The sequence below is a fragment of the Aptenodytes patagonicus genome, chromosome 10 (assembly GCF_965638725.1).
Source record: "Aptenodytes patagonicus chromosome 10, bAptPat1.pri.cur, whole genome shotgun sequence".
NCBI lineage: Eukaryota > Metazoa > Chordata > Aves > Sphenisciformes > Spheniscidae > Aptenodytes > Aptenodytes patagonicus.
The window spans coordinates 24,365,930-24,643,634 of record NC_134958.1 but is presented as its reverse complement, the minus strand read 5'-3'; the positions used below and the strand labels follow the sequence as shown (position 1 = coordinate 24,643,634).

General features: G+C 52.4%; 11 protein-coding genes, 1 long non-coding RNA gene and 2 other non-coding genes across 24 annotated transcripts in view; 8 read left to right on the top strand and 6 right to left on the bottom strand.

The window, feature by feature from the left end:
* The window catches only part of SHF (Src homology 2 domain containing F), a 19,534-nt gene extending 5,657 nt beyond the window's left edge, over positions 1–13,877 (bottom strand). Inside the window, exons 1-4 of one of the 4 annotated variants that reach the window (XM_076348648.1) lie at positions 13,439–13,877; positions 5,767–5,896; positions 4,468–4,686; positions 2,679–2,816 (exon numbers count right to left, since the gene is read on the bottom strand). In XM_076348648.1, the coding sequence (XP_076204763.1) occupies positions 2,679–2,816; positions 4,468–4,686; positions 5,767–5,896; positions 13,439–13,837 (886 nt within the window). In that variant the 5' untranslated portion in view covers positions 13,838–13,877. Of the gene's footprint in view, positions 1–2,678; positions 2,817–4,467; positions 4,687–5,766; positions 5,897–7,047; positions 7,069–13,438 lie in introns of those variants that run through there. The other 3 variants (XM_076348650.1, XM_076348652.1, XM_076348651.1) reach the window with 3 other exon arrangements.
* Positions 13,878–25,866: 11,989 nt separating this feature from the next.
* Positions 25,867–25,938, top strand: TRNAH-GUG (transfer RNA histidin (anticodon GUG)). Its single transcript has one exon. It is a non-coding gene; the product is annotated as a tRNA-His (tRNA).
* Positions 25,939–26,316: 378 nt separating this feature from the next.
* TRNAH-GUG (transfer RNA histidin (anticodon GUG)) lies at positions 26,317–26,388 on the bottom strand. The gene has a single exon. It is a non-coding gene; the product is annotated as a tRNA-His (tRNA).
* A 1,303-nt stretch (positions 26,389–27,691) lies between these two features.
* LOC143165197 (sodium/nucleoside cotransporter 1-like) lies at positions 27,692–37,990 on the top strand. Its single transcript, XM_076348647.1, has 18 exons — positions 27,692–27,763; positions 28,405–29,238; positions 29,311–29,408; positions 29,876–29,967; positions 30,417–30,606; positions 30,972–31,113; positions 31,892–32,005; positions 32,404–32,481; positions 32,856–32,936; positions 33,273–33,353; positions 33,496–33,621; positions 34,887–35,017; positions 35,227–35,395; positions 35,591–35,788; positions 36,254–36,335; positions 36,863–36,961; positions 37,442–37,553; positions 37,647–37,990. The coding sequence occupies exons 2-18, from the start codon at positions 29,170–29,172 to the stop codon at positions 37,768–37,770; spliced, it is 1,986 nt and encodes a 661-aa protein (XP_076204762.1). The 5' UTR covers positions 27,692–27,763; positions 28,405–29,169; the 3' UTR covers positions 37,771–37,990.
* Positions 37,991–38,294: 304 nt separating this feature from the next.
* Positions 38,295–73,228, bottom strand: ALPK3 (alpha kinase 3). Of its 3 annotated transcripts, XM_076348644.1 has the most exons (14): positions 73,017–73,228; positions 63,689–63,727; positions 60,314–60,435; positions 52,500–52,617; positions 50,156–51,188; positions 44,749–46,600; positions 43,783–43,930; positions 42,154–42,281; positions 41,846–41,881; positions 41,449–41,723; positions 41,010–41,098; positions 40,541–40,758; positions 40,294–40,342; positions 38,295–40,123 (listed from the first exon to the last, which is right to left on the bottom strand). In XM_076348644.1, the coding sequence occupies exons 1-14, from the start codon at positions 73,226–73,228 to the stop codon at positions 39,802–39,804; spliced, it is 4,641 nt and encodes a 1,546-aa protein (XP_076204759.1). In that variant the 3' UTR covers positions 38,295–39,801. The 3 variants fall into 3 exon arrangements, with proteins under 3 accessions (XP_076204759.1, XP_076204760.1, XP_076204761.1); XM_076348645.1 differs by lacking the exon at positions 63,689–63,727; XM_076348646.1 differs by lacking the exons at positions 60,314–60,435; positions 63,689–63,727; positions 73,017–73,228 and adding an exon at positions 52,757–52,904.
* Positions 73,229–78,549: 5,321 nt separating this feature from the next.
* Positions 78,550–106,991, top strand: LOC143165195 (mucosa-associated lymphoid tissue lymphoma translocation protein 1-like). Its single transcript, XM_076348643.1, has 15 exons — positions 78,550–78,613; positions 79,228–79,322; positions 79,621–79,739; positions 80,070–80,223; positions 80,852–81,030; positions 82,510–82,606; positions 84,753–84,779; positions 85,599–85,802; positions 91,316–91,493; positions 95,162–95,236; positions 95,847–95,974; positions 96,227–96,358; positions 96,505–96,656; positions 102,991–103,116; positions 104,641–106,991. Exons 2-15 carry the CDS (start codon positions 79,313–79,315, stop codon positions 105,001–105,003), a joined length of 1,944 nt encoding a protein of 647 aa, XP_076204758.1. The 5' UTR covers positions 78,550–78,613; positions 79,228–79,312; the 3' UTR covers positions 105,004–106,991.
* Positions 106,992–108,656: 1,665 nt separating this feature from the next.
* Positions 108,657–127,377, bottom strand: LOC143165194 (uncharacterized). 3 transcript variants are annotated; one of them, XR_012996218.1, is made up of 6 exons: positions 126,613–127,377; positions 125,782–125,962; positions 123,375–123,427; positions 121,690–121,803; positions 112,314–113,745; positions 108,657–112,140 (listed from the first exon to the last, which is right to left on the bottom strand). It is a non-coding gene; the product is annotated as an uncharacterized LOC143165194 (long non-coding RNA). The 3 variants fall into 3 exon arrangements; XR_012996216.1 differs by having other exon boundaries at positions 126,697–127,377; XR_012996217.1 differs by lacking the exons at positions 108,657–112,140; positions 112,314–113,745 and adding an exon at positions 119,913–120,212 and having other exon boundaries at positions 126,697–127,377.
* Positions 127,378–127,979: 602 nt separating this feature from the next.
* ZNF592 (zinc finger protein 592) lies at positions 127,980–170,297 on the top strand. The gene is made up of 10 exons (XM_076348641.1): positions 127,980–128,045; positions 129,114–129,226; positions 132,317–134,640; positions 152,094–152,272; positions 157,325–157,501; positions 158,308–158,467; positions 161,353–161,631; positions 163,046–163,158; positions 166,731–166,866; positions 168,245–170,297. The coding sequence occupies exons 3-10, from the start codon at positions 132,325–132,327 to the stop codon at positions 168,773–168,775; spliced, it is 3,891 nt and encodes a 1,296-aa protein (XP_076204756.1). The 5' UTR covers positions 127,980–128,045; positions 129,114–129,226; positions 132,317–132,324; the 3' UTR covers positions 168,776–170,297.
* A 123-nt stretch (positions 170,298–170,420) lies between these two features.
* On the top strand, positions 170,421–178,107 carry SEC11A (SEC11 homolog A, signal peptidase complex subunit). 2 transcript variants are annotated; one of them, XM_076348639.1, is made up of 6 exons: positions 170,421–170,494; positions 170,645–170,754; positions 172,833–172,982; positions 176,750–176,869; positions 177,404–177,461; positions 177,627–178,107. In XM_076348639.1, exons 1-6 carry the CDS (start codon positions 170,444–170,446, stop codon positions 177,675–177,677), a joined length of 540 nt encoding a protein of 179 aa, XP_076204754.1. In that variant the 5' UTR covers positions 170,421–170,443; the 3' UTR covers positions 177,678–178,107. The 2 variants fall into 2 exon arrangements, with proteins under 2 accessions (XP_076204754.1, XP_076204755.1); XM_076348640.1 differs by lacking the exon at positions 177,404–177,461.
* A 12,586-nt stretch (positions 178,108–190,693) lies between these two features.
* On the top strand, positions 190,694–195,317 carry NMB (neuromedin B). Its single transcript, XM_076348752.1, has 3 exons — positions 190,694–190,829; positions 191,359–191,561; positions 195,040–195,317. Exons 1-3 carry the CDS (start codon positions 190,694–190,696, stop codon positions 195,085–195,087), a joined length of 387 nt encoding a protein of 128 aa, XP_076204867.1. The 3' UTR covers positions 195,088–195,317.
* Positions 195,318–206,856: 11,539 nt separating this feature from the next.
* On the top strand, positions 206,857–252,227 carry DUOX2 (dual oxidase 2). Of its 2 annotated transcripts, none has more exons than XM_076348633.1 (34): positions 206,857–206,920; positions 229,586–229,677; positions 230,367–230,450; positions 231,190–231,354; positions 232,446–232,633; positions 233,978–234,179; positions 234,772–234,938; positions 235,023–235,083; positions 235,230–235,326; positions 235,521–235,608; positions 235,968–236,076; positions 236,410–236,573; positions 237,022–237,188; positions 237,381–237,499; positions 238,833–238,970; positions 239,287–239,400; positions 240,027–240,229; positions 240,477–240,662; positions 241,089–241,314; positions 241,987–242,080; positions 242,319–242,494; positions 242,762–242,831; positions 243,309–243,404; positions 246,814–246,992; positions 247,878–248,108; positions 248,353–248,452; positions 248,570–248,619; positions 248,751–248,878; positions 249,086–249,239; positions 249,790–250,022; positions 250,185–250,343; positions 250,504–250,659; positions 250,744–250,872; positions 251,328–252,227. In XM_076348633.1, exons 2-34 carry the CDS (start codon positions 229,614–229,616, stop codon positions 251,448–251,450), a joined length of 4,620 nt encoding a protein of 1,539 aa, XP_076204748.1. In that variant the 5' UTR covers positions 206,857–206,920; positions 229,586–229,613; the 3' UTR covers positions 251,451–252,227. The 2 variants fall into 2 exon arrangements, with proteins under 2 accessions (XP_076204748.1, XP_076204747.1); XM_076348632.1 differs by lacking the exon at positions 206,857–206,920 and adding an exon at positions 220,039–220,181.
* On the top strand, positions 206,859–213,673 carry DUOXA1 (dual oxidase maturation factor 1). 2 transcript variants are annotated; one of them, XM_076348636.1, is made up of 7 exons: positions 206,859–206,920; positions 207,730–207,893; positions 208,800–208,857; positions 209,449–209,583; positions 209,736–209,949; positions 211,236–211,450; positions 212,299–213,673. In XM_076348636.1, exons 2-7 carry the CDS (start codon positions 207,747–207,749, stop codon positions 212,508–212,510), a joined length of 981 nt encoding a protein of 326 aa, XP_076204751.1. In that variant the 5' UTR covers positions 206,859–206,920; positions 207,730–207,746; the 3' UTR covers positions 212,511–213,673. The 2 variants fall into 2 exon arrangements, with proteins under 2 accessions (XP_076204751.1, XP_076204752.1); XM_076348637.1 differs by lacking the exon at positions 209,449–209,583.
* DUOXA2 (dual oxidase maturation factor 2) lies at positions 217,273–222,011 on the bottom strand. Its single transcript, XM_076348638.1, has 6 exons — positions 221,865–222,011; positions 221,667–221,724; positions 219,656–219,790; positions 219,251–219,464; positions 217,978–218,192; positions 217,273–217,523 (listed from the first exon to the last, which is right to left on the bottom strand). The coding sequence occupies exons 1-6, from the start codon at positions 222,009–222,011 to the stop codon at positions 217,324–217,326; spliced, it is 969 nt and encodes a 322-aa protein (XP_076204753.1). The 3' UTR covers positions 217,273–217,323.
* A 969-nt stretch (positions 252,228–253,196) lies between the features above and the next one.
* On the bottom strand, positions 253,197–274,594 carry SORD (sorbitol dehydrogenase). Its single transcript, XM_076348635.1, has 9 exons — positions 274,491–274,594; positions 270,820–270,853; positions 269,980–270,144; positions 267,131–267,290; positions 264,571–264,689; positions 264,029–264,094; positions 257,203–257,378; positions 256,239–256,360; positions 253,197–254,530 (listed from the first exon to the last, which is right to left on the bottom strand). The coding sequence occupies exons 1-9, from the start codon at positions 274,548–274,550 to the stop codon at positions 254,365–254,367; spliced, it is 1,068 nt and encodes a 355-aa protein (XP_076204750.1). The 5' UTR covers positions 274,551–274,594; the 3' UTR covers positions 253,197–254,364.
* Positions 274,595–277,705: the final 3,111 nt, after the last annotated feature.

The window sequence follows — 277,705 nt, the reverse complement described above, 5'->3', positions numbered from 1 at the left end:
CCCCGATGCAGCCGCCTGCCCGGCACCAGCCCAACCACAGGCCCCCACACACCAACAAAGCACGGCGGCCTGGTGTGTGCCGCCCGGTGAGCGGCAGGGGATTAACCGAGACGTGCCCCGGGGACCCAGCCTCCTGCCGACTGTTATTTCCGTGCGGGATGATTTCAGCATTAACAATATTGTTTCTCCCTCCTCCCGAGAGTTCATTATTGCTCCCCTGCAACGCAAGCCCCCTCACACAAATTACTTATCGATCGGGCACAGCTGCCTTGACGTGAGGCTGCCGGTGGCTGATGCTGCGGAGGCACAGGCGCCCCGGAGGCGGCCAAGCCCGGGCGCCGCAGCTCCCCTCGCCCCAGGACGAGCTGGACTTCCCCGTCTGGGCAGCTTCCCCCCCACTGTGCTCCCCATATGCTGGAGGGGGAGGCTGGTCCTGGCTCAGCCCCCTGCCTGCTGCTGGGGCTCCGGGCAGGGGTGAAGGCTTTCGGAGCACCCCCATCTCTGCAGGCAGCAAGGGCATTCTCCAGCATCTGCCCCCCCCCAGCCCCAGCAGCAAAGCAGGGCGATGCCGAGGCCACGCTGCTGCAGGGCAGAGGCAAAAAATACCCAGAGGGATGTTTTTCTCTCTAGCAGGGCATCCTCTAAGGCTATTTGAGGGGAACCTTGTCTGGGCCCTACGCAGGCGAGCAGGTCTCCAGGCCCCCCAGCACCGCAAAGAGAGGAAGGCAGCCAAAAGGAAACCCAGCTAAAATCCTCTGCAGCTTGGCATGGCTTAAAACCCCCCGAGAAGGAGCTCAGGGAGGAGGTGCCCGGCATTAAGGTTTGACAAGCCCTGCCTCTGCAGCGGTCTGGCTTTTCACCAGCCAGGCTCACCCTTGTACATAACATCCAGGCTTCAATTTCAACTCATCACCTTAAAAAATTGGGGCGATCGTTAAAAAGCCAGACAATCAAAACACGGAAGTGTTTGCTGAGGGCACGTGTTAGAGGCTCAGAAGAAATGCATTGCACCTGTCAGAGAGAGGCAGAGGCATGTGCATGATTAAACAGGATATTAAAAACAAGCCCCTAGGAGTAAGAAGACACCCTTCAAGAAGTTCAAGTCACCCCCAGACAGGGGAAGTAGAAAATGAGACAAAACTCTGACAAGATAAACTTAACACAACAAAGCAAGTCAGGAAAAAAAAGAGACTCTGTGTTGCTAAAACCAGGAAAAATGACAAACTGATGTGTTCATCAGGAGCAGGATGCATGTCAGAGCGACTGCAGGGATAATAAACGATGGGGGAAGAGAGGAGGCTGCGTAGCAAAGAAATCAATTTTTTTTGACACCTGCATTCATTGTAGAAAGAGGATCAGGAAGTTTCCTCCTGCCAAGACCTTTCTTTTTCAGGACTGATCTCAGCCTTCAGCATCCCTACGGGTTTGGGACAGTATCCCGACATGGCCCCGGCAGAGCAGCCACATCGCTCCGGGGTGCCCCTATGATCGGCAGCGAAATCAGCTGTCACGTGCAACCTTGCACTCAAACCCACCTGGGAGGCAGCAAAAGCCACACTGTCAGGTTTTTTTACAAAGCTCTGCAGGGATCTGGGTAACTGCAGATAAGGAATTCAGACATCTGCACCTGGCACGTCGCGGTGTCTACCAGGAGCAGTGTTAGTGACGCACGGGCAGACATGGCACACCAGGGCGCAGCCGCCAGTTTGCAGAGAAAAAGTCACGTCTCGCAGATCCGTCCCAGTTCCCCGCAAGAACGGCAGCATGTGAACGAGGCCAGCCCAACCCCGAAAGCCTGGGTGGCTTTCGACACCCACCCCCCCAGTGCTCTTGGCAAAACCCTAATCCACCACAGTGTAAGAGCAAGGTCCTTAAAATATTAATAATGGGTTAAAAGAGAAGCAGCAATATTTGGCTTTCATAAGCAAGACTGCCAGCGGAGTCCAAGGGGAATTTACGCGGGGGCTCTGCCACTCGGCACACACAAAAAGGGCTTCACAACAAGGCAAACCTGAGATGACAAACTGTGCCTGGGAGATTTAGCTGTTCAGGATAGCAAAAACGAGAGCGAAGAATCCAGAGGGACCTCCTGCCACTGAGCAGCAAGGTGATTAAATAGCAGAGGAAACGGAGCAGTGCTAAATGACAAAGCGAGGCGCATGGGGAAAAAACCAACCTCAACCTCAGCGGCGGGATTTGAATTAGCTGCTACCACACCCGTAAGGGACCTGGGTATTAAGAGTCACAAGAAAACATCAGCTAAATGCTCAGAGCACTTGTCGAGAAGACCATAAAAGCAGCCATCAAATGTTGGGAATTTGGAGGCAAAGAGGAGAGAACAAAAGAGAAGGTAATAACTCTGCCACTGAATAACCCCCTGGTGCAGCTCGACTGCTGCATGCAAGGAGGCATCGTGGAGCTGGAGAAGATGCAGAAGAGGCAAGGACAAACATCTGGTGTCCAGCTCAGGACAAGTGAATGAGCCAGGAGGAGCTGAGGGAAGGCGGAGGAGGAGGGTGGATGTCTGGCAGCGCCCGCAGGCAGCGGGCAGAGCCCTGCCAGGTCCGGGCAAGCTCCGAGGTGTCGCAGCATCCCGGCGCCGGCGGGGCAGCAAGGCAGGGTCGCAGCAAGCACTGGCTGCAGGCCCCCCAGACACCCCGCTGTCACGCGAGACCCACCGTTGGCGTCTTCGTAGCTGGGCTGGCTGTGCTGCGGAGGGACGGAGGCACTGGACTCACCGTCCGGGGGGCTTTCACCGCTGTCGAGCTGTCCCACTGGCGGTGGCCATGGCAGGTCTTTAATGACCTTGATTTCAACTGGATGGCGGGGGGGTGGGGGTGGGAAAGAGAGAGAAAGAGAAAGAGAGAAAGAAAGGGCTTAGAAAAAACCATCAGCAACACCAGGCCCACAGAGAAGGAGAGCAGTTGTGGGGGGAAAGACCTGAGGACTAAATTCCTGGGAGCCCTACGCCAGCTTGACCATCTTGTCCCCTCCCCAGCACTGAGCAGGAACAGGCCTGACATGGGGCACATTCCTAATGGAGACACCCTGCTCCTCCATCAGCTTTCCCAGCTGACCCTCTCTGGGGTTGGGGGGAGCCTGTGATCACCCCTGTCCCACGTGCACGTCTGTCTGGGTGACCTTGGCCGAGCGTCCCATTGCCATCTGTCCTGCCCGTGCACCCGTCTTGCCCCGGGTGCTTCCTGGCCACCGCACGGGGTCCATGTTCCCCTGCCAGCGCCAGCGGGTTGCTGCCTCGTGCCGGTACCGGGTGCCCATCAGCAGGGTTCTCGCAGGCCCCCCAAAGGGGGAAAGGACCAGCAAAGAGATCCTGGCATCGCAGCAGAGGAGAAATGCCCTGCGAGCCACAGCAAGACCTGCTCTGGCTCCGAAAGAAAACAGGCAGTAGGTCCTAACGAGGCCCAGGGCATGGCAACTTGACTCCCTCGGGACTTGGAGCAAGCCTGAAGCGCCCTGGGAAGCACCCATGTGCATCCACGTGTGAGCCAGACCTGTGAACATGCCACCTCCACCCAGGGACATCGAGCAAGGCAGCTCATCTGCCCAGATCCAGAGCACAGACACCTCAGCACAAACCCAGCCCAGCAGCGCACTGCATTTCATGACGGAGCCCGACAAGCTGGATCCTCAGCACAGTGTGCCACAGGCACTGGCCCCACACCCGGCCAAGTCCCAGCAGTACGAACACAACCCCAGGCATGAGCAGATGCCGTGGCGTCGAGCCCAGCACACACATCTCCAGCTTGCAGAGCCCAAACCAAAAAGGTGAATCACTCCCGAGCCCAAATCTCCACATCTCTCTCTGCCAGCATACCCGCGCAGCACCAACAACCACCGGCTTGAGCACCCTGTGCATGCCGGTTGCAGCGCAGACACACACTGCTGCAATTAAAATGCATCCTAGATAAGAATGTGGCAATTAGCCAGCACCGGCGGAGGAGCCGGTGCTAATGCACAGCATGGATTTCCTCATTAACAAACACAAACACAATCGATCCCGCAGCACAGATAAATAGGTCAGGGGGCTGGACGATCACCTGGCCAGAGGCTTTTGGGGGAGCGCCCAGCTCTCCTCCTGCCCCGAGGAAAGAGGGATCTGCTTGAGCCCAGGGTCGAGCCTCTCCACTGCAATTTGGGGTTGGGGGGTCAACTTGCACCAGAGGCTGTGATCAGTAGAGGGGGGAAAAGGCAATGAGAGACGGGCACTGAACAGGCTGCGAAGGCAGCTCCATCCACCACTCCACCCAGCCTGGCTCCCTGCTGAAGAGAAACAGCCTCTGCAAGTGCACGAGTGCTCCCCGAGCCACGGAAATGCGGAGGCCAACACTACTGACCCCCAAAAGATGAAGGAACTCCAAGGAGCCAGCTTCCCCCCTGCAAAACGCAATGCAGCATTGGTTGCTTTATGGCTGCTATCCATCCTTTATGGCTGCTCCCATCACTCACCTGCAAAGGCTTTGGAGATCCGCTCCTTCTTCCACTCCCAGGGCTGGTCGTACTCCTCTGGCGGCCGCTCGTCATCCTCAGGCAGCCGGGACTCCCTGGGCCTGGGGCAAGCCAGGCGGTCACCATCCATGTCCAGCCCTCCAAGCACAGGCTCGTAGGGAGTGTCGTAGAGGTGCAGTGGCCGGGCGGGAGCCTCCCGTAAGCCCTTCTGGCGGATCTCTAGCCAGAGAAGAGGGAAAAGACCATGAGCTTTTTGCCCAACACAGCCTGGCCATGGTCCCCGAAGCCCTGCTAGATGAAAGAGCTCAATCTTGCCCAAGGGTGACATGGGGTAGGGAGAATCAGTGATGGAGGAGACCCCCTGAACCTCCAGCAAGCACCTGCCAGAAGCAGGGGAACTGCTGGGCAGCTGGGTCCTGAGCAGTCCACAGCACCAAGATGCCTTCTCTCCCCACAGTACAACATCCCCACTCTCGGGCAGCCCTGCAAAGCAGGGTCCATGGCGACGGGGCATCCCAGAGCCCAATTCCCTGCGAGCAGCGAGGCCGGGTTTCTTCCCTGGACACCCAGCATGGCTAGTTTAATAAAACGCCCTTCCCTCTAGCAAAACAAAAGTCTCTCCCACAGACACAAGCAGCCTCTTCGCCGCTTGCCGATTTTTCCAAGAAATGCAATGGTCTAGTCCAAAAAGCCACATGAGCTTTCCAGAAACCACTCGCTCCAGGAAAACCACGGGACTGCAAAGCAGAGCCAGAGCCTGGAGCACGCAAGCCGGCACGACAACCCTGCGTGCACTGCAGCGGTAAGAGCGATGCTTTCGGGAGCGCACGCTCTCACCTCGCCTGCTTTCCAGCCATAAACAAGCCCACTGGGGACCCCGCTGCTGCAGCAGACAACGGCACGCTCTGGCCCAGTCCTAACCGAATTAAATAGCTCCCACATATGTCTTAGCTTTATGCCAGATGCATCGAATGTCAGGTCTCTCCTGGCTCAGCCTGGCAGGCAGGCACTGTGGTCCTGGGGGGCAGCACCGCAGGCAGAAATATCAAGGTGCCCTTATTGCTCCAGGTAGCCTTTGCGAGTGCTCTGACTACAGCAAGCCCATCGCACACGGGTAAAGCTGTGAAAATTTGCCTGTGACGTGGCTGTGCACCACCGCAGCAATCGCCCAGGTTTGCCTTGTCTGGAGGACCCGGTACTGTCACAGGCTGCAAGGAACAGAGTACAGTGGCCACCAAATTCACACAGCAGGGACCTGAGGCACAAAGAGTGGCCTTTGCACGGAGCCTTCCACCTTACCAGCCATCATCTTCTGGGCTTCATACGGCTCCATGTATCCATCGTTCTCCATCACCTTCTCCAGCCCTGCCTGGCTACCAGCCACCTGCGCCGCATCAAAGGGATCTGCATAGTCCTCCAGGACAGCCAGCTGGAAGAGGAGAAGGGTAGGAGAAGGGTTAGGGTACTCACTGCCTTTTTGCGGTGGGTCAGGGACCAGTTGAAGCCTTGAAACCTCACCACAAGGTCTGCTAGCAGCAGCCAGAGCGGCAGCCGGGACCCCGAGCCTGCATCATGGCAGCCTCGCAGAGCAGGTGCTGGCAGCCGGCGGCTTTCCAGGCACCGGCACTTGGCCATGGAAATGCTCCAGCCTTTGTCCCGAAAGCTGGGACAGAGCCAAGCAGAGCAGAAGGCGGCCCAGCCTCCTCCCTTACCATCGGCTTGGCGCTGCCAGCGCCCGCGCAGGCACCCCGGCAAGGCCCCCACCGTGGTGTGGGGCTGCCGGCAGTGCCATCCCCCTTCCATGGCACGCAGATGCTCTCCCTGCATGCAGCCACATTTCCTCGCCTGAGGCGGAAAAGGGGCGCAGATCCTACAGGGGTGTCAGCTGGCACTGGCATAACTGGGAACTCGCTGGTTATTTTCCAGGGCTCCTGCAGGCTCATCTGAAGACATTCTTAACAAAAGGGCTACAAACAGCTACAAACAGCCTACATCTTCCTCTCCCCTCCCTCCCAGGCCCCCATAGCATCCCCACACACGTCCCAAGTAACACAAGACAGGGCTCCTCCATGCGATCAGGAGTCACCGGGAAGCAGGACCAGGAGCTTCTCAAGTGCCATGTCACGGGGACGGCACAAAAAGCCCAAGGTTTGCCCTCACTAGCGAAAAGGAGATGATCCTGCAGTAGGATACAGGGCATGTCCCAGAGCTTGATCCCCTCCGGACCCCTCCCCGGAGCCACATGCCTGCTCCGGCACCTCAGCAGCTTCCCAGCCGGAGCACCCCATCACACAATGCTGCAGCCCCGGGCAAGCCTGGAGCTGTATATCCCACCTCCAGCCCGAAAGCCTGGTTCCAAAACGGGGCCTGGCAATATTTCCAGCAGGGTCTGAGTGCACCCAAGCACCTTTGCCGGGGTCTGCTCGCCCACCAGGATGCAAACCCCAGGCTGGACCATCTGGCGAGATGGATTTTGCCACCACAACACAAGGTATGCAGAGCTCCTACAGCAAGGACCAAACGGCCTGAGCACAGTGCGGCGGCTGCCTAATCCCACCCGGCGCCAGGCTCTGTCCTCACCGCCACGCTGTCCCTGCTCCTGGCCAGCCTTAGAGACCAGGACCGTTCACGCATTCCTCTCCGGCTCCCATAATCAGCTTAAAACAAAACACTTCTTCCTCCTTCCTGTGCAAAACGGCCCGACAATAGCCTTGAGCAGCAAAACCCAGCAGGAAAAGGGAACAGGAACTGGAGCTGTAAACACCTCCGCGCAGCCCCAAGCCTTCGCATCCCTCTGAGCTGCGGGAGGAACGCGGCTCCCCGTGCCCCGGCTCACCACCTCCTCCACAAACGTCCTGGCTCCGGGCTTCCCAGGCGGCCGATGCAATGGGGAGCTGGGGCAGCTCTCCAAGCCCGGCCCCTCCGTACCAGGGCACGAGCGAGCAGCAGAGCATCATCCCCGGAGCAAACCCTGCCAACCACAGGGCTCACAGCCACCCCAGGAGAGCACAAAGGGGGTTCAAACATGGGAGCAAGCAGACTCTCTCACCCCTCGGCAAGGCAGCAGCAGGACAGATGGCTGCTCGGGGTACCGGCCTCTGCTGGAGGAGAGGGGAAAAAGCAAAACCTCCTGCTGGCTCTGCAGGCAGGGCCCGGCGCCAGCGAGCCGGGATGGGGCTGCAGGAACAGCCAGCCCCTGGCTTTGCAGTGGGAGACAGAAATCTGCTCTTGCCTCCATCATCCTAGGGAGATGCGGCATTGCTCAGCTCCCGCCGGGCACCAGGGACACCAAGAGGCAACATTGAGCCCAGGGGGCTCCAGCCCTTTGCTTGCCACTGCTGGGGCAAAACCCCTTATGGAAATCTAAGTCGCCAGTGACTTTTGCAGCTGTTTGGTCACTGGGACCCGACCTAGTGCTCGTGGGGCGGGGAGATGAGCGACAGCGACTGCAAATTCACTGTGGGAAGCTCCTCTGTTTTCTAAACACCCTTTTCTTCTCCAAGGAAAAGAGGGGTTCAACCTGCACCAGGCGGGTGCTTCCCACCTGCTGCCTGCGAGATCCTGAGGGCAGATCAGCACCCGCTGCTCCAAAGAGCCAGGAAATCCCGTGGGCTGCTTCGGAAAGCTGCGAAGAGGCTTTCGCTCCTCCACAATGACATCTGCAGAGCACAGCCCCGCGCCGGCAGCAGCTCATTGGCACACGTGCTAGTGCCAAGGGAGGCACAAGCATGCAGGCAGGTGTCCCGACACGCACAAATGCACAGGCTTGACACACAAGTGCCTGCGAGACGGGCGGACGGGCAGCGCCATGCCCAATGCTCACCTTTTGCAAAGAGCTCTCACAGCTCCACGTGTGCTGCAGGGCTGTGAAACGCGGTTTGCTGACCCTGGGCTCAGAAAGGGATTGCCTGCTCGTTCCTCCCGCCTTGAGCTCAACGTGCCCGCATTCAAACCTGCCATGAACCCTATTTCCTAGATGCATTTTGCTAGACAGATGTAGACCTGGCTCGCTACTGGCACCGGTCCTGGACTCTCCCTCTCCCACCCCGTAAACAGAGAGCAGCTTCAGACAAGACAGGGCACCAGCACAACAGCTCGGCAGCTGAGAGACTCCTCCGCACACGGCGGTCGTGCTTCCCAACCAGAGGAAAGCCCCCTCTGTATTTCCTCTGCGCCTGGGTCTGTCTTCCCGGGGAGGGAGGGACACATGAACCCCAGCAAGCCTGCAGGGTGTCCCCACTCAGGTGCCTCCAGCTCCAGGTCTAGAAAGCAGAGTATGGTGGGGAATCCCAACACGTCTCTGCTGAGAGCCCTAAAACTGGGTATTTTGCTTGCAGCGGGGTGCAGAAATGCTGAGCAGCAATTAGACAGGATCTGCTGGGCTTAGCTCAGACCCAGAGCAAACGGCTCAGATCAGGGGCTTGAGTCTCCAAGCTCCCTAGGTTTGGTGGGGTTTTTGCCACACTGGCTTCAATCCTCCACTATCTCAAGGATGCCTCTTCATAAGAGCCGAGCCCCCCCACCATAGGGTGCTGGGAACGTAAACCCATTAGTTTTTTAAATGGTCAGATATTACAGTGGAGAGCCATGGAAAAGCTGGGAAGGCAACTCCTAACTGTCTCCAGGAGCACTGCAATCTCGGTATGCACAATCAAGCAAGCGAGAACAGTACCCCGAGCCCCAGAGCTGGAGAAGCTGGAGGCTCCAGCCGGTGCCGGGAACGGGGCAGGGCTCTTAGAGGGCAAACAGCGGGGATCACGCAACTACCAATTTCATCCTAATGCCCTTGCACGTGGGGCCGAATTAAGGTTGCCCGGGAAACTGCATCTCTGACATTTCCTAATCTGAGCACTGGACTTCACGAGCCGCACGGGGCTCTCTGCGGCAGCCTCAGCGCACACAGCCGCCCCCCCAGCGCAGGAGGGGGCTGCAGCCGCGGGCAGGGCAGCTGCCAGGGGTGCCCCAGACCCACCCCGGCCCGGTCAAAGGCCAGGCATTTCCATGTTTCGCTCACCTCCCGTGTCGCAGAGGGAGCTGCTCACCGCCTGGCCGATCCCAGCGCGCTGCTCAGATGCCCGGGTGCCGAGGCATCGCCTGCTCATACACAGCACGAGCTTTGCTAGATTTGAATTAATTTGGGTGCAAAGCACACGCCTGACACGCAAAGCCACTGACCCGGGACAGCTCTTGGTGCAGAGCAGTCTTTCAGAGAGCAGCCAGGCACCACCGGCACTTGGACATGCATCCTCTTTGTGCACGAGTGTTTTTCACGCATTTATCTGCCGTGGCAATGTGCACCCAGATTCCTGCTGCAGTACCGAGGCTGCTCTCACTCTATTATTTATGCCAACTGTAAGAAAAAAAGAAAACCAAAAGAAAATTAAGGCAAAGGGCCAGATCATCACTGGGTTCTCACAGTGAAACAGTTTTTACGCTGCCCACCAGGGAAGGCGACAGACGGCAGCTCTTCAAGAGAGTTCACAGTTCAGACACTGAGATCCCAGGGCAGAGTGGGGGCTCTTCACCCCATCTTGCCTACAAACGTCCCACCTGCCACCACCTTTTGCCACATCAAGACGCTCCACTCTATAGAGAGGTTCCCAGAGGACACCTGGGGAGATCCTTCACTTTATAAACAAGTTTCTTGCACTGGAGATAAAGCGTGTTTGGGGTCCCCCCAGGAGATTGCTGGGTTTCACGCCGGAGCCACTCTGAGTTACAACCAAACTCAGTTCATTCTCTCTGTCAGGTGCAAAATTTCCTCAGTTTTACCCATCTTGCAGCTTGGCTTTCGGTGGACACCGAAGCCAAACCCAAAAGCAAACCGAGCGCTGGCCTTCCAAGAAGGGTCCGGTCCCCTGCCCGAGGGGAACAGCTGGGCCAGGCGGTGACCCCACGGCTGCACCCGTGGCATGGGAGGAGGGAGTGCGGGGCGGACAGCGTGGCATCACGCAGGATGACTCAGTTCGGGGAGGCTCTCGCAGGAAAGACACACGCCCAAGAGCTTCCTGGCCAGCCGTTCCCACACCCCACGGCACTGACCCTGCGCTCCCAGCAAAAACGCCAGCAACCGGTCCCGGCGGGCACGAGACAAAGCCCTCCCCGGGCAGATCCCCAACCTCATCTCCCAGCACGCCGTGCCCTGGGTGCAGGCATCCCCCACGCAGGGAGGTCCCTCACCGAATCTCTCCCCACTGCATCCTGGTGGCATTGCTCCTCACACGTAATCCAAACGCGGCAGAGAAGACATCTCCAGGGTATCCACCTCGCTCAGGCGAGCCATACAGGGCCAGTCCGTTGCCCACTGCTGTACGGAAAGGACTGCCCAGAGCAGATGGAGAAGGACCTGTGCTGGTCCCCACCACGTCCAGCAAGCATTTGTAATAGAGCAGGAGCCACTGCAGAGCTCACTCTAAGCGTGCCCTCACAAGGTGTTGCAGATCCCGTGCGAGGCAGAAAGATGTGACGACTCATGCTACGACGGCAAAGCACCGCGGGAGGGATGCCATTGCCAAGACGTTCCTGCCCGTCTTCAATTCTCTAGAACGGGCAGGACAGCTACAGCGGGCACAGGGCTCCCAGGGAACATGGTCCGTCCCCCAACCTCAATGCAGCGCCCGTACCGCAAACCACACGGCCTCGGCCAAACCACACAACCAGGAACCAGTGGCTGCTCCTTCCACTTCTGTCCTTCCTTGTCCTCCCTGTTTGGAAGGGCGACACATTTTATTAGAGTGTTTTTCACTGTCAATCATTAGCAGAAAAAACTCTCTGCTCCAGCAGCCTTGCCTGTACCTAGAATTGTACTTCTCCCTTCATCTTCACCATCACCACAACTCAAGGCCCACACCCATGGGCTTTCTGGAGTCCCAGTCCCCACAGCAGGTAAGGAACAGTGCCCACCACCTCTCCCTAAGCATGGGAGCACTGAGCCCCCTGTCACAACCATCATCTCGGCTTGAAGAGCTCAGCAGAGGCTCCAGCCCAGCCTCGCCGTGCCTTCCCTGCTCCAGGACATCTTGACATTGTTGCCAAGAACAAGAGCCACAAGCATCAGCAACCTCCCAGCAGGTGCCTCCATCCTCCTGGACCACCTCCAGAAAGGACCACCACGACCTTGCAGCAACCGCGAAACCCTCCCACCACCCAGCCCAACATCAAGGCCAGCAGACTGGAGCCGCAAAGGGTGCTCAAGCCCAACAGAGACGCTCCATGTGGTGGACACTCCCCGGCTCCTCCAGGGAAACTGTTTTAATGGACAGTTGCATGAACTATCCGATGTTCCTACCTTATCTCTGGCTTCACCCAGCCTCCGGAGCTCTGCCTGTGTCCATCACGTACTGGAGCCCCGAAGAATTAGAAACCACCTCCTCCCCACAGAGGCACACAGGAGATCAGGAGATAATCTAATCACTGTCTATCTTGGATAAGATGAAGGGTCTTCTTCGGCCTCGTGCTGTTAGCCGGGTTTCCCCAAATGTATTCCAGCTTTTGGCTCTCTTCCCTAAACTTCCCGGCTTCTCCCCAGCCCTCGGATGCCCGCACAGCCCTGGCTGTACCTGTCAGCAGTCCCCGCTTCCCGCAGCTCCTGCTCAGCCCTTTGCACATCACAGCCCAAGTCCTTGCTACGACCACCACCCACACCTGGTCCCTCTGATCCCACACCACGCGTTCCAGAAGAAAAACCATCCAGCCTGCCTCAGCAAACCGCATCACCGCAATGGCACCTCCGGTCCCCGCTACCAGCGCCCTCCTCCTCCTCTGCTGCCCGCAGTGGCCAGTTTACAGGATCCCAGCTCAAAAGGGGATTTCTGCCAGGCCCCTCCAGAAACCTCCCAAAAGCAATTAGTCAGTACGAAGAACTTTCCAAGATCCACCAGCGACAAGTTTTACTGTCTGCTTAAAATACTCCTGAGCAGGTTTTGCCTGGCACTCGTTTCGCCGTACCGCCTGGCAATGCCAGGACCACGGATGGGATCATTGTATCCACCATTCCCTCCACCAGCCAGATCTGCAATCCCGTCGAGTTCGCTCGACAAGCCCCGTCTTGCAGGCGGCAGCGCTGGCGGGCACTAATTAACCCTCCTGCCTTTATTTGTGCAGTCCCCGCATCAGCCTCTCCGCCAAGAAGCCCGGCACCGACGGCCACAGCCCCGGCGCGTTTATTCCTCTACTGGGTCCTTGTGCCGCTCAGAGCCCATCTCCCCACAGGGAGCTTCTCCCCGGCTCCTGCCTCTCGTCGGGGACGGTTCTCGCATTCTTTCCGGCACCGGCAGCGTCAGGCTCTGCTCTCACCCCCCGAGAAGCCGGCTGGGAGGCGGCAGACAAAGAGGCGCTGAGGCTCCCTGACAAAGCAGCACGGCAGCTCAAGGGGGGCCCGTCTGTCACCGCTGGCACCGGCAGGCCCTGGCAAGCGGGCAGAGGGAGATCCACGCTGCCGAGTGCGGGGTGGAAGGAGGCCCGGGGCCACCAGCCCCAGCATCAGAGGCCACCGGAGACAGTCCTGTGCTGTGCAAGGCCTTCCTGGGCTGGAAGGTCTTCACCTCTGTAGAGCACCAAGCACTTGGCTGTAAAGAAACGGCAAGAAGGGAGGGGGGGAAGGTGGCCGGCAGGCCTTGCGCTCTCGCACCTCGGCAAGCGACGCTTCCTGCTGGGGATTATACCTGCCTCCCGCGGGAGCTGGAGGAGAAGCCGGGGCTGCCCCCGCAGCGCCACCGCTGCTGACGTGTGACCGGCATGTCGGTGCTGCCGGGCCACAGGGGGACGGGAAGCGGGAGCCCCCGCGGAGCCTGGCCATGGCTCCTGCCACAGCAAGCCCTCGGTGGCTGGGCTCCACCTGCCCCAGGGGTCCCGGCCCTGCTCCTCGCAGCAGGCGCTGAGGGTCCGGCAGGGTGACCCAAAGGATCCCCCCCAGCCCTGGGGCCGGGGCACCCCGGGGAGCGCGGCGGGGTGCCTCTGCCAGGCCACTCACCTCCTGCGGCGGCTCGTCGGGTGGCTCGGGGCCGGCCGGGGGCGAGCTGGGGGCGGCGGGTGTCAGCGGCGGCGGCGGCGGCGGGGGGCTGGCGGGCACCTTCTCGACCGCCTCCACCTTGATGAGCCGGTGCTTGGGCGAGACGTACCGGGGCCCGTCGGGGGCGGCGGGCGGCGGCGGCGGCGGCGCCCCGCTGTAGGGGTCCTCGAAGTCGCGCTCCTTCTGCAGCCGGTAGGCCGCCACGATGTCGGGCTGGGCGGCGGCCAGCGGCTCGGCGGCGCCCCCGGGCGGCGGGGGCGGCTGCGGCGGCGGCCCGGCGCGGTAGTCGGGCTTGGGCGGCGCGGGGGGAGCGGGCTTGGCGCTGCGGAAGCCCAGGTGCTCGCGGAGCCAGCGGGCCATGGTGCCCACGCACTGCGGAGCCCCGCCGGCCCCCGCCCCGGCTCCCGCCCCGCCGCCGCCGCCGCCGCCGCCGCCGCGCTCCGAGCCGGCCGCCGCTCCGCTCAGCAGCATCGGCGCTGGCGGACTGAGCGCGGCGGCGGCGGCGGAGCCCGGGCCGGGGGGGGAGCGGGGGAGGCGGCCGGGGGAGGCGGCCAGTGCCACCTGCCGGAGCCGCCGCGCCGGCTGCTCCGAGCGGGGCTTCCCCCCCCTGCTCCGCCCGCCCCGCTTCCCCGGACCCGCTCCCCCCGGCACGGCACGGAACGGCCTGGCCCGGCCTCCCCGCCGCCCGGCCCGGCCCGCCTCCCCCGGGGCCCGCCCCGCTCCCCCGCCGCCCGGCCCGCCTTCCGCCGCGCCCGGCACGGCCTTCCCCGGCGCTCCGGGCCGCCCCCCCGCGCTCCAGGCAGCCGCTGGCTCTCGGCTCCCTCCCAGCGGCCCCGCGTCCCGCCCCGTCCCCGGGGGACAATCGGCCCCCCAGGGGTGCCCGCCGCCCCGTCCCTCTTGCTGCGGAGCCTGGAGAGCGCGGCCTGATCCGGCCCTGGCAGCTGCCGCCGCTGCCCGCTCTCCCGGAGCATCGCCCGGCTCTGGGAGCGGAGGAACGGTGCCTGCGTTGGCACCAGAGAAGGGCCGCCGGGGAGGCTGCTAACGAGATAGGAGCAATAAGGGGTCCGTCGGTGGCAAATCCACTGCCTAGGAGGTGTTCATGGAACCAGCCCCATGCAGGACCTGCGGGGCAGATCGCTCCAGGGAGAGTCACCGAAACACCGGGCTGGCACCATGGACCCCCACAAGAAACACTGCAGGACCGGGGTGAGCAGGGACAAGCCAAGGGAAGGTGCTCAGGAAGAAGGCTGAGCCGAGGCTAGGTGTGCAGGGACTTCGGGTAGGCGTGCAGAGCCCCAGGACACGTGGGGCCAGGACACGGGCTGGAGGACGTGCCCTTGAGTACAGCGCGGGCAGGGCTGGATTTGCCGGTAAGGGGCCAGCGGTGACAAGCGTGCAGAGCAGGGAAGCAGTGTTGAGCGCGGTGTGTCGGAACGTGGCAGCAGAGGCTGAGGCCGTCGCAGTGGAGAAGAGCACGCTTACACGTTCTGACTGTTAACCCTGCACACACACCCATCACCAGCCACCACCACCCCTGCTCACCCACCATCCAGGACCGACTGTTTCACCGTGCCCTCCTAACCCCCAGCAGCCACCACCCTGTCTCCAGACCTACACCCCTGAATCCTCCACACCCCTTCCTAAGCCCACACCATTCCCCCAAACCCGCTCCCAGCCCTGCTCGCAGGCTGAATCCCCGAAGGCCATGGTCAACCCTGCCTAAAAGTGAAGGGGGCCAGAGGCAGGATGTTCCGAAAGTGGGACCACTGCAGAGATGGAGCCAGGCAGAGGCATGCAGTGAGGGGGAGAGATGCCACGGTGTGGTCCTGCCCGTCCTCACACTGTGAGCCGGGCAGCTGCCCCACTATGGGATCAGATGTTGGGATGTGGCTGTCGGGGTGACTGCTGCAGGGAAGAGAGGGTGCCCGGAGAGAGAAGCTTCTCATGGTGACCCCCCTTCCTTCCAGCCCCTGCACAGGAGGAGAGCTGGGTGGGGTTGCTGAGGAGCTGAGTGTCCTGTGCCAGCGTGGCACGGCACATGCCGAACACGTGCCCAGTGAGCCCACCGAGTCACAGATTTGCTGATTTATTGAGTACGCGCACACTGCACGCTCCTGCCCAAGAAACCCAGCCAGATCCCCCAGGTCCAACTGGACATCAAGGGAGCTTCCTCCCTAGGCAGAAGACAGCCATGGCACCCAGAAACCAAGACTGGAAATTTCGGAGCGTAGGGAATGCAAGACACAAAAGGCATCAGGAGGAGAAAAAGCATCTGCCAGGAATAGAGTGAATACAAGGCAGTGTTTGAAGTCTAGCAGCAGACCTCAATTCCGGCAGATGGGGATGATGAGATTGTTATTAAAATGCAGAAAAGACAGGTTCTCAATAAATCTGTCTGTCCAGCATTTGGAAGGAAGCAGGATGCAGGGCTGATGGCACATGAGATTGAGAGTACTTCCACCCTCTGTCAGTAACCAAGGGGGATGTTCGGCAACGTCTGTTGGAGATGGCTCTTGTTAAGTCCTCAGGCCTGGAAAACACATGCTCAGCGTCTCCTGAGAGGTGACCGAGGAGGGATCTAGCTTCTGGTGGTGGGTTGTTGTTTTTTAAATACTAACATACCAAAGGAATTGCAGGGGTCCTTCCTTCCCATCCCGTCCTGTCGCATCCTTCCCATCGCTCTCTCCTTGGTGAGGCAGCTGCACCAGGGCCATGCTGGGGATCGAAGAGGGTCTGTGGTCTGAGCCCACCTTGGACCCTAGCACCTCCTGACCATTTGCTGGGCCTGTTTCTCTCCCAAATTCCTCTGTGGCCTTTTGGCAGGTGGGCACCTGGCCCAACGTAGCCCCGTTCTCTGATCTGTGCCCCGTGGGGCATCCTGTTCTCACCTGAGGCTTCAGCAGAGCCTGGAGGGGCATCAGGAAGAAGATCCCTGGACCCACCTGAGCCCTCGGATTTGAGCATGATATTGGCTTCCCCTGGGCCAAACCACCCAGACAGCAACATGGGGCAGCAGGGTGAGGAGAACATAGCTGGGGTGGGAGCCCCCCTTGGGATACTTTTTTGTGCTTGGGCATCTTTGAAGGGGAGTCCAGAAGGAGACCAAATGAGCCCCTTACACCCCGCGTGGCTCAGCACAGGCATGGGCTGCTCATATTTTTTCTGCAGTCGTGATGAGACACTAGTGACATCCCTCCATTCACAGCAGTTCGTTTCAGGTTTGAAGAAGCAGCGACAGATTTCTGCGTTCGCACCGCCAAAGCCAAGCTCCATCTGTGTCTCACGCTGCAGCTGGTGTTGCTCCAGTCCCCAACTGTTTACATCCCTCCTATCTGATGCACATTGGGACCCGGGTTTGATGCCTGCACCATAGAGACTGGCCCCGATGCCACAACTGTGGCCGCGATGCCACTCTGCCTGCAAGGCCCCGCGGCCTGGCGGATCGCCGTGACAGATGGCTGTCACGTAGCATCGCTCATGTAGGGACTGGCGGGGGACGTGGGGCGGGACTGGCAGACGGGAGAGGATCAGGGAGCACACGCTGCGCCACTTGCGTGCCAGACTCCACATTTCGGCTGCTCTCTCAGGCGGCGACAGTGGGAACCCCCCCCGGCGGGATGTGCAGCCCCGGGGGCTGCCTGCTGCTCGCACTGCCCGCGGCCCACAGAGCCCCCAGGAAGGAGGGAAGGACGGCGGTAGAGCCGCTGTGCACACAGTCCTCAGTCGGGAGGAGAACAACCCGTGGCTGCACAGAAGTGATTTTTGGCTCACTCTTACGGACCACGGGAACAGGGGAGACAGGAGGCCTTCTCCAGCGGCCTGCAAGGACCCAGGGCTGGACCTCTGCACCGGGAGTTCTGCTCCCACCCTCTTCTCCATCTCTGCAGGGTCCAGAAGCTCTTCTCCGTCGTCTCTGAGCTGGTGCTCTCAGCATGGCCCTTCCTCTCACCGAAGGCAGCAATAGCTGCTTGCCTGGGTAAACACTTCCCAGGCAGGTCGGAGCACGCACCAGGAAGAGAAAGCCAGGCAACATCTTCCGGGCTCCTGCCAGCCCTGCAGAGAGCTGTGTGCGTCCTCAGCCCTCACCCGTCCTCCTGGGTGTGAGGAGCTGCTTCAGCTGCCCTGAGCGCTCCTTGTGCTCACCCACAGCTGGGGACAGGAGCCCTGTTGGGCAGCCCGGGCCAAGAACAGGACATGGGACCTTCCCTGGGTCTAGGAGGGCTCAGGCCCTGGTAAACCTTCCCTTCCAGTTTAACCCTGGGTGGTGTGGACACAGCCCAGCGTCCCCCTGGCAGCAGCTTTTGGTGACTCAGAGGAGAAGATCTCTGCTCCTGCACGCTCTTGAAGAGGTGCTGGAAGATGATTCACCCACTGGTGATGTGGAGGCTGAATTTAGTATTTGACACTTGCCAACGTGTCGCTTGAGTTAGGCGCTGGGTCGGCTGCTGCCCCTGACACCAGCATCTCCCCTGGCTTGCAGGGAAGCATGCAGTCTCTTGAATCTCCAGGTGCTTCTTCCGCAGCTTTGAATAAAAGCCATCCCTGGGAGCTTAGAAATGTCTGTGGTGACTCCAGCCCCTTCCCTTCTCAGGAGCACCCTACACAAGCCCTGTTGCGCAGCGCAGCAGGGGCTGGGAGAATGTCATGTCTGCTGGGTGACATCCCATCCTCCACCGAGGTCTGGGTACAGCAGGGGACAAGAGGACTGCAAGGTGGCAACTGTGACACCAAAAATTCTTCCCAAGAGGCGGCCAAAGAGCCACAGACTGATAAATGACACATCTGTTCTCTACAAATGAACAAAAATTGGCAAAAGGAGTAGGAAACTGGCATCATTAGGGGACAGATGGATAAATACGACATATTGGGAAAAAGTTGACACAGCTCTCTTAAAGTTAATTTCTTTTTTCCAAAGCTAGTGGCTTTCTTGGAAGGAGCCAGCAGGCACCGAAGGGTGATCCAGCTGAGAGAGGTCACCTGCATTTCCACAAGCAGATCCTTTGATGAGATGAGGTCAGTAGAAAGTAACAAAATCTGCTAATAGTATTGAATTATCCTGGATACTGGGGATGAATGCTAAGAATGGCAGGAGGACTTTCAGAGGCTGAGCAACTTGGCAATAAAATGAGATGAAAGCCAGTGTCAGGGAAGTGACACACATGGGGAAACCAAGCCCTGCCTCATGTCTAAAGTGATGGGCTCCGAGACCGGGAGCTCTGGCAGTCCGTGAAACCATCCCCTCAGCACTCAGCAGAGGTCAAAACTGCAAAACCTCTCCATCAAAACTGATAGGAAGGGTTCGGAAAAGGTAGAGACGACATCAGAGGTGCCACTATTCCCTGGTCAGTCCCGGCCTGTGTGTGGTCCTGGTCCCCCCATCCCAAGGATACAGCGGAACCGGAAAATGCGCAGAGAAGGGCGACAGGATGATCAAAGGTTTCTGCACATGGGATGTATGATGAGCCGGGGCTCTTTGGCATGGAAGAGAGACAACTGGGGTCACAGGGCTGAAATCTGCGTGGCTGGGGGAGGGTGGGGAGAGACCGGTAGATCAGGGATAAACATGAGGAGGTGACTCAGCGCACAGCAGCCCTCCCTGCCACGGGCCGCTGCAGATGCTACGTGGTTTAGGAACATGACCGGACAAATCCGTAGCAAGAAATCCATCAAGCACTGGTAAATACAAAGACTGGCACAAGGAGCCTTGCAAATGTTTAGAGGCAGGGATCGCATCCAGGGGAAATGTTGCTACACATTTGCACCAGGAGACCATCAAAAACTGGGCAGTGGGTGAGATGGGCTGCTCTCGCCGCAGCAGCTGCCCGTGTGCAGGGATACTGCTCCCAGATGTATCATGCAGGCAGCATGCCCTCATTTGGCAAGCCATTCCCAGGCTGGAAGCGTCCCTTTTCCAGCAGCCCCTCTTCTGCACACAAAGCACATCCCCCACCAGTTGCTCCATAGCACTTAGGAGCCTGCAAGCTTCGTTCGTCCCTTCCAGATATCCCAGCTCCCATCAAGCTGGAAGGAAATGGCACGCAGCAGGCATGCCCACCCACCCCAGCTCGCTGCCAGGGCAGGGAGCAGGCTGGCATGGAAGGGATGCTCTGCAGCCCCCTCTTACCCCAGCCTGCCGCAATGAGTTGCACAGGGGTGGCAAGGGCCAAAGACAAGCCACATGTTGCGGGAAAGCAAGGAGGAACATGGAGAACACGGGCCCACACCAAATCCCTTATATGATGTCACACGTTGCTCCTCCCAAGCATCACAAACTAGGACATGTCTGCATCAACACTCACATACGTGATGCAGACCCGGGCTTTGCAAGCGTGTTCAGGGCACTCGGATGCTGTCTGCCAGACGTGCAGGATATGCCCAAAGCATGTGTGTTTACCAAATGAAGCAAATTCTTGCAGACACTTTTTGCAGCTTCCCAACCTTTCTGTCAAAAGAAATCATTACGCAGTTGATAATATAATTGAAACCATGCTAATTGACCAAAAGAAGAGACGACAACTCACTGACAGACATCTGCCAGCTCAGAGCCAGATACATCGGTCGTTGCCTCAGCCGCACAAAGCACCTTTTCTGCCTCTGCTCTCAGCGCTGACAGCCCTCTGCACATCCACAACCCTGGGCGTCATAACTGGTCTGTGGTGTGATCCGTTATTTCATTAACACTTGACGAGGTGTGGAGAGCTGTGGGGAACTTCATTTCCACAAATCCAGGTGCAGCACCCTGGAAACGGGCCAGCAAGAGAGCTGGGTGACTGATAGGAGAAAAAAACGACTTCAGGACTGACACAGAGTGTGGGAAACGCCTCTTTCACCGACAAAGGCCAGGTATGGGTTTGAGGGGAATTTCCAAACAGCCACTGTGTAAACTCTTTGGTGTTATTTTTTTTTTTCCGTAAAATCATTTCGCGTGGGCTCAAGTCCCGGAGAGCTGAAGCCGCACTCCGTGCCCGTGGGGACAGGGGAGCCAAGCCACAAGAGCTCTCTGCAGCTGCCTTCGGTATTTCCCCAGCAAAACCAGGCTCGTGGCAGGGAAACCTCATGACAGATGCCGGCTTGGTGGCAACAGCTGTATTAGATCATGCAAATCTCATGGCCTCAGCCAGCCAGCCGCTTTCAGACTCTGCCCAGCCAGGTTGATGCTTTCAGGGCTCCAGCCGTAGCACAAATTCAACCCCTTCATTGCTGGCCCTCCAGTGGGGAGGGCAGGGAGGAACATCTGCATCCACCGGGTATTATTTGCCCCTAAGAGGGGGCTTGACCTGCAAGGGCACAGAGGTTTCCAGGTGGGATAAGATGCCTGAATTCCTCCTCTGAACGAACAAAGGAAGCGGGACCAGCTGGGAGAGCGTGGATCTGAACTCGATAGCAAGCGGTAAAGTGGAATTGATTGGAGCCGCCTGCGCTCATCGATCTGAGGCAGAACAAACTAAGGAGCTGGAGCATTTGCAGCTCAATCAGAGCGACGTGCCGGTTGGAGGCCTGTGCTCTGGGGCTGGCGGGGACCTGTGTGCCCCAGGAAAGTGTTAATGGTGGGTTTGATTAATCCAGCTGCAATGGCCATGCTCACACAGCTGAGTCCTTCTCCAGACAGACTCCCACTGGCTTTACATTGCCTAGGGGCTGTGAACCATCCCTGGCATCCCACTTATATCTCTTAATAGGGCTGTCATCAACCATCAGGAAGACGGGCATGGCGGACAAGAGCAAAACAGAGGCCATTCCCCACACACAGAGGGGAACAAGTGCTTTGCCACCAACCCATCCCTGTGTCTCTGAAAGGGCTGGGAGGCAGAAAATGAAGTTGAATTCAGAGGGGGGTGCAAGACCTGGAGAGGCGAGGGCCGGGCAGACTGCCTGGCAGCACGTGGCTGCCTGTTTTCCGCCCGCTCAGCATCACAAAGAGGGGTTAAGAGGTGGCTGTGTGCAGGCTATAAATCCCTGCTGCGGGAGGAGGCTCCCGCTCGTGGCGCAGACAAAGGCAGAGCGAGAGCTCGGGCTGGCAGCTGGAACGAGGCAGGGCACACACGAACATGTGGCAGCATTTATATAGGGCTGCGGGGTGGCAGACTCTCCCCTGGGATGCTTTTATCACATCCCAGCTCCAGCTGGATGCTGGACCCACAAGGAAAGGGCTCAAGAGGCTGCTCCAGGCTTTGTGCTCCCTGGAGGTCAGACAGGACAGCTTCGGTGAATCTCTGCTCCATACATTTTGGGGACCATTTTCCTTGCTCTCTGGATGCTGGAGCCAGGCAAGGGGATCCCAAAACATAACAAAGCAGAAAATCAGTCTGTTGTAGCCTGTTTGCCCCCCCTGCATAGTGCTGGCAGGCTGGAAAATGCCCTTTGAAGTTTGGGCTTTAGAAGAACCAGGACCATCTCATGCACTGTTGTGGGCCCATAAAGCCTCTCGAGCATCACAGCTGAATATTCATGTCAAGAATTGCTTGAGTCATAGAATCATAGAATTGCTTGAGTCCTTCTCCTTGAGTCCTTGGCGCACATGTCTCATGAGCTAGAAGAGAACGGGGAGGTGGATGGTGGGGACAGAGCCGTGTCAGGTTGCTTGCAACTGTCTCCTAGCTCAGATGTGCTGTCCTTCGCCCCTAAATCCCACCTAAACCTTAACCTCCAAAATTATCCCAGCCCCAGGACCCTTCCCTGGCCTGCCCTTGCTCCAGCATCCTGCACTGGCCTGGCAGTGCCTGTGGGTATGGGAATACGGGATACTGGGCTAGATGGTATAACTCAGTGGAGTCGCTCTGATTTCCTTAGGAAGGAAGGTGGGCTTTCAGCAGCAGAGGAAACTGCAAGCTGAATTTATGGCCTCTGAATACCCAGAGATGACAGTGCTGGCCTGTGTCAGTGCACGGTTTTCTATCACCGGTAAAACACGGAGTGCCTCCTTGCAGCACTGGCATCCGTCCTGCCTCCCTGGGCACCAGCACTGCTCCTGGGGCTCTTTTAGGGATCTGAGACCAAAAGAGGAGGCAGTGGGGATCGCTCTGCCTCCCATCAGCCTCCTTGAGATGGGGAAAGGAGGCCAGGGGCTGCCCCAGCGAGGGAACAGCTGGAGGGGCCGCTCAAGGGGCAGAGCAGCCGAGACAGCCGTGCAGTGATGAATTGCTCTTGTCCCTGTGCCAGACAGAAGATTTATGTTTGTGCCATGAAGTGGCAACGTCTGGGCCCAGCAGCACTCTCTGCCTGGCTGCATTTCGACGTTGCAGGCACCTTTAAAATCCCGTTGAACACAACCCACAGGCATCAGAAGGCTTGGAGAAAAGCCACCGAGGGACAGAGCAGGGTGGGAAGAGCAGAGAAGCCTGCCTGGAGCAGCTGTCCTGCCCAGGTGTTGAGCAGAGCCCAAAGGGATCAGGTCCCCCAATGCCCCCACAAGCTCATCCCTTTTCCTCCACGCTGCGTGAACACGTCCTGGCGGGTCCGAACCATCCGGGCCAGACCAGCAGCATCCTGTGGACAAAACCACGCAGCAAAGGGCTGTTGGGGCCCTGACAACCTGGCATGATTTCATTAGGAGCAGTTGTATCTGAATCCTGTTGGGGAAGGCAGCCCGTGGGTAGGGAGCTGTGCTGGGACAGGGCCACCGCTGCCAGTGATGTGTGGCAGCAGCTTCATGCCTCCTCTTCCGCACCCGCCAGGCCCCTGCCGCTTATCTCCACGTCCACTCGCCACCTCCCTGCTCACTTCCATGTTTGGCGGACTCCTCCTTATCGCTGCAGCATTTATCTCAGTCACGCCTGTTCCAGCAGCTGAGATCATTGTTATTCTGCCAGCTTCCCCCTTCCAGAAACGTCTGCTGAGCATCCAAAGCACGAGCCCCGCCACCTTCTCCCTGCCCACAGAGGAGCCTGCGCCATGCACGCCATGTGAGCAGCACCCGGCACGCACCCACGCAAACAGGAGCCCTGCACCACGCCAGGCCAAGAACTGGGATCAAGACCACGGTGGACACCAACCTCGGGGGTTCTGCTCTGCCTGCCCGTGCAAGTTGCCGAGGAGGAATCCCCTGGTCGCTGCGCGCGTCGCTGTAGGTTCTCCGTCACCGCTGGCCATGGGCAGCATGTCCTGCCAGAGGTGCTCCACATCTCCACGCCGCCCCACCTTCTCCCTTGGGTGCTTCTTCCCCACAACAGCTGCGCTGACCCAACGCAGCAATTGCCCAGGGCCGTGCATGAGAGGAGGCCGGCATGGAGCTGGGCTTGTCCTTTCACCGGTGACACAACCCAGCTCAGTGGAACTGCGTCACCACCAGCTCAGTGTGGAGGAAGGCACAAGAGGCCGGGCACAGGGCAGCACAAGGGCCTCTCTCCTCCACAAGCTTGTGCCTTGAGATTCAGAGGTTGTGATGACCCCACCTCTACAGCCCCCTGTCCTGCAGATGTCTGGGTGGTCAGATCTCTCTCCATGGTGCAGCCAAGGGGCTGATGATGGTGTTAAACTCCCTGGACATGGGAGGAGACACACGTATCTCCTACCAGTGACGCTGCACCCACTTTAGGTCCAGCATGAGGACACAGATGGTGACAGGGTTGGCCGCAGATGAGCAAGAGCAGTGTCCCTGCAGCTGGGAGGGACAGACTGGGAGCCCTGGAGGGCAGACAAGGGAGGGAGAAGAGCAGCGCTGGGGCAGGAGGGCAGTACCAAAAGCCACGTGGACACCCAGGTCATTCAGCGATACCACCAAAGAGCCCCTCCTCCACCATCTCCTGGTCAGCCAGGTTTGACGTTGTGGAGAGCATCTCCCATTGCAAAGGTTCCCACCATCACTGAGGGACCAGCATGCACACCAGTGTCCAGGGCAAGTCAACAGCGAAGAGGCTGAGGGAAGAAAGAGGTGAGCATAGGCGAAGGGAGGACACAGAAGGCCGTTCTGTCTTCCTCCACCACTCTGAGCTCTTTTGGGTTGGATACGAGCAAGATGAGGAGGTCAGGGTGGCAGGAGTAATTACTTCACGGAGTAATCAAGGTGCACAGGGCCTTCCTCTGGTTTGTCCCAAGCCTCAGGATGACTCTTTTAGATTTAGGATTCACCAGCTGCAGCAGATATACAAGGACGGACGTGGTGCAGGGACATACCCCTGCCCAGCACGGGCAGCACGGCTGCAGGAGACCTCTGCCTCTTCCAGCACCCCCTCACATGCAGGCAAAACACGTAGGGGTGCGTATATACGATGCCAAGTGGTGAGCTCATTGCGCACGCAAGGAGCAGAGGTTTCTGTGACCAGCTCTTCCCCGTGACGCAGCACAGAGGTATGAGTCATCTGGGCCATCCGAGTGCCTTGAAGTGCCATGATTGCTCTAAAAATATTTTACACAAAGAAATCCTTTTGATCCCAGGTGTTTTGAATTCTTTGCATATCTGTGAAAATAAAAGAGCCTTTAATACTTGGAGCACTGTAAAAATCAGCAACAGCGGTGACGGCAAACAGTCATGAACTATTAATGTGTGTTTCACCAGGAAGAAACAGGAGCAGCAGCACAGACTGATACCTGCCGCTGTTTTGGGCCACAAAGACAATTTCTTCGCTAGTCCCTCGTCTTCCTCTCCGAGTCCGCAGGCACCACCCCGGTGTGCCAAGCCGTTAATGCTGCAGTAAAGAGAAAACTTTATTCCCTGAGAAACACCCACGGGGTGAGAGGTGGGACTGCAGCCGGGCAGGGGTTGGGGTCGGGGTTCAGGGGCACAGTGAGGGTTGGGATATGGGGCAGGATGAGGGGAAGGGTCGGGGTAAGAGTTGGGTGGGGGTCCGGGCTGCAGCGGGAAGCAGGGACAGGGTGAGGATCACAGTCTGGAGTTGGGCCAAGGCCAGAGAAGAAGGGATGGGGCTAGGAGTGGGGTTAGAGAGGGTTAAAACCAGGGGCGGGGGGGGGGGGGTTAGGCTGAGAATCGGGGTTAGATTCGGGGCTGGGGTCGGGGAAGGAGGTAAGACAGGGTTAGAGGTGGGGGAGAGTCGCGGGTCAGGGTCAGGGTCAGGCTCAGGCCAGGGTGTGGGGTGTCGAGGGGACCAGGGTCACGGCCCGGGCGAGGGTCCAGGTGGGGATCAGGGGCCGGGTTCGGGGGGGCAGGGCGGGGGTCCCGATCCGGGGCCGGGGGCAGGGCGGGGCCACGGGCCAGGCCGAGCCCCGCGGGGCCCCGCCCGGCCGCGGCCAGCCCCGCGCAGGCGCACACAGCCCGGGGCGGGGGGGGGAGAGAGAGAAAAAACCCGCCACTCACCCCGCGTCGCCATGGAGACACCGCACGGCGAGGGCGGAGCGCCACCCTCCCGGCCCCGCCCCGCCCCGCCCCGCGAGCCCGGCGCCGTCACGGCTAAGGGCCGCCGCGCCGCCCCGCCCGCCCAGAGCCCCGGTAGCGCGCCGTGATCGTATAGTGGTTAGTACTCTGCGTTGTGGCCGCAGCAACCTCGGTTCGAATCCGAGTCACGGCATCGCCCCGGCGGTACCACGGCACACGGGCTCCGGCTTTTTTTCTCCCTTCTCCGGCGCCGTCACTACCTTAGTTTAGGTTTGGTTTGTTTTGGTTTATTATTTTATTTTATTATTTTATTTTATTTATTTCCCGTTGCGCCGTCCCTTACCCCCCCCGCCGCCCTGCAGAGTCCCCGGGCCGGGCGGGCGCCGCCCGGCCCCGCAGCACCGCGCCCCGCCAGGAGCCGGGGGGAAGAAAAAAAAAAAAAAAGTGAAATATCGGCGCGACGTGCAGAAAGAAAAGAAAAAAAAAAAAAAAGGAAGGTTGATGACGTCGGCGGAGAGGGAAAAATCCCAAAAAGCCGAGGAGCCCGTGTGCCGTGGTACCGCCGGGGCGATGCCGTGACTCGGATTCGAACCGAGGTTGCTGCGGCCACAACGCAGAGTACTAACCACTATACGATCACGGCGCGCTACCGGGGCTCTGGGCGGGCGGGGCGGCGCGGCGGCCCTTAGCCGTGACGGCGCCGGGCTCGCGGGGCGGGGCGAGGCGGGGCGGGGCGGGGCGCTCTGCGGCGGCGAGCCCGAGGGTGCGAGCGGCGCCCGGGCTCGGCGCGCCCGGCGGGTGCCCGCGCGAGCGGCCCGCCAGCGGCGCGGCGGGCGGGGGGAGCCTCGCGCGCGGGGAGGGGCCGGCAGCGGCGCCGCGCGAGCCGCGGGGGGAGGGGGGGGTTTACGCCTTGTCGCCCGCGCGCCGCGCCGTGCGCGCGGGCGCTGTGCGGCCTCGCGCCGCGCCCGTCCCGAATTCGGGCGGCCTTAGCGACGGGGCCGGATGGGGCCCGCAGGGAGAAGGCGCCGCCCGGGCGCGCCGGGGAGCTGGCGCGGGGAGCGTTTGCAGACGGGCACCGCGGGGCGCCTGGACGCCCCGAGCACCCCGCGGCGCCGCTGGCCGGCGATCTCTGAGCCGGTTCCTGCGGGCCCCCGGCCTTGGCGCCCCCGGCGCCGCGCCGCTTCGCCGCCCCCCCGGCAAAAATAAAAAGCGGGGAGGTAGCCGCTGGGCGCGCGGACGTGGGGATGCGAGTCCCGGGGTTCCCAACCCGCGCTGGCAGGCGGCCTTTCTTCTGGCTGCAGCCCCTTCCACCCCGCGCTGCTCGGGGACCGGGCGACGCCGCTCCGCGCCGCTGCAGCTTTGGAGGCCGCACGTGCCCGGCCCTTCTCCCGGGAAGCGTTTCCTGGGGTGGGGTGGAGGTTGGATTTCTGCTTTTAGTGCCTTCCCCCGAGGCGCGTTGCGCCTGGGGGTGAAAGTGTCCCGGGCGACCTTTCCTGGGCAGCACGGTGCGCTGCATGACCGCCCTGCTGGGCTCCCCCACACGCCCTCACGGGCGGCCGGGTGCCCGGGCGTGAGCCCCGGGAGGAGCCGGGGCGGCCCCGGCCCCGCGGTGCCCAGCCCAGCTCTTTGGACCGAGCTGTTAATCGGTAACCGGGGCGCGGGGCCGGGAGCTGCGGGGCTGGCGGGTGAGCGCAGGGGTCCGGCGGGCACCAGGGCGGGGGAAGCCGTGGGGCACGGGGGGAGCGCGAGGCCGTGGGGGGGGCGTGAGGGCGTGGGGGGCGTGAGGGCGTGGGGTGCCGGGACAGAGTGGGGAGGGCGGAGGGGCGCGCGGCCGCGCTGCGCCACGAGGCCGTGAGGGCCCGCGGGGGGCACGGGGCGCGGCGCGAGGACACAGGGGCGCGATGGGGTGAGGGGGCGCGTGGGGGGCGCCCACCTGCTGCCCCACTGATTGGCTGCCTGTCCACGTGGCCCCACCCCCGAAGGGGAGGGCAGCCAATGAGGCTTCGCCAAAACAAAAGGTAGATGAGCCATGGTGGGGGGGGGGGGTGGCATTGGGGGGGGGGGACACACACACGACCATGGGGGTGGCATCGGCCCAGGGGTCCTGGAGGGCACTGGGCCTGGGAGGGACGGGGAGATCCGGGAGCTCTGGGGGGGGTCCCGGAACCCTGGGAGGTCCTGGAGGGGTCCCTGAGTGCTGGGGGTGCTGGAGGGGTCACTGAGCCCAGAGCGGTCCCGGGGGGTGTCCCTGAAACGGGGATGGGCCTGGGGAGGGGGGGTCCTCCTGATCCCTGCCAGGGTCCCGGTGAGGGGTCCCTAAGCCCCGGGGGGCACCGGGGGCGCTGGAGGCCCTGGAGGAGGTCTGGGGTGCTGGGTTCCTACCGTGGCCCTGGGCCCTGCCCTGCTGCCGAGGAGCCACGAGCCCGGGGACACGCTGGGGGCCGGCACGCCTCAGTGGTCCCTCTCGGTGGCTCCGCTGGCCCGTGGAGCCCACCGCCACCTTCAGCTGCTGTGAGGTCCCGCGTTGAGGGGGTTGTTCTCCAAAACCCCTCACCTCCGCTCGTTTCATTTGGGGCTGGGTCGCTCCCTTCAGTGGGCCCTAATTCTCACACTGCGGGAAGCAGGCGATGACCCTGCTCTCCCCACCTTCTCCATGCAGATCTCTACGACTCTCCTCCAAAGCAAGGACAACTCCTTACTCCCTCTGTCCTCACACAGAAGTGCTCCTACGGTCGATCGCTGCCTTCTCTGTGACTTCACTGCTCTTCCCTCATCCTCGGGAGGGAGGAGCTGGGAGGGTGTCCAAATGGGATGCTCCAGGGGTTCCTGCCCTGGATAACACTGGTTCTTCTGCCTCTGCCGGACCAGTTCTCGCAGTATGATCCTCCTTTAGGACCAGTCCCCATGCAAACTGCCACTTATTCCTACCCATCGGCCGTGCACTGTACTAGTTATCAACATGAAAGGGGCCTTCTTCCCTACCTTACTGGGTTGCTCCAAGAGCTCTCCATGAGGGATGCAGTCAGATTTATTTTTTGCGAAATCCCACTTGCAAAGGGGCTCACGGAGGCCTGTGGCCACTGCCACCAACTTGGAGGAGGAGGAGTACCAGCTCTCCCTGCTGCATCTAATCCTCTCCTGTATTTTCTTGGAAACATGGAAGAGCAAAGACCTTCCCAGAGTTACAGGAGAACAAAGAAGGCAGCACACCAGCCCCACGGCTTGAGGACCCCATGGGATGGTCCCTTGATGTGCTGGTGCAGGAACTGCTCTGAATCCCTACTGCAAAGGGCGTTCTCCTCTCGGAGACCCAAAATTGGACATTTGTCCTTCCCAGAGCTGATCCTGTCTTTCTCTCCCCAGCTAGCATTGGTCCCTCGCAGTGCTGTTTCTCTAACGCATTGAAGCTGCGGCACTTCTGGAGATGGAAGAAAACCAGATAACCCTGGACAACCTTGAGAAGGGCGCGGATAACCCAGCTTTCAGCTCCATGGTAAGTGCCCCCTTCCCCTCCTGTCGGGGTACAGGAGCTGCTCAGGGTGCTCCAGCTAATGATGTTTTCCAGGGGGAGGAGCGACTCTATGAGGAATGTGATGGTCCATGTGGTGAGAGCAAAGAGGAAAAGAGAGGAGAAGGGAAAGGGAGATTCTCCTCCTACTGCAGGTAGGATAACCCCTGGAGATACATGTGAGGGGGTATTTCCAGTGGTCATAGCAAGTCTGCAATCCTTGGGCCAGCGATTCTCCTGGAGCCAAACCTGATCTGGGAGCAGGGTAGGGTCATATTGACCACGTAGGGGGGACAGTGCCTGATGGCTCCGGATAGGTTTGTAGGGTGGCAGTGGCAGGTCTTTGTCCCCATAGCAGCCACCCAGAGCAAGCCTCCTCTCATGGTGCCCGGGGCGTTGGGGTGTGTGCTGGGGTCTCCCCTGCCATAACAGGCCAGCTCACTCCTCCTGGGAGCGGGCAGCAGAGCTGCTAGAGGCCACGGCACACCTCTACCACCATGCTGCTGCCACAGGCGCCCTCTGGGAGGCATGGTCATGACCTGGCTCCGTTGAGTTGGGTTGGGTTGATCTTCAGGATACATCTTCTGCGCCTCTCACCTCTCTGGCATGTGACTCTCCCCAGGAAGGCCCTGCAGCCGGCATCCAAGGCAAAGCGCTTCTGCAAGGCTCATGTCAAGGTGTTGAAAAGGGTCCTCCTGGGGCTCCTTGGAGTAGGTGAGGACTTCCCGGCACTGAGACTCCATCTCCACATCCCTTTGCCTGGCCTTGCCCCCAGCCTCCAAGCACTGGACATGGCCACTCGTGTGGAGGTTGTATCCGCTCTTCACCAGCCCCACTGCCTGCCCCCTCCTCACCCCACCACTGCTGTCCATGAGGGCTACCTGCACCTCACTGTCCTCCTCCCCTTTCTTCACCTACCCAAAGGGTTTGCTGTGCCTCTTCTCCTCGCGCCATGTGCCCCCAGACAGCTGAGGTGCTGTCACCAGTGAGCCTGGCTGTTGGGGTGGTGCTCCCTAAGTCCTCCTCGCACACAGATGGGAGCCTCAAGGCTGGCCAGGGAAGGACATTTGGAGGAAATGAACTTCCTTGTTGGCCCCGGTTAGTGTTATGAATCCGTGATCCTACGGCCCTGATGTTTCTGACCCCCAGTGTGCCTTCTCCAGCCTACCTGTGCTACTTTATTGCGGCCTGTTGGCTCAACTTCCAGCGAGCCCTTGCCTTGGTTATCATGACTGCTGTGGTTGTCTTCTTCATCTGCTGGAGCCTCTTCAAGAAGCACTGTGGGGCAAAGGTATTGCTGCTCCTCCGCCCCGTTTGGAAAGGCTTCCAAAAGGTCTGGCCGTGGCTGAAATGGTGAGTCAGGAAAAGGCAGGGCCAGATCCCTCCCGGCGCCCGTGTCCCCTCTCCCGTGGCTGCCCTGCCAGCACGACCAACAGCCGGTGGTGTTGGGTATGTGCCCTAGTGCCGTGCAGGCACCTCATGAACAATGAGGCGTGGCCCAGCCTGGGGACCACTTAAAAGCCTTGGCAGAAACGTCTTACTACTCTACCTTAGTAGCGTGATGGCTATTCACACCCCTCATTTGTGTCCGAGCCCCAGGTTTCTTCAGATGCGTGGACCTTACAGTGGCATCTCCCACACAGTTAGCTCCTGCCCTTCGTGAGCTGCTCTCCCCATGGGGACATCCTCTCTGTGACAGTCTGGGATTTCCTTTGCAGGCTGCTGGTGGTGGGCCACCTGGGAGGCCTGATCACGTGGCTGGCTTTGGACAACTCCAGAAATCCAGAGCAGCTCATCTCATTAGCTGGCTTCTGCTTTTTGGTGCTGTTCCTGTTTGCCTGCTCCAAGCACCACGGCGCAGTATGTGTTTCAGATGTGGCTTGGCCATTGGTCCCCTCGCAGGAGGTGGCCACCCAGCACTGGGGAACAAGTGCTTCCTTCCCACTGGCATCCCTTGATGGCCCATCGCTGGAGCTCCCTGGAGGAAGCAGAAGCCCAGCTGGGCTCCTGGGCAGAGCTGGGCACAGCCTGGGGAGCCGAGCTGGTTGGGTGGACGGAGCCCCAAAGCCACCTCACTGCTCTCCTTCCCACTGCTCTCCTTCCCACTGCTCAACCCAGGGCTCCCCCACAGTGCCTCCATCCTGGTTTTTCCACTGTGTCCCTCATAGTGGGTCAGACCCAGAGACCCAGCATCAGACCCATGCCTGAGCTTCAGGTGCCTGTGGGTGGAGGGTGGGCCTGAGCTTCGGGTGCCCTGGGTGACTTGGACAGAAGTGATTGAAGTCCCAGTGGCTTCCAGCCCAACCTGCTTCAGTGTTTTGGGCAATCCCTCCATCCGCCTGTCCAAGGGGTTAACGAAGTCAAACCATCAGAAGGTCTCTGTGCTCGTCTCCTCCTGGGTAAGCCTGGCAGGTTATGTTCCACCACCTGAGTCCCACCAGCTCATCTTCTTCCTCTATCACCAACCTATGTTTGTGGGTTTCTGTGACACTTTCTTTATTAGTATCCCCATGACCCTCACCCGGGGCACAACGTAATGGTGTTTGCCATGGGCAGCTGTCGAAGGGGCAGGAAGCCAGAGAGGGAAGTCTGTAGGCTTTGCTAACATCTCAGTCCCCGTTCTGCTCTTGGTCCCCAGGTGTCCTGGAGAGCAGTTTCCTGGGGTATTGCCTTGGAGTTCTTATTTGGACTCTTAGTCCTCCGAACAACCCCCGGCGTCCAAGCTTTCCAGTGGCTGGGTGACCAGATCCAGGTACCGCATCTGCTCACCCCACCCCGTGCTTGCGCCCTCCATGTAGCCCCCCCTGGGATCAGCAAGAAGAGCAGAGGGTGGCATGGGGTGGAGAAGCTGCAGGGACTGCACGCTCACAAACACTTTTGTCTGGGACTGGAGAAAAGCCAGCTCTTTCCTGGTTTTCTGCAGCAGCCCAGACCCTTCGGTGCAGTCTTCCTTGCAGGCCAGAACAGTGACCCGTGGCTTGGAGGCAGCCCGCCAGTGTCCCCAGCTGAGGTTTCAGAGGGTCATTCTCTGGCAGGGCGGTGAAGTGAGCTGTGGGGCTGGGGGTGCAGACCCCTGCTAGGTAGAAGTGAGATGTCAGGGAAAGAGCTAATGGAGATCTCTGTCCTACCATGTAACTTCTCCACTTGCAGTTATTCCTGGGCTACACCACAGCTGGCTCCAGCTTCGTCTTTGGGGAAAAGCTCACTGAAGAAGTCTTTGCCTTTCAGGTCAGCTTGGGGAATGGGGTATGGGGAGGGAGAGGCAGAGCCTGGTTTTCTTCTGGTCTGGCTGCCTTGCTGGGTCCTGGAGAGCACGGAGCTAAATGCAGCCAGGTTTGCTGCAGCAGAGCTCAACCAGCTCAAGGATGGGTCTCTCTCAGCTTTGTACCCACCCGTGGGTCTCCTCAGTGCCATGGGGGATTTGCACTGATCCCTGTCCCCCCTGCCAGCCTGGCCCAGTGTTGTGGCACCCCAATACCATGGGCTGGCTATGCAATACCACACCATGCCCGGCTCATGGGACAGAGGGGCTTGGTCCCCAAGTGACTTAGATGTGCTGCTCAGCTCTCCTTTAACCCTGTGCCCTGGTGCCTTGCCTGCAGACGCTGCCCATTGTTGTTTTCTTCAGTTGTGTGATGTCCATCCTCTACTACCTCGGTGTCATGCAGTGGCTCATTGTCAAGGTAGGGCCTCACACCTGGCTCTGGGATGGTGGTGGAAAGGAGAAGAACCTGGTGGGTTCTCCGACTACTGTGATCAGCTGAGGGATGTCCCAGGAAAATTGGCATGGTACTAATTTGGGGTGATTTGTCCTGCTTAAAAGAATAGACAGAAACCCCCTCTTTCTTGCATGTCCTCCTGAGAAAGCCCAACCCTGGAGTTGATGTTGCTACCTGGTCTGTGGGCGCTTCCCAAGATCACCTCTGCGCAGCTTGAGGGCCAAACAGTGCCCTGCTTCATGGGGTGGGTGGCAGGGTGCCAGGAGCCTTTGTGAACATGGTGGCCTTGTCTTTCCCCAGATCTCCTGGCTGCTTCAGGTCTCGATGGGCACCACTCCCACTGAGACCCTGAGTGTGGCAGGGAACATTTTTGTGGGACAGGTAAGGTCCTGGGCAGGAGATCCAGCTCCTCAGGCCTTGCAGCTGACCCTGCCCTGGAGGAAGGGTCTTCTCCTCCCTTCCCAGGAGACCTGCGGCCCTGCGTGGCCCTGTCTTGAGGACAACAGGGTTTTCTCTCTCGCAGACTGAAGCCCCGCTGCTCATTCGCCCATACCTTGCAGACATGACCCGTTCAGAAATCCACGCTGTGATGACTGGTGGCTTTTCCACCATTGCAGGCAGTGTGATGGGTGCCTACATATCCTTTGGGGTGAGTGCACGAGCAGATGTATGCCACATGCTCCCTGCTATGGGGTCCTGACACGCCAGAACTGCCCTGGACTTGCGGGTGGGAGAAGACCCCCCATCAAGTGTCCCATGGTCCCCTTCCATAAGCAGGATAGGGGCAGGGTGCCTCCATGTCCAGCCTCACCTTTGCTGGCCTGGCCAAAACCCCGGAGCCCTGCCAGGTAGAAGGCACTGCCGTGGAACCATCGCTGTATGTCCTTGCACAGTGAGCAGGGCAAATCTCACTGAATCACGGGATAATTTAGCCTGGATGGACCCTCTGGGGGTCTCTCATCCACCCTCCTGCCCAAATGAGGTGATGGCAAAGCCCAAGAGGATGCCCAGGCCCTTGTCTGGGTTTGTGGTGAACATCCCCATGGGTGGAGATCTCCCCCCACCTCTCTGGTCCACCCCATAGGTGCCTCGGTCACAGGGAACAATTTTTTCCTTATATCCAACTGGAATTTCCCCACTGAAACTGTGCCGTTGCTTCTCACCCTTTCACTGGGCACCTCTGAGCAGTGTCTTCCCTCCAACCCCCTTTTAAGTAGTTGAGAACAGCAACTACAACCCCCCCCAGCCCTCTTTTCTCCCAGCCCCGCTCCTCCAGCATCACCTTGGTGGTCCTGTGCCCCGACCCCCCCGGGGATGCCCTCTCCAGTTCATCAGTGTCTCAGCCCTGGACACGGTGTCCAGACGTGGCCTCATCAGTGCTCTGTAATGGGGAATAAACCTTCCCCTCGACCTGTTGGCTAAGCTCCTGCTATTTAAACATTAATTAGTCTCCTTAAATGGGGAGCCAAGGGTGAAAGGTCAGAGAAATGAGACATTGCCACTTGTGGGCAGGGGAGGGGTGAGACTGGGAGCTTGGCTCTTCGTCAGCAGGTAGAAGTTCGCAATGTTGCACAACCTATTGCTCTGATACTGATAAAAAGGGACAAGGAAGGGACAAGAATCGTCATGATTAGGTCAAACAGCAGGAGAGGTTAACACCTCTGAGGCCACGATCACTGCAGCTCCAGCAATGCCTCCATCCAGGCGAGCTGCCCTACGTGCTGTGGCCGGCTGAGAAGGGAAAAAGTCTCCCATGGATGGAGATATTTTTCCCACCCTGAGCAAACCGAGAGCCCTGAAGTGCTCCGAGCGTCGCTGGCTGATGCCAGCCATGTGCTGGGGTGCCCTGGGGTGGCACGTCACGGGGCGCAGCCTTGCACAGAGGTGCCTAAGCCCACGGTCTGCGCGTTGCAGATAGATGCGGCATCACTGATCGCAGCCTCCGTGATGGCTGCGCCCTGTGCCCTCGCCATGTCCAAACTCGTCTACCCTGAAGTGGAAGAGTCCAAGTTCAAGGGCAAAGCGAGCATCCGCCTCTCCAGTGGGTGAGTGTGAGGAGAGGGATGGTGGAGTGGGGCTGCACGCGTCCTGCCAGTGCGGGGAAGCTGTGGGGGCAGTTTGGGGGCACAAGTGGATGTTGCGGGTGGCCCGAGGTCGGGAGAGCCTGTGGTGTGCAGTCATCCATGGAGTGAGAGCTGACCTTGCACAGGGGATGCCTGGCCACAGGAGCCCATTGGGGTCTTTTTACATGCAGGGAAGAGCAGAACATCCTGGAAGCTGCGAGCAACGGGGCTGCCGCCTCCGTGGGGCTCGTGGCCAACATAGCGGCCAACCTCATTGCCTTCCTGGCGGTGCTGGAGTTCATCAATTCTGCCCTTCGCTGGTTCGGAGAGATGGTAGACATCAAGGGCCTCTCCTTCCAGGTATCCCCAAGGGTAGCCCCATGGTCTGGGCTGCCAGATCCTGCATCCTGCACCCATCCCCACCTTTGCCCACCGCCTCAGTAGGCTGCCGAGACCCTTGCTGGGTGTTTGGCAAATGCTGGCAGCGGGTGTCCAAGCCAGGGGCTATGCAGGTGGTCAGCTCTGAGTTGCTCCCTTCCGGGATGCTTTTCCCAGGTGATCTGCTCCTACGTCCTCATGCCCGTGGCCTTTCTCATGGGGGCTGACTGGGCAGACTCACCGCTGGTGGCCGAGCTCTTGGGCATCAAGATCTTCCTGAACGAGTTTGTGGCGTACCAGCAGCTGTCCACGTACAAGAAGAACCGTCTGTCAGGCCTGGAGGAGTGGGATGGGAGCCGGAAGCAGTGGATATCTGTGAGGGGCACCCGCCACCCTGCCGGGCACAGGGCAGGGATGGAGCCAGCCGAAATGGGGCATGGGACCTGGCCAGGCAGATGGGTGGTGGGCAGGCAGGGAGATGGTGGTGTTGGGGGTGGGAGGGCACCTATGGCCAACTAGACTTGGATGTTCACTAACTGCTGGGTACGGGGTCATCCTGAAGGAGCCAGTGAAGGCCTTTTCCATTTATCCTGCTCCTTGGTGGGGCAGATCATGGTGCTACAGGACCCCCTGTCCCCCCAGCCCAGCCTCTCCCAGGGGCAGGCTGCCTACCACCTGCATCCTTGCTCCAAAAAATAGCTGAAGGAGAAAGGATTGGGGTGGGGGACTTATCTCCATCATGTCCGGCTGGGCTGGGAGCTACGACATGGTGCTCAGCTCAGGTTGCTCTGCGGCTGCTCCGGGGTGGAGGTGACCATCCCCTGCCGCTGTGCCCTCCAGGAACGAGCCGAGAGCATCACCACCTTTGCACTCTGCGGATTCGCCAACCTCAGTTCCATCGGGATCATGCTGGGAGGCCTAGGTGAGCGTGACCCACGTCCCAGGTGCCTGGGCATGATACAGGGCGATCCTGGGCCCAGGGAGCAAGGGCTCAGCTGTAGCAGGAGGAATTTGCTGCCCTGAAGCCTCCATGTTCCGTCTCTGCCAGCACACAGATAAGAAACAAGATTTGCATGAGGTGATAGGGATGATTTTGCACTGCACCCATGGGCAAGAGCACGTGCATGTCCCACAAGCCCAGGTGCCACCCAGTCATGGGGCAAAGAGCAGAGACTCCAGTGCTGAGAGCGCCACGGGCTCTGGTTGATCACCCATGGGTGCAGGGTGGGCACAGCGCTCTGCCAGCACCCACCGCTGCCAGGACGGGCAGACAGCATGCTGGGTGCTGGCTGGGATCACCATGTCCCCCAGACACCAGGGGTTGGGGTGGGCAGCGCACGATGTGGCAGAGCCAGCCGGGGACCTGGGACACATCCCTATCTGTTCCCAGCCTGCGGTAGAGCTGGAGCAAGGACCTGACTCGCCCCAGTCTCTGCTTTGCCCCTGCAGCCTCCATGGTACCCGAGCGCAAGGGCGACTTGGCCTCCATCGTGCTGCGAGCCCTGCTCACTGGCATCTGCGTCTCCATGCTCAACGCCTGCCTGGCAGGTAGGTCCCTGCCCACTGCCAGCTGGGCCAGAAAGAACCAGGGAGGGACAGGCAAAGGGCTGAAGACCCCTATAAATGCAGGTGCGGGGGTGGGGACGGCTGGCCTGTCCTCCCCATCGCTCTGCCAGGGCCTCCAAACCCTCTGCTCTCCCCTCATGGCTTTACCAGGGCCTGCCCAAGCCCAATAGCTCTGCTGGGGCCCCTCATCCTCATCTGGGCTGGGACAGGGACGTTTCAAGGTCAGCTTTTGGGGCACTGCAAGGAGTTCCCCGGGGCCACTGCTGCAACCATCTCGGGGGTGAGGTGGGACGGCGCATGGGGCCTGCAAGCACAGTCCCAGGTACAGGATTTGCAAGCAAGCATAGTCGAGGTATGGGATTTGTGAGCAGGGTTGCAGTACATGATTTGCAAGCATGCTCGGGGTAAGGGATTTGCATGCATGTCCCTCAAGAGCCGCAACCAGAAGACCTTGTCCCCCAGGTCTCCTTCATGTGCCAACGGAGGTGGGCGACTGCGTGACCTTCCTCGGCACCGCCAACTTCAGCTCTACCAGCTACACGATGTACATGTGCTGCAAGCAGCTCTTTGCCAGGTGGGTGTGAAGGGCCCCAGAGCCGTATGGTCCTGCCCGGGGACCCAGGTGGTGGGACAGCAGCTCATCCAGACCATGCTTCTCTCCTTCCAGCTCGGTGCTCGAGAACGGGACGCTCTCCTTCACGGGAGCCTGGGCCGGCGCGGCAGAAAGCATGCTGTGCCTGACGCAGTGCTGCGGGCACTACAACCACACGTCCTGCGCGGGGACAACCTAGAAACGTGCAGGCAGCTGTCCGCTCCGGGGGCGAGGGCCTGGGAGCACCAGGGTCTGCAAGGCCTGGCCCCAAAGGTAGAAAAAACCCCGCAGAGACCTGTGTGTTTTGTCTCCTCCGCTCCAGTGATGATGGACAGCCGCGTGCACCTTGCAACCAGTACCCTTAGGTGCTGGCCCCGCGGACACAAGGGAACTGCTCCCAAATAAATCATGGAAATCCCTGTGTGCTTGCCCTCAGCCCCTCTCTGGCCCCTGACCGCGGCTGTCCCACAAGGCGTGAGATGCTTTGCTTAGGCTGCACCCCGCAACCGCAGCTGCCGTAGCTGGCATTTGCTACAGACCTCGCAAGCCGAACCTCCGCCAGGTGCCAGCTTTAGAGTCTGGCCCTGGCCACCCTCTTCTCCCCCGCGGGGTGCAGATGGGGGTAAAGCCATTACTTGAAGACGTTTCCTTCCGCCGAACGCAAAGCCGCCCCGTCCTGCTGTGCTTGGGTGCATCTTTTCCGCAGGGACCACAGCGCTGGGGAACAGGCCAGTCCTTCTCACTTTATTGCACTCGAGAGCACCCATTTGCCAACGCAGGCCACGTTATGTACATCGTTATTTTACAATGACCCAACAACAAAACACCAGGGCCCCAGAGCATGCCACACTCCCAGCCCAGTCCCTTCCCTCATCCGCCAGGCTGCAACGAGCCACCATTTTGGACACCACCATGCGGGGTGGCATTGCTGGCGCCCAGCACCCTCCTCCAAAGCCCTAGGGAAGGCGATGCTCTGCGGCAAGTTGAAGCAGGCAGCACTGGGGCTCTTTGCAAGCCTTGCTGCCCACTGCCACGCTCTGCTGGCTGCTGCATGCCTGACCGAGCTGACAGGCACAGGGGAGGTTTGACGCAACGTAGGGTGCTTTACTTTCCAGCATGAGCATCGCTGCCTGTCTGTCGCTGCTGCCTGCCGCAGGGCAGCGGGATCTGGAGAGGGTGCCGCTAGCTGCCACTGGGGTACGGCATGTGCCAAGGGGTGATGCTAAGCAAGCATGACCAGGTCGTGCTCTGGGGCTGGGCAGGGCGTACAGGGTCTGCGTATGGCAGGTGGGCAAGGAGGGGTGAGTCCTGTGGGCTGGACACCCGCATGTGCCAAAGCAGTGCCTGGCATGGAGCGGCAGTCTCCCCTTCGCCCCGCTCCCGGGTGTCTCGTGTGAGGTAGAGCATCCTTACCATGGCACTGGCCAGCACCCATAGCAGCACCGCCGCCCTCAGCATCCGCCCGGCAAGGGGGTGGGAGGCTCACCCCGGGGCGCAGGGGAGGCCGGGAGGGCAGGGGTGCAAAATCCCATCCCCATGCAGCTGCCGGTACTGCCGCCAGCCCCCCGCCACGGGACCAGCCTGCACCCCAGAGCCCCACGCAATAGCAGCAGGAGCCCTGCAGCTCACCACTAAACCCCTCTGCAGCAAAACCTTTTAAATCACAGTGTGCCAGGGCAAATGAGACCGCCTGGGCGCTGTTGAGGTTCACATCCTTGACACAGAGCGCTGGTGGGGCTTGGCGTGGTCGCTTTATGGAGGACACAAAGAGGGACATGAGGTGCTGGGAGCCAGGAGGGCAGCCTGGACTCCCAGTTTTCTCAGGGGAGCCAGACAGGGCGCACGGCCCCTGCGAAGCCCGAGGGAGCAGGTCTGACAGCCCCTGCCTTAAGGAAGGCAAACGGAGAGAGTCGAGAGAGGAAAGCGAGCCTGAGCGTGGAGGGGCACATGGCCCCACAGGTTCCACCACTGGCAGCAGCTCTTGTAAAGAGGTATTGGCGAGGGGGTCTGCACTGCCCCTGGCTCACAGCCCCACCATGACCCCAGCCGAGCTGCTCACACTAGCACACACCACACAATGCAAGAGCCGCGAGCTGGAACGGGAGCCAAAGGGAGGAGAGCGGCGGCAGCAGCCGCTGCCGGGGTCTCCCCTTCCCAGCTTGGTCTCCTGCTGCCTCCAGGCTGCTTGGGCTGGGGTCCGGAGCGGGGTTCCCAGCTGCAGTGGCTCCAGCTACTGTGGGCAGCCAGACCTGCTTCTCTCTCCTGACCCGGGTTTGGAGGCTGCCGGGGCCTCCCCTGTTTCTGCAGCTCTCCGGGAGCTCTTGGGGCTCACAGCAGCCTTGCGGGTACCCTGGGGACTTGCCAGCCCCTTCTTCTGGAACTGGGGGCTGGACTGGGCAGATTTCCTACCCATGGAGGGGCTCTTGGAGCCCTTGGGCTTCGCTGGCTCCAGTGTCTTCAGGCCCAGGATGCTGCAGTAACGGTTACACTGGTGAGTGGCCACAAATTGCTCCAGCAGGGAGGGGAAGCAGCTTTCCTTCAGCCCCTGGTACCTGCCAACACAGCCATCCTCAGCCCCTGCTTCGCACCAGGAGATGTCCTGCCGTAGCAGGGAGCCGAGGATGGAGCCCGGCCATGCTCACCACCATGGCCCTTCGCCACATGAGCGGCGGAGCTGGGGACAGCCGGGACCACCCCGCGCCAGCAGCTCAGGGTCACTCACCCTTTCAGGTTGGTAGCAATCCGCACGTTGGTCATCTTCCAGCCCACTCCTGCAATGAAAGGGAGGACAACCAGTCTCTGCCCAGAGAAGGACGGGCACTGGCACGGAGGGCAGGTCATTGCCCTGCAAGCTGGGCTCCATGGCACGTGGGGAAAGAGGCAGGAGGGCAAGGCTGGGCTTTTCCTCCTCCTTTCACAGGCCAGAGGGTGGTGAGGGGCCACAGGAGTCAGATGGGAAATCCCTTTACCTTCCATGTCTGTCACGAGGATGTTTCCATTTGTCCACTGGTAGACCCAATGCTGGAAGGTGCAGCATTTGAGCACGATCTCCGAGGTGCCTCGTGCCACCAAGCTGCCATCTCTCTCGGTGACACAGTACTGCTCGCAGAGCCCACCCAGGTCCTCCTCCATCGTGGCATAAGGGATGTTGTTGGCTGGTCGGTAAATCAGGTACAGAGGAATTATCCTGCATGGGAGCACACAGACTGGGTCAGAACCAGCTGGCAAGCTCTCCCACCACAGCAAGTGGAGATTCACACCGCGGTCTGCAACCCTGGCTTTTGCCTTCCCCCCCGCCCAATATCCCTTCCGTTTGAGGGTGGGAGAAGAGCACGCTGCCCTTTGGGATGTCCCTAGCACCCACAGGGAACCCTCCCACCATCCCCCGGGATGCTCTGCCGGGGTTTCAGGCCAGCAGAGCTGCAGCACCTTACTTACTCAGGCACCACTCCAAAATCAGGGATGGCTCGTGCCTCAGCAGCAAAGATCTTGCAGTACTCGCGGCTGGAGTTCTGGATTTTACATTCCTGGAGATGCAAACAGAAGAGTCAGGGACCTGTCCTGTCTTGCACCAATGCCTCCCTGGAACCCCCGGCCTGGCCAGGCATCCCCTGGGACCGCTGCCAGTTGTTTCCCTGTCCTGGTAGTGAAAGGACAAGTGACAGAAAAGCTCTGAGCAGCTCCGTGTTGCTCAGAGAGAAGAGCTGAAGCCAAGAATAACAAGGACATCGCCAGCCCGCTGGAACATGGCTTGACCCCTCCAGAGCATTCAAAAAGTGGAAGGAAATAAAGTGGGCACAGAGCTGGGGACCATGGCACAGACAGACGGGGAAGGCGTGGGGGAGACAGGCAGAGGGTGCCCCACAAGGACGCCCACCTGGATGGTGATATCGTAGTTCTTCTCGATGAGGCTGTTCTCGTTCTTGGTCCCAAAGACAATGAAATTGTGCACTTTGATGACGCAGGTGTGGCCGGACTCAAAGACGGGCTCCAGGCCGTAGATGGCTCTGGCACGGCAGGCTTTGCGCAGGAAACCGGCACCCACTTCCACGTCCTCGCTCACCACACGCCCGAAGAGCTTATCCCCCCAGTAGCCTGCGTCAGCCAAACCCTTCGCGAACACCATGGGCGTCATCTCGATCTCCTCTCCAACTGGCAGAGGGAAGAGCTGGTGAGGGGGGACAACGCGGGCACGTCCTGCCCCCGCCACAGAGCTGCCTGCCCCCCGCGCAGCAAGGGGCAGCAGTTGCAGCTTGTCAGCATGTGGCCCTTACCTTCGATCTCTTCCCGCAAGATAAATCCTGACAGCACTAGAGGAGACAGAAAGCAAAGAGGTGTCAAGGTCCTGCCAGGATCCCACCCTGCCCCATGCACTTCCACACCAAGGGATGGCAAGGAGGATGGTGTGAATCGCTCATAAATTAGCACATGGAGGCAGATGCACCTCACAGAGGTGGTGTTATGGGGCATGCAAGGCTCCCCCTCCACAGCCTGGCACCAAGCCCTCTCCGCAGTTCACCACGCCGCCCCACGGCACACCCGGGCAGCTGGGAGAGCTGCCAGGCTGCTGAGGGCTCCTCACCTTCTGGGCTGAGCAGGAAATCAGTGGAGTCAGTGCCATACTCATTGCTGATCACGCACCGGTAGACCCCGCAGTCCTTCTGGGATGCCTGGACTACAGCCAAGGCTGCCTGGCCCTCGTCGCCAGCGCTGGAAGAAACCGGAGCATGGCCTCAGCCCCGTGTGATGTGTGGGGGCACACAGGAGCACACAGGCACACAGGGACACACAGGAGCATCACAGGCACTGTGGGTGGGCACCATGCTGCCCTTGGAGGGCTGGAAGAGGGCTACAAAGGAAGCCAGCCCAAGGGTATCCCAGCTGTTCCCCTGGCACCTCATGGCACCAGGCGTCTGGCCCTGCAATTTGTACTCACAGAGATACTCGTCTTCCAGGCAAGCCCTGCAAAATCTGGCCGGGTTTGGGCTACAGACTGGTAAAGGTACTTGCCTCTGAGTGTGGCTGGGTCAGGGCTGTGCTTGGGCTAACAGACCCGCATCTGGATGGGATGGCTGGAAGCCAAACAGCCACAGACATGTCCAGCTTCATTTTCAGCTGTTCACGAGTGAGGGCAGACACCGCTCCCCATCCTACAGCCTGCCCCTCTCCGAGGGACTGGCAAAGCATGACCTCTGTATCAGCAGGCTGCCGGTCTTCTCCAGCCTGCAGCACCAAGCTTTGGGCTAGCAGTTCTTCTAGCCAAGGTGGCGACACACTGGGCAGACAGGTCTCTGCAAGAACCAAAGGCCTGTTTCTGCCTCGCATGGCCAGTGTGAACCAGCAAGGGGATGATGGGCCGCAGAGGGAAGAGGTGGGACCCTCATCCTGAGACCCGCTGGCTGAGCAGGCTCTGCTCTGGTCAGCTAGAAGGCAATGGCCACTCCTGGTCCATCTGCCCCAGCTCAAATATTTGCCGTAGGAGATTGTTTCTGCCCCAGAAGCACATCTTTCTGCCTGCTCATTATAAAGGGAGCTCAAGGGATGCTCAAAGGCATCAGGCAAATCCTATCCAATGTGGATGATGTTCCCACACAAGCTCCCTTGGGCTTGAGAAAAAGTTGCTCTCCATAATGCACCCAAAGGAGCATCCGGGATAGAAGAAGCCACCCAGCTGTCCGAACATGCTCTCCCTGTGCAAGGGCAGTGCCAAGGGATAGAGAGGGCACAGCCAGAGCTGCTTTTTCCCTGTTGGTGCTTGCTGTGGTTGCATGGAAGTACCTGCTTGGGTGCAGCGTGCAGACCCTCCCAGTACAGCTGCCACGCTTGCATGTATCACTTGGGGTCCCAGTTTTGCAGCTCACACTCAGCTCTCAAACTCTGAGATGGGCACAGCACCTTTTCTGCCCTCCCCGAGCTTTGGGTTCAGCCCCTGCTCTCCCCAGGGCTCTGCTACTCAAAGCATCAGCCCTTAAGCCAGGCTCCAGACGGAGCATCAATAGAACAAATTTGGCAGCAATTCCCCACCTGGGCGATCCCTCCCTCCCCGGGCACCAAGAAGATAAAGTTCACAACATACTGTGCCATGCAATGAGCTTCCCATGCAGCCTTAACAGAAGGGGCACCTTCACCCCCGTAAAGGCAAGGAGCTGGATTTAACACACAAACCCAGGGCTATGCACAAGGACTACAACGAAGCGGAGCTGGCAGTTACCTCCTTTGGGCTTCTGCTACAGGGATCTCGTCCTTGTACCACATCAGCTTAGAATCACTCAAAATATTGAAGAACTGGCACCAAAGTTTCAGGTTTCCTGACGCATCGGAAAATTGTTCTGCCCTGATCTTACGAATCACCTGTGGAGCTAAGGACAGGGTGCAAAGAGATCGATGGTGAGACACACAGTGCTGGCTGCAGCTCCGGGGACAGGTCAGCCTGCCCCAGCATTGCTGCTTAGGACTTTGGTGTTGGGTATCACGCGTATGTCAGCACAGCCTGGTATAACATCGTCTTCCCAGGGAAGGTCTCAGAGCTCCGTTTGGGTAGATACAGTGGGATACAAGTGGTACAAATTCGTTCAACAGCACAGCAGTGCAATACCTAGTGGGGCTCGGCCAGAGGTAATGCAGAAAAACACTATGCAACGTTGGAGGAAACATTTATCCACTGAAGTAGGGATTTATCAAGGTTACCCTTACTTTTGCAAGAGTGCTGATTTCTGTGAGGGTATCACCTGGCTCCCACAAGCACTTCAACACCAGGATTATGCCTTTTCTAATTCAATGCCACGAGGGATCAAATTAGCATTGACCATGGAGGTGGAAAAGGAGTGTGCACCCCGCTGATGTCCACTGAACCCCCGACCAGCATGAGGCATGGTGAGGACCAGGACATGCAGACCAAGAACAAGAGGATTATATGATTCCTTTGGCCAGGGAAGTCCAGGCTGTGGAGACAGCCAGTCTCAGTGCTGCTGTCTCTTGCGTTCCTCCGCCCTCCCTGCGCCAGGGAAGAAGTCTTGGGGCAGACTTTTGGCTTTCACACGGCCAAAGGGTGATGCTGAAAACCCTGCAAATGCACAAAACTCACGTGGCCCCAGCTGACTATCACCAGCTCAGTTGGCCAGGCTCCCTTTGTAGGCAACAAGGAAACATGCTTCATGGGGATTACCTCTTCCCTTACCTTTAAATGGGTTATTTGCTTTCTTGGACTCCGCTGGCTGTGGTTCTGGCTTATCATATTCAGGGGCCTCATGGTCACCACTGCTGTCACCTGTGGGCTCCTCATACAGCTTAGGAACCTCCAACATGGCCATCTTCCTCGTGAGGGTTGGCGAGCGCTGCTCTGTGGGAGGGGACGGAGCCAGGGCAGGCGACTGCAACAGGGCTGCGTTCTTCCTGGATTGCCGTGGCGAAACGGTAGGACTTCTCATGTGCCCTGGGCTCTCTGGGGTTGCCTCCTCTTCCTCCCCCACCTGCTTGGTTTTTGGCAGGTATATTTTGCGCCGGGCCCCGGAAGCAAGCTCCTCTGGTGTGGCACAAGGTAGCACTGCCAGAGGGTCACCAGGGCTCTCTTCTTCAGGGCTTGCTGGAGGCAAATCAGAAATATTATTAGGAGGCTGCCCCGCTCCTGCTGCCAGCATGCTGCCCACCACAATGGAGGGCACAGAGAGCTGGGGTGGCCCCTCCACCTTGGGAGCGACCCGGGTACGTCTCTTTGGTGGCACAGGCCTGCAAGCCAGCATCTCCTTGCTGGTAACGAATTCCTCGTTAATCATGCCTGTGATCCGCCTGGATGTCCTGGGGGTCAGAGGTAAGTTCTCTGCTGTCTGGAAGAGCTGATTGTTTTGTACCTTTTCCAAAACTCTCCTTGAGGTGCGGGGGCTCAGGCCTGCAATACCTATCTCTGGGAGCATGACTTCCTCTGCATCGAGCTGCTCCTTGTTCCTGGGGTCAGTGTCTTCTTTCATGGCATCCTTACTGCTATCTGACATTTTTAAAAGCAGCAGCAGATAGTTCTTCAAGGAGGAAACAAGGCTTTTGTGCTGCATTTTCTCCTCCAAAGACATCTCCTGAGGTTTCTCGAGGCTAGGCAGGACCAGCGGTACTTGTGGCTGAACCTCAGCACCTCCTTCAAAAGTGCCTGAAGGTGCTGCCGGTTCCTGATGCAGAGATGTGGCTGTTTGCCCTCCTCCTTCCTTCCCCTGAGGTCCCACAGGCACTGGTTTGGCACTCTCCTCCCCTAACGTGCTGGCTGAAAACTCCTCTTGCCGGGCAGATCCATCTGCCTTTTTGATTTCCATTTCTCTGCTTGCAGGAGGCAGCAGCTGGGCTCCAGATGGGACCTCTCCTGCTGTGGCCTCCATCCCTGGGTCGCCATGAGCTGCAAGCGGTGCCTCCTGAGCCACTGACATCTCCTCTGCAGGAGCGGGGAGCGGCTCTTCCTTGGCGAGGCGAACTGAAGCAGGAGCTGGCGTTTCACTCTTCTGATGTCCCAAAGGTGTCCCTCCCACCGCCCTGTGCGCAGTCCCAGGAGATGGCTCTGCTGCACCGCTCCCTCCTGCCTCTGCACTGGGATGGCTCCGGGACAGCTCTGCTCCTGCCTCTTTGCTCTTCCCATCCTTTACTGCTGTCTGATGTGTGATTTGCTCAAGAGGAGTGTTTTCTCCAGGCTCTGGAGGACTCAATTTCTTTACTAATGGCTCTTCCTCACCTTGGCTTTTGTCCTCTTGATTTAACAGTCCTTGTTGGGTCTCTCTGCCCTCAAGAGCACGGGAATGTCCTTCTGCCTGCTTTCTAGTGGGAGGGTGCTCCTTGCTGGACTGCACGTGGTCTGCAGAAGGTGCTGGTGGCTTTGGTGGCTCCTGAGGCCTCAGCCGAGGATTTGTCCTTTTCCCAGCCCCCATGGTCTCCTGGCAGACAGGCATCTCTTTCCTGAGCTCCTCTAACTTTTTGGCTTGCTGACCGGTCTCTACGGTTGGACCGGACACTGGATGTTTTAGGTCACTAGCAGACTGTCCCACTGTTGCTGCAACCTAGTCAAAAAAAGAAAACAGAAAATTAGCATCATTTTACTGCCTGGGTCTGCTCAGTGGTGCTTGTGGTCCATCTGTACGATATGGCACTGCCCAACTTCTGCTTGAATGGTAAGTATTAACCTGGGATCGCTGATATTCACTCATCCAGGGCCTCCTGGCTTCGCCATCATCCCACAGTAGTGGGTCCCACAGCTCCCTGTCATGCTGCACAAAACGTTTTTTCTTTTAATCAACTCCAACTCTTCTGCTTTTCAATGGCTTGGTTGTGCACAGAGGCAGGAGATCTGCCTCTCTAAAACATTCAATGGCTTTTAACTCAATCTCCTCTGATACAGCGCCTTCCCAAGGAGCAAAACTTTCCCGTTTTCACCAGCCGTTGTCGAGACCTTGTATAATTTCTTTGCTCTTTTTTAAGACTCAGTGCTCCCCCTATACTATATCTGCAATCTCCACTCTGAGATGGGGCAATCGGCATGTCACACACTATCTGGATGAGGCTGCCCAAATGATTTATAGCGAAACTGTACACCGTGACGTTATCTGCGCTATTTGACCATCCTGTTTCTTTGACGTTCGGGAAGCTCAAATGTTTCCGACTGCAGCTGCACACCAAGCAGATGTTTCAGCAAGCTGCCCGCTGTGACGGTTGAGCTTTATCCCAAGAAGATCTGGCAAAATCCTCCAGCCAAGGGGCACTATCTATTTTTGTAGGATAAGGCTCAGGGGAGGCAGCGATACCGCTGATACACGCTGTGCCCAGCTGATGCTCAGCTAGCAACTTCAGGACAATCACATGGGAACAGTGCATGCACACAACAAGTTCCCCTTCCATCCCAGAGGATCTGCTGCTAAGGATTTTCTCCTGAGGTCTTGAGCTTTAAGCCTCCAAAATGAGGTCCACGGGAAAGGAGGGATGTGGTACTTAGCCCTCCTATTTTGTGACACTTCATCTTCATTTGAATGCTTGGAAAAACCAGGAAAGGTAATGCCAGTCTCTCAGCAAGCGCTTCCCCAAGCAATTGCTATGACAATGTGAGTATCAGAGGACTGGGGTGGGAGGAGCAGCATTAGGGGGACCATTCCCACACACAAAATCCAAGTCTGCTTCCTTGGTAGACTCCAAAGGATGCCAAAGGCTGGGCAGTTTCTGCCTCCGCACACAGGACGTGCAGAAATAGGGCCCCAGTTCACAGGGTTGCACAGGCACCCCCAAATGCCACACGTCCTTGCTGCTGTTCCCCTAGAGCCACATCCCTAGCCTGTTTCAATGGGCTGAGTGTCACAACACAGAGCACCCCAGTGCTCAGGCTTAAAAGGTTTTATTTTAAGAGACGGATGGGCTTCATGCAGTGACCTCCCCCCAGGTTTTACCACAGTATTTGGTCCTCCGTGGCACGGAAAGGGATGGAGATGGACACAGCCCAATCTAACCGCAGGGCCAGCCCTGGTCCCTCTGCTTGGGGGCTGAGCAGCACAGTGCCCAGGGGGGCTGGAGGTGGACCAGGGCTGGTGGTTCACAGCTGGATGCACAGAGGCAGCTCTACGCAATGGTGCTGGTCAGTGGGGACATCTCTTTGGCTGAAGAGGACTTGGGGTTTGGGGGAAATTTGCTCATCATTGGTGCACGAACTAAAGCTTATTCAGAAAAGCTTTCTGGGAGCTTTTCAGAAAAGCACCTGTCCTTAAGTAATCGTAAAACACTCAAACTAGGGGCATATAAAAGAAATATAATAGAATCATCAGTTTCAAAGTTAGGCAAGAGTGATCATCATGCAAATCCAGTTTCTTCTCTGCTCTTGTGCGTGAGGATGTTCAGAGCCTGGCTACGGTCTGGCATTTTGCAAAGCCCTTCTGCTACAGATAAACCCAGCTCAAAAGAGAAGTCCTGAGCATGAGGCCCAGCTAGGTCCCAAGGCCAGGAAAACACTCATGCTACGACCCTGTCTTGTTTAAGGGAAAGATTAAAAAAGAAAAAGACAAGCAACCCGTGTCCTGGGGAGTGAAAATATCCTCAAACACCTCAGGAGTCAGCTTTAAAGGGCTTTAAAATAGCTTATTTGGTCACACAAAAGCCTGAGCACTTTCTCCAGCATCACCAACTAGCTGAAGCATTCAAATTCAAATCAAAAGCATTCCCTTTTGTCTACTCAAAGGCACACCAGCTGACAAGTTACAGATTTCCTCTGTGAGTGGGTTTTTGAAGAGGAGAATACCTTGATGCATGTCAAAGGCTCAGGGATGACAGCCCAAGCCTGGCTGCTACACACCAACACTTCACCCTCCTTAAGAGCAAGGGGCGTAAAAATGAGCAGAGCGGGAGAAAACTAATTGCTTTGCCATAGGCTCACATGCACAGCAATAATTTCTGCAGCAATATGTGATACTGATGGGTCAAGTTAAAGATGGGTTCAGGGTGCTGCACTGTGGCGAGGCCAGGACCCAGATGCTTGCTTCACTGCATAACACAGCGGGTTTCTTACCAGTAAATGGTGCTCCTACCTATGGCTAAAGAAATCTAGAAGAGGAAGAAAGGAATTTTATTTCACTGGAGCACCCGGCAGTCCCACTTTCCATATCGTGGATGTTTTCACATCCTGAAGTATTTGCATTACCCACCGAAGGACACGTGTTGCACCCGGAGTGCCTCCTCTGATAGCCTTGGTCTGTACTGAAAGCGTGCACCTACCATAGCTCAAAGGCCAAATCCTGATGGCACCTGCAAATTGGACTCAGAGAACCTTTTCCACAGAAGGGATCATTAAAGAAAAAAGGAAAAAAAAAAAAAAAGACTGGTAGCTTCCAGTCTAACATTTTAATGGAAAATGCTTCAGGTTAAGTGACAAAAATAGAGGTTGACTAAAAGATGCAGTGAGGGTCAGGAGCAGGTGCTGTGTCCTGGCTCTGCATCACCACCACAATGAGTCTTGCAACAGAGTTTTTCCAACAGGGAAGAGCCAAAAAATAGCTCAGATCTACTGTATACATGTTGCACTGTAAACAAAATTCAATGTCCTGCCCAGCGCAGCCCACGTGGCGTACCTGGCACGCTGCGCTCATTTGCATGGGGGGCTCATTAAATGCTGGCTGAAGCTCAGGCTCAATAGCTAAACTGAACAGATGTCATCAGTCTCGCTGCCTGTTGTACGCACAAGGCATCCACCCCCAACTATAAATAGCCATTCAGTGCTCCCTGATTAGCTGATTTGGAAACATTTTGCATGAGGTCAGCCTGCCGATTAAGCAGGAGAGCTCACAGCACACCCCGAACCACCCGGAGACCAGCTGCTCGGTCGGAGGGCCCTGACGTACATCTCTCCTCACCACCTCGTCTGACATTTATTCGGAGATGGGGTGGAAGCTCTGCTGTCTGGGCACACAAAGTCAAGAAAGACCTTTTTCCTGGGTGCTTTAGCCAGTGGAGACCTACGAAACCTCGGCAGCAGATCCCATGGGGTACACACAGCCTCCCAGGGCTGGTGCCACAATACAACTGTGCAGCACAAATATTTTCTTGTTGCAACCCCTGCGTTGGCTGCTTTCTGTCCTAGTTACCTCTGGACCGACGGCTTTGTTTCCCTCCGACTTCTGTGCTTGGCGCTGGCCTCTCTGTCCCTCGGACGGCACAGGTCCTGCCTCCGACACCTCTGAGGATGGCGGAGCATCCTCTGTCTGTCTGCTGACTGCCACAGGCTGCAGGGCAGCCTCGCTCGCAGCCTCTTCCTTGGCTCCCACCTTCTCCTTCCCTGCTGCTGGCTTCACTTGCTTATCAAAATACATCTCTTTCAGAGAGAAGTGCATGTCGCCATTGATTTTAGTGTCCCGATTCACAGCTTTCCCGGGCTCTTTGATTTTTGGGCTGTTTTCCACTTCTTGATCATTTGCCACCCTCAAACACGCATTCCTGCGTAAGGGGACAGGAGGGGCAAACCTTGGATTTGGAGAGGGGTTGGCCCTGTCTCGCCCACTTTCTTCTCGCTTGGAAACTTCCTGCTTTGCTGCTGGAGGAGTCTCCACTTTCTTTTTCTTTTTAGCTGCAGAGTCTTTTGCCATTGGCTTAGTCGCTAGGTCCTCCACCGTCTCGTAGATGTATGCGAGAAAGCTGTTCCCATTCTCCTCCACACTTTCCAAAGAGGCATCTCCATTGGTGGTCACCTCTGCTTTCAAAGGTGCTATCAGTTTGCTTGGAAAGCCTGTCATTGCATTGACTGGCTGCTCCTTTGGCTCAGCAATATCCTCATGTAATCTGGACTGAGAATCGGCGACATGCACTTTTGCTGCATCCTCATTCTCCCATGGAGAGGCTCCCGACCGGAGATTCAGATCCCTGGCCAGCCTTCGCTTTCTCTGGAGCCGATCGGGGCTCATTCCCTGCAACTTCTCCACCTCCACATTTTCCTTCCCTCGTTTCTTGCCCTGTTCTATCTCTCGCAGCTTTTCTTCAGCTTTTCTCTTAATTTTGTCAAACCACTTCTGATGGATTTTGAACTCGGTCATGGTTCCCACTTCCAGCACACCAGAGCAGGACACGATGCCTTTGTTATTTCTAGCTGAGGCCTGGTAAATGCCTGCATCTTCTTCTTGGCACCTGGAAACCAAAAGCTCTGTGTGAGACCTGCCCGTCCTCCTCAGGCACTACCGCTGGGCACACAGGCATGCACGCTCTCCGACTTCTTGCTCCAGAGGGGCCAGAAGATGAAGACGTGGCCCTTGAGGTGCCCACAGTAGGTCTGGAGGCCTGGGGCTGGCCTCACTCCCCGGGCTCTGCCTGTTCTCAGCACTAGCAGATAAGCAAGTTGGATGTTAAAATAGCGCCCAGCTCCCCCCTGGGCTGTAACTCTGATAAGAGAGGGCTGTGAGGGAGGAGGAACAGCTAGCACCAGGTTTCCCCATTGTTCTTGGCCACACTCCTCTGCAGGATCTTCTCCTCTTAGCTCTTCACAGCCTACATGACATTTCTGTTCTTCCTCCACCCTACTGCCTTACCAAAGCCTTCCCACCCCACTTCACAGGCACCAGCACAAAGTGCATGCCGCCTCTGCTGTAACCCCTGGGGGACACGGAGATCCCTGCTCCTGCAAGAGGTGAGCCAGTCTCTGACAGAAACCTGGAGCACACCTGGGGTGGCAGAAAAGCCCAGGCTAGAAGCACGAGGATGACAGGACTATCAGCAATACCGATATTCTGCACTTTCAGACAGTGCTGCACCTGTCTGACATCCCAAATCCAGGACTTGAGGTGCAACAGGGCTCTGCTTGCTGGCGACATGGTGTGCCTGGCTCTCCAGAAACACAGTCCTCGTTTAAAGTTAAAAGAAGCTGGTAGTCAGGGCTGAATAAAGGAGGCCCTTGGCTCCATCAGTCGAGTGCTAAAGCAGCCCTTTCCTTCCCTGACCTCATGGTGACAGCTAGGAAAGGCCCCCCTGGGACAGGACTGCAGCCCTTTCCCCTCTTTGCCCTTGCTTAGGACACTCCTATGAACTGTTTCTGTCCCTGTCCTGCCTGTTCCCCTGGACCATCACTCTGGAGGCAGCCAGCGCTTTCCCTTCGCTCACCTTTATCCAGCCCTAATGCTCAGCTCCTGTCTGGTGCAGCCATAGCACACGCTGCTACCAGCACTGGAAGGCTCCAGAGAGGAATTTCTCCTGATCTTCCTCTTGCTTCAGGCACGGCAGCTATCCCTGGATGCAGTAATGTACCTCATACTGATGTGATCGGGGAGTCATCAGAGCAAAGAGCTGAAGGGGAAGGGACAGCTGGGAACATCGCAATGGGGAGCAGAAGAGGCCAGCACGGGTGCCGGGGGGAGATCACTGCTGACAGCCAGCTCCTCCAAATACTGAAAACATGCTCAGAGCTCCCATCACCAAATCCAACCACTCTCCAGCTTCTTTACTCACTTGTACAGCTGCAGGGTGTGGCGATTTCCATGACGGAATATCTCATACTTGGGTAAGCCACAGTAGCGGTCCATCTCTTCATCGTCCTTATACCATGTCACCTCCGGCTGTGGGTATCCTGGGGAGGAGACGGATGGCACATCAGGGTGTGAAACATTGCAACCAGTAGCACAGCAAGCCGGCTCCCGCGGGGACAAGGTATCAACAGCAAAACGAAATGCTCCGGCAGAATAGGATACATGTTATTCTGGGCTCACCGCATTCTTTAAATCACAGAGCAGAAAAAGTATTGTGAGTGGAAATCTGATGGGCTTATCCAAGTCTTTTATCACTCCTAGGAATAGGGCTATTTTTGAGAAAAAAATCCCAGCACTTCATTCCTGAACAGAGGGGAGTGGATCACACGATCGTCTCCTGTAACACTGGCTGGGAAGAGAAGGTGAGCATACTGTCACTTTTATATGAAGAGGCATGTTTTGATGAGACTAAGGCTAAGGTTAGAAAACAGGCATTCACCCCTCCATGGAGCTCACAGCGTTTCGCTAAGTGTCACAGCCTGTAAACTGATCCAAAAGTTTCCATTGAACAGAAACAACCTTGATTGCATCACAGCCAGCTTGGTGTCCTACAAATGTCACTTGACAACAGATGTCACCTGCCTTTTCAGTAGAATGACATCATGACGTGTGTGACTGGCTGGCTAGCAGGCCAGGCACGCAGCCACGTTCCCCGCCACCGACAGCGGTGGTGGACCAGCACGAGCGCCCCACATGGACCAGTGCTAGCCACAGCCCTCATCTCCCACCAACAGCAGCTCTTGCTCAGAATAAGAGCAGTTTTCAGGGGAAAACTGCTTGAGCCGGCGGCCAACATTGGTTCCTATACTTCACACAGGGCTCCTGGCACAGCCAAGCTGACCCTAAGGGCATGGGATAAAAGTTTCAATTATCACGTCATGCCTCCGCTTGAGTCGATGCACTCAACAGTTGTTCAAAGCCCCAGGGTAGATATCCAAAGCTTATCTCCTGCAAATGCCCCTGCTGGCTTTCCATGCTGCCAAAGTGAAGGAGTCCGGCACGCTGCTCACCTCCACCAGTCCCCGAGGGTCTCCCCACCAGCCCCCGGCACCCCCGAATGCAGCAAGGGGTCAGCTCTCATGGACAGCCCTGGCATGGGGCCAGCGAGGGCTCTCCAGGAATATCCAAAGCATCCAGACTCGATGGCTCTGAAGTAGAGAGAGGGCAGGGACAGGGCACTACCTACCTATCCTGGATACTTCCCAGCTGCCAACCCACAGGTTTTGGGGCTGACCGGGACCCTTTTCATCTCAAGGGTGAGGAGCCTCCTACTTGCACCAGAGATGCTGTCAGCCTGTAGCAATGCCTGAGCCCAGCTTATGCCTGCTCCCATGAAGGTCCCATAGCAGGAGCGAAAGACCAGGAGCAAAGACTCATCAGCAGGAATTCCCCCTGGTTTTGGCCAATTCAGAATGCCTTTGACCAGAAAACCAGCATATGCCAAATCTCCTCATCACGTATTGCTTGGTTCCCCCCGCCCCAATCTGCTCTTCTGATACACTCCCTGTCCCCATCCCTTGCTTGTTGGGGCCCTCCAGTGTCCTCTGGCCCCTCGAGGGACTTAGCCCACTGGAACCAGACAGGGTTGGGGAAATAGTCTCAGAAGAGTTTTCCTTTCCTGCTCTCCTCCATGAATAACAGCCATCCCTATAGCCCAGACAACCCCACAGAACAGATTTTACTCTGTTATCTTCCTTTCCTCATTGAGGTCTCTTATTCTGCACTGCCCTGGCATCTACCCTCTCCATCCTCACTGCCTGTACATCTCTCGCATCCTTTGCTGCCTCATTCCCCTCCCACTGCTGCCATCGGCAGCTTTGGCCTTCTGTTGGTTAGTGCCTTTTCTTCTGCAGAAAGCCGTCATGACTTTCTCCTGAAGCCCTTCCTGCAAGGCTCTCCATCCTCCCCTTTGGTCCCTGTCTCACCAAGATCTGCTCTTTGCTGCTGCTGCTCTAGGAAGCACTCCTTCCTGCTCCTAGCAGTTTCTAGGAGAAGTGCAAAGCCCTCAGACACTTGTGGCTGAAATGAATGAGCCCTAAACTGCTAACTGGAGGAGGCCATGAGAGTATCCCAGTGATGGGATCACCAGGGATTGACTCTGCTGCTTATATTTTCCACAAATATTAGCTACTGACTGTACTTGGCAGGACCCTGGGCTGAATGAGCCTGTGGTGGTTTCTTTCTGCTCCAGGGATAAGGAACAAAACAATTTTCATACACAGCTCACACTTTGCCCAGAGCAATCCTACCCTTCCCAAGGGCAAGACCTTCAGGAGGCCCCCACGGTTCGTAACGCAGGGAGCTGGCAGGTAGATTTTCCTAATACCCTGCAAACAGCAATCACAGCACTTCATTCTGGGAACTGCAAGCATATCGTTTCCGAGAAGCCCTGTGCTGTCCCCCGGTGGCCTCTGCAGCTGATTTCCATTCCCAGCTGACATCTGCCGGAAAGAACTGCAATTTCTATAGCTGCGCAGTGCCTGGATGAAAGGCTTTTCCTCCTGCGAAGCCTAAACTCCCTTTGACCTGTAGCACTTGTGTCCTTGAGGCTACCTGCTCCCTACCAGGGGCTACCGCCGTACCAGCCCAGTGCAGGCAAGGAGGGACTAGCCCCTGCTGCACGCACCAGTCTGCAGCAAAAGGGAGCTACAGGCAAGTGCTGGCTGGAAACCCACAGGCAGAGGGATGCTGAAAGCCTTCCACCTCCCACGCAGAAACACTGGCCCCAGCTGCCTGTTCAAACACCAGCCGTTCCTTCCCAGGGACTGTAACCGGAGCCAAGCAGGGGATGGAGAGATGCCTGTGCAGGGACAAGGCTCCCTGGCATGCCCTACACTCCGCTGGGGAGGGGAGCTGCTGCTGACACTGCAGGCATCCATCTTCAGGCTGCCGAGCAAATAAATTCCCCTGGTCTGGGGGTGGGGGGCGCAGGCATCACTCACGGCATATCCCCTACAGCCACAACATCCACAGCTTGCCCAGCTGCTGCAACGAGCCAGTTTCAAGGGTACCGGTGGGATGGGGGTGGTCGAGCTGAGGGCTCCATCGGCAGGCATTGCCACGCTGCAGGGCGCCGGATGCCCACCCTTAGCATAAGCGCGTTGCAAGACAGAGAAGCCATTCATAAATTAGGCACTCGCCCTTCCAAAACCTGTCACTCCCACAGACCCCCCAGTGCAGCTGGTGCCGAGAGGGATTTGCCAGCAGCTGGTCCCCCTGTGTCCACCAGCGAGTACCCTGCAGTTGCAGACAGAGCGGTGCCGGGCGCTCCTGGGGAGGAGGGCAGGTGTCTGCTGCACATCTTCAAGCCCAGCAAAAGTTTTTTGGGAAGCATATCTTCCAGCAGCATTGCTCCAGCATGATGGCCAGACACTGCAGGACCCAGGAGACTTTTCTGAGCAAGGATTTTTTTTCCATGGAGATTGCCAGGTTTAGATCAAACATTCTTTTTCCCAAAGCTGTTAAAGTCTGAGAAGTCTCCAAAGCTTTGGTGACCTTATCCAAAACAGTTCGTGCAATAGCTATCTAAAAATCACCCAGAGAAGCTCTGTTTAAAGCAACTTTCTTTTTTTAATTTTTTGGGGCGGGGGTGGGGGGAGTTAATCTTCTGAAACTTGGGAAGGTGGAAGGAGTTTAGAACAATTACACATAATCTCCACGATTTTCTGTTTCTGCTCTACACAAGCTATGTGGAGTGGGGGCTTCAGGCAGTTTGGGGAGGAAAAGTCATGGTAAGATCTCATCCTTTCTGACTTTATGGATTTAAACCTCCCCATCGCCTGAAGACAAGGAGGCTTCCAGCAATGCTGACAGGAGGGACAGATACTCACTAAGAGCAGTAGCTCCCCACATGCCACCGGCCTGCGAGCGGTGCTCATTCTCCATCCCTCTCTTGCCCTGGCTGCCCCAAACCTCATCTCCCACCAGCCTGACCTCTGCTTTTTTATTCACTACCCCATCCCCAAACCCACCCATCCGCCCCTCTCACAGCCCCTCCATTTCTCCAGACATCCTTCATCCAAGCGCTTCGCTCTCGTCCTTCAAACATTTCCCTAACAGGGCCACCACGGACGCAACAAGTTGAACTCCTTTATGCTTATTAAAATTCTCATCCACTAAGCACACGACTGTCTACTTACTTTACCCCAACTTTACCCCAACTCTCTTCCCCAAGCCATGGGCCAAGAGCCCTTTCCCCTCCGTAGCCCTACAATAAACCCAGACTGTTTCTGGGCACGTTGCTTTGTTCCCATCCCCTCTGGGGATGTGCTACTCAACACAGTGCAGTTGCCCACGTGGATCGAGCACCTGCATAGCATGGGAGAGGTACCAGGTTGGACACTTCTTCAGCACACGCACTGACCCATGAAGGGAGTGATGTGGCCGAGCTCCCGAGCTGATGATTTGGGTAGCCAGGTCAGAGGGGTTGCACCTGCCTAAGGAGGGCTGAAATGGCACTGAAGAGGCAGCTGTACAACATACGGTACTGACATAGGATGATCTTGGCTAGATCCCGTCATCACCTCTCCCGGTTGGCCTCATTCCCTAACAAGAAGTCACAGACCCAGGCCCCTTCATCCAAGCCCCCACATTTCATCAGCCAACATCTCTCCTTCCCAGCCAACGCTATACAGAAATGACTGAAAAGCTGTAAAATCCTTGTAGTAGCACCTCCAATAAGGGCCACTCTCTGAAGAGAAGAGCCCAATATCCACTCACTGGGAAGGATCTGTGATGACCCTTGAGATCCTGAAGTCCAGACAGACCCACCAAGGAAAACACCGTGCCGACAAGCGGGGTGCGCTCTGCTCTGTAAGAAACTGCACAGTAAATGGAAATGTTCTCATTCCCTTTTTCACATCTCTCAGAGAACAAAGGATGAACTAATTTTGTCTAAAAAAGAAAACGTCATAACTGATGCAGGATTTGACCCAAAACGATCAAATCAGACATACTAGGGACACCAGTAGCAGGCAGAACTAGGCAACAGGAGGAAAGGAGTGTTTGTGCAACCACCCAAGAGCATCAGGAAGCCTGCCTCTGCCTGACTTGTTTTTTTCTTGCCTGCACCACCCAGCCCATTTTGGAGCCTGGCTCTTCAAACATGTGCATCTTGCTGCCTTCCTAGGACATGCCCAGCAAGTCACTGGTATTCACAGGTGTGGGACTACCCTGTAACTCTCATTATTGGTCAAGAAGCAGCAAAAAAAATATTAAGATGTTATTCTCGGTCATGTATCCATATTTGGAGCTTGAGAGTCAAAACAGAAGCAGCTGACAGTCTGCCCTTTGCCTCCTGCAAGTCTATGAACCAAAGTGTCCCTGGACTCCAGCCACAGCAGTGGGACTGAGCTGGTTCCACTCTGGTCACTGGCCAGGGATGCAACCACCACTTCCTTTCTCCCCATAATGTCTCCCATTTGAATGTAAACATCATGGTGGGGGAGATACCTGAACTACTGATCAGACTTTGCAGTCAGAGTTCGCTTTCCACCTCCTGCCCTTCTCTCCCAAAGAGATCCTGAGCTCCTAAAGCAGTCCACAGAAACACATGCGAGAGATGACCACATGGCATAGGTGGTCCAGACTGCTTTTAAGGACTTTTCCATGAAAATTCCTAATTTTGTAGGTTTATTAATTTAAGTGCATAAAGACATCCCCCGGTCTAGTTTACCAGGTACAAAAATACTGTGATAAGCTACATGCTGAAGACGCTCATTTGACACTTTCCTTCACTTGAATAGAAAATGAGACCAGTATCAGGTCAAGTTTTCAACTTGGTATAATACACCAGGTTGTGCTACACAGCACCAGCAGGTCATCCAAAACTGGAAGGCAGTTTCCTGCCTACCAAGAGCAAGGGTGGACTGCAGGAAGGGCTACCAACTGGACAGAGAGCGTATCTGTCTCTAGACATTGATACTTTGATTTTGGTACAACAGAGGAGGTTATTCCTTGGCAGCACGTCTCCTGCACAATATACAGTGAAGAGTTTCTCTAGCTTTTCCAGAAGAGGTGCTGGAAAGGACATGGACATGGCATTTACCAGGCTTCCTTGGTAGGGCTGACTGAATTATCTCTCCTCCCTCCTCTTGAGAGGAAACTGAGCATGTTGGCATCACGCATGCAGTGTGTGCACGTGTGTGCAAGTGACACACTTCCCACTGTGTCAGCCGTCCAGTCTAATGGTGAACTAGAGCTCAGCTGCACAAATGCATCTCTCATCTTGACAAAGCCCACTTGGAGATGATGGTATCATTTGGACTTTGTAGGCGATGAAGTTTGTTAGAGGGAACCGCCAACCTCAAGGTGCAGTTGGTGAAGACTTAAGCCAGTGAGAGAAGCCAGGACTAGGCACTTTAAAAGGGGCAATAAATCCTAAAAGGGAGAGCAGTGCTACCCCATGTCCTCGCAGTAAGCAGTCATGTTCTGGGTCTGCAGCACTTTTACACTTTCCAGCAAGGGGAGGTGGAAGAGAGAATTGTATCTGCTCTTACTCAGGATTTCCTAGCATACCTAGACATCACTAATTCTTTGACCTTTGCCACTCATGGCTTGCACAATGGTGAGTTCCATGCTACCGCACAATATGTCAAGCTTTTACTTCTAGAAAACTTTAATTGGGAAAGCTCTTCTAATGAATCACTGAGGGGCATGCCTTGGAGGTATCTCCCTAGCAGCCAGCTTTTGCGCTACAAGCAGGAAGTGGTCTACTGAAGTTAACCATCAATAAAATCAATATATCAGTTGTATCACTGCAAGTTCAGAAAGTCAGACCTGTGAAACAAGTGAATCTATATGAGAAAAGCCAAGAATTCAAAGCCGGCAGCTCTCAGGAGGGTTCAGTCTGTGTTTCCCGGTGCACAGCTTATTTACAGCATGTTTCTAATGGCAAACTAGACTTCCTAAATCTTAGGAAAGTCTTGGTCCTTGTGACTAAGAGGCTCACTGGAGATACCCTCCTCCTTCCAAAACTTACAAACTTGTTTAATGTCTGTCACTGAGTAACCTGTCAGAATAAATAACATGCGCAACATCAGGAAGGATCACAGAGTTGTAAACAAGTACATACTATGGAAAAAAGAGGTTTTAGAGTCTCTATATTTAAAGGACAAAAGCTCATCAGCAAATGAGCCACTTGCCTTTACACCAACGCGCTGCCATGCCACATCACCACAATGCCCTCTTTTTCAGCCTCCCCCTCCTCCTCTTATTGGCCTAACCCCTTCCTGCCCAAGGTTAGATTTTAGCTCATTGGGCAGAAACTGGCTTTTATTTCAGATGTTGACAAACACAGAAGTTTATGACTGATGCAAATGCAGCTGCACTCTAACCATTTACAGCCAGCAAAGAGAGCCAGAGTTGGCTCCAGTATGATAACCTTAGTCTTCAAAACTGCAAATTCCTGAGTTACAGGGTCCAGGATTAGCAGAGATTAGGACAATAAAATGTAGCTGGCCCAAGCAGTAACCAGCATATTCCATTTTCTGGTCTTTAATTTGCCTTGTTCGAGATGTTAGGTTATGCCTTTGACTCTTTACAATCTCAGGTGGTTCCCCCCCACCCCACCGCTTAAATTAAAGCTGAAATCATCATGCAGTTGCTGAATCTTTACTTGGCAGTCTGACAACAGCAGACTTGTTAAGGTGTTGCCTTGTTATCACTTGCTCTAGAGTTTAACTAGCACATGTCCAGCAAGTGAGGCAGGACCAGGTTATTCACTGAAGACACTGTTACCTGTCACTATGCACGTGAATTTAGCATCACAGTCCTCGGACACAGAACGGGATTTGATAGTGGTTTCAAATAGTGGCTGGGTTTCCTCCGTCAGCTGAGAAATGATTGCGCAGAAGGTGCTCCTGGAAGATTCAAGAAGCATTTCTTAGAGATCAAAGTACTAGAAAAATCAAAGGGTCCCCTTCCTATCTTGCCTCAGAAGCCTGCGTTCTTGTAAATGCCCTCCTTCCCTCCCATCATCCCTACACTAGGTTGTTCACAAGTCCAGTCCAGTGTCAAGGGTATTTGACTGTTTTTTCACTCCTAAGATCACTCTGTCGCTTTAAAGTGTCATTTGGGAGACATTCCCTTTGTCTTAGCCCTTATGGCTATCGGGGTAAGGAAATGTCAAGAACCATTTTAGTTCCTGATTACACCAGAACATTTCTTTGATCAGCCAGCAGGCTCAAAGCAAGACCCTAACAAAGTCAGCTTCACTTTCCCAGTACTGCACCATCAGTGTTTCAAGTGTTGTTCTGTTCACTGGGATTTGACTTTATTTGTGAAGACTTCACATTGTCATTTCAGGCCAAGTGTGAACTGAACATGCCTTCCGAACACAACAGCCCTCTTTGAAAGCTTTCAATTAAGAAAAGCTGCCTGCTGCGGGGCAGCTCACAGGAGGAGACCTTGAGCCTGGCTTGCAGCTTTCTGAGCTCAGGAATTATATGTGAAGCTGACATCCATTCCCTGTTTAACCTCTCACTGCTGCAGGTAGGCACTCACACTACATACTCCATGAGTTCAGGCACTGACCTCGAAGTTCACGTTGGGACACCCAAATAGCCAGAACTACCCAAATCATGCAATCTATGAAGCTCAAAAATGGACCTTAGGTTCTCCAGTCATTTTAAGCACTGTTCAACGATAACAATAACTCAGTGTATTCATACAGCACTGCCAACCCTGTTGGAGCATCACCAAGAGAGGCCCCAGAAGATCTGGGTTTTCTTATGAAATCATTTAATTCCAAGTTGGGTCTTCATTCGGATAGTGCTCTGGGGCTCTTGGAAGGGAAGAGCTTCTTTCATTTTTCCCTCTGCAATTAAAACACTACACGTTTACACTAGGAGAGAGGACCCCAAGGTCTCAAGTGCAAGGATCTTAGGAGAAACAGCAAATATTGCAAGAGAACCAGTAGCTGGCAGCTCTACTTATATCATTTTCAGCAGTGAAAGACATTCCTTAAACAAGTGATCAGCTTCTAGAGACATGCAAGAGGTGGAACAAACCCCCAAACCATTCCTGACACAGCTCCACCACGAGCAGAAGGGCTCATACCACGTGGTGAGGGTTCCACGAGGAGGACCCCGGCCTCACAAGCAACCCCTGGCTTGCAGGCAGGATGCTGGTGTTGCTGCTACTCATGCTTTACTTGCTGAGGAAGCAGACTTGTTCAGGAAAAACAAAAAAACCCCCCACATTTAGCATGAACCCAGCAAGGTCAGGTGCACTGACAGGCTTTGCAGCAGGGACTGAACTGCACACATGGCTGCAGGTGCCAGAAAAGCTCCAGCCACAGCAACTGCCTGTTTCATCCACTCAGAAAACTTACCTGGAGGCTGCAGTGCTATGATTTTCACTCTGGCTTCCTGCTAGAATGGGTTTGTAAGAGATGCAGGGAGCTGAACCCCTGAGCAGCAAACAACTGAGATGCAGCGGGAGCCTCATCTAGCTGCCAGGCACTTTGTGTTGGGTAAGGGTACGGGACAGGGGCAGCTAGGGCTGTTGCAAACTTGACTGATCTACTGAACGAGGGTTATAAGCACTGTCTATGTGCTTATATCCCAAACACATGTGTGGGATGGGGTAAAAAAACAGATGCCACAGCTCAGAGTCTTTTCTGTGGAAATCAATGGTCCCCAGGAGACTGGTCCTGGCAAGCAACTCTTCATACAGCTACAGGGCCAGGAAAGGGCTGTGGGAGCCAACAGCTGTTTCAGACCAGAGAAACCTTTCCATACTCCAACCCCAGGAGAAAAAACTCCCATTTCCAAAGAGCAAGGCAGGCAATCCAGTACCAAGGCAGTTACTGGTGGGGTTTTGATGGCCCCTTCAATACCGATCCCCAGCCCTAGACCAGTAAATGCCTTTTAGATCCACATAAGCAACTTCCCAAGCATCAATGAACATTTCTTACCCCAGCAGGAGAGCAACCAGATCAGCATCTTAAAAAAGTGATGCGCACACACATAGTGACACTCGGGACCAAGTTTAATCCCAGTACCATGCCATCCGTATTAGCAGGCAACACCAGGAATGTCTGGTCCATTCAGTGCAAATCCCAGAGTAAGGTGAAATAACACCGAAGGCTACTGAATGCTTTAGGAAAGCAGCGTCACCAGAAGCTGGGGGCTCCACAGGCGCAGCAGATGAATCAGAGACTTGCCCAATGTACACTTGGCAGGAAGCCCTGGAAGGTCTATTTAATCTTTCAAAGAAACCATTGTGTTAGGCACAGGGGGGGTTTAGAGACTGCAGCACTGTGGGGCTCTCAGCTGACTTACTCCAGCTGCAATGAGACTTGTCCAATTCAAATTGCTTTCTAAACCAGTAATTCAGAGCATTCAAGAAATCTGATACAAGGTGGCAGCCGCTCTTCCTCCAGGCCTTCCTGAAGCTACATCTTTGTTGCAGAAAAAGCCCTGGAGCCTAGGAAGAGGACACCAGCAATTCAGTAGCCTTTTTCCATTAAAGAGGGATTTCCATACAAAAGCAGTCTGCAGGAAAAGGAGATGTGAGAAGTGTGTTCCTCTTCATCATGATTTTCTTTTGCTGACTTTTTGGTTAGCAATCCCACAGCTATAGGGATGTTGTGGAGAGGCCTTTCCCTCCACGGTCATTCCTCTACCTGCTTCCACAGCAAACTAGTAATGCCAACTGACTTTCAAATAAATGTGTTATTTTGCCAGAGGCAAAGTACAGCCCTACAAGTGCATTTCAGGGCAGAGTCCAAAGAATGAAGATCTTCACAACAAAGCACAGGATGGCAGGGGGAGAAGAAAATTTCTTCTTTGAAAGTCTCAGGGCAGGCACATCTAATTTTTAATGTCTCTGTATGGAAGTCTCACTTTAATATCAAGAAGTAGCTGAACACCCATCCTTTGGCTAAGAAAGAGGAATATTTCTTGCACCTTAACAGGAATTACGATGAACATTCACTTCGCTGTCTGCAGTTCAAGCAAGTATTAGGGATCCAATCATGCAGAATAAGGCTGTTAGATCACTTCAGGGCTCTCTATTAATTAATTAGTACCAAAGCATTACAGATTAATCATGTGCAGTCAGATTCAGCAAAGTGTTTGGTCAGAGCAGTTTAATGCAACATAGTTTTACCTTCCTAAACTGGAGGGAGAGAATCTGCTGCTTGATAAGCTAAGCAAAAAACAGCATAAAAACCATTAGACAGAGAAGCATGGAAAGGAGCTGAAATAAACAAACCGTTACAGAGATGTATTAATGATGAGTCGTTTTGCACAGGTCAGAGTTCCTATTAAAAGAAGGTACAGCTGCCTTACTCAGGCTGACTGCCAGGATGAGCAAGCCACATTGTCAATTGAAATCAAAGGCTGTAAAAATGAAATGGTCGTTAACCGCAGAGAATAAGTGTAAGGACATTTATACAAGTAGGTTTCCAAGAAGCAGCACCTGAGCCTTCCATGCACCATCCGCAGCGTTGTGCTCAAAGCAGGCAACTCCACCCCGGGAGATGTTCGATTAAACGGCAGGCAGGAGTACAGACCACTGCAAGCCCACTTCTCTGCTGGCAAGCAGGGGGCCTGAGCTGGTCACCCTCTGTGCTTCCAAGGACAGCTCTCTGCAGAAGCTGAAAACTCTCTGCTCACTATACATTGCTTTCCAGCTTGCCAACCAAATCACTAAGGTCTGGCAAAAAATTAAAATAAAATAGAAGAAGCAGACTTTATAAGAATCTACAGGTTTTGCTTTCTTTGCAGGAACATGTTATAGCATTAACCAATTCAGGGAATAAAATCAAACACCCAAGTCCTGCACAAGGGAAACCCAGATGAGCTACTTACCAGTGGCCACCAGCTCTCCCAAAGGAGTTTCTTCAAGGACTCACGTTCTAGCCAAAAGGCCACATTGCCATTTTGTGGCGGCAGCCCCTTGCAGGCTGTAGGAAATAACCTCTCGGCATTGACCCACAGCAGTCAGGAGCAGTTCTTCAGACCCTGAGCTCACCCACATGGCAATCAAAAGCCTAAAATTAACTAGGTACCAGCTAGTCAACAGCACGTAAGCTCAGTGACGTAATCACACTGACATACATGTTAGTTATGCCTACGCAACAACCTCACTATATAGCCTCAGAAGTGACTGCAGCTTAGACATCCCCTTTGGGATGTAAGAAGTCAGACTCCCACATCAGTACGTACAGACAGATCAAACCTCAGCCTTGTGCACTGAACACTGCTGTTGAACAACCAAACTTCAGTGCTTTATGATGATGCTACGGAAGGCAGCATGAAGAACCAAGAAAGGTGCACCTCTTCAGGTCTCCTACCCAAATGACCACATCCAGGCTCTATGCAAGTCCTAATCGCACAGAAGTCAGCAGGACTTCAAGTCTTGCCCTAAAAATGACCACAGAGGGCCTCTGAAAACTGCTCCTGCCAACCATGTAGCAATTCCACCTGTGGAGGCAGAATCTCCATGTGAATAATAACTAAAAAAGTAGTTCAGCTTGAAGGCCTGACACGTTACACAAATAATTGTGCATTTTCATTGGGGAAAAAAACCCCAGCACTCTGAAGATCTCACTGACTCCTCTCTTTCAGATAAGGAGAGCAAAGACAGAAGATGTTTTAGACAGCCATTCAGGAGTAGCTTTAACCCGACAAACATGGGTGGCACTTGCCCTTTTGGCAGCAGCTTCATCCTCTCCACCCCCAGCCGCACGATCCTGATCCCTCCCCAGTGCCAACTGCTGTTTACGCAGCCAGAGGATGAGCAGATCAGGCGTTACCCAGCTGGAAAAATCAAATGCTAACCATAACAGGCTGAGGATCAGCCACTCGATCCATCTTGCATACGTTGTGCTGGCCCATGGGAGAAGTCAGACAGAGGAACTTTGTCTTTCCAGCTGAGCCCCAACACCTGGGGCATCCCTTTGAGCCTCATGTCCTTTCCAGCACTGCAAGGCATGTCTTTGCATTACCTGCCTTACTGACCAGCATGTCACCTTGTCCTCACCACTCCCAGCCACCCTAACAGCCTAGAGAGCTCAAATTCCACCTCCAGCTGCTCTCGCCCTGCCATGACCTCCTAGGGGAATCGAGCTTCCTCCTCCCCACAACCCTCCTAAGCACAGCCGCCCCCGGTGATCCCAGGGGCAGCAGCACCAATGCACCGTGTCCCTGTGCTCTGGGCTGCCCCCAGGCAGCTCTGTCCAGCTGGAAACACAACTCACGGGTATAAGTACGAATTATGTCTCACCTTCCAGCTTTTCAACAGCAAAGGAACCCAAAAACATTTTGCATACCACTGCAAGGGAAAAATGTCCTTTTGGCCTCCAGGAATACTAAGGATGTGGGCGTTGCTTGAGGAGCCAGCAGCGAAGATCCAAAAACGCTTGCTGGAGAACACTGGCGTAGGCAGAAGTGTGGTTTTAATCATGCTTTCTTGCATAAGACAAATGGGAAAGTGTCTTGACTTGGACGTAAAGGAAATCACTCAAATAGCAAGACCCAGAATGAAGGGTGCCTGTGTCACAAACCACTTGTGCTCATGAATGTGATCAAACAGTGAGCATCATCAGTACTTTTTTTAATCTCCAGTGTTGAACACACAACCTGGGCTTTATTCACTGCACGTCCTGAAACACAGTGCTGAATACTGGACTGCGGGTCTCTTTGAGGAGCCTTGATATTATCAAAAGAAAAAGGCCATCACCACAAAGATCCACATATTAACTAAAGTTTAACCTCAATATGCTAAGGAACCAAGAAAAATTTGCTTAGAGATTTAAGCCCCGAGAAAGCAAGATCAAATTCTGAACGCTTCAGCCAGAACAGCCCTGCCTGCAGGCAGCTGGCATTTCACTTCATTTTAATTATGTTCACAGCATACCCGCATAGAGCTGCAACAGCATAACTACATCAGACTCTAAACCAAATCTATCCGCTTGGAAACGTGGGTCTCCTGAGCAAGGCACGATAAACGCCCCATCGTGCCTAGTCTGATACTCTTTGGGACTGGACTGTCTGTGTCCTCAGCTCTCCAGAGACTACTTAGTGCACACAGTAGAGGACTCTGCTAATGAAATGCAGCATTGGCAGTGGATGTGTCTCCCCCGAGCAAGCCTGGGGCCATTATAGTTACTGGATGAAGGCAAACACTAATCTTATCCCGAGGAACACATCTAAAGCAGGTGAATTGAGGTCTAAAGGTACTGGCTTCTCTCTACTGGAGAAGAGAGCTCAGAGAGGTCTGCTCCAGGCACGTCTGGCATGGTGGGAGGAAGCCTCCTCAGGTGTCTCACATCTATGAAATGAAGCACAGCTTGTTAAAAGCTAGCACTGAAAATACGGGTTTGGTTATTAACCACTGTTGCACTGGACTGTGAGAATTATACCCCTCTGCTATGTACCTTCTACCAGCCTCAATTCTTCTTTAAATTCTGTTTCATCAGATGCCTTCAAACTCCTTTGGGCATTTATCATCTACTGAAAGGTTTTAGCCCTTCAACTACTCATAATTTTCTTTGGAAGTGAAGACAGTCTTCCCCATTTTTCATGCACTTGCCAAATTTCAGTCTTGCTGCAAGGGCAGGAGACAGAACTGTCAACAACACTCACTTTTTTTAATCACTAAAAATATTGCTCAAGTTGACGGCCTAGGCTGGTACATCACCCCACTGGCACTGAAAAGTTAACTGCTTGAAAAACATAGATTTTAAATCCAGCACCTTTTCTAAGCCCTCTCATGCAATCACTACATGAAATTCTCCTCTTTCTGTATTTCTTCTTCCCGAGATAAAGAAATCTTTCTCCTTCCAGCTCATGTCCTCATAAGGAATTTGACAAGAGCTCAGGAGACCCTGAAATAGGCTTCACAGTGGCTCCATCCTCAAATGTACAAGTACATGGACTTGATCTGCTTGAGCCGCAGCAGTCAATATATTTCGGTGCTCTTCCACAGCACGAAAATTGAGCCACACAAGCTGTCCAGTGCAGCAAGTAAACAGCAAAACGTGTCAATGACAGCAAAGCCGAGACCTCCGAGTTATGTTGTGACGGAAACAGCATTGCACAAAAGCTGCTCAGAAGAGCCCACCGAGAACAGGGCAGCCCTTCCCTGCCGGGAGCAGGACAGAGGGATGGCCCTGGCAATCCCCTACAGACACTCCCTCTTGCTGGCACTCTGACCCGTGACATTATTGGGCATGTTTTGCACATGCAGACTTCCAAGTGTAAGATTTCATATGAACTTCTCTGCCTCCAAGGTTAATATTACTTGAGACAAATACAAGCCACTCTGGATGTCTTCTCAGCTGTCAGAAGCCAACCCTTTCCAACATTTAAAAGCCAACAATGAAGCTTTCATGTACATATGGTTATGCTTAAGGCTTCTTTCTTGCCATGTGTCCCATTTCTTATCAAGCACTTCATGCACACACAGAACGAGTGTGTTTGTGTTTCATATACCATGGCAGTAATTATCAGCAATCCTGTGATAAAGCAGCTGTGAGTGCTGTGGAGCTGTACAAGACACATTGTTATTTTACAGACTGGAAAACGGATGTATTGAGTCTTTGCTTGTCAAGGTCACGGAACGAATCGATGTCGGAGCTGGAGAAATATGGCATTTTTTCTGCAGGTAATTTACTTTGAGCTGAGATGAACACGGACTTCGGACTTGCATGTAACAATTTAGAGATAGATTTCGTTAACAGAGAAGGTGGAAAACAATAAATTAAGTTACATGTTCCTGTATCAGCCTCTGTAACACTCTGAAGATGGCTCAGATCTGTGTATTTTAGCTCTGAATTATTGCTGCCTTTATGGTCCAGATTAAACTGGTAGCTCGTTTAGAGACATCAGGGAATGAGGAAGGACAAAAGAAAGCAAAGGAAATATTGGACAATGAGATGCCCAGGAAAGTCGACATCTTCCTGGTAACTCATTGTGCGTACAAGATTTTTGTGGCTGTGGGTTAGAAAAGAAGCAAGGTGAAAATATAGTTGTTCGTTACAGCTCTTCTGCCTTCCTCTTCTTGGACCAGGTGATGCTGTAAAGTGTGAGACTGAGTCGGTGTGAGATAACAGCCTCATTCACCCGAGACCTCCCTCCCCTTGCTGAAAAAGAGTGAGGACAGAGCAGGTTTTAATTCCATCTCCTGGAAACCACCTCTGCTGTGGCACAAGAGGTGCCTGGTTCAGAGGAGACCATGCTCTCCCCTTCATGCAATCAGATGGGATCCCAGGCCTGGGAAATGTCTCCATTGTATGAGGTTTCCAGAGAAGAGCAACGTTCACATGTGATATATTCTGTATTTTAACAGTGGTTCTGAAGGGCACTGTTTGTCCAACTCCACATCTTGATCTTCCAGCCTAGGTTATCAGCTCATCAGCTTACATACTCAGCTCCGCTTGACTTTCTAGGAGATATGGACAGGAGGCTTTAGAAAGGGGGCTGAAAAATGCAGCTTGGGATTATTATTCACTGTGCACAACTGACAAGGAGCCCCACTCAAACAGGGCACCACCGTGCAGATAATTACACCAATAGGAAAAAGACACCTCTACCCTAGAGACCCTGGAGATGAACCCACCAATGCCTTTACTTTTGCCTTTCAAGTGCGTACTGGATGTCCCTCCTTTCAGAGTTTGGGACGTTTCTGTCAGACAAGATGGATGCACTGAACTCCCTCAGATGCCACAGCTGGTTTCTCATGAGGGATTTACAACACTTGTTGCCAAAAGCAAGGTCCTGTAAGAAGTTACAGGTGCCCAACTGCTGAAGAGGGTACTCCTCTGAACCAAGGAAGCTAAACATGCTTTTCAGGAACTAAGCACTCCTGAGTTTTCAGCTCACTTTATTATAGTAACAGATCTTTCTCCTTCATGTGATATTATGTGCAAAGAGGTACAAGATTGGGAATGGTTTCTAGCCAGAAAAGCCAGGTGGCAATGCACTCTCCTGAGCTCAACTGCCACCACAACCAGAAACAGCCGTCCAAGAAAAGATCAGAGGCAATGTCACTCTACTCTAAAAATATCTGCATATGATGAAGCTATGACAGCAGAAAGATATTTAAGCAAGGAGGCAATGCTGTAACGAGACCGAGGAGCAGACATCTGCATTAGACAAGAGGTGCAGATCACTTCCAACAGAGGACTTTGCCTAGGACTCAGATGAAGCCTCTGCCGTAAGATTTTACATAAAATTGCGTCTCTCTGCACAAGACATTCTCCAGACTCAGCTAGTTCTTACAAAAAGGACACCTAAAGAGACGTCTTGACGTCGTGGCCCATGAATGCAGCTAAGGCAGACCGTGGACAGGACTGACAGCTTCTCCTCTCACTTTGTGAAGTAATTATAGTCAAGTGCTTTGAGACATAAGAGTTTTTTTAAAAAAAAAAACACCTACCCCAAAATAAAAAAGTCCTGTCAGCTGCCAGGGCAGAAGGCAAGTCACCATGACCATAAGCTGCTCCTCACATTGACCGTTATCAGGTATGTTAAAAGACTGATGAAGGAAAGCCAGTAATCTCTTGTCACTCAGCTATCTGCTCACAGGGGAGATTCTTCCTAAAGACCAGTTCCTAAGGGCACAAAGAGTAAATATCCTGAATACTCTGTTTACTAAAGGGATGATGTTCTCTCTACGGCCATTTTCAACATCTCTATTCTTCTGGCCCCTGCAGCACCACCTCTGACAAATTCTACAAGTTAAAAAAAAACCAGAAAAAAAAAGTGTACTGGTTTCTAAATTAGTATCTTTCAATTTACACAACATCCTTTTGCTCCTATAGGATTAGGGAGACCAAGTAAGACGATCCAGACTATTCGCTACATGGGTCATGAATGCAAGCATATAGGTGAAACATCTTCATGAGTCACCCCAGAAGCAGGGATTCCTAACCTCTGTTTCTTTTCATAAAGACATTTCCATGTCTGTAAGGACCTCTACCATGTCACTACACTTTCTACAGCTTTAAGAATAGGTGAAGAGAGCAGGCAAATATTTCGGTTAAACACACTTGACAAATACATATACAGACAGAAAAAGAGAAGCCTGAAAAAACCCACACTTTCTTTGGATCAAAATAACCATTTTTGCTTTCTAACCACCACAGCAGCTCCCACCGCAACTCTCTGTCTGTATCACTTGTCCCGTAATTTTGTTAGCTCCAAACTCACCAAATTCAAACGCGTTCTGCACTAAAGAGAACTGCTGAATGTTATCTGCCATTATGCGTGTCGCTCATCTTGCTTTTCAAGTTCTCCCAGGCACACTCTCCAGATGTTCCTGGATTTAATTAATCTCCTAATTGCTTTCTGAAAGTCTTCTTGCTACACCATTCCACTCACTTGCTCTCCAGAATTGTTATGATACATTATTTAATTACAGGACAAAAAGCCCCACTTCATTCAAGCCCTTGCCCTGCATCATAGACAAGAACACAGTTTCCACGCGTCCTGGCTCGAGTCTTCAGCACGTGTAGGTGCACTCAGGGCCGTGCGGGGAACAAGACTTTTATATTACTCCTCCTTTATTCATTAGAGAAACTGGAAGGTGTCACGAACACAGGGAAATGTCAGTTTTGCTATTTAGCGAATTCACCGCTTCTTACAACAGAAGGGGCAGTTACTGAAGTTAACAGGCAAAATGAAATTACCTTGCCATAGGCTTTGACGACCAGGTACCTAAGTGGGTTGAAAAAGGGATTGGACAATTTGTGGAAAACGATTGCATTGCTGATTTAAGTGTGGCAGTACAATGTCCCTTTGCCTGCAAAAGCATTAGGTTCCCACGGATGGAAACTGGAGTGCACCCACCCACAGCACTAGCCTGACAAGTTCAGGGTGTTCAGGACACAGACCTCTCCAGACACACACTGGATTAACCGTGCCTGAGCCGCAGCGTCGACCGAGCTGGAAGACACCAGGCTCACTGCATGCGAGCGCTTCATCGCTCTGTGCCTCCCTCAGCATCCTCGGGCAAAACTTCTGCGATTTGGGGAAGCTGCCTGGCAACATCAGAAATACTGCTTGCAGGACTGACAAACCCTCCTTTATGGCTAAACTGATTAAAGCTGCAATTTCAACATACTCAGGAGGGGAATAAAAGTCAAGCTACAGGCAACCAAAACACCCCAACATCTTATTTATTAAAGACTCTCTCTATTTGCAATCCACAGAATGGAATCATGGGGCTCGATTACAGATTTCCTTTGCATGGTATGGTCTGAGGTCACGGATTGTTTGTGGACACTGTATGGGCATTTGTTGGTACTGAAGATGCCACAGTAGGCAGACAGACTGCAATTAGATCGCACACTATGATACAAACACAAAGGAACTGAATTAAGGCCACTTAACTTTGGCATTACCCCAGTTTTAACATCTGACTTCCAGGCAGCACGTTTTTATCTCTTTTGGTCCTGTATTTATTTTTACGAACCTCAGATTCTTTGAGGCATCAAACCTTGGCACACTGGAAATGGATTATTTATAAGTCATCAACAGGGAAGAGGCACACTCATTTCAAGAGCTTACAGACTGAAGAGCATTCCTAGTGAATTCAGAGTAATTTATAGGCTTTATTTTGAACGACTAACACAATCACCGACACCTTTGCCTTTGCTGGCACGTTGCCTTGTATTTGCTAACCTGAGCCAGTCTCAGTTGACAACATGTTTATCATACCTTCTCCTGTGCAAACAAAGCCTTATTCCTACCACAGACCCCTGCCTAAGGCCATTTCTGACCCAGGAATGCTGTTCTCATCGCTGCTCGGCCCGTATCTACATTGTAGAAATACCTTTTTTGGCAATAAGATAAGGCACACGCGCAGCGGGCCCCTAGCTCGGAGTCTGGTGTTGATAACACAAGCGGTTTCACTACAATGAAGGCAGGAAGGTCAGCACAGTATCCTCCATGCAAGTTTAACTCGAGAGACGCAGAAGCTCGTGTCCGTCAGGATTTCTCAGCACGGCAGTCGACTTAGCACACCTGCCCTGCTATAAAACGATGTGCGACGCTGACAACCCCTGCCCCGACAACAACCACAAAAAAACCACAGCCCTTGTCTGGGAAGCGGGGGGTTGGCCGGCAGCAAACGACCTGTTTTGGAGAGCCCAAGCCATCGCTTGTTTTTTCACCCTGGGGAAGATGTCAGGGGAAGGACAGGCCCAGGCGGCCACGCCGCTTCCAGCTCAGCCGTCGCCTCGGTCCGTTCGGGGCCGGGGTATTGCCTTACGGCTTGGGACACCGCCAGCCTGCTCTCCTCCCGCTTCACCTCCAGGCAGCTTGTCCCCGCTTCCCCCGCGCCTCGGTCCTCCACCTGCCTTTGAAACGTCTCCCGCAGGCCCTGTCCCTGTCCCAGGGCAAGGTGGCACTACGCACCCATGGCGGCAGACGGGCCCGGGGACACCCACCTCGCACCAGCCCCTTCCCCCCGGCCCGGCCGCCCTCACCTGTTCTGGGGCCGGATGCCCAGCAGGTAGCTGCGCCGGTCCGGCCGGGAGGCCCAGGCCGCGCTCTCGGCCTCCTCCGCCCCCTCGACGCTGCCCGTTCCCTGCCCGTGGAGGCCAGCGAGGGCTCGGCGGGCCGAGCCCATGGCGGCGGCCGGGCTGCAGCTGCCCCTGCCCCCGCCGCCGCTGCCCACCCTGTCACTCACCGCCGGCATTTATAGCCGCCCCACACATGCTGCTGTCAGTCGGGGGCGGCGGCGGCGTGACGCGGAGGACGCGGCCCGGCCTTCCCGGGGCTGGGGGCCCGGCCTCCTCCTCCTCCTTCCATCACTGCCAGCTCGAGTTCATCTTTTTGGGAGAAAGTGTATTTTTTTTATTTATTTTTTTTAAATAATAACCGCTACATCCCCCACCTCGATTTGGGGGATTTCTCACACCTCGAAGATGTCTCCGGATCAGCTAAAACATTCTCTGATTTCTTGCAGGCAGAAGGCTCCCGCCCTGGCCAGCGGCACTGCTCAATGCCGTCATGGCAGTCGCATCCTCGCGTCGGCCTCGGGAGCTTCTCACGCCTCGGCAGCCTGGTTTTTACCCTGGGCTGCCCGGGAGAACATCTGTGCTGGTATTTATTCGGTCTCCGTGAACAGGACAGCACAAAAGAGGGCTATAAAAGGTGGGTACATGTCACAAACTATTACCGGCAGTGATTTAATACCAAATGAAAACATAACGCGTAATAAAATTGGATTTATTCTTGTTCCACCTTCGTCTTGCCTGTCAAGCTGTTGTATCGCATGCCGCAGGCACGTCGCTGGTGGCACTGCATCTCTCCAGCACAGGATTGATGGATGGAGCAGATTTGCTGCGGATCGGCTGTCTGCCCACGACTGCACAGCAGCGATTGCTGCAGAAGTGGGAAGATGATGGCAGAGAGCTGGAAAGACAACAGGCTTTGAGCTGATCCTCCCTGGGCAGGACAGATAACAAATGCGGCAGCAAGCAGCGGGGCGGGTGACAGCCATGTGGATCACTTGGTGCAGGACACCCTGATTCCTCTTCCCCAGCAAACACCGTGATTTGGAAGGTGACTTTGGACAGGGACTGGCACAGGGGTGTTCACGGACGTACACAGTGTGTGCATCACCTATACAGGTATGGGGGCGTGCACAGAAACACACAGCACGTGCACCACCTATGCACGGGCACAAGGATGTGCATGGACACACACAGAGTGTGTGCGTCAGGTTGATATAACTCAGCCTTCACCTAAGCTGTTCTTGTCACTGGTATATCAAACCTCGGTTCAAATGGAAGGGGTGGTTACAACTTGAGCCAGATCTGCATGTGGAGAAACTGATGTCCACCAAGAGAATTGCCAAGCCCAGCAGATGCCCAAGCCTGGGCATATGGGAGGGCAGTGACATCTGTGGACCAGGGGCTTGGGGAGAAGTTTGCGGGGAGAGGCAGTGACTGTGGGGGATTGAGCCATGCAGTCTAGTAGAGCAGTGCTTGCAGACACCACCAGATCCAAAGCCAGGACCCCCAAGTGAGTTTTACTCTCATATAAAGTTTCTTGGATCCTGTTGACCTGTCAGAGTCAGTGTATATTGGGTCAACAATTTGGGTTTTGTGGTTGCAGTAGTTATGATGTGGTCCTAAGCACTCCAAATCTGGATTTATCCAGTTGGTTGACAGTGGCCTGATCAGACTTGTAGTTCTTCCACTCGAGCCCCAGTGAAATGCTTTTCTCAGCTCAGATCTCAGGATAATCTTGCATTTGAGCAGTGTTTTGGAAGGAGCCTTCTGTCATCTCAGGTGTAGGTATTGGAGTTTATTTGCTTTTTGCAGGCCACCATGGCAGGTGATTACATTATCAGGCATGTAAATAGCTCGATCTGCGATACCAGAGAGGATACTTGGTCTTGGTAAATGCAAAGGAGATGGACCTCATAAGACATTTGGATGTGGTCCTAGGAAATATGGGGAAAAAAGGTGGTCCCAGAAGGCTGACTGAAGATCTCACCTTCACCAGGCAGTAAAATAGCAGATGAAATTGCACAATACGAACGTAACATGATCCATAGGGGAAACAACAATACTCATTTTCCATAGGCAGCAGTGGGCTCTGCATGGGCTAATGCCACTCAGGAATAATCCATCTCAAACAGAATACAATAGACCTGAAAAAAACCCAACCTAAAATTCACAGAAGGGCAGCAAGGATGACCAGAGGTCCAGACTGGCTGCTGCATGAAGAATAACTACATAGACTGGGAGTCTTCAGCCTGGAAGGAACAACTGAGGTGCATATGACTGAGGTATACACAGCTATGAGGGACAAGGAGAACAAGAACAGGGGCATGAAGTGAAATTAGCAGGAGGTAAAATCAGTAAAAGGGAGATGCTTCCTCCGTCAGCTTGGCATTAAGCTGCTTCCACACATTGCTGTGGCTGCTCAATGTCAATAGGGGTTAAGAAACCCCATAGGACAAATCTGTGGAAGGAAAATCTCTTGAGGTTTACTCAGGACAAAGATACTACCTTTGGTTCAAGAAGTCTCTGAGCTACAAAAGAATATTCACTCTGCGTGTGCCCCGATCTCACACCCTTCGCTGTGCCCCGGCTGCTGCTCAATGTGGGGGGCAGGATGCTGGGCTGGGAGGACCCAAGGTGACATTCTGCTGCTCCCATCTCTTTCTCCGAAAGGACAACTTTCAGGTCCCACAGCTTCAGGAAACCTGAATTCAAGTCCCAGCATATGAATTACATGTTATTTTACCATCCCGTCACCATGAGCCCTATCTCTTGGGGTGTTGATCTGCTAGAAGAGAGCCCAGACCCTCTTGAGAAGGGTGTCCAGAACAGGTGTGTTGGGCCTGGAACTGTGTCTGGTTTCAGACTCCCAAATACAGGAAAGACACTGATATACTGGAGTAAGTCCAGTGAAAGCCACCAGGACGATTAAGGGAGCTCAGGCACATGACATAGGAGGAGAGAGTGAGAGAAACTGAGTTTAAGTCTTCAGGGGAGGGCTAAATGGAGACCTCCTTGCTTTCTTCTACCATGTCTCGGGATGGTGCACACCAGACAGAGCCAGCCACTTCCCAGAGGTGCAGAGTGAGAGGCAACAAATGCAAGTGGCAAGGAGGAAAGTTCTGATTAGATGTTAGGAAAAGAAATTGCCCTGTGAAGGGGATCAAACAGTACAACAGAGTCCCAGAGAGGTGGACGATCTCCATCCTGGGAGACAGTCAACTGTGGATGGGACAAGATGCCGAGCAACTGATCGACATCCTGCTCCAAGTGGAAGGCTGGACCAGAGACCCCCAGAGGTCCCTTCCCACCCTAGTCATACCGTGGTTCTGTGCCTTACCCCAGTAGCAGAGGGAAACCTGGATGGTGAGCGCAGGTTTAGCTCAACTGTGGTGAGACGAAGCCTGCTGTGGTGTTTGATCCTTCCCCCAGACACACGGTGGATGTATTTTTTTTCTGCCCGTTCAGGCTCTGAACAGTTCTTGTGCCCGTCGCCCTGCTGAGACAGAGCTTCCTCTTACAGCATCTGCTGTCCCGTCATTTTGTTCGCAGAGAGTGACAGTGTGCTCTGCTCCCATCTCCGTTTGGAAACGCGCTGTTTCACCGTTTAGTTTTTGAAGCCTAAGCCAGTCAGCCACAAGGCTTCAATCCTTGTTAGCAAAGCTTTCATCCTCTGCCTGCAAATCCAGCGCTGACTCACAGTGAGAATCGCAGATGTTTTCTCACTCCTCTCGCACGATATATCCTTCCCTTTGCCAGGCTGCATGCAAACCCGCAGGTTCCTCCTTTTCTAAAATCACAGGCTTCTTCCTACTCTCCAATGTGACATCAAAAAGCTCTCACTCCTGGTTCTTCACCAAATATTCACGCAGACTGTGCCAGGGCAGGGCTCTTACAGAGGACAAGCACGATGGACTTTTTGTCTAGGTATTTGATGGACGATGCTCTCTCTGAAGCCCAGAGAAGCCATCCATAGGGAACGTAGCAACTTCCAGCTGTTTGAAGAGATGCTGCATCAACCAGAAGTGTCATCTTTAGCTCCAGGAAAGTGCTGGGGTTAATTTAATGATCATTTTTATTAGCTACCTGCACTGCATTTATAATAACTCTGCATCACAGGCATGACACGGAGCCACTGGCACATATTCAGCTGGAACCTTCATTTGCAATCCATTAATATGTTTATTTTGAACCTGCAAGGGTATATTTCCAAATGCTTGGCCGGACCCTCTAGAAATTAAGAAAAAGGAGGGTCTGTGTGATCTCAGAGGCAGCTGGGGAGACGAACACAAAGAAAGGTCCTACAGGTCTATGCTAAGCATCACCTTCCCTGTATCCAGGAAAGGAAAGGACCAGTCCCTGTGGGAGCAGGGATTGCTCTGGATCATATTGGATGGACAGGGTGTAGCACGCTTTCCTACCTTTGCAGGATCGCAGCATGACTGTCCCATCCTACACAGAGGAAAGCACGTGGAGGGAGAAAACCTTTCCTCCATCCACCAATTGTGTTGGGTTTGGCTTTTTCCTACCATCTTCTTCCCCATCCCTTATAAGAGAAAAGCAGCAGGCAGAGGTGCATCCCTTGGCCTTGCTTAGTCCCTCTGACCCTATGGCATGGCTCAGCTCTGCCCTGGGTTCCCTCGGGAACCCTGTGGAGGTGATGATCCATGACCGCTCTCAGCCACGACTGCTTCTCTCTGCCATCCCAGAAACCTGCCTGCACCCTTCCACACTGCCATTGATGGCACTTGGGAGAGACATCCCTGGTGGTCTTGCTTTTCCTTGGTCAACCTCCATCATTGCTATTGTGAAAACCACTGCTGCAGCCCCGAGGGGAGAGAAATATCAGCAGGGGAGCAAGGGTCTCTCTTGCAGCTTCTTCTCCAGATGGTCTGTGGTCACCCTCGTGCTGAAGTCCTGGTCCCCATCGCTCCTGGCCCTGCAGGAACCTTCTGCCCAGGACCACTGGTGTGGGGAGAAGCCAGCCTGGTGGGAATTTGTCTGCCCTGGGCCTGGGAACCCGTCCGCAGGGCCCCCCCAGTCCTGAGCTCAGACCTGCTTCATCCCCGTTGGCTTTGTGTCACACCCCCTGCCCAGTCGCTTCAGAGTAAAGTTCTTCGGGAACGACAACCAGTTGCTCCCTGTTCAACCTCTGTCCTCTCCATTTGCCATTTCACAGACCTCCGGCTCCTTTCCACGTGATCCTCCCGTCTCTTGAAAGGTGACGAGTTTTGGTTTAATGAGTCTGATCTTACCTGCCCTACCTTTGTAAGTGAAAGTCACAGCACAGCAGTAACGAGTCCTGACACTCACCACCACGTCGTTTCCCCTGCGGGAGCAGGCTGTCCCCGGCCGTCCGAGTTCTGCCCCGTCCCGGAGGGGCTTGTGCAACCTCCGGGCCAGCTGGCCCAGCGCCACTTCCCCTGGGGCCCTCGTGATGCCTGGCCCAGCCGGTGGGGATTTTGCTGAGGAAGCAGCCCGGCGGGTTTCTACCCGCCCGGCGGAGCAGGGGCAGCAGAGCTGTGGCTCCACCATGAGCCTTGGGGCTGCGGCCCCCGGGGAGAGAGGTGAGGGGAGCCGTGGGGAGTGGGGTGCGAGGGCGGTGGGGAGGGCGGCCGTGGGGAGGGAGTGAGAGTGGCTGTGGGGATGGGGATGAGGGTGGCTGTGGGGATGAGAGCAAGGGTGGTTGCGGGGGTGAGGTGAGGACACCCGTGGGGACGGGAGCGGGGTCACCCGTGGGCAGGGAAGGCCACGGTACCCGAGCGAGAGGCGCCTCCTGCCGCGCCCCCATCCGAGCGGGCCGGGCAGGGCCGGGCCGTGCCGGGCCGGGCCGTGCCGAGGGGCAGCCCCGGCGTCGTTCGGCGCCGCCCCGCGCGGTTTCGCTGTGGGAGCGGGGCGGGCCCGGCGGCGCGGAAATGCGGGGCCGGTGGGGCCTTCCCCGGGCGGCGGGGCCGGCGGCAGGTGAGTGTGGGGCCGCGGCCCCGCCCCGCGCGGGGGAAGCCCGCCGAGGCCCCTGCCTGGCGAGCCGGAGCCCGGAGCCTGGCCTACCCCGCCCCGGAGCCCGGCCTACCCCGCCCCGGAGGCCGCCATGCCCGCCCGCCGCCGCGCCGGGTGAGCGGCCCCGCCGGACGGGCCCGAGCCGCCCCCCGAGCTCCGGGCGCTGCTTTCCCGCCCGCCGCAGGTGCTGCTGCTGCTTCCACGGGAGAGGAGCCGCCGCGGACCCGGCCGGCGGCCGCTGAGGCCGGGGAGGAGCCGCCGGCGAAGCGATGCAGGAAGGTGAGCGGCCGCCTGGGAGTCAGCGGGCAGCTCGGCCTGGGCCATCTCCCTTGCCCTGCAGCGCAAAAAGTGCCGCCGCCCGTGCGTTTGGGCCCCAAGAGACCACCCCAAAAAGCCCCGTGGCATCCCCTGGGCACTGGAGGCCGAGCATCCCTGTTTTTCTAAATCTCCCTTCCTCCCGGGGCGGGTGCCGGGGGGGCCACTCTTGCAGCCCAGCGTGCCTGGCCACCGGGTGGGAGCGAACCCCTGGGTTGCATCTGCCAAGTTGTTTCCACCTCCGCGTCCTGTTTCTCCACAGCCATTGCGATCACTGAGCAGCCGGTCTCTGTCTCCATCCCCGTGGGATACTCCTTCACCCTGCGGTGCAGAGCCGAGGGACGCACGTCGCTGCAGTACCAGTGGTTTTGTCAGCACCAGGTAATGGTGGGAGCAGAGGTGGCCCTGGGTATGGCACCAGGCTGGGTCCCTGCCCGCACTGATGGAGCTGGTCCTCTGCGGGCAGACCTGGTGGGAACCAGGAGGCTAGAAGGAGAGGGGGATAGGATGTGTGTGCACGCCGAGGACTTCTGCAGATGCTGGGAGGGGGCATGCAGTGGAAAAGCTCCTTCTCCTGCATCCCTGCGGCTGGAGAAGGGGAGGAAACGAAGGATTTCCACTTTTCCTGCTCTTACAAGGGGCCTGCTGGTGCCTTTTACTACCAGCTATGAGGGGGGAACTCGCTGCCCACCGCCTGTGTTTTCCCTTTAGTCTGTCTGCTGCCTGATTCCTGGTGCCACCAAGCAAGATTTGCCCATCACTGCACAGCAGACCCAACTCTACACCTGCAGAATCAATGACCTCTACAAAAATGCCATCTTCTCCGACTGGGTGAAGGTGGAGGTCCATCAGTGTGTTGCCAGAGGTATGAGCGTGTCTTCTAGCTTTTCTCTATTTTGCCCACCCTTGCAACAGTGATCCTGTGCAGTTCCCGGGGCAGTGTGTCCTCCCAGCTCGAAAATCACAATACAGAAGGATTGCTCCAGTGATGTAAGCCTGCAGATCTAAGCCAGACCTCTGTGTCCATCCTCTGGATGGTTCAGGTCTCTGTCATGGTCCCAATAACCCCAGCTGTATGTACCTGCTCCTCCAGCTGATCACTCGCTGTAGGTTTCCCAGAGTTATACCGGGTGTTTGCTCGTTTGCGTTGGGCAGCTGGAAGAGGCAATCTGGCTATTTCAAAACTGAGAAAAAATAACTCTGGGTGTGGCTGACCTCAGGAGGTTGACTGCACCCTTGGCAGGAAAGGGCGAGCATCGGTTTTGGGAAGCCAGAGGCAGGGCTTTGGCATGTCATTTACTCTTGCGGGTGTCGCTCCCAAGGATTCCCTGCTTCCAGAGCAGAAAGGCACAGCAGTGATGTCCTGTGGGATGGCATCTCTTGCTGCGGGTGGAAAAAGCTTGCTTTTCTGGCAGTACACATACAGGGGGGAATATCACCATTTTTTGCTGTCCTTGTGGAGGGAGGACCAATTCTGTGTCGCTGCTTTACAGGACTGCCCCCTCAGCTCTGGCGAGGAGAACCGGTCATCGTCCTCAACCCCACCGAGCAGAGGGTGGAGGTGGGGAAGCCGCTGCAGCTGCAGTGTGCTGCCATGGGGATCCCAGCCCCCAGCTACCAGTGGTACCAGAATGGGAACCTGCTGGAACACCAGAAGAAAAAAAAACTCTGGGTAACATTGCCTTGGGATAGTTCATAAACTTTGGCTGTTGAGGTGGGTGATGGGAGAAGCTTGTTGCTGGATGGTGGGCGTGGGAGAGCCTCAGAAGCCTTGGAGAGACTGCTGAAAATTGTGTTATTGTCATCCTGGACGTGACAGGTGGCAGTCCTTAAGCCTGGCTCCTATCTGCATGTCAAGGCTCGGGCGTGCTTTGATCTATGTGATCAGGTGAATGCCAACAGAAAGCAGTCTCTCCTTGCCTGTCCTCCCCAGCTCTCCAGCCCTTGAGAAGCAGCCTCATGCTCAGCTATCTTTCCCTGCCACGTTGCAGGGTTGTGAGAAAGCACTCCACGTATCATTCCTGTTGCTTTGATAGCTGACTGAAGGACTCCGGGTGAAGAGGGAATACATTTTATGGGCTTCTTTCAAAGCTGTGGATGTTTCTCTAAGAAGTAACCGATTCATAGATGCGTTAAGGGCTCTCAGCACGTCTCTCGTGCCTCTTTGCAGCAGTGGCACAAGAACAGCTATTATATGTCTGCGCAGGGGACCACGGAGTGATGGAGCTGCGGGAGTGCTGTCTGCCTGCAGGAGAGCTAGAAGGAAAAGTGGTTAGTCCCAACAGAAAAGAGTCAGGAAGACAGCAAAAGGTCTGGGTTTATTTTGGGTCACTGGCTGAATGTAAATCAGTGCTGTCTTCTTGATGCAAGAAAGGCAGATTGCCTTCTGGGGCATCACGTGAAGGGCAACGAAGGCAAGAGATCCCATCTCTTCTCAGTAGTGGTAGATGATATGACAGGGGACAGTGGCCTCAGACTGCGCTTTTCACGGGGAAGTTCAGGCTGGGGATTAGGAAGAGGTTCTTCATTTGGAGGTGGGTTGTGCTGCACTGGAGCCAGAAAGGCAGCGAGATCTCTGTCCTTGAAGGTTTTCAGTACTCGACTAGACAAAGCCATGGCCAACCTGACCCAGTGGTGGCTTTAGTTCCTCTCTGAGCAGGAGCCTGGGCCGGAGAGCCACAGAGGTCCTCGCCAGCTAGTACTGCTCTGATTCTTGTCCCACGTCAAGAGAGATGGATAAGAGTTGAAAACTTGCCGGAAGAGAATCTAGAAAATGTCACCTAAGAGGAAAAACAGGCAACCTTCTGATGTTGGCCACGCACCGTCTTCCCAGTGTGGCTCCTGGGGCAGAGTATGGCTATGACAGAGGGTTTGGGGGCTGCCGGAAAAAGAAGGGCAGGCATTTGGGCAGAGGATTCTTGCGCTCTAGAAGCTGGGGTCAGCAGCAAACCTTAGCGCATGGCCTTACTGAGCTTCTTAGAAAGAGAAGTCATGGGAAATCTCTTAGCTTTGTAAGGCAAGGAATGAGGTCTCAGCGAACAGCAAGAAAAAAGACTTTTTATTCCAGGAACGTGGGTGCCTTTGGCAGATACCGGCAGGGGGCCACAAACTTTCACCATAAATAACGTGATTTAACTTTTGATCTGTCTAGATCACCCACGCAAAGGTCAGTGACTCCGGCACGTACCTCTGCTGTGCCTCCAATAGCCACGGAGAGCACTGGACCAACGCCGTGGATATTCACATAGGTGAGCAGAGCCAACCCACATCTGCTTTGCTGCAAATCACCTTCTAGCGTGAAAAGTAATTAGACAGCAGGCACAGGAATTTAGTGCTCTCGCCTGGAAGCACCGGGCTGGTGAACAAGGAGCCCAGTGCTGGCATGTTACCCTCTGGCTCAATTGGTGGAGGGGAAGCTGGGCCCTGGGGCGTGGGATTAGGAGAAGTAGGATGCATTGCTCTGACATGTGCACCTTCCCCCGGCTTGGATGGATCTTGCATGCTTTTATTAACAAAAAGAAAGGCCACGGGTTTTAAATACCGCTTCTGCAGGGAGCCGAAAGTAAGACACTTCAGAGCAGAAAAGCAGCATGGGGCTCTGCAAGGAAGCTGGAGTGTTCTGGCAGTCCTGCGGTGGCTGTCACGGGAACAGCCTGCAGAGCGCAATTTCACACCCTGGATATACTGGACGCAATGATCTCAGCAGAGCTGCACAAGCCCTGCCAAGCGGCGGGCGTAGGCATCTGTCAGCCTCGTGATAAATAGGATTCCTTGATAACAGGGTTCAGAGGTGGCAAGGGAGGCGGTGTCTGTAAAAGAAAAAATCCCAAAAACCCAGTGGTCCGCTGTACTGCAATGTGGGATGCTGCTGGGTCCTGCAGTCTGTCGGAAACCTGTCGTGTTAGAGCAGGTTGAGCGCTCTCGGATGCTCACTGCAGTTTTCTTGCCTTGCCAAGGTGCTGGTTTAATAGCTCCCCAGCCAAATTGCAGCGGGGTCTTTTGCTAAAACTCATTTACAGCCTTGCTGAGGTGAAGTGATGTGCTCAGATGCACCGAGCTGGAAAGGATGGTGTTTATTTCGGGAAGGTTCAGGCCCCACGGGCTGGCAGCCCAGGCCTGATGCTGCATGAGCTGATAGATCCCAGGGAGAAGATGGGTCCCCAGAGCCTCGGGCATGCTCCACCTTCAGTGTGACTGCCGCTTTGACCCTCTGCCTTTGCCCTGCTGTGAGACAGGAATAGCACAGGCTAGCTTTGCTGGCTCTTTACTCCACCTAGAGATTTTTCTATGCCGTAAGCTTCTCATCTCGCCTTTTAGGCTGGCTTTAAAATTGCTCCAGAGTGCAAATTGGTCCTGTGTAGCCAGAGAGCACTCTCCCTGCCTCCTCGCAGCTGGCAAAAGAGCATCTGGAGGGGACAGGCAGCGAGAAAGGGGCACAGGATTAGGTTAGGTTCAAAATATTATTGCTGGGTAGCTTTAACGTGCAACAGTCAGCTCTGTCAGAGGCAGAAAAGGATGAATGGGCTTGTTCTGATGGTTTTCCAGGCATCCCTGGAGCATTAGCTACACTGGTTCAGGTACTAAAGGTCTTGCAGACCTGTGAGATTTATGCAATTTAAAATATGCCCTTAATTTCTTCTTTTAGAGCCTGTAGGTCTTTAGGGTTTTCTCCTGGGCTGGATTTTTTTAGTTATTTTTAATTTAAATAGGAAAAGCTGGAGTGTTAGGGTAGTGATGATTTTAAGAGGCTGGGAGCACTCGGGCAGGGGAGCTTGTGGAACTCGTAAAAGTGAGTCACATTTGGGGTGGCTTTTCTGAGCCGGAACTGCTAAAAGGCAGGGAAAGGCAAAGCAGGGTGGAGAAAGGCTCTGGGAATATTATTGCAATCAAAACCAAACAGTCGGCTTCCTCTGCGCTGACTGCTCATGGGGAGAAGTTCTCTGTTTTGAAGCTTATGTTGATCTTGAGTTGTTGTGTTTCCCTTGCTTTCGCTGCAGCAAGGAAGCAGGCAAGTCACCTCGGGAAGCACAGCAGCCCAGGCAGGGCTGGTACAAGCAGCGCAGACCTGCTGATGGGTACGAGCTCCTCCATGCTGGCCCTCCTTCCCCTGGCCTGCCCCTTCTCCAAGCTTTGCTTCCCAGCTGCTCAGGATTTCATAAATCAGGCAGGATTTCATAAATACTCCCAAAATCACCAGACCAGTGTCTTCAAGGTTAGCAATCAGGCTATGAAGAACTTGCCTGAGGAGTGTTGCTTGTGCGGATGCTCGACGGTGTTTGATTCAGCTTTGCATTGCTGGGGAATGTTGGAGCAGGTTTCAGACCCGAGATGGGAGCTGGCACTGGGGCGCTGGGTGCTGGGCACAGGCTTATCATTTCCCTCTTTCTTTTCCAGGTATGTGTCGCTCTGAAAAGTTTTTTGGTGAGTACTGTCATCTTTTCTTCCTGAGCAATTATTCCCTTAATTAAAAGCCAGGCTCCAGGGTGGATGGGAGGACAGGGCATAGGAGTGCTTTTCCTTCAGAGACCGCTTCAAAACTTTATGCCCACATTGTCATGGGCTCTGTGCTTTTGGGATCAGAGCTGCAAGGCACAGGATGAGTCCCATCCCCTGCCAAGCCCTGATCAGTCTTAGCAAGTGGAGTAAGATTATTCCTAATGAGTAACCCAGTCTTGACCTCCATGCCTGCCAAGTGAGTTTAAAAGTGTTGTTCATGTGACACCTTTTCCCTTCCTTGAAATACCACCTCGGAGCAGGGCAAAGCTCCTTGCTCCCACCACTGCTGAGTGCCATAAATCTGGTTTTCCTACAGTGGAAGGTGGGGATAAAATGAAAGCAGGAGCCCAGGGTTTCTCTCCTTCAGCCCCATGGGGGAAAGGACCTCTTAGCCTGGCTCAGTGCATCCCCCTCCCAGGCACCACTGGCACGCAAGACCTGCGGTCACGGTAGGGCAGGTGCCAAATAACCTCGGTAGCGCAGATCCTCCTGCACTCCTGGGATTTTGGTTGTCAAGTGAAAACTTTTGAAGTCTTTCTTTCAAAATGATGGTTTGTGTATTTTGTCAAAGTATTCAGAAAGCCGAGGGCTTTCTGGAGGGCGCTCCAGGCTTGTAGCAGCGTAGGATCCATCCTTCCTGCCTAGATGTAAGAAAAGATTTCCCATATCCTCACTCAACCGAAGGAGGTCAGACCTTGCCTCCTGCTGAGCATTTACAGCTTTGTCGCTTGGTGTTTCCGTTAGCTACAGGCAAGATAGCGCTTTTAGTGGGCAACAACCGCTACCAGCATCATCCCAACCTGATGGCTCCCGTCACGGATGTGTTTGAGCTGAGTCTTCTTCTGGAGCAGCTGGGCTTCCAGGTTGTCTCTCTTCTGGACCTGAACAAGGCTGAGATGGTGACAGCGGTCAGTCGGTTCCTGCAGCTCCTGGGGAAGGGAGTCTATGGTAAGGCAAAGCCAGTAAGGTAAGGTAGCCGATGTGCAGGTAGCAGTGGCCGATGCAAGGAGGAGCAGGGATTTGGCAATTTTCCGAACAGCTGTTGAATTAGAAGAGAAGAAAGTGAACTTTCCTTTAGGGGGGGCAGAGGAACCCTGTGGCACAGTCTGCAGCAGTGCCAGGCTTGGCGGAAGCCCCCAGGTAAACGCCGTTCAGTTTTGGCCAGGTTACAGCCAGGCAAAGTAGGTGTTTCTCCATCACGTGACTCACCTCCAACTCCAACAGCATGGTCTCATGCTGAGGTTTTGGGGACCCAGCGCTTCTGATGGCAAATGGGAGAAGGTCTTTTGATTTTTCCTTATATGAAAAATTAAGGAGACTGACTATCAGTTGTCCCTTCTGCACTCCTTTGCGAGGAGAGGAGCTCCTTTTGAGCCGTGACTGCTACAGCCGGCCACGATTTCCTTGTTTCTCTTTCCTGATGGTCTCATTTGAGCCTCTGACAGCCTTTTCGCAGAAGCGCATTCCCAGCTGCAGATGGCTTTGAGGTTGGGCTTGGAGCTTATTGCACACTGTCCTCAGCAGGAAGCGTTCCTCAAACGCAAAACCAACCAGCAGATCTTGTGGGTCTTAAAGCAGGTGTTCAGATTTGGTGGTGAAAGTAGCTGCTTTGGGGTTTCTGAGGTTCTCTCAGCCTGATGGATACCCTGAGAACACCTGGCAGATGTTTTTTTTGCTTGCAATCCTTAGCATGAGGCTTATCTTTACCGCTCTCCCAGCTGCGTGGCATACCAGGGCACTCAGACAGTAAAAGTCAACACAGGCCAATTCCAGCCCGGCGCTCAGCGTGAGGTTTGGAGGTTGTGTAATGGACAGGGACATGGCCACAAGCAAAATGCTGCACAGCCACCTTGTTCCGGGAAGCACTGACTCACTCGGGGAGGCTGAGCTGGCGGGGAAGGGCAGTACACGGTTGCCGCCACTCCGGCCAAGCACGTCATCTGATGACAGCATATTCCTATGAATTCACTTGCAGCTTCCTTTTGTGGTTGCTCTCTGAAATCCCCTTGCATCTCAGGCTTTACCTCCTCTCCCAGGCCAGAGTCATCCCTGGGGGGCTGCTATGCTTTTCCCACAGCGCTGCCGTTCCTACCCTCTATCTGTAGCATGTGAGGACCAAATAGCATTTTGTCCACAGCACTTCCCTTGTTTTCATAAGCATTGGAGAGAAAAAAGATTTGGAAATGACAAACCTTTCACGCTGTCATGCCTTATTTAAACTTCTAGTGCTTTTCTGCATTCGTGGCCACTGATCCTTCCTGGCAAAATTGATTTTGTGCACTGGCAGGGAAAACATTAACAGCTGAGTTACTGAACCTTGATAAGCCTCAAGTGTTTGCTAGGCATAGCCTGCTCCGGATGGTGGTTTTCTTTACAGCTTTCTAAGCTGAATGGTCTGCTATTATTTGGAGGCAGTGAACCGCAGCGCAGGCTGGTCCTAGCAGCATGATTGAGTGGAGGACTCTTGCCGTAATTGGTGGCATCCAGACTTAATGGTGGGGCATTGGGTCAGCCTGCCTGCTGATTGCCCCAGGGTTTCTCCATCTGAAGTGTGCTGCCTCTCGCTGTGATGCACCTTCCAGCATTTCTTCAGCTGCTTTCCTTACATAAAATTAAAAGAACCAGGTGAAGTGCAAATTATTGACATTAACTTGTCTTGTTAATAAAAATGCACTTTTAGAAGAAGCTAACTCCACCTAAACCCTATGTATCAATTTTTCAAGGCACTAGCTCCAGGATAAACATCTAGAACTGACTGAGAGGTTCAGGATTCACATAACTCATACGCATGGGAAGACAGTGGTGAGGCAGCAGCTCCAGGAACGATCTAGGCAGCCTATTAAAACTATAGAAACCCCAGGGGTGCCTGTGATAGCCGGTCCTGTACATCCACGTGGGTGTCTCAGACATGCACCTGCACAAAGGCATCCCGGTGCTTCCACCTCATTTTTCTTGCTCAAGGAACCTGGAGGTGCCATCTCCCGTGTAGCAACCACCACAGCTGAAATCAGGAGAGCTTTGCATAGATGTACGAAGCAAAGCAGGGAGCTGGGAGGAGAGGGCTGACTGGTGAAAGACTGTCACTGGACTGAAGTGGGAGACCAGTGTAACACAGACACACCTGTCCTCACGCCCAAGAAGTGAGGCTGGCTGTCTTCTGAAGTTTAACTCCAGCGGCAGAGATGCTGGGGCATTCATGCATCTTTCTGCTGGTGCAGATGTGGGTTAGCGTTTGAGCACAGCGCTTGTTGTTGCTTCTCGAGTTTTATTTAGCTTCAGGGTGCTGATAAGAGCTGAAGAAGACGTGTCTGACCTCCCTAGACTTCTTTCTTATTGTGAGGCTCCCTTGCGTGACCTTACTGGCCTGTCTGTGATTTACACTCCTACAGGGGTTGGTGGGAGGGGACTTTGGAGTCATCAACACAAGGTCAGGGTTGGTTGTGGCTCTCCTTATCAGGTCTTGAAGACTTCCAGGCATGGAGTCCCCCACTTCTCCACCTGCCCATCTCAGGGCTGCACCACCCTCCAGGGAAATTTTTCCTCCTGTCAACCCTCCGTGGGTTGGTGCTTGTTGTCCCATGTTGTATGGTCCACACCAACAAGGAGAGTTGGGCTTTGTTGTCTCTGTAACTGCCCCTCCAGGAACTGTAGGCTGTTGTTAGACCTTCCTTCACCTCCACGTCTCCAGACCATCCCAGCCCAGTTCCTTCCCCCTCTCCTCCCAGGCCCTGGGCCCAAACATCTTGGTAGCCTCTGCTTTTTCCAGCTTCTCCACCTTCCTCTTGAGCTGAGGTCCCTAAAACTGGTCACAGGATCTAAGTGAGGTCTACTCAGGGCCAAGGAGAGTGGTGACAGGTTCCCTGGCGATCCTGCATCTTCTAGCGTAGCTCTCTCCCCAGTCAGTGCTGGCTCATCTTCAGCATGGTGTCCACTGTGACCCTAGGCTTGCTGCTCAACCAGTGCTCAGCCCCAAACAAGATGCTGCCTGGGGTTATCTGCCCCCGTGCAGGACTTTGTCCTTCTTATTCTTGAACCTTCTCTGAGATTTCTCAAGCCCAGAGCAAAAACTGGCTTCATTTTCAGGCACGGGGATATTGTATGGCTGCACATTCGAGGTGATCCAAAGGCTTCTCTAATTCACCGTATGGAGGTGGTGGCTCATCTGGCTGCTTTTCCTCCAGATCTCCTCTTAGAAAAGCTGCAGAGCATTTTTGAAAGCCCCAAACATGCCGTGAATGGTCTAATTATGCAACCCTCAGGCGAACAAAGAATCCCCCCGGATGTTACTTCGAGCGTCCTAAAAAGTCCCAAGTCAAAAAAATGTCAGAAATGCAATGAGAGCAGAAAGTTGCGAGTGAAATACTAGGAGTATGCCGTCATGCCTTAATTAAGCTGCATGCTGACATTTCCTGTATTATAAGCAGTGCCCGGAGCTTCCCCTTTTTAATTTGGTACTCAGAAGCTTGTTTTGACTCGCGAGATCTGGGAAGAGCTTTGAAATGTTAGCTCGCAATAAAAAAACCCTTTCCTTCTCTAGGCAAATTGTTGACTTTACTGTTCAGGAGGAGAGATTAAGTCCAGGAGAGGTTTGCAAAGTTGATGTGAAACTCACGTCTTTTTTGATTTGAACGCGAGTCTTTGTGGTTTATATAGCGGCAAGGAGCACTTGGCAGTGCATTCAGGGTGCACAAGACGACCTCAAAAGTTAGGAGATTTAATGATTGAATGATTCTTTGTGGGCTTCTCTGTAACATTTCAGTTTTTTCCAAGTGTCAGTGAGGCTGCCTGGTAACGGATGTCATCACCTCCCTTTCACGTACAGGAGGAAAAGCAGAGGAATGAAAGCCATTAGTGCTCGATGACTTGAGGGGCCAAACCTGAAGTGCCTGCATCTGATTTTTCCAGAAGGCTTCCTATTTTATACTCTTTTATAATCTCAGGGGAGGTTCTCGTGGCTTTGATTTGCAAGTTATGAAAGTTTAAAACTTCTGCAAATCAGAGCCCACTCTCTCTGGCTGGCGATCCACAAGAAGAGGAACCCAAACCTTGTGGGCACCTGTGAAAACAGCCATTTGAGTAACTTTCCATTGTCCCCTGAGAATAGAAACCAAAGGTGACTTGAGGCCTTTTTTACTATGAGATCATGCTTTCCATCCTCCATACGATGAGATCATGCTTTCAGTCCTTCAGCTCCTGCCCCATTCACCGCATCCCTTGCAGCATCAGAGATCAAAGCGAGTGTCCTGCGAACTACAGGGGCAGGAACAATGGAGGGAAAACAGAGGAGAGGTTACTCAATGAAGCGTGGGCTTTGGCAGCAAATCTGACTAAAGAATTTCTCTGCTTTTGCCTCTTAGCCACTTGTTCCCGTTTCTGACCTCTCGTTCTTCACTGTCCTTCAGTTGCGGTAGTGCAACTGTTTGCGTCACCTCGCAGAGCTATTTTTAACCCATTTCAGTTCTCCGAGCTGGCTTCCGCCAGCATCCCCCAAGCAGTTGCATCAGTGCTGGGAAGGGGTAGCCAGCCACTGTGCAGCTTCCTTTCAGGAAGCTACAGCCCAGATGGGGATCCCTGTGCAGAAGGAAAGCCCTTCACCAAACACAGGGGTTGGAGAGAAGCACCAGCTTGGGCCATGCCGAGCTCCTCAGTGCTGGCTTTCCAAGCTGGATGTCCCCATGTTGCCATCTCTTGTGAAGGCAGAAACCATTACGAAGTTTCATGTGCTTAAGAGTAAAACTCGAACCCAAAATTCTTGTTGGGTATTGGACTTCCCACCAACACCTGGATGAGTCTGACTCCGCTTCTGCCTTATAGGGCTGGTATCTGGTCTGAGGTTGTTGAAGCAAGTGGTCCACATGTTCTGGACATCTGGAGAACTCATCTCTCTCTGTCTCTATGTCATTTTTCACCAGCTTATGGGTGTGTAAATACAGGCAGACCTTTGAAAGCTGGAGAGTGTTTCCCATCACCTAATCCATTGCTAGTCTCTCCTCCAAAATGAGGAAGCTGAGGAGCTTCTCATTTAAAAGGCTGTTAATGTATTTTTCATCATGGTAAAATACTTCATCTGTTGTCATATTCTTGCAAAGAGCTTGATGATTAACCGAAACTTGTAACTTAGGTTGTATTCAGTCTGGCAGACGCCAAGCTTGGGTGTTGTAGCACAGATGGTTACGGAAACATGTAAACCCAGTGACTTTGGGGTCTCCTGACGAACAGTGCTGGAAACCACAAGTACAGGAGAGCCTTTCAGGGCTGCTTTCAACTCTGCTGAAGGGAATGGACTGGAAAAAAGTCGAAATGGTGAGGTCAATGTAGCTCCAGTTTCATAGGTGCTACTGGTCTAGGTCTGCCCTGCAGCAGTATCCCTTCAGGACAGGAGGTGGGACGTGGCCATGGGGAGCTGGTTATAGACCTGCAGGTTCGCATCGTAACTCATCCTCTCCTCTTCCTGTTCCCAGCTATATTCTACTACGCTGGTCACGGGTACGAACATTCGGGGAGGAACTACATGGTCCCTGTTGATGCTCCACAACCCTATGCCCCCGAGAACTGCATCAGCGTGCAGAGGATCCTTCAGAAGATGCAGCAGCAGCAGACGGCCCTGAATCTCATCCTGCTGGACACCTGCAGGAAATGGTAGGGTGCTCTTCCCCCTTCCTCGCTCGGGATGGGCAGAGCGTGGCATTTTGAGGGGTTGGGGGGAAACAGCTGCCAGCCTCAGCCCCTGCTTCAGCAGTGGGCTTCTACACAACCACGTGAGGTGTTCCTGTGGATTGACGGGGCCACTTCCCTCGTTGTGCTGCTGAGCCCAGGCCTCTGTCAAAGTTTATTGGGCTGTGGCATAAAATCAGCAAGAGCGCCAGGTCTTGCAGGATCTCCTGGGAAGCCCAGTCCATCACATATTAGGTGCAGAGAGCATCAGATGCTGCCTGAGATCTGTTGGAGAGAAGGGGCTGGAGACCCTCCCTTGATTTTTCGGGGTGAAGAAGCCTGGCAAATACAGGCAAGTCACCTAAAGCCTGCAGAGGGCTGGCTCTGCCCTGGCATAAATTGTTGGCTGAAACTCAGCATAGGGTTTGTCTTTCTGTGTTTCAACCCCCTGCCCCAAACCACCCGGCCCTGGCAGGCTGTAGCAGCATCTCGCTGACCTCGGGCTTTCACAGCACGTGTTTCCCCATGCGCTCAGGCTGGGACTGTTTAGCTCATCTCTCTTCTCCCGGCTGCGTTTTTGTTAACATCTCAGTGAGAAGAGTGCAACATGATGGGGAAAATATTTTAAGCTGTGCTACTTGGTTTTTACTGGCCTTAAATGCTTCTGAAGTGGTCATGTCATGAAGTGGGACCCAGGCTTCTGCTGAGGTCAGGGATCAGCTTTTTCCCTCTGTCTGTGAAAAGCCCATCATCCTCCCTTGGCCTGCAGATCTCCATCCTGCAGCTTGTGGGCTGCAGAAAATTACTACTTGCCCATTTTCAGCAGAGGTGGGTAGACTATTCCAGTAGAAGTTGTCATTAGTTCATTTAGTTTGGTCTCCTGAGGCAGATTTACAGGTCAGAAAAGACCTGGAGGGCAAATGCAGAAAAGTCTCCCTCTTCCTTCTGTGGTTCCTGCACTAAGAACTAGAAAGATCACAGGGGTTTTGATACTGCTGCCCTGAAGGAGCTGCCAGCCCCTGGAAAGATGTTGAATCTTTGATGCCTTTTAGCTGCAGAGGTAGGAATGCTCGCTTTGAATAGCTTACGAGCTGGCTGTGCTGGGACTTATCCTGCTGCCGCAGCTCTGAGTTGCCAGCATCACTGGAGCTTGCTTGCCCTGAACACCCCGTAGTGAAGCATCCTCTTCTTCCCTCTCGCTCACTGCTGCCGCTGAGTGAGAGCAGAGCGAGTTGCTTCCCTGCACTGCTGAGTACCCCCCCAGCACCCGCAGCAGCACCTTGCTGCTCTCCCCAGCGTGATACCAGGCAGGGGACGTCTTGCAGCTGAGCAGGAGCATGTGGTTTTTGTGGATGCACGGGTGGAGATGGGCTAGCATGCCTCTGGGCTGCTGGTAGCCCATCCGAGGGCAGTGTGGTAACGTGGAGGAGGCTGCATGGGGATTGCTAACACGAATGGCGATGATCTATGAAATAGCTTTTGAGCTGATGTCTCCCTTCTTGGCGTCGCCAGCGGTTTCCGTGCTTAGTGGAGTCTTAACGGCGCTTTGGGAAAAGGATGCGATGTGAGATCTGCTGTGACATTTAGGCATGGTTGTGCAGCTCTTTTTCTCTCTCCCGCCCCAAGATCTCACAATTCTTTCCTCCTCTTTCCCACAGCAAGCACAGCACTTAGTGCAGTAGGTGTTGTCCCCGGGCTTGCGGGGGATTACTGTAGAAGCTCTCTCCTGAGCTCATTTTTCTTGAGAAGTCACCATTTCAGCTCAGCAAAGAGTTTGGATTTCGTAGTTGCGTGTGTTTGCACCGCTCCTTAAAACAGGGCTCCTGGGGCCTCCTTTCCCAACGCCCTTTTGGTTGGACTGGTGCTGCGAGTCTGTCGACGGTTCACTCAGCCGTGCATGAACCGGGAGGAGCTGTGTCTGTGCTAAGAGGGATCTCACCGAGTATCTCTTCACCCCGTATGTCAGCATCAGAAATGCCAAGGCGGTGAGAAACACATCCTCCTTTGCCAAGTGGTAGCAGATGTTCAGCTTTAGCAGAGGAGGAACCAGGAACACAGAGCCTGTGTGTAGCCTCGTACATTTATGTGCTGATTTTGGGTGGATGCGATTGCCTCTTCCAGGAATTCCCTGATTTATGAGGGTTTCTAGCATGTGCTGCTTAGGACAGAAGGACACCATCTCCTATCTGGGATGCAGATCAGAACTGGGTTGCATGAGATGCGCTGTATAAATGAGACTTTTTTGGGGCCTGAAGCAGGAGGGAGCGCTGCCACCTTCTCTGCTGTCAGGTCTCTCCCTGTGTTTGGTCACCATCTGGAAATGCCCCTGGAAATTCAAGCCCCTGCTGAAGCTTGTCTTCTGCTGGGGCAGGGGACCACGGCCAGCATTTCTGCTGTGTGCAACTCCAGCCTCGCTGGAGCTGTGGATGCCTGCTGGTACCATCAGGAAAGGTTTGCACAGCCTCGGGTGGATGTCCCCAGCATGGGGACAACAGGACCTCAGTTTATTTTGGGATCCCATGTCTCGTTTCTCCTCGGACCTGGAATCCCAGATGTCTGCATTCATTTAGGAGTAGCTGAGGGGCAGATAAATCTCTCTGTTCAATGTTCATATTTAGAAGTGTATCTCCTTTTCCACATTTTCTCTTCTGATCATCTTTAGAAAACTTACACAAGCCAGATGAATACTGCCATTAAACATCTCCAGACTGCACCACCAGCAGCAGGTAACGTGCTGGCTGCTGGCGATACAACCGTCCCTTCTGCTCTCCTTAGCATGCCAGCTTCAGCCCCAGGAAACTGTGCTGGAATTTAATAACACCGAATAACGAATAATTCCCTGTGCGATTGGGAACAGCTCCAAGTCACTGGTGTAAACTGGAGGCAGCTGGTCCCCACGCTGTTCAGTCTGGCTGCAGTCAGATGGGCAAGTCTTGGCCATTAAGTGCAACCATGATATCTTTTTTTGGTGGAAACCAGGACTGTCACCCCAGATCTACCTGATCTTGAAAATAACAGGGTCTGTGCTCATTGAGCTACATCTAGACCAGAGTGCCGGGACCACTTTTGGGCTTCGAGACCTGGGTTCGTGTCCTGATCCCATCTCTCAGTGAGATCTGGAGGCGTATCAGCCATAGCGTACTTTGGTGTCCTGGGGCAGAAGGTGAGTGCATGGGCTGGAAGGGAGCTGTGGGGCACCCCAGACCCCTGGGACAGGCGGCTGAGCCGTAGCCATGCGATGTGCACACCTCCGAGTTCTTTAGGGACAGTCGTCCCTTGGGCCACAGTGAACCCGTATGTGTTCTGCACTGTGCTGCTGCCTGGATTTGTGACAAACCAGCCTCAGGAGGGAGGAGGCATGGTTGTACCCACAGCTCCAGGCTCGCTTGCAGGGCGGGGAGCAGCTCACCAGCACAGATAGGTCAAAGCTGGCCCTGTCTACTCATTTTCCTGTGGTTTGGGTTCTTTATAGGACTCCTAGCTTTAGCCTCTGTTGCTGCCCAAGTAACATGGGTTGTTACATTTGATGTGAGGATTGATCTTATGGCTATCCATGGGAGATGGGCTTGGTGGAGCACAGAGGCTCTGTCCCCTCCAGGCACACACTGGCGGGTGTCCTCGACACTGACTTGTGCCTTCGTCCCCTCTTCCAGGTACAACCCGGAGTGTGCCCTCTCCCAGGTACAGCCACTGGAGCCCTGGGGCAATACTGTTTACGGCTACGCCACGTAAGTGCACTCTGCTGTGCCCACACTGTGACACAGGACCAAATACTGGCAGAGCCATATCTCCTCACATCCCTTCATGCGTGGTGACTTTGGAGGCTTGAGAGAGCTTTGCTCATGTTTCCTCTGGCTCTCACCCTCCATCTCTAGCGTTTCTCTTTCAGACACTTCTTTTCTTCCTCCTGACATTGCTAGTGGCAGCCTGTGCATCAGTTACAGGTTATTCGTGAAAGTGGCATCAGCCTCTGTAATGTCCTTCCATGCCTGAGCCTGATTCCCAAGGCACGTGTGCCACGAGCGTGTCACCTGAAGCCTCCTGAGATGAGGATGAACATTGCTTACTGCTCCAGTGCCAGTTCCACTGGCTTTTCAACTCCTGTCACTCACCTAGGCTGGCAAAAGAGGCTGTGCTCTCCTCTCCTGTCCCTCTCTACTGCTTTTTCCTGTGCCATGCCCTTCCCACTCTCTCCTGGGCCAAAACCAAGCACTTTGTGCTGTTGCGTGAGGAGCTAACTCAGACTCAGCCGACAGTCTGGATGGAGTCGGCAAGCCCTGAGTCACCCCAGGGCTTTGTCTGTCACAGGAAGGTGAGGACAAGTCCTTACTCTTGCAGGAGCGAAGATGCAGAAGCCTATGAGTTGCAGGATGGGGAGTTCAGCTCTGGGATCTTCATGAAATATCTGAAGAAACATATTCTGCAGGAGAAGAAGGTTACACACATGCTGGAGGATGTGTTAGAAGGTAAGGGATGAGCTAGAAACCACTTGCTTCAGTAGCAGGGGTGAGAAGCGATATCAGCAGAAACCGAGTGGCTCCATGCCACCCCATCCCAGCCATCACAGCCAGCCAGCCATCCCCAAAAACCAAATTGCAGACCTGTGCAAGCTTTTAGTAACCTGGCAGCAGTACCAAGATGTTCATGTACGGTCTGAAAGGCAGGGCAATAAATAAGGAACCTGGAGTGACCCTTACGCCTCCAAAATCTCTTTCCAGACATCGGCCGGGATCCCTTGGTCACTGGGAAGCAGGTGATGGAGATCAAACACACTCTGAAGGAAGCCCGGTCCCTGACAGACCCGATCTGTCCGTCGGGAGCAGCTGCCGAGCACTGGGGACGCGGCCACGGTGAGCCATGCAGGGCATGGGGAGGGCTACCAGGTGGGGGGGCAGGAGAGGGCTGGGGGTCCCCGTGCCCCTCAGGGACACCGGTCTGCAAGGAGGTGTTGGTGGGACCCTCTGAGGAGCTGACCCCACTGGGCCTTCCCTTCCAGAGCCGGTGAGCGAAATGGTGACCTTCCCCTGCGGGGTGCAGGTGGAGCTCCGCTTCCACCGGCTCTTCTCCAACGTGATGTACGTGTGCGCCAAGCTGCAGCCCTCCCCAGCCCACGTCGCTGACGCCCGTCTCCTGCTCTGCCAGCCCACCGTGAGTCCTCTGGCAGAGATGCTGGTCCCCTTCCCCTCAATTCCTGCCAGGCTTCTTTCCCCAGGGCAGAGGAGGGAGGAGGGTTGTGGTGAGCCCAGGGGGCCCCGAGGGCTGGGAAAGGCAAATAATCCTCTCTGCAAACACCTCTTTGAGTTCTCCTTCCACGTATCAGTGCCCCGCAGACTGCCTGCCTTGCTCCTAATGCATCACAAAATAGATTTGGTGCCAGTTTTGATGCCTTTAACCAGTTACTCCTCAGACCGATTTCTGGCCTGCCTGATTAAATTATTGCATTTAATCCGATTGAGATGAAGAGCCTTTCTGTTTTCTCTGTTTGGAGCAGATCTGGCTTTTTGAATGATGCCTTCTCAGCCTGCTGTGCTAATATATCTTAATGCAACAATATATCCTCCTGTACTTGTTCCCGGTTGAGCCGTACCAGCTTCCTTGCACCCTTTCTCACACCTTTTCTAAGAGACCACGTGCCCAGCGTGGTCTTTTCTGGTGGTCTCCATGCCACCTCTAAGGATCTAATTTGCTGCTCCTTTTTGCTAACCATCTTCCTCATTTTCTGTAGTCCTTTTGCTGAAGCGTAGCGTGACTGTGGTGGATTTTTCAGCCCTTGTTGCTCGTGGAAGGATGCTGCCCCTAAGTACGTTGTGGTCACTGATGCAGAGTGGTGCGTCCAGCGGGAGGTTTGGAGCCTGATCCTGCCCGTTACCAAGCCGGACCGTCGTTTCCCCTCGTGAGCTCCCTAACCACGCATGAAAATCGTGTGTGTGTGTCTGCACGTGTTTGTGTGCATCCACCCCACATCAGCGATCGTGGGGAAAGGGGGACCCAGCTGCTTGCTCCTGCATCTGGAGCTTGGTTCAAGAGGGACTGGGGAGACCAAAAAGGGACCCCAGTAGAGCCAGGGTGGTAGGATCCCCATCCCTATCCTGCTCCACAGCGGTGCTAGCTCATGCTGACCTCCAGTGGTGTCTGCTGATGTGGCAGCACATCCTCCCACCGGATTGCAATTCATCTGCCCCACGTTAGACATCCACAGCGAGGCCACCCACTCTCGCCTGTGGGACCACAGAGAGATCATAGAATCACAGAATCATAGAATCATTAAGGTTGGAAAAGACCTCTAAGGTCATCGAGTCCAACCGTCGACCCAACACCACCATGCCCACTAAACCATGTCCCTAAGCGCCTCATCTACGCGTCTTTTAAACACCTCCAGGGATGGGGACTCGACCACTTCCCTGGGCAGCCTGTTCCAATGTTTGACCACTCTTTCAGTAAAGAAATTTTTCCTCATGTCCAATCTAAACCTCCCCTGGTGCAACTTGAGGCCATTTCCCCTCATCCTATCGCTTGTTACTTGGGAGAAGAGACCGACCCCCACCTCGCTACAACCTCCTTTCAGGTAGTTGTAGAGAGCGATGAGGTCTCCCCTCAGCCTCCTTTTCTGCAGGCTAAACAACCTCAGTTCCCTCAGCCGCTCCTCATCAGACTTGTTCTCCAGACCCCTCACCAGCCTCGTTGCCCTTCTCTGGACACGCTCCAGCACCTCGACGTCCTTCTTGTAGTGAGGGGCCCAAAACTGAACACAGTATTCGAGGTGCGGCCTCACCAGGGCCGAGTACAGGGGCACGATCACTTCCCTACTCCTGCTGGCCACACTGTTTCTGATACAGGCCAGGATGCCATTGGCCTTCTTGGCCGCCTGGGCACACTGCCGGCTCATGTTTAGCCGACTCAACCAGCACCCCCAGGTCCTTCTCCGACAGATGCACGGGTGTCTGCAGGAGGGCACTTGGCTCCTTTCAGGATGTGGAAATATGGGCCTACTGCTAAATGGGACAGGGTCCCTGGTGACACAGGGCGTGGAAAAGGCCGAGATACTTGATGCCTTCTTCACCTCGGTCTTTACTGGTCAGACCAGCCTTCAGGACTCCCAGACCCCTGAGTCCAGGGGAAAGGTCTAGAGCAAGGAAGACTTACACCCGGTGGAGGAAGACCCGGTCAGGGAGCACTTAAACAAACTGGACATTCACAAATCCATGGGACCTGGCGAGGTGCACCCATGAGTGCTGAGGGAGCTGGTGATGAGACTGCGAGGCCACTCTCCATCAGCTCATGGTGTTCTTCCTGAGGCCTGGAAGAAAGCCAGTGTCATTCCTGCCTTCCAGAAAGGCAAGAGCGAAGATCTGGGGAGCTACAGGCTGGTCAACCTCACCTCGATCCCTGGGAAGGTGATGGAGCCAATAATCCCTGAAGCCATTTCCAAACACAGCAAGAACAAGAAGATGACTGGGAGCAGTCAGCATAGATTACAAAAGGGAAGCCATGCCTGATAACCTGATAGCCTTCTGCGTCGAAATTACTAACTCGGTGGATGAGGGGAGAGCAGTGGATATTGTTTATCTTGATTTAGCAAGGCTTTCGACACTCCTGTAACATCCTCATAGACAAGCTGCTGAGATAACAGACTAGATAAGTAGATGGTGAAGTGGATTGAAAACTGGCTGAATTGCCGGGCTCAAAAGGTTGTGATCAATGGCATGAAGTCCAGCTGGAGGCCACTAATGGGGAGCCCCAGGCATCAGTACTGGGACCAATACTGTTTTACATCTTCGTTAATGATCTGGATAATGGGGAGAGTGCACCCTCAGCAAGTTTGCTGCTGACACAAAACTGGGAGGGGTGGCTGATGCACCAGAGGGTTGTGCTGACATCCAGAGGGACCTGGACAGGCTGGAGAAATGGGCCAACAGGACCTTATGAAGTTCAACAAGGGGAAGGTGCAAAGTCCTGCACCTGAGAAGAAATAACCCCATGTACAAGTACACCTGGTGGTTGACAGGCTGGTAGTCAACTTGGCAGAAAAGGCCCTGGGGGTCCTGGTGGACACCAGGTTGACCATGAGCCAGCAATGTGTCCTCGCAGCAAAGATGATGAATGGTGTCATGGGCTGCATTAGGACGAGATGCAAGTTCCTGCATGTGGGCAAGAATAAGCGGTGGTGTAAGCACAGGATGGGAGACGACTGGGGTACCATTTCTGGTCAAAGTCCACAATAGCTAGTGCAACAAAAGCAGGGCAGAAGACTGTGCCAAGGTTGTAAACAAGAGCTCTGAGATTTGTGCGAGATCCTCTCTGGCTCTCCTCACTGTTGCTGAGGCTGGAGCACTGGGTCCAGCTTTGGGTCCATGCTTCATGGAAAAAAGCGTGCCAACTAAAGTGCATCCAAAGTAATAAAAGGAAGGAGCAAGAGAATTCTGGTTTAGGCAAGAAAAGCAAAAATTGGTGGATAGGAGGCCTTCAAATATATAAAAAGTTGTTTCCAACGTGGAAGGAAGTCATGGTCTGAATTGCAGTAAGGAAGATCCAGGTTGGAGATGACATTTTCATGGTAAAAAGAGTGAATGTTTGGGAGGGGTTTTGCCTAAGGGAGTTGCAGAATCACCACCCGTGTGGATCCCTTAGAGCATCTGGACATGCATCTGTCAGGCGTGACGTGTGTCACCAAATCTGTGTGTTCTGGGCCATGCGAAGCCTTTGGTCCCTTCTCCTGTAGGGTCCATGTCCTGGTGGTGAGGGTCCTAGCCTCAGGGAGAGGACACAGGCTCAACCTCACGTGTAGAACCAGGTCGGCAGCACGTGACTGGCTGACGAATCCAAAATCATTTAAGGATGCAGTCATTTAATCAGTTAATCTCTCGGACTGCTGGGAGATCCTTCCTGCGTGGATGCTGAAGGGACTTTGTGCATTTCCCCACAGTGCTGAGCATTTGCTCCTTTCCTTTGGGATGCTCCCAGGTCTGTGCCAGAGAGAAATGGCACGTCTATCTTGGATGTTCAGCACTTGGGACTGGCTTCATTCCACTTGGGGAGGCTGTGTGGTTCACCCCATCCAAACTTCCTGATGCTGCTTGGCTTTTCATGAGCTGTGGTTTAACTTGTGGTGGAATATTGTTATATTTGTGCTAGTCAGGTCTGTAGTACACTGGGTATTTCTTAGGCTGAAAAAAAGGGCGGCCAAACTTCAAGGGGTTCAAAATTGCATAGCAATAAACAGACATTTTTGAGAAGAGTCCAGTGCATTAGCACAGATCTGAGCATCCCTGCCCTGCTAGCATAAACCCAACTGCGATGTTAATCGCTGAAGATTCACAGCGTCTGCAAAGGCTGCTAACACAATTGCAAAAGCAGGCACTTAGAGGTCATCTGATCCAGAGCACATCCGTGCCTGCAAGGAGACAAAGGGGAATGTGGCCCAACCCCAGCTCCAGGCTGCTGAATCCCCGGAGGAGCCACTCTTGGAGAGGTCGCAGGTGTGGGGATGCACCAGGGGAAGGCAGAACTGCAGAAGTCAAAAGGCACATGCGGAAACAGCAATGAGGCGGCTACAGAGAAGGTTGGAGGAGAGCGCTACGGCATCATCAGATATGGGGAAGAGAGGGGACTAGCGGTGGGGTGACTACGAGGAGGACTTCTGGCCATGGACTGTTTTCCTCCTAGTGATTAGGATGTCATGGGTATTACAAGTCTAGCAGCGTTCAGAAATAACTTTGACACCTTCATAAGAGTCCATAAAGGCTATTGAAAGCACAGACATCACCTTTGACTCGGAAGGTCGCTGATTTTCCCATCGCAGGAGGCTGGCAGGGTAGGCTCTCCCTGGGCAGGGCTGGCAGCATGTGCTGAAGGATGGAGCTGGCTGGACACAGTAGGGCCACTCCGCTCCTTTTTGCAGTCCTCCTGCTGAAGCCCCGTGTTAGTGGCATCCAGGCTGATCTGCTTTGTGTCTCTCTCTTTGGTCTCCAGGTTTGGTTCAACCTGGCTGCTGGGCTCAGCGTAGCAGTGACGGCATCAGGGTAGCTGGGAACAGGTACCCGATGCAATGAGCCAGGGAAGGAGAAAGCAGGAGAAGGCAGTGTTCGTTTGCAGAAGGTGCTCTGCGTCGCAGCCTGTCCTCTGTTTCAGGCACAGTTCAGGCTGGTGGAAGGAACCAGGACAAGGCTCCCTGAGCAGGAGAGTTGCTCCATTCCCCTGTGAGCTGTGTCCTCCCCTTGTTGGCACACCCATCTCCCTTTCCGCCAGCTCCATTCACTGCCCTGATATTCCCTAAGCTCTCTCCAGTTTATCTTTCCAGTAATGAGTTGCCAAGTGTGGAGATGGGACTTGGCTTTGCTTTGTACAGAGATAAATGGTATTTCTTCAGCCTGCCTCCAGTGGACCTACTGGATAGGCAATGGTGTTTACTCCTGTTCTGCCAGCCTTGCAAGCAGGGGTGACCCTGATGCCTGCAGATCCCAGCCAGCATTTGGGATCCAACATTTTAGCTTCTACCCCCAATATTCTCCTGGCCAGAAACAAATTGCTTTGGCCGCTTGTAGGCAGCAGTTTGGGGAAAGTCTGTAAAGGCTAGCAAGAGCTCCCAGGGCTTCCCTAACCGCTGCCTCCCTGCAATGTCCTAACAGCCTCCTTCATCACCCAGTGCAACTTCTCCTGCCAACAGCAAGAAAGTTTTGCAAGGGTCAGACCCTCCTTACGTGCCACTGGCTTTATGTGTGGCTGCAGTGAGCCCCCCCGGGCTGCTCAGCTCCCATGGCCAAAGCCAGGCCAGCACATTCTAGCGTTGGCCAAGGCAGGTCAGCGGGATCGGGCTGTGGTAGCTGCCGGAGCCAGCTGGCAGAGGAAAGCGTCTTTGCATGGAAGGGGCTGGTGGACTGTGGGCTGTCACCCATCCTGGAGGGCTCAAATCCAAAGCAAGATGCTATTTTGTAAGGCACCTATTCCCTTGTCTGCTCTTGTGCTATTTGCAGCTCCAAGATAAGACCGTTACTGAAGAGGATCTCATAGAGACGGAGCCGTTTTGGATAAGTTTGAGTAATTGAGCAAGAATTGACAGTTCTGTAGATGGTGGGGGGCACAACTCAGAGCTTCCTCCAGCTATGCCCTTGGAAAACTTGCTCCCTCCTTGACACAGTGCTTATGCTACAGGTGGTTGTGATACCAGCTGTTGCTGCTATCTACACTGCTGGAAATCCCATTATATCACAGTTTTCCCAGTAGACGCCCTCAGGGGATGTTTAGCTAGGTCTTCCCATTGATATGCACAAGGCGGGTGTGTAAAATCTCTATATTTCTGTTGCTGGCATTCTGTAGTACTTCCATTAGGGTATGCAGCATTTCCACCAGCCAAAGTGTCAAGGGCACAGGCCAGCCCCGGGCATTGCTGTGTGCAGAGAAGCAGCATGTTTGATGGGCAGTTGTGGCTCCATGCCCAGGCTGATGCTGAAATTTCCTTGTGTTTCCTCTTGTTTTCCTGACCCAGGAGATGCACGATGTGGCCATCCTGAAAGAGAGCCGCCTGGACCAAGTGGAGTCTCTGCTCGCCTCTGTGTACAGGCGGGAGGAGCTGGACTGTGTCTTCCAGCTCTGTGGACTACAGAAAATTCAGGTAGAGAGCTGCCAGGTGCAAATCTCCGCGGTTCTCCTGCAGCCTCATGTAACTGGTACTCCCCATTCCCACTGGCTTGAGCTGGATGTGCCCTTCTGACCGTGTGTCTTGTGACTCCATGCGCATGATGCCTGGGACGCCTGTGTCAGTGTAACATTCAGATCAATGTTAGAGGAGCTTGTTGACCTTCAAGGCACAAAAGCAATCCTCTTTCTCTTGGTTTGCTCTGTCCTTCCACACTGCTGGGCCAGGGAGGCCTGTATCAGCCTAGGGGAGATCAGAGTAGCCCAAATATTCCAGATGAAGGATGTCTCACTAGGCTGTGTGCTTGCCTGAGAGGTGGGCTCACGGGCTGACCAGGACCTCGAGCAGCGGGAGGGTTTATCCCCTGCCATCAGGGTGACACTGCCAAGCCTGATCCAAGCTATGCCTCTTTGGCACACTTTAGAAGACTCTCGAACTATTTAAAGACCATGAGAGAGGCAGAATTGCTAGTCCCCTGGCTTGTCTCTTCCAGCGGATTATCTCTCCCCAAATAGCAGTGTGCACCTTGTTTCTCATTTGACTTTTTTTTCCCCCCTCTAACACCCAGCTAGTGGATCTTGCCAGCTGCTATCTGCTCTGCTCCACGCAGGCTCACACCGAACGTTGTTCTCGAGCTGCTGCCTGGATCTGCCTACAACGAGCTCCGTTTGCTGAGTGCGTGACATGCCTCAGCATATGGCAGCTCTTTCAGTCCTTGATTGTTCCTGGAGCTCTTTTCTGAACCCTTCCCAAGCATTCAGCATTGCTTTTAAGTGCAGACATGAGACCTGGACCCTGCATTGCCTGCCAGAATCTTCTTGCTCCGTTATACATCTCCCTACCTTGTACAGCCAGGCGTCTCAGGCACAGCCCCGTGCTAGGGGTTCACGTTCAGGGATTTAGCTGCCATGAATATGGTTCTCTTCTGATCTCTTCACCATCTTTTATAAAAATCTAAAATAGTGCTAGACTGCGAATGGATCCCTGTGGAGCGCTGCTGTTTAAAACTATTGGCTTTTACTGTGCGATGTGTGTTTTATTTAAGGGGTTCATATCCCTCCCCTTGGATGCTTTCCTCTCGCATGTGCAGCAGTCCTGTGCCGTGGCCAGGACGGATGTCGTGCCATTCCTCGCATGGGTGCAGCTTGCCTGGGTGCTGTCCCTCTCCCTTCCTGCTCCCCTGTGCCAGCATCCTGGGGGTGATGCTCTCGGTGACGGTGCCCTGACCAGGCTGATGAGGTCTCAAGTGAGGCAGCCTGATTTCAGGAGAAGTCCTGAAATCCAGAAACTATGGCTCAGGCCCACAAACGTCATGAGCGTATGTAACAGCTCGTTTTTCTCTGGCAGTAGCATTGCTCCATCACGCCACAGCATGGGGCTGTGAGCCTGCAAAACAGCCAGCCAAGTCTGTCATTTTTGTTGACGGTGGTAACAGTGAAAAAGCTCTGCTTCAAGTCGTAGTCTCCGATTCACTTTGCGTCCTTTGCTCTTCCCTTCCAGACAGACGTGGTCCTGCAGTTGGATTTGCATTACACCCAGCTGAGCACAAAGCAGAGGGCTTGTGAAAGCCTGCAAACAACCCTCCAGAAATCTCTGCTAGGGCAGTTTTTCAGCCAGAGGAATTACTCCCAGCCAAACTACCAGAGAACTCCTGCCTGCGCAGGCAGCGTGTGCCTCCGGGATGCGTCGGCGCTGAGCATGGACCCGAAGGGGCAAGCATCTCTGAGGACAGGCTCTGGCTACAGCTTGCCCAGCAGCAACCCCTCCAACTCCAGCAGCGAGCCGGAGGAGAACGACGAGAGCGACCTGAGCGAGCTCTGCTCAGCACTGCTCCGGGCTGGCCCAGGGCAGGACTACCCCTGACCCCCACAAGCTGGTGTGCCCAGCCTTGGGAACTGCTATTTTTAATAGAGGCAACAGTTATTCAAGCGCTAAATACATCAGAATCTGTCAGCTGCTTTCCAGCCTTGGCGATCGCCCTGTCCAAGTGAGGCCAAGGCTGCTTTTTTGGAAAGGCTTCTCCCATCTGCGCCCTGTAGCGTGTGGGGCCTGAAGCCTGCTGGAAATAACCCCTGTCCCGTGGGAGCAGTCGGGATCAGCAAGGAGTCATTGTCGTGTCTAGCGGAGGACAGGGCCACCCAACAAGTCAAAACATTTCCAGGCAAAACCCAACGTCGCTTAAAGTCAAGGGCAACGGCTGATGTTTTCTGCAAATTAGGCTTTGCCTGAAAGCAAATGTTACAGCATTAAAGGTGTTAAGAAAGCCATAAACACTACAGACCCGCGCTACAGCAGCAGCACGGCCTCAAAACCCAACTACAACTGCTGACTCTCATCGCACTTGTGCAAGGGACACAAGGCTTGAACAAGGGACCCAGATAAAACTGTATAAGCTCTCCCCTGGGGTCGCAATGTGGTTTTCTTTCCTTGTGAGTCCTGCCTGTGTCAAAGCAGGTTTTAAGTTATGCATTTATGTATTTCTAAAGAATGTATTTATACTTGGGGCAAGACAACTGCTTGCCAGGAAAAGGAAGGTCAGATGTTCCGTCAAGTGTGTGTTTACAATGAAGGCTGGTTTTCCATCAGTAGTAGCCACCAGGCAGGTATGCTTCCACGTGCCCCTTCCAGCACAGTACACAGGGGCATTAAAGTGTGTTAAGTCCTGTGCAGTCCTGAGTTCCTCTCAGATCCAGAATTTCCTACATGTGGGGATGGAAAAGACCAAGATGGAGGAGGAAGAACCTCAACAAAGTCATTATTAGTGCAAATTTTATTTCTAAGTGCCTGTCTCTGTGCATTCACTGTGGGCAACCTCAAGCACTACTTTTCGTGGAGAACCATCTGTCCGGAGAGAGCCACAGGTGAGCAGGGCCCAAAGGACAGCCCGAGTGGGCACCGTCCCCTCCCTGCCTGCTTCTCTAAAGTTTGTTTGACAAAGGTTTCAGCATAGCTCCAGGTGATTGCTCAGCAAGGGCCTGAGAGGGTGATCTAATAGTTCAACAGGGGCCAATGACCCCGGTGAGGTGTGGGATCTCCATCCTTGGAGACAGTTCACTCCGGACTGGAGAAGGTGCTGATGAGCTGATCCAAGCTGTCAGGGGGCTGGACCAGAGACAACCGGAGGTCCCTTCTGGCTGTTGAGGTCCTGTGAAAGAAAGAACTTGGAGATGAAAGACTTCTTGAGAGGTCAAGGATAGTGGGGCAGGGAGAGTGCCCAAGCTCTGTCTTCTGTCGTGGTCTAAAAGAGGGATAGAAGAGAGCATTTTCTAAGTTTTGGTTCTCCTTCAGCAGTGAAAATACTTGCATCTCTGTCTACGGTGTCTATTGCAGCATGGAAGAATATGAAATGCTCCTTCCACATAAACCATCCTACAAGTGCTGGAAACCTGTCCAAAGAGAACAGAGGAGGCTTTTATTCTCCTCACAGTGAGTAGAGCCAAGGGAAAGAAGAGAGGCCCCATCTGGCTGAAGTCTAGAAAGTCTCCTAGGAAAAACTGTGAAGCTCAAAAAAAAAAAATTTACAGGGTGTAGTTTAAATAAGATGGACTGATAGAGAAGCTAAACCAGAAAATAGTAAACTAGTTGAAGGGAGAACCAAAGATCAACCCAACACCAGCCGAAACTTAAGACAGGTCAGTGGGAATAGCTATGCAGGCATTTGGGAGGAGCTGGGAGTCTCGTTGCCTCTATGAGGATTGTACGCACCCTCCTATACTGTTGGGGCAAAATATGTTTCTGGCTCACATAATCATGGCCAATGTCATCTCATGTGAACGTTAATCTCATTCCAAGCAAGGCTGTTTATTTTTTCTGAATAAAACACTATTGGTGTTTTTGAATGCATAAAGCTTCATGTGGCTCTGAGTTAACTGTCGTTATTTTTCCCTCTAATTGCCAGGGTGTGACTTAATATTGACCTACTGTTTTTTATGCTTTGAACTCTAGCTTCTAGGCTGTTATGTGTGAGGACTGTTTCTTTTTTTAGGTAACGGCATATTGAAGTCTGGATTTAGAAGGTGGATCAAATGACACTAGATAGGATGAAATAACGTCAGGTGAAATGTGTCGATAAAATGTCGGGATTCATTGTGAATTATCCATGGGTATTGTAAAGTGTAGCCCTCAGGTGGCTGGGTCAGGCTTAGGAGGCCTGCTGTCCCGGTGCCAACCACAGGACTCGTCCCCATCACCAGCTCTCCTGCTCCTTCCAGGCAACCCTGCAGCCAAGGCCAGGGCTACCACCGCATTTCCGTGCACCTCAGTTGGCAGTGTGTTATAACTGAGAACACAAGCACTTGCAAAGCGGAATTGCAAAGGTGGAGTTTGGTTGCGTCCTGGGCCTCTGGCCATGACAGCCTGCTGCCCTGCCACCAACTGGGTTCATTGTAAGAGGGGGTCTGCCTTCATCCCCCTACCTTACACAAGAGCCAAACTCCCCCATGGTGGTGTAACTGTTTAGTGCCAGTAAATTTTCCCTTGAATCTGTGTTTCCATCTCCCAGCATGGAGGACTGTGCTTCTCTTGACCACATCCTTCCCAATCAGCAGCCGTAATCCTTGGGTCCATAGGCCCAAGAACCTGTGGCCAGCCTGAAGGGTAGGAAGGAAGGAGCACCCATCCCCGTGCAATGGACCAGCATTTCATACTCTGCTCACGGCACGTCCGTGGCTGACAACAGCCTCTGCCCACTCGACACTTAATTTCTCTCATCATTGCTGCTCCTTCCGTCCGTTGCCTCCTGGACAACGCTGCTTTTCCCCCACCTCTGTGTGACTTGACCTCACTTCTTGCTGCTGCATCTCTCTGGCTTGCCCTCTGCCACGGCACTGACCCTGCAGCAAGCAGCCAGGAAGCTTACCGCTTCCCTTTCTCACCCGACAATGTGTAGCCCACCCATCTTGCTATGTCAGATCAGGTTATCCCTCCATCCCCATCGATTTTGAGTAGATTTCCATGCCTTTTCATACATTTTCTGAAGTAGCAGGTGATATCTCCAAACTTAAAACCCTGGAAACGTGATGCTATCCCATTGCATTTCTTTGCAGGGTCATAGCCTGGACAGATGCTGTGGCTGGGCAGTACGGGTGGGCTCCCCTGTGTCTAGTCTTCATACTACCTTCAGTAAGAAAGCCAGTCCATTACTTACTTTGATTCTCCCAGAAGGACTGCAAGACCCATTTAAGGCTAGGACTCCTTCATTAGATGCACAACTGCAGGCAGTTTGACCAAGAAATCAGCTCCAATTTACATTCCTTCTCTGCCTCCATACCTTCACTTATACATTCATAACGACAGCCGTGGCCCTCTGCTTCCCACTGTTTCTGGGCCAGTCTGTGCCCAGAGGCTACAAAGAGCCGCTCAGCATTTAGAAGCATTTCTGTAGGTAATGCAGCTGTTTTCCCTTCGCCCAAGTCTGCTATGTTTTCTTTGAGAAGCACAAAGTGAACCCAAGCTTAAAACATTCATTAATCTCTGATGAAAATAGCCACACCTAAATGTTCGATAATTTTATTTTTAGCTAGATGCCCTTTTCTTCCTCTCTGCCAATGCAGATGTGTTGAAGGGAAGGGCCTTGGTCAACAGCCTAACGTAGTCTTCTTCTGCTACAGACAGAGTTTGTTTGGGATGCAGTTCTCAGCTCATTTGCTGATGTTTGGCAATTCCTGACAAAATAAGGCAAGCGCACCCAAAAAGAGTGAGAAAACAAGGCAGTGAAAATCAGGGAAATGCCATTTCTGTCTGGTTTATTTAGTTACTGGAAAATCACTGGCCCAGCACGCAGTCGAGAAGTGTGTTATATGTGCGCTGGCATATATATCCGAACCTGGTACACTTCTGTCGGCAGCAGATTCCTTAATGTTTGTTCTTAGTTGGCTTTTTTTGTGACCAAAGCAAGGAAAGGGTAAATTTGTCCCAGATCAGCCACTCTCCAGCCTTAACCAAAGAGAGAGATAAGTGTAAGGCAGGTCTTTCTGTACCTGAAGAATTGTTCACGCAAGTAAACCAGCGAGTTAGGGATAAGAAGGCAGCAGAAGCAATGGGTTCATGTCTCAGGCCAGGCAGGGACACAGCTATGGAGGCAGGTGACACCAGAGCATGTCCTCGTGCCAAGAGGATCTTCTGGCACCTTTGGGTAGCTGCGTATCACTGTGAGTGTTTCAGACACCATGTGCTGTTCCCATGTATCCAAGAAGCAGCACGGAGGCAGGGCAGAACGTGGGACGTTTCTTGTTTCATACAGACCCTCACTGGGCACTGAGCCATCCCTGCTGGCTCTGGGCAAGAGCTGTCTCCTATTGGACTCCACAAAGGTGCTGGTACAGAAGAGAAGCCTGGGTCAAACTGATGGGTACCTATGAACATTTCCATCCTCTGTAGTGCATAGGCATGTTTTCTTCCTTACCTATCTAGAGTGTGCAATAGAGGGACAGAAATGCCTCCACCAACTCTGGGGTCATCTCTCGCCATAGTCATATTGGTGAAGACAGCAACAACAAACTTTAATCCCAGCCGTATTAGCCAGCCATTGAGTTCTGCAGCTTATCTGGTAAAAAACGGTGATATTCAGGTGGTTGGTGACATGCTTATAGCCGGATTAGCCCAGCTGACTGAGGTGATTTGCAAGCTGTCCCGTAACCCGGGTAGGTTAAGAAAAACGGGTGGCACGTACGCTGTCAGCATAAAGTGAAGGTAATAAGCATACCTTATAGAGCGGTAAGCGTTGTGCAGATAAGACCACTGGATGCTGTGTGGTTTTAGTGAAGTGGCCTCAACAGGGCAGAAAATGCCTCCTCCATGCAACGCAGCAGCTCGTCATTTCCTTTCTCAGGGTTACACTGCCTACCGTGCAGGTCTGGTTGCTGTTGGGGCTGAAGGAGCACCCCAGAGGTGTCTCCTCTCCTTGAGTAAACTTAAGAAAAGCCCTCGATGGGGTCACGCAACGTCTGCAGTGCAGCAGCACACCTGGGGCAATGGCTAAAGCGTAACATCGTTGAAAGAGTTGTTTCTGGGGGAAAAAAGTCAATATGGAGGAATGTTGAGCTGTTTCACTTAGCAGCTCACTTCCCTCTTTCCAGCTTTTCTGAACAAATCCTTCTCCCTCACACAGGACTCAATTTGAATTTACTCTTTAGAAACTGGTAGGTTCTCTTTATTTTCCACTTGATAGAGATTTTCCATAATAACTACTACAGAACCTGCCAGATCATTTCCTACTTCGCACTGCAGGGCAGAGCTAGTGGTGCTGTCTACTAGATACGCTTGCTTGACACCTCCCACTGTAGATGCTGTTTGCTGTTGCTTATAGCTGTCGAACTGAGGAGCTGAAATTTTCTATGCTGTGGGCCAATCTCGTGCCGTTTTCTGGCCTTTCCGACCATAGGAGCATTTGAAACTGCAGCCTTGAGCGTTTTCTTTCTTTTATCCCAGGACAGCAGGGTCTGAAGAGCCTCCTGATATGCAGGCAACCTAATTGGTCTGGGTCTGGATGGCCCCTTACGGAAAGGATGTGTGCAGTACAGTAGAACGTACAGAAGGACATACAGGGAAACTGCAAGTCTCAAGAACGCTGTTTTGGTCCTCTTTCCCCAATTTTTGGAAGTAGCTTCTCATATAGGCAGGAAAGATCCCGAAGGCATTAGCTGGCCATTCCTTCCCAGGGAAGGAAGGAGCTTCCCAAAGTGCAAGTTACCATGTTCTTTACCAGTTATGGCACCTTTCTTGTAGACCAGGATTGAATAGGGTGATTTCTTGAACTGATCTAATAGAGGAATTGCTTTTTTTCTAAAATGCACTCATTAGGTCATTAGCTGAGGATTGCTTCTGAAATACCAGGTAGTAGCAGTCTACTTCCTATAGGCGTAACAGGACCATACACAAGACAGCAATTGAAGATACCAGACTCAGGACTAGTAAGGAGGTCTTGAATCATTAAATCCAGGTGGTGCTATCAAAGGCGGTGTGTCACAGATGGCCTTTATCCATCATGCTTTGCACTTGGAGACACCCACGGCTGTGCTCTCCTCTCTCCTAACGTTGGCAATCATCCTGCTTTGAACAGGAGGTTGGACTAGGTCCCTTCCAACCAACGCTTCTGTGATTCTGCTACCAGAATACATGCCCAAAAGAGTATACGTGTTCTGAGTGATTCTGAACAGTGAGCAAACTGGGAGATGCAAGACTGTGTTTTCAGTGAAATATCCCTGCTCCCTGTCCAAAAAGCAAATGAGGACATTGGTTCAGTTCGGCTGGTTCCAAAACTTTTAAAAACAAAAACTTATGGGAGGTCTAGAAAATAAGGGAAAGGTGGTAAAACAGTTCATTTGAAAATGTAAGATGGTTCAGATTCAGTTCTTCCAGGCTTCCCCAACAAGCGGAACGTTCAGTAATGAAACCAGGAGGATAGTTTTAAATAAAAGGGGTGAGTGAAGTCACCCATTGTGAAGACAACAAACCCGAGATTACTCAAATTAAAAAGAAGATAAACACTGTCGATCTGCATTCAGGCAAACTACCCCTCTGCAGAGAGCTGGGATGCCTCTTTGGAAAGCAAAGGCAGAAGCAGGTTTGGTGTCATGGGGAAGCCTGCAGACTAAGACTTCGTTAATGGTGAGAAATTATTGATAGCACAGCCTCTTCATATGGTCCCAGAGTTCCCTCCTCTATCAAAGATTATTTCAATGACTGTTTTGCCATTGTTACTAATCAGTTGAAATCAGGTGCGTGACATCATGTGGCAGTGAAGAGAAAAGCGTATCACCAAACAAATGAGACTCCTTGAAGTTCTTGAAGTTGCTTCTTATCTTCACAGTTTGGATAACCTTTTGCATAATAATCAACAATTTCAAATATATTGGTCATATCACCTCCTCAAAGAGATGGAAGACACTCTTGGAAATTACAGACCAGACTTCATACACATGAGAAGCACTGAGGTGGTGTCACAAAGTAACGAAGAGCTAATGTCTCTTTGATAAAGCTGTCTTCGCTGAGTTGGATTTTCTTGCCATGGTGTCAGGAATAGTTGACGAGACAGACGTGTTATTAAGTGGTAAAAATAAACAGATGGAAGAGACAAGTGAGAGATTTCAGCTATGACTTTCCAGATTGTTTCAGCAAAGAATAACGTCCTAATTTCCATTCCCTAGCAGAGATGAAAAATATGAGATACTTACCCAAGTGTTGCATTGGTCACAGATCCTGTGCACCAGTGGGGCACCCACTGTAACGCTGGACCGCGAGTCCCTTGAGCCAACAGCTTGTCCCTGCCTGACCACAGGGCCCACGAGATGGGGCAGTTCGTGGACCTGGAGAAGGGGTGCTGGTCCTGACCTGCTGCTACTCTGGATGTAAAGTCATCATCGTGGAGAGCATCGATGCACGTCCACGTGTGTGCTGACTGCCTTGGTTCCTGCTGGGCATCAGGACCTATTTTTGAGCCCCCTTCCTCTTTTCTCACTCTGCCTCCCCAATCCACAGCGGTCTCTTCTCCTCAGCTTTCTTTTTGTCTCACCCCTTCCCACTGTGGAGGATGCGGCAGTTTGGCCAGGGCTGTGCCAGCACCCTGCCCGACCAGGGGAAGGACAGAAGATGACAGGCAGCCTGAGGATGTTTCATCCCCTGGGATTGCAATGGTTAGAGTGTCAGCTCCTGCAGAGATGTGACGGTGAAATGGTGTTAAGTGGCAACGTTGTGAGCGTGGAGGAGCCTGCCTTTGCATCTGGGGTCCTTACCACAGCAGGGCATGACAGAAAGTCCTCTTTTCTGTGGAGTCGATAGAAACAGGCTGTTGCTCCTAGACCTGGCTCCTGCCCAGCCCGCTGGACAATACATTACTGGAAAAGTAGAGGGCAGCTTCTGCTATGTCACTGCAGCCATCTCCTGCCTGCCTGCCTTATTCTTCTGTGTTGCTTAATATCAATTATAAAATATTAAATCAGATAAATACCTTTGACCTTTCTGGATGATAAGAAAATACATTGTTCTGCCTCCTAAAATGCCGTTGTTTTCACTGGAAATGCTAATGGGATTATGTAAAGGTTATTTCAGCCTCCTCTCAAGTCTGGAGACGTGGCAAAACAATCATGATGCCCTTTGTTTATGCCTTTTTAATGACTGCTTTTATCTCCAGGTATCTGAGGCCTCTGCATCTTCTCAGGTGCTCACTTGTGGGGTCCTTGGGCTGCTTTTGAGGGGAAACTCCCTGGGGAATAGAAATGTATCTGTGCTGTCATATTAGAGATCTGGAGGAGAGCTGGTGTGGTGGAGAGCTCTGGAAGTCTGGCAAGGATTGGGTGTCTATGTCCTGATACTTGTGGGTATGCGCCCTTCTGCAGTTTGCAGTATGAGCGTCGGGGAGCGTGCGCACATGGCTCCAACGTGCTCCTGTGGCGCATCTGCGCAGCAGTCTCTGCACTGGTGTGCACCAGCGCACCCCTGGGGCTCCGTCTTCTGGTTTCCTTTCTTCGAGGCATCTGTCTGTGAGCCTGTGGCAGGGTGCACGCATGAGCGCACGGAGTTCTCGTGATGAGCAAGTTGCGTGGCGCGGTCCCTGTTTGCAGCCTCCAGTCTAGACTGGCTTTCACTGCACCGTGCAGAAGTGACGGGCTGAGTAAGAAGCATAGTTCATGAGCCAGAGACACCTACAGAAATAACCATGGTGCTTCACTTGCTCTGTTCTCTGGGAAGGTGCTTCCAAAAGCATGTTTTCCTCTAATTTTTGGTTGTTACTGGTTTTTTGCCCAGGCACTTAATTTTTACTAAGCAATTCCCTTGCATCCGAAAACAGCCCCAGTGTTGTGCAGGGGGCTTGTGATGGCCTGATAACCTCATTGCTTTCCAGAGAAAAGCAGAGCACCAAGATAGACTGTCATAATTTCTGACACCAGAAACATCAGGAAAGAATTGGTTCTCACCGGGGACCCCCCACGTCCCTCCCTCCAAGTGGGCTGACAAATACATTTCTTTAAACTGGCACTGTCATGAGCATTAGGGTCACAGACATCCTAGGCATCAGAATCACAGCATCGTAGAACGGTTTGGGTTGGAGGGGACCTTTTAAAGATATAGTCCAACCCCCCTGCCGTGGGCAGGGACATCTTCCACTAGATCAGGTTGCTCAAAGCCCCATCCAACCTGACCTTGAACACTTCCAGGGATGGGGCATCCACAACTTCCCTGGACAACCTGTTCCCATGTCTCACCACCCTCACCATAAAAAATTTCTTCCTTATGTCCAATCTAAACCTACCCTCTTTCAGTTTAAAACCACTGCCCCTTGTCTTTTCACTACAGGCCCCAGTAAAAAAGTCTTTCTCCATCCCTCTTATAAGCCCCATTTATATATTGAAAGGACGCATTAAGAGTGGCCTGAGCAAGCTCTGAGCAAGTTGATCTAGGTCTGTGAACAGCCTTGCTTCAAGGAGGAGGTTGGCCTGGGGACATCCAGGGGGTCCTTCCACCCCAAATCCTTCTAGGAGTCTATAAAAATTGCTGTGAAATTCTGTTTAGCTGCAGTCTTCTGCCTTTTCACGCTCTCCTGAAGCTTGTTTTTGATGAGGAAGAGATAAAAACAGAAATGTGGCCAACACAAGGACACTCCTCCCTGCCCACACCGGCTGAAGCTTCACATTGTCCTGGGTCATTCGTCCCATTGGTGGCAGAGGACGGGCGTGTGTGCAGACACTCTGGGGGCTGCCCGGAGTAGTAGCATGGGGATTCACACTTTTCCTAAAAAATACTTTTACGAACCTGAGGGAGCGAAATGGCACCTTGGGAACAATTCTAAGCACAGCTTGATTGTGTTAATAGATTAATTTGAGAGGAATGAGAGATGGTTCCTGAAGAGCAGAGGGGCACATTAGCTAGGACAGCCGGGATTACATCTTTCACAGTTAGTGGAGAGAGAGAAAAAGAGAAGGTGGTTGTCACTGCCTGTTGAATGCAAAAGCATTTAGCAAAGAGCAGGGGCAGAGAAAGGTGGTCCATCCCTGGTGTTCGGTGGAGATATGAATCGTAAATCCTGTTGCTAAAAGTTGTAATTCTCTCTATTGAAGTTATTTTGTAGGTCTCCCTGGAGGATCACGCCTGAGAGGTCAGAGACAGCGCAGAGCAGCTGCTTTAGGACAGTGCTCTCATTGCTGATGGGGGGTTTCTCACACACATTGGCTATGCAAATTCATATAGTAGGTTTGGCTTTGTCACCTAGTTTCAGTGAGACCGTTTGAATCCTCCCAGGCTGGAGGGTTTCACGGTGTGGGATGCGCACAGCATAGTTTGATCATACCATGACGGGCAGCGATCTTGGCCATGTCTGCAGGACAGGATTCGCATGTGGTGCTCTGTCTTGGCGCGCTTCTGTGCAACTGCTGCTCCCTGCAAGTTTGGTTTGGATGATCGCTTTGGTAGCATTTGAAGGGAGAAGAGGGAAAAGACTTCAGAGGACAGTTAGTTTTCCCATATATGTGCCATTTGTGTAATGTTTTTTTCTGGAGAGGTGCCAGATGAAGTTGGTATGGGACAAGCAGTGGAGGGTCAACAGGGGAGCTTGTCTTTTTTCCCCCCAACAGTATCAGCTGGTCTAATGAGGTTTATGCACTCTCTCTACAGCCCTTGCCAAGTTACATCCTTAGACCACTACTGCTACTGCTAAATTGATACCTTCATTCACTATGCTGTTCTCCAAAGTCCGACTGCTGCTGAGTTACTTTCACCCTTTCACTTTCTGTATGTCTTTCAAAAGAGTCTCACTGGCACCTGTGTTAATTAGAGAAAATCTGAAATTTAATTACTAACACAACATTTCCAGTTTTGGGATCATCTTTCCCAGTGCACTGCTGGCATAACAGAGCCACTGGATTCCCTCCTGAGACCGCTGAGACCCACTGCGGTCTCGCAGGTGCCCATCTGCAGTCACCCATCACCATCGTCATTGCTGATGGGACTCCCCATGACGCTGGCTGCACTGGCTCAGGTTCCCACAGCCTCCCTGTCCTGCAGCCAGGGAGACACCGTGGACCCACCCTGGTGACCAAAATCACAAGAAGAAGCAAGATGATCCGCAGCCGTAAGCCTGGAACAGCACTGTGGGCAGGGAGCAGCCCCAGCCTGAGCTCAAATTTCAGTGAATTTTGGATACACGCGTGTCTTCAGCTCTTTTGTGCATGCAGCCCTTGAATGAAGTGTCTGCTGCTTGTGAAATGGTAATGTCAAAGCTAATAGCTTCACATGAAAGGTGGGATCTCATCTGGAGGGTCCAGTCTTGGCACTGATTTGGGACAGCCCTGCTGAGGATGCAATGGAGAACACCAAAAAGCATACTGAAAAGTACAATCAAGCTGGGAGGAAAAATGGAAGGATCTTGGGCAGAAGAGAAGATTTATGGAAAGCGTAAGATCGATCCTTCTAAGTGGTCTGCATGCTGTGTCTATCAGGCTTTGAAGTTCCTCAGGTGATGAATGCTTATCACTCAGTGAGACAAAGCAAGAGCCTATTTAATGCTCTTCCCTTTGACATCAGCCCAGTCAACCCATCTCAACTCCTCCAGCAGGAAATTAGGAAACGCGTCGCAAACCCCCAGCACATCAGCAAACTCCAGTGGTTTCCTTCAGGCAATTTAAGTGGCTGGATCACAAGGGCTATGTCAGACACACAAGGTCCCTGTGCAGTTGGCAGAAGTGCAGCAGCTCTTCCTGAAGTACTTGTGTGATGTGCATCCTTCTCTGCTGGCCCTGACTCTGCGGGGCCTGGCTCCAAAGTCAGGGTCTAAGCCTGTCTGTAGAGCAATGCATCGCTCCTGCTCTCTGCCCTGGGAAGGCTGGTGGCCGCTGAAAAGAAATGCAGAAGCCGAGGTCTGAAAAGAGACCACCATCCACTCCAGGCCCACGACACCGTGCTTTGAGTGCAAGCATGTTTCGGGCACGATGTGCAGGTGCTGATCCTGAACATGGGATCTACAAGACTAAACCCTCTCTTTGAAAAACATCTTAAAGTTGGGGGTTTGTAGGTGATGGCGGTAACAGTGGCATTAGAGAGCAACATACGGATGGTCAGAAAGGACTCTGTCCAGCTTGGGCAGCATTGGCCTGGGGGAAGGGGATACAGGAATGGAAAAGACGTTCACCAGAAATCCCTTCAGCCCAGTACATCGCCTCTAGCAATGTGACATGCTGCAGGAGAAGACGAGAAACCTGCTGCCTCCCACACAGGCCAATTCCGTTACTGCTCATTGCCTTCCTACCCCAAAGCTATAGGTTATAATTTTACCCTGTCTACCCCATCATAATTTTACTCTTTGTCTTCGTCAATGCTTTAACGAGCCCTACTCAGCCCTCTCATAGGAAGAGGTTTTTCAATCCACGGTGCAATAAGGCTGCTTATTCATTCCTGGCTCCTCTCCACTATTTTCTCTCACAGGAAACGCTTCTGCTTCCAGGTAGGCTGCAATAAGAGTGCATAGCACATCTCTCTGCTGCGCTGGTATGAATCAATACGAGTTCAACCTTTGGAAAATTGTTTCTTGAAGGCCAGAGACATTTGTTTGTCCTATACTTAAACGTCTTTCACTGACACATCAGAGCAACTACAGCCCATCGCTTAGCGTCCTGAGTGACAGCACAGCGTAACTGAGGGCCCAATGAATGTCTAACAGGATAAAAAAGGGCATGAAAATACTCTAATGTCCACAGTTAATGGGGTCAAAGGAGGCCTACTATGGAAAACTTCATTTCAGGTGACTTTTGACTGTGCTAGTACAGTGCTTTCCTATCATCACAGTCCCTAGTGTTTTTAAGTCTTAAAGGCGCAGGAGCAGGCTGTCCCCATGTGCTCTAAGAAGAACGGGCGGGGAAGACGACCAGCCTGGCTGAACGGGGAGCTCTTGCTGGGACTCAGGTAAAAAAGGAGAGTTTACCGCTTGTGGAAGAAGGGGCAGGCGACTCAAGAAGAGTACAGGGATCTCGTTAGGTCGTGCAGAGAGGAAATGAGAAAGGCAAAAGCCCAGCTAGAACGCAATCTGGCCGCTGTCGTTAAAGACAACAAAAAATGTTTTTACAAATATATTAATGAAAAAAAGCCAAGGAGAATCTCCATCCCTTATTGGATGCAGGGGGGAACATTGTCACTGAGGATGAGGAAAAGGCTGAGGTACTTAATGCCTTCTTTGCCTCAGTCTTTAACAGGCAGACCAGTTATCTTCAGGGTACTCGGCCCCCCAAGCTGGAAGACAGGGACGGCGAGCAGGATGAACCCCCCATAATCCAAGAGGAAGCAGTCAATGACCTGCTACGCCACCTGGATGCACGCAAGTCTATGGGGCCAGATGGGATCCACCCAAGAGTGCTGAGGGAGCTGGCGGAGGTGCTCGCCAAGCCGCTCTCCATCATTTATCAGCGGTCCTGGCTAACCGGGGAGGTCCGGACAACTGGAGGCTTGCCAATGTGACGCCCATCTACAAGAAGGGCCAGAAGGAGGAACTGGGGAACTACAGGCCTGTCAGCCTGACGTTGGTGCCGGGGAAGATCTTGAGGGCGCTCACAAGGCATGTGCAGGACAACCAGGGGATCAGGCCCAGCCAGCACGGGTTCATGAGAGGCAGGTCCTGCTTGACCAACCTGATCTTCTATGACCAGGTGACCCGCCTAGTGGATGAGGGAAAGGCTGTGGATGTGGTCTACCTGGACTTCAGTAAGGCCTTTGACACTGTCTCCCACAGCATTCTCCTGGAGAAGGTGGCGGCTCACGGCTTAGACAGGTGGACTCTGCGCTGGGTCAAAAACTGGCTGGACGGCCGGGCCCAGAGAGTTGTGGTGAATGGAGTTCAATCCAGTTGGCAGCCGGTCACGAGTGGTGTTCCCCAGGGCTCAGTACTGGGGCCGGTCTTGTTCAATATCTTTATCGATGATCTGGATGAGGGGATCGAGTGCACCCTCAGTCAGTTTGCAGATGACACCAAGTTGGGCGGGAGCGTTGATCTGCTCAAGGGTAGGAAGGCTCTGCAGAGGGACCTGGACAGGCTGGATCGATGGGCCCAGGCCAATTCTATGACGTTCAACAAGGCCAAGTGCCGGGTCCTGCACTTCGGCCACAACAACCCCATGCAGCGCTACAGGCTTGGGGAAGAGTGGCTGGAAAGCTGTCGGAAAAGGACCTGGGGGTGCTGGTCGACAGCCGGCTGAACATGAGCCGGCAGTGTGCCCAGGCGGCCAAGAAGGCCAATGGCATCCTGGCCTGTATCAGAAATAGTGTGGCCAGCAGGAGTAGGGAAGTGATCGTGCCCCTGTACTCGGCACTGGTGAGGCCGCACCTCGAACACTGTGTTCAGTTTTGGGCCCCTCACTACAAGAAGGACGTTGAGGTGCTGGAGCGTGTCCAGAGAAGGGCAACGAGGCTGGTGAGGGGTCTGGAGAACAAGTCTTATGAGGAGCGGCTGAGGGAACTGGGCTTGTTTACCCTGGAGAAAAGGAGGCTGAGGGGAGACCTCATCGCTCTCTACAACTACCTGAAAGGAGGTTGTAGCGAGGTGGGGGTTGGTCTCTTCTCCCAAGTAACTAGTGATAGGACGAGAGGAAATGGCCTCAAGTTGCGCCAGGGGAGGTTTAGATTGGATGTAAGGAAAAATTTCTTTACTGAAAGAGTGGTTGAACATTGGAAGAGGTTGCCCAGGGAAGCGGTTGAGTCCCCATCCCTGGAGGTATTTAAAAGACGTGTAGATGAGGCGCTTAGGGACATGGTTTAGTGGGCATGGTGGTGTTGGGTCGACGGTTGGACTCGATGATCTTAGAGGTCTTTTCCAACCTTAATGATTCTATGATTCTGTGATTCTAAGGCATGAAAAGAATTTTCTCCATAACAAATCTTACAATTGTTTTCTTTTTTTTCTGAAAAGCCTGTTTCTCACAGCCCCTTATAGTTTCCTATCTTTCCTCATCTTTCTCCCAAAGCTTGGTTGGAACAAAAAGTATTCAGCATCCTGCATCTCTTATGAGATGCTGTGTCCTGATACACAGCGTTATTTCTTTCCTTTCTCCACAGCCCAGTCATCTTCATGGAAAAGTAATCAGATGAGATAGCTTCTACTGTTAAACAAAAAAACAAAAAAGTTAGTGCCTTTTGGCGCCAGAACCCTCCCATATTTTCTTGACTTGTAACCCAAATTTGCCAACAGGGTGCAAGCCTAAGAAACCTCTGCTTTGCAGCCCCTTCCCAAGGAGACAGGATCTGGAAGCCAGACAGTCACATGCCCTGCTGACAGGACTGCAGTTCCCGTGTCAGTGTACAGGCTGCAATTCCTCAGTTACAGCCTGACTCTGTGTTCAGGACTAGCTCTTTTTCCAGGGACATATGAGTGTGAAGGCAGCTTATTAGCAAAGGCAGAGTGGAGACCAGTTCTGCCTGCTCAGTCTTATAATGCAGCAAAAGCCTCCGGGACACAGGGGACACACCACCAGTTGTCTCAGTTAAAGCCAGGTTTGAATTTAAGGACAAAACAAGGTGAGAGAGGAAGGAAAGATATGCTGTATAAATTCCCAAGGTCCTTCTCTCTCTAGGGATAAAAAAACAAAGGTCTGGAGGGAGAGAAAGTCATTGGCAAGCAAAGATCAACTTTTAGGAAATAGACTTTGCATCTAAAACTGCTTCTGGGGAGCTACAGCACTGAGAGATGTTGCTGAAGGCTGTGACGTCTCCAGGGGAGTAATTACTGCTGCTTAATACCAGCCTTCTCCTCCAGCTTTTTCTCAGTAAGGCCTACAGAGCGGCATCGAACTGTGTCCTACGTGGCACCAGTGTGCGCTGCCCCAAGCTGAAATGGTTCTGCCCACGCCACCTCACGTGGGGCAGATGATGCAGAAACTAAAGGCAATACAGGAGCCAAAGGCAATGCAGAAATGAGAGACAATGCAGGAGGCAGAGGAGATGCAGGAGGCAGAGGAGATACAGGAGGGAGAGGAGATGCAGGAGGGAAAGGAGATGCAGGAGGGAGAGGTAAAGCAAGAGGCAAAGGAAATGGAAGAGACAGAGGCAATGCAGGAGGCAGAGGCAATGCAGGAGGCAGAAGCACGCATGTGCCAGGCAGCACAAGCAGAGGGGTGAGGAAGAAAGCAAGATATGCTGCAGCAACTTGTCTGCATTTATCCCCCTGCTGCATAAACGTGGGGTAAGTGAGCAGATGTGGGGGGCTCTGCCCTCACATGTGAAATAATGTGAGACGCAAAGATGAAGGCAAGACATTCACATTAGCAAAATCCAAACCAGATTGAAAACTTAGCAGTTTTTCCAAGACGTTGATCTTTCTTTTGACTGAGAGCTTGGTGGAAGGACTAACCAGGGAGCGAGAGACAGCAAAGCGCCCTGGAGCACACCTCCAGGGAGCTCAGGGGAGACACATCGGGGCACCACATAGGTGAAAACCAGCTCCTAATGCAAATGCACGAGCCGAACCGCATCCTGTGTCGCTGCGGGACTGTGCAGCCATTCTGGTGTTGTGAAAGGGTGACACAGAGCTGGCCCACTTCTCAGAAAACAGAGTCGAGCACTGAGCTTTGGCCGCCTTACCCCCAGCGTCAGCATGGCTGCACGGTCAAGTTGTGGGTCTTCCTGGGAGAAGCGTGAAGCGAGCTGAACTAGTTGCACAGCAATTTAATATTTCCTGGTATGATGGCGACTACCCTGGCAAAGCAAACAGCCCGTTTTAGTATGTGAGCTTAAATAACGTTGTGATAACAAATACTTGGAGACTAATGCTGTGATGAACAGAATTCATACACAGACTTTTCCAGTGTAAAGGTGTAGCCATATGTTTGGTTTAATACCTAGACTGTAGTCTTCATTGTACTAGCCTGATTACCTTGTATAAACAATGCATGCCTTACAATGACTATGCCCTTGAAGAAGAACTACAAGACTGATAAAAGGGGAACATCCTGCCCTAGAAGGCATCGGAGGCTAGATGATTGCCAAAGAAACAAGAAGTCAGCAAAAAAACTGTCGTAACTAGGGGAAAGGTGAAGGTGGCAGGGGGAGATCGCAACCACCGACTCAATTCAAGACTGGAAAGACTTGCCCCCCCACACCTGCAAGGAGCATGCGTGCTAATTTACATGGCAAGCGAGGCTAATTTGAACATAACTAACCAATGAGCATGAACTTAGGCAGGTTTTTGCTAATCATGTAACAATATAAATACACTGTAGTTCTTTTGTGTGGTGTGCTAGCTTTGTGGAATTACCACCTAGCACCCATCTTTGCGCAAACATGAGATAAATAAATATCTCGGCGCTGTGTGCAAGATCGGCTTATTGCACACCAGGTACCAGACCCCGCTTGTGGGACAACAAAGGTTCAGCTGCGTTTTCCTACTACTGAGCTGAGAGAGAAAATAGTAACATAGACTTCTGAAAACAAAAATCCACTGAGTTTTTAAGTTTCAAATGAGTGAAAAGATTTTGTTAATGCTTTCCAGGAAAAATAAAAAAAAGAAACTGCGACAGGGTGGAGATCAAACACAGAGGATTTTTTGCCTCATCTGTGGGATTCCTAGGAACTTGCAATGTTCGGAAAGCAAGAAGAAAAATCCTTTGGTTGCTAGCTATCCTCTTGTCCCCAGCTATGAAGAAAAGCCTCCACCCCAGATTGGGTACAGTTTAAAACCCGGCCGTGCTCCTCAGCACAGGCTGTGGGATAAAGCCTCAACATGAGCCACTCGGCCCCGGGCTGGAACCGCCCAGCGTGCCGCCCAACTGCAGATTAAATTGCTGAGATGCCTCACAGTCCCCAGTGACCTTTCCACTGTGCCCCGGGGAGGATCAGCAAGTCTCCTGCAAGCACCTGGGAAAGTGCCTGAGATCATTTCAACGCCAAGAAGCACGAGAGAGGTGCTCAAGTATGGTGCTCTATGGGCCAGGGCAGAAACGGCACAGTCACTGGGGCTGTGCACCAGAAGCCCTTATTTCTGAGCTATTTTATTCTTCCTGTAGCACTGAAATTAGCTTCTGTACATGATGTCAGTTTTAGCATTTTAAATACGAAAACTCTCCAGGCACTGGATGATGCCAGAAGTGTCAGATTCACTTTAGGATTATCAATGCATTTGCACAGAAAGCAAAAATCCTACACCTCGTTTTGGGGCTACATTGCACTTAATCCTTGTTTGACACCTGGAAACATAGTCATTCATTCTCCTAAATGACTCTCCTAGCTAGATGAGATAATTTGCGTGCAGTGCAATTTCATCTACTCACCTCTTCTTTCCTGCACTACCTTCAAATCTGGTCATACTGACTGCCCGTTCCTCCTGTAGGAAAAAAATTAGAGTTTGTTATAACCAAAGGCTATTGTAACATACGGACACAAGCTCCGCTTCCCCAACAGATCCATCTCGAGAGGGTAAGGATGGAGCAAAAGGGCAGACTGTTAGGGTTTCTGGGGTATCTCTGTTCAATGTAAACATTTTACTATGAAGCTTAATTGGAGAAACTAATTGAAGAAAAGGCTTTATGCAGAAAGCCCAGTCTGGGGCTGAGCCTGCCCACACTGGACCACCCTATTGCAGTTCAATGCGTTGGCCAAACTGTGGGACTACACAACGGCTACCGCCAAGCCCAGAACATCCCGCTTACCCCTAAGCTATGCCTGCAACACAGACCAACTTTGCGCCTGCATCTACATTACTCTCTCTCTTTTTGTGAATGTGCAAAGCAATCCCTTGAGTTTTCTTGGTGAGGCTTTTCAAGGTACAACTGCATTGAAATTGCTGGGATTGTGCTACGGGCAGTTTAGGACAGAGACCCCTCGCAGAATTATTCTTCTCGCAGTTTTCTCCAGCTTTGGTTAAACTTTCTAGCAAAGTTCAGGAAAGTTTCCAGGAGCGATGTGGGCTGTGGCTTGACGCCGCTGGTCTTTCTGCCCCAGCAGCTCTCCCTCTGGCTGGCTCTCACCTGGGAGCCAGCTACCCCAGTCTTCATTTTTGCCCACACAACTGCTTATGGGACTATGTGTAAGCTGATGAGGGAAGTAATGAAGTTTAATTTCTTCTCCAAAGAGGCTTGTAAAGCCTGGGTCAGTTCTCTCCAGTTCACAGAGCGGTCCCGCTGCCATCACATAGGGCTGGAGGCACAATGGCAAGAACAGCTCAAGCCAGTTTTGTTACCCTGGGAAACGTATGGAGAAACCACTGTGTCCCCCAGCCACCCCAGTCCCGAGGCCAGGCCCGGGGCTGCGGTCACGTGAAACATTGCTTCAGCAGGAGAACCATCTTGAGAAGGTCCTCTTGCCATAGCCTGGAGCATGGGATTGAGCCCATCTGGAGCCAGCTTGAGAAGAAGGGGGTCACTGTGAACCCGGCTCGCGTTCAGCAATCAGGTGCAGAGCCCCTCAAGCGGTTGCGTCAGCACTACTCAGGCGAAGGAATACGAAGCCCAGGGCTTTGCGCTGGCTCCGCTGTCGGCACAGAGGATTGCGCAAAGAGTCCTTGCTTGCCCCGACCTTGGAGCATGTCCGTACTGCACCGGAGCCTGCAGTTCTCGTGGGTGAAGAAAATTGGCTGTCTGGAAGTTATTCTCCCAGTTTTCTAGTTGAGTAGTAAAACGGGTTTGCTATTGCGTTAGCAAAAGCTGATACGGGAAATGCGCATCCTTGCCATTCCAGCAGCCTTTGACTACAACCTCCCCGCAAGAAATCAGTCTGTCTATCTATCTCATCACGTCTCCAACTCCACTAAATGGGAATCAGAAGCATGGCAGGGCACAAAACAGTTCTTCTCTAACAAGATTTTGCCAAATCGGGGTTCTTATTCCTATTCCCAAACTCGCTGGGATACACAGCTTCGCTCTTTTTGATTTGACGCAGGAATTTAAGGTCAGGTCTCCGTCACTGCAAGCGAGTACCACGACCACTGACTGCAAGCTGCCTTGAGCACGGATGTGGAGTAAGGGCAAGTTTTTTCCGTGTTTGTGGTGGATCAGTGGTTATATAGATCTTCGTTGAAGAGAAGCGTCGGCTCATGGGCATATGTGTCAAGAAGCAAAAAAGGGGGAAAAATCTGTCTGGGGCAATGCAGAGGGCATGCCCTGGGAGTCAGGGAGACCAAAAAGCCAGAGTGAAAGGTATAAATGGTTTTAAATGTATATAGATGACAACGGTGCAATTAATTACTCTGATTTAAGTTACACTGATTTTTTGTGTGTAGATCATGCCGAAGGCTACACTGTTATCTTAGAGGAATGTTTGTGTCTGGAGATTCATTCTCACCCTGCCAATAATAAACCTTCCCTGGAGTTTCTGAAACATTAATTATAGTTTTGTAACGTGCAAGTTTTGCAACCAGCTCAAGGTAATTCTCTGTAACACCGAGCTCTGACAGAAACAAATTAATCGCTGATTTGAAAACTGACAGTTGCCTAGGCATGAGCTCTCAAGACTTTATTACGTTTGTTATGTATAAATAAAATGGGTCTCACTGTACTTGCCAGCCCGCCTGCCTACATATGCACACGCACACCCTCCAACACAGCCAGCACCTGGGAAGAACCAGTTTCTCCCAGCTAAAAAGCAAGCGCCAACAACCCCAAGCAGGAGGAATAATTAAAAGTGAAGATCTCAGATGCAGCTGGACATCGTTTGAGTATTTCACCCAGGGCCTTCCCTCACCGAGGTGCCACCAGGACACAGGGGTTCCCACCGACGCTGCTCCCTGCTCCAGCCTCAGCACGTCCCAGGTGCAGAGGGCTGCTTTGTAACAGCATCTCCTTTAGATCCACGGCTTTCATCTCTACCACATCAAATCCTTTAGCTCGGATCACGAAATGAGCCTAAAGGGACAAATTTAAACCTAAAAAAAAAAAAAAGGAGGAAGATTTTTTATTTCCAGATTTGTCAAGTTACCACATTGGACTAAAAATAAAAAAAGAAATGTGATTTTTAGGTCGTACAGAAGAATATAGATTCTCCTTAGCCCTTTTCATGTCTCTGCTGTCTTGAGGAGGGGAATGTAGCTTCCCACCCGGCCATTCTAGGGCTGCCTCTCCTCCTTGGCCATCTGGGATGGAGCTAAATTCCCACTGGCATTATATTTCTTAATTAGCACAATCCTCCAAATTACAGTGGCTTTCCTGCAAGCCACAGCTTGTTCAGGACTGTGGCAGATCTTTATAAATTGTGTAAGAAATGTCAGCTCTCTTACTAGATACAACTTACAGCTCCTGAGCAGCTTTTCATAGAGATGTGCTAAAAATACAGGTAACAGTCATGATATTGAAAGTGTTTTCTCTGCATGACTTCCTTTGCCCTTTTGTTGGTCTTGAGGGACTATCACCTCCAAAAGGAGAAAGGTGATGACACCAATTCAGAAATGAAGGAAGTGAAGCTACGACTGTCAATAAAAAAAAAGAAATATTTTGCCCGTGGGACTGATGACAAGGAAAAAAATAATTGACTAGATGAGAAAGAAATGCAGTATGAACAATGCTGTACATCCAGTACCTGGTGTAGATGGTAAAAATGTCACGTCACAGGAAAGACAAACTCAATTGTCTTGTATTACGATGGGAGGTGACATATTTATACCTGCTTCACAGCATCACAGAGTGCTTGAGGTTGGAAGGAACCTCCAGAGGTCATCTTGTCCAAACTCAGGGCTAGCTAGAGCCAGTTGCCCAGGAAATCCAGATGGCTTTTGAACACCTCCAAGCATGGAGACTCCACAACCCCCCTGGGCAACCTGTGCCAGCGCTCGGTCACCCTCACAGTGAAAAAGTGTTTCCTGATGTTCAGAGAGAACCTCCTGTGTCTCAGTTTGTGCCCATGGCCTCCAGTCCTGGCTCCAGGCACCTCTGAGAAGAGCCTGGCTCCATCCTCTTTGCACCCCCCCTTCAGGTATTCATAGACATCGATGAGATCCTCCCGAGCCTTCTCTTCCCCGGGATGAACAGTCCCAGCTCTCTCAGCCTTGCCTCATACGTGAGATGCTCTAGTCCCTTCACCTTCTTGGTGGCCCTTCGTTGGACTCTCCAGTCTCTCTCGCAGTGGTGAGCCCAGCACAGGACGCAGCTCTCCAGGGGTGGCCTCACGACTGCTTCTGAATCCATCGCTATGGAAGATGTTCAGCACAAACCATTACAATTAATTTTTTTAACTGTAGGACTTGATAGTGCATACCCGGGAGTTTTATCAGCTAAGGAAGACGCCGAGCAATTAGCATCCACAGTCAATAAATACTAACGGCCTACACCAGCTCCGTAGGGCTGGGGGGGGGGGCGGCAAAAATCTAATGCCATTCGCACGTTTGCAAGAAGAAAGTGATTAATTCCAGGTCAATTAGTCTAATCGTAAGCAAAATCACATCAGCGTTGATGTGGGACAGAACGAGGAAGGAGTTAAAAGACCAGGAGAAGCGATTCGCAGCGGGAGCCTTTCTAGAAAACAGCTTTTGGTGAGAAAACGTTAAAAATGGAGAAGCGCGGCATCTCGGAAGGCGTGAGGCGCCCGCGGGGCCGCGGGTCAGGCCCGCGGGGCGCCTCCTGTCAGGGCGGCAGGAGCCACCCCTGAGGGGGAGGCGGGCACGGGGCCGGCCCGGCGACCGGGACACACGCCCGGGGTAGCCGCTGGCGAGGCTCCGCCGCCGCCTCCCCCGCCCCGGGCGCCGCGGGCCGCGCCGCGGCCCGCGGCGCCCGGGGCGGGGGAGGCCGCGGCCGAGGCGGAGGCTCCCGGCGCCGCTGCGGGCCCGGCGCGGGGGGGGGGGTGGGGGGGAACGGGGACGGGGGCGGTCCGCCGTGCCCCGGCCCGGCCCCGCCCCGCCCTCGGCCCCGCCCGCCGCCGCCGCCGCCATGTTGCGGCCGTTGGTGCCCGGTGCGGGGTGAGGCCTGCGTGGGGCCCCGGCGGCGGCGGTGGGGCCCTCAGAGGAGCCGCCTGCGTGGGTGAGTGCCGCCCGGCCGGGCCCGGCCGCGCCGGGGCCCGCCCCTCCCGCTCGCCCTCCGCCCTCCCCGCGCCCTCCCGCCGGCCGGGCAGGTGCTGCCGCCCCGCGGGCAGGGCGGGCGGCCCCGCCGCCGGCAGACGGAGCCCTGCGCGTCCGTCCGCCCGCCCGCCCGCCGCACCGGCTCTTCCGGCCCGCGGGGTGCCCGCCGCCTTCCCCCCCCAACAACCAAACCCCAGCCCGGCGGCGGCCCCGGGCACGGCTCCGGCTGCCGGCCCCGGACCTCGCGGCGGCCCGGCCCGGCCCGGCCCGGCCCGGTCCGGCCCGGCGGCGCCGGGACAAACTAACTTCAGCGGGGCTCGCCCACGTGCGGCCGGGGGGCGGCGGGGCCGGGGCGGGCTGTCAGTGCGGGGGCAGGCGGCAGGGCCCGGGCAGTCGGGGGCGGGGGGGAGGGGGGGGAGCGGCGGGCCGGGGAGGCCCCCGGGCCTTTGTCTCGGGTGGGTCGCGCGTGGGGCCGGCACGGACCGAGGAGGGGGGCGGCGGGGCTGCCACGGGCCGGGCGACCCCCGAGTCCGTCCCCCCCACCCCGGACGCCTTGCACCGTTAACCCGGGACGCGCCGCGTTCCCGTGCAGGGCTCCTGAAACTTTAATGCGTGTTAAAACACAGGGTCCCGCCTGCCGTTTGAAGCCTCCGGTTTGATCCTCCAGCAGCTGCGGTTCCCCCGTTCCCATGCCCTCCCCGCAGTCCTGACAGCCCCTGGGCGGCCACTTCCCTCGGCAGGCTCAGCCGCCTCACCCGCTGCCAGTTGGCGTGCGCTCCCCGCGCTTCCTCGGCCCCTGCTCCTGACATCCCTGCCTTCCCAAAGTATTCCCCTGGCAGGCAATCCCTGTCCGCCGCCCTCCTGCATTCCCTGCAGGAGACGCCCGCCTCTTCTGGACACACGAGAGCAGCCCTTGGCAGATGTTTTCCCTTGTACCTCGCTGTTGTTTTGCAGATTTATCGATATTTCTTATCATTATTTTCCTTTATTCTTTAACTTGGTGTAATTGCGTTTTTATGCTTCCTATTAGGTGGCAATCTTGAACCTCCTCCTTGAACAGTATGGTACGCGCTGGCTTGAAAGCTGCAGAGGAGCTACTGCAGGTCTCCGAAAGTCCCCAGGAATAGCACTGCTAAGCGAAAGGTTTGTATGGTGCGTGTGTGGGACGCTGGTCCTGCCGTACCTCTGCCCGGCTGCAGAGTTTTGAAGCTTAGCCACAGCAGAAGGCCCTGGGGTTTGACATGCTGCCTCGGGCGAGTTTGCAGGGTTTTTTTGGACGGCTCGGAGGCTTCTAGGTTCCCTGCTTCCTGGAGAAATGTGCTACTGTGTGGTTGGTTTTGCGCATAGAATGCATGTATTTCAACTCCGAAAGTCCTCTGTCTTTGCTCGTTTTATTCACCTCTTCTATTGCTTTGCAAATCTCAACCTCCGTATTTTCATAAGCAGAGAGAGAAAATTGGATTCCGAGCTTGGGTTCTAAGGCAAATCCTTTGCACAGGATGGTCCATCCGTAAGGATGGAGGTCTTTATTTTCAGCTTTCCTCACAAGCCAGTTTGCAGGAGGCTTTGACATAATTTCCTTTAATATACTTTTTTGGTTTGTTATTTGAGAACAGAAATAAATGGTGTTTAGTCAAAATTTTAAATTTCTGTCATCTAAAAATCACTTTTATCGGCAAGATATTTACTTGGTCTTCTCTAGGATCTGGATCCAATTTTGCTTTTTTTTGAGAAATTGTAGTTTCACGTATGACAAGTTTAAGATGCAATTTTGGGGAGAAATATTGAGTAGAGACTTGTGCTCTCATAATAGCAAAGAGCATAAACTAGTCTTTTATAGGACTCAAAGATGTACACGAAAGCTTCTGAAAATGCAAGGTTTCTTCCAAGAAAAGCGTATTTTGTAATGCTGCAGATACCTCAGATTTATTTTGTCTTGTATTTTAAAACACTGCCACGTCCAAAGATGTGCACAAGTGTTCGAGAGTGAGAACGGAAAAGTCAGGAGCGATTGGCAAGCACATTTTTCTCTATATAAAACTTGAGCATTCTAGGTTATGGATTAAATGTCTTCCTTGCGGAAGGATTTGTGTGCCAGAAATTTTGGGAGCCAAGTGGTGCCTAGCTCTCTCCCAGCTGGCGCAAGTTTTCCCACCCAAAGGAAGGGGAAGTTTCAGGTCCACGCTCTGCCAACTGCAGTAATCTGCGATGTTTCAAAAGTCATTATCAAGCACTGGTGATTTGAAGCGTATAGATAATCTTCTGGGCTTCCAGGGACTCGACGCACAGCTGCCCTACCTTGCTGAGGGATGTGATTGTAAATTATTGCATAGCCCTCTGTGGACATTCATATTTGTGGTTTAATTTAAGAATGAGAACAAGTTTAAGCTAAACCACAGCGAGCCACTCTTAAGCCAAGTAAATCTCCGTAGTGTTTTGCAGTAGATTAACCAAAGCAACACCTCCGGGGCTTGCCTGTAGGCACGGCTGAACTAAAGCTCAAAGACCAGTATGTCCTCTTGTTCCGTGCTGAAGTGATTTCTCCTGGCCCAGGTCTGTAAATTGTTCCCCGTACCAGCAGTCTGGCAGGAAGGGTTGCATTTTGTTTGGTTTTAACGTGATACTTGACTAAACTTTTAAACCCAATTGTAAATAGTGAAAGCAGCCTTAAATCAGTGGCCTTTTGGGAAGGTGTCAGACAGCTTCTTTCCCTCCGCCTTGTCCCAGGGTCCTCTTCTCTGCCTGCACCTCTGCGCCCAGCTCTTCCCCCTTCTCCTGGGCTCTTGCCATCCTCCCCGTCTCCCTTGCATGCCACTGGCTTTGGCAGCGCTGGTGCAGCCCAAGACAAGTGAGCGTGGCAGGACTTACCTTGCCTGTGGGTGCTCCTTGCCAAGTAGGAACTGGTGCTCTGCTAGTTCAGTTGACGCTCTTTGGGTTTTTTTTTCCTCCCCTGCATACAACATACATCAGTTCACATAAATTTGGGGTTTAAATGGAACAGGTATTAAAAGAATGGCTTATTAAATATTTGGGAAGTCTATATATTGCACCAACTTGAAAATATTTTGATTAAACGGGAAAACCAGTATCCCTGACAATAATGAACACAAATGTTCAAGTAATTCTGTGCTGTCAGTTTTCATTATGCATCTCATCAGAGCTTGATTATTGCTGTCGTAGGTCTCTGTGGTGAGCGTCTAAGTCCCCCCTTCCCTTCTGGAGGGCTTGTAAAGAGAGAGCTGGCTGGGAACACCATTTCTTGTTATGATTTGGATACGATCCTTTATTCTGTGTTTGGGCAGTTTTGCCTCGCATCGTTACCTAATTAAGGATTGCCCCTGTTTCAAACAAAACCCGCTTGGTTTACTGTGCTTTGAGCTGCTGTATTGAAATATTTACTGAAGAGTTCTATTATTTAAATTGCTCTGGATAGGGAGTCGTCTCACTTTTCAGGCCTGTTTCTCTTGGGCCACCTGTTTACTCCTGGCTTTTTTGCTTGAAGGAGGACTGAATTCTTCAGATGTGACAATCTCTTGAGAAGTAGGCAGTGATCATTGCCTGTTAGCTCTAGAAAAAAAAACCCAACCAAACAAAAAAGGAACACTGTGGTAAGGTACTTCTGAATCTTTTCTGTTAAGGCTCATGACAACGGCTGTTTTTGGAGTAGTGATGCATCTGACGGGTCAAAAAGATGTCCCCTGCGTGAGCTTGGTGTCATTTAAAAGGTCATGTTGGAACCAGCTCTGTTCTCGGGGACCCTGGGAGAAGGGGATGCTGTCTCCCACTATGTTGCTTGAAGCACCAGGAGCAGCCCACAACCCAGAGAGGGTGGATTGTGTTGCAGGACAGGAGTGAACAGCTCCTGTCACTTGTCACCTGCCCCTGCCGGCTCGAGCAGGATGGGACCTGAGCTTTTGCTGATCCTCCAGGCACAGCTAGGGCAGGAGAGGTTCCTTCCCCATGATGCCCTGCAAAACGGCACTGTTGTGTTGTGTTGAAAGCTGTGTTGAAAAAGCTGGGCTAATATTTTTTGTGTATAAAGTCAATCTTGGAATAGTTGAAATGGAAGCTGAAGTGTCTGCCGCAGATGTTTCTAGCCGTTGTACCCTGCTGCATTAGCGTTTTGGGCAGTTGTGTTTTTTGTCACCTAAGATGTTTATGCAAATGAGTCTTACAAAGTTTGTCCTTGGGGGAAATGTACCTGACAAAGTATTTTTTTGTTTTTAATCGTAGCTTTCATCATGGGGGACATGAAAACCCCAGACTTTGATGACCTCTTGGCTGCTTTTGACATCCCCGATCCGACCAGCCTTGATGCCAAGGAGACCATCCCATCAACTGGGGAGGAGAACGAGAATCACCTGAAGTCATCGGGAATCTGCATAGATGAGAACGTGTCCTTACCCCACTCTTTGCCTCCCTCTGATGCTCCCGTTGTGAGTGTGATAGTGAAGAACACAAGTCGCCAGGAGTCCTTTGAAGCAGAAAAGGAGGGGAATCACCTCGGGACTGGTCTGCTACACAACGGGTTTCGTGGGTCCGATCTGCCTTCAGAGGCTCACGCTTTAGTGCATAATTATGGCAAGTTTGAGTCAACTTTTATTAATGGCGACAGCTCAAGAAGTTACTCTGATAAACTGGACCAGTCCAAGTCGGAGCCTTTGCCAACATTTAGTCAGTTTAGCCCAATTTCCAGCCCTGAACCAGAGGACACGTTCAAAGAGAACAGTATTGGTGATAAACCCAAACATGCCCAAACTCCGTATTTTCCACCGCCTTCAATGTATATACCGACAGGAGCTTCAGTACTAGATCATCTTAGGAAGGTACCAGAGCCCGAATTAAGCATGTTTGATCAATACTGTAAAAAGGAACAAAAGATGGAAATCCACTGCCAGCCGGAGAGTAGGCTGGAAATGAGCAGGAGAGAACAAGACAAAGCAACGGAGAGGTTTGTGGAGTCAAGCAAGGGCTTGGTAGATAGCAATAGCTTTCTTGGAGAAGGCTTGGTGTTTGGAGACCTCCCTCACAATAATCTAGGAGAAAGTAAGGGGTCTGTGCCCGAGCTGAACATGTCTTCGTCAGTACCGCCTCGCCAGAGGTTAAAGCCAACTCATTCAAAGTTGTCATCCTGCGTGGCGGCGTTAGTAGCTCTTCAGGCCAAAAAGGTTGCGTGCATTCCAAAAGGCGATCAGCCAAACCTTACCAAGGAACCTGGTCCTTTTAAAGATGGGACAAAGGGAAGTCCAAAAATGCCCAAGTCACCAAAGAGTCCCCGAAGCCCCTTAGAGGTGGTGAGGAAGGCCAGCAAGCAGCCCGAGAGTCCTCGAAGTGTGTGCAGCGACAGCAGCGGGAAAGGCTCTCCTTCCATGGCAGCCGGCTCTCCGCCAGCTATTCCCAAAGTTAGAATAAAGACTATCAAGACATCCTCTGGTGAAATTAAAAGAACTGTAACTAGAATTTTGCCAGAAAACGATGAGTTGGGCAAATCTTCAGAAGAGTCACCTGTGGAAACCTCATCTGCTGAAGAGTTTATCAAATCTTTCCCATCCCCTGACACTAGTGCAGTTACGGAAAGCGAGGCTAGCAAGAATTCAACCAAAAACGGGGCTGCTGTGGCTATCCAGCTGTCAAACGTAGCGAGTCCTTATGCAGACAGTATGAAAACAGATATTGCTGTAAACAGCACGTGTGCCGTGTCCTTATCTCCACTGCCGAACTGCGGTGGCGGCGCCATAAAAGTAGGTGTTAAGAGGCAGCAGCAGGGTATCGTGATGCAGCCGTCCAACGTGACCACGTCCAGCCTTCTTCCCAAAGCCGTACACTTGGCAAATCTCAACTTAGTCCCGCATAGCGTTGCTGCTTCTGTTACGGCGAAGTCATCTGCGCAGAGGCGAAATCAGCCTCCGGTGACACAGATGTCTGTGCCGCTGGTGCACCAAGTCAAGAAAGCTGCTCCCGTCGTCGTGGAGGCGTTTAATAAAGTACTACATAGTGCCAATCCGGTGCCAATATATACTCCAAACCTTAGCCCTCCGCCTGACACCAGTATTAATTTACCTGCCTCTGGGTATTGTTGCCTGGAATGTGGGGACTCGTTTGCCTTAGAGAAAAGCCTGACTCAACACTATAGTAGACGAAGCGTTCATATTGAAGTCATGTGCACTCAGTGTTCAACTATGCTACTTTTTTTTAATAAGTGTAGCTTGCTTAAACATGCAAGAGATCATAAGAGCAAAGGATTTATCATGCAGTGTTCTCAGCTGCTAATGAAACCAATTTCCTTAGACCAAATGTTTTCACCTTCTCCTACAAGCTCTTCGGCCTCTCTGGCTCCTCAGACTTTGCACTCGCCCTCTCCTTCGCGTAAGCCCAGTGCTGCTTCAGGAGGTGGGGTAGGAATTTCTGCTAACACACAGCCAGCCTTGCCTCTCTATACGGACCCATTGAGACTAATCCGTCATGGACTTAAGTGTTTAGAGTGTAACAAGCAGGCACAGGATTACGTTGCTTTAGCAGCTCATTACCAGAGAACCTCAGAAGATAATGAGAGACTGGTAAGTCATCATTTTAATGTTATTAGTTAAATCTCTCTGAGTTTAAAGAGATTGTCCTCTAGGGAAAAAAAGAGACATTGTAGTGGCAAATGAGTTGCTTTGCCTAAAAAATTGCTTATGGGGAGGTTTTGGGATACGCATGAGCCCAGACGTGTGCGCATGAAGAGATGTTTAGCATTGCTTGCTTGCCCTCTTTTTACCCTTTGCCAACAAAAAAAAGGGTAGTAAGGAGACTATGGAGATCCTCGAGCATCAAAAGAAGGTGCTGGAGATCAAAGATCACTTGGATGAGTTGTGCAGGAGCGCTGCAGGGGAGGACCAGCAGAGCGTTATCTGAAACAGGTTTTTGTGCTCTAAGCACGGCTAGAGGAGATCTGACACAATTTAATTTTACCTTTCCTAGAACTTGTGTCAAAATCTTCTGTGTAACGCTTTGAACGTCAGGTGCTGGTTTTACTTTTAGTGTGGTAAAGTGTGTATTGGGATGGGACTGGCTGAGAGGTGAGCAGTGTGGTATGTGGGGTGGGAGGCTATTTTTGCCCCTTTGGGTGGGAGAGGGATGAGCCAGTGCCATGTTTCCATAGGAGGGCTCAGGAGCCCTGTTAGTGGCTTCCTGCCTTGCTCCAGTGCTGCCCTGCTCGGGTCTCCACTGCCTTCGCGGACCTCCCTCGTAGGTGCAGACGGGGGGTCTGAATCCCCTTTGAAACTCCAGCTTGGGTCTCTGCTGATGAAGAGGAGCAGACGCTCTTCACTGTGTACCAAGACCATATGCTTTATTTTTTTTATTTTTATTTTGGAGGATATGGTCAATCCCGTTTAAGTATAAGCCAACCTGAAGTTGAACAGGAGGAGGAATCCTCTCTCCTTATCTCTTTAGATGAGGTGAAAGCTTTCCATGTTGGTCTGGCTGCCAGCAGAGCTGGCAGGCTCCCAGTGCAGTCTCCTCCACAAGCTCCACGAACAAGGACTCCATGCCAACACAAGACATTCGGGGAGATGACCGCCAGTCTCTGCCATGGCCATCGTAGTACCTGCATGCTCCAGAACCTCCCTTTGCTTGTTAAATGGCTTGCAGGAGTATTGAGGTCGCTGTGGTCCTGTTTAGATGCTTTGTTATCTTTCCCCTAAATTCATCAGCAGCAAAAAAAATAGATTATGGCTGAATGGTTTTTATGTCATGAAAAATGGTGAGGCCAGAAGGGATCGGCATGGCCATGTAATCAGGTTTCTTGCCCGAGGCAGACCAGCGAGCACTGCGCTCTGTCAACACCGTAACTTATTTTTCAACTGTAATGCATTTTTTGGAAATGTCAGCAGTCTGGAATTAAAACCTTCAGGTGAAGGGATACAGTGAGTGCTCCAAAGTGAGCTAAAATGTTAATCAGTCGCATTAAAAATGTATTTCCTATTATTGCTGTGAGATTATCAATTCAAGAGCTTCTTAAAGACAGAAGGAATGTCTGATAGTAAGTATTTTTAGCCTGTAATCAAATAATTTATTCTGTGACTTAACCAAGAAAAGAGTTTAAGCCTCTCACTTCAAGTTAGGTCTGCTAGATGTGAGATTATTTTTGTAGTATTTTTCTAAATAGAAGCGTTGAAAAACTGGAAGAAAAGAGGCAACACTAGAACTTGTAAAAGCATCTCCTCCCTGTTTGATCTTCCCGTGCTTATGCTCAACGGAATGCGTGCATTCATCCTCTTGCTACTGGGAGTCCTTTTCCACTGTATCTGCGGTCCTCCAGACTGCCCAGTGGTGCTCCATGCTGTTCCCGGAACATCCGCTTCAGCGAAACTATTACATTTCTAAAGGAAATAGTAATTCTTATTACGAACATAATAATTCTTAATGAACGTAAGCGAGTCTGGTATTAAACATGGCGTGAGAAGGATGTAGGTAAGGCTGTTGGAGTATGCATCATAAGCTCCCCAAATAGGAAGACATGAACCAGCCGAACCCATTCTGAGAAGATGCTGTGCGTATGCCTGACTTAGCACTAATGAAGCTGATTTCTTGGGTTGCTATTTTTATTTCGGTCAGAAAAAAGAAGAATTTTGGTAGGAGCTGGAGATGATTGACTGATTTTTACAAACACTTTCTTAGGTGGTAGAAGCAGTTGGAAAATATTCCTGTTCTCTTCTTGCTCTCACTCTGGTTTCCATCTGCAGAGTTGCACCAGGTCACTTGTTTTTTGGGGCAGTGGCAGAAATTGCATTGCTGAGGAAGACATTGATATAACACCTGTATTCAACATAACAAATCTTTTGGTGCCCCCACTAGTGGATCAAGACCACTACCTCCACATGGCAGAAGGCGTCGATCTATATACTGGTACTTCTAATTAAAAAAAAATGGTACACGAGCGGTAGTCATGTACCCGTGCTTGATCTGGAGCACGCTGCTGTTGCAGCACAACCTGCCAGGATGCAGAGGTGGTATTAACAGTCGTGGGCAAGCTCAGACGTGAACCGCTTCCCCAAATCTCAAGAGACTAATTATCTAGTATTTATCATAATTTTGTGCATTTGAGCAAAAACCGGTATGTATTTCTTCCTCCATACCTGATGTTTTTCTCACTGTATTGAAAAGCTGGTTTAGAAGCAACTGTATGGGGTGGGCGGGAGAGATTGTTGTAATTTCTTAAAGCTAACAAAAAATTGCACTCTAGTATTTTGGAAACTTTTTTTTATTTTTTAATTTCTTACTCAATCCCAGAATTCGGACACAAACTCTTTGCCATGCCTCCTTGAGAAAGTATGGAGTATCTTGGTATTTTCTACGTAAAGCTATGGCTTGACTTACGCCTTTTAAAGAGCTTCAAGAAATAGCAGGGCAGGTCCCCACTGTATTATGGCGTAAAGCATATCATCTGGGACTATTCAGATACCTGGTACCAGATTATCCCAAAAATAGGAATTCTTGGGAAGGCTAGATGGATATATAAGGGAAAGAGCATCTTTGGCTGAAGATGAAGGGTAAAAGTGATTTATCTGCAGCACCTGGATTTGTACTAGAAGATGGAGAGCCATGACCTATGGAAAATAAGCTAGGTGGATTTTTGATCGATGTTCTTAGAAGCTCTTCTAAGAGTGTCTTAATGACATGTCTTAAATGACGCCAGATCTGGATTATTAACCGTGACGTGCACATCTAATGTGACCATAACCTGAGAAACCGAGCAGACTTTGAAGTGCTCAGTCATAGTGCTTTTAACTCAAAAAACTTTTTAGATCTGATATGGGATGGGTATGTCACCTTGCTAAGAAGGAATGGTTGATCCAACAGGGTTGATGAAGAAAAGAAATAGCAGGAAAAAGACTTATTTTTCAGTATGATGTTTTCAGTTACCCAGAAGTTGCAGTGGTACAGCTGAAGGACAAGCAGGCTGCGGTAAGAGGCAGGAATGATCGGATTGGAGAGGGGGAACAGCCTAAGCTGGCTCTGCTCCATGAGAAAACTTATCCTGTGTTGATACTTAAGACTTCTCACTTTAATTGGAATTTCTTACCGTGACTTTGTGAATTACTTTGACATCTTCACGTTTCCTGTATCTGATTAAAAGGAAAATAAGGTGATTCGGGGGTTCTCTGTTTGTTCGTTCCAGTTGGTGGCTTGGGAAATACTTGGTCTTATCTTTCTGAATGGCCTTGGGTAAAGTCCATATTAATAGGACTGATAACGGGTAAATGAGTTTCCTAGGTGTGGCCAAAATGAGAATGACATGGCTGGGTCACAATGGTTGTGGAGGAAGGAAGAAAGATATGGATGTTGTCTGGACAGCAGGGAAGGGAGGAGATTTGGAGCAAGCGAGAGGAAGAGAGGGGGACGATGCTGTGGTTGAGAAGGTGGGGTGGAAAGACCTTTAGAAAAATGATTGAGAGCTTGACCTTAATATTACATTTTAGACTTGCGGCGGCTACGCGATTGCAGTTATTCAAAGTACAGCAGGGAAATCCCACCTGGCTTATTTTTATATAGAATATGCATAAGATGAAGGGAGTTCACATGAGCCAAATACCACAGTGGGATCTCTCTGGCTTACAGTGAGGATACAGGCTTTGCGAATTGTGAGCTAATCCACTTCAGAAATAGAAAGAATTGCATTTACTGGATGTATGTTTTGAGTGGATCATGTTAAAGGATCACAGTTACTTTTTTGGAGACTAGTGAGGCCAATTTTTGCAAGCTTGTGAATCGAGTCACTTGATGGGACCTGTTTACTGCTTTTCAAGCACAGAACTGCAAGAAGAAAGCAGTATGTGAATTTTAATATCTGGTAGGTTGGATTTTGTTCAAACTAGAAGCTGTGCTGCATGTAGGCATTATGCTTGTCCAGATGTTCAAAAGGTGGTAGCAGATGTTTTGTGTAACTTCAGGTCTGTTTGGTCTGACTACAGCGGTGTTATGTTCTAGAGCAAGATTTTTTTTGGGGAAAAAAAGGATATGATTAAATAGGTGCAGTTTATGCCAAATTAATTTGATATACATCTTCTGTAATTCATTTTTGGTGTAGGGAAATAGGTAGATCCTAATCTTCTTGACGTTCAGTGGGATGATTGGTAGAGTGCCATGTGAGGAGCGGCTGTACTGAAGAAGTTGAATTATGAGGTTGGAGCAGAATCAGGTAAAAGGGAGGTAACGGCAACTGGGGACAGGTTGCTTGTAAGACTTCCGAGGGATGGCTTTAGGATACATCTGCAGTTAATGTTTGTATTAAGGACCTTGGAGGATGAATGTGTAGATAAAATTTGCTGAACCAACAGAGTAAGAAATCATGGAAAATTGGGAATATTTTACAGGAGGACCTAGATGATCTTGAAGACCAAGTAGGAATGGGATGAAGCAACTGAAAAGCAGGATGCGTGTATTTGGTCATGAGAAGACTCTGAACGACCAAGATGACAGTTGTGCAGGGAATTTACATTAACCTGCAGTACCAGTCAGGGTTGTGTTAATACTCCCTGTCGCTGCTAGAAATAACCTAGCTGGAGAAGAGTGTATTGTTTTGTTTATCAGGGATAAACTGGAATAAGTGAGGGAAGAATGACCAGAGAAGGGGAAAGATGCTTTCTTGAGGGGAAATTAAAAAACCTTTGAGTTTAGCTTGGCAAAGACCTGGTAAATTAGGGTGGGTCTCCTTCAGTACTGTAGTAGACACAGTATGAAAGTGAGGGTTGTGGCACTTTTTTTTTTCCCACCAGAAACTAAATCTGCAAAAAAGAAGTGCTTCCTGTACTTGCAGGGATTGCCCTGGGAAGTTCATCAGCATCAGAGAGTTTTTTGTAGCCTTTTCAGGGCTGGGCTCAAATTACAGGAGATGAACAAAACCCCTGGAGCTCCTGGTGCCTTCATTTAGATATGCTTTTCCTTAAAGAGGGAGTGCGGATACAGAGGACGCTCTGTATCTGGTGTGATGTTTATAGAAAAGAGGTTTTTTTTAAATTTAGGGGCAACAATGATGCAAGAACAGACTGAAATAGATTTGCACAGAAAATTAGAGGACGGTCTGTAATCATCAGAGGAGTGAATTCTGGAAGAGGTTTGCTGCAGAAGTAATGAACAAAAGACACAAACTGGTTTTGAGACAGAGCTTATTTGTTTTTTTGGCAAGGACAGACCAGTGCACAATAACATGTGCAAGAATTCAAAGTACTTCCTGACCCTCTTGGGCATAATTGTCCATCTACTGGTAACCAGAGATGTTTCATACTCTTTTTTTTTTTTTTCTTTTTTGACTTGACCACCCAAAATCCACCAAGGTAGCTAGGAACTTGAGTAAAGTACAAAATGTAAACTAAGGACGTCTGAATTTTCTTGCACCTTTGTGCTTTTGTTTTCCCCCCTCTTTTTCTTCTTCTGTCACCCTTTATTTGTCCAATAAGAATTTTTCAGTGAGTCGTGACGTATCCTGTTTACACACCACCTACACTGGAGTTATTTAAGAGCAATTTTATTGCTGCCTTTTCTTTTTCTTCTTCCTTCCCCCTCTTAAATCAATGCTTTATAATTTATTGGCTAAAACTTGCCAGAAGCTCGTAGGACCACATGCTGCACTGGTAATTTCCCAGCAGCAAAGTAGCAAGCAAGAAAGACAGCAGCCATATCTTTGCTATTTTTCTCTTCCTTCCCCACCCCCCCACCCCCCTTGCATGTTCATGGTTTAATTTAGAAAACAAGAGGATTGAAAATCAACAAAAATTCCCTTGGCCCCATAAAGCTTTCTCCCTCTCCCAAACCAAGGGTGATTAATGCAGTCCTTAGGTACTAACGAGGACGGATTTTGTTTTATAGGGAAATTTTCCCTCTGGATTTTGTAGAAGCAAAGGGATAGAGGATGTTAGGATGAAAGCATGTTGAGGGAATGGAGCTCCAGGCAGGGACGGCTGGGAGCGCAGACAAAGAGATGAGTGGCAGGATAGGAGCGAGAGCCTGCACCCTGAGGCCAAAACAGAGCATCGGGATGAGGAGGAAGAGAGGCTAGGGAGGAAGAAAAGCTAGGGTGTGGCTCCATGGTCTGCTTAAATCAGTGTGTGATCCGCTGCCACACAAGGTGACAATCCCACCCTCTCCTCCTTCCTTCCTCCCCCCCTGCCCCTTGGTGCTTGGTGATCCTGTAGCCCCCCGGGGACTGAGACCAGCTTGGGGGAAGAGGAGAATGAGCACGGGTGCAAATTGGGGGCCAAGACGTGGCTAAGAGCAAGAAGGAGGGGACAACTGGAGACAAAGGCAGAGTCTGTTTCGGGTAGGATGGAAACTGAGGCTGGAAGCTGACGTCTTCTGGCACCAAGAGGAAGGCTCCTGCTCCCCTGTTCTTCTTCTATGTGGGCACTGATGGTGCTGCCAAGGGCAACCTGGAGAATATCAAAAGTGATTGCGGGGCGATGGGGAGGGGCATGAGAGCCCTGGAGATCTGTGTGCAGTTGCAGGGCTCCTATCTTGTTGGCATCACAGAGAGGTGGTGGGACAGCTTGCATGACTGGAGTGTTGTGATGAAGGGACACAGGCTCTTTAGGAAGGACAGGCTGGGAAGATGACGGGGGGGAGTTGTCCTTTATGTGAGGCAGCAGCTGGGGCGCCTGGAGCTCTGCCTGGGGATGGGTGAGCAGCCAGCTGAGAGCTTATGGGTCGGGATTAAAGAGCAGACCAGTATGGGTGACATTGTAGTGGATGTCTGCTGTAGGCCACCTGACCAGGAAGAACAAGTGGATGAGGCTGCCTACAGACAGCTGGAGGCGGCCTCACATTCACAGACCCTGGCCCTCATGGGGGACTTCAACCACCCTGATACGTGCTGGTGGGATAACCCAGCAGGATGTAAACAGTCCAGGAGGTTCCTGGAGAGCATCAATGACAACTTCCTGAGCCAAGTGATAGGGAAGTCAACGAGGAGAGGTGCTTTGCTGGACCTTGTACTCACCAACAAGGAAGGGCTCACTGGGGATGTGAAGGCCAAAGGCAGCCTTGGCTGCAGTGGCCATGAGGTGGTAGAGTTCAGGGTCTTGAGGACAAAAATCAAGATCACAACGCTGGACTTCAGGAGAGTAGACTTTGGCCTCCTTAGGGATCTGCTTGAAGCAGTCCCATGGGATAAGGCCCTGGAGGGAAGAGAAGTCCAAGAAAGGAGGTTGATATTAAAGGGCCACCTCCTTCAGGCTCAAGAGCGGTCCATCCCAACAAACAGCAAGTCATGCAAAAATGCCACGATGCCTGCATGGATGAACAAGGAGCTCTTGGCAAAACTCAGACTTAAAAAGGGAGTGTACAGAAGGTGGAAACAGGGACAAGTAACCTGGGAGGAATGTGGAGGCACTATGTGAGTATGCAGGGATGATGTAGGAAAGCCAAAGACTACCTGGAATTGAATCTGGTGGAGGATGTCAAAGGCAACAAGAAGGGTTCTTTAAAGTAGATAAGCAGCAAAGGAAGGACTAAGAAAAATGTGGGCCCACTGCTGAATGGGGTGGGGGACCTGGTGACACAGGACATGGAAGAGGCTGAGGTACTGAACACCTTCTTCACCTCAGTCTTCACTAGCAAGACCAGCCTTCAGGAATCTAAGGACTTGGAGACCAGGAGGAGGGTCTGGAGCAAGAAGATGTGTGCTTGGTGGAAGAAGATCAGGTCAGGGAATACTTAAACTGGATATATACAAGTCCATGGGTCCTGATGAGATGCAGCCATGAATGCAGAGGGAGCTGGCAGTGAGGCCGCTCTTGATAATCTTTGAATGATTGTGGTGATTAGGTACCTGAGGACTGTAGGAAAGCAAATGTCACTCCTGTCTTTGACAAGGGGCAAGAAGGAGGATCCAGGGAAGTACAGGCTGCTCAGCTTCACCTTGTTCGCTGAGGAGGTGGTGAGGCAGCTAATCCTGGGAACCATTTCCAGGCACTTGAAGAACATGAAGGTGATCAGGATGGATCACCAAGGGGAGGTCATGCTTGACCAAGCCAATAACCTTCTATGATGAAAGGATTGCCTTGGTAGATGAGGAGAGAGCAGTGGATATTGTCTACCTTGACTTCAGTAAGGCTTTTGATGCTGTCTTCCATAGGATCCTCATAGAGAAGCTGATGAAGTATGGGCTGGATGAGCAGACAGTGAGGTGGATTGAAAACTGGCTGAATGGTCGGGCCCAGAGGGTGGTGATCAGTGGTGTGAAGTCTAGTTGGAGGCCAGTAACTAGTGGTGTACCCCAGGGGTCAATACTGGGTGCAGTCCCATTCAATATCTTCATTGATGATCTGGATGATGGGGCAGAGTGTACCCTCAGTGAGTTTGTAGATGACACAAACCTGACTGATAAGACAGAGGGTTGTGCTGACACCCAGAGTGACCTTGGCAGGCTGGAGAAATGGGTCAACAGGAACCGCATAAAGTTTAACAAGGAGAAGTGCGAAGTCCTTCCCATGGGGAGGAACAACCCCATTGCACCAATATATGCTGGGGACCACCCTGCTGGAAAGCAGATTTGCAGAAAAGGCCCTGGCGGTCCTGGTGGACAGCAAGCTGACCATGAGCCAGCAATATGCCCTTTCTGCAAGGAAGACCAACGGTGTCCTGGCTGCATTAGGAGGAGCATTGCCAGCAGGTGATCCTTCCCCTCTATTCAGCACTGGTGAGGCCACAGCTGGAGAGCTGTGTCCATTGCTGGGTTCCCCAGTACAAGAGAGACATGGACATACTGGAGAGAGTCCAGCAAAGGGCCACAAAGATGACAAAGGAGTTGGACCACCTCACATATGAGGAAAGGCTGAGAAAGCTGGGACTGTTCATCCTGGAGAAGAGAAGGCTCAGGGTGATCTTATCAATGTGTATCAATACCTGATGGGGGGAGTAAAGAAGATGGAGCCAGGCTCTTTCCAGTGGTGCTCAGTGGCAGGACCAGAGGCAATAGGCACAAACTGAAACATAGGAGGTTCCCTCTGAACATAAGGAAACACTTTTTCACTGTAAGGTTGACCGAGCGCTGGCACAGGTTGCCCAAGGAGGCTGTAGAGTCTCCATCCTTGGAGGTGTTCAAAAGCAGCCTGGTCACGTTCCTGGGCAACTGACTCTAGGAGGCCCTGCTTGAGCAGAGGAGTTGGACCAGGTGACCTCTGGAGGTCCTTTCCAACCTCAACCATTCTGTGACTGCCCCTTTGGGTGGCAGGCACTCATTAGATTGGCATAAACCAGTCATGAAATCCCAGGAAGCAACAACCCACTGGTAATGATGTGGCCTGAGAGAGGCTGTTGGAAGGGGTGAGTGGAGGGGTTTGCTGTATATCTTCCTTCTGGAGCAGGAGCTGAAATCTTTTAATTGGGATTAGCAAATAAATGATTGGTCAAGTAAGAAGGGAATCAGTGAGAAGGCAAAGTGATTGGTGAAGATCGTAACAAAAATGGCATTTGAACAGCTGTGCTACTGTCTTTGATGGGATGCAAGGCACAAAGAAGTGCAAGGTGAGAAGAAAGAAGCAGAGTTGGGAGGCTGCGAGATGGGCATCACCACTGACGGATGGGCAGAAATCAGCTCTGCAGGGTGGAGGGAAGAGCAGAGGGCTTTAATGTTGCCATCATAAGAAAGGAAAGGGGACATGTGCTGTGTAGCCTTAGGGGTTATACTGGTGACTTGAAAGTGGGGATGTGAAAACTCTGTGTAATCCAGTAAGTGATCATTTTAGCAACTGGGAGTTCAGATTTCAAGTTGCAATGCAAGAGACAGAGTGGTTTGTTGGTGGGTGTGGTGGGTTGACCTTGGCTGGCTGTCAGGTGCCCACCCAGCTGCTTTATCACTCCCCCTTCCCAATAGGCCCAGGGAAGAAAATATGACAAAAAGCTTGTGGGTTGAGATAAGGACAGAGAGATCACTTACCAATTACCACCAAGGGCGAAACTGATTTGACTTGGGGAAACTAATTTATTGTGAATTAATTGTAGCAAAGCAGGATAGTGAGAAATAAAAACAGAACTAAAATAATCTTCCTCCACCCCTCCGTTCTTCCCAGGTTCAACTTCACCCTCGATTTCTCCAACTCCTCCCACCGAGGAGCACAGGGGGATAGGGAATGGGGGTTGTGGTCAGTTCATCACACGTTGTCTCTGCCGCTCCTTCCTCCTCACTCTCTTCCCCTGCTCCAGCGTGGGGTCCCACCCATGGGAGACGGTCCTCCACCAGCTTCTCCAGCATGGGTCCTTCCCACGGGCTGCAGTTCTTCAGGACCTGCTCCAGCAGGGGTCCTTTCCACGGGCTGCAGTCCTTCAGGAACAGACTGCTCCAGCGTGGGTCCCCCACAGGGTCACAAGTCCTGCCAGAAGACCTGCTCCAGTGTGGGCTCCTCTCCATGGGCTGCAGCTCCTGCCAGGAGCCTCCTCCAGCTTGGACTCTCCATGGAGTCACAGCCTCCTTTGGGGACATCCACCTCCTCCAGTGCGGGGTCCTCCACGGGCTGCAGGTGGACGTCTGCTCCACCATGGACCTCTGTGGGCTGCAGGGGGACAGCCTGCCTCACCGTGGTCTTCACCATGGGCTGCAGGGGAATCTCTGCTCCGGCGCCTGGAGCACCTCCTCCCCCTCCTTCTTCACCGACCCTGGTGTCTGCAGGGCTGTCTCTCTCACATCTTCTCTCTCCCAGCTGCTGTTGCACAGCGTTTTTTACCCTTTCTTAAATATGTTATCACAGAGGCGCTACCACCGTCGCTGATGGGCTCAGCTTTGGCCAGCGACAGGTCCATCTTGGAGCTGGCTGGAGCTGGCTCTGTCCAACATGGGGGCAGCTTCTGGTGTCTTCTCACAGAAGCCACCCCTGCAGCCCCCTCCTACCAAAACCTTGCCACATAAACCCAATACAGTGGGTCAGAAGAAAAGATGCGGAAACTGAAATTCTTGAAATTACAGCTGAGATCATAAAGAGAAAAGAGCTACAGACTGAGAAAACTTAGAATTAAGCTTATTTGATGCAACATTGTCTAAGATCTGTGATACTAGTGTTTTTTTCCATTGCAATTCCACTTTGTTTCCTAAAACTGTCAAGTTTCTGGGTCTATGCTGATGCTTTAACCAGAGATTTTTCCACATACACAAAAATGTATTTTGTGTTTATCAAACAGCCTTAATTTCCAGGGAATAAGGTTTTAGTTGAATGCCTTATTTTATTGAGGCTTAAGCACCCTGGTGTCTTGGGATGATTTAGATGTGTGTGTAGGAGTTGGTTTTGGTGAAGGTCTGAGGAGGACACTAGGTTTGGGAGTGTTGGGCAGTGAGCGAGGTGCAGGAATATAAATGAGTGAACAAGGTCGACAGGAGGAGGTGGGATGCAACGATGAGGCTGAGGATGAATAAACGTGAGGGGGAGTAAGCTGGAGGTAGCAGCAGAGAGGATGGATGGAAGAAGTTTTGGATTGAAGGATGTCTTGTCATCATGTCCTTTAGGCTGAAGGTCACGCAGACTCCATCAGTGGCATTAGCTCTTAAAATAGGCAACTATAACCAAGGAAATAAAAGTATCTTTGCTGTGCTTGGGTAGGACAATGTAAGAGTGTATATGAGCTAATTAGGATAAACCGTCTACGTTAGGATTGGACTTGACACGTGTTCTGTCACTGAAACTTGAATGCGTTGGTTTTATGGTATCAGTTGGTTCTAGATTTTTCTTCTTAAAATTAATAATCTTGAGTTTCTGTTGTAGGGTTTTTTTCATCTATAAATTGAACATGCTAATGCAACGATGCCTATTCATTTAAGGAGAGCCTGGGGAGGAGTATAGTTTAGTTATTGTGATGACAGCAAAAGAAATCTTCCGCTTGCCACTTCTGCTCACGTTGGTAAAATTTTGTGTAGCAGCATTGTAAACCGGATTGTTGAAATAAACCAAGTCAAAAATAATGCTCCAAGCATCTGGATCTTGACTGTAGCATGGCGCAGCAAACAGTCGTACCGGTGGGAGGTGGGGAAGGGGAGCGCGGAGTTGCAGAGATGAAGGTGTTGAGACCAGCTGTGCTGCCAGAGCCAGCACATCACGCCGCTACACACTGGAGCATCTACACTGAAAGATGCAGGTTGCTGGCATTTATCCCAATGAGGCAGTAAGTGAAAGCTAATGTGAAGTTAAAGGTTAACTTTAAGCAGTAATTCGCTGCTAATTTTTTTTATAGCGGAAGCATCCTGCTAATCTCTAACTGGCTGTGATCCCTCAGCTGCCAGAAGTATCAGCTGCCCCTGCAGCTCTGCCTAAAGTAAAAAAATCAAAGCTCACTAAAGGCTGGATTTGGGAAGAACCGGGGCTTTGGGGCACTGCTGGTGGGGGATTTTTGGTTTGAATATGCAAAGGACAAGTGCTCTTTAAAACATTTGCATTCCGAAAATGTAATTTCTGTTCCCCTCTAACTGTTTCACTTTGAGTCCTTAGAATATATTTTTTTTAAAATTTAGAGATCGTTAGGCTTATGAATCTTTTCCTCTTTCATAGCCCTGATCCCATGCCTTAGGGTCGGTGCAGCCCTGTGTTTTTAGCTGAAGCTACATGATGATCATATCAAGGAGGACCCTTGTAGTCTGGGGGCATCTCTTAAATAGGCGTGGACTTAATCGACATCACTTAACTCTCTATAACAGCAGAGAGACTCTAAAACTGATGTAAAGTTTCTTTGCTTGTGCTGAAACCAGTTCCCTTTCCGTTTGTGCATTGGGAGTAAGTGAAAGCAGAGAGTTTTGTGCCCCGAGTTCACCTGTCATTGGTGCGTTGATGGGGATCGTGCCCTCGCTGCTCACAGGCTTCATCTGGGCGAGAAAACTGGCCACAGGAATTTTGCAGTGGCACCTGTGCGAGAAGATGGGAGCTTGCTCAGAGTGTCTGATCCGGGGTGCTTTGCACCACCGGCAATTAGAAGAAAACAGGCTCGTGACTGGATCAAATTTGACGCTGAGTTGTGTAGTAAATCCTTTCAATGAAACAGAAAGGTTAACGGTGCTGCCTCTACGCAGGCACTTTCCAGAGCAAAACTGTGTGTTAACTATAAATTTCTTGATTTGCCAACACCTCTGTGGCCACAGGGTTGGGTTTAATAGACGAACATTTTTGGAGCAGTATGTTTTTTCAACCTTCACTCTACTGCAGTGAGTATTTTAATTTTTTTCCCCTTCTGAAGAAGCTAATAAGTAAAAATGGAAATAAAATCAAGTGTTCTGAAATGGCTGAGCTTCCGAGCGTTTTTGTGTGTACGTGTGTGTGTGAATGTGACTTCTGGAAGAAAAGCCCAAATGAAATGTGGCAGGCAAACTGGAATTAAAACTTGTAATAAATAACTCTTGATTAAAGTGTAGGTTATGGGAGTATATGAAAAACACAGACATTACACAACTCAAAATCATATCCTGGTAACATGCTTTAGAAATAACTGACTAATGAACGTCTCAAATTGCTGCCAGACTTCTTTGAAAAGTCGTGGAAAACTAAGAGATAAAAATGTGACATCTGGAACCAAGTTACAATTTCTCATACAAAGCAGAAGAGTTGCAAAAGAAGAAGCCACTCCGTCTCCAAGATGAAGCCTTCGGTGGGGGAGCCCACACGCGGCTGCCCATTTGCTCCTGATAAAAGCAGCAGCTCCTGGTGTAAAATGGACCCTCCTCAATAACCTTGGGCAGGACTTCTGGCCTCCTGTTAAGAAAAGGATGAGCCTGAGCATAAAGATGCTGGTTATAATTTTTTCCATCCACTGAACCTTTTTCAGCTCTACTGTATTCCTTGATTGATTCAATAGACAAATATAACCTGCCGTGTTACCACCTGGTCACTCAGTCCTGTATGGTCTTTTTGCAGTTCTTCATAGTCAGCCCTTATCTGTAACATGCTGAGTTACCGGGTTATGATCATCCGTCTTTGCTGTTTTCGCTGCTTGTTTCCCTTTCCCGGATACTTTGAGAGTATTTTGAAGAGCCCAAATCCCAGCAGAACTTCCCAGGGACCTTCCTCCATCAAAGAACCAACTGTTTATTCCTTTCTTCTACTTATTTATCCATGCAGAAACCTTCCTCTCTTATGCCGCAGCAGCTTTGTTTCCTTAAAATCCTTTAGTGAAGGGTGTTGCAAAACCATTTTGGAAATCCAGGTAGCCTGACCCATCTGCAGGTCGGACATTCCTTACCCACATGGTTGTTGACTCCTCTGGAGAGCTCAGGTGGGTTCATGAGGCAGGAAGGGAGAAGCTGCGTTGACTTTTCCCAAGTACAGAAGTAATGCTGGTTAAAGATGACAGTTTTCTTTATTCTTACTGATTTATCCTTGTGACTCACTGTTCTTCGTTTTGTCTGTTTACTCCCTAACTTCTTGTCTCTTCCACGAGACAATCTGAACTCGGAGGCTTGGGCTGGTTTTTTTGTGCCCCCCCTGCAGAGCGTGGTGTCACCATGGGAATCCTTCCAGCTTCTTCCCCAGTGTCTGCAGACACAATAAATTCATTTAGCCTTATCCTCGCTGAGCCTTGCTTTTTATTCCCATATTGTGTGTACGCACTCTCTGGCAGGCTTCCTGCTCTTGCGGAGCCTGAAGAAAATAACCACTAGTTTTGATGCCTCTTGCTAGCTGTCTCCCAAACTTTTCTGCCCTACGTTAGCATATTTTGGGTCCCCGCTGAGCCTTTCACGTAATGAGGGAGGTGACGGGAGCTCGCTGCTCCTCTGCCAGGAGGATATCTGCATATCCCCAGGCAGCAGTGCCCAGGCATGGAACCCATTAAATATCGGGCAATTTTGTCATATTTTAGATCCAGCACAAGCACACACAGCAGTGAAAATTCAGGTTTTTAACGTGTACTGATTGCCCGGGTGCCTTTGGGGGCAGTGAGTATGGTATGCTGGGGAGGAAGAGGTGAGCCCCAAACTGTTTCTTTGCAGACTTAAAATTGAAACTAAATTGGCTTTGACAAGGCAAGATCTGGAGAGAAAATGCTTCTCGCTAAGCTACAAGGGCAAAGGCACTTTCAACTTGTGGTTGTGCTGAGTCTGTCTTAAATACTAGGCAAGATCAAAGCAACAGGAGTCCTGCTTTAACAATGCCAAGAAGTTAAATTTCCCATTGCAAATCGAAACCCAGTTAGAAAAAAATGCTATAAAACACAATAAAACTGCCCTGAACATTCATTTCTTCTGTAGCTCTTATTTGGAGATTTGAGAGAGCTTTGGAGAATTTAAGGTCCCGCTCAGCTCCTCGCAGAGAGGTCCTGGGGGCTTTTCTATTTCCCATTCCCATTTATATTTCACAGCTCAGACCATGGCTCAGTAGCGCTGTTTTTCTTTGCTGAAATTAGGGGGCTTTTCCAGCATTTGGGGAAGGGCTGAAATACTCTTGAGTTTATCTGAATTTCATTTGGGTGCGTGCATGGGGGTCCTACAATATGGTTTCTTAGACCTGTTTCTCTCTTTCCCGGGGAAACCTTTTCTCCTCTAAACTTACGTTGCAACATGTCTCAGATCACGTGCCCGAGGCTTTTGATGTGTTTGGCAATTTCTGCAGTTTCCTCCTTTGAGAGCCTAATTTTTTATCCCCCCCCCCCCCCCCCGAACCTTTTCAGGTTTGTCATATCTTTGCATTTTATTATAAATGATGCTTTCTATTACCTGCAGTGTTTTTGACAGTTCCCTGATGGATGTTACATAGTGGAGTATCACAGAGATGCTGCATGAAATAGCAACGATACAGAAAATGGAGTTGGCCCTTAATTTTATTTTATTTTTTTGTCAGATTGAGGGGCTTCTGTCCCAGGTTTCTACCCTGGTTGCCAGCAGTGAAGTCTGCAGGACTTGTTTTGGTCCGTCTGCGTGGGCACATGCTATGTTAAAAGCTTTGTCTGACCATGTAGACATACCGCCTGGTACAACTTCTCACCATCTCTGATCTGTTAAGCCCCGTAACCTTCTTTAACCGTAGCGAAAGAAATGATGCAGTTAAGTTACCTGATTTGATAATCCTGAATTAGCTGCTTGCTGTAGTTCAGTCTTAAGGTAGAGTTAGGAGCAGAGGAGTAATTTTGCATGGGTTTATTAATGACAGAAGAGAGTTTGAGCTTCTGGAGGGCTCAAGGCTGGAGGGCTGGTATCTACTCCTGCTTAGGCATCAAGTAATATGCATCCTACAGAGGATGAGTAGCTGCTCCTGGGCTTTGAAGGAATACAGCAGAGTCGAGACATCCGTGAAAGGGAGCAGAGGTTTGGCAACTGTTGAAACTGGGATGATAAGTCCACATAAAAAACTTTACATGTCAAGTAAATGATGATGCTTCTTCTGCAAAGCTGTGTTGCTAGTAAGTGTGGCCCTTCTAAGTGCAGGGGAAAAAATGGATTTCTTAAAGGGTGCAGAAACAGGGAGAGAAAGAGTCTTTGCATCATTTCTAGTTATCAAGAAGTTTCTATAAGGGTATCATAGCACACGTGGTTTGTGGTCTTTGAAAGTTCAGATTTCATCTGGTCCAAAGAAATTTTGCAAGAGACACAACTGTGGTTTTGGTGGGGAAGGACTGCACTACGTTCAGCAGTAAGGGTTTCAAGTTGGGGTATAATGGAGTTTTCCTGCTTTTTTGGGGTGATTTTGGTGCAGGGTGGGGGCTTGTTGCAAAAAGTGCGTTCCTTCTCAAGTGCCTTAATGTGGAAATGAAAGCAGTCACCAAGCAGAACATCTTCAGAGCTACGAGGTGAAAGATTTTGTTTTCCTTTTTTAGGAGAAAAAAAGGAAATAAACCACAGAGGACGTGGTTTAAGAATGAATACTGTCATTGGGAATGGCTAATTGTGGAAGCTGTTAGGGTTGTTGCAGAAAAAGATGCTAAGGAGACTAGCTGAAGAGCTTCGTAGAGTTAATGTTAATACTAGAGGAATGTGCTGGAGCTTCCTCTAAACCTGAAAGTTTTCTAGGGTGAATTAGGGGGGGGGAAACAAATAGAGAATAACTAACTAATGTAACCTTTCTTTCATCAGACGTGTCAAGTGTGCCAGATGATGCTGCCCAACCAGTGCAGTTACTGCGCTCACCAGAGGATCCACGCTCACAAGTCTCCGTACTGCTGCCCAGAGTGCGGAGCCGTCTGCCGCTCTGCCTATTTCCAAACTCACGTCAAGGAGAACTGCCTGCATTACTCCCGCAAAGTCGGATTCAGGTTTGTGCAGCTCCAGAGGGTCCGTGCCGAGACAGCAAGAGGGAATGGGAAACTTGGATTTAGATCTTTGGAAATGTGTCTTCCTTACAGCAGAAACGAAAGAGGACGTAGCCCGGGCCTGGCGTGGTTTTCTGCATGACAAAACTCATTTGAAATGGGGAATTACTAAATGGATTTAAGAGGAGGTTTCTGAGAGTAGAAATGATTTTGAGGCAGCTTTAGCTGAAAGATGCTTGTGTTGACTTCAAGTTGCAGACGGGCGTCTCAGGATTGATATTTACAGCAAAAAAGATTGCAGATCGTAATCCTCTAAATCTCTTTAAGGTTTGAACTTGTATTTTTGCCAGTTATAATGGACTGAGGGATGTGTGCCTTCACGAGAAGGGCATAGATTATTTTCTTGTATGCCCCTAGAACTCTCCAAACACTTCTCATGAACTGACACAGATGGAGGAAGGCTCCCAAGGTTCTGGATGCAGTGGTGTGTATGTGTGTGTGTTGTCTTTTCTCCAACCAAATTGATTGCTTTAATAAAAGACATTACTTTTCGCTACAAGCCTTTCCTCCTTGGCATGTTTAGATCACCTTAGCGCAGCTCTTAAGACACAGATGATTTGCTTGGGAGATGAGACTAGGTGACCTTTTAAGATTCCTTAAAGTTCTGTTTTTTCTCCGATTGCCATTAAATACTTTGAAATTTAAAATGAATAGGGCAGTTTCTGCTCTTGGAGCCGTTCTTTTAAGATGTCTGCAAATTCAGGAGGCCTCCACTGTGTGGTTTGTTCTGAAATCACACTTACGTTTTCAAGGGCTTTTTCTTTCAACCGTGAAGACAAGAGACACATAACAAACGAATTCTGAATTTAATTATATACAGATAAGGGGTTTTTATGTGGGATCTGATTTGAGAGGGCACAGCCCACAACAAAGAATTAATTCCATTGCAAATTAAATGGCTGTGATACTTGGGCTGTTTGAAAATGAGCTAATCTGAGAGAAGGAGGAAAGCTGGAAAAAAAATGTTTTCCCTGAGATGGAAAAATGGGAGTGGAGTAGATGTCAGAAAACTAACTACGGGTTTGGTGCAGTTCTTTGGACTTTGCTGGCACTTGAGAATCCCAAATGCAGGCACAGCTTCATCATGCTGAGCTGCTTGTGCAGCATCCCCATCCATCGATGCCTCGATCAATAACGTGTCACAGGGTTACGCTGGCCTGAGCTGCATTATATAGGAAGCTCAGTCTTTTAGCAGTGATCCAGTGCAAGTCCCTTCTCCTCTATTTCCAACTGATGGGCTCACAGTGTATGGCAGAGCTTGGTCCTGACTCTTAAGTGTATGACCTGGCATTTTTTAAAAACATTATTCATTCCAGATGTATTACAGTAATATCTTTATGATGCCTTAATCCTTGTCAGCAACGAGAGCTTCCATCCGTCTACAGATGTCATTAGCAAATATCTGCTTTCTGTGCCAGGGACATTAATGAAGATCTAAACCAAGACAGAGCTCAAGAATGATACTTTATGGATTTTTTAGTTTTACCCAGCTTCTCTAGAAGCTAAATTTCTTTAACTTCTCTAATTCGCATCTGCTCAAGCTCATCTGTGAAAACTGAGTCCACCAGACAGGTGAACTTCTGGCTGTGCCATCCTTGTTATCCTGCCTGTCTCTGCTGTGGGGTTGATGTCATTGGCATTGTTGAAAACAGAAGAAATAAATTTTAGTTGCAGAACCGTATCTAGATAATCTGCGACATCTGCCCCATGGTCACGTAGTGACTTAACTTCTTTTCTTTCACTTTTGTGACTCGCAAAGCTGAAAAGCTGAGGAGTTTTTTTAAATCCTTCTCAGGACCAGCTCAACTTTTGCTGCTTCTCACTGTATGCCTGTTTTTCTTGAATCTCTGATGCATAAGTTTGGTTTTGTTTTTGTGATCAGTCCTTACTCTGTCTCATTTTCTGCTAATACCCCAATGCATTCAATTAAGTTTGGAGTAAGATTGTTTTATTTGGGTTTTAGTCATGGCTAGTGATTACACTGAAAATGAGAAAGGTCTTCTGCAGTTAAAAATTAAAATCAACAAGCCTGTCCTAAATGCTCCTTTCCACTGGGCTCCAAGTGTCACCTCCCCACCTTTTCCAAGCACCTTCCAGCTGTCCCCACTGATCTGGGACTCGTTTTCCTCCTCGGTGCCATCTGGAGAGTTGAGGGGCTGGAAGGTGACAGCATAGGAAACGTTCAGAAGGTTAAGACAACATCTTGTAGCTTTATCTTCTCTCGCGGGATGCTTTCCAAGACTTTTACGCCACCCCTCCTTGCCCTGAGGCTATCCGAGAGTCTTCTCTTGCAAATTATTTCCCCCCCCTCCCCATGCTGGGGAGATGATAGCAGAATTTGCAATTTGCAGAAATTACATGGCAAGCCTCTGACATCCTCCATCCACTTTGTTCTGCTAATTAGTTTACTTTATCAAACTTCGTCCTTCTGGCACTGGGATTCTTGATTACAAAGTGGCTGTTGTTTAAACTTCCACTTACTGTAAATTAAATTAACTTGTGATCATTTGACCCTGAGTTAGTACTTATTTCATCCCTAATTCTAAATGAAGTACTTACCGAAACTGAGCGTTAATGCAGAACCATCTCTTGTTAGTTCGGGGAGTGTTTGTGGAAGAAGCCCATCAGATATTCCTGGATGTACCAGCCAGGCCTGACTGTCAGGATTAGCATTTGTTCTTCCATTTATGCTTGGGGAATTTATTCTTCCATAATAACACGGTTCCTGGTGTTACTATACTAGAAAGTCTCTCTCCCCATCTCACGTGAATGAGGATCAGGCTTGAAGGCAGAGCTACCCGAGCAGAATGTTTTTGTGCTTCCCCAAAGATGACACCAGCTGTTGTCACCACTTCCCTCTCCAAATTTAAGAAAACGGCATTTCTGTGTATATTTTGGGGGGGAGAGGGTTTGCCTCCTTTGGGCTGGCTTCTGCCTAACAATCTTTTGAAGCGTAACTTCAAAGCACAGGCTTGTTCCCTAAACGCTGTTGGGAGGCTCGTTCGGAGGGAAGGATAATGTAGTGGCTTGTTTGTTTTTGATACGGGCTTGGAACTCTTCCAGTTGCTTGATAGCTGGGGTCCATCTGCGACGGCAGCATCCGTGCTGCAGCACTGCTGAACGCACAAACCCTAATAGCGCCGCGGGCAAATGGCAGACCTCAGAACGAAGGAGAAAAATATTTATAAGGCAGCTTAACTCCAGGCTCGCTAGAGGAAGTTATTCCTTGTGCGTCTCTCGCATCCTACTAGCACAAGCGTTGGCCCCCCCGGATTGCCCGGCCGAGCTCCTCTGCTGTAACGGTCCATACGTGCAGCGCTGGCTTCAGCGGAAATGTGCCGTTAGTCATTTTGATTGAATCTTCTTAGGAGAGGCTGCTCTGGTCCCGGATCAGTGTAGGTGCTCCTATAGGGATGGTAAACTCCGCAGCTGGTGTGGCCGAGGCAGGCGAGGTCAGGTGTCTGCATCCTCATGTGCCCTTGTAGTGTTGGTGTGTGGCTTCCCTCGGAGCACAGCAGGCGGGTGGGTGCTTGGGAGGAGTATTAAAGCTAAATATAGTCGGCTGCCGGTTGTTGCCATCCTGGTGGAGTATCAGGCAAGGCCTGTCGCAGGAGCACGCTGGGAGGAGACGCAGGCTGGGACCGGCGGGGTGACCCTGGCTCTCCTCCTGGCCCCGGGGTCTATGTTTTCAGCTGCCGAGAAGCATCTTTTGGCTCCACGTGCAACCTCTGCTTCTTCCTCTCTCTCCTCCCAGAGCATCCCCCCAGCTCCCAGACAAGCACTTTCCAGGCAGCACCTATGTCTTAATGATTTTAATGAGCTTCATCAGTTCCTTGCGTGTTTCTGTTGCTGTTTTCAGTATCTTTGCTGCTGCTGTCATTATTTTCTAGTGCTTAGTGGAGTATGAGAAGCAATTGTACAGGGTTACTGAAGATTTCCTAGCTGAATATTCTTTTTCTGTTTATTTTGTACTGGGGACTAACTCATATTTACGCTGCTTATTGCTACCTGGAGATCTCATCATGTTGAAGATTATCTTAAGTTTTACTGAATCTTTCTATGTTTGGTTGTGAAATAATCAACTATAAGAACATCTTGATTTCAAGAAGTTAGCCTCTATGTTAGCGTTACGTATGGGTTGGTGTGTTACTTGTTATCTGAGGCTGTGTTGCTTGAAGTCCCTATTCTCTGGACCCTCTGGACCATAACCAGAGCCCCTGGGTTCTATTGTATATGGGATGAGTTATTTGACAGCCTGGCAAGGTAGATATCTAGCTGGCCAACTTGGCAACACAACTTACTTTTAAGGTGTCCTGAAGTGAACTGCCTTCATTATAATATTAAAAAACACACCCACAGGTCAAGAAGACCCTTGCCCAGGTGAAGACCCTTCCCCTGCGCAAGCGTAGTAACAGAAGAGAATGACACAACCGATATTATAATTATATGTAAATCACTAACCAATCATTGTAACTGGGAGTGTACTACCTTGTAATTTTTGTGTATAAATGTAACGGTGATCTGGCCATAGGTGTGCTTGATTTGTGGAAATTCCACCTTGCACCCGGCGCCGCAATAAAGAATGCCTGCTTTCTAAAACTCCAGATTGAGTCTTAGAGAGTTCTTCATCTGCCGGCTTACGGTAACAATCAGATACTTCAGTTCTTCACTTGTAGCTGTGGCGGAATTGGCTTTCACAGATACAGGGCTGGCATTTTGCTAAACCACATCTTCCTTTATTCTTTCTGGGTTGTTTTAGTCTCTGAAGGCTGCTTTTATAGATCTTGTTTGCTTGTCGCTAACATCTAGCTGTGAGATCTGCCCAGCTTGTGAATTCCTGTATCGTATTCCTCCTTCACTCTTCCACGTTGCTATTGAAGAGACTAAACGAGGACCCAGCGTAGCCTGGTGCTTGCCTCCATCTGCGCCGCTTTGCGTGTGTGTTGGAAGCAACACTGTGGCTGTAACTCGGCTCTTTCTTTCTGCGTCCCCCAGGTGCATCCATTGCGGAGTCGTCTTCATGACCCTCGCCATGCTGAAAGTGCACATCCATGAGAAACACTGCGAAGTCTTCCACAAGTGTTCTTTTTGCCCGATGGCCTTCAAGTCGGCCGACAGCACCACAGCTCACATGACCAGCCAGCACCCAGCAGAGCCTCACAAGACTACTCAGTAAGCATTTTGGTTTTATCTCTTCTTCTCCTTTGCTGGGTAGCTCCAGGATTCCCCCTTTCCCTCTGAATTTTTTTTCTATTTTCGGTTTCTGTCCTCATATGAGAAGAAGAGCTGCCACTTTGTCTGCTGGCGGGGGTCCGTTCCTAGCCACAGCGTGCTCTCCTTGGTACGAACACGGTCTCCTTGGGTAGGAGGAGAGGAGTTTGGGCAGGGAAGAGCTGAACATCCATAAAAGGATCTTAATTGTCACCTCTTTGTCCGGCAGGACCCAGAGTGGCACCTCTTGGTAGATGGCTCCCCGGGTAACTGCTGCATCTGGCACCCAAAAGGAAGAGGAGAGTTATGCCATGCAGCGTTGCCCCCAGAAATCAGTAGAGAGAAACCTCCTGTTTTTTCCACTCAGTAGCTTTCCCCTCCAAGCCTTGAGCTACTGCCGAAAATGTGTGGTTTAAGGGAGGAACTGTGGAAGGGTGGGATTGAAAGTAACGTGTAGCTAGCTAGTATACTTTGAGTTCGCTCCCATCTGTCTGCACTTACCGACACACACACGTAGGTAGTTATGCATATGCATAGAAGTAAACTTATTTTTGGAAAGCTGTGGTATGTGCCTGAGGCATTTTGTTGTTCTTCCCAGTTGAGTTAATGGTTCAGTTGTCCACGTGGGTGTGTGTTGACAATACGTTGAGAGCACAGCGCTCCTCAGAAGCCCATCCCTTTCTGAAGTTGCTGAGATAGATAACTTTTTCCACTGTCTTAAGATAACTAACGAAGAGAGACTGAGTTTATATTTTTAATTGTTCCAGGGTGATCTACAAATGCTCTTGTGAGACCGTCTTTAACAAGAAGAAGCTGCTTCAAGAGCACTTCCAGCAGAACACCAACAAGTTGTTAGTGGGAGTGTTTAAGTGCCCACAATGTCAGCTGGTGTATATGCAGAAACAGCAGTTAATGCAGCACGTTAAGGTCAGTAACTCCCACCACTTACTGATAGGAGGTCCTACTTTTTGAGTTCCCAAAGAGTGTACATCAACTGTGTGAGGAAATTGGTTGAAGAAGTGGAAGGTTCTTGAGGAATACATTAGTGGAAAAATAGACTACAATGATTTACAGTATTACCTGGAAACATGAGTGGAGCGTTTTATGTTAGTTGGTAATAATGCAGGCAGTTACTCTCATCTATATGTAATTTAACCTTATGACAAAGGCTTGTTTTCTACAGGTAAATCTTTTTGATTTTTAACTGTTCTATATTAAACCCAAGGCAGTGATTAAACCGGGGTGGGAGCTTTATCTTTGGCTGGGAGACAGGGAGAAGTGTTCTCTGCCCACAGTGTTACTCAATTTATATAATGAAAGCTGAATCTCCCTCTTTTGGGTGCTCACCTAGAGAGCTTTGGCCCCCTTGCAGCTGCCTCGGAGAGAGGCTGCATGGCATTTAATGGCCCGCTTCCCTGGCTGCTCCACTTGCCTGCAGAATCACACCAGCTGCAAGAGAGGAGTGACAGAGGCAGGAGTGATTGCCCTGGAGGTACCAGCTTTCCGGAGGTGGGACCCCTCCTTGGGTGCGTCCACGCCGGCACCACTCAGGCTGCTCCAGAAGATGGTCTGAAATGGGTAGTTGTGTGCAACCCCAAAACTTGGTGGAAATGGTGGTCCGGAGAGTGCGTCGACCCTGCCCTCCCTCATATTGCAATAAGCATTGCAATAATCTCGCTATCATTCATCGCTCTTTTATACATACGAAAAGCCGGTTATTGTCCATTTGGTGGTGGTTTCTAGCGGGATGTGTGTGGGGACTTGTGGATCTGATTATCCCATGAATGTGTGAGCGCCGCATATTTCTGTTGTCTTAGTCAGTATGTTTCTATGTACAGTGTCTTAACAACATTGCCGTGGAAATCCTCTCAGAAGATTTCTTGATGGCATTCTGAAGAAAGAGCTTGCAAAGTCTTATTTCCCTTTGATTAGGAAAAAAGTGACATAATTTTTTTAATCAGTGACTTTATTTTGTTTATACTTACACTTGAAAAGCAAGAAGATTCGTTAGTTTACTCCTAAAAGCAAAAACCATTCAAAACTACTGCTTTGCTCTCTCCCCCATGCCTTTAACTTGCAAATCTGGAAATGCTTTGCATGCAGTAATGAATTAAAATTTGAAGCCCTCCTGTGAAGTTGATGATTGCTAATCTTCCTGTATTATAGCTAGGAAAATAGAGTTGAGATTAAGGCTTGGACCTTCAAAGAGGCATTCAGCCCCAGTGCTAAAAGACGGGCTTGAGTTGAGGTACACAGCTTGTTGCGGCTCATTTGCAAATCCCACCTCCAGGGACCTGTCTGCAGCAGTTTGCGCACCAGCACCCTGACATCCCCACTACAAAACTTCTGTCTTTTAGCCATGAGGCTGTATTTGGCCATCAGCGGGTCTTTGAGATGGTAATTGAAGAAGGCTTTTTGGCTGTGGCAGGGTAGTAATTGCACTAACCCATCTCCTCTCCTATCAGAGCCCGCTCCTTTATGCAGTATAGAGTTTATAGGAGGTGCTGTCTAATTTGCTCCTCCACGCAAAATAAAGAAACCTTGTGCCTCCTCATCTTTCCCAGCTTTCCGTTGTTAAAGTGTAAGAGTAGGAGTTAGAACGTCTGGCTCCTGTTATTGATTCTGCAGAGAAGTCACTTCATTTTTCTGTGCTCCTTTTTTTTTTCCCTCCAGTGGTGTAATAACAGGAGGAATGGAGTAATGGGTACTAATGTACTTTTTGCTCATAAAACACTCTTGAGATTTCCAGATGGGGAGAAAGTTGAAGTGTTCGTGTTACCCTAAATAGCTGGCAATGCTGTGGAGGACAGCCATCGTTGCCCTGCCATTGCATGAAAGAGCTTCTGCGGACATCAGCTGGATCAGGTGCAAAGCACACAGGCGTCTTCAGATGAGACCTTGTGTTTTGAAGTTTGTTTGGTGTCTAACCCACAGAAAGACTTCCAAAGGCCTGGGGCCTTCGTGTGTTGAAACTTTACCCATTATTAATTACTGTGCACAATTAAACCTCTAAATTATCCTTTTGTGTGGATGAACTGTTGTTGTTCCTAGGGGAGTTTCTTGAGGTTTCTTTGGTATGTTGCTATTTTATTCGCCTTTGCTTTCCCACAGCTCTTCGTTTCTGGATTGTTTTCCTTATGTTCAATTTTCTTTGTTAAAATAACTTTTTGGGGGACTTTGCATTTTGGCCTGTTGAACAACCAAAGAGCCTGGAGACGTATTCCTTAAAAGGCTGATTTCTGGCTTTATGCTTGCTTTTATTTGTCGAGAGCAAAGTTTTGAACCCTGAAAACGTAAATAGCAATAGGCACCGTGGAATTGAGGAAAGTAGGGTTGGAGAAATGAGAGGTTGTCTCTTCCTGTCCCTTGAGCAAAGATGAAGCAGCTTTGGAGCCCCCAAGATAACAGCAAACATTTCATTCAGAGCTTACCAAAGCAATGTGTTTTTAGAGCTTAGGCTCTTGAAATAATGACAATTAACATTTGTCTTCCATTACATCTTCCCTGTTTAACCAGAGTTCTCAGAGCTCATCCAAAATGTTAAACAGGCAGCACCAAGGAGCTGCTGTTGTCACGCAGGAAACATAAATAGAAGCTTCATGTTTCTTGGGAAAATTTCTTGCCGGGGAAAGCACTAGAGCTGGTTTCAAGAGGATATAGGAAGACATGCAGGAACAAGACATCAACATACTGTTTGGGGGGGAGCTTAAATTATTTATTTAAATAATAAATGTTACTTATTTATAAATAAAGGTGTATAATACGAATTACATATAAATGTTATGTGTGATTCCATTATTATTGTTATCCAGGGTGTTCATGGAGTCCCCCAAAATCCTGAGGAGCTCTCAAACTTTCGACAGAAGTCTGAGAAGGCATCAAGGAACCAGGTTCATACCGCACCAAAGGAGCTGTCGGTAGCCAATGGGACTTCCCACTCCCCTCTGCCGAGGAGGGGCATGAGGATGGAAGGACACAATCCCGAATCCAAGTCCAGACTGAGAAGAACTGGTTGGACTTGCAAGGAATGTTCACAGTGGATCCCCGATCGGGAAACCTATGTGTCCCACATGAAGAGAAGTCATGGAAGGGTAAGGACTCAGATGAAACACTTCAACTAGGTAACAAGACATTTTTAGCAAAAGAGTCTGATAATCGTTAATATTTGGGGCAAAAAGAAACCGAGAATGTGTTTGCCAGCTCACTGAGGAGTAAGCTCAGGGCCAGAACAAAAAAAAATGATGTTGCCTGTTGTAAGCACGCTTTCTGTCCTTGATCGTATGCTCTACAACCTGCATACCTCATCCTCTTTGCTGTTCCTTCTTCCACTGCATCTAATGTCAGGCTTCCTCTTCGGCTCATCTGGGTAAGTGGATGGAAGGTCGTGTCTTCTCCAGTTGCTGGTTCAACAGTCTGATCTAAACTGTCTACTCTGAAAGTTACAGAAGGACATACAGTACCTCTAAATGATGTTGTATTGTTTGGTAGATATCACTACATCTAACTGGGGAAGAGGAACAGACTCATGCCGTGCGCAGAGCTGTCATTATAAGAACTGTAAATCTCAATTTTGTTGGTTTCATCCAGCTCAAGCCTTGTGTTGTCTTGACCTACTTCTGTCAAGCTAATTCCTTGCTCGCTGGCAGAACATAGGCCAAGATGTTGTGTGCAGCCAGATTTCTTAGTACTTTGGCATCAGGACTTCTTGTTTGATACACTGAGTCACCCTTCTCGAGTCCCATGAGCAGAGGCTGTGGAAATCTGGATCGTCGTCTTTGATTCCTTCTAGCTTGACTTGGGGAGTGCTGGATTGCCCATTTGATAAGTATCAAGAGAAGAAGATGGGGGCAGGGTGACAATGCTGGATTTTCCCATTTGAATTCTATAGAAGTAGGAAATTTGCCGAATATTTAAGTTCAATACATATATGTATTCATTAAACAAGTCTAAGAAGATTTTAAATGGAATGCATGCAGGTTATATGAAAGACTGTAGGAAAAGGAGGAGGCTAGTTACAGGGCAGAGTCGTGTAGGGGGACGTGGATATCATAAATGGATAACAAGCAGGACTATGTGATGTTCTTTAACATCTTGCCCTTTTATTGTGCTGAATTATGAGGAGAGAGAAGGGTAAGTGGACTTGTACTTCACACTGGGGTCCTGCCTTCTTCTGAGGCAGAAGGGCCCTTACACTGAATTAATTCTGCAGAGGGTCCTGTAGTGAAATGAGCCCACCGGAGAAGCAGCTAATGCAATTCCTATTAGAAAAAAAAAATCAAGCATGTGGTTTAACTAGTCCTCGTTTTTTATAAGACCAGTGCTGGTATTAGCCAACTGTTGGGCTGAGTATAAGTGGGACCCCGAAATCTCAGTGATCTTTATCAGTGGAAGAGGGATTTTTGGCACCTGAGAGGTAAGGTCCAGATGAAGAGTATGGGGATGTTAGAATCCAGTCAGTGCCTTCCGTCTCCCTGTTATTAAAAGATATTTCTGTTCTTCTGCTAGTCTGTGAAGAGATATCCCTGTCGACAGTGTGAACGCTCATTTAATGCCTCCAACAGTCTGCGTAGACACATCCGCAATAATCACGACACAGCAAAGAAAGTTTATACTTGCTGGTACGTACTGAATGCCACTTTTCAAATTTGTTTTCAACGACAGGCTAATCTTTCGAGTTTGGAAGCCCTTTGTAATAGATCATGTCTGCTCCTATCTACTCCAGGCTATAAGTTACTGAGGGAGAGTGAGAAGAAGAGTATGTTAAACATGAGAGACTTGGTGGCTAAAATAAGTCCTTGCTTTTGACTGCACAATGCCCTTTGGAAACTTAGGGTAAGGTTTGATTTGAGATCTGCAGGTGCAAAATGAGAATTATATTGCGCACCCTTGTGGAACAGCCAGTAAAATATTGGGCCAATCTTTCGCTGCTTCGTGGTTGGTGTAGTCATGCATCACTCCTGTGCCTTCCCCATGAAAAAATGGTACAAAAAGTGTGTAAAATCCTGATGAACCAGGGCACTAGATCTTGCCACCACTTTACACAGGCAGAACTGACTGCACAAGCTGCAGGGCAATGGAGAATTAAGCCTGCTGGATTTGCTTGGGAAGACGCACCTCAAAGTTGGAAAATGGATTTGGAGACTTCAGACGAGCTATGTAAATCAGCAGTGAATGAAAATCATTGCTGGTGAACCTATTTTAACTGTGAATACAGTCTCAGTTCAGGACAAAGCCCAGTGCTTACAAAACTGCCTCTACAACTGCCACGTTCTCATCTAGCGTTGCAGAGTAAGTCGTATGTTGAGCGACCGTGCAGACTTGCTTCCTGTCTCATTCTGAGACATCCTTCTGAAACAGAATTAAAGCACATTTGTGTTGGAAGGGAAGTTCGCAGTGATGTAGGTTGGGGAATTTTTTTTTTTTTTAACTAAAATTTTGGTTTAATGCAAGTGTTTCTGAAGAGTGTGCTGTCACTTTATTGCACTTAAGTTACTAAAAGCCTGTCTTGAAGAGTACATCCCTTGTGTACTTTATTTCTTTGGACTGCCTAGTGAGCCACAATAGCTTTTAGTAAATGGATAAAGTATTGGCATCACCACTGGGGCCTGATAGGAATACATTCCTGACGCATTTTTCAGCCAGGATTTCTAAACTTTCCATTTCTTGTAACTGTGCTCTGACTTGGAACCTCTGGAGAAGATGAAACGTTGGCTCCCAGTATGTTTCATTCTGCTTTAAGTTTGTGGGCTTATTCTGCTTTGTTTGTCTTTCAAGTTACGCGTGCCTGGTTTGTATAAATCTGTTCTCTCTGGATCAGTTGTTTTCAAAGTAGAGTGTATCAGAATCAAAGTGAACATAAGGCCTAGCTGGGAAGAAGGATTTGTGTAGAAATACCTAACAACCTGGGACGCGCCAGCCTCCTGTATGCGTTAGCTTGTACAGGGCCTGGAGTCCAGTTGTTCTGCTACTCTTCAGAACGACACAGTTGTGGATCCACAGCTTCACCCAAGGGTCCACGGTCATGCCGTATTTACAGCAGAGAAGGCACAGCTACAAATTCAAGCGAATTGCAGTTGTGTTTAATTCTCAAGCTTGTAGTTGCTCCTTCTCAAAATCTGTGGATGAAGTCTTAATCGGGCAGTGGTTGTGCTCTCTTTAATCATTGCAGTGGGAGACTTACTGAAATCACAGCACTCTTCAGATGAAACCTCTTCCTCGAAATACTTGTCCCAGCATCTCCAACAGCTGCTCTTTGTTTGGATCCGAGGTCTTCTGTTCAGTCTCCCCTTTGATCCCTCTTAGTTTGTCCAGAGCGCTGTTCTAAAAGTCACCTCCCTGACTGCGCTGCTCGCAAATCCTCCCATCCCTTTGTACTCCTCCTCAGCTCCTTTCTGTGCTCGGTAAGGCACCGCTTCTCTGCTGCTCCTTTTCTTTTCCCTTGGTTGCTGGTGTCTGTTTTCCTTCTTCCCACCAGGCAGCTTGTATCAGTCTCACCTGTTACTCCCTTCAGGGGTTTTGACGCCTTAACTTTGTGTCACCCTCTTCTCCTGGATTTCCATGTGAAGCACAAGTAAAATTTGTCATTGATCTGACAGTTGCGTATTTTTGTGACTTTGGCATGCTGCCTTGTAGGTGACCGCCCTCTGGCTTCTAACATTTCAAGCTGTGATTTCCCCTTCTCCCCCTGCCCTGCTTAGGTCTCTGCCTTCTGTTAAATTTGTAGGGAGAAACCAGTGATGGAGGACTTGCTTGAACACCCTCCTGCCAAGCTTGTCACTGGAGTAATTCAGGTTAGGAAAGAATCTTTCCCTGCTCACACGAAAAGAATTCTAAATTAGGACAAACTGCAAAATATTCTGATGTTTTTTGTATTTTCTTTCATAATACACTTGGCTGTTTTTATGAGAACCTGCTCTTATTTTCCAAAGCTTAAGTACAAACTGTCTGGAACGCTTGATTTTCAACATATTTATTTTTGATAAATACCACCTAATAACCTCTCATCTTTCCTCCATGAGGGAGAAAAATTCCATCATTATTAAATATTGATTTATCATCTAAGCAGTTCCTGTTAAAAAACAGAAGTATTCAATGAGCACGTCTGCCTTTTCACATCATTAGTGACTGTTGTTTAATTTCCATCTAGTTACTGGAAGATCAGTAGGAATCTTCTTCTCTCCTTTTAAAAGATGTCTTTGTCGCCCAGAGACACTTCATCTCCTCTCTGTTGCTTTTCATCCCTTGCTGCCTACATTTCAACTGCAATTTGTGCATTTCAGAGAAGTCTGGCGTTACTTGCCTCATTGCTCGGGTCGGTGCGTAGCTGGTGGACCTTCCCCGTGTCACGCTGGCAGGCAGCAGAAGAGTACGAAGTCAATCCTGGGTTTCCCAGTTGCTAACGGAGACCTCTGTGTACTTCACCATGCTGCGGGGGGGTGCTGCTGCGTCTGCCAGACCTGGCACTTGCTTCCAGTAGGCCTCGGTCCTCCATGAGTGAAGGTTAACAGATGGCACATCCCCTTCACATCTCCGTTTGAAATGTCAGCCATGGTCTCTGGCAGCTCTTGAACCCTACCAAGTTTTAATGTGAATAGTTACATGCAGATGATGCATTCATGAGTGCTTCTGCCTAGGTTATTGTTATCAAAGTTGGAAGTTCAGCGGCTCTGTAAGAATTTTAAGTGTGTTATGATACACATGGTCTCGTGGATGGGATGCTGCACTGGTGCTTGGGCGCGCTGCGTGCGGAACCCGGTTCTGCTGCAGGCCTCCTCGGTGTAACACAAGTCACGAGGTCCCTCTGTGCGCAGGTCTCTCATCTGAGAGTCGTTTTTCTCCCGTGCGTTTTCCATCTTGATTATTCATCTTGTGCTTGTGTAGCATGTATCACAGGGGGCCTGATCTCCACTAGTCCCTGTATTTATTTAGCACTGTAAGACGTGCCCTACTTTCATTCTCATTCCTGCTTACTGTCGTAAATTCTAAACTGTTCTAGATTTCTCTCAGGGGCAATGTTTTATTATTAAAATGATGATTTGCTGCGTATTTTGGTAATCTAATAGTACATTACTCACCAGCGTCTGTCTCCAATGACACCTATTGGTTTGGCACGTAACGAAGAGCTGTTTGGATGGAAACGAACAGCTGGGCATTTCCTCTAATAAATTTTCTTCCTTTTTGTATTTCCAAGGTACTGCACAGATGAAAATCAGACATTTCCTCAGCCGTTCATGCTGGAGAATCACATCAGCCTCATGCACGGCATCAAAAACCCAGACTTATCCCAGATGGCCAAAGCAAAAGCTCCAGAGAGAGACACAGCAGAAGTAACTGATATATTTTCATTGAAAAATAAATGTACCTGGCGAGTAGCTGTTCACTTGGGGTGTTATGTCGAGCCGCAGCCTTGCGGCAGTCAAGCCCCCTCGTCCATACGGCAGATTTCCTTCCCCTCCTCTCAACTCCATCCAGTTTGCTTCTCTCTGGCAGTGTCAGGATCAGAACTGAAAGCGCAGCTGAGCTGCAGCAGCACCAGGGCAACATATCTTGCATTTTTCAAGATATTCTTGAACGTGTGGCCCTGTGTTTTACCGTCCTTGTCTAAGTCTACTTTGTAACCAGGTCTAATGTAGGTTTGTTATTACCTTGTTCTCCCCTGCCGCTCTGTTCATGAGCCTGGTACATTTTTCCTTTCTCCCTTGTTTTTTCTGCTAGTGACAAAAGATTTCTTTTCTGTTTTAAAATACTTATTAGATCTATGAGAACTGCATTCCTCCCAAGTAGGACTGTGTAACTTTTTTCAGCAAATGTAACTGTTCAACTAATTTTATTTCGGGTTGGTTGGGAGCGGAGGATTGGCTGATAGGGCTTCTTTGCTCCATTTCCTTTAAAAACAGACGTACGTTTTCCGTATCACTGCAATTTATCATTCGTCTGTACCCTAGCATTGACGCATCGCAGCCAAGACTGACTCCCCTCTGTATTTATGCCGTAAGGAAACCTGGGGTAACTCAAGAATTCACTTCCATGAGCCGGTGGCTGCTTCCCCCAAGCAGAGCCGACGTACCAGGGCACCCGGCTAAACGGGGGCGGGCGGTGGCTTCGCGTGGCTCCAGCTGGGTCTGCAAAGACAAGCCTATAAGCTGTATCCTAAACAAAGACTGCTCAGTGCTGCGGGATAAGGAGATAACAAAATCACATGAAGGGGCGTAGGCAAGCGAGCCATCCTCGTGGGGGGAGAAGCGCACTGCGGGATTATAAGACAGGGGGGATGAGTTAATGAGAGATGCCATGAAGAAAAAGCCTGAGGGGAGGGGAAAATGTTCAGAGTTAAATCTGAGAAGCATTGTCTGGGCTAATGACCGTCCCCATGTCCCTCGGCTCTCCCTGCTCTCTGGGCTCCTCCTTCCCACACCAAGTTCACATTCTCTTTCCCCATCCCGTTTCTGCCCAGCCAACCCTTCCCAGGTCTCCCATCTCACGTCGCAGGACAGCAGCCGAGATCCTGCATGTTGGGGCGAGGTGTTTGGGTACTGGCAGGAAAGGCAGTGCAGCAGGAGTCCCTAGGCACGGCTTCGTTTAGTTTGTATCAAAACACCGACGCGTATTCACCCTCGGGTGTCTTCAGATACGCGTGTGGAATTTAGCGCTTACTCTTCCGCGGGCTCAAACAATAAAGTAACTTTTTAATCTTCTTTTTTTAAGGCAAAATCTCCAAAGAGGATGGCAACGGATGAGCTGGGTCAGGCAGAGACCGCTGCGGGTTCAGACGCGCCGCCAGCCAAAAAACTGAAAGCGCATTGGAAATGCGCTAAATGCGGATTTGCGACAGACATCAGTACTGAGTTTCAGGAACACATACCTCGGCACAAGACAGACAGCTCCACCTACCAGTGCTTGTTCTGCGGCTTGTGCTACACCTCTCACATCTCTCTGAACAGACACCTCTTCATTGTTCATAAAGTAAAAGATGAGGAAGAGGAGGAAGAAGAGGAGGAGGAGGAAGAGGAGGAAGAAGAGGAGGAGGAGGAGGAAGAAGACGAAAGGCAGAAGTTAGAAAGGGAGATGAGCGAGAACGGACATGAGGGGTATAATGGCGGGATGAACACTACGGCGGAAGAAGAAAACCTGAAATGCAAAGAGTGCAGAAGTGACTCCGCTCTTTGCGAACACAGTCAGACCTGTGGCGTGGAGGGTCCCAATAGCACCTCGCAGAACAATCATTCAGTCTCTTAAGACTTAAAAACAAAAAAACCCTTTTGGTTGGTCGGGGGTTTTTTGTTGGGGGGTTTTTACTCAAAATACGGGGTGGGGATGGGGCGAATCTTTGAAATATTCTGTTGATTTCTTGGGATGGACATTGCTTTCCGTTAACTTCTATTTGTAAGGGAAATTTAAAAAAAGAAAAAAAAAACAAACCTGCCATTGCATCCTAAGCACTAACTCTCTGCCAGACCGGAGAGGTGAAAAGGGAAAGCAGGGCGAGAATCCTCGCTGGAGCTTGTCCAACTCCTGAGGATCAAGGAGCACTTTCTGCAGCTGCAGTTTCCTTAAGATGAGCTCTCTTCCTTCGAGTGTGCACTGCCTCAGCCTCTGCCCGGAGCCCCGGCCTTGCCTTCCCTATCTCGCTTTCTTTCTCCTTCTATTTATGGCTTCTTTTTTCTCCTCCCATCCTGCCTTTGTTTTACTCATTTTAACTCATAACGCTGTCTCAGCAAAGCACGCTTGTCAGGACCGTGCTGGCCGATCCGGGATCTTCTGCGTTACGCGGGACGGGTTCAAGCTGTAAGTTGTGCTGATTTTTCTTTAATTGCCCGAATAACAACCTTATTTTCCAAAAGGCAATTTAATGAAATGTCTTGGACCTGAATCATCCTGAAAGAGAATTTTGTAGCCCCCGTCCTCTCGGGTGAGCACGGCTCAAGGCCACGTGTCGCGTTAAGGAGGGCCTGGTGCCCCTCGGGGACTCGCTGGCTGCATGTCGGTGGAGTTGCGCTGCTGGAAGCCGTCCGGGGGTGGGTGCAGCCGGGCCCGGTGCTCGGTGGCTCATCCCGGCGAGGAGCTCGGGCAGAGCCAGGCGGCAGGTTGGCACCATCCCCGGAAGGGGAAAACATCCCCTGTCCATGGCGTCAGCTGGAGCGAAACCGTCCCGGCACTGCAGACGGCGTCGGCTGGGTGCCAGGGCTCCCTGACCGGCTCGTTTTGAGCTGCTGCGGCAGAGGCGGGGAGCGCAGCCCGGAGAGGCGTTGGCAGAAGCGGGAACGGCCGTCCTGCGGCGCTGCGAGGGCTGGCGCGCCGTTGGTAGCTCTTCTCCCGCCGCTGCCTGTCGCTTGGGAGCCGTTTCGTTCTGTGTGGTCATATTGACTCTCTCTTTCCTCACTCGTTCCCCCATCACACACGCGCTTCGTGTAATATAATTATCTTCTATACCATTTTCTTTTATTACGTTGAGCCAGAACCCCGCTCGTTATTGTTTACTATGACGATGTTTAAATAATTTAAGAACTATTTATCTTACTGCATTCGGATCGGTCACCTTCTCGTCTCGACGTGTTTTGATACGAACAGTTTGGACTCTTTGTATTTTTTTGATACGGTGTACATTAGCCTAGGGGACGTTTTACCAGGTAGCCTACGTAGAGTTAAGGATAGCAGGGGGCACTCCCGAGCCATCACGTATCTATTTAACCCGCAGCGGCGTTCGTGCCTTGCTACGATGTTTACTTCCAAGTATCGCAAATAAAAGCATCCAAGGGTGCCTGCCTGGGCGTCGTTCTTGGCCGGGGCCGCCGCCGCCGCCTCCCGCGGCCGGCGGGGCCGGAAGCGGCGGTGACGCGGGCGGAAGCGGGGCCGGAAGCGGAAGCGGGGCCGGGCGGGCGGGCGGTGGTGCTGTCGGTGCCGGCGATGCTGTCGCTGGACTTTCTGGACGATGTGCGGCGCATGAACAAGCGGCAGGTGCCGAACCGCGGCCGGGCGGGGCGGGGGGGTAGGATCGGGTCCCGGGGGGGGGGGGGGGGTGGTAGGCGGGTCTGCCCTGCCCTGCCCTGCCCTGCCCTGCCCTGCCCGGGCCGCGGAGCCTGACCGACGCGCCCCCCCCCCCCCCAGCTGTACTACCAGGTGCTGAACTTCGGCATGATCGTCTCGTCCGCCCTCATGATCTGGAAGGGGCTGATGGTGGTGACGGGCAGCGAGAGCCCCATCGTGGTGGTGCTGAGGTGAATCCCGCGGGGCGGGGGGGGGGGGGGGGGTGTTAAACGGGGGCTCGTTCAGCCGTAGCGCTCGGGGGTGAGGGGTGAAGCCCCGCCGGGCGTGGGTAAGGGCTGGAGAACCGGCGGTCCCCGTGGGGGCGCCGGGCCCACCCGGAGGGGGTTTTCCAGAGGGATGGGGCAGCAGGAGGCTCCCGCCCCGTCCCCGTCGGGCGAGAGGCGCTCTAGGAATTCGTGCCCCCGTCTCACAATGCGGCGGAACAGCGAGGGAGGAGGAGGAGGAGGTAGGAGAGCAAGGCTGGCAGCCTTACGTAAAAACAGCACCTCACCTGTCCGCTTCTGTCCGCTGGCTGGGCTTGTACGTTAGAGAGGTGGTCCTGAGGAAGGACCGCAAAGAAATAGGGCGAGAACGTGACCCAGGCGTTTCTGGATCGTACCAAACCTCCTGGAGAAACGCTGGGCGGTGTGGGTGAGAGAGACTTGAAAAAGGAAGGCCTTGAAGCAGGGGGCCTGGCACGAGGGATGAGCCCGTTGCTCGGGCGGATCGTCCCTGTGTAAAAGCAATGTTTGTGGCAGAGCTCGTCTTCTCACCGAGGCCAATGGCGCTTCCCGTAGTAGAGGTTGTGGTGGCAGAACATCGCGGTGCACCGGCACCTCCCGTAGTGCCTGGCCGCATGTCTTCTTGCTGCTACATGAACAGTTGAAGTACGTGGCGAGTCTTGGTTAGTGGAAAGGAAGTGGAAATCTTTGAGATGCCAGCAAATAAACTCGTATAGTGAAAAGGAGCTCTTGGTTTTTTTTAAATGGGAACTGGCTTGCTGAAGTGCACAGTGAGCGTTATTATGTGTTACGTTGCGTCCTTAAAAGTATCCACTAACTCTTCTTTCACAGCTGCTTGGTTTTTTCCCTGGCCTTCTAGTGAGTTGTAACGTGGAAAAGGGGAGCTGTAGCCGTACCCTTTTATGCGCATGGCCGAAAATAAAGGATTTCACTCTGTAACTGGGTATGTCTTAGGTGTTGCATGTTGCCTTTGCAGAAGTGCCGTGCGGTAGGTACCACCAGTGTTACTCCCAGCCTCCTAGTGCCTGGGACAAATTCCTGTGGCCGAAGTTCTTGGGCAGCCACCAGCCATCGGACCACTGGCACTGTCAGACACCGCGTAGATATCGCACGGGGCCTGTTCTGTGGCCACGTTGGCCTTTCCCTGTGTTTCTATGTCAGTGTGAGTTACCGCGTGCCATTTAACAAAACTCCCACAAAATAAAACCGAGCGGCGTTCCTGTTCCCTCCTGACGGGTCTGTGAAGTCCAGGGGAGATGTTTCACACTGTTCCTCCCAGTGAGTAAGACAGGGGCCGTTAGGTCACGTCCCTTCTTCGGCGATGCGATCTTCTATTCTGAATAGCAGCTTCTGCGCTGTCTTGAGATAAAACACGGGTATATGCGGTACTTAAAGTTCATCGTTTTGTACTGCATTATTTATTTGGAATTAAGAAGGTTAAGTATTTTGTAACAATTGCCATTTGCAAGACAGGAGAAAAATAACTTGAATTAGCAGTGCCTGATATGAGATCGTTAAGCAAGGCGATGAATCACAGCAACAAATTTTTAGCACACCCGTCTGTCTGTTCCAGATGGGAATTCAAGAGCCTGTGTGCGTTCAGTGCTTTGTTCGTGAGGATGATCTACCTACCTGTGAAAAACAAAAATAAATGAAATAAAGCTTCCCGCCGCTGCAGTGCTGCCAGTGTAGCCCTACCAACGGAGAGTTCGGAAGTCGAGAAGATGCTGCTTGTCGTGAGCCTTGCTGTTATTAAGAAAGCAGAAGGCTTTTCCCATTTGGTGTGCTTTTAACACCGGCTGCTGGCAGTGCTCTTTTTTCCCAACAAATCTGAACTGCTGGTAGTGTGGTGATTGAAAATCTGAATGCAGTAGAGGTTAAACACATGCCTGGTCTCCAAGTCTGTGTGGTTTTCTTGGGAGCTTTTCATTGAGGTTATTGTGAGATTTTTCTTATAGGACTATAAACTCTGAAACCTGCTTCTGAGTGTCTAAATATTGTTCAATTGCTCCTCTTCTCCTTTTCAGTGGAAGCATGGAGCCTGCGTTTCACAGAGGAGATCTCCTGTTCCTCACGAACCGAATTGAAGATCCAATCAGAGTGGGAGAAATCGTGGTCTTTAGGATAGAAGGAAGGGAAATTCCTATAGTCCACCGCGTCCTGAAAATTCATGAGAAGTATGTCGAGAATTTGGGGGATTGTACTGCAGACATTTAGCTAAATTGTGTTTTTCCTCATCCCCTTGGGTAAATGAATGGGTGGGACATCGGTAACAGATATCCAGGTGCTGTAGGAAGAAGTAACACAGAAGCTTCAGACAGATTTAATCTGCCCTCTTTGGTTTACTTGTAAAGATCATCCAGCAGAATTCACAAGCTGGGCGGTCTGCGCTGGTATCCTGGATTCCCCATGTCACTTAATGTCTCCTGTGCCATCGTTTCCATCCCAAGCTGCTACGTCATGTTGCTGTGTTGTCTCCTGTAGGTATGGCTGCATTTGTGTGTGTGAAGTGACTCTCGTTTGTAGAGGTAGAACTTACGGAAGAAGGGCATTTTGTATGTAGCATGCATTGTTTTAAAGCTTGTCTTTATGCTCCTGGTTCCTGCTCTCATGCAGAGGCAGGGGGTTTCTTTTCCTCTCTGTAGGAAGTGTTGCGCTGTTACACTCGGAGTCTCTAGATGCGCTGCTCTCTCCGTGTACTGTTCATTCCGTAAAGGTTTAGCAGGTGGCATGTCTGAAGGAATGAAGCGCGGTCACTCTGGTCTGATTGCTGAACAGGGTTTAGTTTTCCAAGCAAGGCTTCCTCTGCAGCCGTCAACCTTCCGATTTTGCTGGTCGGGGAAGATGCAACTGTGACTGCTCCAGGCCAGTCTGTGGGGATACCAGCCAGCCCCGTGAGGCATTTGAGTGAAAACTGAATCTTGAGCTGAATCCCTGGTTCTTCAAGCCAGCTCTGAGAGGGCAACGGTTGGATGGGGTCCCAGCGTCTGTTTCTGCTGAGTAAATGCCTGCTGCAATATGAATGAACTGGAGCTACACCAGGGCTGAGACACCTGTTCCTGGGTTAAGTGAATCACTTGAATCGTATCTAAAGGTGGCATTTGAGGATTGCTCTGGTCAAGTGAGGTCGATGGGGTAGAGATGGTCCCTTCCCCCAGGCATTCGTAGCAGCCACAGCTGTTGGGACATCTAGACCGTTTGTCTGGCCCAACGTCAAGGTCGACCAGCTTTGTGCATGTAAATAGTCCAGCTGAAATCCTGGCTATGAGAGCGCAGCACCTCTCCCAGTAGACAGAGCAGATTCTTTGCTGTTCAGATTTATTCTGTATCAAAAACATTTAACAAGGTCAGTTTTCGAAGTGCTGTTCTTTGATACCACTAGTTTAAAAATAAGGTCAGTACACTTGGTCAGTATACTTGGTAAATTTGATACCTAACGTTGCACATGCACTTTTTGTGATGTCTTGGGAGCTCTTAAGGGAAATGCTACCTTCCTTCTCCCGTGTTGCATGCCAAAGGCTCAGCTGGGCTCCGGTGCTGCTGCTGCTTGGGCTGATGATTGAAGAGGCAAGAAAGGTCAGGGTCTTCCCTGTCTGCTCTCAGCGGGTGTACGGGAAGGAGAAGCAGAAACGTGCATTCTGTGCAGCAGTTCATCTCCAGATATTCCCCACCCTTCTGTTTTTTGCCTGGCTCTATCTCAGCACTAGGTCTTAAGGTATCCAGTGCTTTTTTTTTTTTTTTTTAAATGTAACAGAACCACAGTGCCAATCCTAGATTCCATAAAGTAAAGCCATTCTCCAGTATTTTAGGTTTCATTTAAATAAAACAACCAAACACAAACCTGATCCTTTCATTAGGAAAGATAAAACTGAAAAATACGTACTGTGACCTGAAGCTGGGTGCTGAAGGCAGGACTCTCAGGTATCAATTGCTCCTTTCACTAGGTAAATAATATTTTTCTGGTGCCAGTTTGGAATTCAAGAGTGTCCTCTGAATGGCCGGAGTTTCCCATTTCTTCCTGTAGTTATGGACTGAATGAAAACTGTGAAAAGTCTCTCTGAAAGCTGACAGGAGCGTCAAAATGAAGGAAAACAGAAACCCTGTTCTCCGTGATTTTGTGGCAACTCGGGCTCCAGTTCACATCAGTATTGTTTCAGTGAGAAAATGTTTTTTTATTTGCCAGCCTTTTCTTCTTTGTTCAGAGCAAAATTGAGTTAATTCTTTATCACTGAACACAGAGTCTGCGGTCAAAATTTACTTAGGGGTTTTGGTGCAGGACAGCCAGACCAGATTTCATTCACCTGTCAGACAGCGGAGCAACTGTGCTGTGGGCTTATCGCGCTGGTTCACGATAGAGCATTGAATCTGCTCAGTAAGATGGTGCGCTCCTACGCCGTCAGTCTTCAGAGCTGAAACTACTTTATCTGCACCTTTGAGTATCTTCATCTTTTTCCAGACTATCAGTAAGCTCCTAGAGTGTTTGCTGTTCCCACTCTGTGAGCCGAATGTGCTTTGAAGACCTGTTCTTTTTTTCCCCTTGTTTTTCTTCCAAGCTTCTCCTGTGAAGTAACACACATTGGTATTCAGGCATGATGAAAACAGCATGAGCTCGGAAGATCTTCTGCATGCTTTCCCGAGTTGTATATAATCTGTCGTTTCTGTGAGTAAGCCGACAGGATCAAGCAACGAGAACGCTCCCGCTCAGCATCTGCCTTCAGATGCCACAGGGAGAGTGGCCGGCCGACCCCCGGGTAGTGGCACAAACTGCTGCTTAGAAGCAGGCATTGCTGGCTGTCCAGCAAGCTGAATGGAAATGACGGGGGAAGGGTGCGTAACATGGTGTGTACAGCTAGAGCATAGCAGCAGCTGTTTCCAGGTCAAAGCAAAGGTTCGTCCGCTCCAGGATCGTGTTTCTGACCAGCTCACTAACTCACCTCAGGATGAGTTAAAGACTAGAGAGAGCGTGTAGCGATAATTTCCCTGCTTTCTGCAAATTACGATTTCAGGCACAAAGTGACAGTTCTGTATTAATAGCCCCCTTTTCTTTTTTACATGGAGTACCTGGTCACTTTTTGAACTGATAACAATATTTTGGCATCCAAAATATCCTTCCAGAGAGACACAATTTGGTTTGCACTGTGTTAGTTAAGCATAGCACCTTCTCTGGCTTGTTTTAACCTGTTACCTCTGAGTTTCGTTTGAAGCCCTCTAGGTCTTGTATCAGAAGAGGCAGTGAAAAACTGATTGTTGCTGTCTGTGTCATTTGTATTGGACTACCGTCATATCTCCCATCAGTTCTGTCTTTTCCAGGCTGAAGAGTCCTGGTCTGTTGCTTCTTGTATGGAAGTGGTTCCAGACCTTGTTACCCATTTCTGAACCTTTGCCAGTTCTTCTCTCCATTTCAAAAAAGGATGTAGGGGGCTCAGAACTGCACAGAGCATTCAAGATGTAGGCACGTCGTGAGTTCATGCAGTATCGTAATGGTATTGCTTGTTTTGTTCTGTCCCCCTTTCCTAATCATTTCTAAGTTTCAGCTTGCTTCTGACCACTACTGAGTAGAACCGTATGCTTTAACCCCAAAGTCTCATTTTGGGTGGTAGTATAGAGCCCAGAACCCAAGCAAGGGAAGCGTCAACACGAGAGAGGTCAAAAGCAAAGAGGCGATAGCTGCACCTTCGCTAGAAATGGCTCATCCTGCTGGTCCTGTTCTTAAACTCTGCCAGAAAGCTTGGCTGGGGCCAGAATTCATTCTTTTGTTGGCAGTTTTTTTTCCAAACAGTCTGCTTTCCACTGCATTTGACAGAGTTTTCCTTTTTCATCCTGCTCGAACATATAGGACACGATCGCTTCTAATATCTTTGTGTTAGTCTCTACGCGCTTGTTCTAGAACAGCTTTTAATAAGTTCTTTTTCTCTGACTTACCTGGCTGTCTTGTCTTTGCTAGGCAAAACGGTGACATCAAATTTTTGACAAAGGGGGACAATAATGCCGTTGATGACAGAGGGCTGTACAAACGAGGGCAGCACTGGTTGGAGAAAAAGGACGTAGTAGGACGAGCGAGAGGGTAAGTGAAGTTGAAAAAGATGCGGCTTTTTACACTGCCCTCCCCCAACGCCATCTCTTAATCCCCCTCTCCTCTTGAACTCTCCCTGCTGGGTTTTTGTGACCTGCCTGAAAGCATTTCTAAAGGTACTGTGGAGAGTTAAAAAACAAAGGTAGTTCAGTTCTTAGCTTGGCTTAAGCGAAGTTATCAAGCTGTGAGCTGCATCCTGAGATTTTGAAGCTGGATGGACACCGATGCAAAGGCAGTGCACGCTCAGGCGTGATCAGAACTTTCATCGAAATTATTCTGCAAGGCACAGTCTTTGCAGGCAAGCGAGATCTGAACAAGGCAGAGGCTAAAACACGCTCTGGGGCTGGTTGTCACACAGCCCCCACTGCCATGGCTTCCCTGCTTGGGAGGAAGAAGTCCCAAGCCTGCTGACCGTAGCTCTCAGCGTGCTTGAGTGGCTCTTCCTTTGTACAAGTACCAGGGCAGTGCTTCTCCCGTATGCACCCTTGAATGCTGTTTGTTTTAATAAAACCTTTATTCTTGTAGATTTGTGCCCTATATTGGAATAGTGACTATCTTAATGAATGATTATCCAAAATTTAAGGTAAGAGCTCTTTCATTTTCTGCCTGCTTCTCCCGTCCCAGCTAAAATTACTTCATGAGAACTTTATACGCCCGGGCAGAACCGTTTGTCCTGTATGTTTACTGCTGTTACTGCATCTTTAGATGTGAATGTGCACTCTTGTCTCTTCTCTTCTTTCTCTTACAGTATGCAGTCCTCTTTTTACTGGGTTTATTTGTGCTGGTCCATCGAGAGTAGCCTCTTGCACTGAAGTACGAGGTGAAGGTGCCATGGATTTTTTTAGATGAACGTTTTAAGTAGATGATGGTCCGATGTGCCGGGAGGAAGAAGAAAACATGCATTTCAAAGCTTCTTGCCAGTTTGGGTTTGTTTTGTTTTTTACTGCATAAGGGCAAATGTTTGTCACAGTATTTCCAATGGTTTGTCACATTTTAGCATTTTTAGTGAGTTTTTATATTAAAAATTTAAGCCAAACTGTTCAGTGTTTGTACTTTGAAGCTGAGCTTCCTCTCGAAGTGCCTACAGGACTGTGTCCTCCAAGACTGTGCCTCCGCTGGGCAAGCGTGACCTCTCCCTGTGCTGACCGAACTGTCCAGCCGTGAGCTGTGGAGGTGATGTGTTTTTTCCAATTCAGAACTGGAATAAAGATTTTGCATCTCGCCCGGTATGAGCTCTGCCACGTTCTTCGTTATTGCCCTGAGTGCAGCCTCGTTTCCCTGGGGGGGTACCTGGCCTTTGCCGTTGCAGACTGACTCCTAGACCCTAGCGAACTAACTTGTCCCCTCTTTACAGAACAATAGTCACTGCTCCTCTCATTTCTTTTTGGAGAGTAAGCAGTCCTGAGCTGCAGATCTGTTCAATCTTTCTATGTTTCTGTAAATCACACTGAAGTAATCTGCTTAAAGACTGCCAGGTGTTTTGGGCAGAAGATGGCAAAGGATTACTTCGTGCATAAGCTGTCATTGCAGCGCTAGGTAACAGAAGAATTGAGATGGGAAATACCATAGCTGTTTGGTGGGGACGGTTTAGTAGGGTGCAATAGTAAAATTTTCTTAGTTTGGGAAACGGGTTTTAGGTCTCTAATGATCCCTGCAGCTGGCCACGTCTTACAGCTCACCTGAAAGCTACAGAAAGGCTGAGCCCCCCCTGCCCCGAGGTCTGAAAGAAGAAACCACTTGTCACCGCGTGCAACAGCTTTTTTTCTAGGCTTCTCATTCAGGATGGTGATCCTGCTTGTGTAGATGTGGTGTCAGAGGAGAGCCCAAGGAAGAGGTACGAGGCAGAGCCTCTAGTTATCAGCTTCGCTATAAATGTGTGCCACCTGCACTGAGTGAGTGACCGTTATAACTCACCTCCATGGTGTCCATACTGATTCATGAAAACATGTTACTTCCCCGGCGCTAGGGCAGATCTTTGCAGGAGCAGGCGGTGGGAGCACGGTGCCGCTGCTGCCTCTGTCCCAGGCTGGCTGACCCCTCTTCTGCAGTTTGCTTACCGGTTGTCTTGCTAGGACAGCTTCCCCCTGGCAGTGGGAGCCTGCCTCCTCCCCGTCTTGTGCTTTCCCTGGGTTAACAGCTCTCCTCTCGATCTTGCAAAATCTACAGACAGTTCAAAGCTACCGTGTGTTACTTCAGGTGCATTTCATCGTATCCTCTATTCCCTCTTCTTCATGACTGCTCCAAGATTCCACAGCAACAGGGATCATTAAAGACGATTATTGCAGCCACGCACACAGCTTGTGTAGGGTCAAAGCAGTCGGGAAAGGCAAGGACAAAACCCAATGGGGTGTTTACCATCTATTTTCAGTTTCTTGCATATGTACCTAATTAGGCTTGTCAGGCCTGTCCCATCTATGGAGGTGAATTGTGCCGTTAGTTATGTCCGTGGGACCATTTTGCTGAATGCTCAGTAGCTGGGCTGACCCGTGGTATCAGTTGGTTTAACCGGGTGGTTTGTTCCCTGGCTAGGATGAAGCAAAAAATCATCTTACGCTTGGGACGCTGCGAAGAGTCTATGAACGGGTCCAGCCCCTAGCACTGCGCCTTGGGCCTGTGGCTCTTTGAATAATCATAACTTAGTAATAAAAAATGGTAATAAAATCCGTATCTCCCACTCCCAGTGCCGGAGCCCTTGAGGAGAGAATTTGGATAGAGTTTCTCCAACTGGGATGTTTTGTCAAAAGCCAAACCTGGGCAGCAGTGGGGGAACACAAAATCTCTCTTTGAGAGCTGCCGTCACCATGGAGCACCTTCCTGAGGACTTGGAGCAGCATTTCTGCCTTTGCAGGTCGCACTGAGGCCGAGTCTCTGTCTCCTGCTTTGCCTTTAGCTTAAACTGGTTTTGTGCATAAATTGGTTTTTAACTTGGGCTCACAGGACTGAGCTGAGCTCTTCTGAAATCTGCTAATTAACACCTGCCAGTGAAAACTCACTGGAAGTGCTGCTGTTGCTGTTCTCCGAGTCCTGTCGCTTTCACACCTTTTGCAAAAATACAAGCATGCTGAAGCAGTTGTGTTACTGTCACTGAGTTAATTTAACAAAAAAGGCTAAAATACAAAGGATTTATGATTATAGAGCAAGGATTAGCTCTTAAAGAGCATCTGCTGAAACCCCCGTTCTGAGAGAAAAGAAATGGTCGTTTTGAGACGTTAGGAAATAATACCGTACCGGTCCCGCTCGTGGCAGGATTACCCTGCTGGCGTCGCTGGTTACTGGCAGCCGGGGTCGGCAGTCAGTGTGGCTGAGGACACACACTCGTTGCCAGTGTGGGTGCAAACCCATGCTCGGGCACTTGCGGGAAGGTGTGCCTTTCCCAGCCTTGCTCTCGCATTATGCCACGTGAAGTAATCGAGCAGGAAGCACTTAAAAAATGCAGGGTGGTTGGGGTAAAGGGTGGGATGAAGCCCGCTGCAGCCCAGCTTCAGTGGGTTGCTCTCTTCTGGGTTTGCAGACGCTTTAAGAACAGAAACAATTGCCCTAAATCGGGGGCTGCGGTGTGAGATTTGGGAATTCATCTCTAGGGCCCCTGTTCTGCCTATTTTCAGCTCAGTGTAGCTGAGAACGTGGTTCTGTGTTATCTGCAGTCGTGAAATGAGGTGTTGGCTCTAATTAGAGCGAGGATAAATAAGCAGTTAATCCACTCGCAGCTCGAACGCCCACCAGCTCCCAGCACTGCCTCCCACATCACCTCCCGCATCCCTGTAACGCCTTTCCTGCGACAGTGGGACGAGAGGGTGCCGGGGACCAGCCTGAAACTGAGAACGTGGGGGCAGGATGACAAAGAGTTGTTGCTGGCTCCGTCCCCGCCAGACTTATTCTGCTTTGCTGAGCAGAAAAGCTACAGAGCGTGCAGGATCTCTGGTTCAGCTGGGTGCTAATGCCGAAATGTTTGGCGAGCACTGCTGCGCTCCCGCAGAGCCAGGAGTTTTGCCGTTAGAACTTGATGTGTCTTTGTTTTTTATTTCAGTTTTATTCTTTTTTTGAAGGTGAAGCTGTCTGGCCAGCTCCAGCAAAGCCTTTGAGACATAAGGCTTAGGGAAGATGGAGATCTTTGTGTCACAACAGGAATGGGATTTGTTTGTAAAGTATGTGGGTGTTGAAAGGTCTGGTTTATAAAGGAAAAAAAAAAAAAGAAAAAAATCTGCCAGGGCTAAGATCGCTTCTGCCTCTGTTGTGGTTACAGCCAAACAGAGCAGGTTTTCTGGTAGGCAATTTCATTGCTTAATTACTGTTCAATCACATCCACAGTTCAGGGCACAGATTCCTTCATGGGCAGGAGCCGTTCCACAGAGCAAAGCAATGCTGGGCTATTTCTGATCATTGCTAGAATTTTGTTGGGTGACTTTTTTTCATATCGAAGCTAAATGCCTAAGCGAAAGCATGATGGATGGGAGGTGAGCTGTGAGGAGTAATGTGCTGAAAGTTGAAGCTCCTTGAGACAAAGGCTGTCTTTATGATGCTTGAACGCACGATTGTCGGTTAAACAGTAATAAGCATTACACTCTTTCATCCAGATCTGTCACTGCTTATTGCTTAGCAGGGGGTTCTAGGGCTTGGATTTGTAAGATGATCGGTTGCATGCTTTCTTTAATGAGACCGGGTAATCTCATGGTGGTTTTCCTGCCCTTAAAATCAGAACAGGTCAGCCTTATTTTTTCCAAGGAGAATCTGCAAGATGAAGTCTTGTCTATGTGTGGTTATAAGACCACTTTCTGCTGGAGAAATGCATGGGTGCAAACCCAGGGCACAGCTCCCAGAAGGGGCTAAGCTCGTTGGCCAAGAGGAGAGGAGAGGTGGCTTAGGCGGAGCATGTCACTTGGGGATGGCTCCTGTGCTGGGGCAGGGGCAATGCAAAGCAGATGTTTACGTACCCAGGCTGAAGACCCACACGTTGTCCGTGACTCAGTGGCTGAATCAGGTGAGGAGTGTACTGGTTCCAGTCCTCAGACTGCAAGGTGCGCCTGGGTGATGCCAGAGAGGCACAGCCTTCGCAGCTCCCGTCAGCGTCAGCAGCTCCTGCTGGTCGTTGATGCATAGCAGATGACTGGTCTGACTGTCTCATTGCTGGCTGCTAGGAAAAGAGAAGTAGCACCTACATTGCACTTGGAGCCAATTTAATAGCTTCCTGCCCCTTTTACCTTCTCTCCTCCTTTGCAGTACTTCCACCCCTTTGTCGTCTGCACCCAGCCGCTTCAGCTTGCTCAGCCATCAGGAAGCAGCAGGTCTCTGCAGAGATAGCTCCACCAGCCTGACATGTGCTGGAGTCAGTACATGGGAAGGGGCAAGGTGGCTTTCCTGGTGGATCTGCCTTGTTGGATCTGCTTAGCCATAATCAGGTGGATTCCCTGCTGGTTGGTAGTCTGCCCGGCCATGAGGAGCCCCTCTTCATGGTAGCGGCTTTTCTGCTGCTGCATGCTCGTCCCTGCTTTTACCCCTCAATTTCTGTAAAAAAACACCAGCTCCTTCACACATAGTCCTGCTTCCCCGTGGAGCAGGGCCTGCCTATGTGCTGGGTCCTGCTGGCTGAGCACATCATGTGTTAAACCTGTTCCCGCTCATGGGGCAATTCATACACATGTTCAATTCTAGCAGGTCCTTTGAATGCTCTACCTAGCAGAGCTCCCTAAACCTTGGGGGAAATCAAGTCTCTCCACAGAGAAGAACAGTCTAATCAGGGATGGACTAGAAACGCACCCTCTGTGTTCCAGGACGGAGCAGGCACACTCACTGTCTCCTGCTCTCTCTGCCCAGCTCCCCACCTGTTGACTTTTTTGCTCCTTCCGTTTAATAATTTAAAAACAGTTCCCGGAGCTCTCTCTGCCGAGCATCTTGCTATCACCTTTCCTTCCCAATCTCTCCTTCCCCTGTAGAAACTAACATTGCAGGGTTTCAGTTTCCAGAGAGACAGAAGTAAAACTAATGTGGAGAAAATGAACTTCAATTTAATTTCTCTGAACCGCAATTCACTCAAACCGGGATGTCAGGTTTCTGCCGTATAATTCTGGCTGGGACACTTCTGAGCTAGGCCTGGATTTGCCTGCAAGAAAACAAGATTTTGTTCTCTAAGTCTTCTTGCAGAGAAGTTATTTGCGCTGTGTCCAGCGGGTGTGGAGTGAGTGGGAAACCTCAGGGAAAACCACAGCTCATTTACGGCTTAAATGAAAATTGGAAAAGAGTTGAAAACAAGATGTGCGAGATTTCAAATTTTATCTTTTATAAACAACAGTTGTTGCCTGTGGACAAATGAATGTAACAGAGGGATTTAATCTTTGTAAACAAGAGACAAATGCATCAAAATAGACCCTCAGGCACATGGCAGGACTTTAAATTTGACCTGGCTTTGGAGAAGCGGTGGAGAAGAGGCTGGGACAACTTAACCGCTACTAAGAGTTTTATTGGCACCGGGAGCTCTGTGAAAGAGACAAATAGGGGGATTTGAGGCCTTTGCTCTTTCTATTTGTTTTTTATTAGAGCCATCGGTTTTGAGCATGCATTTGCCTGCCCAGGTGGATATTTGCAGGGCCTGGGAGCGCCTGCACTGTGTTTTCGGAGCTCTCCAGCTTGGAGTCTCTCCCAGGCCAGACTGGCCACCTCTCTGGGAGATGCGTTAGTCAATGCCAAGGTATCAAAGCATAATTCAACAGAGAAGAAACAAAATGGACCTTGCTTTAAACCCTATGAACCATGGTATTTCCAGGTTGGTCTGTTATGTTTGTTCATTATTAGCTCAGCGTTAGCAAGGCCTCCTTAGCTGTGCAGTTTTTAGATACATTTATTTTGCACGGTTACGGAAAGGTCTCCTTTCTTTCCCTGGTGAAATCTTGCCTCGTCTTTAGGTACATTTGGAGGATTTGCTAACAGTGCCCATTTCACAGGTCTGTTACTACTCATATTAGCCCAACACGGACAAGAGTTGCTCTTTGATAGGGAACAGGGCACCCCAGGTGTCCTGTGCTGCCATCAGCTCCTTGACACCGGCAGTGGAAGAACCTGCAGAAGAGATCGGTGACCAAGAGGATATCAACGAGCCCCCAGGCCTGGGTGGAGCTGCCCACGGGCTCTGAAGGGACACAAACCTGAAAGCGTTGAGCTATTTGCCGTGGTGAGCACCCGTTCTGTCAAGCCCACCATGGCACCAAGGTGGCTAAGGTGGAGATGCAGGCGCCTGTAGGCCATAAACCAGATCTGTGGACTGGAAAGGTGTAGGGCTGCTTTAAAGAGTAGACTTGGAGCTTGTTGAAGGAGTTAGGAGGTGTATGGGCAAGGTGAGCCCGCTGGGATCATCCACCTGGATTTCCCGAAGGCATTTGGCAAGGTCCCTCAGCAAAGGCTCCTAAAGAAAGGAAGCAGCCCTGGAATAGGAGGTGAGGTCCTTACAGGGAGAAATCATTTGCTAAAAGGTAAGGAACAAAAGGTAGGAGGCAACAATGTCTGTAGCAGAAAACACCAGGGAGCTGTGCAGGGACTGCGTTCAGCATATTAAAAAAATGATCAGCAAAAGCAGGCAAATACTGAAGTTTGCTGCTGATACAAAGGGTTGCGTGGATGAAGGCCAACTGTGGAAAGAGACTGGGCAATAAAAAAGATGAAATTCAAATGTACATAAATATAAAATGGTGCACAGGGGGAAAAACAATTCTAACTCTATTTATAAAACAATGGGTTCTGAGTTAAGTGTTACCATCTGGAACGTCGGGGTTGTAACGGATTGTGCTATGAAAATGTCAGTTCAGTGGTCAGTAGCCATCGAGAAAATAAATCGCGTGCAAGAATTACTAAGGGAAAACAGAGAGCAAAACAGACAATCATTGTTTCCTCCAACTGGAGGCTTCGGGGGAAACCAATGGTGCAAGCTAAGGATCCCTGGAGCTTTGAGGCTGCTTTGGGTGAGAAGGGACCGTTCCTGGAGGGTGTGAATCTGTGCAGAGCTGCGGAGAGGTGACTGCAGGCTGCTCTCACCCAGCCCCAGAGGGTTAATCCCACCGGGAGAGGGGACGGTTAGCTCTGTGCAGACGCATGCTCTGCCTCGAGGACAGTAACCATCTGTCAGAAGCCCGGCGTTTGCTGAGTCACCTCCGTCCTTCCCTGCCTCCATTGCGAGGACCTTGCAGGAAGCTGGTGGCCGACAGGCCGATCTCCTGCACCACCTGCAGAAGCCGGTGCGGTGACCTTTGCCAGCAAAATCAATTTCTAAAATAGAATTTGTAATGCCTTTTTTGGCATTAAGCATAAACTGGGAAGATTCCTTTGCTGGCTGGTAACAGTTGGGAAAGTGAACCTCTGCTGAGCTGGAGAAAGCAAGCAGTGGAGGAGCGCTGCAGTGGCAATTCCTGCCCTGAATGCTAGAGGTCTCAGCAGGCTCCAGACCAAAGCTGTCACATCAGCAGGCTCCAGCCTCCTCTGCTACAGAGTGCTGGCTCCCCCGCTGCTTGGCAGACGGGTGTGCAGGCGCTGGGGGGCCCGGCTCTGCGCGCCAAAGTTGGAGAAGGCAGAGGCAGAAAATCTACCACAAACCCTGCCAGGCTGGTGACCGGGGATTGGAGTTCAGGTTATGGTGCCTCTCCCAGGCAGGTCCCCGCTGCCAGTTATTTTTCCCAAATTAGGAACAACATCACCTCTTTGCGAAGAAGATACGGACAAAAAAATCCAGAGAGAGCCTGGTCTCCATTTGTAAGCAAGGCCACTTTTGTTGCAGCCACTTCTCAGGCTGCATGTGTTCAGGCTCAGGGCGACAAGAGAGGGGGCAGCCCTCTTGCCTTCACAGGAATGGAGGAATTTGGCCGCTGTGTGATCAGCCTGCTCCGGCCCCATACGACCGAGCTGCAGTCCTTATTCCCAGGTGCAGTAAAACACCCTCAGGGTGGACCCCGCTTGTCAAGCACCCATGCCTGCCCTGGGGCTGCTCAGCACCCGCGCCATGTTCGTTGGAAAACTCACTTGGCTGTAATCATGCCACTGAAGAGGGTGAGCTGTGCTGAGCCTCCTGCTCAGGATCTGTCTGTTGGTGCCTGGGGCTAGTTTTTAACGAGACTGCTGCAGAGGATGGAATCGGTGTTCTCAAAGCCCTGCCTGGATTACAGCTGTGCAGTTGCCTTTAGCACCGGCACTGCTGCTCAGTGACCGGTGAGCTCGGGTCCCTTTCACGAGTTGTTTTCCATAAAAATCCCACTGGCTGCCCTGAATCGTGCTCCCACTTCCAGCCTCCACCGAGTCCCTGAGCAGCTATTCCTTTGCTCTTCGCAGGCTTGAAATCAGGGTTATGGGCTCAGATCTCCCACACATGCCCCATCTGGCCAAGCCTCAGTACTCAGCAATTAATCCGGTGTCCCCTCAGTTTCCAAGCATTTATAACGACACTGCAACAGGGCAGGAACTCCCTGATTTCCTTTTCCCCGCCTTTCCCAAGGCTGCCTTGCAGTGCCTCATCGGTACCAACGGGATCGGAAATACCTGTTCCTCCTCTCCCACCCTGACCGAGGTAACGCGTGCAGCCTGCAGCCACCAGCTGAAAAAAGAGGAAAGATGTGTGTCAGTTCGGTCGTGTATCTAGTTAAAATCAGATCAGCACAAAAGCCGTCGCCCTGTTTGAAATGCTGTGCTGGTTCCCGCTGCTCGTCCCCCATCCCTGGGGCTGCCTGCCCCTCTCACTTAATCTGGGAGCACTGTGCTGCCCTGAAGGAGTGGGACTTAACCCCCGTCACACTTCGGTAGGTGCTGTAATTGCCCGGGGCTCTTTTCTCTGCCCTCTCTGTAATTGGTATCACTTTATCCCTGGCTTCATCCTCCGTAATCCTACAGGTAACCCCTCGTCTCACTCTTCCCCACCTCTGGCTGCTGGTGCGCAGGGACACAGTGGCTACAGCAAGTGCCAGGCCAGACTCAGTCCTGCTGGGCCACCAGGCAGAGTTTGGACCCTGACACAGGGAGAGGGTCCCCCCCCCCGCCCTGCCAGCACGCTGCAGCTGCCTGAGTGAAGCTCTGGCATTGCTGGGGGAAAAGCAGCAGACAAATCGCTTGCACATGCAGTGAAGCCAGCAGCTCCAAAGCACCCATGGAGGAATGCAGCTCAGCTTCCCAGATAATGCCCCCTTTCCAGTGCGAAGAGAAACCAGACTCATCTGTGCCGGTGCTGAGCAGTACCAGGCTCTTCCTTCACATCCAGCACCCTCTCTGGACCTCACGTCCTCCTCCTGCCCTGACTACCTCCCAAGCCTTCTGCAGACACCCCAAATTTCCAGCACTTTTGCAACAGCAAGTGAATTTAAGACTTTTGAATAAAAAGCTTGAGACTATGTCAGTCCATTTCAAGCCGTGTTTTATCAGTACGTAGTGCCAGTGCAGAACATTGGAGGAGGGACACGGGCTGCAAGAGGAAATAGATAAGGGGGGGGGGGGGGGGGGGAGAGCGTGCAGCTGGAGCCCCAGCTGCAGCAGCAGCAGCTCTGCAAATACTCCTGCCTTCCCCAGAAGGCAGTGGCGCAGATGTGGCAGTGCAGATCAGCCTTGGCGTTCCTCCTCTCACACCCTGACTGAGATAATGTGTGCAGCCTGCGGTCTCCAGCTGAAAAAGAGGAAAGGTCTGTGTCGGTTCTGGTTGTGTGTCTAGTTCAAAGTCAGATCAGGGTGGGATCATGGGCATCATCCCAGGCAGCCCAATCAAACACCGGTGAAACCTTCCCGCAAGGCTTGTGACGACTGACAGGGGACATCAGAGCCAAAGTGGTGGTCACAGCCCCCTAGCACCACCAGGACAGAGGGCCTCAGGGCTCCTCTCTCAGCTGACTTGATGGAGAAGATGAAGCTGCCACGATGTGAGCATGAGGGTCAGGGCCGCGGTGCTGCAAATGCCACATCCATGGTGGGCATCATATTCATGCACCCCACGCAGTGCATGGGAAGCACCCAAAAGGGCCATCTCCTCAAAAGGTGAGCAGAGACGTGGGCCCAGCGCTGCCCTACTCAGCAATACTGCTGAACACAGTCAGGGAAGGAACGTGGTGAGCAAGCGGAGCGAGATTCCCTGTTGCAGCCCAGGACCTCCAGCACAGGTAGACACAAGGCTAGCGGAGGCAGCCACCTCCCCGATGGGTGGTGAACCAACTAGAAGGCGACATCTCCTAGTTGGCCATGCCCATCAGCATGGCACACCTCCCAGACAGTAAGGGAGCACATGCTGACCGGCCAGCTGGGCACCCATGGGGACGCACGCACAGTTTGGAAGGATGCATGTCTAACGCAGGAGTACTTTTTAATTTTTTTCCTCCCCGTAACATTAGAGCTGCATTTGCAGTTCGGACTCTAACCCCCTGCTGTTGAAGAGGAACACATCACCTCTAGTCCTTTTCTTTTGAACAGCGCTAAGTGCTGAGAAGGGCATTGCTAATAAATCTTCCCTGTGCCAGTTCCCAGGAGAACTGGGTCATCTCAGGCCCTTCCTCCCCCACCAGCCAGCACCTCCTTGCAAAGTCATGGAGCTGTAAATTTGGCAGAAGCTCTCAGGGCCCTGAGGACACTAATAGGCCTTAATGGGTCTCACCTGGGGCCTCCACCCTCCACCCCCATGGGCCCAGGAACCCATTTAAGCTCAGCCCCGGGCCCTTAGTCTCTCCTTGATCTGTGTTGTAGGAGCATTGGTCTCCAGCTCAGCAGTGCCTGGCTATGGACTGACTTCTTGACCTGTTCTCCGACCTGCCTCACCACTACGGACCTGTCTGGGCTGTGTGTGACCCTGCTTACCCTCGCCAGACCTCATCCTGACCTGCAGCTTGCCCTGAGACCTGCCTCATCACCATGAATGTGCCTGATGATCTGGACTCCCCCTCAACCTGGTGACCATCTCTGAGTCTGCTCTTCTTGCCTCTCAGGTGCTGTGGCTGGTGAGAAAGCTGCATTGCTGGCCACCCGATTCTGGTCAGCCCCCAACCCTTCAGACCTTCTGCTTCCTGACAGTGGTCTGTGTATGCAACACAAACTGGAGATAACTCAGAGCCCAGCATGCTGGGCGAGATTTCTGGGCACTCTTACTCATCTTTTCTTTACCATTTTAGACACGCAGGTTTGTCCTGCAGCCGTACAACCCCTGAGAGCACCCCTGTATAAATGTGGGGCCTGGGGGAGCCTGACAGCCCCTGTGGGCTGCAGGCAGGTGACAAGAAGAAACAGAGCGCAACCTGCGTCTTGGGGCCCTCTGATCAAATGTTTCCAGTTTTACATGGACTTCACTTTACTTGAGCTCTGGGCATAAACAGTCCATGTCCCAGGCCCCCACTATCTCTGTCCATGGCGTGGCTGGGCACAGCTCCATCTGTGCTGTTGCTGGGCATGCATAGCTCCATCCCATTAATGGAAGAGGAGGAACTGATGGGGAATGTGATGATCAGTGGCAGGTTTGGGTGTAGTGATCAGGAAATAGTGGTCTGCAAGATCCTGAAGGGACTGTAAAAAGTTAGTAGTGATATACAGACTCTGGACTTCACCCTGTTCAGGGAGCTGGTAAGTGGGATCCTGTTGGGAGGCAGCTCTGAAGGGTGAAGACGCTCAGCAGAGCTGGCAGGTTTTTAAGGACAGGATCTTCCAAGTCCATCCCAAGAATCAGGTACGCAAGTAGATGTACTGGGAGATGGGTTTGGCTAAACTGGGAATGAAACTCATGACTGAGCTCCAGTGCAAAAAGGCAGTATGAAGGAGGTGGAAGCATGGACAGGCCATTAGAGAAATATGGAAATGTTACCTGGGCTTGTAGGAACAATGTTAGGAAAGCCAAAGCTCAGTTTGTTGAGATGTGCGAGGAACATCAGATCTTCTACAACTAAAATAGTAGTACTAGTTGTAGAAGATCTGATGTTCCTCGCACAGCTCAACAAACTCCTTTAGTTGCGGAAAGCTGAAGAAGGAAAGTGTTCACAAAGGCACCACTGCTCACTGCAGCAAATGGTAGTGGACACAGACAAAGCTGAGGTACTCCATGCCTTCTTTGCCTCAGTCTTCACCGGCAAGGTCTCCCAGACCGTGTACCTGGAGGCAGGGCTCAGAGAGAAGAATAACCAACAGTGGATGAGGGTCAGGGTGATTATTACTTGGAGAGCTTGACCCATAAAAATCTGTGAGCCCAGAGAGGCTGTGTCCAAGGGTGCTGAGAGGTGGCCATGGGTGCTGGCTGATGTCCTTGCAAGGCCACTTGTAACATCATGGAGAAAATTGTGGAGCAAGTCCTGCTGGAGTGCGTTCCTCGGCAGATGGAGGAGCAGGAGGCAACAGGCAGCCTGTGCTGAGCAGGGGTAAACCCACCCTGACTGCCTCCTGTGACGGGACCACGGGAGTTGGGGGCGAGGGCAGAGCAACGATGCCGTTCACCTCCGCGGTAGATCTGGCGCCATCTCCCACCACGTCCGGGTGGCGGGATGGCACGGATTGGGGGGGGGGGGGGGGGGGGCGACAAGCAGAGGGGTGAGGAGCCTGTGGGGCTCCGAGGGTTGTGGTTAAGGGGTCGCACCCCACCGGGATGTGGGCAGCAAGCGGGGTCTGCCCTGGCCCCGGCAGAGGGACGAGGGGAGCGGGACGGGCTGAGGGGCGCCTGAGGGAGGGGGCTGAGGGGCGCCTGAGGGAGGGCGGGAAGCCCAACGGCTGCCGGGGGGGTGGGGGGGAGGGGGGGCGGTGCGTGCCGCGGCCCCGCCCCCCCGCGCGCGGCCCCGCCCCCCCGCGGTCTATAAGGCGGGGCGGCGGCGGCCGGCGGGAGCGGGTCCCGCCCGGGCGGCCATGGCGGCGCTGCGCTGCCTCCTGCTGCTGCTCTGCGGCGCCGCGCTGGGGCCCGCCGTCCACCTCGACTTCGCCGAGCACCGCAGCCAGGCGGCCAAGATCAAGGTCAACCCCCGCGGCAACCTCTGGGCCACAGGTACCGGGGGTGGGGACGGGGACACGGACACGCGTGTCGTGGAGCAGCTGTGGGTCGCGGGCTGCCCGGCTCAGCCCTGACCCTCTGCCTCCCCCTGCCCCGTGGCTGCCTGTGGGGAGCCCCCTGCTCCCCTCGGAGCCCCATGGAGCGGAGTGGGATGCTGGGAGGCTCGCCGAGCCCTGCCCCGGCGGGACCCGTGGTGGGCAGGAGGACCAGGGCAGGGATGAGGCAGCCTCCTCCCTGCAGGAGTTTGCATCTCTTGGTGACGGGTCCAGCATCTTTTCAACCCCAGAAATCCCGTCAGCAGGAGGGGAGTTTCCTGACGTCCCGTGTGGAAGGAGGACCTGGGATTTCTGGGTTTCTCCTCGCTTTGTTGTACTCGCTAACTTAGGCATTAGGATCGCTCAGTGCTTCTCGTTGACTTGTTATCTGCTACCTCATGCCGACACAGCTTAGCGTAGTTCAGCCGGAGCCCCTGCCTTTCTCCCTCCAGGTGTTTGTGCAGACACACAAGTGTGTTGTATTGCAGGTCACTTCATGGGGAAGAAGAGTGTCACGGGCTCCCCGCACCTGGAGTCGCCGGAGGAGCCTGCAGTGCCGATGGTCTTCGGTCCCTCTCTCAGAGCCTTGCTGGAGGACATGATGGAACTGCTCACCCGTGAGCTCCTGAAAATCCTCTTGCAAGAAAGACTTTTGGACGAGAACCAAGGAAAATATGACCTCACTGACCAGGTGAATATTGACTAAGATGGAGGGAGTTGCTCAGAGCAGGGAGGTGGTGGAGATGTTAATCTGCAACAGCCAGCCTTGCTGGAGATGGGAGCATCTGCACGGCTGCTAGAGGTGTATTCCCCCCTTCTGCTCCTGTTAACCCTCCTTAAACCACTTCCTAAGACCAGCCATAAAGGAGTGGATGAGAAGTCTCCCTAGGCTTGTGTCTAGCTGGGCAGTGGCTAATAGTCCCAAATGCTTGGGAAGGGCGTGAGGATGAGCAAGAGATGCTGGAATGGAGCTGTCATAGTGGTGATCTCCAGCCCAGGGGTTGTTCGTAGCATCTGGGTCTTCCTCTGCCAGGTGCAGAAGAGGATGGCTGGCCACTGTGGCTGCCGTGAAGAAATGTTCCCTTTTCCAGCCATTGCAGAGACAGGGAAGTCCTTTCTCCCCTCTATTTCTGTAGAGAGAGGCCAAGAGGGACACAGCTCCATATGTGAAGGGAAAGGAGTCTGTCCTGCAAAGAGGTCTTGGGCTTCTGATGCCCCCATCTTGGGTCTGTGTCGCTGTGGTTGGGACCCCACATTGCTGAGGGGCACGTAGCTTTGTTAGTTTGCCTTGCAGAGGGGAGGTGTACGTTAGTCATACTGCTGCAGAGCGGGTCTTGGGGAACAGGCAGGAGCTCCAGTAGTCCCGCTGTGCGACAGCAGATCCTCAGCCTCCTCGGTGTGGCTTTTGCCTCAGAGTTCACCCAACTCTTAGTGGAAAACCTGCCCCTGGGAGCAATGCACACACACAGATCCTCACACAGGACGCAGAGCTGGAATTGCTTGGTCCGTGTGGCTCTGCTTGTCTGTTGCCTCATGCACGCTTCCCTGGTGTCTCACCCTTTCTAGTCACTGCAGGAAGTAACTGAGAGCCTAAAAGGGATGAAATCCTCTTAGGTGGGTCCTACGTGTGCTGTCCCACTGAGCTGCTCTACTTGAGCTATCCAGTAACACTGCGCACAGGTAAAGCTACTTCTGTTATCCAGGTTTAGGCAGTGCTTGCTCCTATTCTTTGCTTTTTTGGGGAAGGCACAGGTGGAGCAGAGTTGCAGGGACGTGAGCCTGAGTGGCACTGATTGTTCAAGCACCTTCTTGACTCAGTTTCAGCAGACTAAGGCAAACTGACGCTTTCCTAGAGAGCTGGTCCCATCGGGATAGAGGGCTTTCCACCACGAAGATACAGCTGGGCACGGCTGAAGACACCATCCCACCCTGCTCCCCTTAAGATGCTGTGTGCTGTGACAGCTGCACTGCTGCAGCTTTTGCTTCGCGGATGCAGCTGAAAGGGAGGAGAGGGCTGTGAAGGTCCTGGACCCTCCTTCATCCTTCCTGGGGAGCCTTTGAGGAGGAGGGTATTTGCTGCATTAACTGCCTGAGATGATGGGAGAGCGGGTGGATGTGCTGCCCTGCCTTGTCCACGAAGATGTTTGTGAGCGTGCGGTGTGAGTTTGATAAAAGTGATCCTTGTGGCTCTCCTCTGTGTAGGTAAGTCGTATGGTCACTGCTCGCACTGCAGTTGTGCTTGGGCAGAGGCTGCCCCGAGAGCTGGTGCTGTGTCTTAGGCAGCCAGCTGGGTGCCAGTGCCCTGCCAGCCCTGTCGGCACTCATTCCCAGTGCTCAAAGGCAAGTCCTGGCCAGGGGTTGCTACCCCATTGGCATTGCTACCCAGCATTGGACATCAGCCTTTGGTGCGTGTGTGCTGGGTGTCAAAGTTCTGCTGCTGGAGGGCGATTTGGCTCATGGTCAAGCAGATGCTGGCCAGCTGCCTGACTCGCTGCCCCGATGCCTCTCTGGTGGAAGGTGGGATGCCCTGCACACGTGTGACATCACAGCTTAGGTTCCTGATGTGCAGCTGGCTCCTACCCCTCACCTTCTCCCAAAGCCTCTCGCTTCTCCTTGGCCAGTGCCCTGGTGTGCCGACCGTCCTCTCGGTGGCAGTGGAGGCCTTGCTGGGTGATAGGTCTGGTTCTGTCCTTCAAGCACCTCTGAGCACCTCACTAGACTCAACTCCTGCCTTCCTGCTCCCTTCTTTGCCACCCGTCCCCCAGGGCTTCCTTGCCTCTGAGCTACCGGTTGATATTACAGGACTACTTCTCCCTGGTGCCTTTGAGTGCTGTCTGTGTTATACTTTTCTGTGCGACCTTATTTTTTCTTGCTCTTGTGGGTGACACGGTGCCAATGCAAATTTCTGCCACCCTGACAGCTTTCTCCCTCAGTGTGACTGCTGTTGGACACCTGGGGTCAGCACCCAGCCTGTGCTTGAACTGATCTGTGTGCTGTGTTCACCACCTGCCTAACAAGCTGTTTAATAGCTTGTGAAACTCTGTCCACCCCCTGCTCAGGATCTGTCACTTCCATCTCAAGTCGGTTCAGGAAAACAAAGATGCTTCTCCCTTCCTTGGGACCCCCTGGTCAGCACGGCAGGAATTAACGTGCTCTCTAAGTGTCGCTCTGCTGCTCCAGCGTGTGCTGTGCTTCGTGGCAGGATAAGTATCGAGGGAACTTGACTTTTATTGCAAAAACCCAGTGGGCTTTTCCTTTTCTGAGGGTGTCACTGATCATTCACAGATGGGTTCTTCCTTTCTGTGGGGCCTCTCTAAGCATTAAATAAATCTTTTTGCTTGCTCTCCCTTCACGTGGGTTAGTGCTGCCTGCTGCCGTTGGGTTTTGTCTCAAGATGTTTCCCATCCCCTTGCAAAGCAGGAGCCCATGCGCTGCTCCGTGCCTGTGATGGCAGAAGTCGCGCAGAGCAGAAGGGGTTTGCAAACAGAGATTTCTGTTTTGTCTTTTTAACCGCATGTGGCAGGCAGGGCTTGGCTCTCAGCATGCTGGGGCTTCACGGTGCCACCCTGTTGCTGTGTGTGACAAGGATTTGGCTGGCAGAGGAGGATCGTCCCCATCCCTTGTCATCTTCTTGGGGGTGTGGCAGTATTTCTCCAGGAGACAGACAGGGTGAGACCATGTACATGGAGTGGAATGGCTCCAGGGGTGTGGGGAAAGCGCTTCTGCGTGAAGGCAGATGCTGCCCTGCGTAGCTCTGGGACCTCTGGGCAGTACGCAATCCCACAAAATCCCTCTGTAACTCTTCCCTGCTGTGTTTTGTGTCTCTTGTTGCCTTCTCGCCCAGCTCTCTGCTGATCAGGCCCTGAGGCTGCTCTTGTTCCTGAAGCCCAACCCAGTGGCTACTGTCTCAGTGGGCTGGTGAAGTTTGCTTCTGATGTCTGTCAGCTGTGGTCCAGCTGTTGGAGCATAGGATGGGAGGCAGGAGCCAGGCTCCTGGCTCTTTCCTTCTCATGCGCTGTCCCAAGCGCCATCTCGAGTGATGTCCTGAAAGTGCCATCGTGGTCCAGCACGGGACATTTGTCTGATCTTCTGCCCCGTTACCCAGCAGGTGATGTTGGTGGAGGCTGTGTATGGGACCCAGTGTCTCACCCTTGTGCCTTTTCTTGTAGGAGACAGGGCTTTTAACAAAGGTGCTGGAGAAGTATTTTTCAAGCTGAAGAAGCACGGCCGCGGAGGATGAGGTCTGCAGGCTCGGCCATGCATGGCAAACGGAGGAGAGCATCGTCCTTGTGGGTTACTGTAGCAACATCACTTTTATTTATTCTTTCTGTAATATTGTTAATAGTGATTGCTTGTATGAAAAGCAGAGCCACCCTGTATATTTCCTGTATGTTTTGTGCCTTCTTGATGTCTGATGTGCCCCTGTGAATAAAACTGGCTCTTTGCACAAACTAGCTCAGACTTTTCTGTGGGGGTGGGAAGGCAGACCCCCAGGGCTTGTGCAGGAAGAATGGGGAGTGGGAGCAGCTTGGTGAGGGATGGAGGGAAGCTCCTGGCTCTCAGCAGCCAGGAGGGGATTGGATTCAGTCCCAGCTCACGGAAGGAGACCCTGACTGCTGCTTGACAAAATTACAAGCTTGGATGAGCTGATTACACCACTCACTACTGGAGCTTTTTTATAACCCTCTTTGCTAGAGAGATTACCAGCAAACCCTCCTGAAAACAAAAAGCATCTTGCTCGTGGCATTGCTGGGATTTCTGGTTCAAGCAGGGTCCCTGCCTCGTGGGGTTTAGTACAGGCTCGCTGGCCTTGGCTGGACCTTCTGCTGTCCCTCAGGTGCAAGTGCTGACCATTAAACACTCGGCCTGCTTATGTGCCTGCTTTGGGATGATTGCTTGGCGCACCTTCACCTTGTGCACGTAGTTAAGCACTCACATGGGCAGAGGTACAGCCCTGGGGTCCTCCATTGTGCAGGACAGCTGAAGAAGGGCACAAATGGGGGCTGCCCAAAATGGGCGATGGAGCCCGTGAACCGGCTCTGGCTCTGCGCCTTCTGGAAGTACTGCACATAGGGTATATCTGTGTCCCCCAGCCACCCCTGGGGATGGCCCCAGGCAGAGCTAAACCTGGCAGCAGATCCCAGAGTGATGCCATAAATGAAACCATAAGCTTCCCCCCGCCCCCCCTTCTGATGCTAAATTCAACCTGAACCTTTGAGCTCCCGCAGGGAGGAGAGCCCTTCTCCCAAGAGCGACAGGAGCCCAGAGCCATGTCATGCCAAGCCAAGGGACGATCCAGCATCTGAACATGCTGATGACCTGTAGAGGGGAGAAAGCCATGGTAGGAGACCTTCCCACCTTGCTCCCTATCACTTCAAGGATGGCTTGAAGACCAGATGGTGTTTATGAACGTATTGTTCCTGCAGGAACTTACTCATGAGTGGGGGAAAGGCAGTGGCAGCCCTCAACCCTTTTCCAGGGAGCTGCAGGAGAGAATGGCTGGTCTCCATCCCAGGGCAGATGTGGGGCATGCAGGCACAGATGCCCTGGCCCACTCAAGTTATGGCACAGCGCTGCCTCCTGCCCAGCCCCAGGCCTGGAGATGCTTCTCAGGAGATGGTATGGTGCTGCAAACCCACTGCCAATGTCACAGGATGTCCCAAGCCAGGCAACAGCTGGAGCCACCGGTGTAGGGGACAGCTGGGGACATCACAGGGTCTCCAGGTCCTGCTTGGGGTAGGCTGGCAACTCTGGGAGGTGAAAAAGAGATAAGTACTGCAGAAATGTTGTGCGTTGGGGTCATGACTCCTTCTCTGAGCTTAACCTTGGGGTGCAGGCCCTGTTGTGGGCACAACCAGCATTCACACTGCTCATGTTTGCAAAAAAATGAGCCTGCAGGTTATTTGCAGAGTTGCCTGTCTGCCCAGCTGCTCACCTGTCCCCTGCTTGTCCCCTGTACGTCACTCCTGAGTTTGCTGGCAGCAATGGCCCCGGTGTTGCCAGCTGGGAGCAATGTGCTTCAGTAATAGAGACCCAGCATCCCCCAGGCAGCAGACACAAAACCCATGCATTGGCCTCCAAAACCTACAGATCTTGGACCAATAAATGAGCATTTGTTTTCCACTTACAGCCTGGCTTTTGAGCCTTCGGAGTTGGCGTTTTCTCAGCTATTCGAAGGTTGGTTTTGGTGGGTAAAAACCAAACGTCCTACAACTAGTTTGCCCCAAACATTGCCTTCAAAACCTGGTGCTCCCCATCAAATGCTGCAATGCTAGGGCCCTTCATCCTTCAGGAGATTGGGACCAAGCTAGGAGGGAGTTTTCCAGGAGGCACGTATGATAGTTCAGATCATGCCAAGCCTCCCCTGCCTCACTGGAGCAGTTGCACGGCTGCAGCCCCCGGGGAGAGCATCACCTCATTACCACTTGGAGCCCCCCAGGTTCTCCAACCTGCCGGTGAACAACCCACCTGTAGCACCACAGCAGCCTCTATTCCCTTCCTGAGTCCTTCATGGTCTCCTACCCACCAGCTTCGCTCAGGAGGTGTCCCACTGTCCTTCTGCAGTCACTTGTGCCCAGGACTGCAGGAAGCCTTCTTCCAAGCTGTATTTTTTTGCCCAGGCTTGCTGCTGTGCGCTGGGATGTGGGTGACCCCCAGCTCACCTTTCATTAGCTGTAGCAAAGCCTTGGCTTAAAACTAATTATAAGCAAGAAAAATAATGACACAGCGTATTGTGTTTGACACTGGAGCAGACCAGATGCCTCTCAGCCAGCAGTGTGATGGACTGACAGCCTAATGGGATTCCTGACCTGATGTCGTGTCATGGCATGGCACCACCAGCTCACGTCCGGCCCAGGCAAGCCCATGGGAGGGTGAGCAGGTTCCTGAACATCACAGCAGAAACCTGCCATGAGATACCTAGGTGAGATCTTCATTCTCCCACCCACCCAGCAAGAACCTGCCCAACTGCCTGTCTGTCTGTCTCCCATCTCCCGGCATCACTATCTTGTGGGCTGAGATAAAGATGGGGAGGTCACTTGGTAATTACTGTCACGGGCAGAACACATTTGACTTGGGGAATTTAACTTAATTTATTGTCAATTAATATAATATAAATATTTGAGTACTGATTCAGGTTTTGGAAACAAACAAAAACCCCCAAGCATTTTCACACCTGGGGAAAGCACCTCTCCTCCCCTTTGCCAGGCTCAACATCTCTCCTAGCACCTCTCTTCCTCCTTGTTATCACTGCAGGTCACACTCAGCCCCCGTGGTGAAGCAACAGGCGAAGGCAGGGGGATGCGGTCAGGTTGTAGCGGTTTCCTCTCTGCTGCTCCTTCTTTCTTGCTCTTTTCCTGTGCTCCACTGTGACTGCTCAACACTCGCGTCTTCTTTTGGGGGTGTACCTGCTCTGTCATGGCTCATCCACAGGCTGCAGTCCCTTTGGGGATGCATATGCTCCAGCATGGGTCCTCCACTGGCAGCAGTCCATTCAAAGGGTGCCTGCTCCACCATGGAGCACCGCTTCATCCTCCCCCTCTGAACTGCTACGACCACTGTTGGACCCCCCCCCCCGAGCCACAAGTTGCTGAGAAGCAACGTATCCAGCACCTACCTTGGACACCATCCTAGAAGCATAGGATAATTCAGGCTGGAGAGGACCTCAGCAGATCTCTAGTCCAGCCATCAGCTCAAAGCAGGGTCGGCTCTGGGGTCAGACCAGGTTACTCACGGCTTTGTCCCGTCAGGTCTTGAAAACCTCCAGGTATGAAGGCTGGGTGACCTGCTCTGCTGCTTGACTGTCCAATGTTTCTCCTTCTCACACACAGGCAAGCAAGCTCTCAAGCCCAAAACCCCAATCCCTCCTCAATTTAAATTACAAACTGAGAGTGTCAGAAAAACTTTTGAGGAATACCATTTTTTTGGCAATTTGTCTGCTCTGCCCCGGCATCTGCCTTTCTGACATTTATCTGCTGGTCCACAGCATGCACAGTCTCTCAGCACAATGCTCTATCACTCACCAGGTCATATTCTTTGCGGGTTTCCAGGGCCAAAGCTTTGTGTTCAGGCTAGGGAAATGAGCAAATTCTTAGTGTTTGGGGTTTTTTTTTCCCCAGCTCTGTGTTTGTTCCCCTTGTTGCTCTGGTTCAAGGCTGCCCCTCCGTGCTGCTGCTGGACACAAGAACTTGCTCACAGCAGAACTTGCTGCTTCTGCACACCACAAGCAGAGATGCAATGAGACCATTGACTCAACTGAGGTCACTGGGACGACTTCCCTGGGGCGCACAGACCACCGCAGAGCAAAACTGCAGCGCAGACTCTCAGAAACCGTAACAGTTCGGAGCATGGACATCTGTGATCGTAGCTGGTCTCCTGGACTTCGCCCACAACCTGTGGCCATGGTATGACCTCAGGGATGGGAAAAGGACATGAAGTGAGATAAGAGAAATGGAGACAAGCCACCTTCACCACTGACATTTGTTTCTGTTTAGTTGTGTGACCGCCCCATGAGGAGGAGCTGGCTCAGAGGGATGTCTGTGAAAGTCCACTGCCACCGCCTCGTGTCATTGGTGTCCCAGGCTTAGTGAAGTGCTCCCTGTCATGCTCATCCACACAGGACTGGCTCTCCTGCTACGCCCTCAGCAAAGACATCAGGCCCCAGGTTGGTGTGCTCCTTCCTCCGAGGTGTCTTGAGACCTCTCTTCCATAGGAGACCAACAAACCAGGCAATGAGGAAGGGAGAGAAAGAAGCAGAAAGGAAATCAGGTTGCCATCAGGAAGCAAAACAATCTTAGTCTCCTAAACACCTTTGCCATCCCCCATGCTCCTCCAGGGAAATCTCATCTTATCCTGATATGGACGCCAAAACCTGACCTGATCAAGGTAAACCCAAGCTGTACAGAGGCTGAGACAGCCTAAGGAAGTGGGTGTCCAGAGCTTGGCACCCCTATTGTCTTGAAAATGATTGCCAGGTCGCAGGGAGCAGGGCATCCTAGTGCAGAGGAGCCAAGGTTAAATGCAGCGTAGGGTTGCAAACCATCTGGATGCTCCATCAAGGATACAGAGGCCTTTCCCCCACGACAGGACCCAACAGCTCACTGGAAAGCACTGGTAGCATGGAAAGAGGGGAGGGATACCAGTGACACAGAAGGATCTCACGTAATGGCAAACTGCGGACAGAAAAGATATGTATCCTGAATCCAGCACTGGTGCCTTCAAAATAGTCCAGCCCCATCATATGTGCTCAGGTGGCCAGCCTTCCCTGTTCAGCTGCAGGGACTGAGGATGGGGTCTCCTGGGAGGTGAAGAGAAGGGAGATCTAAGCCATGTACCAACTTCCCACCCCTACCCCGCCCGAGCATGGCAGAAGCACTTTGGAAAACACAGACATGGGACCCTGTGGTGAAACATTTCATTGCATCAGGTCCTCGGCTTCCAGCTGAGGCCCCCGAGAAGGGAGTCAGCTAAAGATGAGCAGGAGCCGTGCTCTGGTAGACAGTAAGAGGCCTGACAGAGATCTGGTACCTTCGTGGGAACCCCAGCACTTTAGAAAACGGCTCCATCTCACACTGGAGCTGGCAACAGCTCCCCAGTTTCACTTGGAAATGAGAGGGAACCAAACTCCCCTGGTCAAGCCACATAGACCTTGTCATCCAGCCTGTTCTCACTGCTCTAGTCTTTATGGGAAACTCTTCTCCTGACCCTCCTTCTCAGCCCAGGAGATGCCTGCTGGAGTATGAAATTACTCCAGTGTTACTTGTACCAAGCCAGATCTTCCCACAAGGGACGTGCTCACCCCAGCCCCAAGCAAATGTCTTGTTCTGGGCTTGGGTGGACCGTGCATAAGCAACTACAGCAAGGACATCATGGAAAACGGTGTCTTGAAATCCCGCGATTTCTCCTGCTGTGAATAACCCAGGGAAAGAGGCACAAGTGCTTGACTGTGTTGGGAGAATCACAGTTCTCTGCCTGCCCAGTCCAGGAGGTCTCAGGGCTGTGCCTGACCCGAGGTCCCCCATGTGATCCCGCTCAGAAGGAGATATTCTTGTAGTGTACGTGCACCAAATGCTGCTGCTTGAGGCTAGGGAGACGGACCATCCCAGCCACAGACCCACAAAACCTTTTTTATGGGCTTTCTTTGCAGCACCTGTTCCTGGCAGACGTGAGATGTTGGTCTTCAATGGATGAAAACAATTGTAGAGCAGCAGGGACAAAACTAGCCACGGGGCTGGATGAGAGTCCTCCTGCAAGAGGACCCTCCTCACGGGACTCCAAAAATAATCAGGGTGATGGATTGCAGCAAGAGGAGGTCTCACACAATCTCACTTCCATTTTCTATTAGTTATGATGCATTTTTAACCTCCATATGGTGCTCAGAACCAACCAAAAACTGTAAAAGGAGTAAGATATTAATATATTAATTGGTTCTTCAAGCTTGTGGTGTATAAAATATAGTGAGCGGGCTAAACGTGACGTAGTACTGGGAAATTGCTTTGCACTGGTAACAGCTCCTGCAGCACGTGCTCCCGCTGCGCTGCAGAGAGGAAGGTGCCATGAACCAGCTGCTACCAAGTCTGCCTGCCAACTTTGGACTCCTTGTACAACGCTGAGGCTGTGCCGGGAGTTGCAGAGCTGGCAGAATTGCTGCGTAATTGACGGCTTTTATAAAATGCATGTGGATTGGTACTGCAACACTGAGGTGTTTTCCCGGTGTGGGAAGCCAGTCAAAGCGGTAATTCAGGCGAGTCCCCTTCCTGAAGCAGTAGGCAGAGGTGGATACAGTAAGATCCCTTCCTACCGCAGGTAGGATCTAGAAGGAGTGAACTTAGGACACTCCTTTCTTTCCATTTCCAGCTCTCGGTGTGCCCATGGTCTTGGCATTCCCCCATCCTCTGATGTGCCAGGAAAGACCTTTGCCTCCAGGTGGAAATCTGTACCCATTCTGGGTGTTTTCAGGCCAAAACCTGTTGCACAAACTGGTCCAGGGTGGTGGCACTGATGAGGGAGCCACCAGCCTCCAGCATGCTCTCAGGGAGCAGCTCCAGCCTGGCCATGCTGCTGGTGTGGAGGGCAGCAACCTGCTCCAGGACCTGGATGCAAACGCCATGGGAAGGGAAGGGCTAAGAGCTCCCAGCAGGGCAGGAGGACTTGTGGGAATACATGTCTGGGACTTGGGCCAGGGTGGACTCTGTTCCTCTTGCCTGGGAACACCCAGGTGGCAGTGCTAGACCTCAAAGACCATGTCCTTTCATGAAGGGCCAGCTTCCCAGCTTCCTCACCTGCCATATGCCCTTTCTCTGGAATGATGGGAGACACATGCCCTGAAAGGTTTTAGGGAACCAGCTCTGCTGGGAGGTCTGTGAGACTATGGTAGGAGGAACAGGGCCACCAGATTAGTATAAATGCTAGTGGGAGGACCTCTGAAGGTCTCTAGTTCAACCTCTCACTCACAGCAGGACTGTCACCAACTGCAAGACACTATCCCAAGGGGATGGATGCTTGGTGGGACAGGACCACTGGGTGGGAAGAGCTTTGCACCCCAACCCACAAGCCCTTGTGACACCCAAAGCTGGTAGAGAACATGCACAGGAGACCTGGCCAACCTCAGATCTGCCTTGGATATCTTCCACCACAATGTTCGTCCTCCTGCTCCAAGATCTGCAAGCTCATCCCCAGCAGGAGGTGGTCCAAGTCCAAGTGGAGGGACGCTGAGTTTATAATAGGTCCTTGGAGGGCTCTGGGACAGTGAGGGGGTCTTACAAGATCAAAATCAGTTGGAACGTGGTTCCACAAGCCCTACAAAAATCTGCGCTAGTTCCAGCTGGATCGAACTATTTGTTGCACTTAAGCTAAGGCAACCCCATCTCTGCTTGCAGACTACCTTGACTCTACGATTATTTTTTTTTAATATTAAGCAAGCATTTGGTTGTAATTCATCTTACGATATTTCTGCCCACACACTGCGGAGCAGCCCTCGGGTCTTTCACTGCTTTTCAGACAGATGCATGTTTTCTTTTTACACCATGTACTATTGGCACTTTTGCCTGGATGGAAGAAACAGATATTCAAATGACCTTCTACCCACAGCCAGGATACTGGGTGCAGAGTGCTTGTGTGTGCTCAGACACAGACCTGCATCGCAGTCCGAGGTGGGGTAGCATTGCTCTGTGCATTAATTTCAAGGCTGGCAGGGAGACGCTAGACACAGGAGCTCCATGGAAAAATGTGTATCACTTTAATTAGGCCTCTAACAACAGGGATTACAAGAGAAAGCTTCTTTCTAAGTTGCAGCCTGGGATGAAAGTGCTAATTACTGTGCAATGCATCATTAACAAGCCCCAGCAAAGCCTGGAAAAGCTCAACTTGCTGATAGTTACGTCAAACTGGCAGGAATGGCTGTTATCTGGGGGGACAGGGTTCCCCAAGCTAGGATGGTAAAATCCCTGATGAGACATGTCCCAAAGGCTAATGCACTTCCCGACACTCATGCTGGGGCAGCAGAGCTCTGTCGGATGAGCGGGGCCGTCAGGGATGAGGCTGGAGAGGCAATCTGGGAGCTGGCAACCCCACTTCCTCTTGAGTGGAGAGGCAACATCTCCAACATAGCTGCAAGATGGGAAGTGATGTCCTCCCCCTCTCCTCCGTTCTCCCAGGGCATCAGGGTACCCGCTCAGGCCCTCCCACACTCCCTCCCATATTCCTCTGCTCCAGCAGCTGTTGCAGAGCTGCAACGCTGGGATCAGGGCAGCCTGGAAGGGGCACTTGGGGTGTGTGAAACAGGAGAGAAGGGCTGGACCTGCAGCCCCTCATCCAGGCTGGGCAATCCCAGCAAGGGGCATGATGCTTGGGAAGGAACAGGGACCAGCCCCAGCCCCACATCGGGGTAGCCCCTTCCCTGTCACAGGCACTGGTCTCAGTGCCCACAGGGTCAAACATGGGGTCTCTGGGCGGGATGGAGATATTCAGGAGGGCAATGAGGCAGCTGGGTTTCCGTCCCCTGGGTCTCTGAGAGCATATGGAGACCTGCAACAGCACTGACAGGAGCTGAAAGCCTGTTTGGGGCTGGGAGCAAAGATGATCAAGCAGCCCCAAGTAAGATGCTCTTCCTGGCACGTGCCTCTGAAGGTCCAGGCCATAGGAGACTTGTTCCTCTCCTACACGATGGCTCTTGGAAGGAGCAGAGGGCTGAACACTCAACACAATTTCTGGACGAGGATTTCCTCGAAGTGTGGCTGAAACCCCTCCTGTCTCAATTCCCCCTAGGATGATGGGTGGCTCCTGCTGAGCTCTGCCGCCATCTCCTGGCAGCCCTCTTGTCTGACCCTGAGCTGTCTCCATCATGAGATAGGAAACCCAGCTCGCTGGGCAGTGTAGTGGGCAGCAACACCTTCCCCTTCTCTCAAAATCTTTAAGTAACTTCCAAGCAGAGCTGGAAAAATAGATCCTTCCGCAAATATATCTAGAGCCAAACCATGGCCACAGCACCGTGAACCTCTCTGCTCAGCTAGGTGGAAACTGGCCCGAAGGAGTCCCTCCAGTCCTTCCTCCTGTCCCTCCCTTCAAGCTGTTCCATCATGGGTCATTCAGCTGTTGCAAAGAATCCCGGGCAAGGAGCTGCATCCAAGCATCAGGATGGGACACTGCACGGGCTCCATTGCAACAGAGCCCCAGCCTGACCCCAGCTGCAGCATCCTCCACGCCAGGGACCAGGACAGAGGGGTGACGGGAACAGCCAATGGGGCAGGGTGACACCTGAACACAAACACCACGTCTGTCCCACTGGCACCGATGGGTCAGGCAGAAATCCTCTGAGTAAAGCGCGGCCTCTTGGGGCTCCCCAGAACTGCTCCCCTGCCCAGGCATGTCCTCACGCCTTCCCCACCTTGGTTCCCAGCACCGTGAGAGATGGCGGCTGATCCAACACTGCGCGGCTGCTTGCGCAAGAGATGATGGGTGCTGCTCCCCTCACCCCCACCTCCCTCAGGTGACTCATTCCTAATTGCCCTGTCCATCGCTCGCAAGTGAATAAATCAGAACCCACCCAATAAAAGAGGGCTGCCCAAGCGAGGGCAGGGTGCTGACGGTGGGAGCAGCGCCCTAAGCATGAGGCTGCAAGCTCCTGGTGAGCAAGAACAAGTCCCCAGACCTGTTCCCTGGAAATCGTCCAATGAACTACACACCTTTGCTACCTGCAGAAATACCCAGGAAATTAAAAAGAGAGGAAAAAAAACCCCAAACCCCAGTTATCATCATGGCCTCAGGCTTTCTGTAGGATCTCTTCGTGGATGCAGAGTGCTGGGTGATGGGTAAATCCAGCAGTTTTCCCACGCTTGCCAGCTGACGACCCCATCAGCATCCCAGGGAAGTGGAGCATCCCCCCACCACCATCATGCCCCATTTCCATCACTGCTGGGGAGAGATGAGGGAACCAGAGCAGCCCTGTGAGCTCCCCTGATGTCCTTGCACACAAACGCTGTGTTGCTGGGCACCTCCTTTAGAGCAGGAGGGAAACTTCCTCCCCCCTGCTTTCATTTTTGGCAATAGGGCATCTCCCCAAAAGACACGTTTGTGATGCTCGTCTGAACAGCTCAAAACCCACGGTGCCTCGATCTCTTCCCCAGGCAAACCCCATACATTGGTTTGGCCAAGCCAGTGCAGAGCCCATCTCTCCACTGCCTCTCCCTGCTCCAGGGAGTGATGCTCTAACCCCTGGCCAGACCACTTCTCATCCCGCGTACCACCTCACATGGTTGCATCTTCCCCACCTTAATTAACCTCAGCCTCCCAATTACCAGGCACCCGCAAGGATCTGCGCCATTGGCTGTGAAGTCCACGTCTCTCTTCGCTTTGCAGATGCTACCAGAGCTGGCTCTAACGCCACATCCCCAGCATTGCCTGCACCGGCAGACACCTCCGCAGCACAGCTCTGCACACACGTTTCCCAGTCACATCACCCTTGCCACCCTTTATTTAATTTTTTTAAATGATCCCCAGGGAGGGATTCAGTGTTCAGACTGGGTAGCACCAGTCTGGGACTTGAGGGGAAACGGCAAAGTCTTTGCCCAGAAATGCCTTTATTTCCTGCTGGGCATGAATGAAAACTCATTTTTACCTCCCTCTGCCAAGGGGGTGGGGAGCACAGCTTTTCAGGGCACCCAGCCAGGCCATCTGCTGGGATGCAGAAAGAAATACCCAGGGGATGACAGTAATTGTGCCAGCTTCGGAGGGGAGCCCCCAGACGTGGGTCAGGAGAGTGTTTCTGCCGTGCTGGGACCTCTCAGCATCAATGCAACCTGCTTCAGCCAACCAAAATGCCAAAGAATGAGAGCAAACCCCAAAAGCTTGAATTTCCATGGTCTCCACACCGTGGCCAGGTTAGTAACCTTAGCACCTTCTGCATAATGGGGCTGGGAGCCCCTCTAGATCTGTGCCTTTCTGCTGGTCCCCCTCGCCAGCCACTGTGTCACCTTGCCTTGTGATCAACAGGTCGGCCGGGACCTTCCCAGAGAACCTCCCCCAGGGGATGGAGTCAGGAGCAGGGTCAAGGAGGAGACCGTGCAGCCACAACCCATGCTAGATGACCTCAGCTGGGATGCTTCACTGGGCAGTGCAGGTGAGGGTTTTGAAGCCCTCTGCTGCTCTCCCCAGCAGGCTCCTGAGGAGCCTGGCAGCCCCAGGGTCTTCGTGCCATAAGGAACAGCTGGACTTTTCACCGCTCTGCAGGAAAAGTCGAGGAAAAGAAGGCAAAGACCCCCCAGGATCACTCACCTCTGCAACGCTGCACGGCACCGTGCCAGCCTGTATCTCCCTTGCCTGCCCTGGGGCTCAGCAGGACTGCCGGAGGGGGCCGATCAGCCGTGGGTAAGGCTGCACGATCCAGCCACCTCTGGAGGCGGGCACTGTAAAAAACGCTGGGAGAAACACAACCGTGACACACCGGGCTGGCTTCTCGCCCACAGCCCGGGGAGGCAGCGCGGGCAGGGAGGCAGCATCCCGAAGCACGCCACAGCTCTGCACAGCAGCCAGCCCTCGGGATCGGCCGTGACGGAGGTAGGCTCGGCGTGGGGAAGGGGGCACGGGCGTTTCTGCAGCCACTACTGGGACGATCCCCGCTCCTGGGGGATGCTAAGCAGCCCTTCCCTAGCAGGGAAGTGCCTTGGCCAAATGCCGTGGCAGAAACCATGGCTGGCTTCCCGAGCAGCATCCCTCCGCCTGCCACGGGACAGTGTTGCCTCTAGCCAGCTCCTGGGACAGAGGATTGGCAGGTGGTGACTGGCACGCTGCTGCCAGGGACAGGCAGCTTCTCTTTCCCCTCTGGGATACTCCTGTTTCCTTGGATGGCAAGGAGTTATCTCTGTCCGGGACTCAGCGAGGAGCAGCCCGACAGGGCACAGCCTGCGTTTGTGCGGTGATTCACCGAGTGCCCCGAGAACAACACCTGCAAGAGGGAGCCAGGCTGTTTGATAAAGAGCTGAACCAGGGAGGTGGGAGCACAGGCAAGAGACCAGGGGTCGAGAACAGGCAGAGGAGGGGAGCGAGAGGCCCGGCAATGTGTGCATGTCTTGCTGTGGCACCTTGGGGACAATCTGAGCATTGCAGTGGATGCCCCAGTGACTCCAAACCTGTTTTGCTCTGGGATGTACCCTGGGGAGATGAAGGGCCCCTGTGGGAGATGCCTGAGTGTATGCCCGGATGCAGGACTGCAATGTGCACGGGCACTGGAGATGCACGCACAGCCATGCCTGGGACAGGCAGCGCGCTGGCAAGTGGGCAGGAGATGGCTCCGCGGAGAAGGCTGGGTGGGGTTGAAGTGTGGAGGTGATTTTTGCCCTGATGTCTCTCTGGGTGCCGATTTCCAGCCCTCCTGGGCAGCGGGATGACACTGTGGAATGGCTCCTTCCCCTTCTACCCCGGCACCAATGCGTGCTTCCCCTTCGACACCACCCGGGCCGTCATCGTCTCCGTCTTCCTCTCCATGTTGGCCACTTTCATCATCATCCTGCCGGGGATTCGGGGCAGGGGGGTAAGTGGAGAGGCTAGGGGAGCTCAGCCTTCTGGTCTCTGCCCTGTGCATCCCACATGCCTCCTCCTTCCCAGCCTTGAAACCAGACTTGGGGAGCAAACATGCCCACAGGTTCATGGCCAGGGCTCTGGGATCTCTAGCGAGCCATGGAGGTGAGCTCCAGCTCAACCCAGCATGTACCCCCATGCTGGAGACACCAAACTCCACCATCCCAAATTTACGAGGTGCCCAGATCTGAGCTTAGCTGGATTTCACTGTGAGCAAGCCCGAGTGATTTCACAGGAGTGGAAAAACAGGGCGAGGCTCAAAGACCTCGCTCCACCTTCCCTGAAACCCCAATAAAAGAAGGAGGTGTGCACTGTGCATGCCCCAGCACTGCTCGCGAGGCTCTGCGTGGCCAACAGACCCCGCTGCGAGCCCACCGCTCGCATGCTGCGCGCCTGTCACGTACTTGGCTTTGCAGCGGGGCTGGCTGAGAGGCGTCTCCTCCCCAGGGGGCACACTGCAAACCCCTGGCTGCTGCTTTTGCCTCCAGCTGTGGCCAGCTGCCAACACGTCCAAACACGTGAGGTTTGGATAAGTGTGGAAATCCCAGCTCAGCACTATTAAAGGGAGTGTCTCCATCCTCCTTCCCAGAAAGGGGACGGCACAGCTTTCCCAAATGGACTGTTTTGACCTTCTTGCTCTGCCCAGATCTCCCTGCTGCCTCCCCCACCCCACGGCAGGGATGCCCCAGCCACGTGTTCCCCCGTGCCACCCGCCTGCAGAGCCCGTGGGGTGACTCCCCAGAGGAGGGACAGGCCCGTTTCTCACCGGCTGGCATTTCTAAATGACATACTTGGTGCTGATGTCCCCATGGCAAAATCTGACTGAGACCTGTCCACCCCCTCTGCTCACCCCTCGCAGCGACTCTTCTGGTTCCTGCGGGTGGTGATGGGCCTCTTCGTGGGAGCGGTGGTCCTCAGTGAGTACCAGGGTCCTGGGGGGGAAGCTCAAGGATGCCCAAGACACAGGGGATGGGGGAGCAAGGCGAGGGAGGGTGAACAGAGCAGCCAAGTGCCAAATCCAGCCTGCAGGATGAGTTTATGGGGAAGACTGACGCCTGTCTACGTCTGGGACCTGGCTCCAGCAAGTGGTGGGAAGTGCAAGCACCCATCTGGCTCCTCTCTGAAGGCTGGTGGTCATATGTGCAAACCACCTCTAGGGCAGTCACCGAAAGCCCACCACCAGCTTCCAGGGGACTCAGACAATTTGGCAGGTGCTTAGATGAGGACCAGTGCCTAGACAGTGCCCACACATCAGCCCCATTGCCTCTGGGGCTAGGGACTGCGCTGGGTCTGGGGAGAAACCAACCCAAGTGGGGCTCTCAGGGTCACAGGTCGGGGTTGATGTTGGGGAAGGACATACAAGGCTTCTGCTCCTTGGGGCTCACAACCCAAGCCTTGCCCTTGGGACGGGGTAGATGATGCTCAGGCCATGGTGACCATCATGGCAGGTGCTTCCAGCACTAGATGTCTTGCTGCCAGGCCATGACTAACCTTTGAAGTCTTCACAGCCATACAGTTCACCAGGGACTGGGAGACAGGCTGGGTAACAGCAAACACCTCCTACAAGTCCTTCAGCCGTGCCCTGGTGAACGCAGACATTGGGCTGCACATTGGCCTGGCGGGGGTGAACATCACACTGGTGGGTGAGTGCATATCACAACAGGAGGGGATTGGGTGCAAGTCTGGCAGCCATGCACCTGGGTACTGGGTCTCTGGGCCCTCGAGCCCCCACACCAGGAAGTCTTGGAGCTGCCTCCAAGGTTGAGAAAGGTCCTTAGTCTTCATCATCTGGCAGGAAACCCGGTGAATCAGGTTAATGAGACCATCAACTACAACGAGCACTTTGCCTGGAGCTTCGATGCAGACTACGACCACAGCTATGGTGAAGGCCTGGAGAAGGGGCTGCCCAGCCCCATCCTCTATGTGGCGGAGAAGTTCACCACGCAAAGCCCCTGTGGTGTGCACAGGCAATACCGCATCTCCGGCCACTACGCGTCCCTCACCCTGTGGTAAGTTAGAGCAAGAGGTCAGCCCTATCTCTGCTCAGTGGGGAGGTGGAAAGAACGAGGTAGAGCAGAGGGAGCTTGATGGAGCCACCCTTTTCCCTGTAAAGCCATGCCAAATCCTTGACTGGTCTCTGGCACCCACCCTTCTGCAGAACCAGGGATGCTCATGCTTCCTTGCCTGCCCATCTCCCCAGAGTCCTCTTCTGTGTCCTCTGCCCTGATGTGCAAAATTGCAGTTGGAGAAGAACTATTCTTCATTTAAAGGAAAGCAGATGCAACTGCGTGGGTCTTATGGTGCAAGGTTCTCTCCCAAGCAAGATGCAGAGCCCTGACAAGACCAGCCATGGGGGGGTTCCTCTTGGATGCCCAAGAGGGCATGAGACCTGCTGGTGGGGAGCGGGAGGGACCTTCAAGAGGGTGCTCAGAGGCTGTCTCGTGCTGTAAAGCTGAGAGCCCTTGTGTGTGTTGCGATTGTGGAGTCTCAGAGCATCCCCCAGTGTCTCAGAAGTCGTGGGAAAGAGTCGCAGGGAAGAGTGAGTCTTGTGATTCCCCCTATGGACATAGGCTCCAGATCCCTGCCCACATCTCCTTTTTTATTTTCAGGAAAAATAACTAGCCCTGCCCAAACCTTCCTGCTATTGAGAAGAAGTATTTCAAGGCAGGGATGTAGATGTAAACTTATTTTTCGTTATTTTTCTTGGAATCAGAACAATTTGTTAGGCTCACCTCCCCAGCGAGCTAAACCCAAACCCCACACACAGGGCAGGGCTGGCAGCTGGGTTCACTCCAGGTGCTAAATCAGATGTGGGCACGGCCTTTTTGTGCAGTTCTCCAAACAAAGGTCTCCCTTGTTGCCATTCTCCCTTTGAACAGGTGGGAACTGCCTGGGGGTGACCAGTTGTGGAGGACCACAAGAGTCAGAGAAAGAGTTAATTTGGAGGGACCTCCAGAGGTTTCTACTCCAGTCCCCCGCCCAGAGCAGGGCAGATGTCAAAGCCATGTCAAGGTGCTCGGGGCTTCGTGAAGTTCAACGCTGAATGTCCCCAGGAGTGGAGATCCCTCTCCACCACTGCAAGACCTGTCCCACAGCTCCACCATTCATGCAGTTACAGAATCATTTGCGTTGGAAGGGACCTCCTTAGATCAGCCTGTCCAGCCCACCTGCTCAAGCAAGGCCAGCTAGAGCAGGTTGCCCAGGGCTGTATTCCTCCATTGGGCTGTGGAGAGGAGACCCTGAGGAGAGGCTCCAAGCATGATGCTCTGTGCTCAGTTTTGTGGTCCTTTCGCAGGATGGCCTTTTGCACGTGGCTCATTTCCATCCTGTTGTTCTCCATGCCCATCCTGCTCTACGGTGGCTACATGCTCCTGCTCACTGCCACGCTGATGCTCTTCTCACTGCTCTTCTTCTTCACTGCGAGGAACACCCCGAAGTGCCCCATCCAGTTTGGCCCAGCTTCCTTGAAAACAGAGTATGGTGGATCCTTTTGGCTGACATTAGCGACAGGTGAGTGCTCAGCTTGCTCCTGGGGCTTTTGTTCTCCATCCCTGCAGCGATGATGCTCATTGATGCCCCAACAGTGCCTCATCCCTTCTGTCTCTAAGGCTGGTCACAGAAAATGATTTTTTTTTTTTTTTGAACTGGCATACAAGAATTTAGGATAGCATCATCGAGACTGGGGGGAAAAGAGCTGAGCAGCCGGGAGATCTGAATGGCCAAAGTTATCTGCATGGAGGTGTGCCCAGAGGAGTGTCATGAAAGTCATGAATCACAGAGTCAGGGAAAGGCCTGGCCTGGAAGGACCCTCTGGGGTCTCTCTCCCAGCCCTTGCCCAGAGCAGAGCTAACCTCAAAGCCACATCAGCCTTGTTCAGTCTGGTGGTGGCTGTCCCCATGGCTAGAGATCCCCTCTGCCTTTCAGGACCTGCCCCACAGCTGTCTCACTCATGGGCAGCATTTATTTCCTTTTATCAAACCGGAATTTCCTATGTTACAACTGTGCACCTCCGAGAAGAGACTGGCTTTTTTTCAGTAGCAGAAGATGGCAATTAAGTCCCCCTGAAGACTCCTCTTTTTCAGGCTAAACAAGCCCAGCTCCTCCAGCCTTTCCCCATATACAGTGGGCTCCAGCCCCAACTCTCTTGGCCATCTGCCCCAGTTCATTGACTTGCCTTTTGTACCGGGGAGCCCAAACTGATGGCAGAGTCCAGATGTGGAGAGGGAAATAACACCTTACCTTGACCTCCCAGGTGATGCCACGTGCTGTTGGCCTCCAACCCCAGATCTGGGTCTGGATAGGGCTGGGACACAGCGGGGAGGAGGTGCTAAAATGTCTCCCCATGCTGTGCATCGCAGGGCTGCTGTGCCTGCTGCTGGGGCTGGGCGTCATCATCCTGAACTCTGTGCAGCCGGAAAAGCTGAAGCTTGTCTTTAACCTGGACGAGGGAAAGGGAGAAGAGAAGGTGCAGGATAAGTCCTACCTGCCAGCCGAGCCCAGCTCCTCTGTGCAGGATGTGATGATGGTCCCCGTGGGCGAGCTTTGCGAGGTGACAGCTACCCAGCTGTAAGGCACTGGGGGGAGGCAGGGCAAAGCCCAAGGACACCCCTCCTGAATTCACGCTCCGGTCCAACCCCACCAGGAGCCCAGGTGGGGGCTCTCTCTTCCTAGAGATACGGCAAGAGGTGGGTGACAAGAATATCCAAGTCTGGAAAGGTGTCTCAAACATGACTGCCCCCATTTTTTTTTGCTGATGTACTCACCAGCAGCTGGAAGAGCTTTTGGGGTGAGGAGAACCCATGCCCCATACCTGGCTGTCCAGTTACAGGCACTGGCCTACTGCCCTTCCCCTTAGTCCATCTCCAACACACCCTAAGAGTCCTCCCTAAGATGCAGAGACTAAACCAGAACAAACTGGAGAGAAACCAAATAAATGCAGAAGCATGGATATGAACCAAAGGAGAAGCAGAGCCCCCGCAAGAGCACCCCAACCCTGAAGGCGTCTGAGAAATCCCCTCTGCCCAGGGATGCTCTTCCCATCAGCAGTCAGGAAGAGCAAGCAAACCTGTGGTCACCAGGGTGCCCTGTATCCACCACCTCCTCTTGGTCAGGGGTGAAGAGCAGGTTGGCAAGGAGGCCCACGACTGTTGGAGGTACCAGACCTTGGAGACATCCTGAATTTCAGACCCATCCTGGCATGCCACAGCTCAGGTTCGATGTGGGTCTGAGATGCACTGGGCTGTACATTGGGCTGGAAACATCACAGTCAGGGAGCTGGTTGGTTGGCCCCTGCTTCTTACAGTGCTTATAAACACCCCAAACCACGGCCACCAGCCTGTGAGTTATCGGTGCTCTCGCAGCCCTTTGAAAGGAAGACAAAACCTTTCGGTGGGAGGGAAGCAGAGGAGGAGATGGGAATGGAGGTGCTGTAATGAATTAGCAAGAGGTGAGCATCACACCCAGTCTGGGAGGCTTGGTTTCCTCCTGCTCAGCCGTGGAAATACACGTTTCGTGGGGCACATGACACTAAAACCCTGCACACCCAAGGTGGGTGCAGCCGCCCACACCCAGCTGCCAACATCTAGCAGGTACCTTGCCCACGCAGGGAGGGAGGGGAGGGAGCAGGTTTCAGGTTTTCGCCCCTTTAACTCTGTGCAGTTTTTGCAACTTTTTTTTTCTGTTTCGTGCTCACTGATTTTCCCCTTTATCTCAATAAAATAAGTCGGACCTGGTCTTTCTCTTGTCTGTCGATAGAGGTGTTCCATCCCTCTGAGGGCTGGCAGGCTGGGGATGCTCTGTTGCTGTGACATGGTGTGCTGGTTTTGTCTGGGGTAGAGTTAAATTTCCTCCCAGTAGCAAGTACGGGGCTGTGTTTGGGATTTGTGCTGGAAACAGTGTTGGTAACACAGGGATGTTTTCGTTGCTGCTGAGCAGTGCTGACACACAGTCAAGGCCTTTTCTGCCTCTCACCCCACCCCACCAGCGAGCAGGCTGGGGGGGCACAAGAAGCTGGGAGGGGACACAGCCGGGACAGCTGACCCCAGCTGACCCAAGGGATATCCCACACCACATGACGTCATGCTCAGCATATAAAGCTGGGGGAAGAGGAAGGAAGGGGGGGACGTTTGGAGTGATGGCGTTTGTCTTCCCAAGTCACCGTCACGCATGATGGAGCCCTGCTTTCCTGGAGATGGCTGAACACCCGCCTGCCGATGGGAAGCAGTGAATGAATTCCTTGGTTTGCTTTGCTTGCATGAGCAGCTTTTGCTTTGCCTATTAAACTGCCTTTATCTCAGCCCACGAGTTTTCTTGCTTTTACCCTTCCAATTCTCTCCCCCATCCCACCGGGGGGGGAGTGAGCAAGCAGCTGTGTGGGGTTTAGTTGCTGGTTGGGGTTAAACCACAACACGTGGCAACCATAGGGAAGGGAAGAAGGCAAAGGCAGAGCCCTTTTGTGGTCCCGTATGGGGCATCTGACCACAGCTAGTCAGTGCAGGGCAATAAAGGCAAGTCAACATGAAGTAAACAGGGTATTGGAGCACCCCCAGGCAGGCGAGCAGGGGGGTTATAGGAGGGCTTTAGTTCCTGGAGTGACCCTGGGCATGGGGAAGGTTTGATGGGAGCAACCCCCAGCCCAGCAGAGAGGTTTGCAGAGGGATCACCGTGGGGCAGGCCCTCTGGGGAGGGGGTGCTCGGACATGGCATCCTGCCCCATCCCACTCCGGATGGAAGAGCCTTCAATGCGGACCAAAAGGACCCAACAGGCATTGAAAAATAGGCTGGAGCTGAACTCCTTGGGCTTGGGAGACCTCAGCCAGGACGTTCCCAATGGCATCTACCAGGAGATGCTTCAGCCTAGAGATGGACTAGATCCAAGGTGCAACAAACACTTTTTATTTGTTGAATTGAAATTCAGCCCTCATAAACCTTTGCCTTTCCCTGGCATTGTCCCCCCTTGCAGCCCAGCCTGGGGGGCAGGGGAGTGGGCAGCTCTGCTGCCTGCTAGATGGCATGGTGGCTGCATGCCCTGGTGCAATGAGTGCTTCCAGGCATGGGGACCACAGTCCTTGCAGAGCCCTAGGCTGTGCTCTCCGGGATGCTTACAGTGTTTGCTCCATTGCTGGCACTGACTCTCTGGTTAGATGCCAGATTCCCTGGGCAGCCTGGGCCAAGAGCCAGGGATTTAATGGCAATTATTTTATGTCTTGTTGTCCAACAACGGCTCAGTCCAGCCAGGAAACTGAGCCAGGACCTGTGGCGGACAGAGGAGGTAGGACCTGCAGCAGCACAACCTGGGGACTGTACAGCCACAGCTCTTATAGTGCATGTGAAGAAGCTGCTATGACAACATGTAGTGAGGCAAAATAATCATCCCTGAGCAATGGCCCTTGTGTGTGCACCCCCCTGTGGTGGCAAGGGAAGAAGTTCTCCACCTGTAAATCTCCTTGCAGGTGGCCAGCCCCTGTACACAGCCAGCCCCTGTTGTCCTGACGCCTGGCTCTGCATGAGACACAATGCGTGAAGGGGTCTCTGCATCCCCCATCATGTCATTGCCACTGCTCAGTTGGCCCCATGCAAGCCCTGCTGCAGAAATCCCAGCTGTCCTGTGTTTGCTAGGAAGCGGGCAAGACACACAGAGATCTGGTGTCTCTGTGCTTCAAACAGATCAAATTTTGTTTATGTTTTGTTTATTTGAGTTCATGCCCCTGTATGTCTGGTGCAACAGGCCAAAGCTTCTCTTCTGGTGAGGATGCTATTGGGGGGGGAGAATCATGCCTAAAAGCAGGAGATGAGGCTGGAGAGTGCCAGATGCAGTGGCAGAAAGGATGGGAAACCCCCCAGCCTCCTGTGCTTTCAGGGCACGGGGTCTGTCCCACACCAGCCCCAATAACTTGTGGTTGGTTGTAGCATCTTCGCACGATGCCTCCGGACCTGACATGTCTGGACGTAAGAAAGACTCGGGAAAGGTTCCTCTTTTTCCTGAGGGAGTTTTGTTGGTTTAATCTTATGGCTTTTGTCCTGCTGCTTGGCTAGTTGAAGTCCTTCTGAGGCTCTCCTACATCCCTACAGCGTGCTGCTCCCCACAACAAGTGTTTCTCAAGGGCTCACCTTGACACATGCCAACAAGCCTCCTCCTTCCCTGGGGGCACCTCTGCCAGGGCAGCTTCCCCTATGGGAAGGATGCGTCTGCTGGGGGCTCGCAGGCAGTCACCTGCAGATAAGCCTCACAGCCCCCGCTTAAGAAACCAGCCCACAAAAATGCCCAAAGTGTTTCAAAGGAGTGGGTTTTTAATAAAGTTTTCTTGAAAATAATAATTCTTGCCCATAAGTCACATTAGTGCAACAGAAATATCATGTGAAAGAAATAAGTAACTTAACACCAAGGGTCTTTTCTCAGAAAGAAAAGAGCCAAAATACTGAAATTATGTCCTTTACAATTAATTGGACTGAAGCTGCCCAGGTCTCCAGCATTCAGATATGGCGATCGCTTTGTGCCAGCCCGTGGAGACTTCATCAGGCCGGTGGGTTTGGTGCCAGAGCCCATCTTCTGTTTGTAACAACGCAGCTTGATGCACTTTATTTCTCACCTTGGCTGGGTCTGACTCCTGGCCTCAGGCTTGTGTTTCGTGGTGAGCCCAGCCAGCCCAAGTGTGCTCCAGCTGGATGGGGGTAACTTCATTCTTCCCTCTCCTTCCTTTCCTGCGGCATCTTTTTGGCCCGCGCTAGGCTACAAGCCTTACCTAATAAAGCCCAAGTTTGAAAGTGACAATAATCACATCACCACATTTCCCCCTGGCAAACTCCATCGCATGTTTACTCAGTCTTTATTTCTGGAGCAGCTTTTTTACTCAAGCTCGTGCAGCATCCAGCCTGACAGAGCCTGGGTCTGTGCCTGGCTTTCCTAGGTACATCTAAAGGTCTACACTAAACGTCAGTGCTTGAGAAAGAAATGAGCAGGTTTGATCAACGGCTTTTGGAGTCGCGGGTGCTCCCCATGACAAATCTCACCAGTGAGCTCAGTTTCTGGTGTGGGAACTGGCCATCGGAGACTCACTGCACCAAGCTGTGCCACGGCTTGGAGCAAGCAGGGCATTTCTCCTGGGACAGAGATCCCCAGGTGAGTGTGCAGCTCAAGTCGCCGGAGCTGTGAGCTGCTCCGATTGCGCCTGCCAGCTCTCTGTAAAGCCTGCCCTTTTCCAGAGGACACGGTCAGGGACATACAGTCTGCAAAGGTACTTCTCGACAAGTACCCATCCCAACGTGGACTCGTGCACTCTTTAAAGGCAGTTGGATGGGGAAATGGGTCTCTGGGGACATCAAGAAGGGTTTGTGGTCTGCCCTTTCAGGCCCACCTTCAGCAAAAGAGTGGGAAAAACTTTCTTCTAGATGGCTTTGGAGTTGAGTTTGGAGAGCTGAGAAGGAGACAGTCCTTTGTTCACAAAATGAGGGTTGACATACACTTCAGTCATCTCCTGGTACTCCTCTGCTTTGTCCTCATGGAGATCAAAGAAAGTTTTCAGTAGGTCCAAGTTGAAGTAGTGCAGTGCGACAACAGTGATCCCAGCCACAAAACAGAGCAAGCCTGGAAGATGACGTGCTCTCTGAGAACGTTCCTGTAAACACCAGCACACTTCCCACCCCGCACCCCTCCTCTGATGGCCGCCTGCCAGGGGACAATGCCTTCTCTTATGGAAGACAGCCTTCTACTGTATGAGGTGGCCTTAGCTGCTGTGCTGAGCACCTTAAAACCCAGGCATGGGTCTTAAAACCCAGGCAAGTGATCCCCATCTCCTTGCATTACTGCACCTCAGGGACTAAAAATCCCTCCATCACCCTTGAGATGGGGATGGTGCTCCTGCTTCTGCCAGCCCTCTCCACATCTCTGCCAGGATCTGCTTTGCCAAGGCACAGGCTGGGGCTCTGGTGGGCTGCACTCCCCGAGCTCTCTCACCTGCACTTGTGGGAGGAAAGCACTGGGAGTCCTGCACACCCAGAGGGACAAGGTGGTGTGCTCTGATGTAGCTTGTTGTTCTTACCAATCACTAGCATGAGCCAGAAAGATCCCCCATAGCCTGTGCGCAGGACTGCAGTCCCAAACTGGATCGGGCACATCAGGGAGTTCTTCACAGTGGAGAACGAGAGCAACGAAAAGATCATGAAGGCCCCTGTGACCAGCAGCATGTAGCCTCCATAGACTAGGACGGGCATGGAGAAGAGTATGTTGGAGATGAGCCAAGTGCAAAAGGCCACCCTGGAGACAAGAGAAGACCAATGGATGAGTCGTGCAAGTGCCATGGACTAGGATGCTCTATGTGAGGATTTCCATGTGGGAGGAGAAATCTGGGGTCCAGGTTGCATTGTATGAGGCCAAGAAGCTCTGTGGGCAGGCTGGAGTGACCCCTGGCCTCCCAGGCTGAGCAAGTAGATGTGCAATACTCACACTGCTACATCCAGAAGGCAGAAGCCCGCATTTCCTCTTCCCATTGCTCAGCCCACAGACCATACCAGCCTTAAGGAGGCCATGGCAGCCCACTCTAGACTATCTCAGCTCCCTGCCCTTCCACATGTGGGGCAGTGCAGACCCCAGAGAGCAGCACACAGGACTGGAATAATTGCAGAAGCAGGCATAAGTCATTTGCAGCAGCTCTGAACTTGTCTCAGAAGCTGGGTGACAGGGGAAGCTTTCAGCTATGGATCGGGAGCTCCATGGTACCACCAGGCCCCTCTCCCAGCTCCTGCATCCCTGCTCTCAAACCCAGTGCAGGGGAACAGCGCTGCAATGGTCCTTGCCCTCCACAACCCATGGTAGAGGGGAGCATCTCCTGACAGCCCTGGAGCAGCTCTCCCTTAGCCCAGAGGAGCAGTAACATGTCACTGCCCAGCAGATCCAACTAAAGAGTCAAGATCAACCCCACAATAACAGCATCATCAGCTTCTCCTCATTTGGTCCCACTCCCAAACATTAAATACCCTTACAGATGGGGATGGGAGAATTCTGCACATGCCCACGGGCTTCTCTGGGCCACCAAGGACAGCAGCTCCAACTCCCTCCATGGGGATGGACCCCTGCCATCATCACCACATCACGGCAGGGATCTGTACCATGTTCCTCTCTCCTGTGCCCAGCCCTGGTGAAGTTGACCAGCAGAGAGAACCAGGACCATCCCTCTTATCTGCTCACCCCAAGGTGCCTACAGGGCCACTGGTTTGACCGCAGACCTTGCACATGGCTTTCCTCCTGGGAAGGGTAGCAGAGCCTTTCCCATGTCCTTGCATCTCCCCTGCCTGCACCAGGAGAGAAAGGCTCACCAGAGAGTGGCCGATGCGTAGTGGCTGGAGATGCGGTACTGCCTGTGCATGCTGCAGGGGCTTTGCGTGGTGAACTTCTCCGCCACATAGAGGATAGGGCTGGGCAGCCCCCTCTCCAGCCCTTCACTGTAGCTCTGGTCATAGTCTGCATTGAAGCTCCAGGCAAAGTGCTCGTTGTAGTCGATGGTCTCGTTGACCTGATTCACCGGGTTTCCTGTTGGAGGGAGAAGACTCAGGTCCTGCTGTGTCGCAGCAGCCTGGGTGCTGCCAGCCAGGAGCACGGGCACACCAGGGACAGCAGGGTCCCCAGGAGCAGCCACGCAGACCAAGGCCACCCATAGAGCACTTGGAGATCTCCTGGGGCCGTGGCCACTCCAGAGCTGCAGACAGGGACATCAGACTCACCCATGAGTGTGACGTTCACCCCCGCCAGGCCAACATGCAGCCCAACGTCCACGTTCACCAGGGCACGGCTGAAGGACTTGTAGGAGGTGTTTGCCTTCACCCAGCCGGTCTCCCAGTCCCCCGTGAACTGGACAACTGTCAAGAAAAGTAAAGCTGGGGTTAAAGAGGGGTCGGTCTCAGGCTTCGTTGTGCTTAAGGGGGATCACAGGCGAGCACAAATGGCGGTGTTCCCACTGTGGCACTGCAAGGGAGTGTAAGGAGGGCAGGAGAGCTGACTCAGCCACCAGGACGTGCCTCAACCAGCTCCCACGCCCTGGCGGAGCTCATGTCCTCCCCTCGCTGAGCATCCACTCCCTCGATCCGGGAGGCGGGGGGAGCTCAGATCCCCAGGGATGAACCCCATGATGTGACTCCTCCTTGGACATCCTCTCCAAGGCTTCCCCGCAAGCTCCCCACCGCGGCGAGCACCGCAGCCCCCGGGGACAGGGCTCGGAAATGAGGCCGTTCCTCTGCCTTAGGAACAGAGGTGAGTTTCATTGCCAAATATTAAGCTCCCTAGATCGCACTATTAGTGAATAGTGAAGAACACTGTCAAACGGAGGTGGTGGAGAGGGGCGGCAATTGCTGTCACAGCTCTGCCAGTCATTTCAGCTGGGGGAAAAATTTGAAATATTTCTGGTATATGTTTTTTGGTACAAAGTATCCTTTTCTGAAACACTTTCACTTTGTGGTGGGCTTAATTTTCCAGCACTGAGACAAGCTGAAAGTGAAGGTGATGATTTAATCTCAGGCTGAACAAGACCTTTTAAACCTGCCCGAAAATAAGTTCAGCTGCTGAATCAACTTGTGAGGGCACTGATCCAGTAGCAGCTCTGCAGGAACATTTTCTAGCTGCAGGGTCGAGTGTGCCCTGCTGCCGCCAGTCAGAAACCCTGATGCTGGCTTTAAAACAATTAATTCCTCCTGTGTGCCCAAGCAGCGCCCGGCTGCCTCCTTGTAAGGAGAGCGGCGCTGGATGGCTTTCCAGGGCTGAGCTGGTTAAGGCTGCGGAGCAAGCCCTGACCTCCACCCCTCTTCCTGGCACCATGTTCCCGGGCAGCTCTGGTGGCATCTCCCAGCACCTGGACATCCCCAGGCAAAGGGTGACCACTGCATGCTGGACTGGCCCATGTGTCAGCCGGCAGAGTCCCACGGCTGGTCACAGCCTGGATATCTAGTTCTAGCCTGGTCGAATCGGGGGTTGAGTCATTTAGTTGTGCTTCATCATCTCTCTCCAAGCAGTCTTGTAATCCACCCTGCCCTTTGCAGCAGGAGAGTTTCTTTGGTTTAGGGTCAGGGCTGGTTGCTCTCCCCATCTGGCACCTTCTATCCCCTCAGTACATCTTTCACTTACATGTCCTGTCGCCCTGTCCAAGTTGGAAATCCCACAGCCTGGTTTCCACCACCAGTCCCATTTATTACAGAAGATTTCCTAGTTTCTACTAAATCAAATCCTCTCCCTCATCTCCTCCTGCCTTGCTCCCTGGAAGGTCTTTACCCCCCCCAACTTCTGCCCTGCCTGTGTTTTATTTTGACCTGCTCTCTCCACGTCACTGCAAGGCTCCTCTGATCCTCCAAACATGCCTGGCTGCAGTCCAAGCTGCTCAGTCATGCTCCCTCGGCACCGGGCAGCTCAGGAGGGCTTGCACGGCTGGAGGAACATGGGGCTGTGCAGCCCACCGGAGCTGGGGCTGTTCGACCTCCGCGGTGCAGTTACAGCCAGCAAAGCTCCCTCTTGATTCAGAAGTGACCACAGGCACCTCCAGGTGCCCTCAGTCCTCATGGCAGGGATGGGGAAGCCCTTTTGGGAAGCTGCATGACTGCTTTGCAGAGCAGGGGTTGGGCAGACCCTGCAGCCAGCCTTGGCCAGGCCACAGCTGTGACCACCAGCTCACATTTCCCAGACACAGACCCTGTCCCGGGGTTTAATCCTGCCCCCAGACCCACCCTCCGAGGGCTGTGCAGCCCTTACCAACGATCACCACTCCCACGACGAGGCTGAGAAGAACCCGGAGCGTCCAGTAGATCCTCTGCGGGGAGAGAGGTAGGACATCAGGCAGGGAGGAACAGCCCTGGCTGTCCACCTGCCTCACCCCAAACCAGCCGGGAGTGTCCCAGCATCCAAAACGTGGGGAGCAGATGCTTATCCCCAGGGAGAGGGGTCACGCACCGCCCGTCCGCGGATGCCGGGGATGATGAGCAGGAAGCTGCAAGCGAACGTTAGGAAGACCACGATTACTATGATGGTGCTGACGTCGAACACAAAGACCTTCCTCTGCTGTGGGTAGAAGGGGTAGACGCCATCAAAGAGAGTCATCCTGCACCTCCGGCAGCCTGCGGGAGAGACGTGGTCACAGCGGGGACCCTGCACTGCCCTGCCCGGCTGCCTCGAGCCCATGGTGGCCAGCCCCAGCTCAGCTCTGGAATAACCAGCTGCAGGAGGTCCACCTCAAAACTCCCCAGAGGGACAAGGAAATGCGACGCTGCAAGGAAACAGGCAGGGCGAAATACTACCCCAGCAGAGAAACATGCCACCCAAAAGCCCTCAGTGGAGGAGAGGAGGTGCCTGGGGCAGGGGTCCACCAGCCTGGAGGGTTTGTGGCAGCCCGGAGAACCATGAGCTGCGGTCCTGCTGCAGCTTGAGGAGCAGCCTAGGCCCAGAAACCTGTCAAGCGGCTCCTCCCCAGACAGAGCCGGGTATTTCCCTCCAGCAGATGCAGCCAGGGCTTTCCCCTTTTTTGGCATGCCCTTAGAGGAAGCCCATGAGCCGGCAACCACTGGGAGATGCAGCCTTCCTCCAAAATGACAAGGAACCACTGAGAACATTGATTTCACAGTAGCAAAATTATCCCCAGCCAGGGGCCACCATCGCCAAGCAGAACAAAGCCCACCACCCCCATTTCCACCCCCTCTCCTCGAAGAGGTTTTTCCCCAGGAGCTGCAAAAGTACAATCTGGGGAGGGAGGACCGTTCCTGCGCTTGGTCCAGAGGGGCCAGAAGGAACCCCTAGAGTTGGGCTGTGGGTCCAAGGAGCACACAAGCGTCAGGAGCATGTCTCAAGGCTAAAGGAAACTGAGTTACATGAGATCAAATGGCAGACGAAGCGTGTAATTCCCATAGATGGCTTTGAACTCCCACCGACACTTTAGTTCTAACAATTACAGAGCTTCCCCCATTCCTGGGTTAGATCTTTTCTACCAAAACTGATTACATGCTTAATCCTTTTATTTCGCTTATTTAATAGCATCTCTGCATGTCACTACCCCAGGAAGTCTTCTAAAGTCAGGGAATACCAGGGCTAATATGACTCATGACCAAATACAATTTCATTCTGTCCCTGCATGGAGGAGCTGATTTTATTCTCATTTTCTGACAACAGTATTAATTGTATTTTTAGGTAAGATCCAACCCAGAGCAATTCAGCCACAAAAAAGCAGGTCCCAAATCCCTAAAAGTGGGTGGGGATTACAATAAGTATCATAAAACAATTTACCTGGGCAGCTGAAGTCACTCTTCAATGCATAAAGCAATATTTTGTTTCAGAATAATTCTCTGTCCAGTAACCCAGATCATTACAGCAAACAGTTTAACAGACACTGGGTTTTTACAACTGGCTCACAACTGATCTAGACCTGACCTTATCTTGACTCTCTGCTCCAGACTAACAGCGCTATCGTGTACTTACAGATCTTGTTATGGGCTATTTTGCTGTAGCAGTTTTGGGCTATTTCCCTGGAAAGCCAAGCCCAGAGAAGGGCAGCCTTCAAGCCCCATTCCTGCTGTGATTACCTGGCAAGCAGGAGCTGTGATTGAGTCCCGATGCTACAATGTTGGACTGAAGTCCAGCCGCAGGGTCCCCAGCCCAGCAAACGTGCCCACAAACACTCTGAGTGGCTCTAAGGGAAGAAATAAATGAACAGGTTAGCCCAGGACAAGTTAAGTCTTGATCACTTGAATTCCACTGGTTTCATTATATCTTTGCCCAAATTTCATGTGAGATGCAATGACTGAAGGAATGATTTCCAAGCCTGTATTCACAGACAAGCAACTCTTCACAGCTTAAAACAGATCAACAATTCATAGCAACTGAAAACCCAGAACGTAACATGGAAAATGTTGTCTTTTTAAATCTAAATTTAACTTTCAAACAATATCAAGGGATGTTTGCATTTCCTCTACACTTTGCAACTTCTGGGAATAGTTTTATAGGTGATTTCCAGGGAAACAACTCTTTCTGTTGCTGTCCGCCCAATCTTCCCCACTTGATTACTCTGCACAGAAGACCAGCTCCTTGGCATTTTTGCAGCTTTGAAGTGGAAAACTGGTGCCTGCAGCTTAGGGCAGGAGAAACTGAAGTTGTTGCACCTTGGAAAACCTCTATGCAGAAGCATGGCTGTGGCCTGAGAGCCCCTGTGGTTTCCTCTGTCACAATGTATGGAGAAGGAAAAGACTGGAGACATCTTCCAAGAAAGATCAGTAATTTAGCAGAAATGGACAACTTATCTTTTGTTTAAAATGTTCTGGACTGGCAGGGGAGAAGGGCAAAGGAGGCAGAAAGTTTGCCCAAACCCCAGCAGTTCCTGCTTGCAGAAACCCCGTTTTCCTGCCCCAGGGTGAATCCAGCTGGAAAGGACCTTTCGGAAGTGCCTGGCCAAAACCTCCTCACAGCAGAGCCAACAGCAATCCGAGATCGGGTTGCTCAGGGCTGCAGATTGGTATTTTCCATTGGAACAAGGGAAATCCTGTCCCCTGGAAACTGATCAGAGCTGCCCCTGTAAGAGGGTCAAACCGGGATAGGAAAAACCACCGGGTTAACTCAGGATGGGGATTCATCCCCCCCCTCCCCACCCTTGCCTAGCCGGGACCCCTTGAGCAGGTTAGGCAGCGTCCGGGGTGGGGGGGGGGCTGCATCCCGGAGCGCGCCAAGGGCCAGGGCGGGAGCGGGGCGCCCCGTCGGGGGGCGAAGGCGGGCGGGCAGAGGGGCGCGGGCGGCGCGGCGCGGGGGGCGGCGGCCCTTTCCTACCTACCGACCTACCTACCGACCTACCTGCCGGTGGCGGCGGCGGCGGCGGCGGCGGCGGCGGCGGCGGCGGCGGCGGCGGCGGGGCTCGGGCGGCACCGGCCCGCACCGCGCTCTTATAGGCGGCGGCGGGCGCGGAGCCCTATGTAAATGCCGGCGCGGCCCGCCCCGCCGCACTGCCCGCCGCACCACCGCGCGGGTGAGCGTCGCGACCGGGGGGCCGCGGACACTCGTGGGGGCGGGGGGGGGGATCTGGGGGATCGGGGCCACGCGTGTCTCCTCTTGCGTGGAGGCTGGGGGATCGGGGCCACGCGTGTCCCCGCTTGCGTGGAGGCTGGGGGATCGGGGCCACGCGTGTCTCCTCTTGCGTGGAGGCTGGGGGATCGGGGCCACGCGTGTCTCCTCTTGCGTGGAGGCTGGGGGATCGGGGCCACGCGTGTCTCCGCTTGCGTGGAGGCTGGAGGATCGGGGCCACGCGTGTCCCTCCTCCCCCCGCGTGGGGGCCAGGGCCGTGCACGCTGCTACCTGCGGGGGGATCGGGCTACGCGCGTTGTCGCCAGTGGAGGGGGCGGGGGGGGGGGTCGTGCTATTCCCGTTTCCTCCTGCTTGGGGGACAAGTTGGGATGGGGCCATGCGTGGGGGGATGGAAGGGGTCGGGCCACACGTTTCTTTCCTGTGTGATGGACAGGGTGGGGTGGGACCATGTGTCCCCCCCCCACCTGCATGGGAACCAGGGTGCTGGGTTACTAGTGTCCCCGCCTGCTTGGGGGACAGGGCACAGGGTGAGATGGGGGTACACGTCCCCATCTGCATGGGGGACCAAGGGGCGAGGGCCACTGGTGTCCCTGCCTGCTTGGGGCACAGGCCTGCATGGGGCACTTAGGAGGTTGGGGCCGCCCATGTCCCTGCTTGCATGGCGGACTGGGGGGGGGGGGGGTCTGGGTCATGTGCGAGGACAGAACGGGATGGAGTCATGCACATCCCCACCTGCAGGGTGCGATGGAGCCACGCACATCCCTGCCTGTGAGGGAGCCGGGCCACAGGACAGGGTGGGTTGGGACTATGCATGTCCCTGCCTGCATGGGCACAGGACACCGCGGGGACAGGCAGGGACCCCTTATGTCCCGCCAGGGGAGGGAGTCCCTGCTGTGCACTGTGGTGGCACTGGGGCATCTGGCTCCAGGGGTGTCCCCAGGTGGGAAAGCTGGAGACACCGCTGGTCCCTGTTTGCATGCTGTCCATAGCGTGTGCACAGGTTTGGGATTTTCCGGATGACATCCAAGGCTGGGGAGATGCAGCCTGTTCTGAAACCTCAGGGTTGGCTGGCTGGTGGGGGAAGGTGGCAGTCCCTCAGTCTGTCCCACCAGCGCTGGGGAGAGCTAGAAATAAGCTGTGACTAGCAAGGACCATAGGGATCAGGCTCCAGGCTTCTCGAACGCCTTGAAACTGCTCTCCTCTACCCATATGGTCACGCTAAGTTCTGCAGTGGGGCTGCTGCTCTCTCAGGATGCTGATGTGTCCCACAGTCCCAGCTGACATGTGGCTCTGGGGAGAGCTCAGGAGGCATTTGGAGGCTGAAGCCCTAACTTTAGGGGAGCCAAATCTGCTGAGATCAGGTGGAGTGGGAGATCCTTGCTCTGGGGGAAGCCATGTGTTTGCACTCTCTGCAGCACGGTTTTTGGAGGGTTGTGAAACTCCAGGCCTTGATAGGGCACAGGGATCCTCTCTGATGGGAGAAGACAAGGCTGGGGAAGCGGGTGCTTGGTTTCACTAGGTGCAGAGGGAGGGAATGACTTTCCAAAGGTGGCACAGGGAATCTGTGGAAAAGCAGAGACTGGAGGGCTCATCGGACCTTACAAAATTCCTGGAAAGCTTGACAAGTCTGTGGAACTAATCCAAGCTTGCAAAGCTTTCCCTCAGCAAGCTGCACCATGGGCTTCCAAGGTCAGTCTGGTTTCATTATGTCAAGGAACTCCCTGGGTGGTTTGCGAGATTTGGGAGGCAGGTGTGAGAGCAGGGGGCTCTTTCTGGAGAAGCCTGGCAACTGGTCCTCAACACATGGGGGAGCACATGGGAGTGTGAAGCTGGAGCTCTCAGCTGAAGCATGGGAAAGGAGCTCGTGGGACAGCTGAGTGCCACTCATGAGATGCCCATCTTCCTTGGGCATGAGGTCCCTAGCCCAGATCTGCATGTTCCCCTTCTTGAGTGCATCCTCTAAGGACTGCTGTGAGTCAGCCTTGCCTGTGAGGAGGTTCCCAGCAACAGCTGGAGAAGGGTTGATAAGCTGGGGAGACATGGTGTCGATGTGTCCTCATGCCTTTACAGACCAAGTTCTGCCAGGGAGAGCTGCTCCTGGGGAAGGAAAATGGTTCTTGAGGTTTGGTTGGGAGAGACAAACTGCTGATGTGCCCTGTAACCTGTAGGAAGACATAAAGGCAGTGTAAAGGCATGGAAGAGAAATTCCATGTTGGTGGGAAAGGCCCTCAGAAGTCTGCTTCTGCTTCTCCACCCTACGGCTTGGAGAAAGACCACCACTGTCACTGTATCATGTTGGCCATGGTCAAGGCTGGAAAGACACCCCCCCAGTCTTGGACTGACTAGGCAATAAGTGGGTTTTCAGTGCTGGGCCATGGAGAGATGAAAAATGCATGAGAACTGGCATGTCATCTCATGGCTTGGGTCAAGAGCAATTCCCATATCTGAGGAAATGGGAGGTTTGCTCAGTGGCAGAAGGAATTTTAAAACACATTTTCTGCTGGAGCCCTGCGAGAAGACCCAAGGGGAAGGGGGAGACATGCTACACTGTGACTGTGGTGATGTGCTTTGAGCCTTGGCTTTGCCCCATGTTTCCTGAGCGACTTCGGTAAATCTTCTGCGGCACCTTCAGGCCTCAGCTCTAGATGGGGGTTGCAACTCCGTACATTTTGAGTCAGCAGGAGATAAATTCAGCTGTGTCTATGGGGACTCCCTTCCTACAGTGCGGGAGGTCGCGTGGACCTCTGTGCACAAGCAAACCACAACCGCTGCAGGTTGCTCCGGCATCTCCAGCCACACAGCCCTCCACGTTGGTTTCAGCAGGGAACAGGCTGTTTCAATGGAGAGAGCTTTCTGGCAGAAGAGTCCCATGTGGTGACAGTGACTGGGCTCTGCTCAGACCTCTGGCAGAGGTCCTAGGCATCTCCGTGCTTCACCCATTGGCCAAACTTTTGTGTTCCTCCTATGACCACGCTCAGCAGAGGGCTGTGGGATGGAAGACCTCTGGGGCCCCTTCCACAGGGGCATGTTCCAGGAGGACAGGGGTGGCACTGGGTGACCAGAGACACCACCCAGTGCTGCTCTCAGCAGCTCTAAAGCTTTCAGCAGCCCCAACTCCCATGTGCATGGAGGTGAGGCCAGAACCAAAAATGCAATCAGTGCAGAGGTATTTCAACAGTGATTTAATGTTAAATCCATGTTACGGAAAGCTAACAAAGCACTTTGCCTGTAATAACGTTTTGTGAGGTGTAGAGTGCAGGTGAGCTATTGTGACGGAAGAGGAATGTGGAAATGTCACTTCTTGAGAAACAGCTTGTTTTCTAATTGCAAAAGGCCAAAAGTATAGAAATCTCTGGTGGAATGAGATTACGCTTATATGAGGTTATATGCTATGCTCACAACCTAGCAATGAGCACTCAGTTTTATGAACGCAATTAATGTGAGCACTTAAATCTCAAACCACTTCATTTGCCAAGTGGACAGTGTATTTAGTGACTCCCATTTTATAGTTTGCGCCACTGGTAGTTATAAGTGAAAAATCCCCACCGCAATTCCCAGTAAATAAGAAATAAAACCTACAGAGCTGCTGCAATGTGTAAGCCTTCCTGATACCATCATTTCTTTACGTTTAGATTAAAACAATGAAAAAAAGAAACTAAAAGCATCACTTTGGCTTGCAACAGAGCGATGTAGGAAAAGCTGAAACCTGTGCAACGCTGCATCTCTTGGCAACACAGCTCCTCTGAAATGATGCTAGTCTTCGGATACACACCCACAGTGCTGGAACGAGGGACAAAGAGCCATATTTAGTGGAAAACCCTATCTTGGAGTTAAATCCAAGTTTGGCATTCCTGTGCATGGAAAGCCAGCGGCAGCATTGTATCATTTATGACCAAAAAAGGTAGCCTTCACTGGCTGGGAATTCCCCTCTTCAGTCAGGTGTTGGCCAGGGTTTTAAAGGTCCGGGTCCCACTGATGACATTTGCTCTGGATCCAGGGCCTTTGTGGAAAGTGAGATGGTAAAGCCTCATGAGGAAGGCTGGTCATGAGAGAGTGCCATCGAGTTAGCCCAGAGGTGATCGAGAGGCCTTGATCTGCGGCATTAGCGCACTTTGGGGCGCTTGACTGCATGCTGAGGCTGTTCCCATCGTGTTCACAGCTGGACTTTGCTTGGATGGGACAGTGCGTGCACAGAGGAATTGCCAGCTGAAACACGTCTGTTTCTGTAACGAAGAGCATGTTTCTGTAACGGAGCTGGCACAGCTTAACCTCTTCCTGCCGTGGATGATGAGTTGTGAACATACAGCTAGGGTACCCCGAGGCAGAGGTACTGGTCCTGCTCCAGCAGAAAGGTCCTGCTCCAGCAGAAAGGTCTTCTCGGGCCAGTTGGCACCTCTTGATAGGGCTTTCCCAGGGTGATGGGATCTCACGTGCCCCCTGCCACCTTCCCACAGCCTCAATCAGGAGATGCTGCTGATGGATGATGAAGGCAGCAGGGTTTTACCAGGCAGCAGAAACCACAAGAGGGAGCTGAGATTATGGTCTGTGCATGTTCCCAGCCTCCGGGAACAGCCCAGTTCCAGCTCCAGCTCCCTCCTTCTCCTCTCTGTTTGCAGGTTGCTGCTTCCAAAGACCCAGTGGCTGATGAAACCCATGAAGATGATATTGAGTTTGACCGTGGTTCTGCTGCTGACGTGGTCCTTGGGGAGTAAGTACAATTTCAGGGAAGGAGATCCAAGGGGAGATCCTGTGTAGTTTCTGTCCCTCAGAGGAATTTCCTCTAGCTCATGGGGCATCATATCAGAGATGGGCATGACTCAGTTTGTGAAGAGATAAGAAAAAAAAGGAGCAAAATGCTGAACTTGCAGAGCCTGCAGGTTGGAGACTCACCTACTGCTGTTTATATGTGTACACAGCTTGTAATGAGGAACTGGAGCTTCTTGCTAGTATTATAATAAAAGCAATAAAAATTAACACAAAGAAAACAAAGTATATATTTATTGACAAAGGCTGATGCTGATACACAATGCACGGAGGAGAGCATAAGTCCAGTGTCAAGGCCTTTGCTTGACTCACATGGACATTGTGGGGGGTCAGAAGTAAGGAGAGACTTCTTCTGATACAATGAGAAAGAAGGAGAAAATGAAGATCCTTTGGAAGTAGTCTGGTGGGGGCCAGAAATTGATCTGGGGACATCAGGATCACAAGCATGAATTTCTAATTTTAGACATTGCTTATCCCTCAAAAAGAGTGCAAAATTTGTCTAAAAAACTGTTTGTACAGAAAGTTTCAAAAAGAATACGGGAAAATTTCACAATATAAATATAATTCTGTAATGGAGATGCTCGTTTCATGCATTTTTTTTGCTGCTCACCAAGTGGGTCCGGTCTCTTCCAGAAGCCCAGGAGAGCATCTCCTGGGAGGTCCAGCGCTACGACGGCTGGTACAACAACCTGCTGCACCACAGCCGCGGCTCAGTGGGTGAGTGCCAGGCCTGGGGATGGGGATGGCAGGACAGGGTGAGCTGGCACTTTGGCATCTGGCCCGCTTTACAACTGAGAGAGAAACCTTTTCTGACTTAAGCCTGAACCAGGCAGGTGACCAGGCAATGCCACCTCCCGTGGCTCTGAGAGATGGCTGTTTGCACTCAAGGTAGGTCCCTAGATGCGCCTAAGAGCCCCGTTGGAGCAGTCTGGAGGGGCCAAGCAGCCCAGCTTTGTCTCCCGTGTCCTGGCCTTGCCACTTTTACCTGCTGCCCAGGCGTGGTGGGTGTGAAGTCAGGGTATTTCTCTCTCATCTTCTCCCTTGTCTCTCTGCCTCTCCGGCTGTTCCCTCTCCTGTTTCCTATGGTGTTGGCAATCACCATGCTCATGTATTGCATAGTCAACACGGGCAGCTTAACATCGCTCCAGTTACCCACTGGAGAACACCACCCCAGACCTCCAGGAGGCAACAGGGATGTACATGGACCAGAGAAGGACAACTGGAAGGGAACATGCCCATGGAGGATCCCTCCTAGTTTTAAGAGGACGGATCCCAGTATTGTAAGAAGTTTTGGGTGTTGGTACCAAAACTTGTGTGTTCTTGGCCACTATAAGCATCTATGCCATCCTCTTGCTCTCTCCTGGGACCCTCGCACATGCCGGTGTACCCCGCTACCGCTGCGTCTCCCGTCTGTCGGGTGCCACCGGACCCATGCTGTGTTGATTTGGTGACACAGGTGCCAGGCTGCTGCGTCTCCTGCCAGCCAACTACGCAGACGGCGTCTACCAGGCGCTGCAGGAGCCCCACGTGCCCAATGCTCGCCAGCTCAGCAACGCGGTGGCACGGGGACCCTCCGGGCTGCCCTCCCGCAGGAACACAACCGTCCTGGCTGTCTTCTTCGGTAAGAGCCGGGGCCTGGCACCAGGTGGAAAGATGTTGGTTTGAGTGGAAAAACGCTGGTTTCTCACACCCCAAGGCCACACGTCGGAGCGTTCCTCACCCACCGCTTCATAGCAAACCCACACCCAAAAGGTAAAGCCTTGGGTATCGCCATACCAAAGTACTGTCCAGCCAAAAGAGTTCACATGAATTTTTTATGACCTTTGGCAGTTGCCACAAATGCTGATATTTGTCATTTGGGAACTTCCTCATTTGTTTTAGCGATAGAGTTACCTTGTTGCAAAACGCCTAACAAATGCGATAAGAGCCGCGCTGTGAGTGGTTGCTGGGCGGAATCGCTGCAAGTCGGAAAAGTTTTTGCTGTCACTCAGGAGCTCAGCGGGGTCTTGGGTCTCCAAGTCCGGGGATGTCTGTCTCTGGGAAATACCCTCGGCTCATTGAGAAAACAGGCCGAACTTGTCAAAGAAGTGGAGACAATTAGCTGCCCATACGGCTTAAGGTTCATACACATCCCCGGACACCCAAGCCAGGGTGCTCGGCCCCAAGATGGGCCACGGGAGGGGCAGACACTAGTGTGGTACCATTTAGCTTCTCCCTGGAGGTAGTTTTTCCCACCACACCAAAGCTCAAATAGGCCAACAGCAACGGCAGCCACCGGGCTCAGCATCAGCAGCAACCCTTGGCCTTGAAGGCTACAAGCAAGGAGGAGCTCAGGGAAGTAGTGGCTAAATGCAGAGCCTTGCTCCTGGTGAAGTGGTGGCCAGCAGATGGTCCAGCTGCCGGCGGTCTCTGAACATCCGCTGGCTGAGTCTCTCCACCCTGGTCCCTGAATCACCCTACCCTACTCATGAGGTCTGGCCAGGGCCACCTGAAGCCCTATTCCTGTGTACTAGAGCTCAGCACATCTGGGCTCCAGCCCAAAGTTTTTCAAAGTCGTGGAGCAAACCAGCAGTGAAGGCAGGAAGGAAACCACTCTTGCTGCACAGGGTGGTCCCCTCAGCCCACGTACGGCTCAGCTGCGCACCATCTTGTCCTGCTCCAGGTGCTGGTGGCAGTCGTCCCAGCTGCTGACCGTGCTTGGGTCTCTGGCAGGTTTCCACGTGCTCTCGGACATCCTGGGGACAGAGAAACCCGGCTGCCCTGCTGAGTTCCTGAACATCCACATCCCATCCGGAGACCTCGTGTTTGACCCTGCAGGCACTGGAGATGTGGTCCTGCCCTTCCAGCGCATCCACTGGGCGACGGAGACGGGGCAGAGTCCCAACAGCCCCCGGGAACAGGTAGGTAGCGTTTCCTTTGCTCTTTGCCTTTCGGCTAAATTCCTCTTCACCCAACATTGGGGTCTGTAGCAGCCAAGATAGCGTTTGCAAAAATAAAAGGAGAGCACTGCTGTTTCCTTAAAAATATACGTCTCTCAAGTGTTTGAACCAATTGCAAATGAACCCAAAGCACAACCTGCAAGGTGCTGGTTCACACAGAGCAACATTTGTGGTTGCTCAAGGTCAGTGCTTTTCTTGGCCAAAGAAAACGTAATTACTCTAGATCTGCCTGTGTCATCTATTTTAATGCAAATTTGAGTTTCTTGCATGGTTTATGGAGGGCAGAAGAGGAATGGGTAAAGCAGGAGCAATTCGCAGTCTTCCTTGGCTGCCAAAGTTTTTATCACTTCAGTCAAAATGAGCAAAGGTAGGGCTGCCTGTATCTGGTGGAACAAGTGATAACTGGAGCCTTTTTGGTACAAGTGTAATGAACTTCCATAATCAATTTATATACTTGTGCCGCCCTAGAAGGCCAGTAATCATGACACATTTTTTTTAGGCACCAACTCTTATCTTTAATAATGCATCATAAAACTGAGCTGGTACTGTCATAAAGTTGTAAACTTGTAAAGCTTCTCTGAATTTCAGTCAGTTTGGAAAAAATCCAGGTTTTCCCCCAATTTCACCATGTTTTGCTATGCTGAGGCTGGATGTGTTCCCAAGCCCATGTGCTTTTTCTTTCGTGCTGGAAAGTTTCCCAATCAAAATCGCCGAAGCCAAATAGCCCCCTGAACCTTTCATGTGACAAACCATGATGAGACCAGGTTAGCAAGTCATGGTTTTAGCAGTATTTCAAACCTTAGAAAAATGAAAACACCACCATGTTTTCAGACTGAAAAGGATGTTTTAATGAAAACATTTGGCAAGGGAGATATTCAACATGTTGCCAGGGCAGTGGGACTCCCTGCTGCGAGGACAGGGCTCCCCAGAGGGGGAAGCTCCAGTGTTTCCAGTTTCCCCAGAGATGGGTTTAGTCCCCTTGCAGCTTGGTCTTGCCTATGTAGGGATTCACAGATGTCTGCTTCTGGGCATAGCTGAAAATAATTGGGGAAAAAAACCCAACAAAATACACTTTTGAAAAACCTGTTGCTTGGTCTTTTCCTGTACCTGGCACTAATTCCTGCAGTTTGCATAGAGATTGTTGGAGTATATATTTGCATCCTGATAGCTCTTGTTAAAACAGGGGATGGGGTGGCTGCTTTGTAAGACCAAAAGGGCCGGGTTGGGGCTTTTCAGACCTTTTTGTTGCACCTTTCTGCCGAGACCCTGGCGCCTGTTAATGCCTGTTCTCCATGCCTGCCCTAGACCAACGAGGTGACAGGCTGGCTGGATGGCAGCTCCATCTACGGCCCCTCGCACTCCTGGAGCGATGCCCTGAGAAGCTTCCTGGGGGGACAGCTGGCATCGGGGCCCAGCGGGCGCCTCCCGAGGGAGACAGACGGGAGGGTCCCCATGTGGAAGGCGCTGGATCCGTCCACAGGACAGGGTGGTCCCCGGGGGATCTACGGTAATGGTGGCATCCTCAATGGGTTTTCACCTGCTTGGCTCCATCCCTGACTGCGAGCAGGGGGGGCAGGATGTCCCTGGAGCTGGGCCCAGAGGGGACCCCAGGAAAGGGCAGGGGAGTGGGGTGAGCCGGGACATGTGGGTCAGGAGTCCCGTGGGACAGCAGGCAGTTTTCCAGCCCAAGGGGGAGGAAGATGTGTGCCCCACCAAAGGCTTCCCAGCAAAGACTTGCCATGAACTCAAGGTGCCACATCCCCAGGAGGCAGCGGGTCATTTCCCAGCCAACACGCAGAGACCAGTGGCTACTAGTCCCTCCGATCCAAGGCGATCTCCTCTGGGGAAAGGGGCTGCCGCGGATAAAAACCTGCTCTGCTTGCTTTGAATTCCTCACCTGCCCAACCTTTGGTTCATGCTGGGGGCCCAGTGCTGCTTCTCGCTCACTCAGGCTGCTTGTCTCCCTGGGGAGGAAGGAAGGGCGAGGGGATGAGGGGATGCTGGGCTGCAGCCATGGGGCTGGGGGTGCTCCGCCAGCCAAGGGCAAAGCTAGACCCAGTGGCAGCATCCCCCACTGATGGTCCCGGCGGCTCTTGCAGACCTGGGGAACGCCTGGGGGAATGAGAACCGCTTCCTGCAGGCTGAGAGCATTGCCTGGTTTCGGTACCACAACCACCTGGCCGCGAAGCTGGCCCAGGAACACCCCAACTGGTCTGATGAGGACCTCTTCCAGCATGCTCGCAAGCAGGTCATCGCCACCTTCCAGGTGAGGGATGGGACCCCCCAGCTCTGCCAAGACCCCCAGTACCCTTCCCGGCTCTGTCCCTGACCCGATTCCCCTGTGCCCTAGAGCATCGTGCTGTACGAGTGGCTGCCAACTCTGCTGGGGAGACCCATCCCAGAGTACAAAGGTGAGGGGCACAGCGGGTGATGGAGCTGCAGGGTGTGTGGGGAGCAGGGGTGGGGGGACTAGGGGAGCTGGAGGATGGGGCAGGAGAGGGGGCTCAGCCCCCTTTCTCTCCAGCCTGGGTGCTGGACTGTGGCTGCTGCCCCGCAGGTTACCAGCAGCATCTGGACCCCAGCCTCTCGCCAGAGTTCGTGGCAGCTGCAGGGCAATTCCTGGCCACCATGGTGCCACCGGGCGTCTACAAAAGGTAGGAGCAGCCCGGCAGTGCTGTGGGAGAGCAGTGCCCGTGCTGGGGAAGGAGATGCCTGAGCTGGGATGGTGGCTGGGGATGGTCCCTGTCCCTTCCCTGGCATCCTGCCCCTCACTGGGACAGCCAAGCCCCACCAGCTCAGGGCAGCCCCAGTCAGGGGCTGTGGGTCCAGCCCTTCTCTGCTGTTCCAGAGCCCACAGGTGCCAGTTCCAGAAAGTGCCCGGCCCCGGTGGCTCATACCCAGCAGTGCGGCTCTGCAACAGCTACTGGAGCAGAGAGGTACGGGGAAGGGAGTGTGGGGGTCCTGAGGACGTGGCAGGCTGGCCGGAGGGGCTTCATTCCTTGCTTTACGTTACGGAAGACCCCACAGGGAGGTGAAAGGGAAATTGGGTGCAGAGCATGACAGCCAACCAAGGGGTGTGAGGTCCTCCCCATCCAGACATCCCCAGATGCCGCCTTGAGCCACGGCAGGCTCAGACCTCAAGGTTGCGCTGACGTGGAGAAAATGAGCCTGGAAGAAATCCCTAGTACCCCTACATCCAGGGTCTGCACCCCTATGGGCACCAGTTCAGGGGTGTGGGGCTGCCCTATGTCCTCGGACCTGCGAGGCATCACCTGCTCTTTCCATCTCCCCTCAGAGCCCCAGGCTGCAGCAGGCAGAAGATGTGGACGTGGACGACCTCCTGCTGGGGATGAGCTCACAGATTGCAGAGCGGGAGGACAACATTGTGGTGGAAGATCTCCAAGGTCTGCACTCCCCTGCACTGCAGCTGGCGCGTTGGTGGGGGACCCTCTCCTGGGGATGTGTGGGGGCCAAGGTGGGGAGACAGGTCTCATCGCCACCGCCATCAGCACCCAACCACACGCTCAGACCAGCTTCAACCTTGTTAACGGAGGTGCAGAGAAGCTGCAGGGCATGTTAAGCATGTTCCTGGGACTGTCCTGGCAAGGGCATGGAGATGATCTCCATGTTCAGCATGGCTCATGGCAGAAGGACGAGGCCAGCCTGGCAGCTGGGGCCATTGGGGTTGCTCCTCCGGCTCCGCCTTGCCATCACCATGGCTTCGAATCCACCCACAGATTACTGGTACGGGCCCCTGAAGTACTCCCGCACTGACTATGTGGCCAGCTGGCTCCAGCGTGGACGAGACCTTGGCCTGCCCACCTATAACCAAGCCCGGGAGCGATTTGGGTTGGAGCCTCTCCAGAACTGGTCAGACCTTGCCCCACACCTGGAGCAACAGGTAACGAGGAACTGGTCAGGGCACGGAAAGTGCGTGGGTCAAAGGACGTTGGGGCAGTCCAGGCAGTGACTAGCTTCTCCAGCAACGTAGGAAGAGGGACATCAGTGCGCATCCTGCCCTAGCTCATTTTCATGCCTGCGGGGCTGTTGCATTGGAGTAACTGTGTAATTACATGGCATGAATAAACATATCCTGCCCCAGTGCTAAGCGCCTGTGCCGCTGGGAGCTCTGCTCCTCCTGGAGCTGAGATGCTCTGGGAGTGGTGCTTAGTTGCTCAAGTCCAAGCCATGAGCTCAAGGCTGCATGGGGCTGAGCATCCTCCCAGCCCACGGACGGGTGATGCCTGGGACATGCACATTCCTCGCTCCTCCTGAGGCTTGCCAAGACTTTTCTGAGGCCCTGCAGAATTCCCTCTGCTCACATGTGTGCGGTGCGGGTTTCTGGCCAGGTCCTGGAGAAGGTTGCTGCTCTGTATGCCAACAACACGTCTGGGCTGGAGCTGCTCCCTGGAGGCATGCTGGAGGTTGACGGCTCCCTCTTCAGTGCCATCATCCTGGACCAGTTTGTGCGCCTGCGTGATGGCGACAGATTTTGGTTCGAAAACACCAAGAACGGGTAAAGGCCTCTTCCATGTCTGGCACACAGAGCAGGCTGCCCACTGCTCTGCCAGCCCCAGTAAGACATAACAACTGGGGCTGGAGGAAAAACCATCCTCCAGCTTCCTAAAATGGTGTGGGGAGGCAATCCCTCCTGCCACCAGACAGTGACGCCCAGGGCCACCGCTTGGTCCCACATCTTTTTTCCCAGGCTGTTCACAGTGGAGGAAACCAGGAACATCCGTAACACCACCTTCCGTAACATCCTGGCTGCCGTCACCCACGCAGACCCCAAAGAACTCCAGCCCTGCGTGTTCGTCTGGAGGGAGGGTGAGTGCAAATGGCAGGGCACAGGGGGCAAATGTCACCAGCGAGTTAGGGAGGAAAGCAGACCCATCTCGGTGACACAGTCGGTGACTCAGTGACACAGGGAAAGCATTGGGCTGGCAGTATCTGAAGCCTGACACCTGCCCCTAAGCCAACAAAAATGTGTGCAAAATGCAAGGGTTGCTTGTAGGCAAGGTGGGCAGCAGTGATGTTGAAAGTGGGCTGAAGTCCAGGCATGTGTATTGCATGAGTCTTGGAAAGATCTCAGGGTACAAAAATGCAACTGATGCCCTGGAAGGTCGTGCTGGGGTTAAAACTTGGCCTCTGCCTACCCCACGCTGTGTCACGCTCCTCACTGATGTGTCCTCTAGCTCCTTTGATATACGAGCACACACAGGCCTGCAGGTTAAACCGATGAGTGACCCGAAAAGTGATGAAGTTTGCAGATGAGTTAAGCTTTGCATACTGTAACTGTGTAACATTGCCTACTTTTGCCTTTAATTGCATCAACCCCTGAATGTGCCCTGGGTGCTGTACTGCAAGGCCCTCTCCTGCCCAGCTGCTCCACCGACGTGGTTGTTGGTTAACCAGGGCTGGAAGGGCTGGCCAGGCTTTCCTGCAGATGTGGTTGCAATGGCAGCATGAACTGCACCAGCTGGATTTCAGCCCAGGGAGAGCTCAGGGCTTGCATCCCAGCATGTTTTGGGTTCCCAGCAGGCTAGGAGCAGCCTAGTCCTGTGCTGATGTGCACCCCTCACCCTGGTGCCCTCCTGTGCCGTCCTTGAAATGAGCTTTCCTCTCCCCACCAAGAGCCAAAGAGAGTCCTGCTGCCATGCTCGGGGTGAGATGTAGCCAAACACAGCAGTATGCCTTTTCCTCTCAGGAGCTTGCCACACCCTTCCCATTTACCGAAAGCGTTCTATTTGGCACACGTTCCAGCTCTTGCAAGGCATTTGGGTTCCTCCATGCAATTGCACCAGGAGGACTCCCTGGATTTGCAGCATACGGATGAGCAGAGGGTCTGAGCCCCAGTTTGCCGTGGCCCAGGGTACTTCTTGCTCAGCCCATCCCATCGGGAGAGGTGATGGTGCTGAACTCCCAGAGTGCTTGAGTCCAGTTCTGCGCTTGGTTTGCTGTGGCAGGCAAAGGTTCAACCTGAAAACACGGGTTGTCCCCTGAAATCTGGAGTTTAACCTGGGCATCCCAGTTTTGCAGCGCTCCCTGGGTCACTCGGCAATGAACCCCACCAGCATCTTAATGCGGAGGTTCCTGGGGATGATGGAGATGAGAGAGGTAAAAGGTCCACGACACTCACAGCCTGTCTCCCCCCATGCAGGGGACCCGTGCCCCCAGCCCCAGCAGTTGACGGCTCAACACCTGGCCAACTGCACGCCCATGACCGTGCTGGACTACTTCAAAGGCAGCGGTGCAGGCTTCGGGATCATCATCGTTGTCCTCTGCTGTCTGCCTTTAGGTTTGCCGCTCTGTTTCTTTACCCATCTCCTCTTCCACCAGAGAAAGGGGCTGAGTGCCCACGGACCAAGCACCTCCCAGCAGGAGCTGCTGAGTCTTGGCCACTCTCGAGGTCCTTGAGGTGGCAGGGTCCTTGGGCATCAGGTGGGAGCAGGGCTTTCATGGTGCAGCCCTGCATTAAGTAAAACCATGGAGCATTGAACTGGGGGTGATGGGGAAGAAATAAACCCCTGTCTGCCCCAGTCGTACAGGTGATACTGCCAAAGCAGGAAGGAGCTTTGTGATATGTCGTGCTTTCTTCTCCCATGTGTCCCCAGTGACGCTGTTTGTTGCCTGGATCGTTGCCGTTCTCCGCAAGAGAGATTTCAAGAAGCTGCAGAAGAAGCAGGGCTCCAGCGTGCGGAGGGAGGTGACCGGCGAGGTGATACATGGTGAGGTGGCACTGTTGGTCCTGCAATGGTGTCTGGTGATGCCGCTGAAGTCAGGGCACATACCAAGGCAGGGCTGGGCTTGAAACTTATATCCGGACTGGATATAAGGAGAAACTATTTCCCCAGGAGGATAGTCAAGCAGTGGAGCAGGTAGCCCAGAGACGTTGTGCAGTCTCCATCCTATCCAAGACCTGACTATATAAAGCCTTGGCCAGACTGGCCTGACCCTGTAGCTGGTCCTACTTTAGGCAGGAGACTGGGTGAGAGACCCTTCCAACCTGAGTCCCTTCCAACCCAAATCATCCTATGACCCTTTAATTACAACCTTCTCCAGATCACACCTTATCTGAAGGAAACCTATGTGGAGCAATTGCACCAATAGCTCCAGGACAGGGACTGTATCTCCTTGTCCTAGACACTGGAAAAATCCTGCCTCCCGGCTCAATGGTCTGTAATCCTCCACTGTCCATGCACTTGAGCTCTGCAGTTGGGAGATCATCATTTTTCCCTTAACATGTGTCTGGTCATGCAATCACTTCCAAGCTGCATCTCGGTGAAGGAGGTGCTGGGATGAGTAGGAGTGCAGGTGCGCCTTTCCAGCTGAGTCCTGTGCTCTCTCCCACCAGCCATGGAGTGGCACGGTCCCAAGACAGACAGCTCTCCCGTCTACATTCAGCTCCAAGCTGACACAGTGCTCAAAGTGCTGGATGGGAGAGGGTCTGTGCTCCGGAGCATCAGCCTGAAAGTCCATCAAAGGGTGGAGGTGGTCCTCTCTAGCAACAAAGGGAACAAAGCTCTGCTCCTGAAGAGCCCCAAGGAGTACGACCTGGTGAGTACCATGATGCCAGGGGTATGATACCTTCCCCTGGACCCTCCACCATCTTCTGCCACTGGTCACCACACCACTCAGTCCTGGGCACTGGGAGCAGCATAGGTCTCTGAAGGGTGGCTGTGGCCTCCTGAGAACCACCAGGTCCAGCTCATACCATGGAGCGACCACTGTGGTGAAGAGCAGCAGAACTCACATCTGAACTGAGCCTCTGCTGCTCACAGCCATTCGGTGGGGTCTTCTGCAGGTGCTGCTTTTCAGCGAGGAGGCAGAGAGGAGCAACTTCGTTGGGAAGCTACGAGGCTACTTGGAGGAGCGCGGCCTTGGCCTGCATATGTCTGAGATGAAGGAGCAGAGCCTGATGAAATGGGCAGTCACCCAGGAGCAGAGAAAACAAATTCTGGAGACTTTCTTCAGGCACCTGTTTGCTCAGGTATGTAGAGGTGTGGCAGGCTTTGATGCATGGAGGAAGGTATTTCTGTATTGATTAAGCAATGAATGTTGCTGCTGTTGCTCTCTGTAAGAGCTGATAAGCCATGCACAAGGAAGCTGGCAATACTTTCAGGACCAAGGGACATTTTCCCTTGCAGAAGACAAAGGGAGTTCTTCTGTGGTGATCTAAGTGTCTAAAGTCACAAAGAGACTTTTGGATGATGTAACTGAGGTCTCCATAATGGTCAGTGGTGTTTAGTGTGAAAGTCACATTGTGTAGGAGAGACACGGGACTTCCCCATGGTATCTGCCATGAGTTTTGTGCCAGGGGGGCCACTGGCCTCTGTGCAATAGGTTGGGCAAGTGAATGCCAGCCTTCTGCTCTGCCAGCACTCATGGGATTTCTTTTGTGGGACACAACCTGCAGGTGCTGGAAATCGACAGGTCCGATGCTGGAGAGCTCAACTTTGAATCTTCACAGAAGGCAAAGGAGTCTCTGACATGTGAGCTGAGCAGGGTTGAATTTGCTGAGGCCCTGGGGCTCAAAGCCGACTCCATGTTTGTGGACTCCATGTTCTCCCTGGCTGACAAAGACAGCAATGGCTACATCTCCTTCCGGGAGTTCCTGGACATTCTGGTGGTCTTCATGAAAGGTGGGAGCTGGAGCTGCTCTCCATCTATTGCTCTAAGTCCTGTTTCTAGGCTCTGGCAACACCACCAGCAGAGTGAAGGACAAGATCCATCCATTCCCTTCACTTAGGACAGCTTCAACTTGAGTTATGGGGCAGTGACAATGTATTTTTTAATTATGTTTTCTGTAAGACTGTCCCTGAGGGGAGCTATGTCAGAGCAGTGATTTGCTGATCTGTCGCCACCATAGACAAGTCTGCCCCGTCCTCTGAACGGACCATGCATCCTGCCCTTGACAGATGATAACAGCCATATAAGATGTCATATCTGATCCCCCCTAAATGACCACTGGAAAGGTAGATTCATAGATGGAGGTGGTGAATGCCAGATTCAATCAAAGCAGCTCCCAGAAAAATCATTGCTGTGCAAAAGCACATTTTGAGTTTGCAAAATAATGCACAAGAAAGAATGTGTATCTACCTGATTTTTCACCTTGCACTTGAGAAAGTCAAGCAGACTCGCTATTCACATTCAGTCACTATTCAAGCTGTGATCAGCAGTGTGCTTTCAGTCTTTTCAGGGCTGGGTGAGACTTCACTGCTGCAGGTTCAGACTCTCAAAGACAATGTTTGAAAGCACTTTTGCTGATGAAAATAGGATCTTGTTCTTACTTCGCCTCTCGCCCTTCCCACCAGGGTCCCCGGAGGAGAAGTCCAAGGTGATGTTCAGGATGTATGACATTGATGAGAATGGGTTCCTCTCCAAGGAGGAGTTTCTGAGGATGCTCAGGTACTTCTCCTCATCTCTCTAGATGTTTTCACAATGTCTGTAAACATAGATGTCTTCAAAAGCAACTCCCAGTTTCTGTGCTTCACTCCCCAAGGGTGCTATGTGAGAGGCCGTGGGCTCAACACTCGCAACCAAGAGCCCATTTCTCCTGTGAAACTGGTCTGGGGCTCTGCCCTGTGTTATTTGAAGGACTCAAGCTGTGGTCCTCTGAAGTTCCCATCTCTCATCCTTGCTCCAGGTCCTTCATCGAGATCTCCAACAACTGCCTGTCAAAAGACCAAGCAGAGCAGGTGACCGAGTCCATGTTTTGGGCCTCAGGGTTTCAGGACAGGGATGAGCTGACATGGGAGGATTTCCACTACATGCTGCGGGACCACGACAGCGAGCTTCGTCTCACCCAGCTCTGCGTCAAAGGTCAGTGGGCAGGAGCACTGGGTCACCCCAGGCCCTGCAGGGCTGGAGGTGATGGGCAGCACCCAATGCGTAGCTCCCAAATCTTGTCCCATCAATCGCTCCATCCCAACTGCAGTAATGGGGCATCAGCTGCCACTCTGTGTGCGACATGTTTGGGTCAGCTCAGAGCCTCTCCCCACCCCACCCCTGCCCAGGGGAGATGCCTAATCCTTGTCCACCGCATCTCACACACTCTAAACAGCTGTTTGTCCTTTTGGCTCCTGAAAGGTGTCCCTGAGGTGCTCAAGCAAAACCTGAACAACCGCGTCTCCTTCATAAAAAAGAAAGAGCCAAAAGAGTAAGCTCTCCTCCTTAGTCTTGCTGCTGCTGCTATTTCTTCTTCTCTTTCTGCCTGGATGCACATCCATCTTTCACCTCAGCCCCTCCGACAAATGCTCCCAGCAGGTGTTCGCACGCCCAGTGCTGGGGAAGGGGGACGACCATGCTGGGACATGCCCATGAGCAAGCCGGACGCTGCGGTGGGGCTGCTGCCTTCCTCCCCTGGCACCCAGGTGGCCAGATGGGAGGAACTGCCTCCTGCAGAGCCCCTGTTGCATTCACTACATGGGAATGGGAGTCCTACCTTGCTTTTCAGAGGGGAGGGTTATCTTGTGTGAATCCGATCCGTGTACTATGCAGTTAAAGTTAATGCAAACAGGCTTGCTGGACACCTTCTCAGCTGAGCCTGAGATGGAAAGTGGGGAAATGGGGACAATTTTGGCAAGCCCTTCCTGCAAGTACAACTTTGGGCTAGACGTAGCTCTATTCCCAACAGAACCATCTCAGAGGAGGAGAAAGACCCGAACCTGGACACCATGAGCCACTACATAGAGCGAGATGGGCAAGAGCTGAGGAAGAGACCAGGCAGAAAGTGAGTACACCCTCTCCTCACTGGGCGCACTTCTTGGGTTCGGGTTCAGCCTGTTTGCTCTTTCTCATGTCTCTGTGTCAGACTGGGTAGCCCTCTGGTCAAATGGCACTGCTGCAAGGAGCCAGCACGCCCATGACAGTGGTGCAACGTAGGGAGGGGATGCGAGACTGTCCCTGCAGGAGATGCCCCAGCCCAGACAGGCACATCACAGCCTCTTGCTGGCTGAGGACTTATGGTAACAGCCCTGTCTCGGTGGGGATGGTGCCGTAGCTGGGTCTGGGTGATGTGCCTCTATAAAAAAAAAAAAGAAGTGTCCAACTCCAGAGCTCGGGATGTATGCCTTGCCCACAGAGAGGGACTTTCCCTGGCAGGTCCTGCCTGTGTTCCTCTGCCCCTTGGGACACTGCTGGTTCACCCGTGAGCTGCCTGCAAGAGCTGCAGGAGAGACTCTGGTCCTCACTGCTATGGCAGCAGCAAATATTTCTACAAGGAAGTAGTTAAATGGTTGTTACTCATGGCCAGAATATCCTGATTTGCCTTAATAGCTCCAAGGACCTTCCCCTACCCTCGATCAGTTTGGATGTGTCCTGGTTTAACCCCAGCCAGCAACTAAGCCTCACACAGCTGCTCGCTCACTCCCCGCCCAGTGGGATGGGGGAGAGAATCGGAAGGTTAAAAGTGAGAAAACTCGTGGGCTGAGATAAAGGCAGTTTAATAGGCAAAGCAAAAGCCGCGCACGCAAGCAAAGCAAACCAAGGAATTCATTCACTGCTTCCCATGGGCAGGCAGGTGTTCAGCCATCTCCAGGAAAGCAGGGCTCCATCACACGTAATGGTGACTTGGGAAGAAAAATGCCATCACTCCAAACGTCCCCCCCTTCCTCCTTCTTCCCCCAGCTTTATATGCTGATCATGACGTCATATGGTGTGGAATATCCCTTGGGTCAGTTGGGGTCAGCTGTCCCAGCTCTGTCCCCTCCCAGCTTCTTGTGCCCCCCGAGTCTGCTCGCTGGTGGGGTGGGGTGAGGAGCAGAAAAGGCCCTGACTCTGTCAGCACTGCTCAGCAGTAACGAAAACATCCCTGTGTTACCAACACTGTTTCCAGCACAAACCCAAAACACAGCCCCATACCAGCTGCTGTGAAGAAAATTAACTCTATCCCAGACAAAACCAGCACATTCTCCACCCCTTATTCCATACCATTTATGTCATGCTCAGGTCTCCCATTATCCAATACATCCTCATTAACCACCGCCGCCCTTTCCATCCTTTGATATAATACACAGATATCATTCCCTTAGTTTATGGACCACCTCTATAAAATGTCTGTAAAATGTCCACAAAATGTCCACTGAGTTCATTTAGTCCATGACTTTGGGCTCCATCTGTTATGGTGGTCACTCAGGACAGGAGAGGTGGTGTGTTGTGTGGAGTTACTGGGCACCAAAGCCAGCTCAGGTCGGGTCACTGCTGCACTTGCACCGCTTCTTGTAAGGCTTGTCCTCCACTGGTTCAGGTGGTTCCTGCTATAGTAATTCCTATAACATGCAGCTCAAATCATGGGTTACAACAATTTAAAGGTGTTTCCATTACAATCTCCACCCCTGGTCCCTTCAGATCAAACCATCGGGTTTAACATTGCAATGAACTCCTCCCTTTGCCCCTGCTCCGGCTTGGACTTATCCACAGACTGCAGTCCCTTAGGGTAGTACCTGCTCCAAGTGGAGCCTTATCTATGAGCCACAGTCTCTCCAGGGCTATACCTGCTGCAGCATAGACCTATCCACAGCCACAGTCACTTTGAGGTGCACCTGTTCCAGCGTGGCCTTCTCCACGGGCCACAATGCCTTCAGAGTTATACCTGCTCCAGCGTGGCCTTACCGCCAGCCACAGTCCCTTCAGGAGTAAAACTGGTCCAACATGGCCTTACCCATGGCTGCAGTCCCTCCAGGGGAGTACCTGCTCTGTCGTGGGCTTAGCCATGGCCACCGCTTTGAGGTGCTCCAGCATGACCTCATGCACAGCCACTGATGCTTCAAGGTGTGCCTGCTGCAGCATGGACTTATCCACAGCCACAGATGCTTTGAGGTGTACCTGCTCTGGCATGGGCTTATCCATGGTCACAGACACTTCAGGGTGTCCTGCTCCCACATGGACTCACCCAGAGGTCACAGTCCCTTCAACTCGAGTTCACGCTGGAGTTCCAGCAAAACAGAAGCAGCAGCGATGCCCTGGACATCTGCCAGCCCAGGTGCACGACCGTTGCTGTTATCAAAATGTTCCCAGGCACAGCAGAGTAAGATGATCAGCAGCACAGCACTACAGCAAGCAGCAAAAGCAAAAAGCAGCCGCTAATGAGCACTAGTCTCTAAAGTACAGTAAGGCAAGCAAGCCCCATGGCAAGCACAGGAGCCTGCCCATTAATAGCTAAACAGCAATAACAGCTATAAATTTGACCTAACACATTCCCATCAAATCTGTCATCATCTCAAGCCCTTTGTGCCCCACGTTGGGCACTAAAAAGGGCTGTCGTGGTTTAACCCCAGCTGGCAACTAAACCCCACACAGCTGCTTGCTCACTCCCCCCTGGTGGGAAGGGGGAGAGAATTGGAAGGGTAAAAGTGAGAAAACTCGTGGGCTGAGATAAAGACAGTTTAATAGGGAAAGCAAAAGCTGCTCACGCAAGCAAAGCAAACCAAGGAATTCATTCACTGCTTCCCATGGGCAGGCGGGTGTTCAGCCATCTCCAGGAAAGCAGGGCTCCATCACGCCTAACGGTGACTTGGGAAGACAAACGCCATCACTCCGAACGTCCCCCCCTTCCTTCCTCTTCCCCCAGCTTTATGTGCTGAGCATGACGTCATGTGGTGTGGGATATCCCTTGGGTCAGTTGGGGTCAGCTGTCCCAGCTCTGTCCCCTCCCAGCTTCTTGTGCCCCCCCCAGCATGCTCGCTGGTGGGGTGGGGTGAGGAGCAGAAAAGGCCTTGACTGTGTGTCAGCACTGCTCAGCAGTAACGAAAACATCCCTGTGTTACCAACACTGTTTCCAGCACAAATCCAAAACACAGCCCCATGCCAGCTGCTATAAAGAAAATTAACTCTATCCCAGCCAAAACCAGCACAGGAGGGTTAAATATTACTATGAAAATTATCTTTTACAGTTCTTATCTGCAGTTTCACTTACGAGTCGCTCTCTGCACATTTATTACCAGCTTTCAAAAGTCTGTAGACTGCGGGATGACGTGAGATCAACCACTGACACTGTGCTCTGCAGGTCACTGCTGTCACCAGTGTGCAGAGGTGGTCACAGCACTGTACAGGGAGGAAGACCCAAATCTGGGCAGCATGGCCCTGAGCCATACCTTGCCAGCTAAACCTCAAAATGACACCAGCCCTCCTCTTTTTGCCAGGGTAAATCAGTACCAGCTGCATTTATATACTGAAGCGCAACGGAAGAAGTATGAGCGGAACAAAGTTCAGCAGAAGATCCAGGAGTTCAAGCGCTTCATTGAGAATTACCGGCGCCATATTGTCTGCGTGGTCCTCTTCTCCGCCATCACCGCCAGCGTGTTTGTGGAGAGAGCCTACTGTGAGTGCCCATCCAGCCCTGCTGCCCCAGATGAGGAGGGGTGCGTGGGCTTGGCTCCTCAAAGCTGCTGGTTGCATGGGGCATGCTGGGGTGTGAAAGGTCCCAGCACAGCTTTGGGCAACAGTGTTGGTCCCCCCCAGAATAACCAAAAGATTACTGAGGTTGGAAGGGACCTCTGGAAGGGTCTGGTCCAATGGTCTGCTCAGAGCAAGGCCAATTTCAAAGCTGAATCAGGCTGCTGAAGGTCTTGTCTAGAGAAGGCTTGAAGAGCTCCAAGGTTGGAGATCCCACCACCTCATTGGGCCTGTGCTTGTTTTTGACCGTCCTCCCTGTGAAGAGTTTTTATTTTACATCAAACCTGAATTTCCTTTAGTGAAACTCATGCTGTTGCCTCTCATCCTTTCTCCATGCATCTCTGAAAAAGAGTTTGGCTCTCTCGCCTCTGTAACAGCCATTAAGTGGTTGCAGACAGCCACAAGGTCTTCCCTGACCCGTCTCCTCCAGCCTGAACAAGCCCATTTCCTTCAGCCTTTCCCCTACCTGATGTCCTCCAGCTCCCACCCATCCTGGTGGCCTCCACTGGATTTGTTCCAGTTTGTTGATGCCTCTCATATTGGGATGCCCAACTGAGGACACATTACCAAGGTGCTGTTTCACAGTGCCCAGCAGAGGAGGACAATCCCCTCCCTTGACCTCCAAAGAGACCCTGTCACCCAGCAGCTCTGGGGGGGCTGACACGGAGAATCGTGCCCCTGTCCCCACACAGCCCCATCCCTGATGACCTTTTCTTGGTGGAGCCGTGCAGGTGGCTGTCCCCTTGTTGCAGGAACGGTCATGGCCCTCAGCGCCGGGCACGTTGACGCCCCCTCCGCTCTCTCTCCCCAGACTATGCCTTTGCATCCCCCAGCACTGGAATCGCACAGACCACCTTTGTGGGGATCATCATCTCCCGAGGATCGGCTGCCTGCATCTCCTTCATGTACTCCTACATCCTGCTCACCATGTGCCGCAACCTCATCACCGTCCTGCGGGAGACCTTCCTCAATCACTACATCCCCTTTGATGCCGCCGTGGACTTCCACCGCTGGGTTGCCATGGCAGCCCTGATTTTCTCAGGTAGGTGGGCTGCCGGGGGCATGTGTTGCCCACAAACCACAGCTAAAGCAGGAGGACCACCCCATCATGGCACAGCAGGACCAGGCAGAAGCTTGAAGACCCATATGGAGCCTGGAGAGACACAGATGCTTTGCGCCGGAGAAGAGGAGGAATTGCCAGGTCCCTGGGCACGTCAGCAGGGTCTGGCGCATCTCCATCCACAGCAACAGTGATGCTTTTCTCTCCTGGTTTCTGTCTCTTACAGTGCTCCACACTGCAGGTCACGTAGTGAACGTCTACATCTTCTCCATCACGCCTCTCAGCGTGTTGTCCTGCCTCTTTCCCAGTGTCTTTACAGATGATGGGTAGGTGAAATTTAAAGCACAGTCCAGACAGAGTGTCCTGGGCATGGACGGGAATGAAAGTGGAAACCAGGAGTTTGCTCTGGCCGCTCCATGGTGCAATCTCTTGTCCCTCTCCAGGTCACAGCTCCCGCAGAAGTATTACTGGTGGTTCTTCCAGACTATTCCAGGTGAGTCCACCTAGCAGGCAGACCACCTGCATGCCCATGCCCAGGATGGGCAGCCCTCTGCCCAGCCCAGGTGGACCTGCTGTGGGGCTGCCCTGATCCCTGCTGAGACCTCCCAACCTCTTCACTCACAGGCATGACGGGAGTGCTGCTTCTCGTGATCCTGGCCGTGATGTATGTGTTTGCCACCCACCACTTCCGACGCGTCAGCTTCCAGGGCTTCTGGATCACCCATCATCTCTATGTGCTCCTCTACGTCCTGGTAAAGCATTTGAGCTGGGAGGGTGGGGTGGGCATCACAAGCCCATGGGTCAGCCTGGCCGACAAGGTGAAATAGCTGGGGAGGTCCCAAGGGAGCTGGTGGCCGCAATCCTGGCTCCCCACTGCTGCTGAGCTGCCACCAAATCAGACAGGGGGTGATGGCTTACTGTGCTGAGTGCCGTGCTGATGGGGTCTGCTCCCTGCCCAGGTCATCATCCACGGCAGCTATGCGCTGATCCAGCAGCCCCGCTTCTACGTCTACTTCATCATCCCAGCTCTCATCTACAGTGCGGACAAGCTGCTCAGCCTGAGCAGGAAGAAGGTGGAGATCAGCGTGGTGAAAGCCGAGCTCCTGCCCTCAGGTACCGCATCCTCCCTGGCCGTGCATCTGGGGCTGGAGCGATGGAAGAAACACAGCTACCAGCCCTGCCAGCACTGCGATGGCAGCAGTGCCCAACCCAGGTGGCACGTAGGTGACTCTGGCCCCGAGAAATGTTCCGCTGGCTGTCACACATGCTGGTGGCTCAGGCTGGCACCTCCAAGAGTTAGCTGCATCCCATTACACATGCTGCCCCAATGCCTTTGCAACACCCCTGCATGGCAAGGGTCTCCTGTGCCACTCCCCCCGACAGGTAGGGAAACTGAGGCACAGAGCTCAGGCCATCACACCCTGGGATCAGTTGTTTACCTAAGAACCACCGGTTGGCCCCAGGGCTGTGCCCCAGCACGGCCTCTCCAGCATCTTGAGCCCTGTGCCTGGCTCCACGGCTTGTCCCCAAGCCCCCTCCCACCCACCCTGAGCACAGCCCTAATGCTCCATCTTTCCTTGAGCCCACTCATCTCCCTCAGCCTTTCCTCTCCAATGCTTAATGTCTCCACCTTAACAAAGTCCCCATCCCCATCCCCCCCCAGGCGTCACCCACCTCCGGTTCCAGCGGCCGCAGGACTTTGACTACAAATCCGGGCAGTGGGTACGCATCGCCTGTGTGGCCCTGGGCACCACCGAGTACCACCCCTTCACCCTGACCTCGGCGCCGCACGAGGACACGCTGAGCCTGCACATCCGGGCCGTGGGGCCCTGGACCACCCGCCTGCGGGAGCTCTACTCCCCAGAGAGCCTGGGCCTCATCAACAAGCTGCCCAAGGTGAGCCCCACGCTGTTTCCCCGGGGATGGGGACATCCAAGCCCAAGAGCATCTCAGCAATGGGTTGTGCCCAGCCCAAGGCACTTCTCCAGCCTTGAAGGTGGCCAAGACCTGGGCAAGTGGAGGAGGGAGATGCTCTGCTGATGGCTGGCTCCCTTCCAGCTCTATCTGGACGGGCCCTTTGGGGAGGGCCACCAGGAGTGGAACAAGTTCGAGGTGTCAGTGCTGGTGGGAGGAGGCATTGGGGTGACGCCCTTCGCGTCCATCCTCAAGGACCTGGTCTTCAAGTCATCCATCAGCTCCAAGCTGTTGTGTAAGAAGGTAAGAGGAAGCATCTAGAGGACAAGAGCCCTCCCGAGATGCCTCCTGCTGCTGGTGGCCTCTTCAGGGGCAAAATCCCCCATGACTCATCTGGGAAGGAGCCCCATTGACGTGTGTGGGGTGCTGGTCCCATGCTGAGCCTTATCCCCCTGTGCCACAGATCTACTTCATCTGGGTGACACGCACGCAGCGGCAGTTTGAGTGGCTGGCGGACATCATCCGCGAGGTGGAGGAGGCAGACAGGAACGACCTGGTCTCTGTCCACATCTACATCACGCAGCTGGCCGAGAAGTTCGACCTGCGCACCACCATGCTGGTGAGCCTGGCCACCCGCCAGGGAAGATACCATGCCATGCTGGGCCATGCTGGGCCAACTGACGTGCACTGATCTCTCTTCCAGTACATCTGCGAGCGGCACTTCCAGAAGGTGCTGAACAAGAGCCTGTTCACAGGGCTGCGCTCCATCACCCATTTTGGGCGCCCTCCCTTTGTACCCTTCTTCAACTCGCTGCAAGAGGTGCACCCTGAGGTCAGTGCCTGGCCAGGGACAGGAAGGGGGGCACCCACCAGCCAGTGTGGAGGACTGGTCCCAGCCTGTCCCCGAGGCCCTGGAGACCTTGGTGGCATCCGCACCAAGGGCAGGGCAGAAGGGGCATGAACTCCACTTTCCCTCCGGAGCCAGGATGAGCTGCAAGAGTCAGCAATGCCCCGTACCAGCCAAACACCCCCCCCATGGCGAGACCACGGCTACAGCCACTGCCCGGAGCTGGCAGAGACCCTGGGGGATCCTATCCTTCCTCCATGGCCCCAGCAGCTCCATGGGGAGGTGACAACCTCCCCAAAAGCCTCCTCAGGCCAGAACAGACTGCTCAGCCAGCATCCGTGCCCAAAGCTGCCAGCGGGCAAGGGGCCAAGGGGGGCTGGGCTGGGGGGGGGGGAACTGCTGCTGCTGGGTTTGACCCCTTTGGCTCCCTCCTTCCCCAGGTACAGAAGATCGGGGTGTTCAGCTGTGGCCCACCCGGGATGACGAAGAGCGTGGAAAAGGCTTGTCGGCAGCTGAACAAGAAGGACCAGACCTACTTTGCCCATCACTATGAGAATTTCTGACCCTACTCTATGCTGTTTCACCCCCGGGCTGCAATCTTCATTGGAAATGTGTGTTCAACCCCAGCGCCTGTGTGGCAATGCTTCAGGTGGTCATGGTCCTGGGCTCCCACCCACCACCATCCCTGGGAGAAAGCCATTCATGGCCGAGAGCATGGATGCTGAGACCCACAGAGCTGAGACCAGCGCGCGGTGCACCAGTAAAGCGTTGCCATCCCAGCATCGCCCCACGCAGCCCTGGTGTGAACCCCTGAGCCCAGGGCATCCTGCTACCATCCACGCACTCCTGCAGCCCCACGCCCAGGGTCGGGCTGGCGTGTCCCAATCCAGAAAATCCAGTGTTCGAGTCAAGCCCAGCTCCGCCATCTTAACCCCGCGAAACAGAGCCCGTGCGCTGCCGGGTCGCACAAGGAATGGCTCTGAACAGCTTTGGGGAACAGCTTGGTGCCTGCACAACCTGAATTCCCAGCACTTTGCCGCAAGACCCGGGCAGCGTGCACTTGGGGTGAGGAGCCAGAGAGCTCCTCACCATCCATCTCCTTCAAACAGGCTCAGCTTTCCTAATCACTTGTTTGTGCCTGCTCGTTAGCGCTCCGAGCCTTCCCTGGATTTGCATAGGGCCTTAGTTGTGTTTGCGTTGGCTTCTTCAGCAGCGTCACCATCCTTTGATCAGGGATCGTTTACGCTTGTTTAACTAATGCCTGGCTTTGCATCGCTGGGCTCCTGCTCTCGCAGGCGGTGACTGAGCTTAAATAAAGCTGATCAAAGTTTTAAAACGTTTTCTTGCCTCCTGCAGTTGGGTCTCGGTCACCTGGAGACTTGCAATACTTGTGGCATAGTGCTGGCCTTGCTCCTGTTAGAGAGTATTTATGCCAGCCCACTGGGAAATGGGTTAAACAGGAGTGAGTTTCCCCTGCACTGGTGACGTACATGAGGTGGAAGGGGAGGATACAGATTTGAGCCCAGGCACAGCCCCATAGACTGTGTCCTACCAGGGTCAGCACCCCCAGCAATGCCCCCCAGCAAGACCTGGCGTGGGAGCAAATTACAGCCAAGGAGCCCAAAGAGGCTGAGCCGTGGGAATAGCTTCAGCCCTTGGGGTGTCAAACAGCCCCCCAAGACCACAGGGAGTAGCTCTACATTTCACGGTAATAACAGGGTCTTGCGACGGCCAGTGGTCCCCCAGCCATGCCAATGGGGCTCCCCCCAGCACGGCAGTCAGGGGCCAGGAGAGCCCCACGGCTCAGCAAGAAGCCCCAGCTCACCCCCACTGCCAAAACCTGGGGGACTTCCCAGCCATCGTACACCTTTCAGCAAGGTGCATTTTAGCAATTCTTGGACAGGCTCTGCTAATGCCACATCCGATTACAGAGCCAGGCTCCCGGGTAGGTTTGACCTGCTCCAGCTGACACATTAACAACGCAGTTTACTCTGAGCAGCACCTTGACTGCTTCTCCTTCTGGCTACAGGAAGTTCCCCCGAGTTACGTCTTAGCCCTGTAAAACACAGCACGGACTTGCAGGCTTCTACCTCTGCCAAGATCAACTTAGCCACCTCTGCCATAAATACAAGCTTTGATAAACAAGCAGTTGGGTCATTTAAGGTTTCGTGGTCCTGCCAGCATTGAGCTCGCCTGCAAGCCAGCGAGACCTAGCAGTGCAACAGCCCAGGGGTCGGCACAGTCCCCAGGGCCCAAAGTCAGAGACCCCTTCAAACCACCCACCCAACACTTTAATGGACACAGACACACCAGGTAGGTAGCATTTATTGAGGAAAGTTCAGTACCGGCCCAAGAAAGGGACTGATCTCCCAGTATTAAAATTAACATGACTAATCAAAGATTAGATTTTGTTACCTGCAACCTGCTACGTCACTAGTATCTCATTCATGGCTCACAAACTCAGCAGGAAGGCCTGATATCCCCAAAAAGTTACGATTCGTTTGCAGTGGTGAAACCTTTGAGTGATGCTGTCCCCTTACTTCTCACCTGCGCTTCCCTCCATGCTAGAAGTGAGATGTGCCCCCCAACTGCAGCCCCTCCTTGGGAGCCACATAAAGGCAGGGCTCTCTGCAGTCCCAGTCGGAGACAGGGCAGTTTACCTGCAAACACACTCCAGCCTGCTCTGCAGAGGTCCTTTCTGCCCCACGGGGAGCTGCTGGGGGGGGATTACACAGCAGATATGGTCCCAGCTGGCCTCCAGACTATCTTCTCCAAAAAAGCCCTGGGCTCTAGGCTTTGGGCCCGTGGTTTGCTATTTGCAAAGAGCATTGAGAGAATGACCTGAATGTGCAGACGCTTCCCACAGAGATGGGCTGGCCAGGCTTTGTTCCACAGGCTGTTACAGTCCCTGAGCACCCCTGAGGGAAGGTGCGACTGGAAGGCAGAGTATTCATGTAGGGCTATCCCGCGCCCAGGGATTGCCACGCGGCAAGAGCTGCGGCAAGCACAGCCCCAGGGCAGTGCTGGGGCGGGAAAGTGGAGTGCCAGCATCTCCATCCTTGCTTCGCCCAGGCGGTTGGTGACGCCCTCCCGCAGCGCATCCGCGTGGACAAACCCCACGGCCACGCGGGCGGCTCTGCCCGACACGTGCAGAGAGACCCAGGCTCTTCTGTGCGTGGGGTCTGACGGAGAAGAGCCAACCATGTGAACCATCGTCTCTAACCAAGCAGCAGCGTTTTGATTCAAACTATTCCCTATTGGTTCTCCATTTGTAGTTACCTGTTAATACTCTAATGGTGTATCCCTCGGTGCCATTCACCCTCATTATCATTTGATTTTCTAGCTCTATTACAAAGCAGCGCCTGCATAAGGTGACTGTGTAAACATGCAACAGCCATACATCAGCCTCCTGCGGCCTCATGCTTCGCATCTCAGGCAGGCGGTGTAACAGGGGAGAGGGCCGGGCACAGCGACATCTCAGGGGTTGTGGTCAGTGGGGTCACACTTCAGCATGACTTTTACCCCCTCGCCCCTCTTGGTGGTCTCGAACGCCTCAAGAGCCTTTTCCAGGGGGAAGCGGTGCGTAACCAAGGGCTTGACATTGATCCGCTTGGATGCGAGCAGAGCAATTGCCACGGGCCACCTGCAAGGGAAACGGAGAGCAGGAGATGAGAGCAGTCAACAGTTTGGAGCCCCAAGGAAAGAGCACGGAGGAGCCTGGTTTCATTACAGTAATTTCCTCAGCCCCGGCAACCAAGGGGAGTTTTGCCCACCAACAATCTTCTGGAGGGGGAACCTCATGCATCAGGCATGGGAGATGGGACGAGCCAACTGCTTTGGGCTGTTGAGCACCGAGAAGGCAGGCACTGCTATATACAGTTGGCGGTGCTTCACCCTCAAGAGGCTGAGTAAGTGAAAATCACAGGAAACAACTATACATCTGAAGCATCGAATGAAGAACAAAACTGCTGTGTGCTGCTCTCCTCTTGCTCTGCCTCCTTGCTTGCCGACTTACCACTGTGGAGTTCAAACTCACTGACTCGGTGCAGGGAGAAGAAAGGAAAAGCCTCAGCCAGCTTCCAACCTCTTCTTTGGCGGAGACTCATGCAATTTGGTTGCCTTGCCGCTCCATTTGAACGGGCCAAATTAGAGTGATGGGGGTACAAAGGGACGCAGCAACTAATCTAAATCCCAAACCGCCTACTTAAAGACATTTCTCATTTGAAGAAGGAGCTTGACTACATCTCATAAATCCTTCCTGGAAAACCACCTCTACAGACTAAGCACAGATTCCTGCTCCGCTAGGAAGAAACTACAGCTCTGAACACAGCAGAAACCAGGCTGCAAGTGTGCAATGCTGGGTCTCAAGCCCTGCCCACGGAGAACGAGACCAAACAGAGAACAGCTGAGCTCTTCCTGCCTTCAGGGTGAGGCCACCTTTCAGTGCACTAAAAGACCTGCCTGTCCACAAGCCGTGCGGCTCAGTTCTCCATAGAGAGCACACACGCCTTCAAACTGGCTTTAGATATATCTTTAGCTCTAGCAAAATGATGAAAACTAAACATGGCTCTTGCTCATCCAAGCATTCACTGATAGCCAAAAAGACTGACATGATTTCCTTCCATGACGAGCAAGGAGAGCAGAGCTGGGCACCACCAGCAAGGCTGGGTATTCACAGCTTGACGCAGGATGAGGCACTTGGGATTTTGACCCTTTGCCGAGAATTAAGATTCCCCATATCACCTGCCTCAAAATTAACAAGGTAACGGTTAGGAAGGTGGATGCCAGGAGGCAGCCAGCTTTTCACAAAGCAGTGGGGGGGTCAGTGCCAGGCCAAGCTGCTGCTTAGAGATCTCCCAGCACAAAGGGTTGAAGCAGCTAAAAGCTGTGTGTTCCTCTCTGCCATGCCATGAGCCAGCTCACTTGTGGACAAGCCAGCCTCCTCCAAAACACCCCCAGCACCTGGCCCTCCCTTTCTACAGGGCATGAGTTGAAGGCACAAATGTTTTTTGGGGTTTTTTTTTTTTTTTCATTTTGGCCTGCTTGCTTACAGCAGAGTAAGGGTTTGTTAGGTCTCTTCCTTTCTTTGCACCAAATGCTGCGTGAAATAGGACAGTGGGACAACCCAGCTGGGCTGCTGTGTTGTGGTCAAGTTTGCAGCGCAGGGCTCTTCCAGGAACCAAGGCAAAAGATGCAAGACTCATCAGTCACACCGTCTGCACTGCAGACTGACATGAGGTTTAACCAACTGTAAGAAAAACCAGCCTTTTCCACATCCTCTCCTTGTGGAAAGCAAGAATTTCTTAAGGACAGACTTGGAGACACATCAGCCCACCCTGCATGAGACTCACGTGTTGCAGTAGCGGAATATCCCCCGGATATCCACCTCCCGCACGGCGGCATTCACGATGGGCACAGTGACCATCTCAGGCCCCAGTCCTACCAGCACCAAGGTCCCACCAGAACGAGTGGCCTGGAGAACAAACACACAAATATGTTGTATTTGCAAAAACCAGCCACCAGAGTCTACACAGAAGCCTGTAAAAAAATAAAGCCACACTTTGTGGCTGTAATAGACTGTCCAGGGCACAGCGGAGAAGCCAGGGGAGAGGCAGGATTCTGTCAGGAGCCCGTAAGCGTGAAACATGCAATAAGCAAGGCTTAAAAAGCAATCTTTCAAAAATCCCTGAAGGATTTTGGTATCTCAGTCTCATTCTGAAAAATGACTGGCACTTAGGAATATGAAAAGTACTTTTGGATTTCAGTGGGAGAGATTTAAAACTAAAAGCCTGATGCTCCACTGGAATTTCTCTTTTTGCAGCTTGTCCCATTTGTCTCCTATCCTTTCGTTGTGAAACTCTGCACTACCTTCTCCACATCCTCCCATTAGGCAGTTCATGACAGCAAACATCCCCTCCTTAACTGCTTTCTTCACCTGCTGGAATTAATTTTCTTAATTATTCTCCTTATTTGGACATAACTTCAACTTAATGGAAGATGCTGCCCTACTGGTACCAGCTGCCTGACACTGCTGCGTAGCCATGCTCCGGTTTCGGGGTCTTACTATAGTCTCTTTGGTAAGTGGTAAAGCACCTGAGCATCAAATCACACAACTATCTCCACGCTGTCTGCAAAGACGTTAACTCTTTAATTGCCTCTCTTAGTTTGTTGTCTAACAAGCACCTTCTCTCCCCCACACCAAGCCCACTGAAATTAAACACTATGGGAGCGAAATAACTGTCATTCATTGCTGCATCCCAGAAAGGGGGAAGCCAATGCCCTCACTGTTCTACCCTGGGGACAAGTGGTACTCACATAAATGCCAGCCTGGATGCAGGCTTGCACTCCTGTACACTCCACGGTTATCTCGGGCATGCAGCCAAGCAGACTTTCCACTTTGGAGGCCACCTCCTGTGGGGTCTCGTTCGTTACCTGAATGGTGAAATCTGCCCCCACCTCCTTGGCTTTTTGCAGGCGAGAGGCAGATAAATCTGGGGAAAGACAAAACAAGTCAAGAACCAGAGCATTAAATGAAGCAGAAGGGGAACAAGAACCTAAGCCTGCAATCTGCTTCCTACCCCCAACTGGTGTCCCAACAGAGCCACCTTCTTTGGTGACCAGCTGTCAACTATCTCAGGAGAGAAGAGAGTATTTGTTACATAGCAGGAGAAGATGGAAAGCTCCAGCCCACTAGTAACTTCTCAAGAATTTATGTAGACCACCTAGACCAAAGCCTTCCCACCCTTGATGTAAGTAGGCCACCATCAAGGAGCCCTGATGGAAGCACACTCGTCTGGGGTCTGAACATGCGTTCACAGGGCAGCACACAACGAGGAGAGGAAAGGGTCTATGTTCCCTCCCTCAAATTCACACAGCCTTCAGCGAGGAGGCAGGAGGAAGACCTGCTCACTTTTCCGGGTCAGCAGAGAAGGACAAGGAATTGGGACAACTTAAAGATTCAGGAGATGCCAAAGGCTTGAGGGTGTGCTTCAAAAAGGTTAAAGTATAAACTCACAGACCATGCAAAGCAATGTCCAAATGATGGAACAGCTGTCACTGCTAGATACGAGGGGTGTCTTCTATGAGAACATCAGTTCACAGATCTCCCAATTTCTCTTTGGTACTGCAGAAACATCCAGAATGTGCCAAAACAAACTAGAACGCCAAGCTTAACTCCAAAGGGCATCAATGCAGGAACTGCAGCAGGAACAGCCGTGGCCAAGCACTGGCGTGCTGCTGTGCCTGCCCTGGGCTACTGCATGTTGCCGTCCCGACATTCACCGCAGAGCAGAGGAGCCTCAGTGTAGGCAAAGGCAAAAGGCACCAGGAGGGCAGGACAGGCAGGGCAGCACTGACCTACACTTGCCCTGTTTGAGCAGTGCTGTTGTGCCTTACCAAAGCTGCCACTGTCTAACCCTGCCCAGTGCCTCTCTGGCCATGATTCTTTCAAGAAGCAGCTTCGCTGTTTCACACGGGACCTTAACCCACTAGTGAAAAAGGACTGTAAAAAACTACGTTATACACACACTCTGCAAGTTAACCTAGGGAGGAGCCTACAATGAGGCAAAAAACCACCACTCACTTTTGCATTTTCCTTCCCTGGCTCTCAAGAATATTTGCTATTGCTCACACCCTCAAGGATATCCCTCAAAGGGCACTAGGCAGAGGCAAGGTTGCTCTGACCTTGCACCCTGATGGCTCAGAAATCACCTGCTATGGACAGCACAGCACCGAGAAGCCTTTCTGACAGGCGATGTCGGGCTCAGAGGATCGTTAACGTGGCCATTTCACTTCTAACAGTACTGGATGAGAGCAGATCACGGGCTCTCTGAGGGCTTCCTCAATGAACCATCGGCAGATGCTTTCAGCCGAGCGAACTGCAGAATGCATTAGCTGGCAACATCAGGTGCGTCCCTGCTGTTACAGACCTCTCCCATCCTTTTACCCTCCTTGTAACAACACTGGAGGCTGCTGAGCATCTCTCAAGGCAGTTTCCACCACAGATGAATCAGCAGGCAAGCCCATAAGAAAAAGGGAGTGGATCTGTAATATGGTGGACCTTGGATACCTCATTAACAAAGAGCAACAAAGCTGGTGGATAAATGTCTGTGAGGGCATGGCTGTACTCCGATACCTCTTGACAGCGCTATAAATATCTTTTGAAGATCCATAAAACGGTTTGTACCATGGAGTGAGCTGCCCTGGCAGGCAGCCACACTGTTTGTCTCTTCTCTTCCACGTCCCCTGGAAGTAAGCCACCCACCCCTCCCCAGGCACCACTGGTGGACCAGAACACCTCTGGAGACGAGGAGGTGGACAGCAGAAAAGAAAAGTGGCATTTCCCAGGCAGAAACAGCCTCTTCGCCTTGCACTGAAGCAGTGGTCTACAGGGGCCTGTGTGTTGGCACTGGAAAAGACATCCGGATCGAAGGAGGATGTAACAGGCAAGATTTCCTAGACCTAAGGTTGAGGGGTGGGCAATGTCTCCTGCCAGAGGTCCTAGGCTTGTAGACTCAGAAAATCATGCCTTTGCCAGGGGCACACTCCTCTCCAGGACACACAGCATACTCACCACAAAGAAGAAAATACTGCTCTCACCAGGACGCAGTCTTCAGAGAAGTCAAAGATGGGGGTAGGGGGGAAATATTAAGGGAAAAGAGAAGGAGGATGAGGCCACCGCTCTGACATGAGCCGCTCTGACTCAGCCCCAGCGCTGGGAGGAAGCCAGGCCAGATTATCTGCCCTGCCCATCACGCAGCAAATGTGATGTTACTTACTGCCAGGGCAGGCGATGGACATGCCCCCACCAGCAGCAGGAGGGCTTGAGGTGGCGGGTGCGGGCACACCCACCGAGATGAGCACACAGGAGATCTGTGGAGGGAGTTTCAAGAAGCGAGAACAAAGACTAATAAAATGCAGACGAAGGAGGAAAAGCCAAGGCTGAAAAGTAAGGGCAGCATCACCCTGGAAGCCTCGATTGTGGGCTCTCGTTCCTGTGGCTGCAGGAGGCATGAGTCACATCTGTCCCTCCCAAGCTCTGAGCGTTGGGCCTCGGGCCACGTGTATGGTCATGCTTGACCCTCTGCTAGCACACCTGCACTTGGAGACCTCCCAAGCAGCAAGAGTTGCTATTTTTGAGGCACCTGAAGAGCTAAGAAGCACTTCTGCCTGGCATGGCTGGTGTCTCCCAAATCTCAGTGTACAGCAAGGAGGCCACGGGGGCTCAACAGTGCTCCCAGCAATGGACCGAACTCCCCATGAAGTGCCCTGCTCAAAACACCAGTGTGCAGCAGATACAGCTGGATTCAGCTGGTTGTAGTATCTGCCCACTCACTAATATATTTTATACTGTCTCTTTGGCAGAAATACATCCAGAGGCAGTGTCATGGAGCCACAGGAGAGACAGGAGCCACAGGAGAGACAGGCTGTCCTGCCAGCCAATGCATTTCAAAGTGGCCACAAAAGTTGCTCTCAGGCAGCAAAAACCCACATCTCTCCTATAGTTGGCCTCTGGTTTGCTGACCTGCTCGGGAAGGAAGTCCTCGCGTTGGAGAGGCATACAGGCAGGACACAGCAGCAATACCGTCAGACCCGTCAGGCACACCTGGCCTAAGTGAATCACCGCTAAGCACTTACTGAAGCTGACAGATCTGCAGGTTAGCAAATGAGAAGGTTACCATATTGTTTAGAGCTCCAGACACTTGTGAGTCTTGAGAAGGACCAAGTCATTCAGATTTTAATCCTTACTGTGGCTGAAGCCCACACAACTCTTGGGAAACTGGCCAATTATACAATTAAAGGCTTGCATCTTGCCTCTAGTCAGAAATTTGTTTTCACTTCTCTGCTGCTGGAGTTAATTAAAGTTTTGGCTGCCAGACTAAGAGTAGCCCATTCTTGTATCTCTGCTCCCACGGAAGTTATCGAATTACATTTAAGCTTCTCGTGATGGTTTATGAGCCAACTTAATAGGCAAATATTCTTGAAGCTCTGACACTTCCTATGTTGATCTTCTTTCAAAAAGGAGTTGAACTCTGTCCAGTTATTCATCTTCCCTGACCTTGACTTCCAGGGTTTCTGGAGGCACCAGCACCCAGGACTTCAGATTTAGACAGCACAAGGGGAAGTTTCCCTCAAGTAGGAATTACTAAGTGTACCTTTAGTGACAGACAGAGTAAGGCAAGACAGCCCAACGTGGCCATATGGATACCCAAACTGTCACTTCACTTGCTGGGGAATAAGGTTGCTCTTTTACATGCCTCTAAGGAGAAAAGGAGCTTTTCAGAGCAACAGCAATGTCCGCAGCAAGGCAGAAGGACAGGAGAAGGTTGCCCATAAACATGAATCACACCCACTCAGGAGCGGAGAAAGCCATAGACCTTAGGGAAGATTAGATGAGGACCCATGAAACAAACTCCCTGCTTTCCTGGAGATGGCTGAACACCTGGGAAGCAGTGAATGAATTCCTTGGTTTGCTTTGCTTGTGTGCGCGGCTTTTCCTTTACCTATTAAACTGTCTTTATCTCAACCCACAAGTTTTCTCACTTTTACCCTTCTGATTCTCTCCCCCTTCCCACCGGGGCAGGAGTGAGTGAGCGGCCGTGTGGGGCTTAGTTGCCAGCTGGGGTTAAACCACAACACAAACACAAACATTTAAAGCCTTAAGCGTTGCACAGACAAAGCTTTCACAAACACATCATAAAACCTCTAGGCAATGAATTCAAAGAATCTGGTAGCAAAGTACAAGAGGGCCTTTGTGGACAGACAGTCACCTCACAGGTGTTGGCTCCTAAAGCTGACGCAAAAAGCAGTTCCTTGAGAAGGGCAGCAAAATCCCCTGTGGCAACAAGCCAAACTAAACCCATCCCTCAGCTCATGTCATGTACAAATATTTGACTAGGGACAGCACCTCCATGGGTGTCTCTGAGCATCTCAGCCAAACACCTCTCAGGTGGGAGATGTCTACAAGTCAGGAACATTACCTAGGCCAAGGTGTAAAGATAAGAAGGGGTTAATTCCATGTAGCTGAGCTTGCTAACCCTACAAACCAGGTATCAAGAACTTCCTATAGCCACCTGGAGCCCTATGGCACATGCTATACAGACCTGCTTGCCAAAGGTCCCCAAGAGCAGTCCACCGGCAGAGGCAACAGCAGCTCCCAGTGTTACAGGGAATACATCCAGGCAGGACCAGGGATGGGGCGGCAGGCTGAACCAGCTGCCTCAGCCCCACCAACCCCTGCCAGCTCACCAAGCCCTTCCCCACCCAAGGACCGGGTCACCTACCAGCCCCTGCACCAGCTCAGCTCGGCAGCAAGGTTCCTCATACGTGATTCAAGAGGCAGAGTTGCTTTTCCAGCTATAGCAACCATCATCCTCAAATGACAACGCTTCACAAAATCTAAGGCCTGGACTGATCAGGTCCACCAAGCACACACCTGCAGGGTGGGGCCAGCAGAGCAAAAAGTGCCCTGGGCTCGGCAGCAAGAGGATTTAGGAAGGAGGAGGCAATAATCTGCCTTAGGTTTTGACATGAGCTGCTACTGAAGAACGCTTCTGCAAAGGCAAGAGGGTGAGACCTGAATTTTGTCTCTCAACCCAAAGATGGAAACACAGTAATAGAGAGGTCAAAAATACACCTGGCCTGAAGTGTGGGAGGTGGAGTAACAGCCTTCTGAAGGGTTCACGTTGGGTCTTTGGCACAAAAAAGCTGCAGCAACCTGCGCTCATCTAGTCGTACCTGTAACCGCTCCTCCCAGCCACCACTGCTCCGAAGGATCAAAGAGTAGTGGAAACACCACTTCCAGGCCCTGTCCAAACCCCAGGTGGAAACTGCAACCAGAGAACCTCCTGAGGTTACTCTAGCTCTCAGTTCTTCTGGGCAAGCTACACCGAGAAGAGCCTGACCTTTGAGGAGAGGTGGAGGGAGCTGGGCTGGGTTAGCAGGGCAAAGAGAAGGCGGGATCGAACGGCTGTCTGGAACAATCAGAAGGGCAGCTGCAAAGACGATGGAGACCCATTTCAGTTGTTGCAGACAATACAAGGGGAAATACCCACAAATAAGAGTTTGTGAGTGGACCCCAAAAAAAGCTTCTTCATTAGGAGGTGGTGCAATGCTGGAGGAGGTACCCAGAAAGGTGTGATTTCCACCCTCAGCGGTTTTCCAGGTGCAGCTAGACAAAAACATGGCCGCAAGCAGCAGTGGACTAGAAACCTCCAGGACACAGTTATGCAAGGAAGGCCCATTTCTGAAATGCAGGGACCCTGAAAAGGTCATTTCAGTCACTGCGGATAATCAGTGGAAAATGAACCCCCCAGCAGGACAGCAGAAAGAAGGGCAGCAAAAGACAACTAGAGAGGGACGATGTGGCTGGACACAGAAAGGACTGTGAAAACATGTGTCCAGGTCATCACCTAGCACTACAACAGGAAGGAAAAAAAACCTGCTCAGAGCAAACCTCCAAGAATAGCTTCAAACAGGATATAAAATATGCTGTGTTGCCTGGTCTGTATGCCTAGGTGAAGATTAGAAGCAGATATAATCAAGGTCTATAAGCACTACAGGGAAGATGAAACCTGATCCTTGAGGCTTGATCTATGAGCCAAAAGCAAAACACAAAGCTGAGGTCAGAAGAGCTCAAAATGGAAAAAAAAAAAAGAAAAGTCGATGATCAGAGGCACCAGGAGCTAGCGGAGCTTCTGTAACTCGGAGCTTCGTCATACAGACGCATTGCGTCTTCCCAAAAGACCTGCTCAAAGTCTGAAAAAGGTCTCTAGGCTTGATCCGAGGACCACTCATTAGCCTCTGGTCTATTCTCCTTGAAGCACTGTAGCTACTCCACCTACACAACTTGCCTGTGCTAGGAAGCGGAAGTTACTACCCTGGTCCGCTGACCTAGCAGAGAAGCACCAGTTGCAGCCTGCACCTTCTTACAGATCCCAATCAGTGCAAAGATCAGTCTTGTCCTGGGGAATGAGGCGTTTATTAGGAATCCCTCCAGACAAGCACGCTACTACTCCATTCATGAACAGACTTTCCATTGTGCTTGGGCTGCCTTCCCCAGCAGTTACCTTGAAGGAATAACGTGGAACTAGTCAAAATGTTGTGGGAAACAGGCACACTTTTAAGGGTTAAAAGGACTTACCTGTAATTACCACAGCCGCTGCACCCATCATCTTAGCAACAAGCACATTAACAAGGCCAATTGGTCCTGGGTACCAAGGGGAGAAAGAGAACATGTACAACTGCCAGACAGCATCAGCCACAGGCTCTGAACAGGCCCAGAGCTCAGCATGTTCCTAGACTAAAGGAGGCTCCAACTATGTTTCCAGGTGGGCAGCTCTGGGATCACAGCATCACCACGATCCCAGGGCAGCGAGACCAGCTGCTGAGAGACCAGCTACTGCTACACAAGGGACTCCGCAAGGAAAACACCACCCGCTCCTCTGCTCCCTCGAGCTGGTAGGCTCAGCACGCCCAGACACTGCACTTCGCGTTTGAGCTGCTCAAAATGCAGCACTGTAGTGCAGCATGGGCAAGGACAGCCCCAAGGTCCCCCTTGGCATCCCTGTAACTATGCCATGACCCACGCTTACAGCAGACCCTAGAAGCACAGCTTGCACCCTGCCCATCCCCCTCCATGCCGCGGCAGGCAGAGAACCCAAGGACTGAACATGTTCACCATACCAGAGCCGGACACAAAGACTTTGCTTCCCAGAGTAACTCCCGCCCTTTTGCAGGCATGGATTCCCACCGAAAGGGGCTCGATAAGGGCTCCTTCTTCAAAGGTGACATTATCTGGAAGCCTGCAAGAACCAGACACAAGCAACAGTCACCAAATTGGTTTATGAGGGTGATGAGGAAAGCCATGACACTCGAAGACCAAACATGGGTCTAAATCACTGTGGCAAAATACACTCTCACCCTTGGTCTGAGAGATGCAGGGCTGGAAGACGTTTCAAGAGGTTATATCGCCTCCTTCCCTCCTCTGAAGCAGCATCAAGTACACCTAAACCATTTACCAGTGAGGTTTGCCTAAGCACCAAACACAGGGATCCACAAACTTCCCCACACCATCTCTCCAGTACTTGGTGAGTCAACCCCAAAACTCCTTTGCCGCTCATTCCCTTTGGAATAAACCCCACAGTTGCGTATGCGCCATCTCGAAGGCTGCCCTGAGGCTGGGACCCATCAGTGAGCTCCTAGACCCCTCATCTGGGTTGAATCATTCAGCTCCATGCTTTTAGAAAACGTCTTGCTGCCAATGGTGATGCCACATAAAGCAAAAGCAGCCAGATCCAGGTCTCCCCATCATGCCCTGGATGTCCTCCCCTGATGCACCAAGCGATTCAACCAGTGGACTGGTCCCAGCAGGCACCCTCCTAGCAGCCAGGGAAAATGTGTACAAAGGGTATCAAACACCTTTTGGACAGAAACAGCACCGTAAAGCAGCTAGCGTAAGGGATGGAAAAAAGCAGAGGGGGGCAAAACCCTTCTGAACTGCTGACAGAAATAAATCTCAGCCCCACAATGCAGCCCTCCAGAAAGCCACCAGCGTGGGCTCTCACACAGCGGGTGCCGGGAGCTGCGTCTGCGAGGAAAGTCTTTCTGACAACCCTGGGAAGCTTGAGGTCAGATCTCAGCCAGGCCAGCACGACGACAAAGTGACAGAAATGACAGATGTGGGAAGGCAGCTGTAAGATGTCTATATGTCCCTTATCTCCAGGAGGCACTGAAGGGCTGACTCCAACAGTTCGGTTGCCTGAGAGTTCAGCATCACATTTGCTCCTACTGCATCTGGGTACTGCCCCGTCAACAGGGAGGGCAGCTTTGCGGCACGATCCCACCTCCATCAAATTACTCGGAGTACCCAACACAGAGTCTGCCCGCCTGCAGAAGGACAGACAACACCTGCCCAATTACGCGAGAACCCACTGAGCTCAGCCATCGTCTTTTCTTAGCAAATCTGTGCTGGCAGAGTGACTTCATACCAGGGAATCTGCTCTGCATCAGACAGCCATGGCATTGCTGATTTGAACCCGGGAGCACCAGATCCAGCCTTTGCATTTCACAGCTTAAGAAAAAAAAAATTTCGCCAAAGTAATATTTACTCAAATTGGAGAAAAAAGCAGATCTCTCCCTGGAGGAAGACAACTACAAACCAGTTGCTTCATCCCAAGCAAAAACTTGTGATGTTGTCAGAAAACGTTATTTTAACACCACACAGGAAATCAGTGACAGCGGCTCTGGACAGTGAGTAGTCCCATCCAGACCAGCATCTCATCCTGACAGCAGCTGCTTGGGATCGGCTTTGAAAGGAGCTTCCTGCCTGAGGACTCTCACGAGAAGAGCATTCAAGTGGCTCCTCCTGACCGATTTGATCCTGAGCGCTTCCTCTGCAGACACCAAAGGTCAATCCTGAGGACGTTCCTGCTCATGGAAGTACCAGCTCCACACAGACTGAGAAAGAACAATCTCCACAGGTAGACCAGTCTCAGGGGGCCGCTACCTTAGACTATTTTTAACTCCTTGTGTAAATGCACTTATGTGGGTATAACGTTGCAGAGGTTTATTTGGGTTTCTAGCGTATTTGCCAGAGTACTTAAGCACAGACTTGCTTTTAAGCAAATGTGTCAGTCCTGCCACAACTGAGAACATACCCAAGTTTGCTGAACTGGATATGAAAACAGATGTGTAATGCTGGCAGCTTAGTGGGGCCACTCAGCACCACACAAAAAAGCAGCTTAGCAGGGACACAGCTTTCTGTTCCTGTTCTGCTCTAAGTAGGATGACTTTGTTTCAAATGACAGAGCGAGGTGTCAGCAGTCAATGTGGTGCTTCCTGAAAAGCAGCAGTAAAGCTCCAAGAATCAGACAAAGACCTTCAGGCACCGTCCTAAGAAGGCAAGGATATAAAAAGACAGCAGAAAAGAAACCAAGAGCAGGGAGCAAATGGGAAAAGGAAAATAATTAAAGGGTAAAGCAGTAGTGACATCCCAGGAAACATGCAAGAGATGTTTATGTCTGGCACCAGAAGGTATAAACTACACCTGCCTGACAAACCCTTTGTAAAGTGGCTGCCATCCAAGCCTTATACATGTTATTTATGGATCAGAAAGCAACAAAACCTGTTGTGTTCAAGTATCTTTACTTGCTCACTGCAATACTCAAAAGGGCCAAGAGGCAATTGCTTCAGCTAATCCCCCCCAGCGAGTATATATTTCTCTGCAGAGGGAGCACCGACTAACTTGTAGCAGTAGCTGGCACTGTGCTTGTAGTAGCGGCACAAGTTCCCATCATCAGGAGGCGTCGCGCAGAAGAAGATGGTTGGAGACAGGTTATAGCGGCCAGTTTTGCAGAACTCATCCATTTCTCTTGGGACGCCGGGCTCAATGGCCACTCGATCACCTGCCGGGGTGAAAGCAGACTGAAAGCCCCATTTCGGGAAGAAGGTGGGCACATAGGTATGAGTAGCACCGAACAACCATGGAAGACAGCATCAAAACCTGGCACAAGGGTTCCATGCATGAGGGACATCTGCTAACTGAGAAAGATCACGCTGCACGTACCAGGCAAGTTCCTAACACTTCCTTCACGGCAGCTTCATCACCAAGATCTTCACAGTTACTCGAAAAGAGCCGGTGTTTCAGAGGCACAGACACAGAGCAGATGGAAGCTCAGTCACATACAAACCTCTCTCCAGCTGCCTTGCACTCAACCTTAGCAGATGAAAAGGCAGCCCTCACCTCAGGCAATCGCACGGTGATCAGATTTTTTTCAGAATCTGTAGTAACTGGAAGAGGAAATAATTAGGACAAAGCAGGTGAGCTCTGCTGGCCACCACACTGCCAGCTGGAAAGGGCTGTTCCTTGGGAAGGGAGCTCATGGTGCAGAAGCACACCCAGGAGTGAGGCAGGACTTATCGGGGAACATAACCCAGACTGCTGGAAGGATATATGCTGCAGGACAAAGAGTAATTATGTAATTGCAATCACGAGGCAGGATGGACTAAAGCAAACAACTGTGTGACCACAGTACAACTTGCAAGTACACAAGGGATGCAAGACAGCCCTTTTTATTTGGCAGAGGAAGCCAGACTGTCCTGGTTTCGGCAGGGATAGAGTTAATTTCTTTTCTAGTAGCTGGTACAGTGTTTTGGATTTAGGATGAGAACAAAGTTGATAACCACCGATGTTTTAGTTGTTGCTAGGTAATGCTTACACTAGCCAAGGACTTTTCAGCTTCCCATGCCATACCGACTGAGCAGGCTGGAGGTGCACAAGAAGCTGGGAGGGGGCACAGCCAGGACAGCTGACCCAAACTGGCCAAAGGGACATTCCATACCATGTGACGTCATGCTCAGTACATAAACTGGGGGAAAGCTGGCCGGGGGGGCCGCTGCTCGGGGACTGGCCGGGCATCAGTCGGCGGGTGGTGAGCAATTGTACTGTGCATCGCTTGCTTTGTGTATTATTATTATTATTATTATCATATTATTATTATAATTTTATTTCAATTATTAAACTGTTTTTATCTCAACCCACGAGTTTTTCTAACTTGTGCTCTTCCAATTCTCTCCCCCACCCCACCGGGTGGGGGGGAGTGAGCGAGCGGCTGCGTGGTGCTTAGTTGCCGACTGAAATTAAACCACGACACAGACAAAGCCAAATCTCTCAGCAAAGCACTCCACCAACAGGCTTTCAGTCAGACACAGTGACAAGCAGGAGGATGGATCAAAGTAAAGAGCCATCTAGCCCACTACACCACCTAGCTATTGCCAACGGGGGATGTCGGGGGGTGAGAGGAGCCGAACAAGCACGTACTGAATGTTCTCCCAGCCTCCCATTATATTCAGCTGTGGGGCCTCCAAGCTGCACGTGGTTTCTTTGTATTTAGTAACCCTCAACAATTTCTCCTCCACCTTCCACCATGTAAACTTTTAGCATCCACGTCATCCTTTGCCAAGGAGACCTGCAGGTCTGCTACATCTTAGGTGAATGCTGCACCTGGCTCCCACTGTCCCCTGCTCTTGTACGGGAGGAACCAGAGAACAGGCAACCTTTATGTGCCCTCTCCCTGCCCTCCGTGAGCCCTCAGACCTGTGTCACGTGTCCTTGAGTTGTGTCTCCAGCTCCTAGCTCAAGCTCCTAACTTAGTCATTCGTCACAGAGACGCTGCTCCACATCTCGTCATCTCCTTCTCCTCCTTTGAAACTTTTTAACTTCTTTTATATCCCTCTGGAAAGGAGGAGACCAGAACTGCATGCAGAGCTCCAGATGTGCAATGACGTCCTCTGATTGAGTCTCTGTCCCTTTTTTAACACTGATTTGCATTTTTCACCATTACTGAGCCAACATTCCCATGCACTGCGTCAGAGCCAAAGATCTCACTCTTCAGCAGTGATGGTCAGCCCATCATTTTAGATATGAAGCTGGTTTTGTTTCTTCTGTCGTGGACACCACTTTATGTTTATCTGCATTGAATTTCACCTGCATCTTATTGCCCAGGCACCCTTAAGGTCTCTCTGTAACTCTTGCTAGCTCTCCCGTGTCCTCTCCACCCTGCCTAAGTTGCTATCATCATCAAACTTTGCAAAATTCACTGCTCAGCCCATTTTCTAGGACGTTCATAAGCACAGCAAACTGTAGAGGTCACACCACGGGGCCTGGTACAGTTGCTCCAGTGACCTCTCTCCATTGCAGGAGGCCATTTGCTCCTCCAAGAACACACACAGCGAAGAAACATTAACAGCAGGTTTTGGCAAGAGCAACGCATATGGTTTCTGAAGCTTTATCTAGCTTCTTCGGAAGGCACCTTGTACCAGCATACACTCTGCTCTGCACTAAAATAAAGTCAGACCAGCTCAAGATATCTCAGGATAAAGTGCACCTAAGAAATACCATAAACTACACTGACCAAGCTGGGTGATTAATAGCAGCACAGTGACACTCTTTGAAGGAGAAGGTCACACTGTGCAATTCACAGCTCAGAAAATCAGATAAATTTACCTAACAAAAAAGCACAGCCTGTTACCAACACATTCTCAGGAACTGGTTAGCAGGAAAACAAATAAAAAGACAGTTTTGATGCCAGTTACCTGGTTTCAGATGAGTCACTCCTGATCCCACTTTGATGACGGTCCCGGAAGCTTCGTGCCCCAAAACCATAGGGTCCTTCACGACAAAATCCCCGATTCGACCGTGCTGCCAGTAGTGAACGTCAGACCCGCAGATCCCAACAGAATGCATCTGCAGGAGGGCCTCTGCCAGAAAAGAAAGAAAAACTTACCTTCCCGGGCACTGGGAGAGCGACACGTGTGCTGTCACTGTGCCCCACAACAAAGGCCAAGCCGTCACTGAAACATCCAAATTTACTAGCATTAAATAAATGTACCAGAACTGCACGTGCACGCATTAGGATGGATGGCATATTCATGAGACACCTGCTGAAATACAAAACTATACAAGGATTACAAATCAGGAAAGCTTAAAATACGGTAAGACCCCTATCAACAAAAGCTAATACAATCTAAGAGGGGCGTGACTATTACTGGAGCAAGAATAAAAGAGCAAGTCCATTTAATTTTTCCTTCTCCCTAAGCTACGATTTCAGCCCTGGAGAGTTAGTGAATCAAATTTCTACCAGCCCATACGCCTAGCCTATTAATATTTAGTCCTGCAATAAGATCATCTGACATGTCCCAAGAGCTGTTTAATGTGAAACACATGAACTGATGAAACAGGAAGCAAAAAAAGCCAGATAAAGGGGTGTATCTGTGACTGCTCCAGCTCTTCTTTTTAAGTGGAAATGCAGCATTATCTGTTTCAGCCACACATTCTTTTTTGGATTACTTTATACTTTCTCAGAAATATTTTAGAATGAGAAAAGAAAGAGGTTAGTAAAGAAAGCAGACAGAAGCAGTCATCTCTAGACCTACCATTGGGACCTGGTTCCGGGATTGGGCGGTTTTCCTATGGACAAAAAGAAAAGAAAAAAACATTCAGCTGCTTGTGCATAGCCATGGGAATAGCTCGTGGAGAGTCAGTCCAGCTTAGCTCAGGTAAATCCATAAGCAGGTAAGGTTTTTGGTTCCATCTGCTCACTATGACATTGCTGCGCAGTGAGGAGGGATATAAATGTGCAATCCATGCTTCCTCCCTAAGCTCACCTCATTTTGCTTGCACAGTGGAGTAACGTGGGCATCTGTTGCGAGTGAGCACACGGCCAGCTTGTAAATCCACTCTTCAAGTTATTTTGCAGCAATTTCCCCTTCCCCACCCAGACAAGAGCCACATACTAAACTTTCCTGCCCTGGAACAGCCTCAAGTTTCAGCTGAATCCTTTATCCCACTGGCTGACAAAAAAATTGCCTTCTGTAACCAGGAAGATTCTGAACCACCTATTTCTGTAAAGCGTTACTATTGCAGCGTTTATATTATTATTATAAATAATAGGAAATATTTTTACTACATAATAACTCAATGTATAAATCAATTGTGAACATTTATGTAAATCACATTTAAAGTCACATCTTCTTGCAATTGGCATGACACCTCTTTATGGGATGAATGATAAAGCCAGAATTATAAAAGTAGTCACTTCCACCGAAAAGGTCTGCAGGCCTTTTGCCTTCACTGAACTCCCTCAGCTGCCTCAAAAGACAAAGGAATAATTTTGTTGGGTTTTACAACATCAAGACAGTAGCGCCCACCTCTAGGATCATGTCTCTAAGAAAAGCCCCACCAAAGTAGTGCTAACAATGAACTCTTCATAATCCATCTGCTGCTCAAATTTTCATGCATTTTAAACCCCTATATCCACAGCCCAAAATTGGGCACAAAACCTTTGAGCAGACCTCCTATTCACATAGTTCCTCTTCAAAAATTTGGTGCATATACCTTAGTGAGCCCGCGGTCGGTTACTTCTCCTTGCAAGAGCATCTTCGGTTAGCAAGAAAATTGATCTCTGGATTTGAGAGATGAGCAATCGCTCATCTAATAAGTCCTCCATGTATTAGCTTCACCAGCTAATACATCTTCCATGTATTAGCTTCACCAGTTAGAAGCTGCTACACAACGACGAACGTGAGATTTTCTGCTGCCCTACTGCAGAGAAAGCGGGGTATCCCTTCCTGCTTTTGAGGAGCACTGTTTTGCGTTTTAACTAATTAAATACATTCTCAATCCCAGCATATTCCTCAACTCGTACTATATAACACTTCACCAATCTACACATCACAAAAAGAGAAATTCTGGAAACACATTCTCAAAGCGCCGCTCTGTTAAAACACCTGCTGAATAATCAGTGCTGTAAGTGGGCAGGATGGCCCAAATTCTGTTGACTGGAGTGCAGATCAAAGTACAACTCAACCTACTGAAATTTTCAATGTTCAGAACTGTATCTGCATTTTTTTCTATGTGGGGGCGCTTGTTTTGTCCCACTAAGGACGCAGCCCAGAGCATTATTTTTAAAAGAAGTTGATCTAGATGTAACCTGTTATATAGAAAATGTCCAATAAGCATGCAGTCTGGTAACACATCAGAGGTACAGACCACCTCAGCTACCTCAAAGGGACTGAACAGAACAGTCCATAGTGAGAGATAAAGCAAGCCAACTTCTAGCTGAAAATGTGTATGTGGCATTCCTCAGCCCAGAAAAAAACACTTTTTTTTTCAATAACAGCTGTGCCAAAAAACAGACATCTTGGTGGAAAGTTAATCCTCCAGCTTGATTTGTAGAAAACAGGGAGTGACCAAACTGGCAGACCCCGAAGTATTTCAGGACGCGTGTTCTGCTCACTGTCCATTGTTCACTGAGAAGTTCAGAGACAGCAACTGGTGTAACTGAGGATGCGAAGGAAATGCAGCGAATGTTTTCTGTGAAAGGAGACATATAAAGAGAGGATATGGCACATGCATAAAAAAACAATAAATCCTCAAGTGGCAGCAAATGTGAGCCTGTGGCAACCACCTAAGATCAAGAGAAGAGGCAACAAAAATGAAGCCAGCGCATTTTTGCATAACGCAGGTCAGCTACTGAAGTCACGGTGACTCTCCCCACCAGGAAACACATCCACAAGAATCAAGAAGCGTGGGGGAATTACGGGGAAGATGATCTCACCTAACTGTAGGTATCAATAACGCAGACAAGTTCAGAGTTCACTGCCTAGACTCCTTACATGATCGGTGGGGCAACGCAATAAGTGCCATTCGCAGCGTGGCAAAGAAACTTTAGAGAAGCCCAGGAGGAACACAACCCGAGGGGCTGCCAGTAAGACCAGGGGAGCACTGACGACCACCTCCGATGTCTCCAGCAGTACAAATATCCCAAAGAAAACTCAGGTATCTGGGTGTAAGCCAGTTTAGAGACCAGCAACATAGATAGGATGGAGCCAGCATCCACCCTCACAAGTCTCATACACCTTTCTAAATCACAGGGGTTTGGAAATGTGTTCCTGAACTGAAGGGACCATCTCAATTCTCACTCACCGTGGCTATGCCTTTTATTTCTAGTAGAAGTCGGGCCGCACGTGCTTCTAATGAAATTGCAGTTACAGCAAAGGTGGCTGGGAACCACACAGGAATTACCCACAGGAACACCACTTAGCCTTTGGCACGTGTCACTTGAGCTGTGCAGGAATGGTAAAAAATGAACTGCTTCCCTGATAATCATCCCCCAAACGAGCTGCTGCAGGTATCCAAAGTCTAAGTGTTCATAAGAGCCCTCCTGCCAGAACTGTTTGTACAGAAAACTGCCTGTCAATGTTTGTCCATGTAAATCTTCCTTCCCCAATTCGGCACTCGGCAAACACAAACCTCCAGCAGCACCTCAATGATTCAGCACCCAGGAACATCCAAGCATTTGCAGTCAGAGAAGCAGGATCAGTCTGAAGCACCAACCGAAAATAAAGGCCCCCCTCGCCACGAGGGTAGTCCAGCACAAGCGCAGGTGTGACCCCTGAGGCTGCTCCCTTTGAACCCTCCTTCCTGCTTCTCACTTGGGCTCTCACCAGCCCGAAGAAGCAACACGTCACCCTCCATTTCTGCTTTCTGGAAACGCCTTGTTCACGGGACTGTCTACCAAACAGCACCCGCTCCCCGTCCCCCTGCTCCCCATCCCCTCCTTCCCACCACGCGACCCAAAGAGGGGCTCGGGTGACCCTTACCCACGGGGCAGCCCCGAGCTTTGGGCTCCCCGCTCGCCCCACGGGTCAGTCCCCCCGAGCATGGGGGCAGCCCTGCCCTTCCCTGCTCCCAGCCTGGGGCCAGTTCAGCTCACTGACCCGGCACCGGTCGGGAGGACCGGGGGGGGGGACGGACGGACGCCCCCCCCCACCCCCCCCGGCCTCGGTGCCGGGGGCTCAGCCCCAGCGGGCTCCCGGCCCCGTGGGCAGCTGCCTGCCGGCGCGGCGGGGCGGCCCGGCCCGGCCTGGCTCCGTCCCCACCCCAGCCCGGGCCGCGCTGCGGGGCCGCCCCCGCCGCCATCCGGCCCGGCCGCCCCGGGCCCGCAGCGCCGCCGAGCGCGGCCCCGCTCCCGGCCTCCTCCGCCCGGGCCCCGCCGAGCCGAGCCGCGGCCGTCCCTGGGCGGCCCGCTCCCCCCGGCCCGTACCAGGCGCAGGTCCCCGGCTCGGTGCACCACCACGGCCAGGTTCTGCCCGGGCGCCGCCATGGCTCGGCGCGGCTGGGCTCGGCGCGGCGCCGTGGTCCAAGGGCCGGCGGCGGGGCCTCCCGCGGTGGGGCCGCCCCTCTGCCCCCGGCCGCCCTCCGCGCCAGGCCCGGCGCCGCCCCCGCGGCACGGAGCGGGCAAGTCCGGCGCCAGACCCAGGCCCCAGACTTAGGCCGCAGGCCCAAGCCCCAGGCCCCGGCCCCGCTGGGCCTCCCCCGCAGGGCTCCCGGAGCCCGGCAGTCCACAGCGTCGGGCCCCCTCAGCCCCGCAGCCTCCCCCCGGCACTCGCAGGGCCTGTGGAGCAGCTTCAGCTGGGGTCCCGCTGGCTGCCCTCCCTGCACCCCCCACCCCGGCTGGACACGGCCTGGGCAGGGATGCAGCGGTCCCGGTGTTGCGGAGCGTAACTGGGTGCCACCAGGCCCTGCCGCCTCTCGCGTCGTGTCCGCCCGGGTGCGTGCGGCTTCTGCGCTAAATGGTGTGGCTTGGTTCATCCCGCTGCTGGCGTGAACCTGGCGTCAATGCGGCGCTGTGCGCTTTGGCTAAAATTCAACAAAATGCGGGCCCGTGGGCTTGCCTGGACCCAACCAGACGCAGCATTGTTGGAATGTGCATATCTCAGCTGGGAGAATGGCTTACTGGGAAAAAACTTGAGATGACGGGGATGCTGGGTTTCAGGGATAAGAGGTTTTCTGCCCAAGATCCTTGGCTAATGGAGTTGGCAAAGATCTCAAGAAGGTTATCCTCTCCAGTGCTCCCTAAGAGCAGTCTGAAGCTGAACGCTTTCCGAGCTTGACTTCCTTGAAAAAACAGCAAATGTACAGGATAATGTCATGCAAAGTTGCCAGAACCAGCTAAAAATAGCCTGCACTTCTAATATTATTGCTTCCTCCTGCTTGCATGAATGGGAGTATCTATGAGTTTGCTTTCCTTCTTGCAAAAATGTTCCACCTTCCAGGCAGACAAGGGCTGATACATTTCTTTTCTCCCTATCAGTGTCATTCCCTGTAATGCTTATCTGGGTTGGAGTCGGCATCAAATCAGTGGCCGGGAGACACCCCTGTGGTTACTCTGACGGCAGGGGAAGGAGCATGTGTACAAGGGAAGCTGTGACGAAACGCCTTACTCAGCGTTTACACAGCAATGCAATTCCTGCCGCATCCACTGCCTCAGTGGACGAAGCAGGAATAGTTACATTTCTGCAAATTACGGAAAGACGGGGAAGGGACGTCTCTTCCTGGGCACGCTCATTTTCTCAAGGCACCCATTCACGCCTCTCCTTTTTGAGACATATTTGCAGCTAGCCTCCAAACTTGACTCGCTGTGCAAATTGTCTGTGTTGTTCTGGCTGCATCCTAGCTTGGAAGTCGCTGTGAAATCCCACAGCTCTACCAGCAACGTGCAGCCCGGCCCTTTGGCTCCGTAAATCTGAAGAAACGCTGGAGGCACATACTTGGGGCTCAGCTGAGAACTTGGGGTTCTTGCTACAGTACAAGTCCTTTGGGTCACAGGAGTCATCTTCAGCTCCCACAACACTAAATCTCGCTCTTCTGGTGGACTCTCTTCCCCAATATTGCCGATTTTCAGATAAAACCCTGAATAAGTGGAGTTGCCCAGAATTAAGCGTGTCTGGGGATGCCCGGGAAGCTGGTCATTCCCGTGCGGCCCTATCCCTCCTTTTCTCAAGGGAAATTTCTCACAGGCTCAATGGTTGCCCCAGATCATTTCTCTCCATTTGATACTACCCCCGTTTCTTGGGGCACAGTTGCAGACTGCCGTTGCAAACGCAGTGCTGGCTCCTTGCATGCTGCAGCGCACACCGAGATTTCCTCTGTGTGCACCAAACAGAGCAGGCCGATGGCAGGTGTGTTGGGCAAGCCAAAAAAATGTGTGTTTCAATTGCCACGGGCTTTGTCTTGCTGCGAAAGTGGCTTCTGTGCTGCTTTGATCTGCTTTTGCGCACCAGGGGATGCTCTGAAGAACCCAGCCTCTGGCTGCTGCTGTGCCCAGGGTGTCACTGCCTTGACGGGGCGGGGTGGCAGATTTAAAGTGCTTTGGTTCTGTTGTCTTCTCTCCCAGGAGAAACTGATGGTGCCAGCTCTTCTTCTCAAGGCACAGTGATGCCCTCGGCCAACACGGCCCTGTGGCCAGACAGCCTCTGCTCCTGCCCTGCAGGAAGATGGGGAGGAAGGTGGTTCCTTGCCAGCGTTTGGGCGCACAAGTGGCTTTTTGTTGGGGCAGGAGAACTGGTTCTTTCAGCTCTTCTGCTCCTCCCTACCATGGCTGTCAGCGCTGCGTCTTCAGTTTCTTCCCCTTCTCTTCCCGCTTTCCTTCTGGATCAGATCCACTTCACATCCATCTGTGTTTTCTCTGCCAGTATTTGCTGCCTGGCAGCTAGCTCCAGTGTGCAGACTGGGTCTGTGTCCTGGTTTTGGCTGGATAGAGTTAATTTTCTTCCCAGTAGCTGGTACAGTGCTGTGTTTTGGATTTAGCATGAGAATAACGTTGGTAATGCACCGATGTTTTAGTTGGTGCTAAGTAGCTTGCGCTAGTCAAGGACTTCTCAGCTTCCCGTGCTCTACCGACTGAGCAGGCTGGAGGTGCACAAGAAGCTGGGAGGGGGCACAGCCAGGACAGCTGACCCAAACTGGCCAAAGGGACATTCCATACCATGTGACGTCATGCTCAGTACATAAACTGGGGAAAGCTGGCCGGGGGGGCCGCTGCTGGGGACTGGCTGGGCATCGGTCAGCGGGTGGTGAGCAATTGCACTGTGCATCACGTGCTTTGCATATTCTTTTATCATTATTATTATTATTTTTCCCTTCCTTTTCTGTCCTATTAAACTGTCTTTATCTCAACCCACGAATTTTACTTTTTTTCTTTTTCCTCCGATTCTCTCCCCCGTTCCACTGCGGGCGGGGAGTGAGCGCACGGCCGTGTGGTGTTTAGCTGCCTGCTGGGTTAAACCACAACAGTCTGCTCTTGCTTCCAGATCACAAGGACTTCACCAGCCGCTATAAGTCCTCCGAGATCCTCGTTTGAAAGAAGTTTTGAAGCTCTTGCCATGGTCCGTTTCTCTTTGCTCTCAACACTGCCTGGCAAGCTCTTTTGACTGCCAACCAAAGAAAGCTCTAATCAAAACATATTAGGACTTAGTT

Bases quoted from the DNA above. Each gene is read 5' to 3' on its own strand.
- LOC143165197 (XM_076348647.1), top strand. From the start codon at position 29,170: ATGGAAGAAAACCAGATAACCCTGGACAACCTTGAGAAGGGCGCGGAT. The intron at 29,409-29,875 runs GTAGGATAACCC...GACTCTCCCCAG, and splicing joins AGATTCTCCTCCTACTGCAG to GAAGGCCCTGCAGCCGGCAT. The intron at 35,018-35,226 runs GTGAGTGTGAGG...TTTTACATGCAG, and splicing joins AGCATCCGCCTCTCCAGTGG to GGAAGAGCAGAACATCCTGG.
- ALPK3 (XM_076348644.1), bottom strand. From the start codon at position 73,228: ATGCCGGCGGTGAGTGACAGGGTGGGCAGCGGCGGCGGGGGCAGGGGC. The intron at 41,882-42,153 runs GTGAGGAGCCCT...TGTCTCCTCTAG, and splicing joins TTTCCTGCTCAGCCCAGAAG to TGCTGTCAGGATTTATCTTG. The intron at 41,099-41,448 runs GTGGGCGTCCTT...TTGCATCTCCAG, and splicing joins ACTACGATATCACCATCCAG to GAATGTAAAATCCAGAACTC.
- LOC143165195 (XM_076348643.1), top strand. The intron at 84,780-85,598 runs GTGAGTACTGTC...TGTTTCCGTTAG, and splicing joins TCGCTCTGAAAAGTTTTTTG to CTACAGGCAAGATAGCGCTT. The intron at 91,494-95,161 runs GTAGGGTGCTCT...CCCCTCTTCCAG, and splicing joins CTGGACACCTGCAGGAAATG to GTACAACCCGGAGTGTGCCC.
- ZNF592 (XM_076348641.1), top strand. From the start codon at position 132,325: ATGGGGGACATGAAAACCCCAGACTTTGATGACCTCTTGGCTGCTTTT. The intron at 158,468-161,352 runs GTCAGTAACTCC...ATTGTTATCCAG, and splicing joins AGTTAATGCAGCACGTTAAG to GGTGTTCATGGAGTCCCCCA. The intron at 163,159-166,730 runs GTACGTACTGAA...TGTATTTCCAAG, and splicing joins AAGAAAGTTTATACTTGCTG to GTACTGCACAGATGAAAATC.
- SEC11A (XM_076348639.1), top strand. From the start codon at position 170,444: ATGCTGTCGCTGGACTTTCTGGACGATGTGCGGCGCATGAACAAGCGG. The intron at 172,983-176,749 runs GTATGTCGAGAA...TGTCTTTGCTAG, and splicing joins GTCCTGAAAATTCATGAGAA to GCAAAACGGTGACATCAAAT. The intron at 176,870-177,403 runs GTAAGTGAAGTT...TTATTCTTGTAG, and splicing joins GTAGTAGGACGAGCGAGAGG to ATTTGTGCCCTATATTGGAA.
- NMB (XM_076348752.1), top strand. From the start codon at position 190,694: ATGGCGGCGCTGCGCTGCCTCCTGCTGCTGCTCTGCGGCGCCGCGCTG. The intron at 190,830-191,358 runs GTACCGGGGGTG...GTTGTATTGCAG, and splicing joins CGGCAACCTCTGGGCCACAG to GTCACTTCATGGGGAAGAAG. The intron at 191,562-195,039 runs GTGAATATTGAC...CTTTTCTTGTAG, and splicing joins AATATGACCTCACTGACCAG to GAGACAGGGCTTTTAACAAA.
- DUOXA1 (XM_076348636.1), top strand. From the start codon at position 207,747: ATGACACTGTGGAATGGCTCCTTCCCCTTCTACCCCGGCACCAATGCG. The intron at 207,894-208,799 runs GTAAGTGGAGAG...CACCCCTCGCAG, and splicing joins CGGGGATTCGGGGCAGGGGG to CGACTCTTCTGGTTCCTGCG. The intron at 209,584-209,735 runs GTGAGTGCATAT...ATCATCTGGCAG, and splicing joins GGTGAACATCACACTGGTGG to GAAACCCGGTGAATCAGGTT.
- DUOXA2 (XM_076348638.1), bottom strand. From the start codon at position 222,011: ATGACTCTCTTTGATGGCGTCTACCCCTTCTACCCACAGCAGAGGAAG. The intron at 218,193-219,250 runs GTGAGCCTTTCT...TCTTGTCTCCAG, and splicing joins TACGCATCGGCCACTCTCTG to GGTGGCCTTTTGCACTTGGC. The intron at 217,524-217,977 runs GTAAGAACAACA...GTCATCTTCCAG, and splicing joins CTGGCTCATGCTAGTGATTG to GCTTGCTCTGTTTTGTGGCT.
- DUOX2 (XM_076348633.1), top strand. From the start codon at position 229,614: ATGAAACCCATGAAGATGATATTGAGTTTGACCGTGGTTCTGCTGCTG. The intron at 237,500-238,832 runs GTGAGTGCAAAT...CCCCCCATGCAG, and splicing joins CGTGTTCGTCTGGAGGGAGG to GGGACCCGTGCCCCCAGCCC. The intron at 248,453-248,569 runs GTAGGTGAAATT...GTCCCTCTCCAG, and splicing joins AGTGTCTTTACAGATGATGG to GTCACAGCTCCCGCAGAAGT.
- SORD (XM_076348635.1), bottom strand. From the start codon at position 274,550: ATGGCGGCGCCCGGGCAGAACCTGGCCGTGGTGGTGCACCGAGCCGGG. The intron at 264,690-267,130 runs GTTAGTCGGTGC...TGGTTCTTGCAG, and splicing joins AGTGCCAGCTACTGCTACAA to GCTTCCAGATAATGTCACCT. The intron at 257,379-264,028 runs GTAAGTCCTTTT...GTCTTTCCCCAG, and splicing joins AGCGGCTGTGGTAATTACAG to ATTTATCTGCCTCTCGCCTG.